Raw genomic sequence first — 288,358 nt, 5'->3', positions numbered from 1 at the left:
ATCTCTGCATTGAGTCTTGATGTGGGGAGGAATACCAGTGAGAGTAGCCGGGCATGTAGCTGTTGGCCGGCATGTTTACTCCTTTGGAAGTGGCCGAGACGTCCCAGATTGGAGGGATGCTCGGGGAGCGCGGGGAAAGGGACATGGAGCCCGGGATAGGTTCGCTCTCGTGCGGGTTACTGCCTTGCTTCAGCAGCTTCTTGAACTTTGACCTTTTATTCTGAAACCAAATTTTTACCTGCAGGAGAGGACAAGAGGGGCGGGCGCAGTTAGTAAAGGACATGTTGATAAAAGGCCCACATGGAGGTCAGTTTTATTAATGCAGCATTTCGTGTGTTAATGTAATAAAGAGATAAAATATATAAATATATAAACACGCAAGAAAATAGGAAATAATAATATAATGTTTATTAAAATTAACATACAGATATAGTCATTTTCTGGAGGCAATGTTAAAATGTAAAGCAGCACATATTTCTCCTCATACCTGTGTTTGTGTCAGTCCTAGTGAGGCAGCCAGCTCGGCGCGCTCCGGTAAAGCGAGGTACTGTGTTTGCTGGAAACGGTGGTTCAGTGCTTGAAGCTGCAAACTGGAATAAATTGTCCGAGGTTTGCGAATCTTCTTGCCTTTCCCATTAAAACGAATCTCCCCGTTTTCGATCACTGTCGTTTTCTGCTGCTCTGCAACAAAAACAAGCAAATGTTATTATTATTCAAACCCACAGCCGGGCTGCATGTGTTCATTTTGTGCAGGAAGACACCAAAGCGTCGGGCAAGCTGAAATATTTGTGAAGAGTAAATCGACCAGCGCCAAAATGTGAAAGCGTCTAAATATGAAAATTCTGGCTGATAAACGCCGACATCTTTCGTTGGCTTTAAGCATCGAGGCAGCCGCAATCCTCGTACGCTGTCATATTTAGGATATTGCTGGTAATGACATGTCAATTAAATGCTAATTACAACATTCAAGGCGTGCGGGCTTCCTAATTTCCACGAGTAGTTGGTGAGGATAGCACGGTCGAGATGATCACACTCCGGGCATTGAAGCAGGTTTTGTGGGAACTGAGGGGAGTGCTAAAAGGGACGGCGGAGGAAGCAAAGAAGGCTGGATCTTGAATTATCCGGTGCCATTTACGCACAATTTTCACGATCGCCCGCCTACGCTCGAAAGATAATTCCCGAATTTGGAGCGGCCATACGGTGATTTGGGCATGACACCACAACACTGGCATGGAGAAATGTTTGATCCCCACTGTGGGCCACCCGCACTAAAAGAAGGTATGCGCTAATGGCACTGTCGGGCGCCGGAGATGGACATGACGCCGTGCATTTTCCACTTGGCTGGCGAAAACGGGGTCTCTTACCTGCGCCGTCTAACCTTGTCTGTCCTCCCATGTTGTTGTGATAGGATGGCAGGTACGGGCTGTGGTGTGGATGGCTCACGTAAGGGTAAGGTAACGACCTGTTGTAGGTGTTGCTCCCGGGGTACGGGGTGTTGTCGTGCTGGTGGTGAGAGTGTGAGCCGGAGTGGAGACAGTGCAGCGGGTAGTGGCCGCTGCCCATCGATGGGGAGCTCTGCTGTGAGTGCGACTGCTGTCCAAACTCCATGAAAGCAGACTTGGACGAGTCCTGAGCCTCCAGACCGTCAGCCATCGTAGTCATGGTCATCATCGAATTTTCTGCCTTGAGAGCACTCACCCCCCTCTCTCTCAAGACCAAATCGTTTTTTTTTTCTCTCTCGCTGTGCTGTTGTCTCTCTCCCCTCTCCACCGCGAACAGATATTGTCCTATTAACACCCGATTTTTCCAGAGGCGTCTTTATTTCCCCCCCTTGTCCTGTGATATTCTCACTCAAAGTGGCGGAAGGTAGGCATAAGTTAAGGGAGAGATTTTAAGGTGGATTCTGTTAAAATTGAGCCCTTGCTTCCAGACTTGATGCAGACACTACAAGTAAAATGGTTTGTCTCCAAAGGGCAGCGCCTCCCGATTGGTCATCCAACCCAACGTCATCACTGCTCTGCGCTTCACGGAGACTTGAGCTGGAGTTAACCCACCTTACTAGCTCCCACCACAACTATGGGGGAAATAATATGTGGTGGGAAAGACGCCTAATTCCTACAGACAAGCCTCACACGTAAAACCCGCTCTTTTGGAACTGCCGAGTCGATTTTGTTTTTTACCCAAACTCCAAATTACGCGCGACGCGCAACATATAGTGTGCACTTTGATTTAGTCTGATGCGCTTGTAGTCTTTATGTTCCCCATTTCCATTTCTGGCTTTAGGTCTCCGTTTGCTGAGGAAGTAATTACATATAGGAAAGTATCACACAAACACATGTTCAAGTGTATTTGAATTGCTTTTAAACCAAAATTAAATTATTTTGTGCTACATTTCAAAACTATTAATCTTTCCAAGTCTATCAATCATTATTTTATTTGAAAACTGATTTTTCAATCAAATTTATAAATGAGTATAGAATAATCCCAGTTGTATTATATGGTTCTTTTAAGGTTTCCTACATTTTGTGACACCTTACATTATTAATACCAAGTGGGAGAGTGATATGTTTAATGGCAATTAAACTCGCGGAACAGGTGGAATAGATCTGGAAATGAGCGAAAGTTGGCCTTCGACTTCTTGACTTTTTATTCCTAATTTTTTAACTTTTGCATTTTAGTATTTTTTTTACAGACTATTTGATTTAAAAAACAAAAAAACAAAAAACATTTCTTTCTTTCTTTCTTTTTTCTTTTCTTTCTTTTTTTTTTTTTTTTTTGCAGTGTAGTTTTGCTTTGATGTTGTCTAATGAGCTGTCCCCTCTTCAACCCCCCCACTCCCCCCACCCCTCTACTCTGAACGTAACATATATTATAACTGTTCATTTTTTCCCGGGGCTACTGACCATATGATTAAGGATCCTCAGACAATTCAAAATACCGTACATGTGACACATCAAATAACAATATGCCTGAGGTACAATAGGTTATTTTGCAGATAGAAGGGTGGATACCCGGATAAACTGACAGTGTCTTTTATCCCTGTTGCAATATGAGGCCTGATAGGGTCCTCAATATATGTAAATTATACAGTTTGTCTCGAAGGGCTGCCATGTTCGAGTCGCAAATAAAAAATAAAATGCTATTTCCGCTTATAATAATCCAATAGGTATTCAAATCATGTTTTGCACCACTTTCAGCATTTTTCCCCGCAATGTGGCATTTAGCGATTTAACAAAAAAAAGGCGACGCAAAATAATTATGGTTGCAATCAAGTTACTACGAAAACCTATTTGATTAGCGGCCACACTTTACTCAAATTGCAGCTATAAAATTAAGAACAATTCGCCTGTAATGATTATGGACTGGATTTATTTTGGGAGGGTGGAATAAAAGTGGATATAGCATAAATTATCCCCTAATTATACGCCAGTGTGGCCTCAATTATCCTCTTATCAAAAATGGTTGTCTAAATGCAGCGTTTAGTTTCAATTTTCTCCTTTTCTGTAACAAGAACTTGGTACCTTGCTATTATCGTCAGCTACGGTTGTTATTTACTTTGTGGGATTTAAAAGTGCACAACCCAGCCGGAAAATCATTTTACAGCAGCGGACCAAGAGAGGAGCACAGAGGCAGGGATGTGTTGCAGCCGAAGGCATCCACATGGATTTGTTTTATTCTTGCTGAGTCCTTTAGATTAATCAGAGCCATTCTTTGCCGTCAGGAGGGCTGCAGGTAAGAGCTTCTTTTGAATGCTCTTTTGCTGACATTGACAAATGAATTTATTGCCTCTTGTAATTCACTATTTTAAGCAAAGAGTGGCCTTGCAGACCTGGAATGAGTCAGCCCACCTTGGTCACCCCTCAGTGATCTAACATAGTGGCCAATTCCCCTGCCCGTGTTCCACTTGGACACGCAGAGGAGAAACCAGATCCGATAGCTTTTCTAATCTCTCTTTGAGTGCTACTACAAACACGTACATGCTTTGCAGTGATGTTAGCTGCTTCCCTGCGGGTTTAAAACCCCAGGCTCGATTATATGAGACATCTTCATTCCCTGGGTTTTGCAGCATCACGCGCGCGCCACCGGCGGGATTATTAAGTTGCGGGATAACAGTGCGGGTAATGTCAAAGCCTTGATGTCCCGCAGGCGTGTTTCTGCGCACACTGAGATTAAGAGAAGTGGTGAAAGGACGGATTTGCTTGACTAGAGAGAACATGACATACTCGACCTTGCTGTTTTTGAAATGTTTAAGATCTAGGCTTTTTGAATGCGTGCTGACAACCGTGTCTGATTGCAAACAGCGACCCATACAAGATTTAATCAGTGGACTGATTTATTTATTTATGTTTTTACTTTAATTGTACTTTACTTAAAAAAAATACAGACGCAAAACAATTATCTTTTAAAAAAATATTAAAAATGACACCCTTGAGGCATGCTTCACCTGCTGTATCATACCTCCTGTTGTACTCTGCCCTATTAATCTTAGATTATACGAGTTCATAGCCTTATTCTGGAGAGAAATTATTTTATATTTCAGTTCGTCAAAATGTCAATCACAAAATGAGCAGCGTTCAGCTGCAAATCCAGAAATCACTTTGTCCCTAAGTAGATGATTGACCTTCAGCACAATCAATGGCCGTGCTGGTTTAACAGAAGTGGTCTTTATTTCCTGCTGTCTTATAAACGCTGATGAATGACTCTTTAAAATCACTCCAGTATCCAAACGCTTGGTCTGTATCAGGCCTGGGATTTCCCTCATATCCACTGTCTGTGACTGCAGTAAATGAAAGCTGAGAATATTTTACGCTTGCATTTACAGGTGTGACTTGAAGGTGTGTTGTGGTTAACACAGCCGATGGGATATGCTTCTTAACCTAAATTGCTAATATCAGTACACACTTGAATAAGGTGATCTGCACGCGCGTAAATGTGATATCTCCTCTTTCTGAATGCGTGTCACTGCCTGTTTTAGCACCTTTTTTTTTTTTTTTGGTCTATCTGGCCACATGTGTTAATCATATCTGAGCGTTAACACAGAGTTCCAGCAAGACATTGGTCATAATTGTAAATGAGAGGCTGGGTGTTTGCGGTCGGTCCCACTAACAGCTATTGACTGGCTCCCATGGAAAGCCACTTCTTTGGCTTCCCAGGGACCGGAGTGGCTGGGGACGCTGAGGCAAGTCACTGCAGAAAGACACCGGGAGGCACTTAAACAACATGTCTCCCTTCTCCAAAACGCAAAGCCACTGGCGCTTCACAGACAGCCAGGCGTCGACTGCTCTCCATCTCTGCCGTGCGAAGGGCGGGAAGTGGCAAAAGAGAAGCGCAGATGCACACCACACACAGCTGTCAGCATAACGTGGTTCATTGTAACTGGATTCACTGGAGCACCCCCCCCCCCCTAGCCATACACACACATCACCCCGAAACGATCACCGATCAGTAGGATTCATCCGTGTCCAAATGGCGGCGCGACGCTTTTACGCACATAAATTGCGCACAGCGCACTGATGCAAACTCACTTATGCCAAGCTTTGATGTGTTTTGTAAAAACGTGCAACTACAAGAAAAAAATTAGCGTGGTTTTGCCATAAAGAAAACCATGCTCTGCCAGACAAATGACTGTTTACCATACGTTTGGCATCATAAATTATGATTGCATTATCTCACGGTTAAAATAGCAAAATTGGCACATGCATGGATGGCCCCAGGTGCAGGCAACGGCCTTCAGATGGACCCAGTGTAGTAGAGCTAAATGACCACAAATAAGCACAGGCTTGCATCACTGAGTCTTCACAGCCTCTTGTAGACTAATGGATTTAATTTGGCACGGTTGAAGCTGCACTGGACCCACTTAGGGCCCATGTCCTAATTAAGACCGCTTGTTTCTTTTGTCGCCTTCCTATATTGGATGTTTAGGTCCACCTGAGTGATTGCATTGCTTAGTTTCCTGCATCAGTCATATGGTGTTTATATTTGGTCGTTTGCTTCTGAAATGGTGGCAAGATACGGAGGCCAGCGAGTTTAATGAAAACGGCCGCAATGCCATGGATCATGGATTTCTGGAGATAAGACAATGAAAGTAAAAAAAGAAAAAGAAAAAGGAAGAAGAAGGGTGCTTAGGACATTTGTTGTAGTAGATTAACAATAAAGCAATTTGTTTTATTTTGGGCTGTTATGCTATAACTCGGCGAGCACGCCTAACTCAATGTTCCTGTGCAGCAAGTAAATAACAAAAGGAGCTCCATACAAAAAGTTGATCTGAATTTAATGTTGGTGACAAATAAGACTAGTGACAGCCGGGGGTGCATGTAGTCCCCCTTTTTTCCTCTCTCGACTTAATACGAGACATTATTAGGTCTGACAGCACAGTGGTCGGTCTTGAAGGAGAGGATTTGGTCGGTAGATGACAGACAGGAAGGCCAGCAATCATGGGCTTTTTTTTTTATCAGAATGTACTGTTCGATGCCGTTTATCCCTGATGATAGAAAATTGCTCTGTTGCCAGGACGCTGCCGCCGAAATAGAGGGCAGGAGCAACATTTCCATTTTCCAGTTTGAAAGCCATTGAAATGAATTAGTAAAAATGAAAAAAAAAAAAAAAAAGGGGGGGGGGGGGGATGAGAAAGAATCCCCTGATAAACAAAGGGGAGCAAACAAAGATACCATTTTCTTTTGCCGAGAAGCCACCCTCCTCATTTTTCCTTTTTTTTCTGCAGCAGAGTGAAGGTTTTACTTCAACAGTTGCAAATCACATGCTTGGCTTCTAATGTAGTCCAAGGCCCGGGCCTACTTCAAAGACAATCATTTATTTCCCAACCTCCTGGAATAATCAGAGCGCCTTTTCATCTGTCGTGACAGAGGGGAGAGAAAAAAAGAAAAGAAATAAAGAAAGACAAAAATTAGTAAAGAATACTTGACAACGAGGAGCATTAAGCAAACTCCTGAAATGTTTAAGGTTTATTAGGGACAAATGAAGAGCAAACTTTACAAATGAGAAAAAAAAAAATGAAAGACGAAAACTGAAGGGCAAAATCTAATTTTCTGCACGTTTCTTAAATTGTAGTTATATATTTATATACAGCATGTACGGAAAATATATTCATTTTCTTATATTATCACTATTATTGACATTTATGCTGCTACTACTACCATTATCGTCATAGTCATCATCATCATAATTATTATCACATTAATCACATCTCCAGTTATAAAGTACAAACCTTGCTGTAGATATTATACTGCGCGTGAACTAAAATATATACATACATAATCTAAATCTAAATAATATAAATTATATGTTACATAAATCATATTAATTACTTCCAGGTCCTATCTTTTTCGTTGAGATGATAGAATTAAATGTGATTACGTATTATGTGTCAGTGTTTGAGAGGCCAGCAGTGCGGGGGGGTGGGTGGAGTGTCTGTGTCCGAAGAGGCAGGTGGTTTTACAACCTTCACAGACTTTGAGCGCGCCGCCGGTGCGCGCCATATGTGGCATGCCGTCTGATGGATGGAGAAATGTCACATGGATTGTGGTGAACCTTTAAGAAAGGATATAAATGGTTCAAGGACACTAAACGTCTCACCACAACTGTGTCCGTCTTTATAGGAACTTTGTAGTATATTTGTAGTAAAGGCCTTTACAGCTGCTAAAGTAGTATTATTGTTTGGGAAATAATCATTAAAATGACTGGATTCTCCAAAAAAAAAAAAAAAAAAGTGTGGCCACTTAAGCAACCTAATCTCATTTAGAGACGTGAGGGATGAAAAGGATGTTTTAGCTGCAGGACTGAGAAAGAAACTTAACTCAGTGTGTCTAAACTGTGGATCACAACACATATGTGTCCAATAATGCTCAAATTTAGAGCACAGACAGGCTAAATGAAGTCATGATTAAGCATTTAAAACCTCACAAAGATATAAGATTAAAGTTAGTCTTCATATGAAATGAGATGAATCTAACAAAAATACACATTTTAAATATCTATTCTGATATTTGAAATATGCACAAAGATTTAGTCTTTAAACTTTTTAAGAAATATGCAAATGAGCCCAATGAAAAATCCTGCTGTATTGCAGATAACATGTCTCCTAAGAAAACACCTACGCACACATCCCCCGATGCACATAGTGCAAACTAATAACCAAATAGTGGGCCCTGAAACAGGCAAGCCCTGGCTCACATATAGAAATTAATGCCCCCGCTGAAGGAAGTGCTGCACACAATAGCCGATACTGACTGCAAAATAAAAGAGCGTGAAATTTAAGAGCACACTGTGAATTGAAGTGGAAGGAAAGTGAGGAGAAAAAGAGTCACACCTGGTGAAATCTAGTGTGCTGGCAGAGCCTGTCTCATTCTTTGCTGCTTCTTGTGGTTGTAGGAGCCTGTCAGGTGATAGGTGGTACACCCTTGTTGCACCTTAGGACACTCCTACCTGAAACTGCTTCTCTCCCTGGGTTTTGTTTTGGTTTTTTCCTGGCAGAAAGTTTGTGAAGTTGAGTGAATTAAGTGTGTTTTTAATTTTTTTTTAATATCTAAATGCTGCTAGAAGAAACAGACAGGCTTCTTCAGACATGGTGAATGTCTGAAGTGCAAAAACTTGTTGCAGTGAAAAGTCACCTTTAAGGAAAAATCACCTCACAGTTTTTCTCATTTGCACAATTTAATCGTATCCTGAAAAACAGCGTTAAACCTTTATACAGCTTTAGCTTTTATTTACACAGAATATGGTTCATATATATTATATAAAATAATCAAATATCCCTATTCTCATCATCAGACCCTTTGTGCATATTTTGGCTCTGCTCAGGTTGTTATTATCACCAAACCCACCAATATAGCCATTGCATTAATCACATGTCTATTTTCTTTAAATTCCTCTGAAGTTAATCCTTAAAAAATAAATTCTATATATACAAAATAAATAAGAAAAACTATGCAATATTAGCAAAGATGTCAAATGGTTTAAAACATTGTTTAAAAATGCCAGAATGCATCTATCACTGAACAACAAAGAGACACACATTTAAAGCTTCTCAAATCATGCAGGCATATGGAAGCAAAGTCCAGCTTAACACCATCAGCTTTCTAACAACATTAGATAAACTGCTGTGAAAAACTAGCAAGCAGTGTCCAGTGTCCTCTAAGTTTAACAAACCACAGATCACAGATCAACTTAATGATTTGGCCAGGAGATCATGTCTATAGCCAGCTTCATAATATCACAGTTATTAATTCATTGGCTGGAAAACCCCTCAGAGGCTTTATTTTCATTTGCACTGAACTGTCAGATTTGAGTGGAGACATTTTTTAGGACTTTGTCCATTTTGGTGAAGTGAAGGTAGCCAATTATTGTCATCATTGCCCTTGAAAATGCATTACGCCTCACCTGAGGGCTCACTCAATCAAAGAGACTGAAGGGGCGATTAACAGATGACTTCTGACCTCAACCCATCGCAAAAAAAATCACCCAAAAAATGGTCAGACAGCAATCAGCATTTCTCATTCAGCTACGTGTTGCAAACTTTCTTATTGTTGACGTCTAACCTTGGGCATCAGGATGGCAGCTCTGGCTTTGGGACCTTGAACACTGACTTTTATCATCACTGCTTGAAAACAGATCTGACACTTCTATCCTAAATTTGTTCAACCTTGAGTATGTTTGGAGAGAAGTCAACAGAGCATATTCAATTTGCAAATGTCTTTGTAGATTTTTTTTTTTTTTTGTAAAAAATGTGTTAAATTTTATGATTTAATTGACGGCACTCAAGTTACCATATTAAGCACCGAATGGCAGTATGTCTATAAAAGACTAATGTAATTGTAAGTAGATATAAATACAATTTACTGTTACTAATGTACAATATTGCACATTTGTCACCAGCTACAATTTGATTAAACACAAGCCCAAACGAAGGGGGTTTTATATTATAGAAGGTTTATTAAATGCTCATGGTCCTTAAAATCATAAATAATAGTACATACTGTATGTATCAAAAGTAACAAATAATGAAGTGTTGTTGTTGTTGTTGTTGGGATAGTTCAGATGATTTTAATGTGTGCTTGATTCAAGAAAACTCATAAAAGGGGAAAAAAAGGTTCTTGTATGGTGAGTACTGAGAGTTTAAAATCAAACCTAAAACCATCCAATGTGCTGGAGTTTTAGTTCAATTTAAAATTGATAATTGTGCTTTCTGCTGAACCTTTTTATGGTCTCAATTAGTAATGTGACTGCAGCTTCTTCACCTGGAAGTTGAAAGATGAACATGGGTCAGACAGAATAATTAAAATGGGCATAAATATATGGTGTGGTGTTTTTCATTTCAACTATCAGCAAAAAAATGAGATTAATTTTTTTAAAGAGAAATGCCTGTGAATAACTTTGTCTCTCTTTGTTTCCCCATTTCCCCCCTCTCCATTGCCTCTCCCTGGCTTTTCCATCACGCCTACCTTCCTCTTATGTTCTCCCTCCACCTCACCCACCCCCCCATCCATGTCCAGCCACTGGTCTTCATCTCTCCTCCATCCCGTCCCCTTCTCTCCTCTCCATCTCCCTCTTCATACCCACTCTACCCCTCTCTCCCTTTCCCCTTCAACCTCACTCCCTCTCCCTCTCCCTCTCCCCAACCCCACACCTCTATCCCCCCCTTTTCCTTCACTCACCCCACCCCCACCCCCCACCCCATCCGATAGGTACGCCTCCATCCCCTCTTGGCAGCTCCATCTCCTCCTCGCCTCCCCCCTGTCTCTCCATCCTCTCCCTGGTTGGTTTCCACAGCTGTGGTGAGTGAGGGGCAGATGACCGGAGAATTGGCCCCTGGGAGAGCGCTGAGCCATCCTGGTGCTATTAGGCTCGTGGCTAATAATAGGTGTTTCAGACCGGGGGAAGATCAATCAGGGGGAATCATGGGGAATGTTCAGAGCAGCGCTTTTTACACATCGGCCCAGATGGATGAAATTACACTTGTCAGTTTTTAGTTGCATTACTCACAAATTGGTTGTCTACTCTTTTTTTTTTCTCCCTCCCTCTCTCCCTCCCTCGCTCCCTCTTCTCTCCTTTCTCTCTCTTTGCCCCCATTCATGTGTCAGTGGCCTGCTAAAAGGATTCAGTGGTGAAATCCCTGTCATTTTTGTCTTTTCCCTGTTTAGCCCCCAGCCAGCAACTCTTTTGCCTGCATGTATGCACTTAGGAGAAATCAGCGGAAGATCTCGCCTTATAGCTCGGCCACGTTCGGTGCTGAGGCGTGCACCTGAATTTCTGCATGTGTCCTGCATGTATAACAAAAAAACAAAAATGAAACATTTGACTGGAAATCAAATGACAGAAAGTGAATGATAATAAATTCACAGCTTTTCCTTTCCATTGGAGGATGCGCTGATTTTTATGTTTCACATCGTTGTAATATGAAAGTTGTTTTTTTAGTTTGCAAGTGTTAGTCCAAAAAAAGAAAAAAGAGACACTAACTGCTGTGATTTCAAAGATCAAAGAAGAATCTGTCCCATATTTTATAGTTCATAGTAAAACTGAGGTTTTGAATCATGCTTTACATATTTACATAAATTTTGTACCTCAACCAAATTGCTAAATGTGTGAAATTCAATAATTATATTGTTACTTCAGAATAATCCTGTATAATTGCAATGTAATTAAACCTGTCAAGTGCAAATGAAACATTCAGGCTGTATCTCACAGTTTGAAAGTGAATAAAATTCACCAGGCAATAGTCAGTTTCTCTGGTGTTTATTTTAAACATTCACTGACTTTTCCAGTTGCAGCCTATACACTAAATTTGCTGCAGAAAATCTAAAAGGACGCACACAAACAAAAAAAGCTTTTCAGCTGGAGTGAGACGGAATATTGGAAAAGAATTAAATAAGGTAGAAATCAAAGCTTTGGGCAGCACAATGCTTCTTGACTATTGTCACTCCTATTATTCTTTTGGTAACTGATTGATACAGACAGAATTTTTTTTTATTTTTGAAAATGTTTTATTTTTTTTTACCAGCAAAAGCAGCTGAGAATATGATTGCAGAGTCAGAGATGTGGTAATTGAATGACCTGAGCGTTTCTGTGCAATTGCAGCGAGAGAAGCAGCTCGGTTGAGGTGAAAGGGGGTTTATGCATGGCAGTGGATGCGAGCCAAAGAACACATCATCTAAAACTAAGCTCCTGATGTGTTAGCCTACACGATAACTAGCACAGTCGGAAAGGTGACCGTGGAGCCTGAGAGGGGTCGTTTTGAGGCAGCCACACAACAGCTATTTGTGTCAGTGATTTCCACTTCTGACTCGGCGTTGACAGACTGAAATGTTTAGTGTTTACAATGCTTTCCTTGCAACTTGTCCTCACATTAGCTTTCTTCCTCTTGATGTGGCTATGTCTTTGGCTCAGAAGGGGGGGTGGGTGGGTGGGTGTGGGGGGGCATAGCATTGATATATTAAAGTGCTTGGCTGTGTGAGACAAGCGGCTACTACACCCTGGTATCAAAACACTGGCAATGACAATCACAGCAAAAGACTGGCTGAAAGTAGCTGCTCTGAATAGCCCACTGGGGAGACATCAATACAGCCCCCCAGATGTTGGGGTCTCCCGGTCCAGCCCGATGGAGAGATGTTCCTCAGTCTGATTGCACAACTGGAGAGGGCTGGAAACAGAAAGGCTTCTTTGAAACAGAGAGGCTGAAAGCTCGGTGGCCATGGGGGGAGGGAAGCAGGCCCTCTGTGAGAGAGTTTCCTTAGCAACAGAAAGAATGACATCCTGACTTCCCAGCAAAACTCGTCTCAGGGCTTCTGCTGGATATTTCCATGTGGTGAGCATTAAAAAAAATGTTCAAAAGCTGATATAAAGACACACACTCCCTGCTTCTTCCATTTATATTGAAATGAGTTTTTCCCCCCTCTGCTCGGCTTGTGTGTAGTGAATACAGAGAGTCCTAATGTATGTATTTTGCTCATTTTACTGTGTCTGGCGTTTCCGCGCCTCTCCTCTGTGACTCTGTGTTTGCCTCCTGCTGTGGTAAACACAACATTGCTATGATAGCACATGCATTTCAGAAAGCTCAAAACACTGCCGAGGAGCCGAAACATTTTCTCTCTCTCTCTCTCTCTCTCAATTTCTTCTCCCTCTCCCTCTGCTTCTGTCAGTCCTCCCTCTCACTTCCAGCCAAGGTATTCAGCTCCCATGATTGCAAACACGCATAATGACAGCATCTCCCGGGGGCCAGCGGAGGTACCCCACTGATGCTGAGAGACTCTATCCTGTCGTCACATTGCAGGAAATTTCTCGGCAGTGTGCACTGGAACCTGGTGAGCTTTGGCAAGGCACCACCAGAAGCTGGGCTGGCTATGTTTTTTTTTTTTGTTAATAAAATGAAGTGCAAATTGTGGCAGGCTCGTATGCATTGGAACAGCTCACTGCTTCCTCCCATTACGAGGCCAGGGCGAGCGCCATGGAAGCATAAGCGTGAATACATTATAAAGTAATGAGGAAACATCCAGGAGAGGGTCACGGGGGGCGTCAAGCGGCTCCAGGGGCCTTACGAAGAGCTTTCAGTGTGCTCCGTGATGGATTAGTCATTCGTGTTTGAAGAGCGAGCGAGAGGTGGAGTTCAACAATGTTACACACAGCAACAGTTGCTAAGAGTTGCAGTGAGCGAGGTCTATTCAGTCTGTGAATATGTACAGTTGGTGCTGAACAGGAATATAGGTGAATAGAGATAGAGCTGTTTTGTGTATCAATGATGATGATTGTGACATTTCTAACAATGCAGCATAATATTCATGAACACCGAAACACAGCTAGGAATCATGGGTACTGGAGAGGATGATAATGTAAACCATTCATGCCGTAGCAGCATGAGAGTGGCTAAGACAAAATGTCACTGATATTTGGTATCTGAGGCAAATCTTTGTGGATGTAAAATGACATCCTAATCCCCGCCATGGCTGCAGCTGGAGCGCATCATTGTGAAGAATCAACCCCAAAGTGAAGCCCACAGGCTACAGCCTGGTAAGGTACTTAGGGATAAATCATACTCATCACCACTCACCAGCAAATGATTACACTGTAACAAATTTCTGTAAAAGTACAGGAGATTTAGTACAATAATGCAACCATTCTTAGTGACTACAGTTGAATCCTGTAAAGCCTACTGTACATTTTAACAGTATGATGCTGTATTTCTTCTTTAATAAGAACAAAGTCTCACGGGACTGTAAATGTTCAAGTTGAAATCATGAATTTAGAAGAATTTTGTGTTTAGACTGACTGTTGTTGATGTGTAATGTGGTATCCAGTGAATAAGAATAGTGATTTAGCTAGCAATGGGCAACTATAACCACGACCCAAGTAGCAGGTAAGCCAGGACCAGCAAGTGTTTGTTGAATTATATTTTACAGTAAACTCTTTGGTGAGATCACAGCTTGAAAATTAAAATAATAACAGTATAATGGCAACCAAACATCAGCCAGTAAAATACTAGAGCTTGACTGATATAGAATTTTCAAGACCGATAGTGATACCGACATTTGGTAATTTAAATAGTTGGCAGATTAAGTTGCTATTGCTTTCTTTCAGATGTATTAAACATAAACAGATTTCCCAAACATTTGTTATGTGCAGGTATTTATGAGATCTTACTAAGATAATATGACAACGGAGTTTAAAAATAATAAATTTTACTCTTCACAACAGGGAACTTGCAGAGTGCTCTCTGGTAGACAACTATGCAACATCAGCACTCACAATGGTGTTTATCCTGTTTTTCCTTTACTTTTTAAAATTTTAATTTATTGGCTGTTCTAAATGTCAATACCAAGATATTAGAAAATTGCTAATATCAGCTAATATATCAATCGTGCTGTATAAAATACTGTAAAGTTTATATTCTGTATGGTACAGTATAACATTATTATAGCTAACTAAAGTAAAAACTAAAGCTAGATGTTAAAAACTTTTAATTAAATGAAATAAAAATAAAAACTAAATGAATTTTGTGAACTTGGAAAACTAAGATAAAATTTAAATATAGAGGAAATATCCTTAGTTTTAGTATTTGTTAATTTCGCAGAATTTGTTATCTCAACTTGCGTTGATGAGGCTTTGATGATTATTAAGTTCTGTTTTTATTGTAAAACCTATACTGCTTTTCCTAAGTCTTATCTATGGCATATATCCTCCATGCAATAATACTTAATAAGACTAAAACCTTCATTAAAACTAATAAAAATTAAACTAAACATTGTCAAACAATAAAAACTAAGCTGAAATGAGCAAACCTCACTCTGGAAACTAAATGAAACTAAACTTAATTAAAAACATAAACAAAATAAAAACTAATTAGAAAATAAAACCTATAACAACTGTGGTACAGTAGCATTTTTTAAAGTTAAGAAACTTGCAGGTTACAGTAGGTGCACTGTAAAATAACAGTTTAATGCTGGCAAATCTAGCTGCCAGTAGTTTACTGTAATTTAACTATACTTTCTCACAGTGTATCAGGAATTATCAAGCCCTATTTTAAACCCGGCTCTCTGATATGTGTCAGAAAGTGTTGAACTGGCATACTTAACTGAGAAAGCCAGCAATGAGTGCCTTACTACAAACTGTCCCTGCCAATCATCTATCACACAAACAGGCCCTCATTCTATACATTCCTGTAGGGTGGGATGGGTGGGTGGGTGCAGACTGGTTTGAGCCCACTGCTTTGGAGCCACTTTCTCCGCAGCGCAAACGCCCTCCCTTTGGCATTCAGTCACTGATGAGTCTGTCGAGCCGCAATGGAGTCGCCTGATGGAACGCCATGGCAACGACCGACACCTGGCAAGAGTTCATCCCACCTCTTGTCTCTCTCTCTCTCTCTCTCTCTCTCTCTCTCTCTCTCTCTCTCTCTCTCTCATCCCTCTTTCCCTCCCACTCCTCCCCCCCTACTAGATGCTGGAACATATTTCCCTCAGACTGACTGAAAGCCCCTGTGAACAAATAATGGGTGCACGCCAGTCTAAATAAAGTGCGGTTTATGAGTTGTGGTCAGAAATGTCTCCCCACCACCACCACCACCACCACCCCCCTCTCTCTTGCTCTCTTTTTAATGCTCGGCACAAAAAACAGTTGCCAACATTTTTTTTTTTTTCAGGTCATATGGCTGGTTGGTGATTATACAAAGCCATTTTTTCCTTTCTCGCAGTGAGGCAAAAAGTCAAATAAAAGAGAGCGGCTCCATGCTAGTAGTCTGCAAACCCATTTTTGTAGAATGGAACAAGTCTCCCAAGCCAAAACAAACCAACATGTCCCTTTGCCATTTTTCAACTCCAGCTTTTCAATAATATGCTAGACCTTGGCGTTGAATAAATCTTCTGTAGCAAGCTTCAGCTGTAGGCTGTGTTATCAATTAATCAAATTAATCAAGACTGGAGGGAGTTATGCAAGATCCTTGCAACTGACTGAGAGGCTGCATAAATGTTTAAGTAAACCACTGTTTGATAGAAACCCCAGAAATATCAATCACAGACACTGAACTTAGTGATGATGGAGGATCCTGCAGTGTTGTTTCAGACTTATTTGCACTGAAATCAGGTTCAAGAGTTGAATTAATGTGTAATTAAATGAGTAATTCAACATTTGGGGAATCACCAAGAGGGACCTGAGTAGACTGATAAATTTCATGGCTTTTACAGACCTGAACTCATAACATACTCAATTGCTGTTAAGACTGGGATTCAAAGTGAAAAATAACCCTACTACAAGCTGACACTTGTACCAATTAGACTGCAAATAAAATTTAAGAAGAATGTAAGACAAATTATGGAGTTGAGGGAACTAGTGCATTGTATGTGCTAGCTAATTTAGGATGACTAACAAAAATAAGAAAAAAAAAAACTCGTGTCAGAGCTCGAAAGCATCTGAGAAGTATTGTGTGAATGTAGTTTAAATTTGACAGTGCACATGAAAACATTTGCAGATTATCATGTGGCTGTTTGCTGAATTTGTAGTATCATTAGCTTACCTAAGCTAGGCAGCTAAATCTCTCTCTCTCAGTAAATTAATGAGTTTGTTGCTATTTATATGATGGACGAAATGCTATCAATACGAACTCACCCTAAAGTACGGTAGGATACACACCGCCTGAAACATCGCATGCAAAGAATTTCCAGATGTTCATTTTTGGTAATAAAAGTACTCTAACAATGTACTTTTCTGTGGACATGACACTTTAACAGTTACTTTTTAGTGGCAGTAATCTTGTAATGGTAGCTTCAACCCATCCATTTCTCTCCACAGCCACTTCCTTCAGCTCTTCTGTGGAGCCAGCCAAGAGCTTGTCCTGAATCTGCCTGGGAGCTTCTTCCCAGCAGGACATACCCAAACTACCTCACCCAGGAGGCATCCTAGTCAGATGCCTGAAACACCTCAGTTGGCTCCTTTTGATGTGGAGGAGTCGTGGCTCTACTCCAAGTCCCTCCTACACGACCAAGTTCTTTACCCTGTCTGTAGGCAAGAACTCAGAAACCCCTCAGAGGACGCTTATTTCTGCCGCTTGTATCTATGATCTCAATCTTTTGGTTACTACCCACAGTTTGTGATTACAGGTAATGGTAGGAACATAGATTAACTGGTTAATCAACAGCTTCGCTGATCATGTAACAAGTTCCTTTTAAAAGTGATGGTAAGTTTAAAAGCAGTGTTCAAAAGTAAAACCAGTGTGGACACAATCATACACAAAGTATCACCAACAGCTAACAAGATAAATTCCCGTGTCAGATAATAAAAGCAGAAGCATTTTAAGTCGATGCTAACTGACTATTTTCACTTAGTCTCCTGGTGATTTTGCACATTCATAAATACACAAGCTATCAAGGCTTGGTTTAGCAGCCTGTGATTAGTGGCTTAGTCAGTGCCTTGGTTTGGTAAAGCCCTTAGTCTCTATTTCTTTGGGTCTGGCAGCATTTATTGTACCTCATTTTGTCCCCCTAAAACCAATCTGATGAGGCCGAGTTATGCCAGCAGAAAAATCAAGATGTCTGTTGCTGTAAAATAAAAGGAAAAACTTCGAGGTTTTAGCACAGAGAATAGCACAATGGATTGCATTTTCTACCAGAAATTATGTCTTCCATTTCAACAACTCCTTGTTAGATTAAGTTTCCAGCACACAGAGCTTTCCTCGCATCTTTCTAATGTTTCTGCAGTGAAGCATGTGGCCATCACAAAATTATTTATGCTAAATTGCCAAAACTATAGGAGGTATGGAGTAAAAGTGGAAAAGAGAAAACTGCAGCGAGACGCTGATGGTGGCTCATAAAACTGAGAGACGGAGTAATAATTTTAAGTAGTGTAATAGAGCTGTGTTTAATTCCAGTAGGTGATCACGCTGTTCTCACCATAGTCACATTTATGGATGCACGCAAGGTGGAAAATACCTATTTCTACGTCAATTACAATAGTACACGTACTTACAATCACTGCGTGAGCCATACAACCCTCAGCAGCTTAAAGGAAAACTTTGCAGAACAAATCATGCATTGCCACACTTTTTAAAAGGTGTGGTAAACTTTATTATAATGTCACAAAAAAAAAACACACACACACATAGGTGGCGTATAAGTGGTATTAGAAATAAGAGCGGCAGCATATAAATTCCGTGTTTATGGAGACTTGAAGTGCTCTGGATAATGTCTACATTTTGTTTTACTTTGAGGCACAAAAAGGCACTCAGGGGTGTGGGAGTGATGCAGACTCTTTGATTACAGATTCTACCAGAGGCATTGCACATTGGCCAGCACATTCAGTATATAAATCAAGGACTGAGAGGTGCTGCGTGTGTGTTAATGAGCATTAAAAAGCTCTTAAAGTGTAATCATCTTCATGGACCCTCCACATGGCCTCCTTTTTTTTTTGCACTATCACTCCTAACCGCAACCTCCTCCAGGCCAACAATCATGGAAGCAGAACTCTTGACTCACCCAGCTCACACTACAAAGTTATAGGAGCTTTCAGAGACAATGGAAGTGGGGGAAACAGAAGCAGTGATGATATCATTGCATTTAGTACAACAATCTCAACACAGACTACTGTCAGACACTGCAGAAGAATACCAGAGTTAGCTGTGCATGGATCTGCCTTTGTGGAACAATTAAGTCATGTGTCTATTGTGTAAATTGGACAACACATATTTGTTCATTCACTGGGAAAATTTGCGCTTTTCGCAGGAGAATATGACCCTCCCTTCACGCTCCTGAATGGACCGTCTGGGATAGATGAGAATGACAGGTGTGAAGTGGGCAAAATACTTCACACACAGCCTAAAACAATAGTCTTTGTGCTGATCGAGGAAGAAAAATGGGTGATAATGAGTTTGTGCAAGCAAGCTACTTAAATGTGACTTTGAAGGATTTGAAAAAAAAAAAAGTGACAGATGTTTGTTTTGACTACCTGAAATTCCACATAAGAAGTTTTTGTGTTTTATACCAAGCAAAGAGTTACTGAAGAGTGAGTAAAAAAAGAGGAACTTTGGTTCATTTTAATAGGAAATATTTAGCTCTGTGTTGTAGAGATTTCAAGCATTTTTATAAGTGTTAAGGGCAGGATTGTGGAGTCAGGATGACTCAAGCATTTCTGCTCAGTTACTGAAGGATTGCTGGCTTAAATCCCAGTATCTTAGCCAACAGAGAAAACCAACATTGCCATTAAGCAAAGAAACTATCCAGAAATACTTGAAGGATCTGTTCTGTATAAAGACCCTTCCATGAACTAAGGATTCGTGATAGGGTTAGGTTAGGTTAGGTGTAGCAGAGAGGACGTAGTTAGGGGTTACAGATAAGTAGCAATTCACAGTGGTAAGTAGAAATCTAATATTTAACTACTTAGCATGCAGCTTTTGTGCTGTACAGCTGGAGCATAGGTGGTTTTACCTGATGGCATATATACAGTCAGGTTCATAAGTAAGAAATTTACACGATTTTTTGTATTTTTTTCTTCTGTACATCACCACAGTGGATTTTAAATCAACCAACCAAAATGTGATTGAAGTGCAGACTTTCAGTTTTAATTCAGGGTTTAATGCAGGGAAGAGTATCGCATTGTTTATGAATTAAAGCTATTTTTATACATAGTCCTCCATTCTTAGAGGCTCAAAAGTGATTGGATAGTTGACTGGAGATCTGGAGTTAATTCCAAGTGCTAAAGTTGCATTTTGTAGCTGTGAGGGAGGCCATCATTAGGCTGAAAAAACAAAATAAACCTATCACAGAGACAGCAACAACTTTAGGAGGGGTAAAATCAACAATCTGTTTCATTCTTGAAAAGATGCACTGATCACTGAACAGCACCCAAAGGCCTGAAAGAAAGTACGTGGTGAAGGAATTATTTCCATGGTAAAGAAAAGCAACTTCACAACATATTGCCAAGTCAAGAACACTCTTAATGAGGTATGGTGCATCACTGTCAAAGTTTACAACAGATGCCTTCATTAAATACAGTTTACAACATGGCGCAAACCTGTTTATATTCAAGAACAGGAAGGTCAGGTTAGACTTTAAAAGAGACTGCACCGTTCTGGGGGGGGTATGAACTTATACCAGAATGATGAGAAAAGAAAAGTATGAAGGAGAGGAACTGCTTGTGATCTGAAGCATACCACATCATCTGTCAAACATGGTGGAGAAAATGTTGTGGCATGGACAAATATGGCTGCCAGTGGAACCAGGCCACCAGTGAAGGATAAATTGTGAAGTGTACAGGACTATGCTCTCTGCTCAGATTCACGAAATTCTGGAAAACTGATCTGACAGCACCTCACAATAGAAATGAATCATGACCCAAAGCGAACTGCGAAAGAAACCCAAGAGTTTCTCAAGGCAAAGAATTGGGGTATGCTTCAAATCAGTGACCTGATCTCAGTCCAACAGAGCAGCTTTTCAGTTACTGAACACAAAACTGAAAGCAGAGATCCAGTCAGTGTAAGTGTAAGTGGATGCATGTTGTAGCATGCTTGCTAGCACTGATTGATAACTTACCAATTCAGCCTCTCATGCAAATATAGTCATTGCTTGCCCAAGAAAAACCAACACGATAGACTACTATAGACATCAAAACATCAGCTTTTATTTCCAGTCTTGTTTCTGGATCATCTTGCCTGCAGAAAGTTAAGAGAGAGGGAATTCGCAGGGCTTTTTAGCTAGGTAGTGTCTGATACCTCAACATAGCTATATAGCACAGACATAGAGACACAACATAATAACAATTTGTTTTATGACAGGAGAGCGCAAATACCACATATTGTTCAGCTGAGCAGTACTTTTACTGGTTTACAGAAAGTATCTTTATTTCTAAATACCACAAACGTCCAAACGTACGGTGGCCCCCAATTTAGAAATTCTCTTCTATAGCGTAAACAGGTAATGTGACAGTGAATGTTTTTGAATGCAACCTTGATTATAAGCAGGAAACCTTTCCATACTGTGGCCAACCACACACTCTAACCCTTAGATGAAATAAATAAGTGTAGGGGAATATATAATTTCAGTGCAAGTTCAGCATACATGAGCACAAGTAACTGTAACACTAACTCATTCCAGCCCTGGGATGTATTAGCTTTCAGTGCAAAATGAATCAAATCTGCTTCAACATAACCACCTTAAAATGGCCGTCGTAAATTATCTCACATTAACAGTCGCTTCTGGTGTATAAAAATGTTGTACCTCAGTTATAAGAAGACTGGTGTAGAGCAAGAACGGGACAAACATCGCTCTGTGCACTTGATTACAACAAATAAATACTTCTGCAAGAGGGATACATCTTCCATGAGAGAGTACACTATATAGAGCAGAGCACCAGGATGTATTTATGAAGTGGAGCAAAGAAACCTGAAATGCCAATCTCTCCATGAACAGCGGGGAAGGGATGGTTGGTTACAGAACATTTTCTGACTCACTCATTCAAACTGTGTTTTACAGCGCCAACACGCACTCATGACATGTAGCTAAAATGCTGCCTAATAAATATCGCCTCCGTTTTTATGCCTGCTTTGAGGTAGCCCCAATTAACCAGGCACTACATGCACTCCCCAGTGACATATGTCCCAGCTGGAGCCAAAAATAACACTGCCGTGAGGGAGGATGGAGGATGAAGGAGGAGAAGGTGGGTACTTTGTTGTGTGTCTAAGTTGCATGATTAAGTATCAAAGCCTGTGCTTTTTTTTTTTTTTTTTTTGCGGGGGGGTGGGGTGGGGGGGTTCTAAGGTCTGCAGTGGCTCAGAAGTGTGGCTGCACATTTGCATTAAGAGTGTAGCTGGGTCTGTGGTGGAATCTCCCAGAGGAGTGCTTCAGAGGCCGAGGCCTGGGGCAATCAGAAGAGCCTGCTTCTATGTGAGTGAGGTCAGGGCAGAGCCACCTGCGAAGAGGTGGAGGATGATGCGGAGGATTGATCAGAGTCTAAAAACACATGTGGCTGTGCAGCAAAGTGAGAAAACAAACAATAAGATACAACACAGGCTTCTACAGGGTGGCGCCTGTTCATAAAGACAGATATGTGCGCCTGCACACCTGTAACAACCTGTCCCCTGAGTGGCTGTTTTCTCTGCATCTTCTATTCAACTATTCAACCTCCTCTCTGTATTTTCAGCTTTCCTGAACAATCTGACCAACCCATAAACCTGAAGCACTTTGACCTTACGCCTGTAGAGCAGAAAAATTAATGAAAATTTTACATTTGAACAGTCAATGAATTAATTAATATGCTTGTGGCACAGTGTTTTTAATATTCTATCAAGGCAATCAGTTACATTGCAGTATTCGACATGACAACTGGAAAAATTATTATATAACTTTAGGCCACTGAGAGTGTTAGCAGAACTTAAGTTATATCCAGTACTTAATCTCCTCTCTGCTCTGCTTTCAGTCTTGCTCGATGACTAAGAGAAGTATCTGGCTCTTTAGTGCTTTGCTACAAAAAATGAACAAAAGTATTGAGTCACACCACTTAATCTTTGAATTCAGGTGTTTTCAGTCTTATTGCCACAGGTGTATAAAATCAAGCACCTAGCCATGCAGTCTGGCTTTACAAACCTTTGTGAAAGAATGGGTTATTCTAAAGAGCTCAGTGAATTCAACGAGGTGCAGTAATATAATGCTACAATTGCAACAACTCAGTTCACGAAATTTCCTCGCCTTCTAGATATTTCATTATTATTATTATTATCATTATTATTGCAATATTGCAATGTGGAAACATTTAGGAACCACATCAACTCAGACACCCAGTGATAGACAAAGTTACAGAGCAGCATTGCTAACTTTTGAGGTACATAGTGTGTAAAAGTCACCAACTTTCTCCAACTGCAGCATTCTGAACCTCCACTGGCATTAACATCAGGGCAAAAACTGTGTACCAGGTGCTTCACGGCATGGGTTTCGTTTAGCTGGCACAGCACTTTTGTGCATTTTAGTCTATATAGTCTAACAGCTAGTCTTGATCTGTTTATAAACCTGAAAACAGTGAGATGTTCTGTAGCACTGAAGGTCTCTCACTATATATTACACAGCACTCTATTATGATTTGGCAAAAGTGGGTGGGTTGGGGCTTCATGTTCCTTCTCCTTTTTTGTCTTCTTTCAATTTTCTCAGGTGGTTTTGAGGGTGGAGTCGCTCAGTGTGGCTCAATCTGGAATCTACCGGTTTAAGAAGCTGCTTACTTGCAGTCTGGTGGAAACTCAAGCTGCTCCTCTCTACCTCCTCTCCACCACTTGGACCTCCGGACATCTGCAAACGACACCCAGCCAGCCTGCCCGCTCTCCACCTGCTCCCCGCAGATACCCACTAGGCTGTTCAGTACTCCTTCTGAGCTGAACCTCTTCATGTTCCCAAGTAAAACTCAATCTCATTCAGTTCATACACCAGCCGGCAGCGCTGCTGTGATCCCGTCCACTCTGAAGCAGTATTCCTTTCCCCATCACAGTCCCCTCACTGCTCACCTTCCTTAAAATAAAATTTTCTTAATTTAACACAACCACTTGTCGAGTCTGCTTAGTGGGTCCAGTCGGCCTCACATCATGACACTCATCAGCGTGAACAGTAGCTGTGTTAAGAACTGCTGCTGCTAACTTTCCTTGAGCTTTGTAAACTGTGATTACTTCTATGTAACTGCTGTTTGCAATAAATCTGGTGGCAGTGACATAAATCTTTACTGGTAAATGCTTGAATGTAGACTACAATAATTGAAATGTACCCACAACTCATTGTAACTATGATTAGTATGGTGCTGCACTACAGATTCCAAACCCACGAACCAAAGAGCCAAAAACCGAAGAGTTGATCCTTTTAATGCAATAGTTGTAATTTGTTTCTTGAATCTTGATAAAATTGTGGTTTTAAGAAAAAGCTGTTCCTTAGGCATTTCCAGCTGTGAAAAGTAAACCTTAGCACCTATGCATGCTGCTTAATTTTTTTTTGTTAAAGCCAAAACTTCAGATCCAAAACACAAGCTGCTTTTTTGAAGCCAGCAGCTAATTGATATTTTTCCGCAAACAGCATCTAGTAAAGTTCTCTAATGGCCTTAAATCTTAATCACAGCTCTCGACTAGACATGACATCATGGCAACAGGTAGCCCATTTTGTTCCACTGGTCTTTAATCATCAAGATTACCATCATAACGGGTGAGTGGACCACTGGTTCAAAAAAAGAAGGCTTCTCTGTGTGGAGAACTCAGATAAGGTATGTCTGTGCTGCAAATAGCCTGGAAACAGAAAGGAGAATGCTGTGTTCTTTTATTTTGATGATCTCAGATAAACTGCTTTTTGATTTATAAATGGAAGTTGCAATAACCATCAAAAATTTCATACAGAAGTGAAGATGCTTTCTAAATATGGTGCAAGAGAATAGACTGAACAACTACAGATGGCTTTCAGACTTTAGATTCCCCAGATAATCAACAGTTATAGATTCAAACCATCACCAATAAGCAGAACGCTGCCAAAACACAATCAGCTCCCTGTCAACACATTCACTGCACTCCTTCCTCTCTTCTCTTCTCCTTAGCCCTGCATGTTGGATGCCTCGGTGTCAGCCACACCAGTTATTCCCTTAATCCTAAACAGATTGGCTTCCGCCACAGAAGAAAACCCTCAGTCTGGCCGTCTCCTTGGCGCTTGCTCCGCAGAAACCCCATTAATCGGCAGCACATGGCGATAGGTTATGGAATGGATTATGGGCCCTGCAACGTATGTGGTCCATGGGCTGCTCTGATGGTTACATGGTGGCGTTCAGGGACACACTGCCTAACGAGGAGACAGAATTGATCGGCACTGTTCTCACTTTTACAGCCTTCCAGACCAAAGGGGGAGGGGGACAGTTGTCAGTCATTCCTAATAGTTGCTACCCTCAACAGCGGAGTCAATGGCTTTCTCCCTGATGTGAACAGTGCATAGAAACTCATGCGGCGTGCTGAACGTGTAATTATCAAACTTGGAGCTGCTTATTAAGATGAGAAAGAGGACAAGGCGATTGTGTTTCTTTTATTTTTTGTTTCTCGGCACAATGGAGTAAGTGGAGGTCTGTGAAACCATGGTGAGGAAGAAGGATCTGAGAGGAGGAGGACAAGAGAGGGAGAGGGAGGAGGCAGGGAGCGAGAGAGAGACATGGGGAGAAAGAGATAAAGGAGAAAGAGACAATCAAGCACACGCATACATGAACACTCACACACACAGAGTCAGAGAACATAATAGTGAGGTAACCACAGTATTCTTTTTTTTTTTTGCTGCTGTATCAGTAGGTGGTATGTGCGAACATGTGCGCGTGTGTGTCTATAGTGTGTACCTCTTAAGGGGTGGGTGAAGTGCCACAAACACAGCTACAAGGCCTGCTCTATCGTTTGCACTGCACTCATTGTCTTGCAAGAGTGAAAAGTGACCAAAATTATCCAAGCTTTCAGGGTGAGCAGTGTGTGTGTGTGTGTGTGTGTGTGTGCGCGCGTGCGCGCGCGCGCGTGCGTGTGCATGTGTGTGTAAGGTAGGGGATGTCCTGATTCAAGAGGAAAGGGTGAAAATTACACCTTTGTACACATTTCCTGAGACTGGATCATATACCGGGTAGGCGTGACCTACTCAGACCACTGAAAATGAAGAACAGGGTGTGAGTGTGGGTTATGCAGTGTAAGATATACATTTGGTTGGTTTGTCAACACAGTGTCTTGGACTCAGACTTAATATAAATAAGTGACACATGTAAACACCACCATAATCAGGCACTGACCATGAAAAGTGAAGCCACCGTAGGAGAGTTGAAAGGTGTAGTTCCTATAGTGGCCACTTGAGGCCGGCTCAAAAAACAAATCAGTCCCCACATTAAAATGCCAGACTTAAGAGATCAAACTAACCTGTTTACACCTTGGTACAAAAAGCAGTCTAGGCCTTGATAGCTACTGTTTCCCGTCATAACAACAGTATGGAGCGTGATTTTTCTTTTATAATACTTCTACGGCTTAAAGTTAGGAGCTAAACTGCTTTGACAGACGTGCTAACGCAAGTAGCTGATAGCTGTCTCCTATACCTCACCTCTGCTAAATACAGTCACTGCCATGCTTGTGGTATTGGTGGCTTTTGGAACATTTTAATTATCTGAAAAATGTTATGGCTTGCACTAACTGGTGATCTAGCTCATTGCCCAGCTTGGCATCCTTGGCACAAAGTCAAGCATGTTCTCAGTGATTATTGGACTCTGCCAGAGTTCTCCCTTGTCTCCAATCCTGTTTTTGATTTCCATGAGTAGAATCTGAAGGCATACATGGGGTGAGGAGGATGTCCGTCACTTCGGGAAGCTCAGAATAGCATCCCTGCTGTGTGCAGATGATGTGGTTTTGTTGGCTTCATCAGAGTGTGACCTTCAGCATGTACTGGAGTGGTTTGCAACTGAGTGTGCAAAGGCTGGGATGAGAGTCAGTACATCCAAGTTTGAGGCCACGGTTCTCTGCCAGAAAACAGTGGAATGTGTTTTCTCGGTTGGAGGAGAGAGGCTGTCTCAAACAAGGCAGTTTAAGTATCCTAGGATCTTACTCACGAGTGATAGAAAGGTGGAGCACAAGTTGGATTGGTGAGTTGGTGTGGCATCAGCAGTAATGTGGGCATTGTACCATAGTGTTGCGGTGAAGAGAGCTTTCAATTTACTAGTCCATCTATGTCCCAAGTCTCACCTAGGGTCATGAAATCTGGGTAATGGCCGAAAGAGTAATACAAGTGGCTAAAATGAGTTTCCTCCATAGGCTGGCTGGGCTCAGCATTAGCCGATAGAATGAGGAGCTTAGACATCCAGTGGGATCTCAGAGTAGAGGCACTGCTCTTGCATTTTGAAAGGAGACAGTTGAGGTGATTCAAGCATCTGGTTAGGTTGTCTGCTGGGTATCAGCCTTTGGAGGATTTCCATGTACACTCAATTGAGAGGAGACCCTGAGGTAGACTAGGAACCCACTGGAAAGATGATGTATTTCATGTGTGCCACAGTGACCCAACTTTGGATGGATGGATGGATGGATGGATGGATGGTCCAACAAAAGCCATCATACTCTATTATTGAAGCATCAAAATGCAGAGGCCAGAAAGCAGTGGGTGACATCACAGTGGGTGTGTCTATCGTTTATATTCAGCCTATGAGCTCCACACACTAGCAGTTTAATAAAAATACCATTCAAATTAAGGGGATAACTTGTAACCCTACTTCCTACAAAAAATGTCTGTATTGTATTAGGTGGTGGATAAAGTATCTTGTGTCTGCAACTTGAGGAGTTATTCCACTTGTAGCAGCAAAACCATAGTGTGGAAAATGTCTGATTCATTCATCACATACAAATAGGGAAGAAATATATCTCACTGACTGAGACTTGACAGTGTTTTCAGGCATCTCACTGTATGAGCAAGCACACGTGACTGGGCATTAGGTCTGACTGTGTGTGTGTGTGTGTGTGTGTGTAGGCCTGTGTCTGTGCATGTAAGGCTGTAAACAATGGGTTTGGTTCATAGACCCCACTAGAAGAAGCCCAAGGGCCAGAACGATGTCGGCCAAACAACAGCTCACACAGATGACTCCCTGGACTGATGCCCATTAGCTTCCTCCAGCCGGGCAGCTAGAGCTGCTCTATGTTCTCTGGCCTTTTATGAGAAGTAATAAACAGACTCACCAGCAAAACTTGAGGATGCCTAACAGGCCATTTTGAACATAATACAGTTTTGAAAGAACTGCCTACTCACCCAGTAAATAGTTAGAATTAGATATGTTTTCACACCATTTGGTAGCAACTGACAAACTACAATGTAAGTGAAAATGTATGATTTGATAGATGTAGATGATCTTGTCCTTGTCAGGCACATAAAAAAAAAAAGTCATTTCAAGTTTACAGAATAAAAGCTTAGTGACATCAACCACCTCCATGCCATTTAGTGTCAAGCAAATTAGACATAATTCAATTTCCTGCTATTTAACACTACTCCAAATCAGTTTGCTTTGATTTCATTGCTGCTAAAAGCTAACCTGAGTAACACTGTACACTGTACACAGCAGCAGCGTGCAGAGTTACTGCTGATATGGACAGGTATGTTTTTATATGCTTATTATTCTAGGCTGCGGATGCTCACATAATGGAAGAGAAGAGGTGTTTCACTGAACGGGTCAACTCAAAGTTACATCATTCTAAACTCTTTATCATCTCTTCACAGAGTAAAAAGCATTTAAAATGTGCACTTTAACTGCATGAGAGGATTTTGGGGGTGGGGGGTGGGGGTGGGGTAGTACTATAAAACACCTGCATGCACATGGTTGTGTTTGTTCGGTTTATGAATTGCTTTTATAGTTTTATAAAAGAAACTGTAATAATAAAATACCACTGAATTTCCTTTCACACACATGTGGATACATAGTATTTTTTTTCCTTAAAAAATGCAGAGAAAGTCACTGATGTCAAATGTTAAGTCGACATCTTCGCAAACAGCATCCTGATGTTGAATTAACTGATCAAAAGACGCAGGTGAGTGGGTCCCATCAGCATTCCTACTAATGAACTACAATCTTATGTTTTCAGAAAATCTCCTTCTCTTCTGCGGTGATGGTGCCCTGTGTTTCCCCTTTGCATGCGCCAAGATCTGAGAACACAATCCCAGACTGCCTTGCTTTTGATCAAAGGTGCCGTGTGTTTTTTCATAGGGCCGAAAGTATGATAAAGGGGCTGCTGTTACAATTAGTGGGAAGTTGTGCTTTTTTTCACTCCTGCACCCCCCCACCCCCGAGCCTTGTCTTGTAAGCATGTTGGTCAGACGACTGCGGACGTAAGCACTGGCTCTGACCTCTGCTCGACAGTAATGATCGCACCTTCACCCCAGGCTTTTTTTTTTCTTCAAGAGAGGATGACCCTGCATATATGCTCTTGAGACATGACTAAGTCAGATGCTTGGGTGAGGGTGATATGATATACAACACACCATTTGTGCTCTGCTAACATGCTGATTATAGTGCTAGATGAATGAGACATTTTCACCAACCCAAACATACGCTGTTCATATTTACTGTGTTTTCCTGTCTCAATGTTACCTCAGTGGGACTGCAGGACTGAATAGTTTGAAATGCTCATATCCCATATGCATGCATGGGAACGTGTCCTTTTTCACCCTGCAGTCACCCCACCCGCATATCCCCACATCCACTTCCTGCTATCTCCAGGGCCAATCTAAAGCTGCGCTATTACGAGTCCTGTACTCAGCGTGTTGGCGGCCGATTTAGAACATCAACACCATCAATCAACTCGCCGATGGGGCCAACCAGCTGGCTGAACCGTCCTGTCCCAATGTCGGACAATTTGTCATCTGACGAGGCCAACTTGCGTTCAAACTACATCCAAACCTTTCTCCACTCTGTCTCACTCCTTGCTATAAACCTCTTTTGATTACTTTTAGACTCGCCCTTTCAACTTCCTTGAAGTCTTGATGTCTCAACTCAGAACTGCCTCTTTACCAAAAGCTTTACAATTGTTTTCTTTCAGTCTCTCTGTATGAGGATAATTGAACTTATAGACTGGTTCTTCTTGATTGATGGTTTTGTTGCTTTTCACAAGGGTGCAGCAGCCTGTTTAATTCACTGTTTTGCTGGAAATGTGCATTGGCCATTATGAATGTTTCCCCTTGTGCTTTATGCAGCTCACTGAGGTGGGTCATTATAGCCAACAAATAAACAACTAAACATGCAGCGGAGAAAGCATGCGTCATAGTTCAATAAAAGACTGGATATAAACATATAAACTAAGCAAATATTTGTTTTTATGTATGTTTCCTGTATACTTGAGCGATAATGATTGAGGAGAGCAGACTTTATGTGTCCATAAAAGTCATAGACACGGTTGATAAAAACTTCCTCTAGTAATAAAACAGAGATGAGGTTTGTGTTCCCATTTATGCCATCTACTAATATGGCAAAGAAGGACACACTGCAGCTTTTTAAGATTTTAAGATACTGTTAAATTTTCTGGCATAATGGGAAATCAGATTTACTGCATCTAAACATGTGACAAATAGCTTTCATAAATCTCCTCTAACAATGATGTCATGGATTCCCCATCACCCCCCCCCCCCCCCCCCTACACACACACACACACACACACACGCATGCACACTTCCAGACACACACTCTATTAACTGCTCAGCCTTCACTGTCTTGCCTCATGTCTTCTTTGCTCTCTCTCTCTCCAAGCCAGCTGAGAGGCCCCTGGGGGCACGGAGGGGGCCTTAGAGTTGTCCAAACACCCCAAATGAAGGTCTGGGGAAGTTCCTTGCTCTTTTGTCTCTGCCCGTCTATGTCAGGGGAACAAGTGCAACACAGTGCGCAGACTTGGGACTGTGTCTACCGAGGTCATGATGTGGCTGTTTGGCGGTCGCTCACAGTCACGCTACCACATCTCCCCTTAGCGCCCCACTACCCTGGGCAGTCAGACACTCGTCCCCAGCTGCACAACTGGCTGCCCTTTACCAGTTCAATCAGCCAAGGTCACCAACAATCAACCAGTGATGATGCACATCTGTGTGTGTGGGCAGGAAGGTATGCAGCAAGGCTCCTCTGAATTCTCCCACCACCAAAACACAGTCACACACACTTTTGCACATGAATGAGAAATTCACACACCCAAGCATAAAAAAAATTAAAATAAAATAAAAATCCTGTTGTAGCCTGCTGAAAGCAAAAGCTCTATGAAATCTAGATGATTAACTTTCAAGCCTGTGCAAGGGATTAACAAGAGTCTGCAGCAAATCACAGTCGACACGTCCAAATTTTGCAGGAAAAATGATTTCTGCTAAACAGAACCATACACCAAAACTGGGCGGCTTTTTACATGATCGCACGCAACTTTATTTGCCTGTAAATAATTTTCCAACATCCCATTCAAGAATTGGAGCATTTGATTTTAGTTTTATGAGGGCATGTTTTACAAATGATACACAAGCCAAGAGAAACTGTACCTGGCAGTCACACTGAAAAAGGCTTTCCTCACCTTCACTCAGTATTAATGAGTCCAGAAACAGCTCAGATTCGAAGCCAAACTAGATTACGCTCAGTGTGAAGGAGCCGCCAAATATATAGCATGACAAACTGCTAAAAAGATGTATAGCTATAGTTCATCACGTTAAACTGGGCATAACAGTTACTGTTAAAAGTAGATGCTGTTACTTTGATTAATTAAAAATACAAGCAGAATAGTTTTTATGCAACATTATAAAAACATCTCTGCATTAAATCAAACACTTCCAGTTGCAACTTGTGTGGTGTTTTTTTGGATAACTGGAAGAAGAATGTGTTTTGGGGGCATGAGGGAGCGTTTGGGTGAAATTATAACAAGCATAAATTGGACCCTTGGCATTGGCCTTTCTTTGAAAAGTCTTAATGACAAATCACCACTTTCCCTTTCACCTCCTAGTGTTTCATCTGGGCTCTACCCAGGGTGCTCTGCTCCGATCCTGCAGCACCGAGCTGCTTAAGCCTCGCCCATGGCCATTTTCTCGAGAAAGCATTTTTGGTTTTACGCCTGCCTGGACTTAAGTGCTAAACTGACTTTTTGGTGTTACTGTTACTGCAATTTGAAAGGGCAGACTGGCAAACTGTGTGGGAACTTGCGGTGTTTTTGTATCATCGTGCTCAGGTTCTTTGGCATATATGACTAAGAATCAAACCAAAGAAAAAATACATGTGAAGTGTATTCTGCTTTCCTCTAAGTTTGTAGATGTTTTTCCCCTTTCTTCTCTGAAACCTGTGATAAAAAGACATGCTAGGAGTCTTGAAAAATTTATTGAAGAACAAATATGAAAGAATAAAAACTTCACCCGCAGGGGGTGGATGGGCTCTAATGGCTACTCTAGCATGCTTTCCCTTTTTTAAAAAAAAAAAACAGTAAAAATAATAATACCTTTACAGGTAATCTAAATCAATAGCAGTGGTGTAAAGGTAATGACAAATTTTAAAGATTAATGAAGTAATTGACTTAAAAAAAAAAACAAACTTGAATTTAAAGTCACTGATCAGTTGCAAGACTCCAGTTTAGCTCCACTTCGTTTCTACCCTGTGGATAATGTTGAGTTATTATAATGCAAATTAACAGGATATAGTGATAATAAAGAGGTCTGTTTAGGCTGAACAAACACACAACCCTTCACCTCAGTACAAAAGAGAGGCTTGTGCCCCATTCACAACATGAGACCTGACTGATAGTTGAGGGATCCCAAAGCTAAATCCAAGCCCAGGTGACCACCAGAAATCCCTGTCTGCAGCCCTCGTCTTGACGGTCTAACTACTTAATAAGTGGCTGTCCCGGGTTTCCTGGACATAGTCCAGACCCGCAGAGGCCCCGCTGGAATGGACGCCCAAAAGCATAAGAAGGGCTTCATTTATCAATCAGACCAATCACAGACTTTTCCGGGGCTATGGACGGACACATGTTGGGGATTAGTCTTGTGGAATTCAGTACAACTAAACTGTGGAGACTCAGTCAGTGAGAGATTATAGCAAATCAACAACAAAAAGAGTTAGATTAAACTTCAGCTGTAGCTGGATTGATGTGCCGTTGGTGTCACCTGTCAATGTAAATTCAACAAACTATGTAACTTAAAGCGCAGCTGCAAACAATAAATGCAAAACAGCTCAAGAAGATAAGAATTTTAATGCAGTGACAAAACCCCCGACCGCATTAAAATGAGCAACGCTGCATCTTACTGCTTACAAAGACAAATAAATGTGTTTTTGATTCTCTTAGGAGTTCCATACTTTTGCTTTAAGCATCCGAATCTTGTATAAATGTATCTGGCTCAAGCAATTCCATATCTGTTAGTTTAGGATTACCAAATACATGCAGACAGACACACATCTTACATGATCCCATGCCATGTCCGCAGCATTGTAACTGCAAGCCTAAGCGCTGTGACATCACTGCATTATAAATGAGGTTCTGAAAGCTTGGAGTAGATAATTATTGTTAGCCAGGCAGCACACGCTGCGAGCTGTGCAACTGATTTAGAAGCTGATGGAGAGAGGTGAGCCGTCACCGTCACCTCTGGCATGTTGTGTCATTCCTGCTCATTTCCATCTCTGCACACAGACGACAGACGAGGCTCTGACAGGTGTCAGAGAAGAGCAGAGCAGGTCTTGTCAGTCACTCACCGAACCCCCCCCCCTACTGTGTAGGACACGCACACTTAGACATAGCATGACTATAACTAGAGGGAGAGGGAGGTGTGTCTGTTTCTGTGTGTGATGGATAGAGAAATAGAAAATGACTGGGGAAAAGCAGAAAAGTGGGAAAAAGGAGAGGCATGAGTGATGATAGATATGGGTGCAACAAACAATATGTAATGATCCTCTTAAAATATCAGGCAGGCAAAAAAAAAAAAAGAATGCCTAGTGTATAAAGATAAGGGAAGATGTATTTGGTCGGCATATTGGCAGAGAACTAGATTTTTTTATTTTCTTTTTTTAAGCAAAGAGGTTAGAAATCCAGGTAGCCAGCATTTCTTCATGGACATGTGACGTGTCATCTCTCACAAAGCCCTTTTGTGATGCTGATCTTGGGACACGTCACAGCACAATAGATGCACTTCAGCCAAGGCTCAATAAGCATGACGGAGAGAGAGCATGTGTCATTTGACTTTCATGTCAAGCATGGCCCAAAATTAAAAGAACTGTGCTATTATTTATCTGCTAACAAAGCAGTTCATGAAAAATATATCAATATATTGTACGTGAATATTAATTATATATTCCTACTTCATTTATCTGTAATTAATTTGCAGCAATCAATGAAAAAGTCTTTCAGTCTTCCATGCACCAAAGCTAAAGAAATTAACTGATTTTACACAGAGGACAGCTTAAGCTAATGACTTAGTGTCAGCATGAGGATAGACTTTGCAGATAATGGGTACTTCCAATAAGAGTGCTTTTCACAGAGGGGGTTATCACCTATGGTAAGAGTGTCTGAGTGCTTTTCACATACAGTATAGGTCCATGGCGTTGGACCATGGACACAGAGGTAGTACACTATTAGCGCACATTACTGGAAATAAATTAGCATGTAATTTTATGATTTTATTAAATGATATTTTGGGGGTCCAAAAGTAAAGCTGCTGTAATTGAAAGTGTTTTGAGTGGTGGGATTATCATGCATTTATGCAAAAGAATTTAAAATCTAAAATGGTTTGCAAAAAAAGCCAGAGAGTGGACTTTGCACCACATCCATGTTATTAAAAAAAAAAAACAGAATATGACTATATCACAGCTCTGGGGCCATTGTTTTGATGCTGTTTAGTCCTATAGACAGTCCAGATTCACCTATAGAGGTGTCATTGTTCCTTAACTCTAGGGGCTCGGGCAAAATGGAGCTAGACCCCCCATATTTCATTTCTCCCTCGCTGATAGCATTTATCAGCAGTGTCCTGATAAAAACAAAATATGCAACTTAAGCCTGAGCAGGGCTTAGCCACCGAGGTGGACAGGATTACCTGGAGGCTAGCCGGGACAGGCATCAGATTGTACTGTCATAAAGGGCTATTAGCCTCTTGGCAAACTGTACCTCAAGCCCAAGATGACAGAGCTTTTCAAGACAGACAGGGGGGAAAATATGAAACTTAAATTCGTAATGACAGATGTCTCGGTGAATGAGACTGCCGGAAAATGGTTTTGTAAAACAAATCCAACATTAAAAAAAAAGGCCCTTTGTTTTTCCATTTTATCCACATTTGACACCTATGAGGGTTTAACTGGCTTTATTATCATGTTTATGCATCAAATAATGAATTTTCACTTCTCCCTACTTGATCTAAGTATTTATATGAAAAGAGAGATGGAGTTTCCACACAACACACAATGGAGTAGACTTACTGACTGGCTGGGATTAAATTTAATACAGGATCTTGACAGACATATCCTGCAAGCATTTTTTTTTTCTGTGGAGATTTCCTCACTGCAAAGCATACATGTTTTTTTCTTTCTATTTGCTTTTTTGGGGGTGGGGGAGGGTTTGCCTGATTAATTGGCCAGTTAAGTCTCCTTAATCCATGATGATCGGCTGCTTGCATGTCTTATGGCATTTCTTTAAGCTCATATTTGCACTAATGCTCCACATATCCAAAAAAAAAAAAAAAGTCACAATATGAAATATAATTGCAAGGAGGGGATGGTCTAGACAAAGTGTCCACAGGTAAAGCAAGTGCCCCCAGCTGGCTGTCACCGTAGCAGTCAGCCAGCTGTGGTCTTCTGTTCTGTCACTTTCTCTGACATGTTGGGAAAAAGGTCTCAAGTGTTATCTTCAAGAGGTGATCTGGATTATTTGGTAACCACACATATATCTCTCTTCTCTTGTAAATCCCCACCTATTTCCATCCAAACACCTTTTACTGTGCAGTGCCTAAAGGACATATCATAAGCCAAGCCTGTAATAAAGACTCAGGCAGCACTGGTGAAGGGAGGGAGCAGACTGTCAGACTAGAGGGGCAGGCTTCAGCTGGAGTCTTCCACTGTCTGCTCTGTCTCTTTCAGTGTACTTATAGCGGCCGCCGACCTGTCCTTTCCCAGAGGGCTTTGTGAAAAGGGAGAAATGTGATGCTGCTACTCAGACACAAGTCCTTGTTGATTCTGTATGTGGCAGCCATGCTGTATCGTCCGTCTATGACCCCTACACACTCCCACCTCCTCCCATTTTTCCTGAACACAGAGACTTCAGGCGCCAGGCTCGGTGTAACTGCAGTCTCAGGTATGCCGGGCGGACGTTGTGGCCACTTCCCAGGACTTCACCTGCACCTGAGATTGAGTGACACGGGAGCCAGAATCAGCTCCTCAGGGAGAGCAGCTCAGAGTGCTCCATAACTGAAATGTGAATGAACCTGTGTCTCCATTTGCCGAAGTAAATTTGATCTATCAATCTAGTCGTTAAAAATGGGCATAGGGACAAAAATCTATTCTACAAGTAGAAATATTACTCAGCTTCTACCACAGAACAGGTTCCTTGCAGCTATTTTCATAATTTATGAATTTATTATTTTAAAGCAAAAATGTCAAGTATGTGTTAGATGACAGTAATTTGGGCTTTAACTTCAGGAATTTGCAGCAGGTATATTTTTTTCCAGCATAGGTGAATAAGAACCAGTTTTAGCAACCGGGGATCAGTCTGCCAAGGCCTAAGACTTTGACCACTACTCAATCCATATTGTGTCAGACCCTTATTGGCCCTCCTCTGGGTGGTGGGTCCACAGGAGTGCTGGTCTGTGTGGGTCCTTTGGCCTGAGCATGACCCAATCCCGTGAGCTAAGGCCCGACCACCAGGCACACCCAGGCGTGGCTCCAGGGTAGAGCCCCAGTAACCCCAATCCGGGCGAGGTAACATGTTCCATAGATTTTTTTTTATCCAGGTCTTCTGAATTACATGCAGTCTGGCCCCTCACTCAGGACCAACTTACTTTAAGAGACCCTACTAGGGCCAAGTCACCCCTGATAATATAGCTCCTGGGCTCACTAGGGCACACGAAGCCCTCCAACACAACATGCTGGCAGTTCATAGATTTGGTTTTGAGCTCTGACTAGGATGTCTCCTGGATACCTCCTAGGTGAGGTGTTTTGAGCACGTCCAGCTGGAAAGAGGCCCTGGGGCATGGAGAGATTACATCTCTTTGTTGGCTTGGGAAAGTCTTGATGTCCCCTTGGAAGAGCTGGAGGATGTTGCTGGGAAGAGGGAGGTCTGGGGTGTCTCTGCTTAGACAGCTCCCCTCGTGATTATGGATGGATGAATGGATGGATGGATAGATATTTTTAACTATCACCACTTGACTTGTTGTGAAAATAACCAGATGTAGCCCTACAAGCATAAATAAGAAAGTCCTTCCATTCATTTTGAGTGAAATTAGTTATGGTCTTCATAAATGCTACTGAACTTGTTCTCCTTGTGCGTTCAGGCTTGATGTTTTCTTTTACAGACCTAAAACTTGATTTTTCATAAATGCATTTTTATGCCTAACTGGTAGGAGGCTATTTAAACAGCAGCATTAGCTGCTAATAAGACACTTCCCAGTGTCTTATTCCTCTTTCCTCTGAGTGTTGTGGCATTGTCATGTGTAAAGGCTTAGGATGATTACAAAATAATTTGAAAATAGAATAAGTGCGCAGAGCTTAAGTTGAGGTTTGCTCCATCTGTCAACATATGACAGCTGGAGAGCAATTTTCGTTGTGGTACAAGTGGTTTTGTGGTAAATGTGCGCTCTCATTTATCTAAAATACATCCTAAGCTGTGGCTGTTGCATCATTATTTTGAGCAGGCCGCATGGGTTACAATGCGCATTTGTTCCCAAATGAAAAATCTTTGACAAAATTTGAGTGACTTGAGTGCATATGTTTTGAGGAAAGAGGGCTTTTGTGGTGGTGTGGAAGCAAAATCTGTTTCTGGGAGAGAGAAGTATGCAGGGACAAATTCAGGAAGGCAAAGAGAAAAAAGGGTTTTCAAATATTTAATACTACATTTTTGGGACTGATGGCATCACTGATATTTAGGGAGAAAAATACATATAAAAAATGCTAAGAGTTATATTGAAAAGGAAAAAAATGCGGGGTAATTATTAGCCTTTGATGATGATGCTGCTCTGCTACATTGCTGCAGACGGTGCTGTTCAGAAATGCTCTGTTTGCCAAACTATGTGATGTCATTTCAAAGTTACTCATTCATTTTGCCTTCTGTATTATACTTACAAAAGAGTTTTTAATATATATTAAATGTGTAGGAATATATACAGTAATTTCAAAATGTAAAAAAAAAAAAAAAAAGAAGAAGCAACAGTCATAATAAAACACTAACCTTCAACAAACCAGGAGAATCCAGAAGTAACCTGAATCACTTTTAAAGTTCACATGAACTGAGACTTTTTTATGTTCCTCACATCTTTAAGTAAAATGTACACTCTCACACGTTTATGAAAAGTAACCAGGACAGCAGAAAAGGTAACTGGTTGCCCTCTGCCCACCCTGGTAGACATCGCTAACTCCCGCGGGCTTTGCCGAGCCAGGAAAATTTCCACAGACACCACTCACACTGGCCATGTACTGTTCAACCGTCTGCCATCAGGCCAACGGTTCAGGTCCCAGAAATGCAGAACCAACAGACTGAAAAACAGTTTTTATCCATGGGCTATCAGACTCCTAAACACATCACATTAACTCACCAGCTCCTTCATAAAACAATCACAGGGCAACAAAAACTGAACTGTACAAATGCCTTTACCCTCAGTAATTAGTGCAATATTCTCCTTCTGCAATACCTCAGACCCTTGTGCAATATAACCCATGTTCAATACAATTACATTATTTTTTAATAGATATTGATTTAACAGGTCCCCTCCCTGAGAATATGTAAATATGTATGTAAATATACTTGCTGCGTGAATGTTTTTCTATTGTATTTTTATTGCTTTTCTGTTCTATTTCTATCTATCTTGTTCTTACACACTGAATGTATGTATGTGTGTGTGTGTGTGTGTGTGTGTGTGTGTATATATATATATGCATATGTATATTACTGTTAATACTGTAACACTGACCAGCGGCAGCTGTCACAGTTTCGTCAAGCACTTGTGTTTGATGACAATAAAGGCTTTTGATTCTGATTCTGAAAAATAATAGGTCATTAATAATAATAATGATAATGGTAAAAATTAGGCTTTAGAGCTAATATACTAATATATGCATGTGAAATGTATTCAAAACGATCAGCATTATACTAATTGGTCATTCTAAATTGCCCATAGGTGTGAATGTGAATGTGAATGCTTGTCTGTCTCTCTGCCTTAGCCCTGCAACTGACTGCCGACCTGTCCCAGGTGTATCCTGCCTCTCACCATATGGAAGCTGTATTTATCTCAACCAGGTTGAACTTCTCTTATGTGCCTGTTTCTGTATCTCTCTGGTCTTTCCTGTCTATCTGAGGGCAGAGACTTGGTTCTTTCTTGCCTATGTGTGTGTGTGTGTGTATCTCAATGTAAAGCACATTTAGCAGCGAATGAGTACCCACGACTACTTCCTTACCTCGCTGTCCTGCACAGTCTGCGCAGCCGCAACCCGCTCGAACAACCTCAACTTCCCACAATTCCTGCGCGATGAGGCTTCATTAACAAACAGCAGCACACGGACGGAGCTAACATGTCAGACAAAAAACAGACCGTAGACCTTGGCTTGCTGGAGGAGGATGACGAGTTTGAAGAATTCCCAGCCGAGGGTGAGTATTTCACACATTATCTGAAGTGATGCAGTCCGTGTTTACCCGTTCATTATCCTTTGGAGTGTGTTATGGTTTTTCGGTGCTGTGTCCTTCTGCAGTGACTCAGCTAGCCTAGCCTAGCCCTATTAGCATTAGCTAGCGAACTTGCTGGAAAAACAACACGTTCCCAGTTACCCAAACGTCGCCGAGTTTTTTGTAGCTTAATTCATTAGTAAAAGTAATTACTTGTATGCCCTTAGTTGTTTTTATACGATGTAGACTTAAGCTAATTGGCGTACACCAGCCAGTCTAGCTGAACCAACAAGCTAAAGTGCTTATAGTCGCTCTTTTTTTGTTTTTAAACCGAGCTTTTGTCTGATAGTTTTATTGTGAGCTTATAGCTGTAATAATGTTCTGATGCTACGATTCCCAGACTGGACGGGGCTTGATGAAGACGAAGACGCTCACGTTTGGGAAGACAACTGGGACGATGACAACGTAGAGGATGATTTCTCAAATCAGCTGAGGTGATCTGATCATTCAGCAGAGTTCACTGAATAAAAGTACAGGCTTAAATACAGGCTGTCTGTGCAGCTAGAGCAGGTCAGCAACAAAACGAAATCTGTTTGCATTATCATACTTTATAGTTTTTCCACATTTCTTTGACTTAAATGGCATAGGGAAGTGGCAAAAAAAAAAAAATCAACATAATTAAAATCAAATAAAGCTTGCATTATCAGATAGTCCTAAAGGCAAAATGACACCAAGATTGTCAAAATTGGTTCAAAAATAATTGAGAAGGTTTGTCCCCTTTTCATTCTTTCCAATTATATCTGAATCCAGTACAGATAGAGCATGGAAAATTATACATTTTGATACCTAAACCACATCAATAGCCCCAAAAATAATGATATTACAGCCAATCTCTTGGCAGACAGGCAATGAAATCTGACAATGGAGCATTCTGGGTATTAATAAACTACTTTCTGAACAAGAAAATATAATGAGCCTAAGGCTGTTTATAAGTTGAAGCATAAAATTATGTGTCGATATACCTTAAATTGGTGTCCAAATGTGCGATCTGTGGCCAAGTGAGCTCAGACGACGTCGCTGGCTGAAGACGGGATTGTAACATTAAATGTGCCAGTTTATGAAGTTCTCCTTGCTGTGTACTAACTTTCTAGATTCTATGCCATACTATTCCTCCATCCACATTCATCTACTTATTCGGTCCACTTCAGGTTGTGGGGCTCCTGGAGCCTCTCCCAGCTTTTTCTCCTCTCACTCTTCCATTGCAGTGAAAGCAGGAGAACATTTTTGTGATTGTTCTTGTGGGGCATATAAATTGGTTTTTTTTGTGTGTGTTTCAAATGACTGAGTGAATTAAGAGCACACTGGGGGACACCTAGTTCATTTCAAACTGTCCCTGATATTTATCTGGCTTATTTCAGAACAGGAACAGCTGGCTGTTTACAAAGAACCAAGCAATGACCCAATCAAAAACAATATTTCCAGTGTTAATCCTGACTTCACTGTCTGCAAATGTTTCTCGAAACTATTTAAGAAAAATGTAGATTATTGAACCATTTCTGATGCATAAGCGGCACAGTATTTTGACCCAAATCCTCATCCAGTATCCCAGCATAGTATCATATATATATATATATATATATATATATATATATATATATATATATATATATATATATATATATATATATATAGTCAACATAGCTACGTGTATGACTGAGAAATAAAACATTAAATAGAAATATAGTGACTGCGAATCCTCAATATATGATACAGAAATACTCATCATCAACATCATTTAATGAGTAATGAACAGCCTGATGAACTATTCAGAGGCACTACTAAAAGTCCTATCAAACAAGTTTTATTTATAAACTGTCAGTAACATAAAAAAGCATGTAGAATTTTTTTCTCTCTAATATACAGCTTGAATTTTAGGACATTTTCTTTGCACACTACCAAAATGTCTTTTAGGAACCATACATGCAGTTTAATCTCTGATATAAATACAAAAACCAACACTGCACTTGCCTGTTGTTGTTGTTTTTTTTTGTTTTTTTTTAAACCAGTTTTTTAGCCCTTATACTTCTTATTTTAGCAATATAAATTACGTTTAACGACAGCAGGGCCCTATATATTTCACATGTATAGAGGACTCTGTAAACACCAAAATTTCCAATGTCTAAAAGTACCATAACTATGTTCAGTTTAGAAGAATTATAATGGTGTTGTGCAGTACAGAGTTGTAAAATCTATGAGCAATCAGTAACTGCTGATAGATAAATGACTGCTTTGTTTTTATTTGAGTACCCTTTAGACAGTAATATGCTATTGTTTTATTTAGGCCAATTACGATAGCCATACTATTAAGCTGTTTCTTAAAGATATCATTATTGTTAAAGGGCACAGCTGCTATATATCTATATATGTAATCATCAAATCCATAGCTGCATGCATTATGCAGTATTTATATATAATTTTTTTCATCTCATCTCCTAATGGTTCTTACAATCAATAGCAGAGGGTACTTATGCCTCAACCACCCACCTGTAATCATCTCTGCTGACTTGATCTTTCTATTTTTCTTTTCCTCCCTGCAGAGCGGAGCTTGAAAAACATGGTTACAAGATGGAGACATCATAGTGGCTGACAAGGCCTTTCAGTCTTTGGAGACATTGGATATGGACATTTATATTTGAAAATTACTGGCTGACCACACAGTGCGAGAAGAGCTCGGAAGATGTTAATTTGTTTTTGTTTTTTGTTTTATAATTGATGTTGATGGAAGTAAAGTGTTTGGAAGAAAAGCGTTCCTTTGAGTGTTTTTTAAACTTATACCACAAATGTTTAGGTGATAGCTAAATATAATAAATTTACTGTTATTTGTGCACTATTTGTGTTCATTTTACATCAGTGTGTCATCTGATCTACAGACTGGTCCTAGCTGCCTAGCCTGTAGAAATCGGTTGGCTTTCATTTTAAAATGTCGCTGAAACTGAATAGACTGTAATAACTGCACAGCCTTTAATCGAGGAAGAATAACCAGTGGCCAAAAACAATGCTTGAGCAAATATTTATCCCGTGTTCTCGGTTTCAACTTGTCCTTGGACTGCTCTTATTCTTTGGTACCTGTACTAAAATCCATTTTTCTAGTTAGTATGGAAGATGACTCAGGGTTTGGCTAAAATAACTACAAATTACAGTCTTTGTAAGAACTGTTGATCTCCTCAGAAGCACACCTGCCAAGTCAACACAATCTGCCTGTAATGGGCAGTTTGTTATTGCCCTCTGACACCTTGTGCATTTATTTTGGACTGCATCAATTTTGCATGATATTACTCAGGTTCAAGTACTCAATGGTTATTCGCGATCATTTTGCACCAACCGTACTTTTTTAAAATTTATTTATTTTTTTTATGAAAGGCTCTGTTTATTGAAACTGTCAAAGTGATGTCTGCATGATAGAGGAAGAGCGAAAAAAGTGGACACGAGAGAAAATGGAGATGTACATAAGCTGTGCACACTGGAAGTACACACCATGCAAACAAGTGTAAGTGTGCTTGTGGTGCATGCTACACACATACAGAGGCAGTTCCTTTGCACTGTGCTGTATAACAGCCCCCTTCCCTCTTAGCCCCACAGCGCTGGGCCGAGTCCCTGAAGGAGAGATTATCCACTGCCGTGTTTGTCAGAGACAGGGAGGGGGTCTCAGCATGGGGCCTCCCAGCTTGCCTTGCCTGGGCCTGCCCCTACTGCCAGCCAGGCCCTTCTCTTCCGCTTGGCACAGCGGGGACTCTTGTACTGAACCAGAGGCCAATTTATCCCCGCCACACTCCCCCGGCAAAATGATTTCTCTCAGTGTTTTGTCGACTCTCGGTCCCAGGGTCCTAATGAGGTGAAATGGATGCCAGTAAGACCAAGGCTGCAAGAGCCGCTTTCATCCTGAAAACAATATCCATCCTCCTCCTCCTCCACAAGTGGAAAGTAACTTGAAAACATTTACACAAGTACTGTAGTTATATACATTTTTCTGTACTGTGGTATATTTACATTTTGTGTAGCCTTATTCATTATTATATAATTTATAGTTACTGGATCAGTGTAGTGACTAGTTTTATTTTTGGGAGATTGTGGTTTAAAAAAAAATACACAAAACCTCAAAGAGTTAAGTGTTTTATAACAGGAGCTTCATCTAATGTTTATATATCGCAAAAATTCTTAATCTTGTGTAATCAAGTATATGTAAGTACAGTGAAAAGCTCATTAATTTTCAGTACACATTAAAAATATCTCTGAAATTGGATGAATGACAAAAACAGGACAAACCATCAGAAAAATATTTTTTACATCTGTGGAAAAAAAAAAGGTGCATCCCATGGAAATTGTTGGCTTTTTGAAGTAATTATTTCATGTGATTTGAATCAGTGCCTATTAGAAAAACATGATCAAACAAGTTAAATAAATGTCAAATGCAAAAAAAAAAAAAAGTGAACCACTTAATTTATCACACTTTCAGACTCATAAAACTAGAATTATGGTTTCCAGATTAGGACCTAAAGGTCACACTTCTCACGGCAGTTTTTTTGTTTTTTGTTTTTTTTTAAAAACCAGAGATATTTTCTTTACAATAGAAAATTTGTGGTGCCATCAGGCCAAGATCTGAAGGGCTTTCTGAGCCCTCCAGAAAGAAAAATATTTGAAAGAAATGATTCCAGTGTAAGTAAAATTATCCACAGGTGCTTTAACCACTACCACTTTATCCAGTACTGATCAGTCTTAGCAAATATGGCTTATTAAGGAGGAACTGTTGGATCAGAAACGACGTCTTCAAGAACCCCCAAAATCCATCACATGGTCTGCAGGTAATTCTTGCAAACATGGATTTTGGCCAAAGAATAAAGACAGCTTTTTTGGAGGGAAGAACCTCATAACAAAGCATGGCGGTAGAATATATTATGGTTAGGGGATTATTTGCTGCCTCAGGGACAGGGCAGTGAAGTCAATGATATATACATTATATATATTTTTTCACTGTGACTCTCAGTCATGGACTGGGGGACTGTCATGCAAAACACATACAAGAAACTCTCTGCTGATGCCAAAAGTGTACTTACTTTTTCACAGAAGAAAACTGCATCTATTATTCTTTGAATAAAAGACTAATTTTCCCTGTGGCGAAAACCCCAACCCCACCTTCCACCACCTTCAATAGGATATATACTTTAGTACCACTTGATTTGAAATGAGCTTATTACATTTTATGTCAAATACTTGGAGACTTTTAATATTAACACTGGAATAGTGCTGATTATTACACTGATCAATTCAACCATCACTAATAAACTCTTATAATTGATGTCTAATTATGTCATTAGGATATCTACTCTTAAAAAAAAAAAAAAACTAAATTATATACTGTGTCAGAAAAAAATCTGATAACATCGGCACATATAACTTTATACAATATTATAAATTTGCTAGTCATTTTCTTATCATATTGCCATTTTGTAGGGAAGGTTTCATTAATTCATTGATTCAATGAAAGGATTCATTATCATTCCTGGCACCATATACTGCTGTTTTAACAAAGCTCCTGGCATCTCAAAGATACACAAAGGTCTTCTTTATTTATCCCGATGCTGCCTCTTTATACACTCTTAGAAAGAAGTACTCTCTTACAAACATCAGTTAAATAGCCTTCCAGATATTGTTGATAGATCTGTTTACCAAATAACTGTAAGCCAGTCAGTAAACATGAGTAATTATTATTTAATTGTTTATTAACAGTGCAAGATTATTACTGATGGTTATTATGAACTATTATGAAAATTATTATTTTTCTGGCTCCCTCTGCAGGAACTAAACCAAGGCATCATGTTCCATAAGTGAACTCAGAGCTTGGACTCATACATGCAAGATGCCCCAATCTGTTTATGCCCATAAGGGCCCTGGGCCGGATGATTATTCTAAGGGGCTGGGAAGTCAGTGAAGTGAGAGAATCGGTAAGTGAGAGCAACAGAGGAGGACTTGTGACCATTTTGTTTGTGCTGAGAGCGTAAGATTGGTCCCTTGTGTTTGGCACTGTGAGAGGTCCTCCACAGGCCCCTCGATATTCAACCTCACACAGATCACCAAGCTTTTCGGTGTCTCTGTACTAGGTCTTCTTTGATCCTTTTTAATCATGACTTTAATTTGTGCATGCATTGTTTTGTTGTTGTTGTTGTTGTGTTTCCTTTGTGAATCACATGATTCACCTTGACACATATGGCTCACTGTGGCTGATATTGACTGATCTGGGGAGAAATGCAACAGCAATCTGCTGAGTGAACATTTCAACAGCTTTGAAAGAGTGCATTTTAAATCTTCTCAACTAGTAAAAGACCAGTTCGGCATTTATTTCTTCATATAGAAATCCTTCTAACAAAAACTCAAATACTGCAATACTTTAAAGAGATTCAAATAAACAACCGAGTGCAAGTAATTCTGCGAACAGAATTTTTTGTCTTTCTGAACGCCTAGATTCTTCATAAAGTAATTTTTTTTTTCTTATCTGCAAATTGTTTTCCCTCAGCCCACGCAGTTCTGAGACCACATGCAAGAGAGCAGCCAATGGAACTGTGGCGAGGACTATTTCATAACACTTCATGTTGGGAGATGGCAGATCCATTGTTCTCAAGGCCCACAAGCCTGTGGGCGAGAGTCCCTGCTGTGTCTACACTGAAGAAACACACCAGCCTCCCAGGATATATTTTCCTCGCTTTTCTGCAGAGACCGGAGGCTACTGTGACCATTCCAGCTCTCTCTCTCCCACTGCTACAGGCCCTGCACTTCTCTCTTCACTCCCTTCACTAACCAGCCAGGGTGAAGACGAAGCTGTCGCTGCACAGCTAGGAAGCATGCAGCTGCTACTATAATAGCCCTAATTGCATGTTTCTTTTGTTGGGCTGAAATTAGCAGTGGGGCTACAAAGCTACTACTAAAACCCCAAAAAACCTCCAAGTAAAGATGGCGGGGTGTGTGTTAAAAAAAAAAAAAAAAAAGACACTCAGGGGTGCGTTCACCACTGAGAATGCCAGCCCATTGCAGAATGGCCCACACCTGCACGCTCGCACCCCCGCTAAAGTAAACACAGATAATAAGGTATAATTACTTTAGAAAATAATAATGAGGAGCAACCCTCCAGACCCCCCTCCTCTCAGTGACAAAGGGCTGCCTGTTTTTTTTGTGGGGGGTGAAACAACCCCAAAGGCGCTGGCGAGTGCCCTATCAAAAGACCTGTGGACTCTACTGAGGGTCCCTTAAAGGACAGTCATCAGTGTCAAGGAGGACTTGGGCTTTAAAGCCTCTTCTACCCTAATTGCCTCAATTAAGCAGTGTGGATTGACCACGGGCTGCTTTTTCAGCACCATTCATCCTCATCAAAATGATCCCCAGTTGTCCTGAATGGTTTTACAACTTTCTATGAGACCTGAAGAAACTCAGAATATCTGTCTTGGATCACATCACTAGCACAGATAACTGGATAAGAAGAGGGCAGGAAAACAGTCACCCAGTCACCTCGACTTTTGCTTCTGTGCTCTCTTTACACCAAGGACCAAAATAAAAATGATTATTGTGTAAAAAGTTAAATATTTATGGAAATATGCTTATTTGCTTACTGGCAGAGAATTAGATTAGAATATTTATACAACTCTCATACCAAGCAAATACCAAGCAGCAGCCAGCAGACGGTTAGCTTATCTTGGTGCAAAAACATGGAAACAGCAGCAATAGATACAATGGTTTGATCACAAAATCCAGGCACCAACACCTGCAAAATGCGCTAATAAACACATTACATTTTAACAACTTGCATAAAAAAAAAAAAACACAGTGTAAAGCCAACAATTTGCTCTTTTAAGAGTGAAATGCGTCTTGGACTTTTTCTTGGCTCTGTGCAGTTGTCTGGCAACCAAAAGCCTTAAACTAAGAAACTAAAAAAAATGGCTGCTGGCTGTAGGTTTATATTTAATGGATACATATGAGAAATCTTCTCATTTAACTAGAAAACTTCCTTATTGCGGATGTGTGTCGCATAATGTCTTGTCTGCTCTGTCAGAGCAGGTTTCCTATATCTTAATCCAAACGCCAAAAGCCAAATTAATCAAAAAAATTAATCTCAGCTAACAGATCTCTGATAATTACAAAAATGAAGAGGCGTTTAACTTGTTAGTTTGACCCAAAATTTCATAATTTGGGTCAAACTGGCAAGTTAAACCCTAACATGGAAATATTTTCCTCCTAGCTACACATAGAAATACAAGACGTAGTATCTGGCTGCATTTCATGTTTTGCTTCGACCCCATGAATTTTTATGAGTACCATCACAGCTCAGCTCAAAATGTGCATAAACTCATCCGAGCATGAGAACATGACACTGGAGAGTTCAGACGGTGTGGGATCACGCTATGGCCTCACTGTCACTTAAATCCATCCAGATTTTAACCTGATCTGACATGTTGGCACACCAAAAGCAATAGATGGGTATGTTTCAGTTTAACATTATTCTTATGAAAACACCAGACTTTGGTCTGATGTCAGAACAGATTAGGAGTGTCCTGGGTCGGTCCTGCAATTCATGACATGATCCATCTCACAGGCCTTTGACACATGCATGGATAATTTTACAAAGGTGATAACAAAGGTGATAAACTGATATATAGCCTTCACTCCCCTTACAATCATAGTTTGACTAGTTGCACTGAAGTTTCTAAAGATTTTTTTCCTTAATGTTACCATTTTTTGAAATTTAATTTGTAAGTTGAATGGATCGGTTATGTGATAGGCATCTGTGGCAAAAACAGTACTTTATTTATTCATCCAACTCAGTTCAATAAATATATAGCCTCAAGCAGCGATGAAGGGGCCAAGGGTACAGTCGCTAAGGCAACTTGATCTGATTATGTAAAATGTAGCTGTAAGCAGGTACAGGAAAAATATGTATTTTCTGCTTTACGCATGTACAAATTACATTTTGTTGCCTTGAAAGGGTGGCTAAGCCCTCACACAGACTTTGATGTCAATCATATATTGCATGTAAACTTAACAGAGAATGTAAGAAAATTTGTGTTTGGTTGATTATTTCTTTGTTGTAACAATGCTTTTTGGCAATAAATCGTATACTGTTGAGAAGCCTGTTTATTTCCCCTTAAATGCTGCCACATTTGTAAGGGAAATGCATTTGTGGGTTGAGCAGCAAAGTTGAGTATGTTGCCCATGACAAACTTGCCAAATCTTCCCTGTCAGTGCCAAACAGCTTATTCTGCTGTTGACTCTTGTTTTGAGCTTCTGGTACCCCAGGTGCTGACAACCAGGCTCGTCATCATTGGCGGCAATCTCAATGCAGATCGATATCGAGATGAGATTCTGCAAACGGTGGCAATCCTGTATCTCCACAGTCTCGGACCAAAGTCTAGCCTCCAAAATTGGAGGCTACCTCCAGAATTGAGGAGTTTCTAAGGGTATATAAAAGAGGAACTCGGGGACTTCATGAAGTCCAGTTGTGAAGCCTCAAGTTGAGCACTGGGGCTGATGCCATCTTGGTTTTTTGAAACTGCAAAGGGTCGATCTGACCAAGAAACCAAGGCTGTGAACTCACACAGCAGCAACTTATCAACCATAAAGTAGGCCCACCCTGAAACACACCCTGCTTTACTCTTCTTTTTACTCTAATGGGGACCATAATTTATAATATGTGCCTAATATTGTATTAAATAAAATCTGAAACCAGCGATTAAGGAATAAGTGATTATTGAGATCATAGAGCAAAGAAACCAAGAGTCATTTCCCCATAGTTTTTCTATACGCCCAGACTTTTGTCAACCAGAGGAGTTGCCCGCTGTTGGCCTTTAGAAAGAATGCAGATTTTAGGCAATTCCACATTGACTTCATGGTTAAACCATGAAACTATAGGTCCACCTTCTATTTGTAGTCTAAAGTGTCAACTCAATCAAAACCTTTCGACAACATCGTATCAGTGGGGTTGACTTCCCACGGTATTAATAGGCAATAATAACTCATTTAAGGTGAACTCATCAGTAGTTATTAGGCAAAATGCATTTGTGCCTATTGCAGCAAAACCTAGTGGTAAAATATTACAAGATCTTTTAGACTTCTTCAAAATAGAGTATTAATAATAATAATAAATAAAACTGGTAAAGATTTGTGACAATCATATTTTTTAAATTATGTACAGAAAAACACCTTGAACTTTTATCACTTTTCACCTGGACTAGGGACTGCCTTGCAGAATGCAATGAGAGATGAGGAAAGATGTGGTTGCCTCGACAGCTTTGTAGCCTGGCCCTGAATAAGCCAGGCTGACAGTAGCCTGCAACCCTCCCACACCTGAAATAACACACATAACTCAACTAGTAACTCTCACTGAGTAAATGTTTCGCATCTTTGAACGCAAGTCTTGCGGTGTTCAGTACTTCTATCAACACAAAGGGGGGATAATAGCTGCTGTGATTAAGGGTCTAATGTAAAGTGAATCAGTGTTGCATGTGAGTCATCCCTATGCCATCATTAAACCATAATGTGCAACTGAGCTGAATTGCTCTGCGGATGGCAGCGTGTTTTTAACTGTGACGTCTGTGGCAACAACACCCCCTACTGAGTTTCCTTCCCGCATGCCCATGATACCTGGCAATTAGGGAGTTTGTTTTCTATTTTTACTCCCAGATTTTTGCTCTGTCCCCTCCCAAGCCTTCAATATTTGAACACACTGGCTCAGCCATCCACCTGTCCTGCTGCACTTAAAAGCACTGGACAGTGAAGGAAGAGGAAATTAACAGGGGGAACAATTTAGGCACCAGAGAGGCTTTTTCCACCAGAGCAATAAAGCACACTTGATGTTATAATCATCTGTGGTGAATTATCAGGCCTCTGATAATTGTAATTAATCAATCATCAGGCTCACTCATGCACTCCCATGAAACCCAGCATCACTGTAGATCAACCTGAGTAGTGTTGACCTATGAGAAATCAATGTGCAGCCATGATTCGCAGAGCTTCCTTGAGTTGGATCGAGTCATTAGAGCATGGTAAATTACATGTCACCGCATCTGCATTGTAACCACGCAAGAGTGGGAAACAATTGCAGGAAAAAGTCCATTAAAGACTCTTAACATTGCACAATCCAGATGACAGGAACATAAAAAGGTTGCAGGACAAATTCAAGCCTTCAAATCACATCAATCTTGTTCACCACATTCAACCAAAAACCTCACCACTTCACTGTGAGGCCGAGTCCAAAACAATAGCATATGTTTCAAAAGAGAGCGCAGTGACAGACAAACTCATAAAATAGGACATAACATTCTCTCTTGTTCTTTAGTGTCTTTGCATTTCGTCACCCTCTTTTCCCCTCTCTCTCTTTCTCACACACACACACACACACACACACACACACACACACACACACACACACACACACACACACACACACACACACACACACACACGTCTGGAAATACTGGGTGGGAGGCCTTGGAGCAGCCTCAGTCGACTGGTCCCAGTCCCAACAAGGAAACAATTAATCATGTGTGAGCGGTTGTCTGAGTGTCTGCTCTCTGGACAACAACAACACTCAGCCATTTATCTCCCCTCAAGGCAGGACAAGGCAGCCAGCACACCATGCAGGCATGCACGCTCTCATCCTCTCACTCACTCACAGATGTTAAAGAAGAACAAAGATGCACACTCAATTCTGCAGACACTCAAAATAATGTACACATGAAAAGTGAAACTCTACATGTGCAGAAATCACATTAATGCAAGTGCATGGACACTTTGGACTGCAGATGTGAATTACATTTGGCAGCGCATGAACACACGCAAGCACACACGTGAGCGCGCACACACACACACACACACACACACACACACAAAGAGGTGCTTAATGCTTTGTCATCCTAATCAGATAGATGTCAGCACTACCTAATGGTCATGATGACATATACAGGTGTTACATGCTCCTGGTTCACTACTTCGAGATCAAAGACAGACAACTCAACTTTCTTTCATAATTCATTTGAGAGGGATGACTTCTACCAAGGCTGCCTTTCATTTTTCAAAATCTATTCACTATGCAAAAACAGAATGGAAGTACTAGGTTATTTTTCTTTCACTCTTCTTAGATGAAGGGGCAAAGTTGACTTGACAGTCATTTCATTTCAGGAAATTTAGTCCCCTCTAATTTAACTCTTGGTCTTCCGACATGGCAAGGCAAGTTAGGAGTGAGCTAAAACAGGCAGGACTTAGTGAAATGAAATCGGAAATTCGTCGTTTATTCCTCACTGCTTCATCTATGGCAGACAGGGGGTGGTTTGTGAATGTAGGTGTGCGGACGTGTGGTGGAGTGTATACACTTGAGTGTGTATCCAAATATCTATGTAAAGTGTATGGCTGTGCTCGTGAACTGGTGTGAGACTGCGTGCATCTGCATATGTGTTAGTGCGCGTCCAACTTAGTGGAAAGTAAAGCGCCTAAACCTCAAGTGAAGCAAACAAAGAAGCCGGTGTATGTTTCAGGATGGGGCATCTGGATGGCATCAGGAGAGCCTGGCAGATTAGTTGTGACATAGGTTACTCCCGAGGTCCCTGGTGAGAGCCGCATCGCTGCAGTCTGCAGTGGAAAATAAGCTTTGAACTGCTACTGCATTAAAGAACATATCTGCAGTCCACTGTTTTCATGCAGTTGATTTTTTATTTTTTTTATTGCACCACCCACTCTGGTTGAGGTTAGGGTTGCACCATTGCAAGTTACTTGACAGATACAGTATGTGCACACAGATGCAATCACATTATTATTCCCTCACTGTTACAGTGTATTTGAGGGACTTATATTTTATGCATGATGCAGCGCTATTGTTGAAGCACGTGTGATATAAGTATCACCAGACAATAAGGATCTAACAATTCTCCAGAAACAGTGTTCAGGTTTCCTTATGAGAGGCTCAATAACAAAAACAAAAAACTGGATCATGACTGGATCATGAGCAAAAAGCCTCTTTCCATTATTCTGATCTAGCTATGTCCAGTTCACTCGTTACGTGAACAGTCTTTAAACAGTACAGGTTTCACCAAACTCCCATAATTTTACCAGACAATAACAGCTCCACATGGCTGTCACGGTATAGGATAATGGAACCATATTATAAAATGTGGCTATAGGTAGCATCCTTGTGCTAAACAATGTATTATTGTCACTTCTGTTGAGGTCTGCAGCTCCAGCTGCAACATAGGTTACAGCATAGGGCATAGGGCTACTGTAAATCAAGCATCAGCAGTGGAGGCTCCAAGATGTTCATACTAGTAGGCAAAATTTCTTACCTTTGCCCCTGTTTTCAATCTTTTTAGCTGCAGCTGCATTTTATAACACAGACATTAGAAGGGTATTGATCGAAAGCAAAAAAGCTATTACAAACAGCCCCTTTAAATGAAAACGAGACAGGTATTATTTTACAAATGGGAACCAACAGCTGAGCGAGAGTTTGGCATCTGCTGCTGAGATAAAAAAGCAAGCTCACAAATAAATAATTCAAAAACATTTAATCACACCATTCATGTTACATTCTGAAACTTCCTGCACCAACTTGAACTTCCATTAAGTCATTTAGACAAATGGCACCGTCATTCTTTCATTCCCTCCTCCTTCAGTCCAGGTGGCAGCTTGACAGGAAAAGGAACAGGAAAGGACTTAAAGATTTGCTGCTGCTCTCATTCTCCTTCAAAGACAAACGCCCCTCTGATAATTTCCCACAATGCTCCTCGCACGGAGGCCTCTGTGATCAGTAGTCATGAGAAAGTACAGGAATCTGACCGACAACTGCCTCAACTATGGGTAGAAGAGAAAAAAAAAGAAAAAAAAAACTGAGGAAGCCCCTCTCTTTTTCTATAACCCTCATTCCCGGGGCTTGGTCGCTCTGCTTTTGTGGGAAGCATCTGGGTTCATTTATCCCAGCCCAGGCATCCTTGAGGACCCCCGTGCCCTCTCAGGTTGCAGGGTCTGAGCATGCTCCAGAGCGGGCCCTTATTGTTGTTGTGAAAAAGAGGAGCTTAAGCCTGCTGACTAGCCTGTCTGGACCATCTCAAAGCACCCATCCACCCTATCCCCTGCTATACCAGGCCCTGGCCCAGCCCAGATGCCCTGAAGCATGGTTAGTGTAGCGCTTCATATGAACTGAAAGATACTAAACAGATTCATTCAGAAGCTACAGCAAAGACAGCCCACCCTGAGGTTCAGGGGAATTTCATGACAGATAGTACAGTGTGAAGCTTCAAATAAATGTATGCGAGTGTGCGTGGGTGTTAACGTCATGTGTCTCACATGCTTATGAAGTCAAGATTTGCCTAATGAGGCAAGCAGATGTACATTATAACTGAAATGCGTGCGCAAGGAGTACACTCCCGTTACTCAAGACTGCAGGTGAAATGATTGAGAAGTCCATTCAGCCCTACTGTTCGATATATAACCTTCCACAGTCCACTCCAAGCCAAACGTCAGTTCAGGTTAACAGCCTGCACAGCTGAATGGAAGCAGAGTGAGTCTGGCTGGTTACTTAAAGTCACTGAGAAGTTATTCAAACACCCAGTTATTATGGTGTAAACAAAGGCGGCTTGTCACACACTATTACAGATATGGTGTTTACAAGAACGCCACTTTAATGCAGCGCATGTTATGTATGATGATTAAGAATAGTGTTTGACAACCTGATTGGAGTAAAGTAAGTAGATTATAAGACAAACTGTTTTGTTGTTAGTCCAGCAGCACAGTATACAGAGAGAACTCTATTATTTTGCTAATAGGCTCTATATGATTGATAAACAAAGGACACATTTGTTGTTCTATGGATTAGCACTTTTTTATGTAGCTGACAGCGAAGACAAACCTAAGATGCACATTGTTTGTCTTGTATGTAAAACATATTAAACTAGGGCTGATTTAATAGGAATGGCCACTTTATTTCTTCCCTCCTCACTCTCTTGTCCTTTATGCAAAACACATTTGACTGAGTCATGCCACAGTCTGTGAGCGCAGTCTGCTCTGTGGCTTGTGAAAGCCATAAGTACAGAATTCCCAGTTTGCATTTTTACCACCACCAAGGAGGTTATGTTTTTGGTAGTGTTTGTGTGCGTGCGTGCGTGTCATTCTGTCCGTAAACACAATAGCTCAAAAAGTTTGGGATGAATTGTGATAAAACTTTGTAGGGGTGTAGAGTGGGGTCATGTTAATGACCCATTAAATTTTGGCTTGCATCCACTGAGGTCTTCAAGGTCAACCTAATGATTTATTGGTCAAAAACTGACAAACAGCCTTATATCTCAGAAACTACAATTCTTCATTGTAGTAAAGTAACTCATTAAAAACAAACAAACAAACAAAAGCATATTTCCTGTTTGCCTTTGAGACATCCTCCATCCAGGCTTTATATTAACAACCTTTACACTTTGCAGTATTACAGATTGGTTCTGACTTTTTACCAATATTTGACATTAGTACTCTTCTACTTTTCTGCCTTCTTCAGTTACTTTTTTAAATATTACTTTCAACAAATCATATGAAAATATAAAGAAATAACTGTGCATCTCTGGATATGTTCTGGATCTTCTCACACTGTGCAATGTTGTGACTTACTAATATGTTTTGAATTATTTTTTGGAGTACATCCACACCACACTTGACAGTAGAATAAGGTAATGGATAGTTTGAGTCTTTTTGTGGAAATTTCACAAAAAGGAAAATAAAGAAGTAAAATACCACCAATGTATCCTTTACTGTTGCAAATGACATTAACTAGCCCTAGTTTATTATAAAACCCTTTTTCTTTTCATATATTACTATTAAGAAAGAATTGCTTTAGATTTCACAACAGCAACCTGCAGTTAAACTCATTTAATTATACATACAGCGGACACTAACAAATTCCTCCAACATAACAGAAAATATTGTACAATGATATAATGTTCTTTGTTTAATAATGTGAATGTTGGTGCCTTTCAAGAAAAAATATTAACAGCGGGATCCTTTACAATCTTATGGTATAGTACAGTAAGCTCAAGGTCAATTAAGTCACGCTTGAGGCTCACTCTACCCATAAGTCATCTCATTTAGCACTTGCAATCACTCATCTGTTTGTTTTTCCAGGTGTTTGGCTGCTGGTCTGTTCTTCACATGCTGTCAAACTCAAAGCTGACGTCTCTTCTCTAGTCCAATCATCTTTCTGCCCGCCTTCTTCAAGCCAATCAGCTTCCACTCTGTGTACTTTAAAGCTCACCGCTTACCTGTCATTCTCCCTTGCAGACTCATTCTTGCAACCCACCCCCTCCCCATAACCACCTCACCCGCATCACTCAGTGCTCCATCCAAGCCTCCATCTTTATCTTCACCACCACCAGCGCCTACACCCCCGGAGGTCCTGCTCTAATTCCACTGGGATTTCGTTCTGCAGTGATAGGCCATCGGAGTCTAATTGCCAAATAGCTTAATTGAATTCTGTATATCAATAATTCATGCTCAATTCCTCCTAATGAGCTCTCCTTATTTAAATAAACTTTGCTTATTTATTTACTTACTTACGTCCTTACGAGTCATGAGAAGAGCTGATTTCCTGTCATAGTTCAAGAAAAACAAGAAACTGAATCTATCAAAAATGGGTGAGGACGTCCAGATTCAGACCCAGAATGAGATCAGCACAAGAAATGCTGTTTTTTATATATACAGAGCTACAGCATCCTGGTGCATTTCACAGTAAAGTAAATAAACTAATGAATTAAGAAATAAACTATAGTAGTAACACTATCTCCTAACAATATGATGGCAAGCAAAAAGCCAAAAATTTATATACCAGAATACTGTGACAGTTTTTTACATCAAGAAAATATTGTTATAGGTTGTAAAATATCTCTTTCACACTGGAAAATCTAGTTGCCAGTACTTTACTGTAATTTGACAGGAACATTTCTCACATTGTACTCATATATTTCCATTACTGATAAAAATCTATGAGTACAATGACAACAATTTTAAGCTAAATTTTCAGGATAGCATCTTGGAACAATAGATTATAACTTACCACTGACCCGTGCTCTACATCAACCCTAGAAAACCCAGTTATGACAACACATCAATACATTACTCATCTGTTTCCACTTTTAAACTATCTTCGGTTTTGTGTCTTCATCACATACATTTCAAAATGGCATTAGGAATAGTGAGAGTGACAGAAAAATTGTATTCTTTAGCTGTGGAAAACGGGACAAAGCCGCTGCCACAACCACACTTTTTTTTTTTTTTCTTTCAGGTAAAAATGTCTTACAAATTTGAATCTCATTACCATGTCATGAATACATCTTTGGGAATCCATTAAGCGTTTCCTTCCTAAAACTACAATAAGAATTCACATTCAGCCAAAAAAAGAAAAGAAAGAGTGGGGAAGGAGAATAAAGCCCCAGCAAGAACATTACTGTAAAGCTGTTTTAGCTCTTTCAGTCCACTTAAGAAGAGACAGAAAAAAAAAGATGTGAGTGACTGACAGATGATAGCAATAAAAAGTAAGAACAAACTGGCCATTTTACTGCGGTAGGGCCATTTGAGAAGGGATTATTAACTTGTCAGCATTTCAAACTGAGACAAAACTTTTTCTCCTCCAAAACACATCCCCATGTCTCTGTTACTTTTATTAGAAAGTCTTTAAACCTTTTGACCCCAAAGGGCCTCTGTTATTGGCTGTTAATAGGGACACATGGGTCAGTGGGGAGACCCTAAGTGCCCTATTAATCATTTGTTTAGAACTCAAGCCTGTTTTCTAAGCTTTCTGTTTAGTGTGGGTTAAAAATAGAAGGAGGCGGATTGAGACAGCCGTCTGCCACTCATCGCTCAAGCTGTCAGGACACGTGGGCCCTCGGGGACGCGGGCAGGAGACCCCTAAAGCCATGGAAGTTCAAAGGTTACGAGGTTTATTTTTACCCGCTTTCTTTTGGGTGGTTGGCACAATCATTGCTGGTTTCATTTCAAATAGAGACTTGACAAGCAAAATCATTTCACCCAACGTGATTTTTTTTTTTAAAGGTACTACCTTGTAAAAAGTCAAGAGTTTCATGTCTAAGCTTCTAAACACTGTAGTTTGCATGCCTCATACAAACTTTGCAGTTCATGAATAATACAAAAGAAACCGCTACTACATGCTTTCTTCACTAAATGCCACAAGTAAGTGAGTTGTTTGCAGCAGACTGACAGTGATGGGAAATAAGTCACTGGATCAAATCATTAATCTTGTCAAATATTGTCATATGACAGGAGAAAATACAGGTGTGGAGATTGCATCGGCTGATAAAACATTACTTACAGCCATTTTTCCAATAAGCGATGGGCCCGGTGCTGTCAATATTTGGAGGGGATGCAAGGTATGCCCTGGTGAAGGCCATTTTGCAAGGAGCAGAGAGCCTGCTGGGAAAAATACAGTGGTTCATGCTGGGTCTCCGGGAAGCTGAAAAGCCACCAGCAAAAAGCTATGAATTATTTTGAGCGCAAAATACATTTTCTTTGAAGACTGTCGGGCCATTAGAGCCCTTTTGCTCCCTTTTAAATTGTTTTTATGCTGTGAGTAATGTTAACCTTTGCTTTTGTAGTCATGAAATTCTCTCTGTACCTTTTCCCTCCTGGCACAAGACACAGATGGGCTGGAAAAGCTGGATATAAAGTATAGGAACCATTTTCTGCAAGGAAAGAAAAGGCCAGAGGAAGGAACTAAGGCTTTTACACTGATGTCTACAGATCTCTGCTCCTCAGTACAATAGGTAGTCAGTGCATGTAAGAATAAGCCTACACAAACATGTTTCTGATTAAAGCTCAGTGTGGATACTGTTAAAAAAAAGAAAAATCAGTGGTGGAAAAATAATTGAATCACAGTAGACATCACATTGTTACTAACAGTTTTGCAAGTTTTCCCATGTGTTTTATCATTTATCCCTAATTCTAATGTTCTGTTAGGGACTGAGTTTGTAACCAATAAATCAAATAAAATGGAGAAATGACAAGAAATCATCAAAATACACCTATGATGAAGGTCCTATTTCTCCAAGCAGAACTATAGAACTGTACATTAATTTAACAGTTCTAATGGTGAGCATACGCATGTTTGTATATGAGGGAAATGCAAAAATGAAATAAAGTTTTATTCTCCTTGGTGTCAGTTTTATTGGATTACGATTTTTAAGATGTGATTGATTATTTTGATTTGTAACTTTAAAATGAGCTTTGAGGGCCTGCGACACCTTAGTATGGATTTTTACCAGAATTTCTTTGCAATGAAATCAGAAATCAGAAATTTGATCAGATCAGTGGAGAAGACTGGCATAAAAAAACACTGGATATGATTTTCATGCTCCCCTTTCCCTAAAACATATGTATTGGGAAAGTTTAGAAGAGCCTTAAAAAATAATTGTGTAGTGAATGACTGCTTTGCAAAGTGGCAAAACAAATATTTAGACTCCTTAAGTATTCAAAGTAAGAGTACTCATTATACACAGGGGCTTGTGCCCCTCCATGCCTCACCTTGCATCTTGGGAGTGTGTGTTCCTGTGCCCAGCAGGCACCCTTTACAGGGGGGGGGGGATTAATATCTGACATACAAACAACACTGACCAAACGGCCTCTCACGACCCGCACGCTCGCACCACGTGCACAGCTGATCCTCTTTCGCTGCACCGGCGCGTGATCTCCATGGAAACGTCGTCACGCAGGAGGAAGTGAACGGGACTATCTGACAGGGACCTTGCTTTAGCATGGCAACAAAGGTAAGCGGCTGATGAGTTTTCACATATCATCACCCCCTACCACCTCATGTTTCTGGCAGGGGCTGTCGCCTTGTCGGTGATGTGCTCGGTGGGTAGAGTGTCCACCCCGGAGCTCTCCAGCCGGTCAGGAGGTCTGCCCAGAGGAGTCGCTACTGCCGGTTAGCCTGCTCAGAGGATGTGCTGGAGTTTAACACTGACCACACGGCAGTGACATTGAGGCTTTACCGAAACCGGTTAGCTAGTTATTGCATATTTGGCTAGCGGTTTCTTTCTTTGAAGACGAATTTAATGTTTTTTTTCCTCTGACCCCGCTACTTCCTCCACCCTTGTTTTGTTTTTGTTTTGTTTTTTTTCTTTTAATCCACCTTGTTCCTGTCAGGCCCCTTCTCCAGCATACTTATTAAAAAGCTGGCTGAAGTCACCGGTAACCTTGGTTAGCATCACGCTACATAATGTGGCATTTCTGGGATAAACTACTTGTCAGCGCAGAAGTTCTTGCAGAGCTGAGGGGACTTCTAACATGGCTACATTATATCCGATATAACACTAGGATGCTCAGAAAACAGTTTAATTTCCGTCCTAATACGTAATAGAAATGTTTGATTAGCCGCTTTTTGAATTATTTTAAAAGATCACATCATCATGCTCAGTTGTCCCAAATGCAGAAGCCTGTACTGACTGTCATCATGCTACCTGAAGACAACATATGATTAATTTCCCTAACAGATATTATCTAAAACTAGCTACTAAGCAAACCTTGAATGGAGAATATGTAATCACAGGTGTGATTAAAAGTATTCCAGCCTGAAAGAGGAGGCTGCAGACAGACAAAGCTTTGTTTACAAACCAGGAGCAAAAAAAAAAAAAAGAGATTGTTCTACAATGTGACTCACCAGGACCGGCTCAGATGATGATATAAGTTTGGTATGGATATTCACAAATCGTTCTCTCATCGTTTTGCAGGCAGTTCTGCCTAGGAGGGCCAACCCCACTGAGTTGAAAGCCATTTTTGAAAAGGTGGGATTTGACTTATATGTTTTGTTGTCTCTTTTGTGTTTGTCGTGGTTCAAAGAAGCTTTTCACCCATCTTTCGATTTAGGTTTGTTTCTTTTTTTAATGAATTTCTAAAGCTCAGCGTGTGTCTGTGTTTTTGTGTCTTTTTTTTCCCTCTCTCTTTACAGTATGCCAGCGTCAAGAAAAATGGGGAATACTTCATGTCACCACAGGACTTTGTGAGCCGTTTCCTCCATCCTCACACAGACATTTGGCTGTCAGATGAAGCCACAAAGCTGCTGGCTGGAGTTGTGGACCAGAAGAAAGATGGGTTGGTGTGACGTTTATCTTGTAGTCATCTAAAATTTCACATATGTAGGTGCACAGATTTTTTTTTAAGAGGGTTTTTTTTTTTATTAGACAACTCTTGGACCTTACTTTTATTGAAAGTCCAGTTATGTGTCATAGATGGCATGATAGATATCAGGGAAATGAAAATAGAAGTCCAGCAATCAAGTGTCTCATGAGGATCATCATCATGTGTTCAAAAATATTTCATAAATATGCATATTTTTTTATCTGGCCTGTAGGGCTCTAGACTATTTTGGTGTGAGCTGGCTAGTTTTGAGGATAGCAGCTATGGGAAATCTGTTTTCTCTTGAGTATAATAGAGCTAAATAGCACTTTCCTTGTGGTGCTCAAAGCATGTCAGAACTATTTTCTTTCTTCTTAACTACAACCTGTCATCCATATCACTCTGGAGAATAACAGTGGATTTATACTTGTGTTAAATCTATGCCGTAGGTACGTCATGACTGCAAACCCTTCTGAAACCCTTCCTTAGAAATGTAGCTACATGGCACACCAGTGCAGCGCACAACCACTCTAGTTGGCCTGTTCAGTATTGTTGATTCCGCCTGCGCTTTTCTACTTCTGCTGCAAATTTTTAAACTGACTGGGAGAGAATGGATCACCTCCACCGCCAACTAGTGTTTTGGTGTTGAAATTGGAGGCAACAGCGTCAGCAACTTGCATAGGCTGTGTTGTAGGCTCTCTGTAGATCTGGTGCAGATGTCTAAATCAGGCGTAACCTACTTGTAACGAGAGGCCTATGCCAGCCAGCCAGTGAGATACACTTATTATTATTTCTGAAAAGTGACATTAGTTCTATTTTTTTTAATTTATTTTCTTTTGCAAGTCCCATTTAGGCCCATTATATTTAGGAAAAGACAGACATCCCACACCCAAGCAGTCCAGATGAATGACTAGCCCTTCAGGCTGGAGGAAAATATGTGCATTTGAACTTTCTATTTAAACTACAAATGCATCCAGCCTCATTAATATTAAGCCACCTGCTAAGAAATAAGCTCATGATAGACTCTTATTAAAGCTATTAGTACATGGATCCCTTTGATCTTGCATGACCACCCTCCTAGTGTTACTTTGCATTTTATAAACAAACCTATGACTTAATAATTTGGCATAAAAATGCACAGGGCGATGTTCATACAGGAATTATATAGCAATGAGACATCAAACCACCGAGGCCCCTTTCAGGTGTTGGCTTTTTTGTCGATACACCCCTAATTTCGCACTTACCCCCCCCCCCCCCCCCCCCCCTCCATCCCCATCACCCCTGTTTTTTACATTAATATGTATGTATTTAATGATACATAATGACTGGTAATAAAATGTTAGGGTAAGTCAAAAAAGATAAAAAAAAAAAAGCCCCACATTGCCATGGTAACCACCTGGGCTTCTACAAAGAGCAAAGTGCACATGGCTGTGTAGTTTCATGTTATTACATCTGCTTTAAGGTGTGTGTGTGTGTGTGTGTGTGTGTGTGCGCGCGCTTTCATGCACAGAGGATGGTGAGATGTGAGTAGTGGGGGTTTTGGAATTGGAAAAAGAGAGAGCAATGCGCACGCTCAAACAAACACACACACACACACACACACACACACACACACACACACACACACACACACACACACACACACACACACACACACACACACACACACACAGAAAAAAACACACACATGCACTGTAATTGCCCATGCTATTCAGGAGCACTCAGTTGCATTGTGCAGCTTTGGAGCAGGATAAATGGTGGCCGTGGCATCAGGGTAAATCTATTAGGAACCCATGGCCCAGGCTTTGTATCTAAACCTCATTTTGGTTTTGTGGAGGAGAATGGAAATGATATGGGGGCAAAACAGGAAAAAGGAGTCTTTTTTTTATATCTTTTTTTTTCTTCTTCCAAATATTGTTTAGACTTAGTTTAGATACGATTCCCCTTTTTTTTTGTATAGTTGCTGTAAAGGCCTTATGATACTTATGCATTGTGATGTGTTATTTTCTTCCTGAACTTTAAGAGATAAATGGTTTGATGAGACAAAAGAGACCAGATGATTGTTCTGTAGACCTCTTCAAACACAGAAGAAATACAATAAGTAGAGGTGCGACGACGTCTGGGCCGTCGCCTGTAGCTGAAAACACAAGTGCGTTGTGTTTTTTTTTTTTGTTGTTTTTCTTTTTAAACGCTCAGCCGTGGAAACCTGAAAAGAACAAGGAGCAAGACAAAACAAACCACTTTAGTGGCTGGATTTTCATCCGGCTCGCCCGGTCTCATGCAAATGTGCCTGTGAACAATGCGTTTCGGTTGGTATATGAGGCGCAGTGTATTTGTAGCTAGTGCGCCTGCTGCTGTTTTTGCCAGGTAGGACTCCATTTCAGCAAGATGAGTGTGGGGATAATAGATTTAGCGGGGGGTCGGATGGGAGGCAGCATGCGCGCTTACTTTTGTGTTGCGCGAAAGAGATTTTACTTAGATGCCAACGTGTGTCTGAGTGTGTATCTGAGTAGCATAGTGTTTGTGCTGGGGGGGGGTGGGCAGCAATGTAAACAGTGAAAATACATTTGTCTGTCTCCCCCTCTGGGACTGTGTAAATCAGGGGATATAGTGACAGTCCTAACAATCTGTTATGTGGAAATCACTTTTCTCCCTCCTATTCTCGCCGTCCCAGTGAGACAGAGAGACAGATAGATAGATAGATCAAGAGAGAGTGAAAGAGAAACAGGGCTTTTGGAGGGTGGAGATGCCTCAATTTCCAGGGATCTGACACACAGGACTAGAAGATGGTTTAAAGATTTTCCTCTTTCAGTCAACTTATTTATGTCCTCTCTTTTCCTTGTTTGACTTTTCTCACATTCCCCTATCTGATCATCACTCTCTTTACGCTCACATACCACAATGCACTCCGAGCTCCCTCCATTTCACTCGCCTCTTTCCGACTCCCTACCTTTCTCTCCATTCCTTCTTCCCCCCTGATATTTTGATAGAAGCATCTGTTCAAGTGTGAAAAAAAACCCCACTCCCCCCCCCCATAGACACTTTGAGGTTTAAAAAAAAAAAAAAAAGAAAAAACTTTGTTAAGGGAGCGTGCTGGGAAAATAGCAGTCTGCCAGAGGCTGCAAGCATTCTGGACTCGGACTGGTGGGTGTCCACTCCTAGAAGCCGAACAGATACCGGCAGCTAGCGCTCACCTGGGTGTGTGTATGTGGGGTTTTTTTTGGGGTGTGTCTGTGTGTGCATGTCTGTGCGCAAGTATGCTCCAGGTGGGTGGAAGGCTGTCAGTAACAATGCCAAGATGCCAGGGACAGGGGATTATTGAAGCCCCTGTAGGCCCCTCTCCCCCACTACTATCAACGAAGCAGAGCTGTCTTTCTAACAGCCGGGCCACAGCAACACCATGCATTTATGTTACTTGTAAACAATATTTCCAAGCCTGTTTTTTTTTTTGTTTTGTTTTTTATGTGGTTCAGAGGAGTGCATTTAGATGCCTGCTGAGAGGAGACAGAGATAAAAGCTGGGTGATGAAGATGAGATGAAAACAAACAAAAATATATGGAATATAGTTTTAATATCAGACAGGCATATCAGAGACAGTTTAAATTGCATTGTATTGGCATCATAACAAAAGTGTCATTCAGCTGTCATCCACAGAAACACATGCAAGTCTTTGTCATGTAATACATCCCGTAAATATTGCAGTTTTAAAGGATTTAACAAGTCCTGTGGAGTATAGTAACTAAATGAGGAGTATCACATTAGCCTGTCTCCGCAGTTCATTCCAGTCTGCATACAAGGATGGGGCAGCCCTGGACACATGCCATAACAGTTGATGGTTGGTAGATGCTGTTGGTTGATTTGATTATTGAGTGTCTTGTTGGGGTTTTGCGTCTGAATTACAAAAACGATGCACGCCACCCCCCCTTTCCTCATGGTAATCATTTTGCAGCCGTCATGGCGCTTGCTAATCAACCATCATAAGCTTCATCCCTGGCCGCAGAGTTGTGTGTAAATGCTTATGAGTATGTGGAATGTTTTTAGTGTGTGTTACGTTGATGCCCCCTGGATCTTGTCTGGACTCCCCCACTCCCCCACCCCATACCACTACTCCACACACACACAAACACACACACACACACACACACACACACACAGCACGTGGTCCAATCCCTTCTTGATCAACAGCCCTCTCAGTTACACTAATATCCTGATTATCTATGTCTGGGAAAACACAGACAGGATGACCAGCATACATGTAAATTGATGCGTGTGAAAAAAACTCATAGCTGACAATTTCCCTTGGTTCCATCTCAAAACACCAGTTCTCTGTGAGTCTCTGCGCTGCAGGCTGCACTTGCTTAAACTCCCTTTATTAAACTGTGAGTATACCGTACAGGTATCACGCAGGAGCGGCGAGGTGCTGGAGAGTTTGAGAGTGTTCCAGCAGTGTGAGCGATGAGGGTATCAGCTTTGTTTTTAACAGTAGATCCACGGACTCTGCAGTGTGCTTTTGTGCCCCCTTCCACCTACTTGCCATCAGCGGGGCCCTGCTCTTAAGAACTACCTGCTTAGTTAATAAAACAATTAGCCTCGCCTTTGAAACAATGACAGCTGATTTCAGTTGCCACTGAGGAAAAACTGTATGCTCACTTTTATTCCCTCCCCACACTTCCCTTTGTTCTTGAGTAGCTCTCTTTCCAGTACACACACAATGCTTTCCTCGAAATGTATTGATTCTATCGTTTGAAATGTATTCCTGGGTTTTTATCGAAAGCAGGTATTAATCTGTGTCTTTTGTCGTTGCTGCTTTGCCTTCTCGGGTTTTTCGTGAATGTTAGAAGGGAGGAAAAGTAGTTTTGAAGAATGGATTCAAAAGACTTTAAAGCTTTTGTCTAAGCGCTGCTTTATGAAGGATCTCTGGGATTCATGCTCAAGGATGAGTTCCTAAAGCAGTACTTTTGTCAGTGCCTTCTCCTCCTCTCTTCTATATTGCATTTTTTTTTCTCTCTGGCTATAAACCCCAAACGTCCTGTATATAAATGCACCGAAGGATGCACATAAACCTGAAAAACTCTGAGGCCAAACAAACACCTCTAAATTTCATCAGTAACATAATTAATTACAACAACAAGGAAAATATCTTCACCCCCCCACCCCCCACCCCCCTCCTTGTCACACTCCCCCTCAGAAATTGAAATGGGTTTAATAGATGGATGCTCGGGGACTACTCATTAGCACTGACCCTTCCTGTAATTATCAGATCCATTTGTGAAATTCATAATGGACTTAGGGCAACTGTGAACCAGGGCCTAAATAAAGTCTAGACTGCGTGGTCCAGTTCTCCTCAGTGGGGTTTTCCTGTGGGGGCTCTCAGTGGGTTCATCCAGTGGCAGTGTTTATATTTTTCTCTTGCTGTTGATGCATGTGAACATTTGTGCTTCTACTGAGGCAAAGCACTGACAAAGAGATGAAGTGGCATGATGGGAGCACTAAACTTTCATCTTGTCTTTCAGTGTTGTGGCAAACAAAGTTCACCCTTCCATTTTTTTTCTTCATGCCTTTTCTTGACTTTCACATATTACCCTCGTCTTATATTACATTTATATTGAATTGGATTATATTTCCTTAACTGGCTTCCAGCTCCCTCCACACCTGTCTGCTTGTTTAAAATGGCACACTCTGCATGTGAAACTTCCTATTTTAAGCCTTTTTTTTTGTGTGTGGTGTAAAGTTGGCCCTCTCAATGTTAGCTGCCAGTGCAGACCGGGAACACACACTGAGCTTTTAAAAATGTTTTATTTTCTTGCTGTCACACTCGATGATTTTATGACATTACATATGGAATAACAGACTAAAGGATAAAAGGCTGCTTGAATTACGTGTTGCGCAGATTGATAGGTTGTCCAAGTGTGCTGGTTTGCCACTGTGTGGCAGTAATTATGACGGTGTCTACAGTTTAATGCTGTGTTAAAATAACTTGTTTTTTTGATTTAATATTTCATTTCATTAGTGTCATTTACACTTAAGTCTTTATTATGTATTACATGGCTAATTGAATATCAAAGACTCAATGATCACATGCGTTGCCGATGAAGTATTTATACAGGGAACCTGAAACACAACGTACCACAGTAATGAATCGGCTCAAATGACAGCATTTAACCGTCTGTTACAGTCCTACTTATCCTCTTTCCCTCTGTCCTTCTCTCTCCTAGCTTGATCTCCTTTCAGGAGTTTGTAGCATTTGAATCGGTGCTGTGTGCCCCAGACTCACTTTTCATGGTTGCCTTCCTGCTGTTTGATAAAACGGGCAATGGGATGACCACTTTTGGTAAGTAAGTCTGCCTCTGCTTTACAAATTAACAGTAAAACATAGTTAAGTTTGCACAGATGTATCTAGTATCAGTCTGGCTTGCATGCAGTAGATATTGATTCAGTTCAGAAAGTCATGATCACTTCTGATACAGAAACACATTTTTGGCTCATTTTAAAATGCTGTTCTTAAATAATATTGTTATGTTTCTTATGTATACTGCAGCCCTATTTCTTTGTCTTTATTTATCATTGTTTTAAATATGAGAAAAGCACAATTTAGCACTCTGCCTTTGTTGTAAATGAACTGATTACTCATTGGTTTGGTACATGTATTCTTACTCAATACAAAGCAAAGTCTGGAGGGGAAAAAAAAAAAAACACACCAGGAGAACCTTTCTGCTCTTTCTAATATTCAGTTTCCTCAGCTTGTGTGCTTGTATCATGTTTAGATGATACCAGCTCACAAAATAATCAGGATGCTGTCTTAATAAAAGCGACAGTTTGTTGATTTGTGACTCTAATGTTATTATGTAAAGTGAGACAAAGTTCAGGTGTGAACACTGCACCTCATTCTCTGACATTTACCAAAGCCTTATTCAGACAGAGAGCTCCTCTTAAATGTGCCCCCGAAGAAGTTTCCATGTGGTCCTCTTTTGTTTATGTGGGGCGTCTGACCTCAGCTCAGCTATCCTGTTAGAGTTGTATCCACAAACAAAAATACTGTACATTGTCTTGTATCTTATCTGTAGAGATGAGGTTAGGGTCGGAGTTGGAGAGGTTCGGCAGCAACTACGGGATGCAGATGAAGATGGAGGAGGGGGTGGGTGGCCGTGCGCGCGCACGTGCGTGTGTGTGTGTGTGCGCGCGTGCACACATGATTGGCACCATTGCTGTGATGCCTGGAAGCTTGGAGTTGAAAAGGGAAGACATTTGTACTCATTGCTCATTTCGCATTTGCCTAATTGATTTAAACAAGTCTAATGCCAGCCTTCTGTAGGTGTGCGAGGTGTTGGCACATTAGGCTTGATTTGATATGCAGTGCACACATCCCGCTCGCAAACAGGGGAAGAGTAAGTGAATTTCATTTTAATTGTTGCTGTCGACAGGGTGCAAGATCATTGCGGGTGATTATATATGCACATATGTAAATTTTCATATTTAAAAGGATCAATTAGAGTGACGTTGTCTTGGTGGCAATTAAAAGGTCTGCTGTTTTTCTGCGTCTCCCAAAGGTTAATGAATATCCCAAAGCTTGTGAGTTATGAGTCTTGCGTACGAGTGGAAAATTGTATGAAAAACATAACACACATCATGCAATGCATAAACACTGGCTGCAGTGTCTGCCACTTGCATCAGGCGACCGTTTTCACCAAAAAGCCAGTAACTGGTGGCTGAGATTATAGGCTTGTCAAAGTTGCTTTATTGTGACACATTGCAGATTTTTTATTTTTTTTTTTTTTTACTCCTGCTCTCTTTTTCACTATTCATGCCATTCATTTGATTAAACAGCCTCACCAAGGCAGGCACAGAAATAAGAACTCTTTTATTACCTATTAAAAACATTCATAGCTGCAGCTTATGTTGCATTAAAGCCTTGTTTGTTTTCCCATGTAATAAATGTCTGTACTCTGATTTCTCCTTTTCGTTTCATTTTTCTGTAAAGTCGTTTTTTTTTTTTTTAATTTGATAATAACTCGAGCAGTTTTGTGTCAAGTACAAGGGCGGCGCATTGCTCAGAAATTTTAGCACATAAAAAAAAATAAATGCATAATTTGCTGGAAAGTCGACTTCATAAAAACTGCAACATAACACGGCGTATGAAATGCAGTTGTAGCGCAGCCAGAAAGACAAAAAAAAAAAAGGGGGGGGGGGGACTTAAAGAGGTCTGAGTGTTGACAGGTCTATAAAAGCTGATAATATAAACGTCACACTCAGGAGCGGCCTGTCCTTTAAAGAATTAAAGGCTGTATATTTATTGCCTCATTAAAGTGTCGAAAACACACACATACACACACATGCTGTCTTCCTTCAGAAGGTAATGCTGGGCTGAAGTAAATATCACCTTTCTTTTCTCTCTCTCTCTTTCTCTCTCTTGCTCTCTCTATTTCCCTTCCTTTCTGTAAAAAAAAAAAAAAATTTAAAAAAAAAAGGAAAAAATAGTTTCTTTCCTCCATTTCCTTTCTCCACTCCTTCAGCACAGCCTGTTGGGTAATAAGAAACAGGTCGCTCTATTGGTTTGTTTTTGTTTCTTTAGTAAGGCTGTAATTTAGGACTCATGTTCAGTGTCTCTCCACTCCACTGGCTGCAGAGGCTTAGAGGGTTCAGGCAGAGGAACATAAGTGAGAAGAAAAGCCTTTCCTTCTCAATACAGAGCCTACACAGCTCAAACAAGTTCTGCCATGTGTCATTCACCACTGATTTAGGGGAACTTAAGTCTCAATCAGAGCAGAATTGTGTTCTGGAGATTGACGTTGACGTTTTGTCAGCAACAATTGCAGACTTTTTTTTCTTTATTTTTTGGGGGGTGGGGGGTTGGGGGAATCAAATAATTACTAATGTTAACCACAAGACAGGAAACACATGCTATTTGTTAAGGCTTGACTCACACGACTTTGTAGCAACAGATTTTAGGTCTTAATTAGAGCAAACTCAAAACTTGAACAGGAAGAAACCATGGATAGATTTTTAATGGAGGCCTCATACGATGTACGGCCATTAGCCTTAAAAGGGTGGTACAGTCTGTAATTGTTAAAGGTTTGAATAAAAGCTGCTTGGCTTTTGCTTTGCCTCGTTGCCTGCTGCAGTTTGTTTCAATAGTTTCTGTTTTACAGGAAATCAGTAGTGCAGCATAGCAAGGTTCACTTAAGTTTCTCTAAAAGTCAAAGGCACTTGTACTTTATTTAAGAACTTTCATGTTATCAAAGTTATTCTAGTAGCAAGTCTTACCATTTTAAAATTTGTATGGGCAGTTATTTTGCAGAATTATCTAAATTAACTTTAACGGTCAAATCTGAAAGACCAAAACTACTTAGAAAGTTTGCTAACTTTGCACAAAAATACACTTTTCCAAAAGCTTTTTACCCCCTGAAAGTTAAACGTCTACCACCATCTTTGCTGTTTGCAGAGGTCTCCCAAAGATCCAAATGCAGGATTCTTGGGGTGCTGTGTCTCTCTGCCTCAGATAGTCTGTTACACATCAGTGAGGAAACTTTGTATTTTTATTTTTACTCCTATATTTACATGATAGCTTTTGCAGCATTTAGGATTTCACTAACAAAATATGAGCTGGTCAGAAAATGACACATATTTGCAGATGAAACTAGGTACTATCAGCATCTCCCTTATTTCACAAGAGGTCGTCACAGCAGATGGATCCACATATTTATTTTGGCGCAGATGTTTTTATGCTGGCTGCCCTTCCTGATGCAACCCTCCTATTTTTCCAGGCTTCCGGGCACTAGAAATACACTAGCCTGAAGCTGGGTTTGTGCCTCGGCCTGGTCTTGAATGGGGGATCTTTTGCATGTGAAGTAAATTCGTTAACCACTACGCCGTGGAGTCACTGTGTTTTACAGATGAACCTCACCAACAGTGTATAGTTAGAAGTAACTTTGGCTTGAGCACGTGCAAAGGTATTGTAGCAGTATGTCAGTGTGCTGCAGTATTAAGTTATTGCATCTTGTTAATAGAGATAATAAGTAATAACACAGCTAATGGCTTATCTTCTTTATTGTCTTCTCTGTAGAGGATGTGAAGCAGGTCTTTGGCCAGACCACCATCCACCAGCACATCCCCTTCAACTGGGACTGTGAGTTTATACGGCTGCACTTTGGCACTGAGAGGAACAAGCAGCTCAGCTACGGAGAGTTCACCCAGTTTCTCCTGGTGGGTTTTATGTTGATCTCCTGCTCTCTTTGTCTCTCCTACTCGGCTGATACAAAATCACATTCTTTATATTGTGTTCCCCCTTTTCTAACTGTCTTATTATCATCATAGAGCAATAAATTGTAGGCAATAAATCTGTACCAACTGTTTTATGCACCTGTACACATTGTCTTACAGTCCAGTACACTCCTGTCACCATAAAACTGTATTTTTTTTCTGGTCTAAGCTGAGACACACTAATGCACACACAATCACACGTGTTTTTTGCTGTTCCTATCCCTCTCCAGCACAGTCCTCCACATTGTCCAGATTAGTCATTAATGAAACACTGAGGTTATGTATTTGGGACATTTTTCTGCATTTGTTTTCCATTAGCTGACGTGCATGCAGCATTACTCCATTCTGCCTATTCTGAAGCAGGTAGAGACCCATTTCTGCCTCCATAAATAGTGTAGTATAGTTGGAATATTCCTAGTGTATTTGTGGCGTGTGAGCCATTTTCCAATATGATGTCTAGACTTAAATCAGGCCTAAGCAGGGGAGAGCTGGTGGAGCTGGTGGGAGAGAGGGAGGGCTTGAGTTGTGCCAAGTTTGCATCCACACTCACCATGTATCTGAATGAGCTTTTTATATTACACTTAACTTGGACCAGATGGCTTAAACACAGCAGGCAACAGCAGATGGATATTGGGACATTGTTCTATGTGCGTAACAGTGTCTCTACATAACCGTGGTTCCGTGTATTGAATCTGCGCTTATCTCACATTGTCTCTACTGTACATGTAAGCAGTAGCCTGCAGGCCTTGTGTTTATTTCAGTGTTTGCGTATTTGCGTATGCTTGTTTTTGCCCGTGTGTGTGCAGGAGTGCAGCTGTGTGGCGTTGCGGCCAGTAGATGCTGTACTTTGCATTGACAGCATGCCCAGTTCTCTCCCAGTCACTCACTCAGTGGTTTCCAGCTCCTCACAGCAGCAGGCTCGCAGCCAGCCACACTCATTGCTCAACTATGAAATGCACATTTCCTGCTTATGCTGTCTGTGTTTGATCATTTTTCATAGCTTTTGATAAATGCCTTAATAAACGACAGAAGAAAGTGAATTTTGTGTTGCTGCTTTTCTGCTGGTCTGCTGATATTTGTAAAAAAATCCATGACGTATACTTGAACTTAAAGGTCCTGTTACCGCATTGTATCGGTTTTTAATCATGTTTTTCTTTTTATTATTACTGTGACTTGTAGTGTTAAGCCTCCAGCAATATTTGCTCACTCCATTACTGGTTTGTTGTCAGCTACAGTTATAAAAACAACATTCCTTAAACCAGATTTTAAACCTGTGCAATGACTTCACACGTTGGTTTGCCACTAAATTATGTTATAACACACTTATTAATAGGCAGACAGTTAAATTTAATCCCAAAGTACACTGCGCAACTATAAAAGTTCTCAGAGTTGTGAACACCAACCCGCACATCATATTGTGTATTTCTTTATTTCTCTAATTCCCCGACATCCAGTTTCCCCCTCCCAAAAAATATGTTCCTGTCCTTTATTCCCTCCACCTCTTCCTGCCATACATGCATGTGTTTATTGTGTTTTTCTGCCATTGTAACCACACCACTGCCAGATGCTCACAAGATGGGATTATCGGGGAAAACGTTTGCGCCGCATATTTCTCACAAGGGCTCTCTCTGGCCAATTACTGTCTTGATGGAAGCCAGAGATTCTCACCAATTACATGCATTTTTCCCGTCTCGCACATGGATGCTGGCCAAGGCTCGGCTCGCACTGTCAGCGTGCTGTTGTCCCTGGCAGTGGTATTGCCGATGTCCAGAGAAGTGGCACGTAGTGGCACATAGTAGCTCGTATTATAAATTCTGGCAAGTTAAGGGCTGGAATTACGTGAAGGGGACACCACATGTCCCACTTCTTTCCTAAGCACTCAAAAAGTGAATTGTTGGCATTGCTCAGATTTTTAAAAGCCCCAATTATATGTTTGACTCGACCAAGAATCAGTGGGCAGCCCTTAACATCACTGGCATACATTTAAATGGACCGTTGTGCTTCTTCCTCCGCTAACTTTGGTAACTTTTACTCACACTTTTGGTGCTGATTAGAGGCAGGCGTTTGGGAAAGAGAAGAACAATCTCGCGCTGCTCATTTCTATTGTTTAAGGTTTGAAAAAGAAAAAGAATCACAGCCATTGAAAACAAACAGAGGTGGGTTGTCATATGTTTTTATTCTCATCCAAGGGCAATTAAAGCGACTAGGAATGTCTTGAAAGTCTCTCCCTGGGTGTCTTAAGCCCCCAGCTTTATGTCTCCTGCCTCCCTCACTCCCCTCCCAAATAAAAACCACGTCTCAGAAACACTCATACAGTTGCAAGTTAAGGTTTTAGGAGGCTGAGACCATAAACTTCTCCGTTCCCTGCACCACAGTTGTTTTGTTGCTCTGTGTGGTTGCTGTGTGGCTTTTCTGACTCTGGACTGAGGAGAAATGGATCTATTTTTTTTTTCTTTTCATTTACAGATGGACACAAATGCACAGATTAATGTTTCCTTCTATGTTAAGTTACACACACGGTCACACATGCAAAATGCAACGCTTCCCCTTTTTTGTTTTGATTGTAGATATTCAGCTCCCCTCCCTCCCCCCCACTTTTTCTCTTCCCAGTTTATTTCTCGCCAAAGTGTTTTGACCTACTCACAACCGACCAGAGAAGTGAGTCACGACACTCAGGATGCTGACACTAAAATATCTTACCTTATTTACTTTGGAAGTGTTTACATGCGTCAATCTCTCTTCATTTCCTTGCTTTCCACTCACTTATGCACTCTCCAGAGCCCCTGCTGCGCTCATAGGTGATACTGACACATGCCTGCTACATTTGCTGTTTTTTTTTTTTTTTTTTCTTCTTTTTTTTTTTTTTTGCAAATGCAGCTCTTTTGTTGCAATGTCTATTCTTACTCCCCTCCGGTCTCCACTCAGCTTTGTGTAAATGTCACTCTTCCCCAGTCGTTTCTCTCGGGCGCCTCGATTTTAGAGTTCGATCGGTTATGCTGTCAGCGAAATATCACTCAAAAATTCAACACAACAATAAGTCATAGTCTCATAGGTTTTTGTGTTGTGGTTATACCTTTTTTTTTTTTTTTTTAAGAGTTCTCTTAACAACAATAACATCCGAATCAATCAACTGAATAACGTGCATATTTGAGATTTAATCGGCCCCCCATATGTTTTGTCTAATGTGATGTTTAAAAAAAACAAACTTGGAGAAATTGATTTATTGAAATCAGAATTATTTACTTTCTCACTATACAAAATTAGCTAGCTAGTGCTTATACTTTGAGAAATGTAATTTAAAAACAGCATCTTATTTTAAATTTTAGAATATTTACGTGTAAAGAAAATCCACTTTATTTTAATTTAATGGTTTCTTTGCACATAGGCAACTAACAAGTATTTTCATTATTAATTAATCTGCTCCCTTTCCTACTCAGTGCTTATTGTCAATCATCCAGAAATATACAGATTAATTTAATATGAACAAACCAAAGCAGCTCATCTTCTTGAAACAGTGAATGTAACTTTGGCTAAAGCAGCTTTATAGAAATTATTTTGGGGGAGATAAGACAGTAATTAATGCACAAACAGTAAAGCCAATGAGTCTATGTTAGGCTGTGTTATTTAACAGTAAATCCGATTTTTTTATATTATTTCTAACCATTTTATAAATAAAAATGCCTTTTATGTATGAGTAATTCAAATCCCAATTTAAAAAATTAACTAAAATAATAATTTTATTAAAATGCTGGTGATTTTCCATTGGCTTTGGCTGCAAACCTCTTTTGGAGCAACAACAACAAAAAAACTGCATTCATATGTACTTCATTTAAGCCTTGTAATGTGTCAGAAACCTCATGCATAAAAATACATCAGGCTCAGTGTCTTTTTTTTGGGGGTTTTTTGCCCTCATTTTTTTTTACCTGAAGGCCTTCATACACCACAGGTGAGTCAGATGCCTCAACAGCTAGCTTTATCTTGCTGTTTTTGTTTTTATTGTCCTAAAATCCCTGCCTTTTGCTGACAGATAGAGGAAGCATTGATGTCAGCGGTTTGTTTACGGCCTCTCTCTGTAGACTTGTGGTTGCAGGTACCGATAATGGCTGCTAATTTTCAAAGGCCTTGTGGGATCTGTCCCCACCACAGCCTGCTGTTGTCCCGCTGGAACTATTGTGCATTTGTGTGTGTGTGTGTGTGGAAGAAGAGAGACAAAGTGAGCAGTTCGGCGATTAGCTGTCTTGCCCCAGTGTGCGTGTGTGTGTGTGTGTGTCTGTGTGTTTGTATGTTTCTCCCTCAAGTGGGTTTAATGTGGATTTTGGGGAGGGTGTGAAAAGCCCAAGCGACGCCTCACAGTAGGCAAGCCACTGTGCTGGGGGAGAGGAGACGAGGCTAAAGCCTGGCTTAACACTGGCTCCCCCATAACTGGGGTGGGGGTGGGGGGGTGGGGAGATGGTATCGTGGGGGCCCATGAGAGCAAATGCTGTGTTTTTATGCAAAAGTGATTATGTGGATTTTTAATTCAAGAAGGCAACTCATGGAGGTGCCTGACCCACATATGCGTACAATAATATCAATTTACTGTATGCACTAACACCTTGCCTCCCCTCCTTTCTTCTCACCATTGCCCTCCACAGGAGATGCAACTGGAACATGCACGACAGGCTTTCATCCAGCGGGACCAAGCCCACAGCGGCTCCATCTCGGCGCTGGACTTCAGGGACATCATGGTTACCATTCGGCCGCACATGCTCACACCCTTTGTAGAGGAATGCCTCGTGGCGGTGGGTTTTTCTTTTTTGTTTCTTTTTTTTTTTTTTTTTTGGGCTCTGTGGTTTTCTCATCTATTTGTTTTACTGTTGTCCACAAGAGCCACAGAGTCAGGTTGGTTAAAAATAGTGAGCCTCTGTTGAAACTGTCCTTGGTCATGATATGTTAAAACAATAAAAAGTTGTCTGCATCAGGTGTTCCTTAGAAGCACCTAATGGATACATTTTTTTGTTTTTTTTTAACACAAATGATTCTTTTTTTTTTTTCATTCATAGATTATTCATGTATGCATATCTTTAAGTAAGTCATCATAAATTTCAAACATACAATGATGCGCATTTTGGAGTTTCACAAACATGCACAGTATTGCCAAATCATATGTACTATATGATGATTTGGTTGCTGAAGTCAGCAAGCAAGCCTTAGCAGCCTATCATTACTGTATTCTCCATAAAAGAGGGAAAGTCAAGATTCTTTTCTTCTATCTCGCCACTTATTTCTTGTCCTTTTTTCTTCCCTCTTTTTCTCACACTCCCACAAACCAAACACTGTGGCTTTCTCTTCTCCTCTGGCTGTCCATCTCTCATTCTTCTTCCCCTTTACCTTTTTTTTCCTGCTACCTCTCATCTGTCCTTGCTCTCTTTCTCTCTTCTTCCCTCCTTTCCTTTTTTCCCTTCCTCTCTCTCAACCCCCCCCTCATCGCTCTCTCTCTCCCAACATGTCATTAAGTCTAACCTCTCTGGCGGTGTCAAAGCCAAGCAGGAGAGCTGAATGGGGAAGATAGAGACAGAGATAGATGGAGACTAGAGCTTTACAGTCCATCATCTCTGCCTGTGTGTGTGTGTGTGTGTGTGTGTGTGTGTGTGCTCTCTATTTGTTTTGAACTCTGAGATGTTTGTCTTTTTTGCCTCTTGTTTTTTCTTTCTGTGTGTTAGTGTTTTTGTTGAGCGCGTGTGCATCTTGTGTCTGCGTCCATGTCTTGCCCCATTTCATAAACACCTTGTAGACTCTGTCATTTTCTCTGCTGTGTTTACCTCACCGGCCAGACATCTTGGTGTGCTGTTAGTAAACTCTCATGCACGCACGCTCCCACATGTACACATACACACACACACACACACACACACATACATATAAAAAAAAAAAAACCTCATAAACACTGCAGACACATTAAAGGCGGTATTATGGCAGAGCACAACCAGTGAGACGGCAACTCACCAAACATGGTAAATGATTAGTGCCACACTCTTTTTCACCAAAATGCTGTCCTCCTCTCTCCCATTTGAAACACTGTGGGAAGATCCATGTTTACACACTCACAGATAGGAACAGATACAAAAGTGTCTCCCTGTTAGAGCAGTTTCACCTAAGCCAGAGCTTCCCTCTCTTGTTGCAACCATGTTGAGCAGTAAGCAACTGCTCTGAATGTGTCTGTAAAGCAAACAGTGCCATCTAGTGAAAGGAAGCTCAACATTTTCTCCTTGCTTAACCCTTGAGGCCAGCACAACCGTAATGATCCTCTAACTCAACAGTACCCAACAGTAGTCATACTTGAACACATATTTTTTGTTTTTTAGACACAGCTTTTAGAGCTGCTCTTCTGAGCGTCTGAGAACCTTGTTTAATAAAGATGGGATCATGGGTCGCATAAAAGCATTTGTGGGCAGTCTGGAATGTCCTCTAGAACCCGGCATCTATTTTTAATCTGTTACCTTTTTTTTTTTTTTTTCTATTTTCTCTTCTTTTACCACTTCCTCCATCTCATAAAGAAAGTTAATTAAACTCCCCCGAGAGTACACATCATGTGATGGAAAAAGTAGCGGGTGAAACAAGTTTGCTTCTCCCTGCGGAGAAATGCTAGAGAGGAACGTCGCTAATTAGCCACCATGTTTTAGGCTGTTTTCGTGTGTATATTTACATAACAATAACATCCAGATGCACGACTGTGTTTAGGTTTATTTTTCTTATTCCAGTGCTTGTTAAATTGCCCCTTTTCTTCCTTGCCCAGGTTTCAGGGGGCAGCACATCTCATCAGGTCAGCTTCTCCTACTTCAATGGCTTCAACTCACTGCTCAACAATATGGAGCTGATTAGAAAGATCTACAGCACTCTGGCTGGCCACCGCCGAGATGTGGAAGTCACCAAAGGTACCCGGGGAGAGCCTCCCACCCCGCCCCCTCCTGCTCTCACACACACATAGCTCATAACTGTTACAACTGAGATGACAGAAAAGCAGATTCACTTTTATATAATGCAATAAACAAGGCAGCATGCAGAAAATACAGTCATAAAACAAATGAAAGTATGCACCGCATGTACTAATTTGCTTTCCAGATAGTTATGTCCATGTGCATTGAACAGGGGGTGGAGACTTGTTTTTGTTTGGGTTACTTTCTTCCCGGTGGCATTTAAATGGGCACGTTGGATCCAACCCAGTACACGTACTGCATGCCCACAGTCTCTGATGGTGCCTGTCTTGTCTATTACACATCCTGGCAGTGATCTGGCAGTGATCTTTTTTGGGGGGGTTTATAATGAGAAATAAGAGTTTTCATTCTTTGAAAAACAGACAAAAATGTCAAATTTGCTAAATTTTGCTTCTTGCTTTTGAGGCTGTGATGTGTGGTCTCACCCTGTAGCTCAAGTGCACTTTGTATGCTTAAAATTAACTACACAGTCTAAAGCTACTGTAAAGCAAAGATGCAAAACTAGGAGATAATGAAAGAAGGCATTTTTATTTATTGAACGAACAGACTGTGACTTTCTCTGAACTTATTTTACATGTATCTTTCTGTCTCCTATGGTTAGTTCCTTTAAATCTCTCTCTTGTTTGCCCCACTTGCTGTCTCTCATTCCTTTCTTCAATACTTGGCAGGGCGCCTAGATGGCTTTCAGTGTCTTTCTCCCTTCTGCCATCTCTTTCTTTTTGACTCCCTCTTGAGCTCTAGTTGTCTTTAAGAAACCACTCTGACCTCTCTCCACATGGCTCCCGGCCACTAACAGAGCCTTATGATGCTATCTGAAGCCTTATCAGGGGTGTGGACTGTACCCGACCCAGACCAAAAGTCCACACATTCTGCAGACTGTTCCCACCATGGGTACACGAAGGCCTGGGCTTGACTCGATCCCGTAGCCAGCCAGGCCTTCACGGCCACCGCCTATCTACTCTCCACTCCCGGGCTCATTAAGGCCTCCTGGGGGACTGCGAATGCATCAAGATTGTGTACATGTTGCAACACATGCTTCTCGTAGCATTTCTCGCATAACACTCAAGCATTAAAATGCATTAACACAGCCAAGCATGCACACATGTGTAATAATCCTGATTGATTCCTTATGCGCAACAAGGCCACTGTTTTGCAGAGACACCATTACGGCGCTTAACGCCTACACACAGCTGTATGTGTATATCTGGGTGTATGCGCACAGGAGATGCACTTTTTTGGGTTAGCGGTGTACTACTACATAACAAGTCATGTCTGGGTATCTTTAGGCCCTTTCCATTAATGTGACGCCATCTGATCGTGTTGGCTTCATGCAAACCTTAGACCCTTTTTTGCACGAAAGTCCAAACCTACAGTCCTGCTGTTCTGACCTGGTGACAGTTGCTTGTGGCTTTTAACATTACACAAGAACGAATGCATGCTTTCATATTAACAGTTAGGTACAGACAAGATTAAGACCGCTATCATGTCTCTTCTATTGTTTTATTGAATCCCCTATGCATTTATAACTCAAGGCAAAAAAGCTTTCTGAATTAGACACCCGCTTTTCGTCTGTCCCACGGTCTTATGCTACCCAAATTAATGTCATAGAGACCTCAAAGCCTTGGTGAAAATGACTGAACAGGTGTTTTCAGCACACAGGAGTCTGAGTTTTTCCCACTTTGCCCTACAGTGTATTTATTAAATACTGAAGTCTTTGATAAATACAACATTACGGTAAAATCTTTACCACTATAAAAGACAGTGTCTCAGACGGGTAAGATTAACAAGAATTTTTGTTAAAAAAAAGTTAGTTTGTAGTGGGTTTATTGCATCCATGTGGCATGAAACAGGAACATGATCCATTCATAAGCTATTCTTATGCCAGAGAGTTGCATTTAAACACGAGGCACAGCAGCAGTAACTTCATTAATTACTTATAATTAATTATACCTGACATGGAGACAGGATCAGTCAGGATCTAACAGCAAATGACTTTATGTACTTCACCTCATACAGATGAAGGATCACATAGAGTAACAGTTTATAAGCTAGGGTTTAATAATTGTCCCATCCGTTTACTAAAGTTTATTAAAGTCTGTTTGGATGATGCAACTTCTGTAATCATCAACTGTCAGAATATCGCTCAATCACCTATGTGTCATGTCAGATTTTACACATGATATTATGCAAGTACTTTGGCTTATTGTTATGGGAGCGTTTGAATGAAGCTGTCAGGGTGGTAGAAGTGAGCTATTTGTCTGAATGACAGAATACCATAAGTTTAACAGGCCAGTGAAGCCAGCAATGTTACGTGTCCCAAGCTGAGAAGAGATTTTTTGGCTCTTACCAACAACTGATCTAAAACGTGAATTGTTGTGATCAGACTTTTGACCTTTTTTGGTCTGCCACCAATGAGTCCAGACTTAGATGGCTCAAAAAATCTTTTCTTCAGACATCCCAGGTCCTCGTAGGATGAGACCTGTTTATCGGCATGTAATTTTGTAGAAACATTCATGGATCAGATGAAGATAATGACTTAGGTGTTCCCCTGACTTTTCCCCCCAGCACTATCATTGACATTTGAGTTTTTGACATTTTTGGTTTTGAGTTAAATTCATTGTGGATTGCTGTGAGTTTCAATGTAAACATTCATCCCTTTTAACTTTAACCGCTTTGGTGATTCCATGACTTTTTTTTCCTTGGTGGTAATTATCAGACCTGACCATGCTGACGTGATAAACTAAGATGGTGAGCATGACGAACTAGCCTGCTTTGTCATTTTGAAAATGTTAGCATGCTGACACTACCATCAGAAAGCAGTGCTGTGCCTATTTATAGCTTCTCAGATTGTCTTAGCAAAAGATGGTAGAAAGCACTTTTCTGTAAATAGCAAGCAGTAATATTTTGCTGATAAATGTTGATCTAGGAATTTTAATGATCTACCTCCCAACATTATTCTTTTTTCCACCTAAATTATTTATTCCTGTGTAAGTACGCTGCCTCACATGCTTGTTGGCATTACCTGCTTTTACTCATAGATGTGTGCATGTATGTGAGAGAGTGAGAGAGAGCAAAAGAGAGCATGCCTCAGGGGTAAGCTGAGCCTCTGTGGGGTGAATGGCTCCAGTGTAGGACGACTTTGTCACAACCCCAGCCTGCTGCTCTTTGAATAAAGCAGGTCAAACAATGGTGACTCCTCCACTGTAAGCCTGCCTACAGTCAACCTGTTCCTTTTTCATTTAACAATAGGCCAGGTCTTAAGTTACGACATGCTAAAGCTGCTTCAAAGAGGTCTTGAAGTCATAACTCTCCATGGCCGTATTTTTTTATTCTAATTTCTTGAGCGGGCGTTGACACGTTTTACTTAGAACTTACAACCAACTCGCAGAGGGAAGCTGCCGTGAGTGACAGAAGTTCAAGGAAAAATCCATCATAAAGAGCTGTAAAATTAATGTAGCCACTGACAATAACTCCTACTTGTCAGGGCCAGCTTTATTTGTGTAATTTACTCCTTAATGTATGTGTTCTGTGCTGTAGCAACAAGAGCAACAAAGACATAATGGACTACAACACTGCAACAAAGTTCAGTGTGCAACATCCAGCTGTGCATCCATTTCAGCCTTGGATTTAAGAGAAGCAGCTATCAAATTCTGCTGTGATGTCTGTGTTACCCTGAGTTGTCCTGTCCAGTCTGTCTCTGCACTCAGAATATCTTAAATGGATTTAGGATCCACCAAGGGTGTTCCTTGTCTTTTTGTGTTTATATTTTATTGAACACAATTGTAAGGCATGACCCAGGGTCAAGAATGTGGAATCTAGTTAATATCCTAGTTTTACTGCGGAAAAATACACAATTTACACCCATCATTTAAGGTCATTGTCAGGGGCTCCACAGTGTAGTGGTTAAAACGTTTGCCTAACTTATGAAAGATCCCTGGTCTGAGACTGGGAGGAGACACAAAGCCCTGGGAGGGTTGCGTCAGGAAGGGCATCCAGTGTAAAAATCTGCTGAATCAAATACGCAGGATTGTCCGCTGTGACAACCGCTTGTGAATAAAGAAGCAGCCAAAAGAAGTTTTCTGTCTCTAAGATATTTGCCAGCCAGAAAAAATTGCCTCCTCTGTGTTATGCCACATTCAGAGTACAAGCACTGTATGATTGCTTTGCCACATCACTGTCATGCTAACAAAAGTTGATCGTGAGTTTGTAGCTCCATATTGCCAGTTTCCACTGAAAATGACTAACAGCCAGTTGCTTCTTCAGCAGTGGTGTGAACACAGCATTAAGGCAGAGCTGTTACTGTATCTTAAGGGGTCGGTGGGTGAAGAATTTCCAAATTTGCTTACAAGGGAAGATATTTAGGAGCGAGTTGTGGACAGGCAGATTGGGGTGCTGTCTTCTGTGATGTGGATGTAATGTACTGAAGGTGAAAGTGAAACTGCGCCTCAAAGTGCCGCACTTTATTTACCTGTCAGTTCACATCCCAATACCGCTCTGTGGTTTTGAACTGGTATCTCAGGTATTTAGAAGCAGCTCAGAGTTGATTACTCTCATTGAAATGAGCCAGTTGAGGTGATTCGGGTTTGTGATCACTGTAGAGGCTGCCAGTGTGCATCTTGACTGTCGGGACACTTGCTTAGTTTATTTACATGTGACCTGGAAAAAGAGAGGCAGTGGCAAGCAGTGGTTATGTATCAGGTTTTAAATTGTTCCACATATGTTTTACCTGTGAAAATATAAAGAAAAATCTCTCTTTTCCTGCAGAGGAGTTCATCGTGGCAGCTCAGAGGTTTGGCCAGGTGACGCCCATGGAGGTCGACATCCTCTTTCAGCTGGCTGACCTGTCTGAGCCTCGTGGGTAAGAAGATCATAAAGACATGGACATACAACAACGCAAATTCTGGTGTACACACACATTCAGCTAAGTTATCCAAACAGTGGATAATGTAAGTTTTTATTAAATGCTTAAATTTTAGTGATGTGATTATGTTTTGGCTGTGGGTGTTAAAGTTTGCTGCTATTGTAGAACTAAAGCTAAGGTCTTGCCAGCTGCATTCAAACTAGAATATTTTAGAGAGACACTACCAACTTGCTTTCCTCTCGGCTTCATGTGTATTTCACAAAAAAGTGGAAACTATTTTGTGAATTGTAGCTGTGTTGCAGCAGTATAGAAGACGCAGTTGAATTAATGCTTTCACCAATTTGCCTCTCCTGAGTGAGTCAATTACTTGTGCAGTCTAAGACTATTCCAAACTTGCCACCCTAAAAGAAGGTTTTGCCCCGGGGTCCGTACCTCAGAGATATGAACGCTCTCTCAGACTTCTCTGCGGTGGATCAAAAGAGTCAGACATGTGTTCAGTGCCAGAGAATCTTCTTTCTGTCTGAACCTAAATCAAACTCCTGTTTATCCTACCAAAAAGAAAAAAAATAAAGGGAGCAATTCCAGTCCCTGCAATCCGTGGCACAAAACAACTATATATGTCTCACATTCCCCCACTTCCTTTCCATCTGCCTCGCGGCCCGACCAGTGCACTCATAATTTCTAACCCCGGCCTGAGAAACCGCCCGATTATTATTTCTGGGCAATGGGATACTTTAATAGCCCAGTAGCTCCACTCCCCTTGATTGGCGATGTGAGAGATAATAGTCCCAATATACAGTGGAGATGGGGACTGTGTTCCCAGTTCCCTGAGCCTGGGAATTCTGTGACTTTCAAAGAGATGCAATAGAGAGACACGAAAAGATTAAACATCTTTGTTATACTTGGATGAAGCGATAAAGGAGCATGAGTCATCACTTTCTATTGGTTATCTAACTCAGTCATGCCAAGCACAGGTCTGGATTTGTGAATGCCACAATATTTTCACCTGAAACGACGGTGTAGTGTCTTTAAACTTTGAGTAACTTCAGACTGACAGGTTGAGTTTGCTTGAGGTTGGTGATACATGGATGAATTGTTATAATCCTCTGAGAGTTACTTGAGCCTTCTCACTCTCTCCCGCCTCTCTCTCTCTCTCTCTTTCTCGCTCTACCAGACGTGTTGGTTTAGCAGACATTGAGAAGATTGCTCCGCTGGAGGAAGGCGCCCTGCCCTACAACTTGGCTGAAGTCCAGAGACAGGTAGAGAATATGAGGACTCGTTGATGTGTTTGGTTTCCTCTTCCACACTGGCAGCTCTTTTCCTTCTTGATGCATTCTCTTGGGCTAAATGTGACTGTGAAGATAAAGAGGATTTATAATTAAGGTTAACGATCGCTCCTGCATGTAATGAATCCCCCAAAACAAGCATCGGTATGATTTGAATGACAAATTGGCAAATCATTAGATTTTTAATCTACTCCCTCTCTCGCTCTCTCTTTCTCATACATGTTTGCCACTTCTCTCTCTTTATATTCTGTTAACTTGTTTCCTCTTTCTCCATTGAACATGTTGACAGTATTGCAACATTTAGGTTTAGAAATGCAGAGGAATCAAATATAGGAGTAACAGATCCAAATAAGTTTAGTCAGGTATAAAAATGGAAAGTTTGTTCCCAAAATGCCAGTTGGCCAGTACTCATCAGTCCTGTTCATTTTCAGACGTTCCCACTAAGTTTTAAGTAACTTCCCATCATCGACTTGAACCTAAAAAGAGTTTCTTCAGAGAAAACACCACTATACCTCTCCCTGGTGTGCGGTTGACATCTTGAAAAACAAACACACAAAACTCAGAAATCCATGGAAATAGGCAACCAGAGCCATCCTCAAGACCTAATGAACATCAGACATGCTTCAAGTTGAATATAATAACTGGCTAACAAGAGCAATTTGTAACAAAGGAAATCAAGAAGGACATACAGACAACCAGACAGATGAGCAGAAGACTGTTTGCTTTCTCCAGCTGTTTGGTCAGGGCTGTGTTGCCTGGTGGGTTCCAGCACTACAGTAAAGGCTTGGCCAGGCCATATTGGAGCAGGCTGGGGCCAAAGGGGAGAAAGCAAAGGGGCCCAGCACAGTACAGACGCCAGTCCAACCACAATGAGCCACTTTAGGCCCTTGTGGTTTGGACTCAGGGGCTGGCCCTCAGTTAACTGTGGAGCTCTCTCTCCTCATCTTTGCTACTTCTTTCCCTGTTTCTTTCTTTTTTTTATTCAACTCCCTCTCCCGCACGCTCTCTTTCTCATACATGTTTGCCACTTTTCTCTCTTTATATCCTGTTAACTTGTTTCCTCCTTCTCCTTCAAACATGCTGACAGTACTGCAACATTTAATCAATTCTCGCGAAGTAGAGGAGGAGGGTGCGGAGGGAGTGTGGGTACAGTTTGACAGGTGGACCTGTTCCAGAAACTTCCCCAACTCTTCCCCCTCACTCACACACACACACACACACACACACACACACACACACACACACACACACACACACACACACAAAAGCAGCACCCCACCCCCACCCCCCTACAGGTTCTAGTGACCAGAGCTCAGGAGACCAGACAAGGCAGCAGGTACCTCAGGTGAATGGAGGAGTGTGACACTTCTCTGTGCTTTGCATAGTAAAGTGATAATGATCAGAAATGTCTTTTCAGGTGACACTAAATACACTAATCTAAGTGAGCAATACACTCTTTTTATCAGATATGTTAACAGTTCAGCCTTTTTATGTATGCTGTTTATTGCTTCTTTTTAGTCCAGATGGGCTTTGGAAGGCATTTGGTTGGGATATATAATTTATACAGCACCGTGCAAAAGTCTTGAGCCACCCCTCATTTCTTTGTATTTTGTTAGGAAAATGGGAAATATGTGCAGTGATTTATTGAAACATCTGTATAAATGAAATAAATATAAATGAAACATGGTATAAAAAGCAGTTTGTCTGTGCTTAGAGGCCCAAGAACATATGATTTCATTTTCAAGGTCAAGGGTCAAGGTCATCAAAATTTTTCAATTGTTTAAAAAAAAACCCCTATCTCATCATTGGTGAAATTTTAAAATTCATATCTCAGTGAATTTTTCATCTATTGCCATGAAATTTGGTACTCAGTTATAAACAATTACTTGATAATTCACTGTATTTTTCTATTTGAAAATAAAATACAATAATGCAAAGTGAACTGCAAGCCCTACACAAAAATTACATACACACATACCATTCATAGCTCGGCAATCTGTCCAAACCTTTGGCTGGTACTGTATATGCTGTTATCTGTGCATGTGGATCTCATGTTTTAAATAAAAAACAGAAAATCATATTTTACAGTTTCTAAAACCCAATAAAATACATTTTTAGTGTTTGTGATCTAGTAATTTATGATGGAGTATGCCAACATTGGGTGGTGTCTATGCAGTGTAGTCTTCGCACCTAGAAAATTTGGGGTGAGGGAGGTATGCGCTCTACTGAGTGACCTTCTAGTTTCTTTACGTAGTCTTCAGGAATAGCTCTCCAGGGTTTATGAAGGATATTCAAGGCTCTTTGTTGGATGTTGGTTGCCTTTTTTGATCCCACACGGGGTCTGGGAGGCCAGTCCATGACTGATAGTGCTCCATTGTTGTTCCATTGTGTGTTTTTCTATCCATGCTTTTACTGCACTGGCAGTGTGTTTGGGATCATTGTCATGCTGACAAATGAAGCCATTGTCATTGTCATTGCTAATCAGATGCTTTTCAGATGGTATTGCATGGTGAATCAAAATCTGATGGTACTGTACTTTTCTGTGTTCATAATTCCATCAATTTTGACAAGATTCCCAACACCACTGAAATGCATCCTCAAACCATGACAGAGCCTCCACTGTGTTTTATAGACGGCTGCAGACACTCACTGTTGTACCTCTCTGTTGACCTCCTCTATACACACTGACAAAAATTTGAACCAAAGATTTCAAATTTGGCTTCATCACTCCATAGACCTGTTTCCACTGATTTTCAGTCCGGTTCTTGTGTAGTTTTGCATACCTCAGCCTTTTCTTCCTGTTTCCCTTTCTTAAAAATGGCTTCTTGACAGCCGCCCTTCCTCTGAGACCATTTCTGATGAAGCTTCAGTGAACAGTAGATGGATAAACTGAAGGGCCTCACGTCCTGTGTCAGGTCTTTGATGGATATTTTCCTGTTTCTTAATGAAATGACTTTGACACTGCCCATGTGTTGTAGATAATTTTTAGATCTGCCACTTCTTCTTTTGTCCTCCACTTGTCCAAATTCCTCAAATTCTTTAAGGGCACACTAAACAACATGTTTAAAAATGCAAAGTTTTCAGCTAATGGCTCTTTGGGAATCATCTTGTTGGTACAAAAATAATATTTCATGCCTGTCAAACTAAAGAAATGGGAACATATATGTTTTAGTGACAGGCTTCTAGTGACAAAGTGCCTAAAGATACAATTTAAAATTGGCTAAGTTGTCTGTTGCTGTATGTGTAGACACAACATTGGTTCATCCATTGAGTTAGGTGCCTTTTTTAATGCTTAAACCATTCATAGTTTGGTGTTAAGTGGCCTAACAAATAAAATAACATTCCTCTGAAAATGGTCAGGTACCATGATTTGACTGAATATGATGGAAAAAGCAGCCAATGTTCAAAGAAAAACTTTGAAAGGCCTTCAGAAAACCTGGAGAACTTGCTCAAGACCGCTTTAAAAAAAGACAAGGAAGTCTGGCTCCTTGGAAGTAAAACTGAAAGAAATGGGGGTGGCTTAATTTTGCACAATATTATGCATTAATGCAATTAATGATGGGAGTTTAACAAAAATCTACAACCTCATCTCTTTATGAAGTGCTGACATGACTGATCAGTTCAACAAATTATGATTGGCAAGTAATGAAGTGTTTTGATAATCAGGCATGTAATTTTATTTTTAAAGCTAACCATTCTCCAGTTACAGTTCAAAAGTACAAAGATTTCTTGATATATATTTTTTAAGGTAATAATAATAATTGCATTGTTTTCCCATTTTTCACCTTTATCATAATCTAAGCCATTAGACAGAAAACTATTGGAAACATTGTTAGGATGAAAATTATATTTTGACTCCATACTTTATAACTAATGACATTAGCAGACTCTTCTATTCATCCATTTCTGTTTCTTCTGAGCATAATTTTACCGTATACCAGTGTCAGTCACAGATCTATACTAGACTCTGTCAGACATAATTAATTCACTAGCCTGGGATTTTGGGTGGAATTAGATGTGTACCATGCAGGGATTTATAAGACTCCATTAAAGTGTGCTGTCATGTCAGGTTAGCGTCAGCTCTCATCTTCAGCTGCTCTGTCTGAATTTGTTCTCTGTCACTTCCTGACTAACATCTTAATTGTCTCTTCTTCTGTATGTGGGCAGCAGTTGGGCAGCGACGGCTCCCGCCCCATCCTTATCCAGGTGGCAGAGTCGATCTACAGATTCACTCTTGGCTCAGTAGCTGGGGGTGAGAGTCACGCCCCATTGGCTCACTGCATACCTTCACCCCACCATCCACCCATATATCAATCCATGCACCTACCTGCTTGCCTGCCTACCTGCCCCCCACCCCGTGCTGTCCTCATAAGAAAAGGGTGAGAGAGAGTGGACAATGGCCCCTCTATTGCCCTTTTCTTACAAGAGCAGCAGTCACTCCCCTGCTTAAAGAAAAGTGTTCCTTCTCTTTCTTGTTCTCGCTCAGTCTCTCTCTCTCTATCTCTCTCTCTTCCACTCACTCAGTCTCGCTCTGTCCTGTCTCATGCCTCTCTGCGTGCCATGGGAAAACCCTCCTGTGTGTTCTTTTGTACCTATATGAGTGATGAGTAGACAGACGTGACGGTGGGGGTGAAGGGTGGTGCCCAGGTCTTGTGTTTGGCTCCAGACACCCCACTGTTTTTCCTCCTCCCTTCCTTCATTCCTTCCTTCTCCTCCTCCTCCTTTCCCAAGGGAGACAACTTAATAAGGAGGTATGGGTCCATCATCCCTTCTTCTTCTTTCTCGGTCTCTCTCTAATTAAGCCTGTCGCCTTGGGTCGGTTCTTTTTGTTTGTGTCCGCGTGACAGACTGAAGACACTACAACTCAAAACACATCTTTATTAACATTATTCCCAAAGACTTCCCCTTCCTCCTCCTCCTCTTCTACTATTAAAGGGTCATTTCACACAAATTACCCAAACTTTTTTTTTTTCACCTTCCAATAGTGGTATCTGACAGTGCAAGTAGTTTTAGTTTTTTACCCCCCCAAACAGCAAAAATGAACAGACTTGGTACTGAAAAAACAGATTTTGTTGGCTTTAATAAATTGCTAAGTTAAATCTGATGAACGCCTCCAGTGTGTGTTTGTGAGATTTTGATTATTAGCATAAGCAGCAACTTCTTTGTAAGGTCACCTGTTCTACTCCTTTGTGCATAAGTTTCAGTTATGACATGACATTATTTAAACACTAACATTAAGATTAAAACATTATATTCGTTAGGTCAAGTAAGTCTTTAACACTCTGTCTTATAGCGAGTCTTTTAAGAATTCATTTATGAATTTCCTTCAGTCTTCCAAGCTCAAGCAAATTGATGACTGTGACAGTTTCTCTTAATCATTTTGTACATGCCACTTAATCATTGTGTATATGTGTACTGCATTGGGCCTCCTTTTGCCTTCAGAACTGCTTTTCTTCTTTGTGGCACAGATTCAACTAGGTGCTGGAAACGTTCCTCAGAGATTTTGGTCCATGTTGACATGACAGTATCACACAGTTGCTGTGCTGCAGATTTGTTGGCTACGCATCCATGATGTGAATCTCCCGTTCCACCGCATCCCAAAGGTGCTCTATTGGATTGAGATTTGGTGACTGTGGAGCCTGTTTAAGTACAGTGAACTCATTGTCATGTTCAAGAAACCAGTTCAAGATGATTTGAGATATGTGACATGGTGTGTTATCTGCCTCAAAGCAGCCACCAGAAGATGGGTACACTGTGGTCATAAAGGGATGGGCATGGTCAGCATCAATACTCAGGTAGGCTGTAGCATTTAAATCATACTCAATTGGTACTAAGGGTCCCAAAGTGTCCCAAGAGAATATCCCCCAAATTATTAAACCACCACGAGCTGTTGACACAAGGCAGGATAGAGCCATGCTTTCATGTCATTTTTAGCAAATTCTGACCCTACCATCTGAATGCTGCTGCAGAAATTGAGACATCGGACCAGGCAACGTTTTTCCAGTCTTCTATTGTCTGATTTTGGTGAGCCCATGTGAATTGTAGCCTCAGTTTCTTGTTCATAGCTGACAGGAGTTGCACCTGGTGTGGTCTTCTGCTGCTGTAGCCCATCTGCTTCAAGGTTGGACATGTGGTGCTTTCGGAGATGCTCTTCTGCATACCTTGGTTGTAACAGGTGGTTATTTGAGTTATTGTTGCCTTTTAGCATTCTTTGCCATTTTCCTCTGACATCAACAAGGCCTTTTCACTGAGAACTGTTGCTCAGTGGATATTTTCTCTTTTTCAGACCATTCTGTAAACCCCAGAGACTAGCCCTCATTAAATCACCTTTCATTTCCATTCATCTTGGCCATGTCTGCATGCCTAAATGGACTGAGTTTCCCTCATGTGATTGTCTGATTTGAACAGGTGTACCTAATGAAGTAGCTGTAAATGAGTGTAAATATATAATTCCTGATTGTCGTGGAATCCATTGAGTATAGCAGAATTACTGTGTCATGTAATCATAGGTATTGTGGGTAATATATTGTGATAGCATCATATTTAAGTCACTCTTTGTTTTACATTCCTAAAGGCATGGAGTCATAAAACCCAATTGAAATGCTGTATCAAAATGAACAACAACAAAATCCCCAACACATAATCTGCATCTAAATAAACTTGTCTTACACTCTGCAGCTGTGGGTGCTACAGCAGTGTACCCCATTGATCTGGTGAAGACACGCATGCAGAACCAGAGGAGCAGTGGCTCACTGGTGGGGGAGCTCATGTACAAGAACAGCCTCGACTGCTTCAAGAAGGTGGTGCGCTACGAGGGCTTCTTCGGCCTTTACCGAGGTCAGTGTGCATCTAGAGAACACTCAAATCTCCAGTGTTATTTATTCATAGTTTACATTCACATAATAGTGAAGCAACTACCGTGAGCAAGCCTATACTTAATAGAATGTGTGTTGTATATAAGTGATTCCCAAACAAGGAGTTCAAACACACCGGAGTGGTGAGATTAGGTCCACTATTAATATTATAAAGGTTAAAGAATTGAACACGCTTGAACAAGTCTGATGGTCAAAAAGTAAACATATTTTTGAAATTGCTTACCAAAAGCATGGTTATAACAGCTAATCGTATGGATGAGCAAAACTGTTTGGGAAACAATGCTTATTAAAATACAGTAGCTAGCTGCTCTAACTTTTATGAATAAAAGTTATACATTTAGATTAAGGGTATGCCCTGTACTTAAATTGTTAGCAAACAGTGTGGATTAACAGTTAAAATAGCAAGGTAAACATGCGGAAATTACACATAATTGATAAATGGGTGAAACTGGTTGCTTATAGAGAGGTCAAACAGTTAATTAACAAAAAAAAATGTGGAAATGGTAACCTGAGAGTAGTTCAGAAGCAGTTTAAAATGATTTTAGCTGAGCTTGTTTGAACATAAGTGTTGAGGAAGAAGGGGTTTCTGAAGCCTCAAAAATAGCATTTTGACTGCCTTTTTTCTTTTGGAGCCAGAGGTTAGCACATATGGATGAGAGGGTAGAATGCTAATTTGTTAAGTAACAACAAACATCCATAAACTGTACCGCAAGAGCAGACACAGATACCTGCTAAAAGTGCTCGGTAACAGACAAATAAAATACCAGAATTTCACAAAAACTGAAACATAAGCTTCTTGTGCTATTATTTGTCAGGCAATTCAATAAAATAAATTCTCCAGAAAGTATCAACATCACAAACATCACCCAGAAGTCCAGTTCAGTGACTCCAGTTAGTAGAAGAGAGGCCTAGCAGACAGATATTGTCTATAGGTGTCTGTATAGGCACATCTGGCCACACCCCTAATTTTACACCTTAGAAAAATCCAAATGGATATTTGGAGCTGTTCTGTTAGTTTTGAGTTAATGGTGAATGAGCTGGTACTTACCTTCCTACTCAAATTGAGCACTCAAAAGCACTCTCTACTACAAGTCTCATTCACCCAATCTCACACATATTCATAAGAGATTTTTTAAAATCTAACATTCGCACTCTGATGGATGCACTAGGGGCAACTTCAACATGCAGACTAGAGGAGCCAGGGATCGATCCAACAGCCTTCCAATTGGTAGATGACCCGCTCAACCACCTGAGCCACAGCCGCCCCAAAGTTTTATGAAAAGTATTCATAGACCCCAAATCTGTTTTTTTTATCTCACTGTAAACATGCTTTTTATTGCTGTTAAGAGCCAGCCCCAAGTGGCCACTACAGGAACTGCAGCTTTTGACTTCATTTTTCACCTCAGGAAGTTGCTGCTTAGTTGAGAACCCCTCATATACATTAACTAAATTGCATCACAGGCACCTTCCACATTTTATCAGTATGTTAAAAAACACTTTATGTAGGTTTAACAACCAGCTCTTTTCATTTAGTCAACACTGAAATAAATTGAATCCATCCCCAAAACTATAGGTTGTCAGGGAAAACAACTCACCGGCAGTCAAATCCACAAAACAGGTTTTTAAAATAAAGGAGGGGCTGAGATGAGAGAGTACAAAGAAGAATCGAGTTGTAGGAACAATAAAAGAGAAGGGAAGCGAGAGAAGATGAGAGAAGAAAAGTGTAGGGTGGACAGGAGGGCGGTGTGAGTTCACCTCTCTGTTGACCTGGCTTCTTTGAAGTGATTACCGGCTGGCTGGGGACTTTCAGAGCAGCACAATGAACGTCACACGCAAAGCCACATACCTTTAAGCCTGTTTCACGATGTAGTGATGTCTAGACCTACACACTGGTACAAACACATTACTGGCGCACAAGTATGTAGGCATGCAGCGGACTTCTTGGGCATGCAGGTACGTACATACCAGGGCACGACACCAGTAATGACTACCTGCCCTGCCTTCAGAAACTGCGGTTAGAGTGTCTGCATTGTTGGGGTCAGATTAAAGGAGGATTGAAAAGAGGTCTCCTGGAATGGTGGTGGGGCCTTTTAAAAAAAAAAAAAAATCCTATGATTTTGATTGACAGAAGTGGGCTCCCGAGAGGAAACTTGAATGCTTGAATTTCTGTGGGAAACACAAAGGCTATGAAGAGTGAAGTGACAGACACAGACAGGTCTGGCTCCAGATAGATGGCGAGACAGGTATCCTGGCACCGAAACTGTAGTTATGTAATGTAAGTTGAAAGGGCCTCCTCTGTTGAAACATTCTTCTGCAGGAAGAGAGGGGAATTAACGGCGTAAAATTGCTTTGTAGTGTGATGCTCGGACGGCGCAAGAAAGAAACACAATGGGGATAATTTTACCAAAATATATTCAGTGTACCTGTTGTGTGTATTCTGTATTCGTGAACACTTCTTATGAAGTCCAGGGTGGCCAAAACTTGCAACTTCCAAACTGGGTATATGATTTTGTGTGTGTGTGTATGTGTGTGTGGCCTCACTACATGCGAACTCCTAGACTCTGAAGTGTGTTTGTTACTTTGAACAAATGGTTGAGCATGTGCTTCTTGCCTTGGGACTGGGTAGGGGGCCAAGTTTCATTGTGCTCTGTTGTGATTATTTTGTTTATTTTTACCCGGCTCTCGGTTGTAATTGAGGTCTGCGTAAACTTTTGGTGGGTTTGTTTTATACTCTGCCCTTTTTTTTTCCTTTTCTGGAAGCAGTTTCGCTCACTTCATCCTCTCCTCACCCCATCTTTCTCTCTCTCTCTCTTGTTTCTACTCTGATGTCCCCACACTCCACATCAATAGATTTCATTAGTGTCTGGGGGATCTTGCACGATCAGACGCATGCAGCGGGAAGCCACACTTGATGTGGAACGTGGGGAAGTGGTATACGTATATATATGTATGCATGTGTGTGTGTGAGTAGGGGTACCACAGCAGTCTTTTTTTTCTAATCATCTTGTCGTTTCCTAATGATAGGTCTGGTACCACAGCTACTGGGTGTGGCGCCCGAGAAAGCCATAAAGCTCACAGTAAGTCACTGTGTTAGAAAGCGTGCAGACACATGCGCTCAGAATCATGAGGGTCATTTATCATTTTAATCTATTGTATGAATTTTAGATCACGTTATATAGCACACAAATACATACAGGCACATAGTTACTTTCTTAACCTTCCTCTATTTTCTGCATTGTAACATGTCAGTCATGGTGATGAAGAGCATTTATAGTGTGCAGTGTAACATTTGTGGTACAATAAATGTCATGCACCATCATTGCAGCATGTGTCAGTATACTTAGGTCCATAAGTATTTGGACAGTGACATAATTTTTGTAATTTTGCCTCTGTACACCCTCGCAGTCATTTTTAATGCACTGACCAGCTCAGCAACACCAAAAAGGCCCAAAAGACCACAGAAGACAACTACGGTGCATGACCACAGAATTATTTCCTTGGAATAGGAACACATTTCACAACTTCTAACCAAGTCAAAAGAAATCTTGAGTTGGTGAGCGTGTCATTGTCAAAGTCTGCAATCAAGAGACGCCTTTGTGAATGGAAATACAGAGGTGCAAACACTGGTTACACTCAGAAACAAGGCCAGATTAGACTGTGCCAGAAAACATTTAAAAAAGACTGCATAGTTCTAGAACAAAAGGAAAGAAATCTTGGGACAGATGAAACCAAGATGTACTTTTACCAGAATGATGGGAAGAGAAAAGTATGGAGAAGGAGAGAAACAGCTTGTGATCTGAAGCTTACCACATCATCAGTCAAACATGGGGGAGGAAATGTTGTGGCATAGCTGCCAGTGGAACCGGGCCACCAGTGTTTATTGATTATCTGAATGCTGATAGAAGCAGCAGGATGAATTGTGAAGTGTACAGGGCTATACCCTCTGCTCAGATTCAGAAAAATGCTGCAAAACTGATTGGACAGCGCTTCACGGTGCAAATGGATAATGAATGAAAGCATACTGCAAAAGCAACCCAAGAGTTTCTCAAGGTAAAGAAATGGGATATTCTTCAATAGCCAAGTCTGTTACCTGATCTCAACCCAACAGAGCATACTTTGTAGTTATTTAATACAAAACTGAATGAAAAGACCCACAAACAAGCAACCACTGAAGGTGGCAACGCCTAGCAGAACATCTCAAGGGAGGAAATGCAGCATTTGGTGATGCCCATGGGTTCTAGACTTCAGGCAGTCCTTGACTGCAAATGATTTTCATCCAAGTATTAAAAACAATCCTTATATTTAAAATTATGTTAATTTGTCCCCTTAATTTTGAGTCTCTGCAAATGGTAAGGTAGTGGTGGTCATGGTGAGGGAATTCCTAAACAGTTAATGCAAAAAGTTTTTGTTAAACCCCATGAATTAAAGCTGAAAGTTTGCACTTCGATCACACGTTAACGGTTTGATTTAAAATCCATTGTGGTGGTGTACGAAGGCAAAACGACAAAAAAAGTCATTGTCAAAAAAACTGCATCTGCTCATTATTGCTGAGTTCTAAGTTCTTAACTTCATTTGTGAACAAACAGAATGCTGTCAATATCAAATTGTGTGATTAAAATGAATTTTCTTGATTTTCTGCACATTCAGCTCTTTAATAGGTCTATATATTTATAATATTATCAGCTACAGCACCTTCTAAATTTGTGTTCTCAAAGTACAAATTTTGTGTCTCTAGGTGAACGATTTTGTGCGAGGGAAAACCAGACAGAAAGACGGTACAGTCCCGCTGGCTGCTGAGATCCTGGCTGGTGGATGTGTAAGTTTATAGATAGTTGTTACATTTGTTGTATTTCTACGTGAGAACGTCTCGGCTTGTTTGTAGGTTAGGTGAAGGTCAGGCACAACCACTTGAACAGGTTTTAGGTGTTCTATCAAGGAGCTGTTGGTGCCCTGGTAGCTCACCTGGTTATGTGCACACACATTGTTTTGCAGCTCAGTCCTGATCGCAGCCACCCTGTTCCTCTGCTGCTTCCAGCAGATCTTTTGAACATATGAAAAACTGTCAAATGCTCCCATCTGATGGCTCAGCTTGTACATTTCTACACATCCAATTAGTAATTTACGTATAGGCCATGATGTTTAAGTTGTTTTAATCTGCTTTCAGTTGCTTCAAGCTGCAAGTTTATTTGCAACCCACCTCCACCATAGTTCATCCTTTTATGCTCTGGGTTATATCTTCTGCCACTGATGCTCTGTTCTGTACGGGGTCTTTTTGCCTTGCTGTTGCAGAAAAAAAAACACTTCTTCTTAAAGGCAGATGCAGCACTGGGGTCATAAGGTAAATCGCTTTTGGGTATTTCACTGAAATCATAACTATTTCCTTTTAACCATTGTGCATTATCATGTTGTGATAAAGAATGTATATATATTATAGGTGTTTTGTTTCTACAGTGTATTGAGAGTAAAGAAATCTAATGAAGACAAAATACTAGACAGTGTCTGTTCCTAAATGTGATTCCTGATTGGTTAAAGTAGCGGTGTTTGATTATCATATCAACTGTAACAATCACTTGCCTGGAGTCACTTCAAAAACTTCTCAGAGTTCTCTTAAAGGGTGACAGGTCTCATAGCCAAATACAGTCAAAATACACATTTCAGTGTATGCACCCTCTGTCTCTTCAGAGTGCTCTGTGTTGGAGTGATGCTGCACAGTACTCAGGCGGTGTGTGTGTGTGCAATATTAAGGCAACACGCATGTCTTAACTAGGCTGACAGTTGAGCAGACAGACATGGACTTGTTTTGGAGTCCAGCAGTTGCTGTTTGTTGATGGAACCTGTACACATGAAAGAACAAACACACACGCTGTGCACAGAGGTGTGTGCATAAGGAGTATATGGGGGTGCGCGCGCGCACACACACAAAGATTGACAGCTGCTGATACCTGAGTCCCCCTTACTCAGTTTGTTACCTGCTCCCCCCTCCAATCATGGGTTTTGATCACTGACCTGCCAAAGTCTACCCCACCTCACCCCCAGTGCATGTACACACACACACACACACACACACACACACACACACACACACACACACACACACACACACACACTCTCTCTCTCTCTCTCTCTCTCAGTCCTACAAGGCTGGCAGCATTAGCCAGAGCAAATGAAAGAAGGTCTTTCACTGAACCCTCTTTTGATGTTGATCACTAAAGCAAAGTATTTCAGGATACACAAGTCATTATGGGTTTAGCTCCACTCAGGCACATTCAATTGACCTTATTAGTTCTGGGAATATATCTTAGAACTCTTATGGCACAGTACATTTGCTGTAACTTACATTTTGGATAGTGATTTTCTTTTGTGAAACTGTACAGGAAAGTAAATATACTTAAGAAATGTTCTGTGGTGTCCTGGGTGTGAAGAATAGCGGTTGGATTTTCTTTTTTTCTTTTATTTTTAAATAACTCATATGAATTTAAAAGCAGAACCATAAAAGGCGCAGAGAGAGGGGAGGAGGATAAATGTAGAGGAGAGGAGTGTGGATGGATGGATTTTTCCTCTTTTCCTCCGTGAGCTGTCGTGACAGCTCCTTTCATCCTGGCTGAGGCCCCGGTGTTAGTGCTGGCACTGCACTCTGCGTGCCACTTTATCTTACACACATACACACTCACAAACACACACACACACACATACACATGTATGGCTATCTTTATGAGGACATCATGCATTTGCTAGCCCCTTATGCTAACCTTAACAACTCAGTGGCTTACCCCGACCCTAACATAATGCTAAACCTAATCTGAACCCTAAAATCAAGTCTGAACCCTCAAACAGCTCTTTGAAGAGGGGTGAAAAAGTGTTCTCACTTTTCCATTTTGTACACACACACACGCACGCACGTACACAGACACACACACACACACACAGACGTCAAACCCTCCTGAACCCTGTTTTAGCGAGGCTCCAGCCACAGCACATGAAATCTGTTTATATCATTTGGTAGCTGTGAAAGTGTTGGTTTGGACCGCGGCGTTGGTCTCAGATTCACAGTCTGTAAAAAAGGAGACGAGAGAAAGAAAAATAGAAGATGTGTTTGATTTACATGAAGCAAACTTTTCATGTCTCAGTGTCTCTGTCTTTATGTCCTCTGTTGTTTTTTTTAGGCCCTTCTTGCCTTTTCTTGCTTTTCTCACCTCACTCCTCCTCCTCTCGCTCCCTCCTCTTTTCTTTCTTTAAACCTGCGGCTCAGCACCATTAAGCTCCGGTGAAGATTGCCAGTTTCTAATGATTATTTGGTAAGAATGGCATGCTCCGTTTACCGAGCTGGGTGGATGCTTATCTGGCAGTAACTGGCCTGCATTTCAGGACTTAAGTTACACAAAATACTTGCTGGGTCATTGCTGACAGGAGGAGTGGGGCTGTTTGTTCCGATTCATTGTAAATGTATTACGGTTTGCATTTGTGGTTTTTAATGAGTTTCTTATTCAGGCCTGACGTGAGTTATGAAAACATTATCAGTGAATCTAACATGCACACGCCCCAGCCACAAATGAAGCTGTGATTATCATTTAAGGATGGTGGTTAATTTTTTTTTTTTTTTTTTAAGCTGGTGCTAATCTCCTGTGTAAGTGCGTGGTTGGCATACGTGTGTTGTGTTGATGGTGGGTGGGTCCTCAGACTTTACTAAGCTCTTTTTCCAGCGCATACACACGGCCAGGAGCCGTGATCCGTGCATAAGGTGCTGACGTCCCAGGTTTCCGTGGATCACCTTGCCTTGTAATTACCTGGGAATCATCAGAGGACCGCCGACGCTGTCACTCCATAATCACAACCCTCAACCTCTCTGCCTCAGTCTCGACCTTCCTTCACTTGTCTTGTTTTGACTGCTCCTCTTCTCTCTCTCATTAGCTCCTTTTGTTTTTTCGTCTGATTCTCTATTTTCTGTACATTTCACTCTTCTTCAACAGCCCTGCCTGTTCTCCACAGTTATCTGGGAGAACCTGGGGGGGGGGGTTCGACAGCACCAAAAAAAAAGAAAGGAAAAAAAGAAAAATCCCGCCACTCCTTTTTATCTCATGTTGTCAGATCTAATTGTCAGCTCATGTCTCTGAACAGTGTTGTTGTTTACCCATCTCAAATAAACAACATCTCTATCTCCTCCATCTCCAGTCTCATTTGAATCCAATTGAAGCAGCCAGCACTACTAAAGGGCCGGGGCCGATGGCCTCTTAATGCTTGCGCTATTAGCCAGCATGTAATCAACTGGGTTATTTCCATAAAACAAGTCATAAAGAGTTAGCTGTGAGATGCAGCAGCACTCTTGCTATTCACAGCCTCTCTCTCTTGGTCTGGAAGGGAAGCTGTAGCCCATTATTCTTTGTGTTGTTTAAAAAAAGCAGCTGCACACACCTTCAATGAGACGATTATAATCTCTGTCTCTCTCTCTCTCTCTCTCTCCTCTTAAGCAGTACATGGTAAAGCTTAAAGCCGGGGGACTTATAGCAAAATGCTGCCCTCGTTGCAGATTGCAGCTTCCCGTAAGGCAAGAGGTGACAAGCACAATCCATCATTCATAACGATGCAAACGAAGGAGGGGGAGAAAGGGAGAGAAACAACAACAAACAGACCAGGCCTATTTAAGACAGAAATGGCGCCATGGCAACCGATTGCTATCTAATTGCGATGTGCCGCCCTTTTGCGTGTAGATACGGTAACCACTGGCAACTGTAGGCAGAGGCGGACGATATTGGACAAGATGAGAGAGATCATTTTGAGAGCAGGTCAAAGCAAGAAACAGGGAGAGAGTCAGAGAATCGGTGAAAAGGGGGAGGGGGGGAAAAAAGGAAAATACAAGTCAGGAAAAAGCCCAAATAAAAAATCTTCTCTCCATTTCTAAGTATCACAGAGCATCATGGAAATGCCGTCATGTTCCCGATCTGCACAGTTAACCATTTGTCTTGCCCCAACTCCTTCAGAGCAGCTACCTCTTATGTACTTAAAAGCACTGCTGACCAGAAAAAGACACAGAAACCAGCCTGAACTTGCTGCGGTGGTGCTACCCTCCCCACACAAGTACAGGTTTGGAGGCTGATGTGAAGCGAGAGGTTAGAGCGAAAAAGAGAAGTCAGAGTCCCCGCAGGGTCTGGGTGATGAAGACAAACAGCTGACAGACTCGCGTGCATCAGCTGGATTTTCCTGGTACTCGCCTCCTCTCCTTCATGTTTGTTTTGAAGCTGGTTGCTGAGGCTGCAACTTTGCTAAATTACATCATAAGCCAGATAATTGTAGCATTTCTTCTCATAATGATTTATTTCAGTGTGTTATGTTAAAATAAAAAGTGGATCTAGGGCAACACTTGAATTCTCACATTAAACACAGGCAAAGTTGTCATTGAAATTGGGTTTAATTGGCAGCAATTAACATGAGTGTTTCCCGCTTTCTGAAATTCATTTATTTCTGTTTTCTTTGTGTCCCCTCCCAGGCTGGTGGATCCCAAGTGATCTTCACAAATCCTCTGGAGATCGTAAAGATCCGTCTACAGGTGGCAGGAGAGATCACGACGGGGCCGAGGGTCAGCGCTCTGTCGGTCATCAGGGACCTGGGCTTTTTTGGGCTTTATAAGGTGGGAAACACTGCTGCATATGTGGATCATTACACATAAGACAAGTTCAGATCTGCACTACATTGTAATATGTACTCAGTAACACATGTTGCTGAGGACATATTTAAGATCACAGTGTAGTTTATTTGGACTGGAAACTAAGCTGCGTACAGCATGTATGTACAATCTTCTGGTAGCTTAGAGTCTGAAAGTCCCTGTTGATGAGAGCTGTGACAGCATCATATCGTCTTGGTTTTATGTCAGTCTGTCGCAGACAAACCTACTCTTTCTTTTGCTTCCACTTTTTAACTCGTTCTGTCTCGTCAGGTTTACTGACAGCTGAAGCCTGTGTGTAGACTGGAGAAATGACCTTTAAGTAGTTGAAAATTTGTTCATTGTAACACAAGATTACGAGATAATTTCCAAGACTTGGAAATAGGACCAAATGCAGCTTTTTTTTTTTAATTTAAAACTCTTGTCTTCAAATACAGTTGAAAGAAACATAAAATTCAGCCTACAGTGGGTTTTTTGTTCCTAGATTACTCTGCAAATAGCTGTATCCTTCCTCTTTCACTGACCTCACAACTTCACAACAATCCATTAAGGTCTTATCGCTGTTATGACTAAGTCATATGTGATTTTTCTATTAACTGTTGTTCAATTATACACATTACCTTACCCCACATTGGCTATCATTTAAATTGACAATTGATTGTGGTCTGTTTGAGAACCAGAAACAGCACAATTTATGCTAAAAGCTGTATTTAACCTTAATTGCCATAATTGGTATTTTTCAGTGGCTCAAGGCTAAAAATTATAGTGTACTATTTGAGCATATAACTTATTGCTAATTTAGCAATCTTTGTTGTATTACGAGTATGTCCTGTTTTATTAATTACCAATCTTGTAAATATTTAGACTTCTAACATGGGCTACTTGAAGTAGTGAGATGTTACCAGAAAGACCTGGAGGAACCAGCGAACAAGCTGTGGCTAATGCTAACATTAACAGCTTAACTGGCTTGACAAGGACATTAGTCCCGGGGGTGAAACAGAGCATGGCTAATTGAGTTACATAAATAAGTCCTAATGGAGCTTGGTGGGAGAGATTCTGCCTCAACTGTAAACGCAATCAACTGTGAAAATGCCAATCTAATACCTGTGGTTACATTAATTAGTCATGTTTTACTTCAGTAAGATGACAAATTCTTTTTTGTTTTGGTGTAGTAAACTATTTTTCAGATATAGCTTTAGGGCAGAACTGCTGATTATTTATTGCAGCGGAGTATTGCTTTTATATTTCTTTTATTTATTTAAATGAATCGTCCATGCCTCTGCTGCTGTGGCAACTTGCACATAAACCTTTGGGCTCTGTTAACAAGGCTGTAAAAGACCGTCTCGTCTCTGTCTACCTGTCGCTATGTTTGTGTGGTAATTTATGACCGTGCTGAGGTGTGCGTTCACATAGATTCTGTCTCCATTCACCTGTTTGTGAAAATGCCGCCAAATGCATGCATGTGTTCATGCTCGTGCACATACTTAATTGCATTCGTCTCCCGGTGCACAGAGAGGAGACAAAGTGCATTGAGAAAGCAGTAGCTGTGTTGGCGGCAATAGTGGTGGTGGTGGAGGAGAGGTGGGGAGGAGACGCGCTCCAGCCTGCAAGCCCCAGACGGGCTGGCTCCGGAGGGGCTGCACCCAGGCACAGAGCTGCCTTTGTCAGGGTAATTATCCTGATGCTCACCCTCAGCTGGTGGAGCTACTGGTTGGTATGGTTACTAACGCTCTAGCGCCACCATTCATCACTGGGGGAAGTTGTCACTGTAGGGACAGCAAACCAGGTGATGTTCCATGTATGTGAAGTCACTATATATCACATTACTTGCACATAACATCAGAGCTTTTAATTTTGTGCTAGGGCCTGGCCGATATAGGATTTTCAAGACCGATACTGATACCGATATTTGGTGAGTTTAAAATCTGATTTCTCTGGCATTTGTGATGTGTAGTTATTTATGAGTCTGTACTAAGATATTATGACAATTCAATTTAATTTATGGTTAGAACAAGTTGTGGATTTGTGTGGACATGTGTGTCGACAACAGGGAAGTGGCAGAGTGCCTTCTGGTGGAGAAACTATGCAATATCAACACTCATAACATAGTTGGTGGGTGTTTCTACCTCTTACATGCCGATACCAATATATCTGCCAATTGCTAATATCTGCTGATAATATTGGTCGACTGACATATCTGTCAGGCTCTATTTTGTGTGCTGCTTAATTAAATTTCATCTCAGCATAAAAGTACTGCTGTAAAAGAACTCATAATCTCTACTCTACCAGCGCATTACCCAACACCATAACCCTGATATTGAAGTATCTCATCCCAGTCCCTGTGACGCTGCTTGTCTGTCCTGCCTTGATAGAATCTACAGGCTTTCAGCAGCCACTCGGGCCCCAGCCAGGAGGGACAGGCAGACAAGCAGTGCCAGAGGAAAAAGAGGGAAAGAGATATCCCAGGTATCTGCCAGTCCTCTGTGTGTGTGTGTGTGTGTGTGTGTGTGTGTGTGTGTGTGTGTGTGTGTGTGTGTGTGTCAGGGAGTAACGAAAGGATTATCCCATGGGAGTTAAATGAAGCCTATCCAAAACAGGGAGACTCTGCCCAGGTCTTTAAACACCTTCTGTTGATTGTAGTTGCCGTGTCAAAAAGCTGGCAGTAGGCCAGCAGGTTTGAAATACAACAGGAAACTCTATAGGGTTGATGATATAGTGTTGTTTACAGTGGCAGACAAGGAGCCATCTTCGCCAGCCAGTCTGCCTTCCTCTGCTTTTGGAGCCGCCCCTTCACCTGCCGCTGAGGACACTGATCGTTTGCTTACGGAGAGACATGAATGTCTGTCATGTTGTGGTCCACATTTCACTCTGCCTCAGAAGTTCCAGGAGTCTTTTGGAAGTAGTTTTACTGGTGGTAATGTCAGTTGATGCTTGAATATCTGATTTGTGAACAGAGTGTTTAATTTTGTGGCTAGAAATGGCCATTTATTTTCAGAGACCTTGGCCAGAAATCAGTGTTTAAATCCCCAGAGCTTCATCACTCTTTCTTCGCTCCCCTTTGTGTTTATCCTTGTCTTTGTTTTCGCCTTCTGAACACTCAACTTTTAATCCAGTGTTTTGACTGAAAGTATCCCACTTACTGTCTTTTTAGGGTTCCAAGGCTTGTTTTCTGCGGGACATCCCCTTCTCAGCTATCTACTTCCCTTGCTACGCCCACATGAAGACTTACCTCACTGAGGAGGATGGAAGGATAGGCCCAGCTAGGATGCTGTTTGCTGGAGCTCTGGCAGGTAAAGTACTTCATCCCCTGAAGCCTTTATACTTCAGTATAAAAAAGAATAATAAACTAGTTTCAAGTGTAAAAAGGTAAAAAGTAGTTTGCAGATAACATTAAGAAACTAGAATCCTGAATTAAAATAGAAAGTATTGATTCTTTGTGCTCTTTGAACCTACTGTATATGTAGTTTAATCTATTTTAATCACTGTCAACAGAGCAAATGAGTTCTGAATATGCAGTTTGTGTCATTCGGTGCTACTGATTGTGAAAAAGTTGGTTAAGATTTGTTCTGTTTTTTTAAAGCAGGGTTTAACTAGTGCAAATGTGCTGCATTAAATATAAAATAAATAGATTTATATACTTCAGGTTTGGACACACATGTCCCTCTGATGACTTAACCCTGCATTAAGTGATATTTTTTTTGTGCAGTGTGTTAACCAGCCAGTGTCTGATGTCTAATGTTTGACTCTGAAGATGTAGTGTACAACTATATACATCTACATCTATACGTATATACTGTATAGTATGCACTTACTGGCCACTTTGTTAAGTACACCTTTTCAGTTGCTCATTAACACGAGTATCCAATCAACCAATCACATGCCAGCAGCTCACCTTTGAGATGTGATGGAACTATTTCCAGCACTTTGTTGACTCTATGCCAGAACTGAGGCAAAAAGGCAACCCAGTACTGGCTGCAGGTTGGGATGGATGTGGCTCAGGAGATAGAGCAAGCCGTCTAGTAACCATAAGGTCATTGGTTTGATCCCTGAGACCTCCAGGAGCTGGACATACACTCATGCAGATTTCTATGTGCATGTCAAGGTATCCTTGGGCAAGATGGTGACCATCAGAGCATCTTAGATGAAGTTGTGTATGAATGTGTGTGTGAGTACTCAGCTAGAGTAGAAAAGAGCTATGTAAGTGTACCTAATAAAGTAACTGGTGAGTGTATATATTAATATAGTATAACTATGTATTCTAGTTGCTTTAAAGTGGTAAAATAGAACTGTTGGATCACCCCTTGTTTGACCAACATTATAACCAGGTCTGTTGCAGTACAGCTTACATTTTATTACCTGCCATTACCCATTACTGTTTGGATCTCGAATAGTATGTTTTATGCAAGTTCTCTGCAGGTCATTTGTTTAGTCTACACAGTCCCATGTTGCATTTTAATAGCTTAGCCTTTTAGTGTTTGCCCCTGGCTTGAAATCCAGTGCTTTGGCTTGTAAAATAACTGACCATTCCAAGTGAGCCAGAAAGGCTAAAAGCTTCAGTCCCTGATGCAACGTGCAGAGCCCTGATGTTTATGAAATAAAATCTTTGGCCGTTTTGAACAAAATGTGAGAGCAGGTTTCACCCCGCTCTTGCCTGAGACGTCCGCAGGCCTGCAGTAACTGTAGCAGAGCTCGGAGCTTGGAAGCCAGGCTGCCTCTGACCACAGGCTCCATGGCGGTAGCTGCTAATTAGAGCTCAGTGATTGGGGACTGGGGTTTTTGGAGCTGTGCTGTAGGGAAGCGCCTCGGTTGCCAGCCAACCAGGCCGGCATGAAGGCTTTTCAATCTTCATATACTGTACACACACACGCGCACACACAAACACACGCACGCATGCACAAAAATCCTTGGGCATGCCATTCGGTTAGGAAGCAGGGTGAGCAGTCCTGCTCTGTCTGTAGGAGAACAGGAAGAGCAAAACAATCAGGGTTTAAATATTTAATTTACCCTTAATAATAGCCCTGCCAAGTTGAAAAGCTTTACAGTATTGGTATAAAAGGCTTAATATTTATTTTGAATCCTCAGAGATGTGTCAGCAGCACTCTTTTTGACGCAGACGAAAGACAACATGGAAAAATCATAAATCCTGCCTCCCTCCCGACTTTTACTTTCTCACCACAAGACTGGCAGCCACGGCTCACAGACCGAAACGAGCCTCATGACTTCTTTATTTTTTTCATTACTTTGACGCATTTATCATCCCTCTTTCACATATATTTATCAGCGGTTGCAGCATTCTGGCAATTAGTGTTTTATAGTCAGCACAGGAAATTGAATTACACGCTCAGTTTGTACAGCATTATTTTAGCTAGGCATTACTCTGCTCTGTGAAGAACATAGTGTGGGCCATCTCCAGCTCATATTAGCCCTTTATGGGATAAATATTGGAGGCAGGGGATCTTGGCCAAGCTGTGGGGTATAAGAAATGTCCATGTTGTTCAGTTATGGTACTTCTGGCTTTGTCACCGTGAAATATGGCAGGAATATTAATGGCTTCCAAGCAGAAATTTGTAATGTTTTAGTTGAACCTTTTTCCTTTTTTTGTTGACCAGGGCACTCTTTTGAATCATTTTTTTTTTCATATCAATTGACTGATTTTGATTTCAAGCTACTCTACCAAGTAGAGTAGCTCTACGAAGCAGAGTTGGTTATTGTAAAGAAGCAGGAAATGTGCCAACAACGGCAAAAATTAAGCTACACTCACACTATGGAAAACAGTGGTTGGCGACCCAAATAATTGCGACCATGTGCAGTGAACTTGTGATCTTGTTGCCTTTGACATGTTTGCTTCGAAGAGAGGGACCAGGTCTGCAAGCGACTTTGGTGCATCGAACCAGCGATAAAACATTGATAAGATGGAGTCAGTGTGCAATTGATTGGAGTCAAGTTGGCATGCAATTTCTTTGTGATAATATGGTAATTAACTGTGGCAAATTGCCAAAAATTGCAAATCTGTTGTCATCTGAATACACAGAAATTAAAGTAGTTATATTCCCTGAATATAACTACTTATATTCAGGGTCCAGCCAGAACCTCATAGACAAACAGCTGGCAACCAGTTGGGTTGAGTCCCCTACTGCCAAGAGAAGTGTGTAAAAGTATGATTGAAGCACAATATTCAACTGCAAGGTAATGGAGCTAACAACATGCAGTCTGGTTACAACTGTAAAAGTAAAGAACAGTGTCTCATGTATCCTTTGTTTTAGATTCAGCACTGCAGAGTGAAGGATTTAGTGAATGGTAAGCAATGGACCAAACCACTGTGAGCTTTATGAAGAGTCTTTTTTTTCAAAACTTGCATAGTTAAACTTTGCAAGGGGTTTCAGTGTACATGTTAATATTATTTAACATTATATGGTTAATTTCCAATGATTCACTGAGGTAGACACTTTTTTTTTCTTCTTTTCAGAAAAGGTGTCTTTATGGTCCCTCGACCACCCCTAGTGGCAGGTAATAAAATTTCAGGGAGGGCCGGGCCCCCTTTAGCTACACCCCTGCTGTTTGTGTGCATATATTATGTAGAGTTTTTTGCAAACAGAATGCTGTTAGTTAAGAAAGACTGAACATTATTGTAGGGTGTGTGTGTGTGTGTGTGTGTGTGTGTGTGTGTGTGTGTGTGTGTGTGTGTGTGTGTGTGTGTGGCAAAATCTGGACAAAACACTGAAAGACTGAGACACTGTGTTGGGGATTTGGTTTGCTTACATTTTGTAGAGATAAATTTTGGATAAAGTTCTGTACTCGAAGGTGATGTTTTTTCTTTACCTGAATCGAGGGTCTTCGTATAATAGGTGTTTATTTATATATATATATATATATATATATATATATATATATATATATATATATATATATATATATATATATATTCAGATGTCTCCTCTCCTCTCCTCTCCTCTCCTCTCCTCTCCTCTCCTCTCCTCTCCTCTCCTCTCCTCTCCTCAGTTCAGTGCAGGTGGTCAGTCTCCACTGGGTGCCAGTCGGCTACCTAATGCTGAGTTGATCAGGCTTGCTGAATAGCTCGTTTTCCCGTTACAAAAACCAAGAAGTCAGAGTAAATCGTCAAGAGGGCAGTTGATGGTAATGACCAAGCCATCAATGATTGGGCCCATTCATGAGTGAAGTGGCTGGAGTGGGGGCCTTGCAGTCACTCCCTTCAGTCAGCCAGTCACTTTGAGCGGCACACGGGGCACAGTGTGCATTGCTCTCATTACCGTCCATTGTCTGGCCCCTTTCAAACGGCTGTAGAAAAAGTGGGAGAGAGAGGAAAGGAAGAAAAAAGGTAGAGATTAAATAATGGCTTCGATTGGTTGATGATGAAGTGATAGGAGCTGGCCCCTACTTGTGTATGGTGTATGTATGCTGCAGACATACTGCAAGATGGTAAAGATCCAAGATGACGTGTTTTAGAAAGGGGAACAAAGACGGCTAAAACCACTCAATAAGATGCGTTTTCAAAGATATGCAAGATTTGCCTCAGTCACTGATGGCTGCTTTCTGCACATCATCTCATTTGTTTGGGCCTGATTTCAGATTTTGTGCACTCTGTTTAGACTCAAACACATTTGGCCCCTTTAGAAGAGGCATCGCACGGCTAAAAAAAAAAAAGCTCCCGCATTCTTTCTCCAGGCATGCCGGCGGCCTCTCTGGTGACCCCAGCAGACGTGATCAAGACCCGGTTACAGGTGGCGGCACGTGCAGGCCAGACCACCTACAGCGGCCTGATGGACTGCTTCTGGAAGATACTCAGAGAAGAGGGGCCCCGTGCTTTCTGGAAAGGAGCTGGAGGTACACTCATGGAGTCAAACATCATGTTTTTTTTATAAGGATGTGTTCTATTAAAAGCAAATCTGGTTACAGGTTTGTGTGAATTGTCTTTATGAATTTAAGTAACCAAATTTCAACCCCACAGCTCGAGTGTTTCGGTCCTCGCCTCAGTTTGGAGTGACCCTGGTGACCTATGAACTCCTGCAGCGCTGGTTTTATATCGACTTTGGAGGACAGTAAGTTCCTTCACATAAGCTCAGTGGTCTGTTTCAACTACACAAAAACTTCAAAATTCCACTAATCTGCCACTGAGACAATTTCTTCCTCCCTGAACCGCAGGCACACGGTAATGTCACTCAGACCTCTGGATGTGACAGTTTTCTCAAGTACACGAGTTTTTCCACACTGTGATCAGCACAGGCAGCACCCATTTGACCCCTGCATGTAGTTTCCCCACTTCTAGGACTGAAACAGGCTCATTTCCCTCCTCGCGTAGGCCACTGTCAGGAATAATTCACTCCTTCTCCAAAAGTGCTGTGGGGAATGGAGCTGGTCGCCTCCTTTAATGGACAGCAGACACTGTGCTGCACATGCATGTATCAGTTGGACGGCTTATTCGTTTTCCATGTAGCGCTCGCTCTCCCTGTTCGCACACAGTGACACAAAATCAGCTGCAGATTCCAGTGAATATTCGCTGCGGTTTGGACCCGAGCGGATCCTTTTGCTGTCTGTGTTGGCAGCGATTCACAGAGCGCGGCGTGAAATCTTTGAGGGAGTTGATTTAGTTCTGCTCTCAGGGAGAAGTGTTCAGCCATTCCACTTTTGATTTTTCTATTAAGATGTTTATTTCTGTGGGGAACAGCGTGTCGAATGATAACATTAATTTAAGATTTAATAATGATGATAATAAAACCCCTGTGTGTTAACAGTTTGCAGTGTTTATGTTGTTGAACAGCCCCTTACCTCCATTCTCCTCCATCTCTCCCTCTCTTTCTCTCTCTCTCCACACCACAGAAAGCCGGCTGGCTCCGAGCCCACCCCCAAGTCTCGGATCAGCCTGCCGGCGCCCAACCCCGACCACATCGGAGGCTTCAGGTTGGCCGTGGCCACATTTACTGGCATCGAGAGCAAGTTTGGACTCCATCTCCCACGCTACATGGTGGCGACGGCAGCGGCCCCTTCCAGCACGAGCTCCCCCTGAACCTCCACTGGTGTATGCATGTGTGTGTTTGGGGGTGGGGGAGCTGAACTGTTTTTCATACATAAAGCACCGAGACACCATGAAGTCCATTTAGTTTTCACAGTATTTTAAGTTATTTTGTCCTAATTTTTATATAATGGAGTCTCTATGTGAGCACATGGATTAGCAAGGTAATTCTTATAGGACTCATGCAGTGTTTAATTTACAGTCTTTATTATATTACGTTTTTCATACATTCCAACTGGTACATAATATGCACAAAGCAGCAGTAGAGCTTGCAGAAATACACTTAAACTTTTTCTTTAAATATCAATGGCTACTTCCTGTTGCAGCTTTTTCCAGTGTCTTCCTTTTGTTGCTTTATAACCAAAAGTACATTATTCACATGATCATATAGCAGGCTCCAAAAAAAAAAAAAGAGGCTCATACAGTAAATGTGGTACTTCTGTATATATAAGAAATCCAGAAACATATTTTCATATGTATGAGTTGCTCTTTCCACTGTGTGTTGATTTACGGTCAAATGTATCCAGAATATGACCAAAACATACTTGAATGTAAAGGCGCAGCGTAACGTTGTGACTGCACATAATGTTTACTGCTGTCAGATGTTTGAGTTCAGGTCTAAATGTACGCAGATGTGTAAATATCTGGAGTTCTGCGGTATGTCACGGCTCAGTATTTAAACTTGTACAGTGCAGAGAATGTAGGAGCTACATGTGGTGTGTAATAATTGTGCCTTACTGAACGTATGGCAGCAACATGTGTACTGAAAGTAAAGAGACACTTATATTAGTAAACCGATGTATGCCGGAGGTTTTATTCGCAGTACTGCTTCCTGGTCGGAGGGGAAATAAAAGCAACACAGTGACTCCTGGGCTATGCTTTAATAGTCAACATAGCAGGCTGAACAGCAATCACTCTGAATTACAGTATACCTCTTATTAATTGTCACAGTTCATTAAATGATATACAGTCGAAGCTCTCATTGAGTACAGAAGACCACACTTGACTCAGTTTCAGACACACTGACATAAAGCAGCTCCATGTGTGATAACCTGGCTCCACGTTAACCCCACATTTCTGCATCTGGAATATTTTAGGAATGTGTCGCATGCAGGCTTAATACAGACAAAAGAAGCACAACATAAATAGAACATGTAAACAAAACATGACTAGTCTATGAAACCTGCTTCATTTTTTTTTACAGTAGTGCAAAGCATTGTTACAGTACACACATCTCCATAAGGCTAACAGACTGCCACTCTTTATATACCGTAGGTTCACTAGTTGCAAGCGACACATCACCTGAAGTTGTTGGACAAATAAATAAGGGCAGACAAATTGGGATAAGTCAACATTTTGCTTTTAGAAATGCAAAAGTACAAAAATAAAATAAATAAACAGGAACATAAAAGTAGAGAAAACAAAACTGGAAGTGAGTGAGAAGCACATGCTACAGTGACACCAGTAAAAGCACACCAGGTCTCTGGATCCGCCCACTTTGGTTTTGGAGTCTCTTTTCTATGAAGCCAGCTCCATAGGCCCTTCTTCCTCACCGTCAGCACGGTTAGCACGAATCTCCATCAGGGTACGGGCAAAGCGTGCCCAGTCGTCCGTGTGGGCCACAGAAAGCTGGAAAAACAGAAGCGCACGGTGTTAAGAACACTGTGGACACACACATCAGTATGCAGGCAGCCGCACCTGGATGTTTTGCTTGGTAACAAACTCCCATCATTCATTTATCATGATTTAATAATGGGAGGAAATGAGAAATAAATCTCTGTCCAGGCTGACATTAGTGCTATGTGCGCCATGCTGGAAGAGCAGATGTGCCAACATAGAGGACTCCCACAAAGAATGCGTGATTCTCCAGGAAAAAGAGTGAAACCGTTCCAGATTCTTCCACAAGGAAATGTCATAGAAGCGCACAAATTCCTGGCAGATTACTTTTAACATGAACAAGCAACATGAGATAAAACAGTTGTCTCCATGATCATTTTCCAGAGTTTAACCACGTGTCCGTAAGTATGGTAAACAGATGTGCCAGTGAATCTGAGAACTTTTTATATTCTCTTCAGTCGTTTTAACACTCAGTGAATATTATTATGAATGCCCACTGACAGGACAGGCGACATTATTACAAGTGAAACTGTGATGATGGAGCCAGAGATGACCACAATTTAATAATCTGATTAACTGGGATAAACTGGCAAAAATTGCAAATCTGTTGCTGTCTACATACACAGAAATTCAAAATAACTAGTTGCTGCAGGGCCGTGATTTAACTGTAAAATGACACAGGAGCTCTGCAACCTTATTTTTACACAGGAATATAATCAGAATACAACCAGTTGGCAACCAGTTGAGTTGAGTCCCCTATTCCAAAGGGATGTCATAGATGAGTAGCACTCATCGGTGCAGGCTGACTCAGTTTGATCTCAGCATGCTGGCAATCTGTCTGTGTTTAGCAATTAGACAGCAATTCTTTTGCAAACCTTTTGCCAATCAGTCGGAGTGATTGCAATCAGTATAAGAGGAATTGCAATTGTTTGCAGACAGGTTGCATCCCTGTCCTGTGCAATCGCCTTGTCATGCAAAGTAGTTGCCCCGAGGTTCAGAGTGTTACACCTCCAATTTCTGGGGGACCATTTGATCAGTGCAACTACTTGCAATCAGTCACCAAAAGCAAAAAAAAAAAAAAAAACTGCAATCATCGGGCAGCCACCAGTTGTAAGGAAGTTGCTGTCCTGTTTGTACTCTAGTGTAAAGTCATCAATGAAATAACTAGGATTCCTCATCTGTTGTCATGAATGAGTTCCACGATTTCCTGACAGTTTATTTAACTGCTGCTGAGACATTTTAGTCTGCATCAGATTGATCAATCAAATACTGCCATCCCACTCACTGAAAACATGGCCTGTGATGCTCATTTCTAGTTCCCTGTTGTTATTCGTAGACACCACTAGAGCAGCTTTAAGTTATTCAGTTCAGATAATCCTTATCTATTTTAGACTGGGCCTTGTTGCAGCCTTAGTTCATCCTTTCTAAAACAAGTGGTTTAACCTCCTCTCCCTTTAAACATCTTTTTCTGATTGGCGGCCTCTGGTAAAGAGAAGGATTGAACAGGAAGTGGGTAAGGCTTCTGTACTGCAGCCAGAGCTGTGTGCCTGATATAACCACATCAGTGTCATAGCGATCAAATGATCAAAAAGTAAAAAAATAAATAGTAACTGTAATACCTATCTACATATATGTATGTATGTGTGTGTCAGAAAAGAACAAAAAGCATTATAGGTTCCCATTAATGTTTGATAAGAGAACATAAGGCTAATACAAGATGTCAAAGTGAATGTTATTCCTTGTAAAGTGTCTTGCTAGAGTTGTGCACAGCAGGAGTAAGAGTGAGTGGGACTGAAGTCGCCACCCAAGATGTCTGCAACCACGCTTTGCCTGGCCAGGCTGTAATTAATCAGGAACCAGGAAGAGGGAGGCAGCCATTTTGAACCCCCCCAAAGGGCTGGGCTGGCCACAGCAGGGGGCTCTGGCAGATCATCATCTATATAGTGCCTTGAGTGACTTCAGTATTAGCAGCAACAGCAATTACAAGAAGCACAAATGGCACAAAAACGTGGCTGGCTGTTGTCAGTGCCTTGATGTCCAGAAACAGATTTAGACCTGCTCTGGAAAAAAAGGACAATACCAGTAGGGTCCTAATAAAAACGACCCTAATCTCTGATGGCACTTTTTTTTTTCTAATTTTCACTCAGTGAAATAAAAGAGAAATAACAGTATTTGGTATTTTACTGTGCTGGAAAACTCTAAAGGGCTGCTCTAAGCTCCAGGACCACAGCTCTCTGGATGAAACTACTGGCATCTCTTTTTTTCACATGCTGTTCCTAGTTATAGCTATATGGGGGAGTTTGTAGTGACTTTAATACCCACAAGACACACACACACACACACACACTTGTTGGAGTCATAAAACCTTTCAGCCCCACTCTTTCTTATTGATGACTCTCATGGTTACCATGAACTCAGCATGGAGTCCACCAGCTCAGCTTCTCTCCAGTTCACTGCACAACAAAAAAAGATGCTAAATTTAGCTGAGCGGCTAGGCTAGGCTGCACTCACATGGGATCCTAACCAGAGTCCTCTAAACATGAGAGAACATACAGGCATGGGCTGGGTGGCTGGCCACATTGTGGTGACAGCGATGTCACGTGGAGGCCGTTTTACATAAAAGAGAAGGGGTACAAAAATATCAAACATTTCCACTGCAGAACTTTCAACCAGGGACCAGGAACCTTTGGAGAAGGTTTAACAACACAGGGAGCAAGATCTAAATAAACTTCTTATTTAGCTCCCTCGCCCAAGTAAGTCGCTGGTTCGGGGGGGGGGGGGGGGGGGGTCTTTAAGTTTGGGAACTCAGTAATTCAATTCCTAAAAACACACAGACACAATACAAGATGGGCGGAGCTACTATGACGCCAACTATTGGTAGCACCTTGTCGATCACAGTTAGTTAGCTGAAATGAGTGACTGACACCATAACACAACTCACCAGCAAAGTGTTCACTGAGTTAAAGCCTGAGTGATGTTTTCATCTATTTTAGGTCCATTATGTGACGTCATGCACACATTTCTCAAGAATTGTCTGCTATGTTGCATGTGACATAACCACCGGTTGCTAGGGAAAAATGTCTATTTCCCGACTTTGACTCCTGGAGGTTTCTGACTGTTGCTGGGTCAAATTGCTTGTGGTCGAAAGGTGCTGCACCAAAAACGTCCTATTGATTCCTTTGGTTGCTAGCAGTTGCCTGTAGTTTTTCATGTTTGTCTGCAAACACTTGCTAACTACTAGCTGAGTAGTAGAAAAACTTGAAGAAGTGTGACACTAATATGGAGGAGTTTCATCTTCAGAGATAAAGTTGTGCCTCAGTGCTGCAGCCAAGCTGTTTCAAAAGTTGCAACTTTTGCTTTGAAATAAGTAGCTGGCCAGTGTTTGTAGACAGTTCTGTCACTTCCGTTCAAACTGCGACTGCAGCAATTTTCTAGTGACCAAAGTAATCACAAAGAGGTTTCTGCCAGCTGGTTGGGGAATACACATTTTTCCCTTGTAATGGGTGGCTGGGAGGGGATTGCTGACCGGTCCATAAGCCTGTGTAACTGGGACTTTAGCAATCATTTGCCAGCAACTGTCATCAACCTCCAGGAATCACTCACAAACACTTGGGAAATACTCATTTTTCCCTCACAATCGGTGGTTGCCAGATGGACTGGTCTCTAGGCCGGTGTGACCACAGCCTTATTCATTTGATCCTACATTGTCGCACATGCCAAAATGGTGGACAAATTAATGTTGCATGGTTAGTGGTCACATGTCAGCAAAACCTTAATATGATCAGAGGTTTTTTTGTTTTTTTTGCAACCAGATGTATCTCCATTAAAAAAGAATGCAGGTTTAAGACGCAATGAGTCAACTTCATCTTTCAGACCCAAAGTTACACTATATTGCCAAAAGTATTTGCTTGTCTGCCTCCACGTGCATATGAACTTGAGTAATATCCCATTCTTAATCCATAGGGTTTAATATGATGTTGGCCCACCCTTTGCAACTATAACAGCTTCAAATCTTCTGGGAAAGCTTTCCACAAGGTTTAGAAGTGTGTTTATGGGAATTCTTCCAGAAGCGTATTTGTGAGGTCAGACACTGCTGTTGGATGAGAAGGCCTGGCTCACAGTCTCTGCTCTAATGAGATTGTCCAAAATGTCTTGATATGCTGAAGCATTAAGAGTTCCTTTCACTGGAACTAAGCCCAATTCCTGAAAAACAAACCCACACCATAATCCCCCCTCCACCAAACTTTACACTTGGTACAACGCTCTCCTGGCAACTGCCAAACCCAGACTTATCCATGGGATTGCCAGACGGAGAAGCATGATTCATCACTCCAGAGAACACGTCTCCACTGCTCTAGAGTCCAGTGATGGTGTGCTTCACACTACTACATCTGACACTTTGTATTACACTTGATGATGTAAGACTAGGTGCAGCTGCTTGGCCATGGAAACCCATCCCAGGAAGCTCTTAACGCACTGTTATTGAGCTAATCTGAAGGCCACGTGAAGTTCGGAGGTCTGTAGCAACTGACTCTGCAGAAAGTTGGAAATCTCTGTGCGCCTCAGCATCCGCTGACCCCGCTCTGTGATTTTACGTGGCCTACCACTTCATGGCTGAGTTGCTCTCATACCCAATTGCTTCCACTTTGTAATAATACACAAATAATTCACAAATGCTTGTAGTAGCAGTCTGCATGCCTAGGTGCTTGGTTTTATACACCTGTGGCCATGGAACTGATTGGAACGACTGAATTCAATGATTTGGATGGGTGAGTGAATACTTTTGGCAATATAGTGTACATCCACCTTTGTCAGTCTATGGCAAAACAGTAGCTCACAATAACCAGCAGCTCCACCTGAATCTCCTCAATCTACTGTTCTTGAAATGCTGCATGTTCCTCGCTTTTTATGGTCTTTGTCATTTCTCCATATTGTGTTCTACATTAAATGCTTTAAACACTTAATCATCTAACATTGCATTTTTTTTTTTTCTTTAGCTCCAAAACCAACTTTTCAGTTTGAAGGCAGAGGGGAAATCCTCGTTCCTCTGAGGAAAGACGGAGTTTGTAAGTCTGGATGCCGAGAGCAGGGTTTATGAACCGAGTGTGTGGATGTTTCTTTTTTTCACTCTGATGAACCTAGAGGGGGCTTTATACAGTGCCCACAGATGGATAAACAGAGGCAGAGGACAGGTGAGTTATTTTTCATGTGGAGGTTTTACTGAAAGAAATCACTTATTTCTACTGTTACACAATAATGTCAGCAGACCAAATACACACAAATCACAACAAAAGTCTACTGTTTGCCCTGAACACTCAGCTAAGTATATATTTGTAAAATGATGATTATGTTACAATAATCATTTTTGATTTTTCCACCATGAGTTTTTTTTTTGTTTTTTTTTTAGAATTAGAGAGAAAGGGAGGTGTTAGTGATGAGTTTTAACTGATTTTCCATTTAGAAAGATCAGTAAGTCAAATTTCAGGCACTAAAAATCTCTCCATTTGCCAATAAATTTTGGTCATTGTAGTTCGCTCAAGCTTTTGGCACCTAGGTGGTAATTAAATCTTGACTGTTTGAAAACTAAACCCACGAGAACTACTGGCTCCATGCATCACAGCACTCAAAGTGAATTAAAAAAAATGTACTCAGCAGACTTTTGTTTTAAACCCAGAGCAGGCTGCCAAAATATTAACATCATATGAGAAACACCCGAGTGTAACATTGTTGGAAATGCCACAATTATTATTCTGTAATCATTATTGTGCCCCTTTTTTTGGTTGAAACAAATATTCTATTAATATTCTGTTGCTGTTCTACAGTGACTGCGCTGTATGGGTGGCTGTAAGTACACATCAACTATACGGCTAATTTGAGTACCTCTCCCGTATCGTAGATCCAAACTCGGCCCTCTGAGTCGCCCACAGCCACCTCCTTCCCTCCCGATGACCAGCGGACTCTGTTGAGTGCTGAAGCGCCCTCGATGGTCACACTGGCAGTGGGTACCTTGTAGGTAAAACAGGCCAACAGTGTTAGACCGATCTCAAATAGATCACAGATAACTCAATGTAAAATGTGGTGCGTAAAATTTAACATTTTGTGACAAGGAAAAGTTGAAACCAATAGGAAATAAACAGCAACATGGAAATATGAGGGTGCTGAACAGAGCACTCAATAAACACCACAAGCTGTTTTTTTTTCTGTTGTTGTTTGTTTGGGAACTTTATTTATTTAAAAAAAAAATCAATGAGTGACTTTTAAAATTAGCTTTAAAGGCCTCTCATATTCCTTTCATTTTAAAGGAAATTACACTGAAGTAAACATTTACGCATAAAACATGCCTCTTGGTGCTCATTTTTATGACCATAATTGTTGTTTAAACTATTCCCTTTATAGTTTATTGGGAAATGGAAGCATTATGCCATTATAGTCTAATTTGGCAAATTTACTATTTATAAAGGGCAGTTTATCCAGCGAGAGGTTACAAAAACAAAGCTGTCAAATTACAACTTGTAGACACAACAGGATATTTACAGTGTAATAACTCACTTTGCTGTTGTGGGGTGAACAGCAGTGCTCGTGCTGCATCTTCAAAAACCCTAAAGCCATGTGCAGAACCTACATGAACTGTTCCTGACATGCGGCAGGCGAGTCTGACACATGTCATCAGTGGAGACAGAGGCCCTGGCATCACGTCGCCTCACACACCGAGCTTCTGCCTTTTAAAGCACCGCTAACCACAGCCTGACTGCCATTAGCCTGCTAGCTTCCACTGCGCCGCACGAGTGGAACCGAACTGAGCGCTCTAAATTGGTTGTATATGTCTGTGCGCATGTGTGTGCAGTGGAAATGAGAACCAGGCGCACCGCGCTAGCTCTGTTAATGTCGTTATGACTGTGTGTTTTTAATATGATGGTAACAATGGAAGCCTGTTGCTATTAGACTGTGTGCGGGTGAGTGTGTGCGCATGTGTTCGATACATCCGCTTGTGTGTGTCTGAGCAAATGTTTCTCATAAAGCACATTGTTAGCCGAGTCAGGCCGCCGATAATGAACTCTTCCTCTGTCTGTGAAAAGGCTGCTGTTGAGGGAACCCTGGGAAACTTGTCATCTGCTCTGCAGAGGGAGGACTCGATGCTACCGGTGGATTTGGCGACTGACAGTGACAGGCTTACAAGATGAAGCGCTGCAACATTAAATCCAATTTTATTTATGTACATAGACTGAAGAAAATGAGAAGCTGGGAGTGAAAGGACATTATGAGAGAGGATGGAGAGTATGTGCAGGTGTTGTCTCCATGGAAACCAAAAAAGAAGGAGAAAGGAGGATGCTTTTATCTCTACTTTTAGTGATCAAAGGTTTGGTGCTCACTCTGCTCCCAGAGTTGTAACAAAGTATCATTTTAAGAAACATGGCCAGAGCCATGGACAGTTTGATGTATCATCCTCATCTGTCTATTAAATATAAGGCTGCAGCCATGACAGCTTAGATTAAGATAAAAACTCAGAGCAGGGAAACAGCTCTCAACAATAGGCAAGAAGTAGGAATATACCAATATATTGGCCAACCATAAGCACTATAAACATCAGTAGCAGTATCAGCTCAGAATTTCACAATCACCGAATCCCTAACTTTTTGTACACAAATAATTTTGTGTAAAAAAAAAAAAAAGTAAAACAGGTTCTAGTTTTACAAGGGTTTTGTGAGAGGCTTTTTTCCACCAGCTACAGTGACTTCTGATTTTTACACTTGAGTTTTTGCATGAATTAAACAAATGATAATTTTTTTTTAATTGCAGGCTGTGTTCACAGCTGATTTTTACACAGAATCAGGTTACATAACTCCCTATTTCCAGTTTTTATAAGAGCATACGACCTTGGGAAAAAAGGTATATTTTTATTTTATTCAACACTTAACATTGTATGCAAACTCTATAATACTACAATCTGTCCTCCAATGACCTTAAATGCACCCATCTTAAAATAACTGCTTGCCCCACAGCCTTGCGAAACTCAACCCCTGGTCTGAAGTTTCCTTTTTTTTTATTATTATTATTTTCATGGAACTGTGGACTGAGGGCTGGGGCTCTCTGCTCGTGGTCTCCGGCACATCTGTGTTCTCCTTCGATGGGACACAGAGTGGGAGGATGATGGGACGGGGTTTGTGGGGTCCTGAGGTTCCCTGAACATTGGAGAGAGGTTGTAGAAATGTTAGTGGGATGGCTGGGTGGGAGCTGGAATAAGGAGATGTCACACAGTTTGATTTAAAGCAAGGTCTGTGGGAAACGCCCACGGGGGAATCTGGAATTGTGTGTGTGTGTGTGTGTGTGTGTGATGGGAGGGATGTGGTGGTGGTGGTAGTGGTGGTGGAGGAGGGGTTGATGGGAGGGAAAAGTCTTGGATGTTTGGTTGTGTGGTTCGGGCTGAGGCCCAGCAACAGGCCCTGAGGACACCAAACACACGCACATCGACACACAAAGAGATGACACACAAAGAGATGACACACAAACCCCGCCCATCACGACCTATATTAACTACACTCACACACATTCACAGTATACACACACCTCAGTGTCATTGTTGAGGTTCCACAGGTCCAGGCGGCCCATGCCATCCACGGCAGCAAACATGGCAGGATGCACAGGCGACCACATGACATCATACACATAGTCGGCGTTGTCTTCAAATGAGTACAGAGGCTTGTTGTGCTGAAAGAGAGAGAGAGAGAAAAAAAGAGGATATCTGTGCAAGTGTGTATGACTGACATGGTGCGAAAAAAAGCAGCGAAAACGGAGCGAGCGATGGATTACAGCAGATGACATACCAGAGATAGAAAGAAAAGAGAGACAGAGAGAGGGAAAAGCAATGGAGAGAGGGAGTGAGTGAGCTTCAGACAGAGTGGCGCTGCCTCAGCCTTGGGGCCTGTCTGGGTGTAGAGCCTAATTAAAAAGCCTAGCACATTCACACAGCGCCATAAAACCGCTGGGAGAGATGAAAGGGAAGGCCTCTCCACAAGGTGTACTGTAACCTCAACACAACAGCTGTGTGAGAGAAACTGAGAGACAGAAAAGAGAAGGAGAAGGAGGCATGGACAATGGACACGCAGGAAGGATGTGCATGTGTGTCCTTGTGTGCAAGAAGAGCTTGACTGATAGTGGATGTTTTAGGTTTAAACTGACTATTTCAGAGTGGAACTAAATCTGATATGGTGAGATCCATTTTCTGACGTTCATCTTTAACATAAGCAGCTGTTATTTATGTATTGAGCGGGATCATTTTACACTTCAAAAACAAAGCTGTCATTCCTTGTCTGGTGGACAAACTCATCCCATTATACTGACCTAAACAATTATGCTTTTGTGATGTTATGTCTGCATAAAGCCCTCATGACGAGGTCATAGGTCAGGCACAAAATGCCGCCATTAAAATTAGTACAGCTCTTGCACCGGCATCCTTCCTTACTGTGCATGTTTTGTTTTGCGGTGTATGCACTGCACTATGCAGAACAATGCAAAGCCGCCGAGACTGAGAGCTTATTGAACTTTGACCTTGAACGAGACTAACCTCTGGAAGCAAGGTTAACTGGTGAAGGCTACTGCTTGTGCTGCAATTATGGGTGTACTCACACTAGGGGCAGCTGTCTTGGACTGTGCCCGAGCACAAATGCCCCTCTCTCTCTCCACGTCCTTGCTCACCGTGCGCTTAAGTTCGTATCTTTCCCTTCCCGTATTTTACTCCGTCTTTCCTTCATGCTTAATGTAAAGAATCATCTCAACTCCTCCCTCTTTTGCCTGTTCATGCTCTTTTTCTCATGCACACACTTCATAATGACATGACTGTTTATGTTGAAGCAAAGCACTCTAACAGTGCACAGCAAAGTTCATGATTTTGTGTAGTTTGTGGCATAATTAGGGATGTTTTCTAAGGTAACTGACATAGAGGAAGAATTTTGAGTTCCATGCTTCGATGTGGTTAATGCCCAAGCCCACTTCTTCAAGTGGGCCAGGACATCATACACAGAGACCACACTAGCCACACAAACTGGACTTTTGGGGTCAAATGTACTTAGGCACAGAACAAATCACTTAGTGTGAGTACACTTTAAAGATAGATTCTGACGTTAATAATCAAGGCTTGGGAAGCTGTCTATGATATTTTAAAAAAAGGTCATAATCATATCAATGTTGCAGAAGATACCCTTAAAAACAGTCTGGTTTAGATACCAAACACAAACCCCATGTGGCCCACATAAGGTAAATATAGCTTAATGCACGTGTGTGTGTGTGTGTGTGTGTGTGTGTGTGTGTGTGTGTGTGTGTGTGTGTGTGTGTGTGTGTGTGTGTGTGTGTGTAAAACCCCTCTTCTCAAGCTGACTGTTAAGATTCAAGAGGCATACAAACTGCATTCCTTGCAGGTAGAGTGGGAGGAGTGGAAGAGAGGAGACAGGTTGGCTAGAACGGCAAATCAAAGAATGCAGTCTCTCTCCTTCTCTCTCCTTGCTCCTTTCTCTCCATCACCTTTACTCTCTCACTCCACGGTGGTTCTGAGAGCGCACGCTTACACACACTCACACACAAACACAAACAAACTGAGCCAAGCCAATTTCAAGGCTCGATTGAACCAGTTTTCCAGCCGGCAAGATGACAGCAGAGGTCATTTTTTTCCATCTCGCAGTTCCAGCATTTGATCGAAGTCATACCTGTTTATGTTCTCTCGCTGTCTCTCGTTTACTTGTTCCCATCTTTGGTGTTTTATGCCAGCTGGTTATACTGCAAATGTTACTGTATAAAGGTAATCGGGCTTGAAGCAAAATGCCTCTGTTTTCAATTCAAGATAATTTTCTGAAACTTGTCCTTCATGTCATTTGGCCATAACTCAGAGTGAAGAATAACCTGGAAGGCAAAATGAGATAAATAAAGCTGTCTTTGGTATTATACTAACTACTCAAAATGTAAACTACTATTTTGTCTATATCTACCAATTTTAAGGAAGGTAATTTAGGTAAATAAGTCTTTAAACTAATCTTTAAATGAAGCTTAATCCTTGTGGCGCCGCACATGAAGTAACTGGATGTCATTATCTTTCCTGTGCTGAAAAGCCGCAGAGCTTCAACAAGTCTTAAAACCAACACTGAAACACTGGGTACTGATATTTAACATTACAGTGATGCAATGACATTGGCATAAAGCAGCTAAAACTGGAGGGCGTAATCCAAGTTAAGCATTAAATGATTTGGATATTGTTGCTAAAAATGCAGTCACCACCTTGGCATTAATAATGAAATCCCAAATTGCATTCTCAAAATTCAAACTGTCAAGGAGGAAGCCGGCCTATAAGAAAACATCTCATCGCGCAGCCATCCATAGGGATCCAAAAACACTCATCTCAGCAGCAACCAGTCATATAATTTAACTGCTTCTATCCTTGCTGCATTTGCATCTCAAAAATCACACTACATTAGTTTGATAGTTTTAATAAATATGGCACACAGAGGGAACTGAGATACTGTCCTTAAATGAGAAATTCTTCCTTCATGTGCTATGCTAGAAGACCCCAACCAGAATGTTTTTTTTTCTCACCTTCTTTTCTGCTCACACACACTTGACCCTGACATGGTCAAAACAACCTGTTTAAGTTCAAACCGAGCATCAAAATGGGGAAGAAAGCGGATTTAATTGACTTTGAACGCGACATGGTTCTTGCTGCCAGACAGACTGGTCTGGAAGAGGAAATATCCAGTGAGAGTCAGTTCTCCGGGTGACCTCACCCTCCACACCTCCACAATCACCAGATATCAAATCAATAAAACACTTTTGGGATGTGATGAAACAGGAGATTCACATCATAGCAAATCTGACAAATCTGCAGCAACTGCATGACGCTATCATCTCAATGTGAACCAAAATCTCTGAGAAATGTTTCTAGCAATTTGTTGAATCTATGACATGAAAACTTAAGGCAGTCCTGAAGGCAAAAGGGGGTTTCAAACCTTGTGCTAACACAGTGTATCTAATGAAGTGGCCAGTGAGTGTACCTACAGAATGCTCATGTGAAATATTATGAACACTTGTTAACGATCACCTGGCCTGACAGAGATGCAGGTCATTGATTACCTTCTTTAGAACAACAATAGAATAATTGTGTTCCATCCAATCATTTCATAGATGCTGGTTTTGGGGTCAAGAGAGCAAGATGGTTCAAGTTATGCACAATCATAAACCCACTCCCCGCCGTCGCGACATCTTCACACTCTGGCCGACTCAAAATGGTTTTCACTAACCACAATATTTGCACTGCTGAGTGTAAAAACATAAGCAGACATCTGTAGGATGGCCTTTTTGAACTGTGAGGGCAAATGCATGTGAATGCAAAGAAAATTCGCTGCAAATGTGTGTGTGCGTGTGCGTATGTGTATGCATGTGTGTGTGTGTGTGTGTGTGTTCAAAACAGTTTGGGATGGTTATGATTGGAGGGCTGGAGGCAAACCTCAAGAGGATTTTAGGCAAGCAAAGTCAGCTTGCTTAAGGTGTACCATGAGGCATGTGTGGTGTGTCTGTATTTACACACACACGCACACACACGCTCAGGTATTCCTCCTGCCCACACACAAATATGGGTTATATGGGATAAGAGACAGACACACATTCCTGTGGTGACCCTCAAAGGAAAGGGAATTCCCAAATCCTGAAAAATAACACACTCTTCTGATGAAAATCCGCAGAAATGTTTTAATATGTGTCACGGGACTCACTGCAAGAGACTTATGGACTGGCTGAATGCTAACATGGGCTAAAACTCATCAGAGTGTTTTATTGGCTGTCACAGCCAAACATGAAAACTGTAACTGGATCCTGCATAAAGATGCAATATGCATTATGTATTTTCATTACACCAAGGAGTTATGTATTTGATTTAGGGGTGTATGTCACCCTGTTCATGATAACCTCTGTCATTCAACGTTAGCATCAGTGTTTATTATAAAACATTAATTGCTAGCTTTAAAAGCTTTATGACGCCTTTCCTCTTTCTGCTGATTCTTACAACCACTTTCCCACTTTAACCACTTTTCTTTCTTCTTTTATTCTTGTGTCAGTCTCACCTGTATACTGCACCTCTCCTGGCATTGTTGTGTTATCCTTATATCACGTTTTTCTTTTGTTGTTTCCACCTCAGTTTAATTCATATTCTTAATAACGCACCTCCTGTAATCTTAATCTCATGTACAAAACCTGCATCAACAATGCTCATGTTCAAATCTTTTCAGTTGAACTCATTTTAATCTTGACTACTCTCACCTTACCCCTTTTAGTGATTACATTCAGGTTGCCATTTATCAGCTAAGGCCTCAGTTTCACAGGCCTAGGATCCAGTCAACAATGTCCTGGCAACCTCAGGTCACTGGGGAATAATGTAAATTACCTGGCTGGTTGGTGAGTGGTTTCTGGAGGTTGCTGGGTGAAATTGATTGCAAAGAGAGTGCAGCACCAAAACTCTCCTTATGATTGCTTTGGTTGCCAAGTGTCTGCAGACAAGTCAGCATTATCCATGCAAACTACAGGCGACCATAGCAATTTGCTAACGACCAAAGCAATGACAAGGAGGTTTTTGGTGCAGCACCGTACACCTCTTTGTAACCAACATCACCTGGTGACCAGATGCCAACCAGTCAGGGAAGACACATTTTTACTCAGAGACTACTGGTTACTGGGGCCTAAGGCTACCCATTACCCATTATATCTAGCTGGTTTATTGATAGCTTCTGCTATTTATTCATACTTTTATCTAGTACTTTTTACTATTTATCCAATCAGCTAACAATTTCAACTACTATCCATACATTTAGATATCATCTTCCAACAGTTTATTTAATTTAAGTTAATTCTAACTAGCTTAAAGCTATTATTCATGATGTTTAAGGGTTTATTGTTAGTGGATGATGTCAAAATTCACCCATTAGTTCCAGTTCATTAATTTCACTACTAGCAATAATTTTAGCTATCTAATGTAATCTTATTTTCACTTTTGGACCATTATCAGTTTTAATCATTTATACACTCAAATTTATACATTGTGGCTGTGTATTTCTACAGCTTTATTCATAATGAAATTGTACTTAACATTTTTTATATTAGTTGAGCTAATCGTTCCTCTTACCCTATGGCTACTGCAAGAGTACCCCTGGTTGGGAATCACTCTATTCATTTCCTAAAACTTTCTGTGCAATATTTCATATGCACCTAAGCAAAACCTCTGTCTCACCACCACAAAAATGTCCTTTCACTGTATTAGCCAAGTGTTTTTTTTTATTCCCCAACCTCAGTCTGACAGAAACAGTGGCTATTTGCTTTTTTACTGCTACTGAAATGCTGCCAAATGGAATTCATAACACTGGTTTGAAAGGAGAACAACGGCACTGAGAGGATGAGGTCACTCAAAACCAGCGCGAGGAGGAGCGCCCACCTTTAGAGTGCGTCTGACTTGGGTTCACTAAGTGTGCCTGCAGACAGCAGCCAGCACTATCCCATCAGCACATTTGTGTTTTGCAGTGATAGTTGAGTGGGAGGGACACCCACACATACAAACAAGGGACTTTCACACATGCACACCTAGGACACACTAGAAATACACACACACACACACACACACACACACACACACACACACACACACACACACACACACACAGAGACACACATGCACACACTTGTCAGCAAAACATTTCTAAGCAAAACTTGAACAACAGCCGACATTCTCTTTGTAAGTGCAATTAATTGTACTTTAATTTTAATACAGAAAATTCTAAGAACAACTGTTTGCTTCACAGGCTGAAATCAGGGTTACTGGTTATTAACACAGACTGTATATAAAAGATGGATGCCAACACTGTGATGTCACCTACACTGTTTTTGGAGGGATTTTTGGACCACTCTTCTTTATAACATTACTTCAGTTCATTGAGGTTTGCAGGGATTCAACTGGGTTGAGGTCTGGACTTTGACTGGGCTATTGCCATTCTGTTGTAGATTTGCTGCTGTACTCAGGATCATTGTCCTGTTGCATGACCCACTTTTGCCTAGGCTTTAGCTGTTGGACAGATGACCTCACATTTGGTTCTAGAATACTACAGAGGAGTTCACAGTCGACTGAGTGGCTGCAGGGTGCCCAGGTCCTGTTGGTGAATTTCCTGAGATTTCAGGAAGATTGTGGCATTTTGCTAACACGCACCTTAATGCTCCGCAGGAGTAAACTGCTAAAACTCTGCTTTTATAGAGGTCCTCACACTTGTTGATCATCAGGAAGGACTGCATAGAGTCACACAACTCTATCAGCTAATCAGTGCTATGTAATGGGCTAATAAAAGAGTATAATTTTACTCACCAAAACTGATGCACAAATTTCTTGGATTTTCTATACCACATAACATCACTTAGATAATCCATTAAAAAATGCTCCAAAAGGTACCGACAGCATGCACACCTTTCAGTGAAGAGTTCCACTTCAATTAAAGCTATTAATTTGGGCATTTTAACATGGGAGTCGATGGGGACTGACTCTCTTTTAGAGCCAGCCTCAAGTGGCACCTAGAGGAAGTTTTGCCACTTCTGTGTTGGCTTCATTTTTCGCCTTGAGAGGGTGCCTTTTGGTTGAACATTATAGACTTCTGTTGGAGTTATGGTATAAATTCCATTCTGTTTATTATAAATTATCATATCTTCTGTTTGTATATTTTCTATAAGTTGTTTTATGTGCATATGATACTGTTGTTTTTATGTTTGAAATGGGAACACGTGGTGGTATTTCTTACAAAGGAAGTTGTAGTTACCTGCAGGCTGCTCTCAGCCTGCAGAGAACACATATAGGATACGTGTCTCGTATACGCCATGTTACATGTGCACATGTCACAGTATGCTTACGACCATATATGGTAAGGAAAAAGCCAAGAATGTTGTTTATTACATGCTGTAAACTGTGTTTGATGTAACCCACGTGATCTTATTGTGAAAATCCGAATAAAAGCGCTGCGCAGGAAGCAGTTCGCGGGGACAGATAACTTCCGCTCAGCCGCGAGCTGAGTTCAAGGAACGGATCTCTCCTCCTTGCGCAAGTTCAAAAGAGTTGTGTGTTTGTTCTCTGAGTTTTTAAAATGATCTGAACCTATCAACTTCTTTATAGAAAGAACTCGAAAAGCTGCTCCCTGCTGGTCATTAAAAAGACTGCAGGCTTAAGATAATTCTATAATAGCTTCACTTTTTAGACCTGGAGGTTTAAACCGTCTTTATATACGTGGTTACTAGTGAAAACTTATGCTACAAATTTACACACACAGAGTACCCATAGACACAATAACAGATTCTATCCAGCTTATTCATAAAACATATATGCACAGAGACACACAAGTTGTAAGAGGCGGATTGATATTCAAAAATCTGATCACCTTCTGTACTCAACTTTCCCTCCTCACCCGTTCACTCTCTTTCCCTCTCAGGATCTGCTCTACAACCTCTCGGAGGTCACAATCAACCCCCCGCACATTCTTTCTTTCTCCTCTTCTTCTTTCTCTCTCTCTCTCTCCCCCTCTCACGCAAACACACACCTCCCACACCGTACCTTGGTGCTCCAGAGTTTGACGGTCCAGTCGAAGGAGGATGTGATAAAGAGGTGGGAAAAGTCGACGGTGCCCACTGCGCCGTGACAGCTGATGCCTGTGACGGGCCCCTGGTGGCCCTCAAACATCTCACAGATACCCGCCTTACTGGAGAGGGAAAACACAGAAGGTAGCATCTTGAACTTTATGGCTACTTTTTTAGTTATTTAAATGCAATCTGATAAAAACAGGCTTAAATATAATCTAATTTAGGGACAATCTTCTTCTAAAAACTTCTCACACAATGAACAGGCGACACCACGATCAACAATTTTTTTTGTGAGCTTTCATGCGTGTTTGGGTTCGAGCATATATGTTTCATTTACCAACCTGCCATGTCTGGATGCAGTGTACACAGTGCCCTCCTCGCTCCCAACCACATAGTTGTTAACGTCTCCCGTGGGGAACGCCATGCACGTCACCGCTACAGGTCTGGATTTATTGTAAACCAGTTCCATGGTCTCCTAAACACACACACACACACACACACACACACACACACACACACACACACACACACACACACACACACGTTATTAGAGTGGATATAGCATGAAACTGCCTTTTAAAAAACTAGCATTAGTGAGTCATAAAAAATGTCTTCATTTTTTTTAAACTGCAGCTTGCAGGTTGTGTGGACTGTTTGACTGATGAGTGGTAAGAGATTTGTGTACCTGAGGCTGGGAGAGCATGTCCAGACTCCAGGAGCACATCCTGCCATCTGTGGATACAGTGATCAGGTTGTTGGCATTCTGGGTGCCGACCACATTCACGCAGTACACTGGGTGCTAGACAAACACACACACACGATCACACACAAACACACAAATGGATTAGATGGGTGAAGATATATCCTTGCACAATGCAAAACAAAAGGCAAAAAAAAAAATGTCTGAAGTATAATTAACTGAAGTATAATTGCAACAATATCCTTTAGGATAATACTTATTTTGCTGTAAATTGTGAACACATTATAATTCTTAATTATTACTCTCTTTGAATTGAAGCATAACAATTTCCTCTTGTACAATAAATAGCTGAATCATTCGTAATTGTAGCAGGCTGTCAGTAGCACCGGTATGTCATTAATTTTGATATTCTACTATTAATGAATAAACAATATGATGATCACATTTTTTCTTTTTCCTTAAACACATGATGTCATTAGATGCTTTTTGGGCCAAGAGATGCAGACAGCTCACATGCCAGTGTGCATCCGTCCTTTCAAATCACCCTACGTTTCAGACGTGTGCTGCTACTCAAATCCACAAGTGTGTGAAGCCATTATATCATTACTGGGCAGTAATTGATTTGTGCACTGGGCCACACAAAGAATCCATTCAGCAATCAGCACCATGCTAGCATGCTGTACTCACTATCGGGAGAATGGCGGCCTCATTATTAGAGTCCACAGCCCCTTTAACGCTACAGTATGGATGGCATGTAACAATGTCTGTGTCTACTGTAGCTGTGATTATAAACAAGCCGAGTTCTTAAGATATTGTTAGTTTATATTCAACAGTAATTTGCTGAAGGCCAGTGAGTTCACTGAAGCTGAACTGAGCTGCCCTTTCAGTTATGCCTCGAGTATGACTGCTTCTATCAAGTTTATGTCTACTGCGGAGAGGTCCTACAACACAGATTATCATATAAAAATCATTCAGTCTATTTGGTATCCTGAAAATCATTGCATCATATTTATCTGACTGAATTTTTGGATAAAAAATGTGTTTATCTGCTTTTTTTTTTTTTTCTTGTTGGTTAAAGCTTATTTCAGGTCTTTTAATCAAACTAACAATTTAGTGTTCAGTCATGTGACCCACACGGAGCTCTGAAGGACAAAACACTGTTCCAACTATACTCGACTGAACCGATTTTTCAGTCAAAGAATATTTAAATCACCTCTCCAAAGAAGAAAAACTGTCCACTTGTGATCCTTATAGAGGATCCACTGCAATATTTTAATTACTAGAAAACAATTATATCCCTGCCAGAGATCCACTTTAGCAATTTCTGGTTGCCAGTCCTCCTTCTTCCAGTGCAGCCAGGATGTACAAAAGCACACTTTTAAAAGACAGCATTATGTAATTTGGATCTTGGGTGAATATTTCTTTCATTTAGTAGGTGAAGAACAAGAAATTGATCATTTGCAAAGCAGCCTTCAACTTCTGGGCGATCACTTTCAATCGCGAGGTAATTGTACAGGTCAATTGGTGGAAGGCAACCTGTCTCCAAACAGTGAGCACAATTTGTTTTCAACACATCTCTTCATACAAGAGAATTCAGCTCAACTGGTAACGTGTCTGTTAGACACCATTCCTACAAGGCTGCTCAAAGAAGTCCTACCATTAATTAATGCTTCAATCTTGAATATGATCAATCGATCTTTATTAACTGGATATGTACCACAGCCCTTTAAGCTGGAAGTAGTTAAACCTTTACTTAAGAAGCCATCACTTGACCCAGCTGTCTCAGCTAATTACAGGCCAATCTCCAACTTTCCTTCTATCTCAACAATTCTTGAAAGAGTAGTTGTAAAACAGCAAACTGATCATCTGCAGAGGAACGATTTATTTGAAGAGTTTCAGTCAGGTTTCAGAATTCATCACAGTACACAGCACTGAAGGTTACAAATGATCTTCATGTGGCCTTAGACAGTGGACTCATATCTGTGCCTGTCCTGTTAGACCTCAGTACAGTGTTCAATACTGTTGAGCCAGATGACACACACCAATTAGTTAAACTGCAGGAATGTCTTAAAGACATGAAGGTTTGAATAACCTCTAATTTCCTGCTTCTAAATTCAGATAAAACTGAAGTTCTTGTACTCTGTCCCCACAAATCTTAGAAACATGATGTTTAACCAGATACTTACTCTGGATGGCATTACACTGACCCCCAGTAACACTGTGAGGAATCTTGGAGTCATTTTTGACCAGGATATGTCCTTCAATGCACATATTAAATATGTAGGACTGCTTTCTTGCATTTGCGCAATATTTCTAAAATTAAAAACATCCTTTCTCAGAGTGATGCTGAAAAGCCAAGTCATGCATTTATTACTTCTAGGCTGGACTATTGTAATTCATTACTATCAGGATATCCCAAAACCTCCCTGAAAAGCCTTCAGCTGATCCAAAATGCTGCAGCGAGAGAACTGACAGGGACTAGAAAGAGAGAGCATATTTCTTCCATATTGGCTTCTCTTCATTGGCTCAGTGTTAAATCCAGAAGTTCTAAATAAAAAGCAGAGATAAACCTTTACTTTGTTGCTTTATATATCATACTGATGTGAAAACCATCCTTACAGTGTGCGCAGCAGCAGACAGAGGGGTCCTCTGGACAGGGGTCCGGCGATGACTGCGATTGTCCCACAGGACTATCTGTCCTGAGTACGTGCCCCCTACCACCAGGTTGGGATGAAACCTGGCAAAACCCACAGACACCACCGGTGACTAAGGAGAGAAAAAGAGAGAGGAGAATTACTGCGGATTACTCTGGTGTGAGGTTATTTTATGGGAATGGTTGTAACAGACATTATCATGAACTGAATGCAGATGGTGAGAAAAGCCCAAAAGCAAATAAAGATGTGAACTGAAAATGGTTACGCTTGACCGGGTGCAAGGGAGAGCGAGCGATCAAGGCATCGTGATGGGTGGCGTACATGGGGACACAGACAGAGACGGAGATGACGAGTTTGGGCACTGTGAAGGTCTGCTGAGGAGACGAGAGAGGGGTGACACTGGGCTGCAGACCAGACAAAGAGGAGAATTGTAGTCCTCTTTCCTCCAGCCGTTTCACATTACAGCATCAAAACCCCAGCAGCCACTGGAGCGCTCACCGTAGCCTCCATCATGACAAGCGCACCCTTGAACTACCTCCCCCCCCCACCTCATCGCCGTGTTTATTGAGTTTTGGTTCCTCTTCAGTGCTCGTCCCATAAGGGCTTCTGCGTGCAACAGCTAGCTCCCCCTGACCCAGAGCCACTGAAGCATCTGTGCTTCTGAGCTATGAGAAAATTATTTCAGCATCCTGCAGCATAGCGCTACAGGAGGTTAAGTGGTGTTATGCATTGACAGATTCATCAGAACCAATGAAAAAGCATAGTCCTGTTGAGAGGAGAAATAAATTACAGGAATGACAGGGCCAACAGAGCAAAGCTCACAAACACAAATCACAACTGAAAACAGTAAAGTTAGAACAACATGGAGGGCGGGTTTCGCAAATGGATCGTTGCCTCATACAATCGTAGATTTGTAGGAAGGAGCATTGGTGACAGTTTTAGTGTTCTTGAAAACTGTATATCAGATGTTTTAGCTGTTGAAACAGCAGTTCATAGACTGCTTGGAGACAAAACTTTATCAGGATCCTCCAAAATTCATCACTGCATTAACAAGGTGACACCTAAGATATGTATCTTAGGTATCGCCTTGTTAATGCTGATGATACAACTACTTGTTAACAAGCGTCTTAATAAACACAAACTCCTATAAACGTGATTATAGGAAGTCTTATGAAGGCAATTACAAATTAAACTATGATTAATGATTATTATAATAAGAATGGCTACAAAAAAATAGAGAAATAAACCTCAAAGGAGCTAAAGTTTTAGACCAATGCTTTCCTGTGGAACAACAGAGATTGCGATAATGCTTTAAACAGGTGAACCTATGTTAAGTTCAGCTAAGCATCAGCCACTGTGGCTACAAATAGTAATTATGGGATAAAGGTAAATGCTAAACCACAGAAAGGACTCAGTAATGTCAGTTAGGCTGTGCTCAGGCTGCAGGAGTTTTGGGTCCATTTATGCCTGACTTGCACTGACTATCGTGAACATCTGGCAGGCTGTAGCAGCAAAAACATGGCTGTAAGTGTTCTGAAATAAGCACCAAGGTAAGCACACTGACTAATTGTTGCTAGATCTTTAAATCGCTGGCTAGAGTCTAGAGCAACATGAACCATGAAGGTTATACCTGGTTTAGTTTTGAATCCCATTAGGATTCTTTTTCAGCTCTACTGTGTTTGTTTTTTGTTTTTTTTCACAAATCTAAATTTCTTTTAATAGAAAATACTAATAGAGGCCTGGGATGTACTGCATATACCACAAAAAGTAAACATACAAATCAATTTGATGGGATCTCTGAACAGTGCAAAGGTAGTATCGCAACAACAAATGTGTTATACAATTTTGTTTATAGTCTAGAAAGATCCCACTACATCTGCAATAGTAAAATGTGCTTATTTTTCAGTTCTTTTTTATTTCTCTCTCTCTCTCTCTCTCTCTCTCTCTCTCTCTCGCCATCCCTTCCACCACACCATGTGCAAAGCAGCCAACTCCAAACCCCAGTTCATTTTGAAAGGAGACTGGAAAACAAACCAAAGGGAAAGAAAACACTTCACACTCTTTATTTCTCTTTTCTCTTACTTCTGAGGAGTCACGGCTTCCAGCAGCATGGCTTGGGAGTCACTTCAGATGTCTAGACTCCAAATAAACTAAAATTTGGTGGTTAAAAAAAAAAAAAAGGTGCTTGTCAGCTGGCAAAAAGACCCAATCTGAAAAGTTTATTTACACAGTCTGAGAAAAAAGGGATCAAGGTTAGAACCTTATTAGCATGAATTACTAAGCAAGACTCAATGGTTTGACCAGGAACATCTAAAGCTGTCTGATTAATGGAAATTCACTGACTGTTATTCAAATAAGGTGTACTATATAACATATTTTTATGGATTTAATGGATTATGTAAAGACACCAACCACTGGATTAAACAATATACAATCATGTGTTTTTGTGTTAACAAATCATAAAAAACAAAAATCTGGAATAATGTTTTGTGCTGAAAAAGCAGCTGTTCTCAAACATGTCGAAGATGTTTTCTTGGCTGTGATCACTCTAATGACCCAGAGTTCCTTGATGACCTTTACCCTCTGTGGTCGTCTCACAGGCTGCTGTTTGAGGTCTGTTCCTCCTCCATCAGACTCCATCAGTGGGCTAATAAACCATAGTCCTGCAGCCTTTGTCATCGCTACACACAAACCCACACACATCCGCTTAACATGCACATGGTTCCACCCCCACAACCATCTGTCTCAAAACTCTAAACAATCTAAGAACTCTTGGTTCTTATTTCTTCTTCTATGATGAAAGATTTGACTGTGTGAGCACAAGGAATGGGAACAGCTAACCTGGTCATGAATGTGTCATTCCTCATCTGAGGTTTCAGTATCTTCACCAGATTAGATTCAAATATAAACTTCTCATTAAATTCACATCTTTCTAGTTAAGACCAGAACTCCTTTTACTATTACCAACATCAAAAATTAAATAAAATTAACACGTAATTCCAAAAGAATATTCCGACACAAACATAAAACATCCATGCGCTCTGCTGTCTCCTGTTTCCTCCCCGAGTTACCACCCTAAATAAACATCTCTACCCCACATGAGTAATGACAAAGAGAAGCTAAATCAAATCAAGCAACTCCTCTATTTGCTCCATATGTTACTTTAAATCGTAAGCCCTATCAGTGTTCCCATCTTAAAAGGAAAATTCCCGTCTAAACTCTGAATCCCCTCTTTGAGAAACCACAGGTTATGCCATCATTCCCCTCATGTGCTGTCAGGCTTAGTGAAAGAGCTACTGAAAATTAGCCCCGCTTTGTCCCAATAATGCACTATGAGGCGCCTGCCAGCAGCAACTTGGGTTTAAGATTAAAGTCATTCTCCCTAAATTCTGCTAATCAAATGTCACATCAGCACATATGTTTTAAACTTGCACCCGTTTTAAATGTACTGTATGTAATTAGGCGCTGAAATAAGATCAATTTGCTGCGTGCTACAGTATAAGCAAGTTTATGATTTAAGCTAAATGTGAACTGGTTGAAGGAATCTCAATATCAAAGTCAGAGGAAATTAATGTCTGACTTTATAGTTGAATTATGGGAAGCATGGTTATGTTTTTGGCTGTATTTCTGTAATCTTTCTGTAATTCCGCCTACTTTTTATTTATTTTTGAGTTTTTGCCATCGAGACTCCAACACTGGGTTTGCATCTGTTAAAAGAAAATATTTCACAGTGTCTAAACATGACTGTATAAAATATCGCATGTATGAATCTAGTACTGCATTAAAGGTCTGAAATTTTGTGAAACTAGAGATCTTTCTAGGTGAGTGTAACTCATGTAACGCTTTGTAGCCATAATTTATAGATGTCACCTAAAGGCATCATATGCACACAGTCATAAAGTTATTGTTTACAAAATAGGACAACTATGAGGACACACTCACTGAATGTGTGCGTGTGATTGTGCCTGTTCACGGTGTGGCTGTGCAGAACAGGCGCGTTCTTGAGAACCAATCATCCAAACAATATGAGTGAGTGAAGGAAGTCATTTGTAACGGGAAACCAAAACCAAAAAACAAAGAAATAAAAAACAAAAAATGTGTGGCTAGCTATTTTTGTGAGAAGCAGTTTGAGTTTTAAACCATTAGAGTGATACGAATCACCGTTCCACTGCATCCCAAAGGTGCTCTATTGGATTGGGATCTGGTGACTGTGGAAGCCATTTGAATACAGTGAACTCACTGTCATATTTAAGAAACTAGTTTAAGATGATTTGAGCTTTGTGACATGGTGTGTTATCCTGCTCAGAAAGTGGGTACAGTGTGGTTATAAAGGGATGGACATGGTCAGCAACAATACTCAGGTAGGCTGTGTTGTTTAAATTATGCTCAGTTTGTACTAAAGGGCCAAAAGTGTGCCAAGAAAATATCCTCCACACCATGACACCACCAGCAGCACCCTGAAATGTTGATACAAGGCAGAATTGATCTGTATGAATTGTAGCCTCAGTTTCTCGTTCTTAGCAGGAGTGATACCCTGTGTGGTGTTCTGCTGCTGTAACCCATCTGATCCAAGGTTTGTCATGTTGTGCATTCAGAAATGCTCTTCTGCGTACCTTGATTGTAACAAGTGGTTATGTTGTCTTTCTATCATCTATCATCAATCCCAGTAGATAAGCAGTTTCTGAACTGGTCAGACCAGCCCATCTGACACCAACAAACACGTCCTGGTCAAAGTAACTTAAATCACCTTTCTTTCCTATTCTGATGCTTGGTTTACTTCAGCAGGTGGCCTTGACCATTTCTGCATGCCTAAATGCATTGAGCTGCTGGACCTGTTAATTTTTTCTAGCTAGCTAGCCATCCATATAGATGGATGGATGGATGGATGAACGGACAGATAGATTTCTTTGAATCAGACCTAATATAAATACAGTTAATCTCTTCCATGGTTTCTTATGTCTTATGCGTAACATCCAGTGAGACTGCATCGCCACAGCAGGGCTGTTGCTCATGTTCATATTCAGAGGTTGACGTTTCATTTCCAAATGCAGAGTGGCTCTGTGGACGGTTCTCATCTCACATGCAGCGCAGGTCAGACACCTTCTAAGTCATCTCCTGCCAGTCCAGATGGACAGGATTTAGGGAGTGACAACTCCAAGTATAAAAGCCGGCAACAAGAGTCACTTTGGTACAGTATATTATGCCTGAGATAAATTAGGGAAGTTTTACTGAGAGATACTCTGGCAGTCAGAACAGCAGGTTTCATTTCTTTCTTCAGGCAAGTTCTGCACACATGTATCATCTACCATATCACACACAGGCTCCCAAGGCTAAGTGTTTCTGGCAGCCTTTATTATATCAATAGGAAGTGTTCTGTGTAGGATAATACACACATGGTACAGCGTGATGAAAGATGGCACCCAGCAAGGGATTAGTGATGTTTAAAGGTATGACAGAAAGAGAAAGAAAGCTACAGAGGGGCAAACAGTCCTTCCTTTGTTACCTTGCCCTCTCTTTTGTTCTTTCCTCAGGCAACAAACTGTTGCTCAAGTCGACTTGGGAAGGCAGGAATGAAGTGAGAGCACTATGTTGAGGAGAAACGGGGAGGGGGCCTGATATGGCACGCTAGGCAGTATATTCTCCCAAGCAGATCCACTCCTCAGCCCCATCCCACCCCCCCAACCCCGCCATCTGCCTCACCGCACTCATCTGTTTTCCACTCTGCCTTATCAGGACCAGATGGATCCGACTGTCTTTGGTTGCATCCCGGCTTCGCAACCACCTTTCTCCTCCCTTTCTCCCCCTGGCTTCACTCGTTTATGACACCCCACAGATTTTGTCACTCTGTGGTTTCTGGCAAGGAGAGAGAAATACCAAGCCAGAGTCTCCATTTCATCAGGCAAAGAATTGAGCGAAAGCATGAGGAGGCGGCTCTGGGAACACAAACAGGCCTTTCTTTGCCTCCTAGAGCTGGTCTGCCTTTATTTTCCATAACTTGTTTGTTTGCTTGACTCATATTTTCACTTGGATTCATTTGGTTTAAATGTATTCAGCTCTGCTTGATATGTAGGGCCAATATTGGTATAATGTTTGTTGATACTAACACCTCAGTTATTGTACTTACCTGGGAAATGTTTTCAATGAAACAGTCCAGCAAATTTCATTTCATGTAACTGCTGAAAAGGATTAAGTCAAAGTGGTACAAGATAAACACATTTTCTATAAAATTCAACACACATTTTGTCAGGTGAGGCTCCATCTATTGACATGTAATGACAATCAGAATAACTTTAAAACTCTCCACAGGGAAACTGTTAGTCTGAGCATAGTGCAAGTTTGTTCACCAGTATAACTGCACATGGGTTCAAACTCACATAAAGACAATAAATAATCCTGTTGCAAATACTTCTCATCCTACTCCCTCCACCCTTGCCCTCTCTCCCACTCTCCTCTCTGCCTCCTCCACTTCTCTCATCCAACCTTTCTGGAAGTGCCAAAGACCCAAGAAGGGACGCTAGACAGCGAGATATTAATAAAAATATGACTGAGTCCAATGGGATATGACAGTAGCGGCGAGGGTTGTTACAGGGAGTCCTGTGGTTTGGGGGGTTCAGCAGAGGCTTCAAGTCAAATGGTCTGTTTAATGTGGTATGACTTTGCCCACTTGAGAGGCTGGTGTGAAGTTACAAGATTGGACCCAACTGGGAAGGGGTGATGATGGGTCCAACTGCTGGGACACACGTCGTGAGGGGAGAGCACACTGGTGCCAGAATCCACAGCAGTGACGGACCCTTTCCTAAAGACCAAGATAGATCAATGGCTCCAAAAGTGAGATCATGAAATTGCATTAACCAGTTTGTAAAGGGATCCCCTACTGTTTCATTTCAGGTACAGTTTATTCGCTTTCTTGACCCAAGCAGAGTTTGATAACAGTAAGAAATTGCATTTATATTGTACAGAAACCCCACTTCCAAAGATGCTGGGATGTTGTGTAAAATGCAGGATTTTATTTTTGATTCTGATACTTTTGACAATTATAAAAACAAGACAACTAAGTTAAAATGTTAATTTTATTTACACAATGATGCTCCTGTTTTGTCACGTGTGAACAGGCCTACAGACTTCTGCTTTTTGGACCTATCGCTGCCTGCATTCGCACCTGCCGGCAGTTCTCCATTACTTTGCTTTCCATTTGTTTGTTTTTTAGTTAAAATAAGTTCCAATAATTGCAAAACGTTTCTAAAATTAATGAGTAAATGCTTTAAATACTCATTAATATTGATGTGATTTCTTTGCAATAATTTAGCAGGAGAAACAGATAGCAAATCAAATCAAACTCTATTTGACTGAAATAGAAATACAACCTATCAAATGTGTTGCTGACATCAGATTTAGACTGAGCTTTTATTTTTTTTGAAAAACAAAAATTCTCAGTTTCCACAGTCTCTTTTTGTAAACAGGTTTTAAAGCATCAAAATATCAATTTAAAAAAAAAATTCATGACAAAACTGTGAAATTAGACTCATATATGTAAAACAGTTTTGACATGTTTTTAATACTACAGCTAATTCGTGCCATGTAAAAGAGCGCAGTTAAATAATTATAAATTGGAGAAAAAATATTTCGAAAAATATAAAAGCCAAAGAACAATAAGAGGTGCTGGCCAAGTACATTCAAACAGAAAAGATGTGTAGATGTTCAGAACTAAGGAAGCCATGAATGGCTGTGATTTAAAAGCTAAACAGAGAGGCCGTGCAACAGCAAAGTGGGAAGAAATGGAAAATGATTTAAAATCTTTGTCATTCCTGTGACATCTGTTTATTACACATGTGAAGAACATTTGTCTAAGTATTTCATTAGAATGCAATATTACAGCATTGCTGCACACTGCCAAAAATATCTGTGCATGGTTCCCTGAGTGCACTTGCCCAATGTGATACTAACACTCCTCCCAAAATCAAACTGGTATTTGTAAGTATCTTTCCACCACATCACCATGTCAAAAACATAGACCAGCAATGCGTCAGGAAAGATATCATATTATTGCAAATAAATTTGATCAACCTTATGTAACTCCATACAAGTTGCACACAACTTAAAGGAAACACCTGAACTTGCATGATTTGAAGCACATGCTATGCCCTTTACAGTCACCAGATTTCAAACCAACTGAACACCTATGGGAGCTTTTGGAGCGACATTTTTAACAATGCTCTCTACCACCTTCATTGGGTTGCTTGCTAGTGCTAACAGCTGCGCAAACCAGGTGAAATTCTCAGGGTGATCAACCCTTTAGGCTGGCTAGAACCCTGATTGCCACAAGTTCCACTTTTACAAAGCTTCACTTTTAGTTTTTGTTGAAAGAGATAATAGATGTTGAAAAGATAATATCTCAACTTTATATTTAGTTCATAGTGGGCTTTGGTGGTCCAGTAGATTCCACTACATTTAAAATATTTGCAGTTTGTAGTATTGTTTAATTTGACATACTGTACATGATCTATGGTGATTTCAAGAACAAAGATAAAGCTTGATATGACACCAAACAAAAAAAGGAAAACAGAGGCTTTGTATTAGATCACTTAAGGGCAGAGCTGCTGTACTTGAGCTAATTAAGACACCAGCAACCATTGTTGATTATCTTCCAGGGGTCAGAGCAGGCAACATAGAAGGAAATCTGAAACTGTGGCTAAGGATAAACATATTTGTAAAATAATAATCAATCTAGGCAGTAAGTGATGTAACCCAGTTACCTCAACTGGAGGTCACTAAAGTTAATATTGAACCGTGTGTAACTTTGGCAAATCAATCTCAGACTCTGCAGTTTTCTCTCATCACCTCCCCAATCAGACCAGGACCAAACAAATATGTAGGACTGCTTTCTCGCATTTGCACAATATTTCCAAAATTAGAAACATCCTGTCTCAGCATGAAGCTGAAAAGAGCATATTTCTCCCACATTGGCCTCTCTTCTCTTCATTTTCTTCATACACCACTCTGCATTTCAATATTAATCTCTGGCTCTCCACTGCATGTCTTTTGTCCTGTCTCCCTCCCCTTACCCCCAATCGGTTGTGGCAGATGGCTGCCCCTCCCTGAGCCTGGTTTTGCCAGAGCTTTCTTCCTGTTAAAAGAGAGTTTTTCCTTCTCACTGTTGCTTGCTCACAGGGGGTTGTCTGATTGTTGGAGTTTTCTCTTTATTATTGTAGGGTCTTTACTTTACAATATAAAGTGCCTTGAAACGACTGCTGTTCTGATTAGGCACTATATAGATAAATAAATAAAACTGGATGGAATAATTAGAGTTCATGTGTGCCTAATAAAGTGGCCAATGAGCCTGACCTCACTACAACCCCATCTGAAATATAAAGCCTCCTATAAGCCACTGCTTTTTACAACAAAGCCCATGCTGGATCCGACCTCAACCACAAACCCCAACATTCGAATACCAGCCTGTTCCGTCATTCTTTTGTATCCCACACACACACACACACACACACACACACACACACACACACACATAGCTGTTACACATGTGAGCAACAAACATACGAACACATGCATACACATATATAGTACACTATTCATCTACCTATCCATTCATCAAAAAAAAGCAGCTTCTGTGGGCAAGTCTGCAAAAACAAAAACAGGGCAAGTGTTGCTAAATATTGTCTGCCAAAAGCAGCAGTGTTTGCCAATCCAAAATTTACAGTATGTGTGCACTCCAAAAGTGTGTGTTACAGATTACAGATGCAGGGAGAAATCACGTGGCTGACCTCCTTATTACTCTAACTAAAGATGGAAGGTGAAAGGTGGACAGAAAAGGAGAAAGGGAAGAAAGAACGAGGAAGAGGCACCGGGCCCTGTGGTTTTGGTGGGTTAAATGGCAGAACGTGCTCACACATTAAAAGCCATTTGATACACAGCTAACTAGAGCTGCAACTCTGTTTGCAAAAGACACCACAAAGAGAAAGCTCGTGAGAAAAAAAAAATCAGTCCCCTGACTGTTCTTCTACTTTCTCATAACACCTCCTGAGTTTGTTTTATCCACATCCAACAGTGACACGAGGAGTAATGGCTGATATTAAATGGCTTCGTTCGATTTTATCTCCACTTAATCTGCCACTGTTCATCCTTGTCTTGCAAGACATGAGGTGTGGGGGACACTTTAATGTTTTTATTTGCTCTCAGTTCTTTTCTTTTCTCCATCAGCATCACTTTGTGTAATGCACAGCATTCCAGTAAACACTCACATAAAACAAATCTCTCCATGTGGACAAGTCAACACGGTTTGTCAAAGTGATTTGTCTGTGTTTGATGCAAGCTGAAATGTCCCACTATTTCAGTACAATTTAGTGTGTTCCTTTCGATGTACTTCACTTAACTTTTACAGTAGAATTGCTTCTTTTAATATACAGAACATTTTATTTGCTGCTTACACATCCTTGCTCCCAAGCATCTACTACTCAGTGCTGATAATTTGCAGATCAGCATGCTCAGAAACCGCACGCTGTTAAGTCAGAGAACGTCGGAGAACCACATGGAAAATCTACAGAATCGTACAGCTATGAAATGCATAGCTGCAATCTGTCCGTACAACCACATGAATTTGAGCAGCAGAATAAATTATGGTGCAGTAAAAGAATGGACTGCTTTAAAAATTCATTACAGAACTATACTTCATGTTGAAATATTTGGTACGCAGGAATATGTGGCTCTGTTTGATTTTTTTTGTTTGCTTGTTTTTAATTAACCTTGAATGTGGGAGTGTGTGTTCATTTATAACATGACTTTAAATAGAAAGGTGACTGCTTACGGTACTATTACAGATGTAAAGTACCAGTCAAAAGTTTGGACACACTCACTCCAAACTTTTGACTGGTACTCTGCTTTTACAGTAATGTACACAAAGGAGATTTCACCTCACAAGATTCCAAGTACAGCTTGGGTGGGCTAACACACTCTGTGCTGGATTAGGAAGTGGTAGGCCACATCGTTTTACTACTGAGACGTCTCTATATGGCCGTGTGGGAGCTGTGAAGGTCCCCAGAGTCAATCTTTCCACCGCGCCATCTCCATCTCCATCCCACCTCCCACTCCCCCTCCTAAATTTTTTGTTTTCATTTGCAATTAACATCACAACCGTAAATTGGTTTAGTTTCCACCAAAAATAGAACACAGGCTCAGTTCAGGCAAGCCACGAAGTCAAGCTCAGCTATAATGCCAGAAGATCAGCTGATGGCTCAACTGATACCCAAACAACTGGCAAATCTCACATAGATCCCACAGCTGCTGCTCATCTGCAAGCTACTTTGCAACCTACCTCCATCCCAACTCCTCCATTCATGCTTTGTCTGACACATGGCCAGAATATAAGCTGGACGGATCCAGTGTGATACCCTCCATTGGTTTGTTAAGTCCCATTTTGAAGCCTTGAAACAAGTGTTTTCACCATCACCATCTAAGTGTTTTGAAACCACATGTGACAAGCGAGGGGCAGATCAGCAGAAACCGCATGCCCCTTGGCTAATGATCTATCGATCACAAGTTGAATCCTAGAAAATCCTCCTTTCCAACACTCAGAATGACCAAAATTTATAAAATGGACTTTTCTCTTCTTCTTCTTCTTCTTCTTCTCTTCAGTATGACCCAAAACCAGTGATTAAGCCTATGAACTCATCCAAAAAGTGTTTACGGCTGAGGAACGTCTTCCCATAAATTTGTACTGGACCAGATGTCTTTTTGCACCCACAGGTATCATCCGCTGGTGGCCATTAAGAAGACGATTTAAGCCACTTTGTATTGGCTTCACTTTTTAGACCTGGACCATCTAATCAGTGTCATGTGATGCCTTGTGGTGGTCCCAAATGCCAAATATTTATTCCTGAAGATGGAAATAACAGGCTTCTTTTTGACTCTAATGGTCCTAACCGAACTTCACTTTCTACTTAAACCTGGACTCCACTGGCAGTGTGGCGTTATATTTCCTTTTGCTTCATTTCACAATAACCCTACCATTATTGCATGAAAATAAGAAAAAGTTTTAAATTACTGCATGGGCATGAAGTTGAATTTATAAATATGAAAAAATGAGAATATTTCTGCTTTTGAGTGTGAAATTCTTAGAGGAAAACAAGGAGATCAGAGGACCTCTTCTTTCTTTCTTTTTTTTTTTACCATTACAGTTCTGTTGTACAGTAGTCATACATACTTGCAAATAACCATTCAGAAATGTAAGACAGAAATGGCAAAACCTAACCTTCCTTGTGGAAGTCTGACATCAGAATTGGCATCACGGAGTTCTGGAAATAGATGTGGAGTTTGGTAAGTGTATGTTTGAAGTACCTGACAGTGAAAGATGTACTCTGGGGTAGCCTTCTTAAACTTGATGTTCCACACCAGGGCAACACCATCTGGTTCGTGGGGAGCATCTTCATTATTGTTATAGGAGGCAACCAGCAACTCAGGATACTGAGAGAGAAGGGAAAGGAGTACAAGAGGGAAACAAAAAAAAAACCAAACACAAAACAGAGACATGGTTAGTTTTTGGCAAATCATTTACAGTTTGAAAAAGTCTTACAGTTTAGGATTCAAAGTGGCACACAACACTTCAGGACTGACCTGAGGGGACCAGTCGAGACAGGTGATCACACGATGTTTCGACCAGTGCTCATCATAGAAGAGCCTACTGAAGGACAGACTGGAACCACTACCCAAGTCTCTGGAAGAAGACAGTGGAGAGAAAGGTCAAAGGTTACGTCAAGTGAGCTCAGTTCTAATAGCATAATACTCGCCAGAGTTAATAAGTACCTGCCAAGTAAAATACTGACTTCACTCTGCTGAGGTCATTTGTGATCACTGGCAAGGTAGCTCCTAGTCTGGGTTTTACCAAAACGTACACACGATAGTAACTATGGTGGAAGGGGAGGAACTTATTTTCTGCTTGCACAGCAACTAGGGTGTTTTAGAGCTGACACTATTAAGTGATTAAAAACTCTTTTAAACTGTACTGCACATTGCTGTTTTACTAAAACTGGAATTATGCATTAGAACCAAAGCAAACATTTTTAAAAATTTACTAAATTTTTAAAAGGAAAAAACCCATAAAGGAATATATAAGACTGTCTATGAGTGAGCCACTAATTTTAGCCACCAATACGCACGCTCTATGGGCTCAAACTACATATTGTTGTTTTACTATTTGGACAAAAGCACTGGGCCACCTACACATTACACCTACAGGGGCTGCTCAGCCATATAAACCCATGCCATGAAGCTCTTTTATGCTGATGTTAATGCCAGAGGAGGTTTGGAGCTCTGCAGTTATTAATTCTTTTATGCATTACACACCTCAGCACTCGCTGTAACTTTACATGGTCTGCCACTTTGTGGCTAGGTTGCTGTGGTTCCTAAATGCTTCTACTTCACTATAATACCTCTTATAGTTGATGGTGGAATATCTAGCAGGGAAGAAATTTCACAGACTGACTTACTGAAATGCTAGCATCCCATTATAGTACCACGCTTGAATTCAGTGAATGACCCAAAAACGGTTATAACGGCAGACTGCATGGCTACATGATTGATTTTATAGACCTGTGGCAATAAGACTAAAAACATCTGAATTTAAAGATTAAGAAGTGTGACCCAATACTTTTATCCATATAGTGTACCTCAATAGTTGTTTGTCTAAACAGTGAATATCAACTCTGAGCGGGCAGCTGTCCAGTTGTAAGTAGTCTCTTATGGGAGTTAAGGCTGCAAAATTATAACAAAAATCATAAGATTATCTTGGTCAGCATTGGAATCTCGATTAATTAACTCTATTATTCAATAACTTAAACATCATGCAGTTATAGAACGTAAAAACATGTATCTGTTTAAAGGGGATATGTTGGTCCTTGAATATAATTCAAATGAAAAACAAATAAATAGAAAAAGACATAAGGGTGGTGGGAGTCACAGGGTCGCCTGGTCTGGAGTTAGGAGCAAGTGATCTTGGCTCGAGATGCACTAAATAGCAAGTTTGAGATTTTAGCTTTTTACAGCATGTTGCTGTAAGGGAAAGGTGCAAGCTTGGTTTATGACACAAGAAAAAACAAGAGCTTCATAGTGAAAATGAACGCAAAAGAGGAATTTTTTATCCTAAAGTCACCCCGACATAATTGGAGCGTAAATTACCACGCAATATGTGACCAGCATGTGAATGATATCTGCACTGTCTGAAGTACTATGTGAGCCTATATGTAATGAAAAAGGTAGTGAAATGTAAGTTGTTACACTTTCAAAGCACGTCCTTGGGGGAAAAAAAAAGGAGGGCTGATGTTGAGCACCGAGCCACGGCCTGTTTTAGACTTAATCTCTATTTGACCACAGGCTTCAAGTTTCTCTGTGGCTGCAATGGTCAAAGTTGACGTGAGTCAGTAAAAGCAGCATTCTTCTATAATAGCAGAGCAGTATACTAAAACAGTTTTGCACTTATGACTTGTAAAACTTCAACCAACACCTCCATTTACAGACAACCCTTCGGATGGCAAGATGACTCTTTAGGCTGTGATTTTTTGTCAGTTATTGGGAGCTCCTTTCAACACTCTGAGAGTGTGACATAACAATGAAGACATGTATTTTGAAGAACAAAGGAGCTCCCACTGTGCAGTGACACGGTGCATCCTCAGTGGGCATGCATCAGCCTTAGCATATTTCTTATTAAAAGGCATGGACAGCCCCAAAAGCTGGGCTCTTTGTAAAATGAAAATAAAAACTGAATTGTAAATAAATGCTGATATAACACTCTCTCCAACCTCTTGCTTCCATTTGCCTTCTTCTTGCTCACCCCTCTTTGTCCTCAAGGTCTCGGCCACTGTAGTCAAAGAAGATGTCGCTTTCTTCAGCGAGTGCTCGCTCCATCACTCGGATGCTGCAGTCAAAGAAACTCTGAAACTCAGAGGAGTGCAGGATCTGTTGCCTCTCCTCCTCAGTCAGTTCCCGCAGCACTGGAAATGTGCCTGTTGGAAGAAATCTCAACATAAACATACACTGCTCAAAAAAATTAAATCAACACTTTGAAGACACATCAGATCTCAATGGGGAAAAAAAAAATCATGCTGGATATGAATACTGATATGGACAGGGTAGGAATGAAGGATGCCACATCGTTTGATTGAAATGAAAATGATAAACCTACAGAGGGTTTATTTCAAAGACACCCTGAAAATCAAAGTGGAAATCAAAATTTCATTGCAGTAACTCAAAATGGTGCTCAGTAATTTGTATGGCCCCCATGTGATTGTATGCATGCCTGACAATGTCGGGGCATGCTCCTAATTAGCCGATGGATGATGTCCTGGGGGATCTTCTCCCAGATGTGGACCAGGGTCTCACTGAGCTCCTGGACAGTCTGAGGTACAACCTGACAGCATCGGCTGGACCAAAACATAATGTCCCAGAGGTGTTCTATTGGATTTAGGTCATTCAAGTGTGAAGGACAGTCAATGGTATCAATTCCTTCACCCACAAGGAACTGCCTGCATCCTCTCGCTAAATGAGACCGGGCATTGTCGTTCATCAGGAGGATCCCGGGACCCACTGCCCCAGTGTAGGTGGCGCCTCCCCAGACCATCACTGATCTAAAACCAAATAGGTCATGCTGAACAGTCTAGACCCTTTCACGTCTGTCACATGTGCTCAGGGTGAACCTGCTCTCATCTGTGAAAAATACAGGGCACTTCTATTCTGTGGCAAATACCAATCATGCACCACGGTGCCAGGCAGTGAGCACAAGGCCCATCAGAGGACGTCAGGCCCTCAGGCCACCCTCATGAAGTCTGATTGTTTGGTCAGAGACATTCACTCCACTGGCCTGCTGGAGGTCAATCTGTAGGGCTCTGGCAGCGCTCATCCTGTTCCGCCTTGCACAAAGGTGCAGATACCGGTCCTGCTGATGGGTTAAGGATTTCTATGGCCCTGCCTCTCTCCTGGAACCTCTTTCATGCTCTTGAGATTGTGCAGGGAGACACAGCAAACCTTCTGGCAATGGCATGTACTGATGTGCCATCCTAGAAGAGTTGGACTACCTGTGCAACCTCTGTAGGGTCCAGGTATTGCCTCATGGTACCAGTAGTGACACTGACCCTAGCCAAATGCAAAACTAGTGAAACAAGACCCATCACTGATGAGGATATCCTCCTGCCATTGATGAAAATATTAAATAAATGTAGAAGTCTGGATAATATTACAGCCCCATTTCATAATAAAACTAAAATAATTATTTTGCCCTAAGCTTTTACCCAAATATTTTTAGGCATCCCTGTTACATATTCCAGCAAAAATATGTTTTGAATATTAACAATACTCATTAAATCAGGTGCCAGATTAGCTCACAATGTGAGCAGGCGACCTAACATTTCTACAAATACTTTTTTTGTAACCACATCCTAGAACCGACACAAAACATTTCCATGGTAAACAAATGCATACTGCATTCTTGTACAAGAGTGTATACTACATTTTTACATATTTCTATTTATATAACCTATAACAATAAGCCAGATATAATGCATACTTACAAGGTATTCACATTATATTTGTTTGTGAGGTTGTCTCAGTGTTGCCCCTTCAGTGCCCCTCTTAATTGACTTGATGGTACACTCTGATTAAAAAGTGTTCCTTTAATTTTCCTTGGGCAGTGTATAAACATAAAGACCCATGTGAGACTCAGTGGCCAAACTTCTCACACAATGTATGCACATTGTTGTCTACATATGTAACGAAATAGCAAATACAAGACTCAAAACACTTTCCTAAATCCAAAATTATGTTTTCTCAGAATTTCCCCTCACAGTCGAAGCTGATTAACTGATATATGTCTCTGTGACGATACAGTAGTTACATTCATATTTGGTGCTCTTTATAACTATTTCAAGGCAACCATTTAGACATAAAAAAAAAGCAGGTAAACACAGGTGTTGCTAATCATGTTAATTAAGGCTCTGCACTAGCACCTGAGTTTATCTGCTGTTTCATGTGAAAGCAGGTGCTGTTTAAAAAAAAAAAAAAAAGTCTGTGTCAAAGGAGAAACTGATCCTGGCTGTCAGTTAGTTGCAATGAAACTTTGAAGAAGAAGACATTTTTTAACCTAGCAACAATAAAACACTTGAAGGAAACGCTCTGAAAATAAGGTCATGAATGATTTCGGAGCAAAACAAAAACATTGCCTGTGGAGACAGACTGTTAACATGCTGTTTCTTAGGCAGATAGACAAAGATGTAGGAGAAACAGTCTCCAGTGAGTTAATGACTAAAGACAGTGAAAGGATAATGGTTAATGGATAATGGTTGTAACTAATCAGTATATGGTGTAGATCAAGACAGGGGTACAGGGCTCGACCTCTACAGAAAGGGGATCCAGTGGTTCTAGAAAGGGTTACTGCACATCAGTACAAAGTTGCTCTCTTTCAGGATGATCACACACTTTAATAGCACTCCTTGTTTGTTTTTCCTGTAATTGCCCCCCCCCCCCCCCCCCCCCCCCCACACACACACACACACACACTATACAAACCCCTCCTAATTAACAGACAGTATATCCTGCTGAAATTTACAAACACACAGACACTGCACTACTAACTAATCCTACTACTAGCAAAAAGCATCAGCATGTGCCTCTGACATCATATTAGCATTCTCTTCATCTCTATCAAAACCAGAATCACATCCAGGACATAATAAACTACAAACAGCTCCTAATGCATCATTTCTAGTAAAAAAAAAAACACCAAGAACTTCATAAACAAGAGAATAACAAAGCCCTCAGAGCGACACGCCTCCCTTTGAACGTAATGGCTGCACAGCACGGCGTCCAGTTTTTGAAGTCACTGTCCCCAAGCACACACGGGATTTTACACACACGGACACACAAATATCGACCTTTACCCTGCCTCTTGACTTTGATCCCACTCCATCTCTTTGTATTTCTTACGAGTTGTCAGAAAAGACCCAGTGAATTCAGTGGCAGAGATCAAAGGCCAGACCTTGTAATAGGCCAGGATGGAGAGGAGACGGATGACTGTGTGTTTACGAGTGCATGTGTACGTACATCTGTCTATCTGTGTGTGTGTTTGACTCACACTTGCTGCAGTCACGCATATTCAGAATATGAATATGTCCATCATGGCTTGTGTTTTAACCAGCTCGAGATGCCCTCTGTCTTTTTTCTGACTTAACACATGAACCCTTCACACGCACGCACTTCTCCATTCCTCTTCACTTTGAAACGGGGCTGCGGGGTCAAGTGACAGGTTTTTAATCAGTGCTGACCCCAAGATGCCATGGAGCTGATATCCTGAAACCCGCCTTAACCCCACTGTAACCCACCCCCACTCCCACCCTCCCATCTGATACATCCACCGACTGGAGTAGAGTGTCACACGCAAATGACAATCTAACCATCAACATGCGAGAATTAGAATGTACAAGAACAAGAATGGGAAGTTTTTTGGGGGTGTTATTTAATGCAGGGAAATGCATTAAATGAGTTCATGTATAATAGCTGTTCATTTTTGCTGCATTCTTTTTACCTTCTTTGGTTTCCCTGTTGTCGTCTTCATCTTGCTGCTCCGACTCTATGCCTGGCTTCGTTTCCATCGACTCTTCATCTTCTTCTTCCTCCTCTACTGAGTTAAAAAAAAAAACAAGGGAGAGAGCACTCATGTTAATCAACAGCTGTTCCAATTTTCCTCGACCTCCCGCTGCGTGCTGCCTCCCCCTCCTTCTTACCAAAATAATCATTCCCAGACATGTACCGGTACACCTGACTAACATTCAGACCAAATGGGGTTCACTTACAAACACACGCACTGTGACTTTTAGAATACACAAGAATTTCAAGCAGTAATGCTGAACAATTTCCCTTACAGTTGCTTATACGTAATAAGTAAAGGACACTGGCTAGTGCCCATTTCTACTGTCCTGCATGTACATCTGTGCAGGCAGCTTGGTCAATGTGCACCAAAATCACAAACATACACAGACTCAGCAGGAAATGTAAGAGTTGTGTGCGCTCTCCCCTCTTTCTCTCACCTTTGACTCCATGCAAAGAGATCCTGTGATGTATGTGTGTGTGTGTGTGTGTGTGTGTGTGTGTGTGTAAAAGGGGATTCCCTCTGCATTCCCTCCAATCAGTCTCTGCAATTACACTTGACTCTGTATGAGTGTGTGTGTGTGTGTGTGTGTGTGTGTGTGTGTGTGTGTGTGTGTGTGTGTGTGTGTGTGTGTGTGTGTGTGTGTGTGAGGTTCAAGTATGAAGGGTTACTGTCAACACAGGCACCTGCTTGTCAGCTACTGCCCCACCACCCCTCAGGGTATGTGTTGCTAACCCTCGCCAACCTCTCCTCCTCTTTTCTGCTGCTCCCTCCCTCTGAAACAGATGCTGAGAGTTGGGGGGCCTCTCTGAAGACCTCTTAACACCCTGACACGGCCACCAGACACCTGTGGTCTGCTAACACACACGCTACACACACATACAATCTGTCTTTCTCTCCCTCTCAAACACACATACACCCGGGCCCTCGCCCACAGTACCAGGGGTGGTGAGGGGTTAACTGGCAGGGTCAAACTGACAACAGTTGCTCAGTCCAGTGGGAGGAAGTGACTACATCACACCCTCAGACATGTCATCTCTCTCGCACACACACAGAAACACACATATGTCAGGGTGTGTTTAACTCAGCTAGAGTATGGCCTGGGGCACTGTTAAAACCACTTGCTCGAGGGCTGCTCTTGCACCAGATGAACTGTCCATTTATCACTTGGACTCGCCTAAGCTTTTGATGAACTCACTGCTACAAATACAACTGTAGTTGTTGGACCATTCCACTGATTATATTAATGCTATTACGATAATGTTCCGCCTTATTCTATTCACTATATTCTCAGAATATCCATCCTTACCAATCCTTGTGTTTTCTTTTCTTTTTACTTCCAAGTAAACGTTTTTGATATATGACTTTAATTTTCATACTATGTTTATATAATAAATGACTACGCTATATCAAATACATAGTGGTGAGGCGCCAGCCAAGTTAGTGGTTAACAGCCAGCTGTAGTGATCCAAACACCAGTGACCCACCAGTATGGAGGAGAGACCAGAGAGGACCAGACAGGCAGACTGCCAGACTAGCTCCATATCTGAGCTGCCAAAACAGACACGCTACAAACAGAAATGCAGAGGGATACCCTTTTTTCCAGTTCCTTTTGTCTCTCCCTCTATGACTCAGTTTGTGATTTCTCTCAAATGTTGTTTTTTTGGGCATACATCAGTCATTGTTCCCTCCATACTAAGGTCACTAATAAGCAAAGCTTAAAAAAAGATGTAAAAAAAGAAAACAGGAAGGTATATGACACACAACTTCTATCCTACTCTATTTTCTTGACCTTATGTGACCGGTCCGGTGGTTGGAATGTGTGGTGATGGGGATGGGAGGAGCGTGAGGAAAGCAGAAAGAAACCACATCGAGGAGCGGTCAAACTGTCAACCCCCGGGACCACAGGACTGTGGAGCAAGGCAGCATGATTCATGGCCTATGGGTTACCTCACTGAGGGGAGACGGTCCAATTCCCGTACGAAGATACTGCTGATGTCTCTGCCAATGGCCATGGCCATCAAGTTGTTCTGTAACAGTATGCACCAAAAATATCCCTACTATTCCCTTTAAATGGAAATTTTCAGAGACATGTTTCTGAGCGTGCTCAGACTAAAACAAAACCTATACAGCAGTAAATGGTAATATAAAACGTTATGTAAAATGTTCACACATACAAGCAGAGAGGCACTGCCTAGTTTCCTGCGGCATAGCAAAGTAAGCAGGGAAGGGAAATGAAAAGAGACAATCTTTCACAGTGTGAGTGTGTCTGCATGCTACCCTGCAAGTATCTGCACACTTTCTTGTTTCCACCTCATTCCAGTCACGGGATGCTTTCTCTTTCCACCTGCCGCTTAATACCTCTCCTCACTGCAGGATGACGGTTAACTGGTATCCTCCCCCTCACTGTAGACGGGGGTCCACCTTGATGAAACTCCGCTTGGGGGCTCCCGTTTTGGCCGGCTACACACCCAGGGTAATGATATCCTCTGTAGCCTGGGGCCTCCGCATCTGGCTGCCTCAATCTTCCACTGCCTGCTTTCTCATGCTGACCAGGCCCAGTCAATTCAGAGCAGCCCAGCAGGTATGCAGACTCTCAGATCCACAGTGTGGACATAGAAACAACGTACACACACGCACACAAATGTGTAAAAGTGTTTGTTAACACAGACACATATACTAGCAGAGGTATGCACTCTAACCACATTAGCAGATGTATAAAATGTTATTGTAGGAAACACAGAAATGTGCTTAAGCTTAGCAAGCTGGATAGATTAAGTGTCACCTATAAAATGTCAAAAAAAGCTAATATTAACCCTTCAAGCAGCTACTGCTGCAATTTTAAGAACAACAAGAAATCTGTGGCAATCTGTTACTGAATATAAAATATATTCCAGTAACTTATCTGAAGAAGTATCAGATTTTTTAAATTGAGGGGAAAAAGGAGTACTTGTGTCACTTTGATATTATTAACAGATACACTATCAGAATTATTATCAGGACAGAAAATATGTAAGCGGTATTCCTAGTGTATCTTATCAACATATGACGGACTTGTGTTGTGATAATCTGATTTGGGCTGCCTCGGTTATATTTTATTGGGCCACAGGAGTACTCAGCAACAAACAGTCAAAGCATGGGGACTAAACACGACTCAGGAAGAACTCATCCTTTTAGGATCCTGATTTCATAACCACAATGTCGAAGGACAAAAAAAAATCACTGTGATGTATTTCAGCTACTGTATATTTACTTTTAAAAGAACCACTCTGAAGAAAAAGTTAAGAGACAGAATATCTTTCTTATTTTTTTTTTCTCTCACAAAGTCAACAACCTCTGTCTACACAACAAACCGCAAAAGCGACACTGAGCATGTGCAAAGCGCTTGTTTAAAAGTGCTGCTACTCGCTATTCTCGACCGCTCAAAGAACAGAGCGGGCAGAGAGAAAGACCACATGCTTACAGGGCCATACACACAAGTGTTTAACTAAAATACTGCTAAATCTGTCCCTTTCATGAAAAGATGACTTTTATAAATTTCTGAAAAGTTGTTGAATTTCTAACTTTGATTCATTTGAAAAAGCCAGACCTGCATTTAGTGATGAGTTGAGCAAAATTCCCATCATGGATAGAAATGACTAAGTTACATGCAGGCGTTGAACGTTGACGAGTGAAACAAACGCAAACGGAAAACGTAACATTGCATTCACAGGGGTAGGATGAATATGAAAATCAAAAGAATTGGCAATTTATAATAAATGCTGTTTAGAGACATGTAGATGTTAATAATTGCTGTATGTGACGATGTTTGTGCAAAGCTGAGATTGACCCGCCCATTAAGGAGGAGACAGGGTATATACAGACATACAGTATATACATAAATATGCTAAGATCATTATAGTAAGAAGATAACTGATTAATATGATGGTGTCATAAACATTTAAAATCTCTATCATTTTGTCGCACAGTCAGTGATGAAACGTTTTGTCCAGCCAGCTCACTTTCACAGGTCGCTAAGAGAACCAGCAAATATTCACATTACAGATAACGTAACCAGTAACTGATGCTTTCATAGAGAAATTAATTGTTAAATTAAACATTAGCATTCATTAACAGTTTCACCTATTCAGTTTTGAACTATGTAATGCATTACAGTGGCACACTAAAGATGGATTTCTCTCTCATAGAATAAAATCCTTCTATACTAATCTCGTGCATCAATTACACAAAGGAAACCAAGGAAAATATCACATATAATAAAACACTCTTCCCTTTTGCTCATTTCACATTTTTCACAACCATATGCAAAATATCTGCAAGAAAACCTGCATGTTTATACCCTGACGTGATATGCTTGTTTTCACCTTTTCCTGCACATAGATGCACTTCAAAGAGGGAGCTAGCTACCAAATCTATTGTAACTAGCTACTGTACTGGGGGCTAATAAACACTTTATCATGTTTTCAGTGCATGAGGCTCTTGTTAGCCCAACACACGCATCATTATTGCTTTTATGGACTAGCAGACGAGTGAAATAGTTCAGGTGAGAGTAATGTGCTGATTTGTTTGTGGAATAAGGAAAACATAGTCTTAATGAAGGCTGAGGCACTGCTGAGAGTTTCATTAGCTTAACCATTGTGTATTATTTCACAGTAGGCAGCGACTATTGAGCATGTGGAGAGAAAGATACTGACAGCATATAAAACATGTACACCGTCTTCTGCTCCCCTTCAGCTGGTACATAAAACACAACGGTGTGGCGTCACAGCCGTAATGTGTAAGCATGTGCTCTTTGGTGAAGGATCAAAGTGTTAGCTAAACTTTTATTCTGAACCCAAACTTTTAAGTGCTAGTTTAGTGAAATGTGTTAGCACATGCTTGGAGTGATTGGCAGAGTTATCAAAGAGCTGTGACTAGACCCTAAGTTTGTCATCAGCTGCATTATTGGGGCAGAGCTGCAGACTTGTCATGTCAGTATGGAGGTGACTACTCAGCTGAGTCACACGCCATCAAAGTTGACAGAGCTCATAATTTTTAGAGTTCTCCATTGTATTAATCACAAAGAAAGAGAGATACTGATATGAGAGAGAAGAGGCGGCGGAAGCTGGGAGAAGGACACAAAAGACAAATGCAGCAAGATTTTTTTGGGGGGGGATCTCACACACTGGAAATAACCCTACAACATGACATACACATTCATATAGACACACACACACACACGCATATATAGAGAGTTCACAGAGGTTCTGGGGGGGGTTGGCTGTTGAGCAGACCACAACACAAGCACTATGCAGAGGAGTAGGAGGAGGTCAACAAGACTTAAAAGGCTCTTCTAATGTGGCCCTGGCACGACACACACACACACACACACACACACACACACACACACACACACACACACAGGCGCACACTCCTATGCACTAATTTCACTCAGAACAACTCAAACCCCAGCCATCTTATTGCCAGGCACACAACCACATCACCTCTACGTATGCTGACCTGAGGCATCGGGGGAATTCTTTAACTTTAATGCGTCCTGCCTCCAGTAATGCAATCCTTGATATTCAAGAACAACCCACGTCCATTAAAAAAAATATGATATAACCGCAGTGTTTTTTTACAAATCTGAAATAATGATACAGGTTTCAAATAATTAAAAGGCAAATATCCATTTAAAGGCTATTTCCTAAAAACATGCTCATGGTGCGTTTTTGTATTACACAGTGCTGTCCAAGAAATTATGACACACCAGTCTACAATACTTTTAATGTTTTTTTTGTTTTTTTTTACAGGTGGCCTTGTCATGCCAAGTGTCTCTGTAAACTGTCTGCACAACATAAATTAGATCACTAGGCTTGTTTTTGTTTTTTTGTTAATACTCAGTTGGACATAAAACTCTTTCTGAGCACAGAGAATCACTGCTAACATTTTAGGGACCTCTGTTAGTCAGGTTGGAAAGAAAATTGATGGTTTAGAGCCAGCCATGCAGTAAAGTCAAACAGATCTGTTTCTGAGAGGTGAGAGGGCAGCCCAACCTGCACAAAAATCTCACCGATCGGTAGTAAGTTGAGACAGACAGACATGACAGATCGTACAAAACGAAAAGGTATGGCATGAGCACAATCTCTGCAGTTACAACCAGGGGCAAATGTTGGGTAATCATGTGCAGAATACTTTTCCCTACAAAATGGATTTAAGTGAAAAAGTCTTATTAGTTTTTTTTTTGTTGTTTGTTTGTTTTAAATGGGGGGAGGGTGGGGGTAATTTATTTTAATATAAAGTAATGTTTAAAATTCATCATAGTTCATCAAGTCATGATTGGCACAGTAGGGGCAAGTAAGTAAATATTCCCCACATACCCACACATTAGCAGCAGGGCCTGATGTAAAACTGCTAAAGCTAAAACCCGCAGCATGATTTAGATTAATTCATCTCTTCACCACACTTCCCCACACTGATCAAACATTGTGTATATATGTGTGTGTGTGTGTGTGTGTGTCTAAGTCTGTGTACACCCAAGTCTACACCGTATGAACACATGCATGCCCACACATAATCCGCTTTCATTAATGCAGCCCATACAGGCCTTTTGGAGGTCTGTGGCTAACTTCACTGTGTGCTGTGGGCTGGTCGACTCTCCCTCCATCTCTTTCTTTCTCTCTCAGTCTCTCTCTCGCTTTCTGTCCCATGTACCCTCCCCCATTCTTTCTAGCAATGCCACCCAAGTCTGGCCGCGACCCAGACCCACATCTTTAAAATGAGCCATCATGCCACGCCATGCCATGCTCCCACCGCAAGGCTCTGATTAAAACCCATGACTTCAAACTTTCCAAACTGTCAAAAACCCAGTCAAGGAGAGCGAGACCAACAGAAAGAAAACGTCTTACATAAAATCACTGCTGTGGCATCAACTTGCTTTTCAGCGCGTCATCTGAACTGGTATTTGTGTCACTCAGAGAAAGTGCTGTCTGAATCTGTGAGTTTATGTGTGTGTGTGGGCTCAGATACCACACACACACACACTTAAAGTGCCGTTTGATTTGGTATAATGATGGCCAAACAAACACGGGATAACCATTTTCTTATTGGCTCACTAAAGGCTAAAAAGACAAAAGTTTTCACAACACCTCAGCAATGCTGTCACATAACTGATTTGCATCCTTAACACTGACGAAGCAACGACCTCAGTGCCACGCAGTCCAATCTGAAATGGTTCATTAATTTAGCAACACATATATGACACATTTGAGATTAATTGTTTATAATACCATTTTCCAATATCATTTGACACTCATTTAAAAAAAAAATAGAAGAAGAAGAAACCTGTCATTTTTGGTTGGGGAGACTGATGGAACAGAAGTCTATGTGCCAAGAGTGCTCCCTGCTGGAGGAATACAGAATTGCAGCACAAACTCCAGCCAAACAAAAGCAGCAGGGTTATGAATTTCACTTCTATCAGCTGTCAACATGTATGAGCTGAAAAATTAAAAGGGCTCAATCAGTTGCAACTGTAGCAGAATGGGATTTTATAGCTTGCTGTATATCAACCGCAATGGGTTGAAGAACAATTTTAAAGAGACTTAAAGGTTCTGCATTTTTTAAATGAAGAGTATAAAGCAGTCAAAAGGCTGAAATTTGTAATAGAAAGTGTTAACAAAAATACATTTGAAACAACTGATGAAAGCAGCTAGCTGCAGGATAGATGTGGCAGTGAACTGCTACTCCATCAAATGAAAACCCCCTGGGAAGTAAAGGATCTCGGAGTACAAGAGAGACCACCCAAGCAAATCTTAAAGACCCACTTTTGTTTTACACATGTATAAAAAAAAAAACTCAAGAAGGGGAGGGAGGATAGGGCTTGCATGTCAAAAAGTCATGTTTAACACCATGCAAATGAAAGCCAAAAAAAAAGTTGAAAAGAGAAAAAAGGGGAAACATGAAACTGCATTCCTACTCATCTCGAGTACTCATCAGATGGCAGATATTATTTTGGATGATGGCCATTTTACCTAAGAGAGGGAGAAAGCCAGAGGGAGGGAGATGAAGAAGGGGTTCATGTACCTTATTATACAGTGGTCATAGGGGAAAATTGCAATCATCTGTGACTCACTTGGAATACCTTACACACATCGAAAGACATTATTTTTCTCTAATATCAAGAGTTTTTCTCAGTTTTGACTGCCGCGATCATTTTAACAGAAACCGCCTGGGACCCCACATCAATTTTGCGAGTGAAACAGGAGTGAAGGCTGTGGCCTTTGGAGGGCGATGACGATGAAAGCCAAACTCAGAGTTGTTTTATAAAGACAGAAAGTGAGAAGTGTTGGACGATTAAGTGTGTCTGCAGGGAAAACACTGGGAGAGATCATAATAGCATAACCCCGATCTGATCTTCCGTGTGTGTGTGTGTGTGTGTGTGTGTGTGTGTGTGTGTGTGTGTGTGTGTGTGTGTGAAAATGCACAAACACACTTGGCTTAAATAGTATCACTAGAAACTGCTACCTGCAGGCAATCACTCTTTTCAAAGTCCAGAAGTCAACAAGCATAAAAAGGCACATCTTAGATGTACTTTGAGTAGAATAAATTCAAAGTACATTTTGTCCAGGGTCCTCCGGGCGCACTCACTGTGGTTATTCACTACACGAATTTCGCCTTTAGAAAACACACACACCCTGTGCTCTGCACAGCCTGTATGTAGCCGCCTGGCTGGAACAACAATGTATGAGACAAGCACTTCCATATGTGGCTCGGTACACACACATTCATATGCACATACATATAGACACATAAGGAAACACACGAGTGTCTAGCCGTGCAAAATATACACTCGTGCAACCAAATTCCTCTTTCCAGGACCTTGAAGGCTGCCCACAAACCCATCAGTCATGTCAGTTAGACCCTAAGACTGGGAGTGTGTTATAGTCACTGTTTTTATTCACATCGCTGGATTGCATGAAATCCTAATAAAGGACACAGGACAGACTGGCTGAGGGAACTTCAACTACATGAATCGTGAGTATTTGGTGTGAGCTTAATATAGCAATACTTCAAAATGTGCCAATAAGAAAGTAATGCTGTTGCTCTCATAACATAAAGCTACATTTTATAAGCAGTGATTGCACTGTTGATTTGAGCATTCCTGATAAAACCGCCATATTCTCAAAACTTCATCATACTTCATGTTCTCCAAGCTTGCATATGCTGTGATGAACCAAAGCATTAGATATCATCATAACGTGTCTGGCCCTACACGTATGTCCACACCACATATGCTGACCTGCTGAGGTTTATCTGGCAATAATATATAAGCAGCAGCTGATTTAGGTCTTTTAAGAATTATTAAGGGGGTACCTACAGCCATTCGTGGCTAAAGACAGACAAGAACATCAGGATTCTTCATGTGCATAAAATTTCACTATGACTGAGATTTATAAAAGAGGACTGCTCTGCTTTAAAAATCTACTAAAAAGAAGGCATATCCACATTCCTGCCTTTGTGTGGACACATAGTTTTAGGCATCTGGCTGCAATTTTCTGGTAATATTAACTTAGGTCTGTTTTAAAATAACTTGTGTCTTCACACCTGCTTGTTGTCCTTGCATCGAACATGCTGGCTATGACAAACAGCTAGTTTATCTCTACTATCAACATATATTCTCTGATCTGAGCATCATTTAACAGCTCCACACACAGCATGCGGTCAGGTATTCTACAATACCCTTTCTTTTTCTCAAATGTTTAGTATGGCTTTAATAAAAGAATCCGAAGCAAAAGAAAATATTTCATCAGTAAATATCCGATTAAAGAAAAATAAACATGACTAGAAAAGAAATCTCATCTTTCAGCATTTTTTTGATCCTTGTAGACCCATGTTTGGTAAAGAAGACAACATTAAAGCATTATTCTCAGTTCTACTATTACTATTATTTAAGTTACACATCAGCAGTAACACATACCGACTCTGGACCCACACTGAAAAAAACAAAACAAAACCAATCCCACACCAGTGTGCCTCTTTCATATGTGTAACGCAAGAACTTCAGTAGACTAGCGCTTTAACTTTTCAACTCGTACAGTAATGAGTGTCAGACATGGATTCCAGTAATTCGGCCAATTTAAAATCCAGTCAGATCGGATTAAATACCAAAAGACATCTGTTGTAAAACTGTTGATAAATATCTGAAGTTCAGGACCTGTTGAACCATATTTAATACATTTGTGGAAAAAAAAAAAAAAACACCAAAGTAAACACTCTAATTGGACCAGTGTGCTGCCAGTGGTCAGGATCATTTAATAAATTTGGAGTTTGGTTTCTTAACTGCTCTATTACGGGATTACATGGAGCTCATGTGACACGTGTGCTTTTGTGGCCGCTCTGTCAGCGTTCGTTTGTGTACAGTTTGTGGTTGTGTGTTTTTGTTTTGTTTATTCCTGTGCATGTTGCTGTACCCATATGTGTTTACATTTATGAATCTGAATGCTTGTGTGGAAAAAACAAAACAAAAACAAAAACACACTCAGTATTTTCAGATTACTGTCTGGACATGAGGTTTCTCTTGCAATTAAAAGCCATTACCAGCCCACCAAATGGACCTGAGGAGTGAATTTGTGACCAGTTATACACTCAAGCTGTACAGAGCCTGAGAACTAATGGGCCAGAAAATATTACAGAGGTGGGAGAGAAAGAGGGAGCGAGTTGTGTACTCACTTTTTTTTTTTTCCTCCATACGGGCATGTAAACATTAACATTATGTACACTCTTGACCCTGTGAACTTGTAACCCTGATAAGGGGGTTTCCCAAAGTTGCAATATCAAATTATACACAAATACACAAAGAGTTGTATTTCTGAGGGCCTGCTTCTGGTTCACTGCAAACAATTACCGCTTTAATGTCAGGACTGCTTCATCGTCCCTCGATGGCCCCTACCGATTCGCCTCCATTTCTGTCTCTCTTCCATTCCTGCTTATTTGCTAGTGCCCACAAATTTCTCTTCACCTTTTATACTCTCTCTCTCTACTTTCCACTGCGACCTATTATGGGTCTTTTAAGGCTCCACTGAGCAAAGCCAATTACTGCAAACTGGGTGTAAGGCTCACACTACTCCCATGCAAACCTGCACACTTGAATACGTGCACATGCACAAAATGCCTTCAGTCGTTCTGACCTTTCCTTATCTCGCCAAGATCTCGAGTAAGCACATACGCATAGTGATAGCTATCCTCAGATTGGGTTCAGCAGAGTTAAGTGTGGCTGTCAAAGTACTGGCATTTGCTTCGTTCATTACCAAGTGGTGTTAGCTGGTCCAGAGAAGGGATGAAGGGGAAAAGCAAAAAAAAGGGAGACAGAAAGGTTGTCCAAATTTTACTACAGCTATGTGAAATCTCACCTCTTTGTTTTTGTTAGACTTGAGCACCAAACAAAAACTCCTATTAAATACCAACATTTACTTATATTAGATTCTCCAGTCAAATCCAGTTAAAATCCACATCATATATTAACATAAGTCATTTACTTGAGCCCAACAAACACCCATTCAAATAATGATGACAAAGGGCTGTTCCAGACAGAGTATCATATCAGAACTGTATTATTTGTCAGATCCTGTTGAGCAGACAGTTTATGTTACAAGCTGTTTATTTGCCTGCAAACTCCTCCTAATACAATCAGGAGCTGAGCAACTAAACTTAGCACACAGGTGCATCTGAAGCTGCATCCACAACAGAAGCGACCTGGTGACTGGAGAAATGACAGAAAATGAATGACATCTGGCAACTTCAAGCGACATAACTGTGAGCCAAGTGGGCTTTTCTCACCTCCCAGGTGAGCGACTGAAGGGGCTACCAATGAGAATGCAGAATAACATGGACTGACATACAGTATGACCTGGCACAAATGACATTGTATTTTTGTCAGATGCATGCTATCAACATGTATAGGTAAACCACAATGCATGTAAACATGCATGTAAACAAACATGCTTGATGGAAGTTAAATGAGGAAATCCTCTTTTATGGATGTGTTTAACAAAATCCTGCATACATATTTTTCACTACATTTAATGGGGGTGGACAATGTCTGTCTGATGAGTGTAGTAGTGCACTTACAGCATGTTTTAGACAATGGATGGTTGACACGGTGCCTTAATCATACATTAAGGAAGCATTTTGCTGCACATAAACATATAATGACTGCCATATTTATCTATTCATTTCTATATAAACAGCATCGCTATTTTTCATTCACCTGATTTTTTTTTTTTTTTAACTTTTATTAATGTGATTAAATATATCAGTTTTCAGCACAAACAGAGCAAGCAATACTGCAGCATGGGCATGTATTAGTAATAAAAATATACAATCATTAACAAACCTCAGTTTGGGGGAAAAAACCTCATGGACCAAATACCAAATACCTCTGCATTTTCTTTTGGTTGATTTATTTGTTTGTTTTATAGTTAGTGTTAAAAAATATATATATTGGCTTTACAACACAGATACAACTGAGCCAAGTATTCATCATACTTAGTCTGACCTTAGTAAGTCAGTCTAGTATCACACACCACTGGAGACCTTGCTTTATTTCTCTGCTATGACCTTAAACAAAGCATCTATCCCTCACAACAAGCATGTCCATTCATACCCATTAGAAAAGCAGCAAATAGCTGGAGCCAACCGTGACTGGGGTTAATCCGATTGCCTGGCACAATGGGCACTCGGTACAGACCAGATCAGTGAGCAGCCAATGGGAAAATAACATACACAGGCACCAGCGCATCACAATTATATGGACGCAAATTGGTCTCGGAAATGAAAAGCCTTAAAATTAACTGGCTCAAATGAGAGTCACACACATAAACTTAATGCACACTTTGAAACAAACTCTTGTGTACAAGTTTCATGCAACGTCAGATCAAATCCAATTTCATGAAGCTGCATTCAGGCTTCAGCACACACTCACGTCACACTCACACAAACACATGCAGCCAGCCACTCTGGGCATAAGGGCAGACATGAGAACACAAGAGGTCAGAAGTTCGAGGAAAAGAAGCCATGAGAAACTTCCTGACTCATCTGTCAATTTTTTAAAGCAATTACAATAACACACACTCCTGCACAAAAAAAGAGTCAGTGTTACAGTTTTAATGTGAAACCTCCTCCTGCTTTTGTGGATCAACGAGCAAATTCAAGGCCGAGAAGAGAAAAGGACTTGTTAAATAAATAAGTGAAATACTAATCCTCTCCAGTCTAATCAGTTAGCCCTACTGTAACAACACATATTTTATTACTCATAAATCATTCAGAATTACTATTGAAATGGTCCTAGAAAACAAGTAAACTACATACTCAAGTGCACAAACAAATATGGAAATATGAACAAATCTCTAAGGAGGAACCTCCTTAGAGATTTGTTCATACACAGAAGAAAGACAGGAAACGATTTAATGACAGAAGAATTTTAAGGCTAAGAATGTAAGCAACAGAAAGACTCCTAAGGATATACAAATACAAACTAGCAGAAATTGATACTATTCTTGGTTCAGTGAGCAGCCAATAACCATACAAAGAACCTTGCAATATCAATCCTGATCCCGTCAATAGAAGAAAGCCTTTGGACAGTGGAAATTATGAATACTTGCTAGTGCAGTTGCATGAAAACACACCAGGCTACAAGCTGAGATCACTGTCTCTAATTGCTAGAAGCAGATTTAACACAAACACACATTTTCATGTACTGGACACACATCCCTCTTTGAGGCTCAAAGATGCCAGTTTTATATTTACTTCTTATAAAAATCCCCGAATGTCACATTGTTAGACTCAATAGCCTTTCATTAAAAAAATAAACCATATAACATTTTTATTAAAGTTTTAAGTCATAGCCTAACTATCCGTGGATGCAACATGGAAATGAAATGTATGTTGCAAGTTAGGTTCAGTAATCAACAGAAAGGAACAAGCCTGAATAAACACACAGGCAGAAACGCAGGCAGGTGTTACCATCTGCCCCCTTTCCCCCTTTCTTTAGACACACAAGCTTTGTGGCAGTCTGCAAAGGAAGGGTCTCCTGAGGCCAAGGTCAGCTCCCTGCAGACCAACACAGGTCTGCTCTGGTTCCCAGATGTTCTCTCTCATACACACACACACACACACACATACACACACACACACACACACAGAGCCCTCCTGAGCATGTTCTTGGAAGCTGAAAGCAAATAAACCTAAATGGCACTGCTGCAGGCAGTAACCAGTCACACTGTGAGTATTTGTTTATGTGTACACAGACTACTTGACCTGTATATGGTAACTGCTACATGTTTATTTGTTTGCCTGTTTAATTGTCGAGTCCTTATCTCTTTAACTACCATATCTGTCTTGTAAATTTTACAGGAGTTGTGTGTTTGTTTGTTGAGACCTTGTATGTGCGAGCAAACGTGACCGAGATCAACTCCATTAAGTATACGCATGTGTGGTGTGTATGTGTGTGTGTGCGTGCGTCACAGTAGATGTCTTCCAGCACACATATGTGAGTCAGTGTCTGTGCACTTGTTGAATAAATGATATATTCCTGGGTCTGTCAAGGAAATGTGTGTGTGTGTGTGTAGGTGTGGGGGGGCCTGAAGCAGGCCATTTGGATGCTGATCGGTACGGACGTGTGTATGTGCATGGTTGTTGCTGACGGAGGGTGGGGGCAGTGGAATCCACACCAGACCATCTATTATAATGACAGGAAGCAGGAAGTACAACCCCTTCACAGTCACATGGCTGCCAGCTGTCTTGGCAACAAGAAGAAGGAAGATAGAGAAGATGATAGGGATTGTGTGCATGTGTGCCAGTCTGCATGTGTATTGACCAGGTATTACTCACATTGTGAGGACTTAAATCTGTTTTCCTTATGGGGACAAAAGGCGTGTGCTCATATAAATCCCTATATTTTAAGGTGAAGACATGTAGTAGTTATGGTTAAACCTATGGTACATCTTCAGGAAATTAAAGTAAGACAACGTTATGAGTGTTTGTGTGTATTTGTATGTGCGTTCCAGCAGTCATGAAGAAATGCCCTAGTGGAAAATCTGAAAACTGAACTTAAATTGTGTAAAAACTCCAAGTGTCCTCCACCCTGATCTCAATTCAATTTGCCCTCCATTAGAAGAATACTCAAATCTATAAGCCGTACACTTGCAACCACCAGTGCTGCACAAACTCCAGTGCAAGAATAAAGCACAATTTTAACCACATGGATCTGTTTAGTAGCTGCAACTCAGCACACATGTCAGCTCCCACTTACATGTATACATTTTCACAGGTATGCACACATACCTTCACGTTCTTCATCTGTAGAGCTTCACACTCATTAAAACACAGATGCACAAAGACACATTTTTTCACCAGTTTCTTTCACGCTTAATCAAGCTGGACTTCCAGCTTTCATTTTCAGGAATATTAAACCTTAACTTTAATTAATATATGTAAAAGCAAAAATCTTTAAAGGGTATCATGTATGCACAGATATTCGTCTTTATCCTACACAACATACACACTGCAATCATCCCTAATATATCAAGTCTTGGGTGAACTCCATGTAAAACCAGAAGTCCAAAGCATGATATTCAGTGATTGAAGACACAATAACTGATGGTCACCTCTGTGTCAGCTTCATAGCAGAGCCCTGTTCACTCGCTCACCTCTCCCTGTGTAAGATTTTTAAAATCACTCCAAGGTTTGCAGGCTTAGACCTGGCTAACTAAATCAGTATCACATTCAAACACACAGAAACATACAGCAACAGCAATCACTGCATTTCCTCTTTAGTGCCCAAAAGGCCTAAAAAATACTCACTTGTGCACACACACATATTCAATATTCACCTTCAGACAGGGTGCTGACTGGTGTTTGAGTCTCCTTGCTGTAGGAGACGACCTCTTTGGGAAGGAAGTCTACTTGTGTGATCTTAGACGCCCCCAGTCTCTGCATCCTGCGCCTGGATGTAAGAGAAGACGTTCTCATTAGCTACTGTGAATAAATCCAAACTACAGGGCAACATATTTCATTTCAAATGTCAAAGTTTAAAATAATAAATGACATTAATCCTTTAAATGTGCTTTTTCCATGGAACATGCAGTTCCAAATAAGGTGTTTTGCAGGTGCTTTTTTTTTTTAAATAGTGAACAAGAGGAGAGGAGAAAGCTGTACCCGAGCTCAGAATCAGCCTGCAGCTGCAGCACAGAGGGGTCTGTGTCCCACTGCAGTGTCCTGATGTCACCAACAGAGGGAGGGGGAGGGCAAGAGAGGACATGCATGTTTACAAACACCTTATAACAAACACAAAAACACTGGCACATACAAACACATACAAACACATATTAGCACATGAATGTGCGCACAAACGTTTGCACACACACACACACCACTTATCTAACAGCCTAACAAAGGAAGTCCCACTGATTTTCATGCAAAAATGGCACTATTACTGGAAAAAAGTTAATCTAAACAGATAAAGGAGGTGAGGTGGATACATCCATCCATAAAATCACTGCCTATTGACCAATCAGCTCTCCAGAAAACGATGTCAGATTTCTGTGCACAGACAGCAGGAGGAGCTAAAGTTTTTTTAATAGCATCTAAAGTCTGTCTTTTTCTGATGAGCATCAGTAAATAATAGAGATTCTTATTCTTAGACACAATTTTATCCCTTGAGTTTTTTCTAAACAGTTACTACAAAAAAGTTTACAACAGCGTCACTGTTCTATAAGCATTATGAGCCTAAAACAAGGCACCTAATTTAACTGCTGAGCTATCAAATTTGTACGTAGACTTGGCCTCCGTTTGAATTCTTTTATTCTTTACTTGCTCTGACTGTTAAACACCACCGAGGCTGCAGATGAAAGAATAAAAACTAAAGTTTTTATTCTTTCATCTAAAAACTAAAGAATAAAAACTAAAGTTTTTATTCTTTCATTGGCATTTCAGCCAGCTTCCTTTGCAGGCTTCACATAACTTAGACTTTATTAATAAAGTACCTCTCCTCCCAACCCAGTATCACGGCAAAGCGTAGATAGAGCCGCCTATCCACGGCAGGTGTGGATGTCACCTTTTGCCTGTAGGTGTGAAGTTGCAGTAACTTGCACTACCACCAGGGAGTGATATTTTATTTTAAAGCCCTACCGTGCCATCTTTTGCTGTTGTTAAACAATATTCATAATGTAGTATTGTTTTAAAGGGCTGAAAATCAACAAAGGTGGTAGAAAGTTGTTCGCTGGAAATTAAATATCTCTCCCTGCTGGTACTACAAGTTACTGCAACTTCAGCATGCGGCTCTATTACACAGTTTGCTGTGATACTGGGTTGATCCTCCAGTCTTGGTGACCAATGTGAGAGTAAGTGAATGTAGATAACAGACAGACAGCCTGCATATGCTGAAGTCGCTTCAGGCCCAGGGAGTGCACAGGGTGTTTTTTTTTATGTATAACTAAAGGGCTGCTCACATGCTGTGAATACCTATGAATAATTAGTGATTCTAAATATATTCATGTAAAATTCAGTGTTTTATATTCAAATTAGTGCCAAATAATACATGGAAATCATGACTAGTGTTTCCAGTGACATGATTTATACGTTTTATCTACAGGTTAACACACACACACACAGAGTACAAAATTAAATGGAAAAAAGAAGCCCTATGCTTTACATACATGATGACATCTACTTTCCATACATCATCAATAAGTTTGACAAATCCCTGAGCTCAATGCTGAGTTTCATGTTAGGGATTTAAGAGTCAAAAAGTCGCTTCAGAAAGCTCAAGAGTTCTGTGGCAGGTTGGTTGAACTATAGCCGCTCTAAAAGGATAATGCTTCCAGCCTTCACTGCACTTCTTGATGATACCTTCAGGGACAGCGAGCACACCCGTTAACATTCAGTTTGCGCTACAAAGCGCCAGGTGAGAGTGGCAAGGCATTTCTTTAGCCTGACAGGCCGGCTGTTTTACAGTAACAGGGATGACACTTTAAGCAGCACTGGCGATTCTCTGAAGACTGAAATGACTTCTTTGGTTCAGCTCGCGAGAGCAGAAATCTTTCAACCTAGTATTAGGGGAGACAGGTAAGCTTCAGACACGAAAACACCAGAAAAGATGAACAGAGAAGAGGGGAAACTGCACTGTTTTGATCCTATAAATCATGTTGAGGACACACAGGTAAGACAACTAACAACGCTGTGGGTTTAATCTCCCTTTGGGGTAACCTCAGCTAAAGAAAGGTGAGGGGGTGGTGGGGTGTGGGTTCCTGTGTTTAACATGAAAATGCTTACCTTGAGTTCTGTGCTTGGGGCTTGTTTTTAGAGAAACCTGACCTAAGAAGGGACACACACACATACACAGCCACAAATGGAGAAGCTCAAAATGGCATGCCATCATCCAGGGTGGATTTGGGGGGTGGAGGAAAGACACCTTAATTCCAGGAATTAAAATTAACTCACCAATTTGTAAAATCCAATTGGTAAAAGCTAAAAAGAGATGAAAAATCCTACATAAGAGAATTTCTGTCTAATATGAACATTTGCATGTTCTGTAGCCCCAATTCCACCCCTGGCCATACCAGAACAACACATCACTAATGATCCCTGAAGGCATTACTCAAGACATCACCCTCACAGTCAGCTGCCATTAAAAAAGCAATGGAAAGCGCTTGATGACCACTCGTGTCTTAACAGCATTCACCAGAGCAGCCATGTGCAGAAGTGAAAGAGCTCCAGCACGGCTCCGGGTGAGTAATGAATGAATAAGCGTGTAAGTAAATCCTGCAGTAGCCTGAGCATGTATGACAAACGAGCACTGTGACTGCAGCTTACATCAGGGGACAAGCTCACATTTTGTCACTTGAGCTCAAATGAGCCACTTTACGACAAACATATGGTTCATGCCCATTGCTCCATTCTAGAGCACGTTTGATTAATTGGCTCACTGAGGCTGCTTTCTGAAAGTTTACCAGCATGGTTCTTACTCCAGCAGCTTATATCTGGATTTCTTCTGCAGGAAAGACTACATCTGAGACTTACCTCACAATCAAACTACATCTCTCAGGACTTGCTACGAGAAGCAAAAGCTGTACAGTGGTCATCAAAACGCTGGATGGCATGACAAATGACAGATACCACATTCAAAACCTAACAAGGCAACGTCACCGCTAGGAACATTCATCCTTACCTAAACCTGCTGTGCCATTCACAAGGAAAGAAAGAAAATATGTCATATGTACCGTAAACAGCCACTGCCAAAAGCCCCTTAAGATTATCATCCTTCAACTTAAGGCCAACATTCCTGCACAACTAGTAACCTCTCAAAGAAAATGCCTGCTCGTGAAGGATAGAAATTTCTATCACAGTTTTCAAGTGGCACATCTCTTCTATGTATTTAATTTTTTTTTTTTTATACATAAGAATGTGAGAAATGTTTGATAAATTTGTGCTCACCTTTAGAAATGTATTTTTTTTTCTCCTTTTTTTTTTAAACACTTTTTTCAGAGTTACCTAATAGATCTGAATAAATCTCATGGACTGAGGAACGGGTTCTGACACTAGCTTCGTATACAGCGCTTGATTTTAGCCCACCTGCCTGCTGCTCCCCCATCGGCCGAGTCCTGGCTCCCCGTCTCACTGGGCGTGCTTACTGACTTAGAGGGGGACACAGGGGTTGGGACTGAACAATAAAAACAAAACAACAACAGAAAAAAACAAACAAGTATCTTATATTAAAAGCTGCATATCATAGACAAAAAAAAATAATCTAAAACAATAAAGAGCATCAGTTTTGTACTTATTATCTAATTGTGCTCAACGGCTTTTGAAGACATATTATAAATAACCTAAGCTAATAATAAGCAATTGAAGTGACCCAGTTTTGAGGTGTCGGGGGTGTTATTACAATTTCAGACCACTAGAGAACAGTGATCTTCCAAAAAAGCTTGTTTCAAGTGACAGACACCCAGAGGACTTAACCTACTGTAATTTTTTAGGATTGATCATAAAATAAAGTAGTATTCTTTTCAAAACTCAAATGGGTCTATTAGAAATAATTATCACTTCTAATCAATTATTTCAACCTGAAGGCTGGTGTAGTTTTAGAAAAATAAATGTACCCTTTTATGTAGGTGTTTTTGTAAATTTGTTAGAGAAAAGAGTTAAATAACATTATAGTATTAATTTATGAAGCATATTGCGTACCTAGTGGAGGCTCCGGGGAAATTCCAATACTCTGCAGCAGGGCCTCAGTCTCCCTACGCTTGCGATCTAAATCAGTATCTTCTGGAGTCGCCTCTGTCTTCTGCTGGTTTTCCGTCTGCTCAGGATACAATAAAATTGTTTTTTAAAAACCACCAGCTTACCCATCGTGACTTAAAGAACAGCTCCACTGCTCAAACATCACAATTTAAACAACAGATAAAGACATGCACGTGCATGCACAATTTTGATCCAAAACTCAAACACCAACCTTGTGCACACACACAGATGCCGTTCATGTGTCACAGCCTGACAAAAATCAGTCAACCACACACAAAAGAAAGGAACACTAGAGTATGATACAAAATGAGTGACGGTAGTGTGAATTTACTCACTTTTTTCCTTACCTCTTTCTTCTTCCTCTCCTCCTCCTTTCGCTTCTTCTCCTCCCTGATCTGGGCAAGGCGCTGCTTCTTGCGCTCGAGCTCAGCTTTTAGGTCGCTTTTGTCTGACATGTTGTCCTATGGGGCTTAAAGTCAGAGGACCAAACAGGAATGAACTACATATGGTGGCGCCACAATATGCTTTGGTGTCATTACAGCATAACAAAGCATTGGTTTAGAAAATCTACTGTGTGTGGTAGTTGAAAAGCTGTGCGAGTCGATGACAAAAAAAAAAAAAGCTTCTAAAAATGTTTTTTTGTATGTATTTAATGAATATTTTTAAGTCCAAAACAATGTGTTTAAACAGGATTGATATATTAAAATATAATTCTTAGTGTTTTAGTGGGGGTTCTTTACTGCATTTTTAACTTTTCTGCCCAAATAATGTCAGTTGGCATAACCAAATTTCCATAAATATACACATATTTTCCTACCACATTACTAGTGGAAGAAGATGGTATACTGTCATGGCACGGCTGCCACCCTCACTAGACCAGGTGGGGCTTTTTAAAATACCCAACTTACAATAATATATTATCTACAGCCACCTGGGAAGTGGCCCAGTCTGAGCTTTAGAAGCTCCAAGTGTCTGAGAAAACTGGGTCAACACTGATCCTCAGAAGAGAGTTAACAATCTTTGCAGAGTAAAGTACAGAGAACACACACAGTGGTTCTCTGTTGCAAGGTTGACTTTTTTTTTCATTAACCTTCACCCAAACACAACTGGGTGAATGAAACAGACTAAGACACCCTAAATTCTTTTGCAGTAGTACATCACATTCATATTTCTCTTAGTGGTATATAAAGTATTATTACAGTTGTATAACCTTCTGAGAAAAGCTAGCTTTACTTTCCGTGAGTTTCCTCAGCCTATGCTCTTCACGGTCAGCTTCCTGTTTGATGCAGCTATGCCATGTCAAACCAAGGAAATCCAGGTTTGTGGTTCCAAAGCCAAGACTTAACAAAAATAGTTTTCTTAAAACCTCTGTATAGTCATTCTGTCCCATTGAAATTTTAATGCTTTCATTTAATTTAACCCATTCCTTACAGTTACACCACCTGACCTACTGGTTGAGCAACTTTGTAAATATTTTCCAGTTTACCAGGTTCCTACTTAGACGCCTATATTAGCGTTTCAACTGCTCCTTAACATAAATATCTAATCAGCCAATCATACAGCAGCAGTTCAGTGCATTTAGGCATGTAGACATGGTCAATATGACCTGCTAAAACTCAAACTGAGCATCAGAATGGGGAAGAAAGGTGATTTTAAATGACTTTGAACATGGCATGATTGTTGATGCCAAACGGGTTGTTCTGAGTATTTCAGAAACAGCTGATCTACTGGGATTTTCCCAAACAACCATCTCTAGGGTTTATAGAAAATGATTAGAAAAAGAGAAAATATCCAGTGAGTGGCAGTTCAATGGGTGAAAATGCCTTGTTGATGCCAGAGGTCAGAGGAGAATGAGCCAGACTTCTTTGTGCTAATAGGAAGGCATCAGTAACACAAAGAAACATTCATTACATGCAAAGTATGCAGAAGAGCATCACTGAATGCACATGTCGAACCTTGAAGCAGATGGGCAGAAGACCAGACTGGGTGTCACTCCTGTCAGCTAAGAACAGGAAACTGAGGCTACAATTCACACAGGCTCACCAAAACTGGAAAAGTCTAACTGTCTAACGAGTCTCGATTTCTGCCGCAACATTTAGATGGTAGGGCCAGAATTTGGAGTAAACAACATAAAAACAAAGATCCATCCTGCCATGTATCAACAGTTCAGGCTGGCAATGGTGGTGTAATAGTGTGGGAAACATTTTATGGCATACTTTGGCCCCTTAGTACCAGCTTACATTTATTGTTGTGTTGTATAGGTGCTGGCCCTGTCCATCATTTTATGGTGGGCATGGCCAGCTTTTTGATGGCTGCTTCCATCAGGCACAAACCTCAAATCATCTCACATCACCTCAAACTCTATTGAACGCGACAATGAGTTCACTGTACTCAAATGACCTGCACAGTCACCAGATCCAACAGAGCACCTTTGGGATGCGGTATAACAGGAGAGTCACATCATGGATGTGCAGCCGACAAATGCGCAGCAACTGTATGATGCTATCATGTAAATATGGACCAAAATCTGTGAAAAATGTTCCCAGGACTTTGTTCAATCTATGCCATGAAGAATTAAGTCAATTCTAAAGGCAAAATGTGGTCAAACCTGGTTCTATCACGGTGTACCTAATGAAGTGGCTGGTGAGTGCATAGGCAGATATTCAAAACTATCTCCAAACCTGAGTGTTACGCACATAATTAATTAAGCCTAGCTGTGTGTGTGTGTGGGTCACTCTAACACATAAACACAACAGTACTGACACATACAGAGTTATAACAGAAAAGACAAAATACGTAACTACAAATGCACACACGGGAAGAAAAGCAAAAACTACTTAGTCTATTAATGGCTATCGCTAGCCGGAAATTAAGGCATTCGCAGCTAGCTAATTGCAAATGTGCAGCATTAATACAAGCGTCAACGCCTTTAAGGCCTTGGCATCAATGTTACAAAGAAATTCACTGATACAAACGGGCCTAATTTACTGAAAACAACCGCACGGTGTAGTGTTAATCTTTCACTCGTACCTCCTTGTCCACTCGTTGTGATAATGATGTGTCACCGGCAAAGATGCTGTCTCACTGCTGCACCTCCTCTGGGGGAGAAAATCAACACATCCTCTAACGTTGGCACGAATGGCACCGTATCAAAACCGCTCTGGTTTAAGCCTTTTCGTGTAGTTAATGATAACAAGGGTCAAAGACGGTCATTTCAGCTGCCGAAGACCGCAAACAACAGATACTGTAAAACAGGTGCACCGCACGCCGATACATCCCTCGGAAGAGAGCGCAGGATGATGCTGAAGGAAAAGGGGGTGAAATCCCACCTTCTTTCACCACAACCGCCAACGCCGCCATCCCGTGGCCGAGATAGAGAAGTGTGTTTTAAACGGCCAAAACTAAATGGGATAAACAGGAATTATTGTACATTTCTAGGGCTTTAAACACGTTTAACAAGTAAAGAGGATATAATTTGCGGCTGAAAGTTTTGTGGCGTTTTGTTGCCGTTTTCACCCAAATATATGTATGTAATGACCGGATTTATTATGGTAAGCATCCAAAAGTTTGAATCAGAGAGGCAGCTCAGACATCTCATCGGTAGGGGATACACGTAGATCACGTTTGGCATTACTCGCTGTTGAAATGACTCCACCCAAAGTCAGGACAACACGGGCTCTGATTGGCTGTTCCGGATGTCACTCTCTGCCATCCCACCCCCACACCCGAGACAACAACACACTTCGCTGAGCATAGAAATTGAATTTGAGGGGCACAAAGCAGCCTTCAAAAATGCAAAGGCACTGCTAGAGAAACCCACAAACAGCTTCCTTGAAGCTAATACGAGGTATGACGCCGAGCTAGCTGAGACTGCGCTGAAGAAAGAAAGGGCTGTTTGTTTCTGATAGAGTTGGGGTCTCCAAAGGGGAGGAAAAATGAAGTTCGCCCAGTTTTTGCTGAAAAACAACTTTGTGGCTGGGATACCCAAACAAGTGGAGAGGTTTTCTAAGTTTTCGCCATCTCCCCTATCTATGAAGCAGTTCATCGACTTTGGTAGGTGTACTAGAGTAAATTGTCTTTTGTTATTTTCTTTGTGTGTGATGGTAGCTATTTTTTTTTTCATTTGTAAACTGTCAAAGTGCAGATGCTTCATTTGTTGGTTGTTAAAGTTCATTTCATGTTCTCAACAAACTCCCCTAAGGGAATATACGTCCACAAAGATGACACAGAGGTCATGTTTTTGCGCTTGCTCAGTGATGTTGTTTTTTTCCTGATGTTGTTCCTCATGTGACTGCAGGCTCGGCCAATGCATGTGAGAAGACTTCCTTTGTGTTCCTGCGACAGGAGCTTCCTGTTAGACTGGCTAACATCATGAAGGAAATTGATTTCCTCCCTGACAAACTCCTCGGCACTCCATCACTAAAGCTTCTCACCAGCTGGTAAGAAATTTAGATGGTAAAAAACATCCCTTTAGTAAAAATCATATGGATAATTGGATATTAATAGTGCATCAGGTGCATCTTCACATTTCTACCTTTAAGAAAATGGATGAGTTTGTATATATGGTGCCCTAAGTTAGTTCTTTATAGAAGTCCCAGACTTCTGTACTGGTCATGCAAGGACTGGTTCCTGTTTCAAAGCATGCAGGTCCATGCAGCGCATGAGTGGTGCCTGGGTCACTGAAGCCCTCTACTTATCATCACTCAAAGTATACTTCCCTCCCATTACACCATCTGGATATCTGACTTCAGATGTAAACCCCTCCTGTAGTTTTGTTGAACTGCACCTTATGTGTTCTGAAGTTGTGTGACTGTTGTTTAGCTGTGCACCAAATCCCTTCCTTCCTTGCCCAGCTGATTTTTGTGCCCGCACTGGCAACTGAGCTGGAAACATGTCTTTGTCTGGATTAGGTCAGGCTGATGTAACAGCCGGGCTCACAGTCCCCATTTCACATTGCTGTGTTGTCCTGATGGGGCTTTATGACTTAATTATTAACGCATTCACTTCAGTCTCACCTCAGTTGTGCACTGTGAAGATGTAGCACATGTTTTGACTATGGACGAATGCGTGCTACTTGGTGCGTGCAATCTGCACATCAGTGCTCCAGTATACCAGCATATTATATTATGTGAACCTGTGTGTACACTCCCATTTCAAGGTACACTGTCTGCACAATCCAAGCAGAGAAAGGTTGTAAACAAGTAGAGGTGTGTATATGTAGGAGAAATCACAGGCATGTTTTTTTTTTCTACCTTCTTAACTGTGAGAAGAGTAGCTGCAGTCATTTTTTGTTATGAAACAGCAGCTGCATTTCCAACCATAGCAGCAGAAACCTTTGATCCCAGGACCAAAACTTAAAGGTTATTTCAGACTGTTGGGTTGTCTGAATTTCCAGCACAGTCTAAAGAGCTTGGGCTGGGCTGAGGTTGCGTTCTTCTGTAACTGTGCTTTATACAAATAGAAAGCTCTGGTCCTTTTTTGGTGGGAATGCACGGAGCTTCTCCGCTGGTTCCTGGGGATTGTTCCTGTTGTGGAAAAACCCCCCATTTACTGGAGCTTTACTCTATGTGTTCTGCCTCTAGTTTTACTGTATGCATCACAAAGTACGTAAAGATGTTGGGCTAGTCAAAGGAGAGCTCAGCTTTGTTTGTTTGCATGACTGAAGTGCTCAGCAGCTTTACTCAAATTCTTAAAATAGCAGTTAGTTTTTCCACCAAAGCAGCTGCTTTCTTTGTAGCATTGCAGACTGAAAACGGTACCCTAGCAGGATACTGTACTAGTTACACAAGCACATGCCACAAAAAGGTCTTACCCCACCCCCACTCTTAAACAGAAGTCACATCAGCAACTATATTTGGCCATGTACCTTCTGTACCTCCTGTCTCTTTCCTATAGAGCCCTGAGCTTTGCCTGCAAAAAGTTTGATCTGTTATTTGTTGTTGTTGTTGACCAGGTTAAGACACTTTAGGCCTTGATATTTGTGGGCAAACTTGTGTAAAAAGTCTATCCAAGCATAAATATCTGTTTGCAGAGTGTGCCTTCATTAGAAATCAAGGGCCTGGAAGGTCAGTTGAGGGACACTGTGTTGATCTTGACGCTACACTGCTGTTTACCTTTCACCCAGTTTTTCTGTAGTGAGGCGGTGCAAGCGAGCATGACTCCACAAGCTCAGCACTTCCTCATTCACTGGTCTAGACTGGATACAATCAACTTTTATTTAAAAAGAGTACATTGTTGCATCAAATTATAACAAATAAAGCAGGATTCTTCTCAGTGTAGTTTCATTCACAGAGCTCTTTCTCATTATATTTTACTTTCTTGCCATTGAAGGATTATCTGTGCTTTGTGTCCATCAGGTATTCACAGAGTTTGTTGGAGCTTGTAGACTTTTTAGAACAAGATCCAGATGATAAGGATGTCCTGAAAAAGTAAGTCATATGGAGAAGTTTTCCAGTATATTTATACTGATTGTTAATAAATCTTGCTCCCAGAGTCTTTCTCCCAGTATGTGCTGCAATTCAAGTTATTTATAGCTGAGTGATGGCCAACGCTAATTCAGCAATTTATGTAATGACATTTACTGTTAGACTGCAAACTTGGGATCACTCCAAGATAAACTGATCAAGCATAACATTATGACCGCCTGCCTAATATTCTGTCGGTCCCCCTTTTGTTGCCAAAACAGCCCTGACCCATCATGGCATGGATTCCACTAGATCCCTGAAGGTGTGCTGTAGTATAAACTGCCAAGATGTTAACAACAGATCCTCTAAGTCCTGTAAGTCGCGAGGTGTGGTTCGGACTTGTTTGTCCAGCACATCCCACAGATGCTTGACCGGATTGAGATCTGGGGAATTTGGTTGCCAAATCAACACCTCGAATTTGTTGCTGCGGTCCTCAAACCATTCCTGAGCTATTTTTGCTTTGTGGCAGAGTGCATTATCCTGCTGAAAGAGGCCACAGCCATCAGGGAATACCATTTCCATGGTCTGCAACAATGCTTAGGTAGGTGGTCTTTGTCAAAGTAACATCCACATGGATGCCAGGACCCAAGGTTTCCCAGCAGAACATCTCCCAAAGCATCACACTGCCTCTGCCAACTTGCCTTTTTTCCCATCGTGCATCCTGGTGCACCCCAGGTAATCGATGCACCCGGTGTGATTCATCAGACCAGGCCACTTTGTTCCATTGCTCTGTGGTTCAGTTCGATGCTCACATGTCCATTGTTGGTGTTTTTGGCGGGTGACGGAGGTCAGCACGAGCACCCTGACTGGTCTGCGGCTATAGCGCCTCAAACATGATGCACTATGTATCCTGACGCCTCTCTGTCAGAATACATAGATGGCTCTTGTCAAAATTGCTCAAATCCTTATGCTTAAATCAACTTCAAGGGCAAAATGTTCACTCTCTCCCTAATATATCCCACCCACTAACAGGTACCATGATGAAGAGATAATCAGTGTTATTCAGTTCACCAGTCAGTGGTCATAAAGTTATGCTTGATCGGTGTATGATCAAAATCGGTAGGACAGTCATCTGAATCCCTGATATGGTTCCATCATTCATGCTCACATGTGGCGAATGAAATTACAAATACCCTGGATTTACTGAAGCCTTCTTTTGTCATCTCCGCTTGAGCTAAACTAAACATGCCCTAGCCTAGCAGGGAGTTAATTGGACTTTGGGCATCACTGTGAAACAGAAAGTGGAACAGTAGTTGTTTAACCTCAAGTAGTTTATTTCCTTTATTCAGTGTATATTTCACCATTTGATCTTTGGTTGCTTTGACTTTTTGTCAGGTTTCATCTGTTGTTTTACTCACTGCAATTTCTTTAACTTGCCAGATGTCTTTATAGCAGAGCACTTCTACAGCTGATTGTGATGTATTTTTCCCTAAATGGCCATGATGTGCTCTCTGTACCAAGGTGAACTTACTCTCAGAAGCATCATGTCCCTTCACATAATCATACATCTATCATGCTGTTGTCCCCAGCTTTACACAGACTCTAGTAAACATCAGGAACCGGCATAACAACGTGGTGCCCACCATGGCTCAGGGTGTGGTGGAGTACAAGGAGGCTTTCGGCGTGGACCCCGTCACCAACCAGAATGTTCAGTACTTCCTGGACCGCTTCTACATGAGCCGCATTTCCACACGCATGCTCATGAACCAGCACAGTCAGTATAGTATCCTGTGATTAACTGTGAGTTAATCAACATAGTTGTTAACACTCACAGCTCATGTTTTTAAGCTAACCCTCTGTAGTTTTCATGTAAATAGACAAAATGTTAAGTTCACAGAGATTTTTTTTGAATTATTGAACACATCATCTTCCTTCAAATCCTGTATTGTAGGTGGATGCATGAGGTAAACAAATCGAGGACTTCAATTTAAAGAGGCACCTTTCGAAGTTAAAGCAATGCAAAATTAAGATAAAAGGAACTAAAAATTTTAAAAGGAATAGTGGAAGTAAAACAAAAACATTGAAGCTGCACGTAATGTGCTGTTTCAGCACCAAGTTGTGCTCTCGTGCATTTTTAAGCGTTAAAACTGCAGGATGTGAAATGCTACTCTCCTAAATAGTGACCAGAGGAGGTGAAGATGAATTACAGTGTGCTGTGTTGTGGATTTCTTTTTTTACCATAGCGTTAACCAATGAATAACAGCATATAATCAAGACTGAACCTGATAACAATAGTTTTACAACAGTTTTGTTGTACTGACTGTTTAATATGTCTGGCTTGATTTTCAGCAGAACATATGTGTATGTATACGTTAACAAAAATAATAATCCTCACTGTAAGTAACTTACTTGCTTCATACATACCTTATGCAGTTCTGTGGTATTCACAGATGTGTAGCATTATGGTTGGTGAATTACACTGATAGATGAGTCCTTCATAGTGTTTTTTTTATTTTTTTTTTATGTGTGTACTGTAGCATTAATATTTGACGGCAGTGTAAATCCAGCCCATCCCAAACATATTGGCAGCATCGACCCCACCTGTGATGTTGTGGAAGTAATAAAAGGTAATGAATTATGTTTCTCTATGCACACACTCACACCCACACACACTGTGCTATCTGTTTTCCACTACTCATCTGTTTATACAGCTACATGACCTTTTGACCTTTTATTATCTGATGTTTTGAGTCAGTATACTTAGTATGGGGAACTGATGTGATCGCAGTGAGCCTGAGAACGAGGGCTTCCAGCCTTCTTGTTCTTTCACTTTGTATGTTTTTTTTTTTTGGGGTTACAGTTTGTGACACTGGAAACATCACGTTTTGCTTCACTTCTCAGATGCCTACGAGACCTCAAAGATGCTGTGTGAGCAGTATTACCTGACCTCTCCTGATATCGAGATCACAGAAGTCAATTGTAAGTGTTTAGAACTATCAAACATTACCTTTTTTCAGGATGCAGCGCTGCTTATATTTTCTGCTTGTTGACATCTGTGAGATAGCTTTGCCTGGCTTTCTGTTTGCTGGGTTTCCTGTTCTAGAAAGAACGAACAGAAAGTCTGAGTTAGTTTTCTTCATCTCTGACTCCTCCCCTCCTGCTGCAGCTGAAAAGGCCTGCTGACGCTCAGTTCCTCATTCTTTTAGTCAAATGTCATAACACCCATCAGAACACAATAATTTGCTGTTTACATCTTCAGAAAGCGAATCCCAGGTGGATATTTGTTCTTTACTCGTTATGTTCAACAGTTTTATAATCAAATTGTCATCAGTGTAGGGACAGAAGCATGGACCTCATGGATTTATTATCAGTTCATAATAAAATCTACAGGCTATATCAATATATCACTGTGATCGTATGAATAGTAAGGCACTGAAAACAATCTGTATCATGTGTTGTAATGGATCAATGGGTAATGGATCAAAATACCTGCTGTTATGTAACTATTTGAGTGAACAGTCACACTAGGATTATAGTGGACTATTGAATGCAGTCTGCAGGTAGTCTGAATGTGTTTTGACTGTATTTCATGTTGAAATACAGTGGTGTGCAAAAAAATTGAGCAATCACCCATTTTATATTTTGCTAGAAAATGCGAGAAAAGGTGCAGCAATTTATTGAAACATGTACAAATATACATGGGAATACAGCATATAAGTCAGTATTTGGTTTTTAACCACCACTGTTCTCTCTTAGGCAAGCTTCCTTGTAATTTCTTTAAGTATCCTCTATGAATAGTTCTCCCGGGTTCTTGAAAGACTTTCCAAACCCAAGTCCAAGTCCACACATCCAATTTTTGTGTAATTTAGCATACATAAAGTACCAGTCAAAAGTTTGGACACACTTACCCATTCATATGAATGTGTACTGTAAGCCTTTCCTTCCTGTTCCTCTTAAAAAATGGCTTCATGGGGCACCTGGGTGGCTTAGTGGTGAAGCCGGCAGCCACATACATATGCCGCGTTACGGTGCGGGCGGCGCGGGTTCAAGTCCTGGCCCGTTGCCAATTTTGACCGCGTATCTTTCCCCCATTTCCCATCTCTCTCCACTGCCCATAAAAGCCGCTGTGGCCAAAAATGCAAAAAAAAAAAAAAAAAAAAAAAATGGCTTCTTGACAGCCGCCCTTCCACTGACACCATTTCTGATGAGGCTTCAGTGAACAGTAGATGGATAAACTGAAGAGCCAGATGTATCTGTCAGTGCCTGTGTAATAGCTCTTTGAGAATCACCTTGTTGGTGCAAAAAAAAATATATATATTATTTCTCTCAGACTCTGTTATCTTTGCCATTTTTTGTAGATTCAGCTAAAGAAATGGGAACAAGTTATGTGTTTTTTTTTGCAGCAGGCTGCTAGTAACAAAGTGCTTAAAGGTACAATTTCAAATTGATTCTTTACTAAATTGTCTGTTATTTGAAGACACAACGCGGACTCATCTCTTGAGTTAGGTACCTTTTTTTAATGCTTGAATGATTCACAGGTAAGTGTTCAGTAGCTTAACAACAACAAAAAAAAACATTCCTGTGAAGATGGTCAGGTACAAGGACTGGACTGAAAATGAGTGAAAAAGCAGCCAGTGTCCAAAGAAAAACTTTGAAAGACCTTCAGAAATCCTGCAGAACTATTGCTCAAGACCACTTTAAAAAGTTATAGAAGAACAAGAACTTTTGTTGCTTGAAAGCAAAACAGGAAGAAATGATGGGTGCTCAAGACTTTTGCACAGTACTGTATGTTCCCACTTTGAAGTACTGGATACATTAAGTGCTGCTCGGCAACATTTTTAAATAGACGTCTAAAAAGCTTTAACCTTGACATCTTTCCACTGCATATCACCAAAATGAATATTACTAGGTCTGACTAATATCAGAGGTCCATAAATAAAGTGTCTTTATCACATTACATGTACATTATGTGTTTATTACATTATGTACATTAATCATGGCTTTCTTTTTCTACTTGTGCATGCACTTAACTCAGGGTGAACATATTCAAGAGTTGAGAGAATCGACTCTGATCAGCTTTTTCTGAAACAGGAAATTCAGAGTTTATGGACAGATTCTTTCTGGAACAGGGCCCTGATGTTCTCCTGAACCTAGTTTTATACTGAGGATGTCTGTTTCCTGTCTGCTGGCTCTGCCAAAAGCTCAACATTAGCTCACTGAAAGCAAACTAGAAAGAAATGAGGGGTGACTCAAGACTTTTGCACAGTATTGTACATTAACGTGGACATCAGTTCCTGCTACTGTACATCAGACAGAATGTGTACCAAGCTTTAAATGTATAGACAATATGACAGGTATGTAATAAAGAGTGAATCAAAATTAAACTTATAAATAATACTGTTATGCCTGCTCTTTTTGCATATGGTGAAAGTTGCTGAAATATGAATTTAATTCTAATTAAAGAGACTGTATCCACAGGTTGCAGCTGCACACTCATTGATTTTGATACAGTCAGCAATTCTGTTCTTTCAACAAGACTAATGGTTAAATATTTGTGGCAATTTTAAGGGATTAACATTTTTTTTCCTTGTGGTCAATGTCATGAAATGCTTCACAGCCAAAAACCCCGGCCAGCCCATCCACATCGTGTATGTGCCATCACATCTCTACCATATGCTCTTTGAGCTCTTCAAGGTACAGTATTAAACATGCTCTATTGAAAACAGGACATTTATTGCTGTTCTTCATGTGTCTCCTCACTTGTTTCTTTACTCCATGTTTTCTGCCAGAATGCCATGAGAGCTACAGTAGAGACGCATGAGACGAGCCCAGCGTTGCCCTTGATCAAAGTCCGCATTTCACTGGGCACCGAGGACCTCACTATCAAGGTGCATGAGGACAGAGAGTGACGATAGGCTGCAACCTTTGTACTCCAGGCAGCACTGTACACATTGTACTTTGTTCTAAGTCTGCTCTTACTTGGTATACATCATAAATACAACTACCTTGATCACTTGATACACAAAGGACCACGTTGTTTAGATTATGTTCAAGAGTTCATTGGCTTTGCTGACAAAACACTAAGAACTCTTTAAATATAAAATACTTCTGGATCATTTTCAGATGTCTGACAGAGGAGGCGGAGTCCCTCTAAGGAAGATTGAACGTCTCTTCAGCTACATGTACTCCACAGCTCCCAGTCCAGTCCATGTAGACAACTCTCGTAATGCACCTCTGGTGAGAGGAAAGCTGCAAGCTTGACATTTCATTTCGGCGCAGACCGTTCTCGTGAAGGTTTCCAATCAGTCACTTATAACAGCTGATAGAAATGAGTGTCCAGTTTTAGTGAGTTTATATTTGAGTGGTGCCTTTGATGCAGACCAAAAAAACCCCACAGGAGACAACTGAGTGGATGAGCACAGAATTACTTCCATGGTTAAGAAAAGCAAATTACAATATCTAAGAAAATCTGGAGTTGGTAGGCCTCTGAAAATGGCTCAAATGTAATAGGATATAATTAGGTGTATAAAAAAATGTCTAAACAGTTAATGCAAAGTTTTTGTTAACCCCCTTGAATTAAAGCTGAAAGTCTTACTTATATTTTAAACTCCAGAGTTCAGTAAAATCTTGTTGTATTTGAATCTGGGATTAAGATCAAAGCTGAATTCAGTTCAACCTTTACACAAGCAAACACGGTTGCAAATTAGCTTATTACACCGTGGAGTACAGTCAGCGGTGGTTACTTGGTTTAAACTGTAACCATGAGAGAAACTGAGGACTTCTACAACATCCAGTTAGTTTTTTTTTGATGTTACAGTATTTTTAGACTAATCTATAAAGACAATGTAATCTTGTTATGTTTTCTTTTTCCTCCTCCTTTATTCAGGCTGGTTTTGGCTATGGCCTGCCCATTTCCCGCCTGTATGCCAAGTATTTCCAGGGAGACCTGCAGCTCTACTCTATGGAGGGTTACGGGACATCAGCAGTCATATACCTGAAGGTGAGAACAGCTCCACTTTAACACACAATGTCAAAGGGAAAGTTGAAGGCCAAGTTGGTGCAAAATTCACAGACTAACGTACTGGATCGGCTGAGTGGAGGCAGACATAGAGTTTAACACAGACGTGTTGTAGGTTGTAATTCACAGAGGTGATTTTAAACAGGCTGCTGAGTTCTAATTAGACACACATGGACTCTGGTGGGAGAGCAGGGTGGGAGTGGGTGTGATAAGTCTTCAGAGTAATGAGTTCCCTTTCGTGCTGCATCACCAGGCCCTGTCTTCAGAGTCAGTGGAGAGACTTCCTGTTTTCAACAAGTCAGCCCTGCGGCATTACCAGTCCAGCACAGAGGCCGATGACTGGTGCATGCCCAGCAAGGATCCTAAGAACCTAGGCAGGTATGAGGGGAGTCAGTGATGGCAGACTAAAGGAGGAGATTGAGGAATATTAAGAAGAAGAGGAACCAAATGCTTTCGGCACGTTGCTGGACTGGGATTTTTGCTGTGGAATCTTCTCTCCCCGGCGAGGGGAACTAAGAAGGAAGAAAATGGTTATTGTTGGTATGAAGAAAGATAAATGCACAGCAGTAACTAACCTAAACTATGATCCAGCATCTGATTTTAGACCAGCCATCACCTAGAATAAGCTTGCAACACAAAATATGCTGCTAATGAAAATGGAACAATTAATAATTTCCTTTTACCTCAGTAATTACACTCGGAATAAAAACACGGTGTTTGTGTAACATTAGTATCCTTCACAATCTCAACATTGTATTCAGTTTATTAAATTCACAAGTGTTTTATGTTTGTTTTTGCATCAGGTTAAATTTGTATCAGTGCTCTTTACAGGCCAGCCGGAGCCGACTGAAGTGTTTGTGTCATTAAACAGAACGGGAGCGTGATCACTGACTGCCGCATAAACGCGAGGGGAGCAAAGTCTGTTAATTTGCAGCGCTGCTTCATTCACACAGCTTTCATTGTGAACAACAGCAACTGTGAAATTATATTTGCTGTGATGCCGTATATGGGTGTGTGTGTGTGTGTGTGTGTGTTTGCGGTTTTTTGTTAGAGGATTTTCAGTGTCACTAATTATCCGCCTTGTGTCATTATGTGAGCTGAAAGGGTTTTTAAGTCGTGTTTGTTTAGATGGGTTAAAAATTGTTGTAAATTTTACCTTCACAAACTTTTTAGCACATTAAAACATACAGTATGTGAGGTTCATTGAGAGGGTCCTTTCTGCAGGAAATTGTACTTTAGCTCCCTGGTGTATAACACACTGTAAGCCATCACCCTGTTATCTGGACCTGACAGGATATATTCAGGGTTGTAGGCACATCGGAGCAACACAAACACATTAGGGAATACTTTATGCAAGCTGTAAGCCATTACATATTTTTATATTCTGTCCTTTTAGTTTCAAGCCTGTAGAAATGTTTTGGAAACTTAATGTTGAGTGGTATGAAATGAAAATATTAAATTTTACATGTTGTTTTCCCTTGAGTTAATAAGCAGTTTTCACTTTTTACTCTATAGGCATTACTCACAGTACAAGTGTCCTTGTATTGAGTCTGTGGTTCACCACTAAAAGGACCAGTGAATGTAGAAATTAAAAAAATAAAAGAAAAACTCATGTCACCTCTCGGTGTATCATTTCTTCAGCTCATGCTTTTGCACTTTGCTGTTTGTTTGAGCAGTTGTTGAACAGAAATTGTTTGAACAGCTCCAATCCGTTCTCTCTCTCTCTCTCTCTTTTTTCACAGCTTGTTTTAGGAAACTTTGCTGTTTGTAAGCCACTATAATAGACACGGTCTGGTGGCTTTCCATGGCCGGCTTCCAGTAGAGGCCGAGAACAGGCTGTCTTGTTTTGCAGCTTCATCAGTGTGCACTCAAATGTGGCACTCTTTTCTAGTTAGGCTGCCTTTCTCTGTGTCCCTCGGTTCTCTTTTACAGTTTATTGGCATGGTTGTCGTACAAATACAGGCTTATGCAAGGTCATCCTCGGAGATAAGAGGATACAAAATATAAGATCACTGTAACAGCGAGTTTCAGTTAAATGTAAAAACCTTTTATTCTTGCCATTATTTTATTTTTTTTTTTTTACAATATAATCCTCACAGGTTTATTTTTAGAATTAGGGGACTCAGGTCATGATCCTTTAGTCATCCAAACAATGTTCTCTCTACAGCAAAGCAGAAGACTACATTAAAGACTTTATTTGGATCTCTACCGTGATCTTCACATTAAAAAAAAAAAGGGATAAAGTGCAAATGAATACAAATATTACAGCACAAACACTCAGTTTCTGTGTTCAGTTGTGCAACTTGTATTATTTGCATTCATTCCTGTACAAGTGTGCACATGCTGGGACATGAGTTCACCTCAATTTAACCTTTAGTGTTGACACTATGTTTATTTATAAGGTTGGCATAACTACTGAAAAGCTGCAGTAGACAAAGTGCAGTGCTTTCAGGTGTATTAAAGAGATAGACTGTCTTGTTTAATGTTGCGACTTCATAGATGGAGTCCGTGTTGTCCTATCCATGCTGCAGCCCAGTGTCAGCTGGAATAATCTCCAGGCCCCCTTCAGTCATGGATGGATGGATTTTAAGCTGCAAGTCTCAGTAATGCTGTATACTAATATTCTTGGCTTGTATAAAAAGTATAAAACAAGTCCAGCACAGACACACCTGCACGACCTATGAACTGCTGTAAGGTTCATAATGACTTTACCCGCCTCTCTGCATTACCAGTTATAAACAGCTGCTTCTATTTCATTCACATTCATTTTATTTGTAAATCAGTACTGAGTAAAAACTCTTAGGTAAGCTTTCTTGTGATTTCTTTAAGCAGCTGTGGCGACCCCTTGTGGACAAAGCTTTAGTCTTCAGGAATAGTTCTCCAGGGTTCTTGAAGGACATTTCAAAGCTCTTCTTTGGATGTAGGCTGCCTTTTATTTCGTTCTCTGTTAAGATGATCCCACACTGCTTCAGTAATGTTGAGGTCTGGGCTCTGGGGAGGCCAATCCATGACTGATAGTGTTCCACTGTGTGTTTTTCTACCCAGGTATGCTTTTACTGCATTAGCAGTGATCAGTGTCATGCTTAAAAAATGAAGCCGTTGCCAATCAGACACTTTCCAGATGGTGTTGCATGGGGATGCAATGTCTGATGAAGCTTCAGTGAACAGTAGATGGATCAACTGAAGGGCCAGATGCATCTCTCAGGTCCCGTGTCAGGTTTTTTTTTTTTTCCTATTTTGTGCCTGCCATTTCTACTTTTGTCCTTCCCGTGTCCAGTCCCCACTAACCTTTTAAGGAAACACTACACTCCATGCCAAGATGTGCCAGGTTTTCAGCTAATCTCTCTTTGTGAACCACCTTGTTCAGACTTTTGTACATTACTGTATACAGATTCTCATATACTGGAAGTGTGATAAATATTTTTTCTATTATTTTCTAAACATTTGAAATGCCTCCTTGAAGAGATCTGGGGTTTTTTGCTTGTTTTTTTTGCCTCAGATAGTCACGTTGTGCTAACACTTAGAAAATGTATTTTTCCATCTGTGTGTGTCTATAATTTATCATTAGAGATGACAAAGAATACCAAGTATGAAGCTTTAATCTTAATGTTTCATTAGGCTGGCAGTTCATTTATCTCCCCTAGCATCTCCTCCAGCCTGCCTCAATTTAATGAGTTCTTTTCTTTGTTGAACATTAGCTTTTTCTCCCTGTGACTCACCATCTGGATAAAATAGACATCATTACAGCGTGCTGTTGTGACTGGGATGAATGGACCAGGCCATGCTCTCTAAAGGATTAAAGGCAGACTTGAGACCATTCAGAACAGTAAGAGATGATTTACTGTGTCTATTCTGATCAAATCTGACAAGAATATCAAGCTGCCATCTCTCTTTTTACAAAGTTATCCCTGTTCTTGTGCTTTCTTGTGCTGTAGTCAGTGTTTTCAGTTTTGTGGCTACACACAGTCCAGTGGAAAAACAAGCACTTGTTCCAGAGTGCTTTGTCAAGTGTTTGTTCTGCAGAAAGTGGAACATGAGTTTGAGAGTGAGCATTAAGCCTGGTTGCCGGGTAGATTTGGAGCCTCCTTGGCATGTGCTGTCATAGACAGAGAAGCTGGTCGACATTGCACAGGTGGAAAGAAATGACAGCAAAGAGACTCATGCAAGACTCTTTAGATGCTTCTTTTTTGGAGGGCTAAAGGCCCTTCTGTCCCGTTAAAGACTAAAGTAAATGCAAGATGGTGATCAAAATGGTTCTTTTTTCAGTTTTATTATTTTCAGAGCCCTGGAATTGCATCACTGATCGATCATGCAACTGCCCATGTTTTTAGGTTGCTCTGAGTCAAGACGGGCATTATTCAAAGTTCTGTCCTCGAATTTGTTTTATCCACTATTTTAATAAACCGCTGCACTGGAATTGGAAATTTTCTCTTTATGGAGACAACAATGTACTTTGCTCCTGTGCAGATTCTAGTTATGCAGCCGCTCTACATCTACAGCGCTCATTTAACCTTCAAAAAAACCCACCCCCATAATTTGGTTGTTATCTGTGAAAAGGCCAAATGGTTGTTTTTGAGTGCAAGAAATTCTGAATATGGGAGTTTGTTCTTATAATAACAACCTACCAGACACATCATTTGGGTGGATGAAAAAGCTTACTTTAAAAGTTAATCTTGTTTTCCATTCTTTACAAGAAACAGAATTACTGTTATAAGTTATTTTTTGGGCAGGCCGCTAACTCCACTATCAAACCTTTAGATGAAGTATTTAAGCTCTCTATCAATGAGGAGGAATCAACATCTTTTTTTTTTTTTATTTTTAATTTTTAATTTTAAGCTATTTTTTAAAAAGCACCCCCCCCCCCCCCCCCCCCCCTTTTTCCTGTCAGTCCAGCTGTCCTGGAATGTTTGTAGCTAATAACTAAAGAAGACCTCTTTTTTGTTCTCTCTCTGTGAGCTTTCTGAATTTTCTAAATAAATAAAATGTTAATGATGATGATGTTTCATCTTGCTCTCGCATTTTTCATTTCCACGGTCAGCGGAGAGGCACTTAATAAATGTTTCTATTCAGCTCATTAGGCCACATTCTGCACATTAGACAGCCAAAGCATCTCCATCAGTACAGCATCCCCTCAGGTTCCAGTAATAAGTATTTCTTCATGGATAATGGCAGAGGCAGCTGTGGCACTCCTCTGTCACAGAGCCTGCCCAGGGCGGCTCTGATGGCACATCTGCTGAGGTGAAGCAGACTGCGAGGAGCGTTGATGCAAACGGCAAACATAGAGTCGTAGAAGTCTTTATGGCGCTGGGGAGACCAAAACAAAAACACAAAACACATGGTGCTGCATAACTTCAACTAGAGGACACAGTCAGCCATATTTAGCTAATGTAAGCATGCTGATCAATTTTAAAGGGCATTACATTAATTAATTAGCAGTAGCGACATCATATGGCTTTGACACCTGGTCAGTGAATTTGTTCATCCATATATATTTAATATTTTAACATTATGTTCTTAGACTCTGACAGAAGACAGTAGTCTTTACCCAGTCTAACGCTACCTTGTAGCAGTCATCAGGAATAGCAGCTCTCCACTTCCTTGTGGGCTTTATACTTTCATAAGAGTTAACCAAGATTTCTATTACTCGGGGGTAGTCATGACAGGACTGCAACACCTGTGCAAAATATCACACAATATATATATATATACTGATTGTCTGGTATTTAAAAAATGCAAACAGCAGCACAAATCCACATCATCATCATCATCATCTGTACCTTGTGGAACTGTGATGGGTAGATCCGTGCTGAATTGTAGTTGAGCAGCAGCTGAAAGCAGAGGTCCGGTATGGCCATGGGTCTGACTTCTGTCACCTTGATGAGATACTGAATGGGGGAACAGCCGTTGATGTCCATGGCTCGAGGATCTGCTCCAGCCTCCAGCAGCATCTTTATGAGGACGTGATCACAGTTCCAGGCTGCCTTGTGAAGAGCTGTTTTGTGGTCCTCCTCCTGAAGATTGGGATCTGTAACAGAAATCAAATCTCAAACAGTGCAGTGGCATTTTGGGGGGGTGAGGGTGTTAAAGTCAAAGTCAAGGAAACTTATCCAGACTTTCTGACCAGCTTGGTGGTCCAGCAGGAGGCGACAGACTAGATGGTGGTCTTGGCTATAGATTTGCTCTTTGGTGTCAAAAGCCCAGTAGGCTGCAGTCATCAGAGGAGTCTCCTGCATAGAGTTCATTGCATTCACAGATGCTCCATGAGCCAAAAAGAGAGCCACCAGCTCCGGGACACCAAATCTGGCTGCTGTGTGTAGAGGTGTGTCCGCTTCATTGTTGTGGCTCGCCTTGTTGACTTTCGCACCTCCATGAGGGGAAAAAAAAAAAATGTTTCAGCAGTTTCCAGCATGTGTATTTGTACTTTCATGCGCCCATGCATCCTCGCCTTCTCACCTTTGAGTATGAGCTGTTTGGCACAGCCTACAGACTCCTGGGTAATGCAGTAGTGCAGCGGTGTGTGTCCACTCAGTGACAGGCTGTTGACCTTTGCCCCATGATCCAAAAGCAAGGCCACACAGTCTTCATTGGAGACCTCGCAGGCCACATGCAGCGGAGTCTTCCCATTGGGCATCCGGTTCGCAGCTGCGCCTTTCTGAAGAAGTACCAGTGCTGTTTCCACAGCATTGTACATCACACATACATGGATCCCCATTGCCCAGGACTTCTCCAGTTTGTAGCCTGGTAGCCAGTATCCTAAAAGAGATCAGAAAATTAAGAAGTAATTCATAGCAACAGTAAAGGTGTTATACTTTTTTTCTGAAGCACAGCAGCTTCATTTAAGTGCTTTGTAACATATGAGTTACACACACAGAATCCAGGATACTGCATTAAAGTGTGTGTGTAATAGTCCCCCCTGTGTAGTACAGGTGCTGGTCATAAAATTAGAATATCATGAAAAAGTTGATTTATTTCAGTAATTCCAGAGTCTGGAGGAAGAGAGAAGAGGCACAGAATCCACGTTGCTTGAGGTCCAGTGTAAAGTTTCCACAGTCAGTGATAGTTTGGGGTGTCATGTCATCTACTGGTGTTGGTCCACTGTGTTTTCTGAGGTCCAAGGTCAACGCAGCAGTCTGCCAGGAAGTTTTAAAGCACTTCATGCTTCCTGCTGCTGACCAGCTTTATGGAGATGCAGATTTCTTTTTCCAACAGGACTTGGCACCTGCACACAGTGCCAAAGCTACCAGTACCTGCTTTAAGGACCATGGTATCCCTGTTCTTAATTGGCCAGCAAACTCGCCTGACCTTAACCCCATAGAAAATCTATAGGTTATTGTGAAGAGGAAGATGCAATATGCCAGACCCAACAATTCAGAAGAGCTGAAGGCCACTATCAGAGTAACCTGGGCTCTCATAACACCTGAGCAGAGCCACAGACTGATCGACTCCATGCCACGCCGCATTGCTGCAGAAATCCAGGCAAAAGGAGCCCCAACTAAGTATTGAGTGCTGTACATGCTCATACTTTCCAGTTGGCCAGCATTTCTAAAAATCCTTTTTTTCTATTGGTCTTAAGTAATATTCAAATTTTCTGAGATACTGAATTTGGGGTTTTCATTAGTTGTCTGTTATAATCATCAAAATGAAAAGAAACAAACATTTGAAATATATCAGTCTGTGTGTAATGAATGAATATAATATACAAGTTTCACTTTTTGAATGGAATTACTGAAATAAATCAACTTTTTCATGATATTCTAATTTTATGACCAGCAGCTGTAGATTGCTATAGTCAGATGTAGGCTCTATGGAAGTTTTGCACCGCCTAGTGGTTAATGGACTGATTACCAACTACAGAGGAGTGTATGAAATATTATGATTTGGATTTAGTACACACACACAAACAGTTTTCCCGCACCTTGTTTGTATGAGGCCAGGACCATGCTGGGATCATCCACCTCCAGCACGGTGTCAATATCTAGTGTGCTGGTATGTAAAATCTGCAGGACTTCCTGTGCATTGTTTGCCTGCAAGGCCTCCAGGAACCGTTCTTTCAGCTGCTTTTCAGCCAGTTTTCTGGGACTCAACTCCTCCATGAAATCTCTGAGAGAAGGCCCTTGGTTTGCCAAACCAGCTGGCTCAGAGTTTAATATTGTCCATAAAGCACGGAGTACGTTGGAAAAGAACGCACAAATGTTGACGATGAAGGATTCCAGCATACCAACCATTCCAACAACTCCATGAGTCCGATCACAGGAGTTGTGTGGAGAAGAAAGACAGAAATAAAGTAGAAGAAGGGCAACAAGTGACAGCAGTGCGTCATCAGAGGTAGAAAATAGTCCTGGAGAGAAATTAGGATGAATATAAATAGAAAGCAGAGAGGGTGGGACTGGAGAGCTAGAGCTGGCTGACTCTAGACCAGTTAGTGTGCTGAGAGATGTTGACTGATAGAAGGGCATCATGCCTTTCTGTCAGTGGGCATGGTAAAAATAATCAGCTTCGTGAACATGAGAGGAGCATGGGGAAAAGAGAAGAGAAAAAAACCCAATTATAATATTTCTCTGTGTGTTCGACTGCACAGGACACAGATTTAGTAAATATGAAAAGAAGAAATAAAAGCAAACTGTGGACAGTGGCTGCACATTTTATTCAGTGTGACAGGTAGCTGCCCTTTCAAAGTTTTCAGAATGCGAAAAAGACAGCAAAAAAAAAAGAAAAAAAAAAAGGAGGAGGAGAATAAGCACAGCTTTTTAAAGGTGAAAGCATGGCTAGCAGTTTGTGGCAATTATCTTTTGCTATCTCTACATACATGAAAGACAAAACCTTCCAGACATGACTCCCAACATTTGTGTTTTTGCCCACCAGGAGCACTAAGGTCTTATCTACAGTATACGATGGTTTCATCATGCCAGGCAAGCTCGGTCAAGCACATAGAAAAGATCTGGAATCACATTTTCAGCTCAGGTCTGACCTTTAAGCATCCTCAGCCCTCTGGCAAACTGAGCACGCACACTGACACAATATAAAACAAGGCTTCTTTAGGATTCTTACAGCATATTGCTCTGTGTTTTACTACACATACAAAAGAGTCTGCTGACCAACTTGTCAGGGTGTGTGTGTGTGTGTGTGTGTAGGGGGGGGGGGGGGGTATTAACAGAAGGATTCAAGTGTTACAAAATATTTCATAAGAATACATCATGAGCGGTTTATTGGAATAGCATGGGAGCAGCACTATGGTGGTGTTAGAGGAAAACCACAAGCACGATGGGACAATACTACTGACTTTTTATCTCTCCTTCCATTATAAACCGTTAAATCCTTCATTCGATAACAGCCATTTGAATTTCAATCACTTTCTAATCATGTTTTGGCAAAAGTAGGTAATCATACAATTCTGGATAAATAATTAAGTGTTAATAATCCTCTTACTTGTTATCATAAACAATAGTACATTGCTTCATTAAATACAAGAATAAATAAATAATAAAACGATCTACTGTCATTGATACCTGCATGGAAGTATGGGTAACCCCATCTATTCTTGTTCTCAACCTTTTAGCAGCACACCAGACAGGGTCCTTAAAACAAAGATATCATTACAGCTGCCTGTATAGCTCTCATGGTGGATCTAATTTGAATGTAAACCTATGGAATAAATCTTGGGAATGATAAAGAAGTAACACAGGTAAAATGTCTCTCAATGAGCTTCAAAAGCTTAAAACAAGAACTGAAATTATTCCAAAAAGTAAATAAAAATGCTTTGAGTCCTAAATGAACTAATTTCATAATAAAATCAAAAATATACTGCAGCTGTAAGGTACAATTTCCAGTGTAACATCAAAGTTTCAGGTGGAATCATCTTTAAGACAGCTTCTGCACTTTTGGTGTCTTTGATCACAGAAAGCATCTTTATGGCAGCATTACAAAATGTTACTTGAGGACATTCCAGAGAAATTTGCATGACAAACTTTGTCATGTGAGATAATAACATGACAGGATGGAGGACATAGTTTAGTCTATTGTATGTGTTCTGACACTCACACAGAAGCGGGCAGAGTTTGGAAAAATTCTACTAAGCTAGAATTTCTAAAGGCAGCGGCAGGTATTACTTTGTTACTGAGAGACTATAAAAAGAGGTCAAAAGCAGGTTACAAGCGGGAGTCAAAGCAACATTATGCATATAAGCAGGAAGTTTCATTTTTTTATCAGCTTTTCTGTTCTTGTGGTTCAGGTTAGGCAAGTTAAAAATTTAATAATTACACAGTACCTGAAATCTCTATTAGAACAAGCCCATTCAGTTCAGGATGTCTTTATCATTCATACTTTAAACAGCTTTAGTATGGTACATGTATATGGTAAGGGGCACTGTACGCCAGTACACAGGTCAAATTTACAGTGGTCGCACTTCCAGTGTTCTTGCAAGAAACTGGGGAGCTCATTTCTCCCAGAAAAGCTCTAATTTCCAGTTCAGCTCCTTTAGGATAGTTCCAGTGTTGCCTTCTTCAGTAGTAAAAGTAAGCACCATGGGGACACCCAGTGGTGGGAGATGAAGACTACCTCATATAATTCAACACAAAGACCTGAACTGTATGCGCTTCAACAAAGCCATAAAGAGATTCCATCGACTTCAACAGGATATACATAAGTCAGACATCCTTATTTAGCACTGTACACTGTCCTTATGTCTAGGTGCTGTAATGGGTAAGAGAAGTCTCTAGAGATGATGTGGCAGAAGGATGAGATGAACTTTTCACAGGTGTACTCTGGACATGAACAAATAAAACCAATTTACAGCTATAAACAGCAAAATAGAATCCATAAATTCTGGCAAAAAACACAGAATGGATGTAAAACGAGGCAAATGAAGGGCAGCATTCTGTTATCCAACTGCTCATTTTGGTTTCATTTGGTTGGTGAAAAGGTCACTCAACAACAACTGACAGCTGGGTGTGGAGCTCCACCTTTTAGAACTAGTAAGTAGGTGTCCCTCAGGGTTCATTTGTGGGGCCTCCTGACGTTCTGTTCCGCAAGGTGCTACTTGGTGTGGTGCTACAGTAAAACGGGAGGTAATCTGAGGGCTCGTTTCACTCTGCTGCGCTTTCTTTGCGTGCATCTTTCTGCTGCTGCTCCAGCTCTCTCTTCCGCAACTTCTCGCGCTGTTTTTCCATCTTTTCTTGGTTCCTCTTGGCCTTTTCCATCATAACTTTAAGGTCTTTGATCTTCTTCTTGATCAGCATTCGATCCTGGGAAGAAGTGACTCCGAGGGCCTGAAACAAATAAGCAAATTTATTTTTTACATTTCTCTCTATATATCATTATTTGCCTTTAAATTAAAATTCTTTACTTTTCTTTTGTCTGATTCTCACTGTTCTCAGAAAACTAAGAAAAACCAAGTACATTCAGTAGCCTGTAGAACCACCTTTAGCAACAATAACTTGAAGCCAAGGTTTTTCTGTATGACTTCATCAGTCTCCCACATCATTGTGGAAGATGTCTCATATGTCTCTCATATGAAGTCTCAATTCATTGAGATTTCATTTATGCACAGCTCTCTTAAGGTCCCACCACAGCATTTCAATCAGGCTGAAGTCTGGACCTTTACTGGGCCATCGCGACACTTTAATTATTTTCTTTTTCAGTCATTCTGTTGTAGATTTGCTGCTGTGCTTGGGATCATTGACCTGTTGCATGACCCAATTTCAGCCAAGCTTTAGCTGTTGGACAGATGGTCTCACATTTGACAATAGAATACTTTGGTTTACAGAGGAGTTTATAGTCAACTTAATGACTGCAAGGTGCCTGGGTCCTGTGACTGCAAAACTCACCCAAATCATCACCCCTCCACCACCGTGCTGACAGTGAGGTGTTTGTGCTAATATGCTGTGTTTGATTTCATCTAAACATGGCGCTAAGCTTGTAGAGTCTGAGATGTAGCTCTTAGGTTTTTTGCAGTTTTTCTGAGCATTGCACAATCTGACCTCGGAATGAATTTGCTGGGAAGTCCACTCCGGGGATGATTGTGTTAACACACTCCTGAATGCTCCAGACTAGCAAACTGCTAGTCAATGGCTCACCTCTATAATAATTCTCCTTTTATGGAGGTGGTCACACTTGTTGATGATCACTTTGTCAAGTGTGTTTGCTTAGCAGCACCTGACTGCTACTTATTTAATCTATATTACCAAAAGTATTCATTCACCCAGCCAAATCATTGAATTCAGGTGTTCCAATGACTTCCATGGCCACAGGTGTATAAAAGCAAGCACCTAGGCCTGCAGACTGTTTCAACAAGCATTTGTGAAAGGATAGGTCGCTCTCAGGAGCTCGGTGAATTCCAGCGTGGTACCGTGATTGGATACCACCTATGCAGCAAGTCCAGTCATGAAATTTCGTTGCTACTCAGTATTCCGAAGTGAACTGTTAGTGGTATTATAACAAAATGGAAGAGATTGGGAATGAGCAACTCAATCACAAAGTGGTAGGCCATGTAAAATCGCTACCAACCTCCAAACTTCATGTGGCCTTCAGATTAGCTCAAGAACAGCACACAAAAATATTCATGGAATGGGTTTCCATGGCCAAGCAGCTGCATCCAAGCCTTACATCACCAAGTGCAATGCAAAGCATCGGATGCAGTGGTGTGAAGCGCGCCACCACTGGACTCTAGAGCATATGTGTTCTCTGGAGAGACGAATCATGCTTCTCCATCTGGTAATCCCATGGATCAGTCTGGGTTTACTGGTTGCCATGAGAACGGTACTTGTCTGACTGCACTGCGCCAAGTGTAAAGTTTGGTGGAGGGGGGATTAAGGTGTGGGGTTGTTTTTCAGAAGTTGGGCTCTGCCCCTTAGTTCCGGTGATAGAACACCTTTGGGATGAATTAGAGTGGAGACTGTGAGCCAGGCCTTCACAATGTATTTATAGGCTTTCCAAAACCGAGCTACCAATTCTAATTTGTATGCATTGGAAATATAATTAAAATGTATTTAATAACAAAAAGATCTAGGTTACCTTGAGCTCAGTGCTATTCAGCTGTAGCAGTTGCGCTCCATCTACATTTTTGGCAGTGAATTCTGGGATATGGTGTTCTAAGTTGAGACCCATGAGCCAGCGGGCCACTTGCTGGGAAGTCCACTCTGTAATGCTGCGGTTCTGCCACTGGCACTGCTTTAAAAGCTGCCCCTCATCAAGGATCTGAACATATATGACAAAGAAAAGAAGTACATAAGATGCATAACCTATCAGCCCTACCATCAGTGTTTAATTTGGATGAATAATGAGCTCAAACCTAGTCAACAACATCAAAAAATCCACTGATGCCTACATTCAACATGTAGAAATGCTTAAATTCTGTGGGACATGAAGAGAAAAAAGATCCTTCCATACGAAAGATGAGTAGCAAGGAGACAGACAAATGGTTTATGCATAACTCAGCAGACACAGAGACACACATGCAGTAAAAGACAGCCTCAGTCTCACCTCATCATCTATCATATCCAGACTCTGAGTGTTGCAGCATAGAAAACAACAGAAAATGAGTGGGTAGTTAACAGAACAGAAATGAAAAGGCAGCCTGTAACCCCCCCCCCCCCCCCCCCCAAAAAAAAAATCTGCAATAAAAATAAGACAAGCGGTCATGCAATAAAAAAAAGAAAAACTTTCTGGATGTTTTCTATAACAGTACATGTATCATCTGGCAAACTGGCAAAGTATGAATTATTCAATTCATATGCTCGTATTCATGGTTCATTTTTGCATACATGCTAAATAGTGACCCATAAAAAAAGTTTCAGGAACATTTAGTACCTCATCTGAGGAGAGCACCAGAGTGTGTGAGTGTCCCGACATCTTGGCTTCACTGAGCAGACCGCTGATCTCCACTGAGCTGCTGCTGCTGGCACTCAGATCATCACACAAAGTGGGTGCCTAAGAAATCAACAACACGTTCGTAAGACTTGTGCTGAGAGCCAACTGGCTTTGCGGCTGAATTTAGCTGATTAGTTGGAGCGCTTCTCTCTTATCGATGTTTCTGTGCAGTGTTCTGTGAAGTGCAACATGATGTTGCATTAGTATGTAGATGTTACAAATTTAATCAAGAATGAATTCTTAAGCAGAGAGAGAGAGAGAGTGGATGAGGAGTAAATTAATCAAGAAAATGAAGGCTTTTCCTCTCAGAATGTAACTGATGTGCTTCATCGTGCTATTAAAAATGAAAGAAGACTAACATAGGCTCAAAGAAGAAATGTGTGTACATCTGTCATTTTATTAAGATGCTTGGATAAGGCACAAACTGTAAAATGAAGCTGGACGCTGTTCAAATCTGTTCGTATTGTGTGAGAGAGCGTGGACATCCAGGATATTTTAGCGTTACAATCCAATTCCTGCAGAGAAGTACAAACTAACAGGGTGAGAAAGGCGGGTACAACACTGCCCTGCAGGAAATACTGCTGAAAGTCATCATCAGTGACATTCTGAAAAGTTATTTTAACTATTAAATGTTCCTTTCTTTCTCTTGAAATACACAGATTTATAGTTTTAGTGATAAATGGCTGAAAGTGTAGAGCTTTGTCTTATACTCAATAACATACAGCAGCTTAAACCAGTTCTTTTAGTCTCAGTACCATTTGAGGTCAAAGTGAGACTAATCTCAGGCTTAGACTGTCAGCTTTCTCCAGCTCCACATAACTATAATTAAGCATAAATTCTGCACTGATTTATCTTCTCATATGCACTCTTCTTAAGCTGAGCGTGTCCTTAGAGTAAGAAAGGACTGAATTGGTGCAGGATCAAAAATAATCTCCTCTTTAATCCTATGGTAACCCCATCTGATATTACACAGGATTAGAAACAGTTTTCATGCAAGTGCCTACAAGTTTAATCTTATTGTATCAGAATGAGGTTTAACTGATTTTATACACATTAGAAATGCACTCATTTGCACAGTGATCAGATTTTTCTGCTAAATTTGAATTAACACCTAAAATAAGATCATATGATTGTTAAAATGGATATGTTTTTTGCAGTGTTGCTAAAATTATAAAACCCAATTAGGATTTGATCGACCTTCTCATTGATTTATCTGGCAATTAATAATGCAATTATAATGCAATTATGCATTTCGATGATTGTGGCAAGGTAATTTCCTTTTATCCAACCCCCCAATTACCTTGTAGGGTACTAAATTATTTTCTTTTCAATAGATTAAGTGTTATTACAAAACATAAAGGAATACAATACCACATAATATGAATAGGAGAAGAAGTGTGGCCATGTGAGTGAGGTCTGTTCAACAGAAACAACACAGTACATTAAAGCTGGAAAGCAAATAGACCAAACAGTAACCTGCAGAACTTACAGTGCGTGTTTTACTTTTATAAACAAATAAAATAATGGTTATAAAGCACTGTAAGTATGGTAAGAAGCCTCTTTTGATGACAAAGCAAACTGTCCTTCAGCATTCTCACAGCAGAAAGAATCAGTATTTGCCCAGCGTACCAGTGACCAAACCTCACACACCTTGGCCTTGAGTTTCTCTGGACTGTCCTCTGCTGACGGGTCTGTGGAGCTGAGAGAGAGAAAGAGGTGCAGGGAGGGAGAAATTACATGAAGGTCAGTGGTGAAGATTTTTGTAACACAACTCCATTAATAGTTCCTGAATCAGCAATTATTAAGTAGAAAGTAAAATCTAGTGTTTATCAGATGGCGGTAGACAAGGAAAAAAGAAACAGGAGTGTAACTTGTAATACCTGTTTCCAGGTGAGGCTCTGGGATCTTTGTCCTTCACTTTGGTTTTCCTGAGGGAGGACCTGAAAGAAAAGGAGAAAAGTGAGAAATGGAGTTAAATAACACATGTGATGCAGTTTTTTTGGTGTATGTGCTTTGTTAACTATGATCTTTTAGTAATTATTCAGACAAAATGCCTTACGATTATTAAAAATGTACACAATAAATGCTGTACATAAATATAGCACATTTTTCTTCAGTTTTATTTGCTCATGTGCGCTCATTGCTCAGTATATTTGTAAACCATGATATACGCTCACGGCCTCTGTTCGGTGCACATGTTCAGTATCTCGTTAAAGCAAACATATATTCATATATACTCAAATGGCCTCCACATTCACCAGACCTCAATCCAATAGAGCACCATTGGGATGTGGTGGAACAGAAGATTTTAGGACCTTACTGAATCTGTGCCATGAAGAATTAAGGCAGTAAGGGGTCGGTCCAACCCGGTACAAGCAAGGTGTACCTAATAAAATGTCCAATGAATCTACATGGCAGTGCTCTCTATGTGTGATTCTTGTGTCTGATCAAAATCTATCAACGATCAATACACAATCTACATCAATTCACTCAAAAAGTTACTGTCATTGCATTATTTACTATCTTACCCAGGGTCCAGAGCTTGTCTCTGCTCCTCCAAACTATAAGAAGGGCTCGGAGACTGAGAACCTGTGATCAAAAACATCCCACACTGACATTACTGTTACTTCAAATGATGAGCTTATACGGCAAAGAAGAATTAGTAAACACAGTTTTGCATCATGAGGGTGCAGGAGTGCTAACCGTGGAGTGTTTTTCTGGGGGAGCCCTCTGCACTGCCAGGGACCCTAAGTGCTGGCACTCCTCCATCACAAGAAGCCACACTACAAATTGAACCCGAGCGGCTGTGGGATGGACTCCCATGACCTTCAAAGATCTAATGGCAGACAGAGTAAGAGACATCAGGTTAATGGAAGAGGCAATGAAAACATGAAAAATGGTAGGAGAGGAAGTGATACGAGGCCAGAATACAGATAAAGTAACAAGAGCAAGAATTGTAACTGAGGAGAGAGCAAAAAGAGGGAGGCAAAACCTCCAACGTACTCCCATAGAACAGAGAGGGAATAAAGTGCAATCAAAGAATAACAGATCTGAGCAGCCAGAGCTACACACTAATCCGACAGAAGTCACTTGACATACTTTCACCATTTCTAATTCCTTGCCCCCTTTTCCCCAGGAAGCACCACAGTGACTTAGCTTCTGTGCTCCTGCCAATTCTGATCCAATTCTCGAGTTGTTTATCTAAACTGAACTCGCTCCTCCTCTAGCTGAGTTAAGTGACAGCATTAGTCAAACCCGAGCCTTTCATCCTGAAAAAAAAAAAAGACTGTGGCTGTTATTATCACACTGGGAGAGACAATAAGTTGTGACAGAACCACACACTTAATTAGAGTGGCAGAGCAACACGCGGCAATTAATCCATTAAAAAGAATAAAGTGGAATGGACAGGGGTTAAAGACACGCACAAACACACACATACCAAACACCCTGTGGTGAAATCTGAGACATATTAAATGTAAGAGCAGACTAATGAGAATAATGGAGCTCGTTTGATTAAAAGTCACATCTGTCTGCATCACGTCTGGTTGACATTTCAACAGATGTCGCTAAATAAGAAATCACATCATTGTGTTAAGGCTTCACTGAGTAAAAGAAAACTGTGTGGGTTATGTGTGTTAATACAAACCTCTCCTTCTGTGGAGCACATGCTGTCTCTGGGAACTCCTCCATAGCCCTTCATTTTGCTGGGTGAGTGGGGGGAGCCCTCCCTCAGGTCTAGAGTCACACCCATATGCAAAAAGAAAAGAGTGAGCAAAAGCAGCTTGTGGGATACATGTGCATCCCTTCATGATGACATCTATCCATCAGATACGTGTGTGTGGTTTTTTTTTTTTTAATTTTGCTTAAATTTTACTTATTTTGAACTTCCTACTTTTGCCCAGACCTTCTGCTGACGCCCACATTTAAATACATCTATTAAAAAACATCAACTCAGTTAAAATGTCCAAACTTCCCCCGTGTGTGACACTACTAATTAGGCAGACAATTATCATTTTTCTGCTCATTCCTTGAGTGCCCATGGAGATGCTGTCAGATGAAACAAAAACTGAATCACTTAAATTTCAGAAGATCCTGTCTTCTCCTCCCACATGTGCTCTCCCCTTTATGTCCTGTTCCAGCTGTAAATCTCAGCCCCCTCGTTTTAATACTGCATAATGGGGCTGCATCATTCCTCTCACTGCCATCCAACCACTCCGATATCCCGTCTGCACTGAACTGTATTAGATATGGCCCTTCTCTGTGCACACTCTGTTCTGTCTGATACAGCCACTGAAATAAAGCCAGCGGAGCTTAAAATGACTTGAGGAGAACAAAGCCAGACAGATGTGCCCAAAACAGATCACTTGCTTGTTTTTGTTTGAAGTGGTCCAAAGTGAAACCGGAGTCAGAGGTGCGAGCGTGTGCGAAGGTTAAGGGAGCGTGTGCGAACAGCAGCGGATTTGCAATGTGAAACAGAAATATCAGTATTGACTGCAGTGGATTTTGTGTATGCGTAGCCATTGAGTTTACAGTTAAGAAATAGTGCCATTTTATTTTAATGTACTTTACAAGACAAGAATAGTCAATAAACCTTAAGAAAAAGCTTGTGGTAGCATTGATGTGGTGCATTATGGGTCACTGCAAGGACAACAACCAGGAGCTGTCACTTTTTAAACTTATGTTTTCTTGCATAAAAAATAAGAATGGAAAAAGCTATGTTACTTTTACCCATATTAAACTCAAGCTAAGAGACTGCTTAGCTTATCATAAAAGCTGGTAACAGAGGGAAACAGCCAGAGCTGACCAAATCTGCCACCGCATTTCTAAAGCATCTAGTTTTTATATCAATTAAACCAAAAGTGTAAATAAAGAATGCACACGGCCACCTGTACAACCACAACTTCTTTTTATATTTCAGTTTTCCACTGGATCAAACAAAGCAAAACAAGATATGACATATTCATTAGTGGGCTTTAGAGATGCTGGTAGGCAGTTCTGGCTTTACTCTCAGAGCTGCTAAGCTAAGTTAGCAGGCTGCTGGGTTTACCTTCATATTCAGATCATATTCTGACAGATATGAATGATATCGAGCTTCTTGGTAAGAAAATGAACCAAGTGGTAGAATAACAACATAAAGAAATAGTCTAACAATTATTCCATCATGAGCAGTTCCCTCACAAACAGACCTCTGGCTTGTGTTGAAGCTCTGTTCGGGCTGCGCTGCTGAGCGCCGAGCCTCTCAGAACTATTGCTGTTGTTGTTGTTGACCTGGATACCGTTCTGCTTCATCAGCTGCATTAGCTCAGACTCTAATGTTGCAATCTGTAGGGAGAGGGAGCGATCAATGTTAATCATCTGTAGGCATTTACCTGTCCAAACAGCTGCTTCAAAGCATTGGAACAATTGGTGACATGAGGAGATGATCATAAATCACATTTATATTCATCTTGAGAATACTGAAAGTGGGCCTATTATGTATGAACACCACTGCAGCACATTCACAGATAGAGTCTTGTCAGTGCTTTTTGCATGGCTTATTTACCAAGTCACAAATATACAACAGTGGCACTACAGGTTTTACCAGTGTTTATTTGGACTGCCGCCATCTTCAATTGCATAGTCAAAGTTTCCTTGACTTTCTGAGTTGGAAATCCAACTTTAGGCCGCATTCCAGTTGAAAATTCCGACTCTGAAGTTGGGATTTCCGACTTTCAAAGGGAATGCAGTGACAGCTCTGGCTGTAAGAATGGAAGCGACACCCACCTGCTGTTCAAAGCTTTTGTTTACAAGAGACAACCAATGAGAAGAAAGCTCGCTTAAAGGTAGAGGAGCTGAAACAGCTTGTTTCAGATGATCAATGAACTGAGGGGCTGCACAAGGGTGTAAGGAATGGATGCCAATAGTGATCAAATGTATAGAGTAGAGGCTTTTCTGACAATTCAGCTGTGAAGAAGGGCCATAATTATAGTTGTGCCACTCTTCACTTTTATTGGACAGGATGAAAATGACAAACAAGGGACTGGAGAGGGGGTACGACATGTATAAAAGGTCATCCACTGTAATCAAAGCTTTAAAGTAACCAAAAAAAAGAAAAAAAAGTTTGACAACAGATGTGACCACTGGGCTTGTGCAGAGCACAAGAAAGACAAAGTGTCAGAAAAAGCACAGGGGGGTGCTACTAAAGATCTGTCTGTCCATGCTGATTATTGGCTTTGAATGTAATTTCACACACAGCCAGACTATATCACTCATTAGCATATTTTCAATTTTATTTAAGGCCAAAAAGCTTATTTTTTCAGCCACACTCTGAACAGCTACGAGGCAGGAAGGTATTCAGTTATGACAAAAATGAAAAGTGGACAGAAAAATTTAAAGAGATAGTTTACCCTGACTTGCAGTCCCTGGATCTCAGCCAGGTGAGCTTTCTCAGCCTCCTCCAGCCGCCTCCTCTCTGCATCCTCCTTCTGGATGAATTCCACCTCTCTGGAGGAACAGGAAGGAGGGGAGAGGAGTTGTGTGTTAACACAGGAAACAAGATACATCTACAATATGTGTATGTGCACATTTCATCATGTGTGACAGTGGCTGCCTCTCGCTGAGCTGTGGTAATAAGGGAGTTGAGGTTGTTTGAGGATGCCAGCATGACTCATTTTACCCTGATCCTCCTGTTCCTAGTTAACACACAAACGCACACACATTTTTTTTTAACCTCTGCTTTGCTCTTCTCTATTTGCTTCCCTTTCTCATGTCCAGATAGCATCTTAGCTCCTCTCACTGAGGATGTGAGGGAGAGACACAGGGAAGGATACACCTGTGTTTCTTCACTTTAAGCCCCTCCAGATGGCTGCTCTCTCCATAAAGGTGCATTTAAGGGATCTGAAGACCTCCACGATGGCAGATGGGAATGATTTCCAGGTCACAGGAGGAAAAAGCATGAGAGGAAATTTGCACAATGAAAGGCACCCAATCTCTGTCCTCTGGAGCCCAGGCTTAAGCTACAGATCAGCTTGGAGAGTTTGTTACATCACTTTGCTTCCTTTTGGCCTGCAGGGCATAGCCAATTATATGCAGTCAGACTGAAGCTGAGCAGGAGAGGTTTTGATGGGACTGACCAAAAGAATCAATGCACAGAAAAGGAGGGAGCACTGCACTGGATTAAAATGGAAACTCAGTTCTTACTGTTGAACGGGATAAAAGAAAAGAGAGTTGCTCCGGCTCACAGATGGAAATGAGATAGATATTATTAAAGTGAGGGTGGCTGTAAAAGAAAAAAATAAGGAATTCATCCAAGTTTTTTTTTTTAATTTAATTAAAACATGTTTGTAGGATTGAAGGCAAAGTACTAATTTGAAATAGTTTAAGTGTTATAATAATAAATGTGATATTTCCTTCCAAGCTGAAGAAATTATCACAGAAGGAAGCCAGAGTAGATTTAATGAATGAATCGAAGCAGAAGTTTCTGACTAAGTTATGCTTTTGTTAATTACAGAAATAGACTGGTGTATAGCTAACTGGACAAAATCTATCGAACTTCATTTTAATCTATTGATTTCTTAGATAATAGCCAACATGCATAGAATGTGAAACTCTGTTAGGACATTATTGTCTCCTTCCCATTTTTAATCACTTGGATGTTCAGTTTTCCTGAGCATTAGCTGCCATAAATCTTTTTTTTTTTAATCTGCTATCTCACATTAGAACACTAAAATGTAAAACTAAGTGAACATAGTAGACAAACCTCACATTTGTGACTGTAAATCATAATGATTTTTTTAATGATGCAGCACATGATGATTCAGCACTTCTGTAATCCAGTGGTGCTCAAAGTCTAATGCACAAATTACTGTAAGCCCAGATAAATTAGCTTAATTAGAGAGTGCGTGATTAGTTATTGTAATCTAAGTTGCTGAAAGCAGTTCTCTACATTAGACTTACATTTTCATGCTATTAGCAAATGGGCGTATGCAAATAGAAGCCAAAACATTATCAGTGCTCCAGAGCTCAATGTAACTGTGATTCCTTGACAGAAAAAACAGAAACAAAACAGTGAGAAGTCCAATGTGATCAGTTTAACCAAGACTCACTTCTGCTGGAAGTCTTTGATGAGCTTCTTGGCTTTGTTATACTTCTTCTCCAGAGCCTGGTACTGGGCCTGGGCCTCCTTCAGGTGTTCGTTGACGGTGTGGCAGAGGGTCTGTGCTTCAATCCAATAGCTCTCCAGCTTCAACATCCTTTCCTTGTTCTCCTCAATGCTGGCCTTCAGCTGGCTCTTCTCCTTCTCCCAGCGCTGCTTTTCTCGCTCCACTGACGCCAGCTACACGAGGACAAAATTAACATTATTTATAACACAGGCACTTTTTTAAAAATGTTTCTTTTTGCCATTATTATTATTAATGTTGAACAATACATATACAACACATTACAGATCTACACAAATCAAAGGAGATAAGGAAAAACAGCAACGTCTAAAAGGATATATAACCAATACTGAGTAAGAAGTCAAAGTGATTTTTAATTGTTCAAAAGGAGGACATTCTACATGTGTTTTGTGGACTTGGAGAAGGCATTCGAGCGCGTCCCTCAGGGTATCCTGGGGGGTGCTGCAAGAGTAAGGGGTGTCTGGCCCATTGTTACAGGTCCATTCAGTCCCTGTACAGAGCTTGGTCCGTATTGCCGGCAATAATTCAGACTCATTTCCTGTGGGTGCTGGACTTCATCAGGGCTGCCCTTTGTCACAGATTCTGTTCATAATTTTTATGGACAGAATTTCTAGGCATAGCCAAGTGGCAGAAGGCTTCTGCCTTGGTGGCCTCAGAATTTCATCTCTGCTTTTTGAGGGTTTGAGGGCACTGGAGCAGTTCACAGCCAAGTGTGAAATTGAAGGTATGAGAATTAGCACCTTTAAGTCTGAGGCCATGGTCCGGAAAAGCCGGAAAAGAGGTGGAGTGTCCACTCCGGGTCAGTGACGAGTTGCTGCCCCAAGTGGAGAAGTTTAAGTAGTTCAGGGAAGATGGGAGCAGGAGACTGGAGTCCCGGTCCGTTTTGGTAAAGAGGGAGCTGAGCGTGAAAGTTCTACGTACCTACCTTCACCTATGGTCACAAACTTTTGGGTAGTGGCTGGCCTCTTCCCTAGAAACAAGCTGAAGAGTGAAGTCATTTGGGAGGGGCTCAGAGTAGAGCTACTCCTCCACATCGAAAGGAGCCAAATGAGGTGGTTTGGGCATCTGACTAGGATGCCTCCCGGGCGCCTCCCAGAGGAGGTGTTCCGGACATGTCCTACCAGGAGGAGGCCCTGGGGCAGACACTGAACATGCTGGAGAGATTATATCTCGCCTCAGAGGAGCTGAAGGAGGTGGCTGGGGAGAGAGAGGTCTGGGTTTCTCTGCTGAGGCTGCTGCCCCCGCAACCCAGCCTGGATATGTGGAAGAAAATGGATGGATGCACATCTTACAAGTTTTGAAAACTTTCATATATTATCAGATAGCTTATCCCTCAAATCAAAGCATAAATAGATACATTTTCAGTAAGCAAAATTTAATCAAAAATAAGAGCTTCAGAAAAGATCTTTCTGGAGCAAAGTCTGCATCAGCAGCACAAACTGTAAAAAAAAAAAAAAGCTTTATAGGCACCACTTTGCTCATATTGATTTATAGCTCATTAGTTTAAGTATTGATCAAAAAAGCATCATTAAATTTTGACAGAGCATGTGAATAATAAACCATCATTTTATGTATGCAGGCGTAACTGCATTCACAGAGACCCTGGCAACACTGAGCACTAAAGAAGAACATTTTGGACATAAATAAATATATAAAAAGACAATACCACCAACAAGATTTGTGCAAACTGTATTTAAAGCATTTTAACTGTGCATTTTTTTTCTTTAAAACAATCTCTTGTTTTTAACTCCAGAGACTATTTCCCAAATTTTTCCAACCAAGCTTGAAGCACTGCTCCCTGGCTATCCTGACCCTAGTCCCACATTCATTTAAAAATCATGTGAACACTGACAAAATGCACCCACAGCCAGTCCCCTGACTGCCCGCTGACAGTTTTAATCTCTTACCTTGTTTTTTAGCTTCTGGATCTCGGCCTCGGTCACTGTGTGTTTGATTTGGAGCTGGTAGCAGAGGAGGAGAAAAAAGAAAAGAGGAGAGAAAAGAGAGGGCGGTCAATAATCAAATGGATGGCTGAGCAGGATCTCTCTGCTGTCGATACAGTGTGACGGACAGAGGCAGCCGACTCTGTCCTCCCCGTGACAGCGTCCCAGCTCCAGCACTGACATGCACTCTCAGAGGAGAAGCAAGGAAAGCTGAGGGATGCATGAATAGCTAAGCAGTTTAAAAAAGCAATAAAGGAAAAAAAAGATCGTACATTTTCTAATAGGAAATAAATATATGTATTTTCAGTGCAATGTAAAAACTGTTTAATATATAAACCAACTAGATAAAAAGAGAGTTAGAGGTACAAGTTGAAACGAGCAGTCATTAAGAGGGAGACAGGAAGTTAGATAATGATTGGACAGAAATAGGAGAAGAGGAGATGAAGAGAGAGAAGGATATGGAAGAAGAAATACTGAAATGGAAGCAAGTGAAAGCTCTAAGAGAAAAGCAAAGGCATGACACAAAGAGCTTTGGCGGAATATGAAACATTACAATACTAATACTGGCACTCATACTTTTTTTTCTAACTTGTCCTTTTCATCTGAAAGATTCTTACTTCATTATGTCTGAAAAAAACAAAACAAATGTCGGGTTCCCATATTGTATTTATATACCGAAAAAGGTTATCTTTGTTGTAATCATTCACTGTCTCTGGTAAGATACCCCTCCCTGATGTACCTCCAGTGACAGAAAATCAACAGTCAGAGTTCTGTTCAAAAATTCATTTTAAAGTTTGCCAAAAGTTACTGTGAGGTTTCACTAGTTTGAGTTAAGAAATTTTCACACATGAACTTCAAATAATTTTTGGGAGAATCGCATCAGGATATTTTTCACAGTTCTCTTTTCTCACATGCAGCACACAGCAGGAAGCAGTTCGTATTCTCACTGCTGGAAATACTCGCTGAGGTTGAGGGAGTTGCCTGGATAGGGCATGCAGGATGATGCGCACTCACTAGTAATGAATGCAGTGGGATATTAGCTGCTCTATTCACACATCAGTGCAATCCAACATCACACAGCCTGCGTGTTACAGAACTGGCAGGTTAAAAAGACCAGCTAATGTCCAAAAGACTGCATCGGACATGCACTTTAAATGCACCCCTACTGGGTAAGTCCTAGAAAAGTTTAGGGCTCCAGTGCATGTGTGAAAATAGTAAATAAAGACAAATGAGTTGGGTATCGTCCAAGTTGTCTGTGTAGATTCTCAGTTATCCAGGTCATAGTAGTCTCTGGAGCTTGAAAAAAGGCGACTGGACTTCTTTTTGTTTCTTGAAGACGTTTCACCTCTCATCCGAAAGGCTTCTTCAGTTCTCAACCAAATGGTGGAGAGACCCAGGTATTTAAACCCCTGTGGGCGTAGTCCCCTGGAGGTGGTTATGACCCTCTATTGATCATGTGCTTGAACACATGTGCCCCGGGGTGGGCACATGTGCCCACGCCCCCTTCACACCTGGGCACATGTGTTCAAGCACATGATCAATAGAGGGTCATAACCACCTCCAGGGGACTACGCCCACAGGGGTTTAAATACCTGGGTCTCTCCCCCATTTGGTTGAGAACTGAAGAAGCCTTTCGGATGAGAGGTGAAACGTCTTCAAGAAACAAAAAGAAGTCCAGTCGCCTTTTTTCAAGCTCCAGAGGTATCGTCCAAGGTTACAATCCTTTTGGTGCAAAATTTAATCTGCTTCTTCATACCATATAAAACTTTTAGGAATCCCAGGATCTTAAATAGTAAGTCTGAACAAAGCTCAGTGATGCAGCAAGTCTAAGTTGTCTTTGGCAAGAGCGAACAAAGGAAAAGAAATGACTGACTAAAGTGGGCACATCGAGATAATGACTGTGTTAGACTAAGCCCTGCAGACCGTTACATTTTTGCAGAGCATTCATTTTTTAATATAAATAGTGATGGCTTCTCCCCTCCTCTTAAAGAGGGATGGCTCAAACTGGGAGAGAACATTTGGCGATGTGTGTTCAAATCAGTCGATACCTGATATATAACTCACTTATAGCTCAGTCACAGCAGAGTAAATATGGGACAGCAACCTCCTTGAGACTAGAAAAAAAATTGATGGTTGCCTGGTGATGGTACTGAAATGTTTTTGCTTTCAGCAACTGACTGCAAATAGTTGCAGCGACCAACTGGTCACCCAGAGAGTGATAGTGCAACACCCTCAACCTCTGGATGACCACTTTTGATTGTAAGGTCATTGCACGGGTTGCCTGGTAGGAGGCAACCGGTCTCCAAACACTGACTGAGTGCAATCCCTCTCAGATAAGTGAGATTGGTGAAGGTTTGCAAATAACTGCCATCTAATTTATAAATGCAGATTGCCAATGTGTTGCAATTTAACTGAGTCTGTGCTGATGAGCGCAACCTACCTGCAACAGAGGACTTGACTTGACCACTTGGTAACGAGAGAACTGGTTGCTAGCTGGTTTGAAGCAACCTTTTTAAAGCAATGAGGCTGCAAGTTCATTGCACACGGTTGCAGTAATTTTGGTCATCGCACAGTCGCCAACCTCTGTTTTTCCCAGTGTGACTGGGATTTATTTCCATTTCAAACAACATTTTGTGTCATCACACTTTCTCTCTATCATTTAAAAAAGCCTGACTGCCCCGTCACCTGGTTTCTAAAAGACATCCAGAATGAGAGCCATTTAAGACTGAAAGGGAAAAGCTGGACTACGGGAGAGAGAAAAAAAATGACAAAATGGAGTAAATGTACACACCCTGAGCCCAGGGATTACATTATATTTTCACTCGATATCCACTGCAGTGCCTGCAGTGCAGCTGGAACCATTCGTTAAATGTGTCATACAGCAATTGTGGAAGGCCGGTGGTGCCATAGTGCTGACGGTAACGGTGTTGGAGTGCTGGATCAATATCACCAGCTTTTCAGCAGCATAAAAGCATAAATGAGCTAACTGTCAGTAAATCTTTGTTCCGTTTCATTGCTGTAATCTTTAAAGTAAGTTCATTGTTAACGATGGAACCAGAGGTTTAACAAAACGGGATCTATTCTGAGAAACCAAATGTGTGAAGAGTTGCCAAGATTGGAATTCAGACTGGTCCAAAAACAGCTTTATACTGTTCACTCTCATTCTTTTTCTGGGGGTTTCATCTAAAAACACGAGCAATTAGGTGTAATGAGGACTTACATCACTTTGTATTCACACCTCTAATCATTCAGATTAGCAATCAGGGAGGCTAAGGGGATTGTAGATCTTAACAAAAGCATAGTTTTGCTAAGTTAAGCAGAGCCTCCATGGTGTTGGTCTCTTGGTGTTAAATGTAATTACCTTTTTTCAGTAGCTAAGCAATTCTTGTGGGTTTGTGGGTATATTTGCAGTGTATGCTTCAAAGCACTGAGAGAGAAAAATGGTGTAGGCTTCTATCAGTTATGTAATCAAGACTGGGATATTCAGGAGTAGTGACTGAACTGGAGATGAAGCATTTCAGGTTACCTCTCTGAACTTCTGGTAGAGTTTAGTGGCGTCCAACTCTGACGGAGACAAGATATCCTCTGTCTCTGGTAAGTCAAATACTTCGATGCTCTTCTCCCCTTCTGTAGCTGTCGTTCCTGCCTCCTCTTCATCTGTGGCGTATTCTCCTGTCTGCTTTAGGGGGAAATGTGAAGTCAGTCATGGAGATAATTTTCTGCATGTAAATTTACAGCACAGTGTGCACACATGGCAAATATCACATCTGTGAAAAATAAATAGAAGCAAACAAGGTTGGTTTTTAGTCTGTCTGTTATTCATTTTTAAATGACAGAGGTTTCATATTAGTACAGTACAAGGTTCCCAGAGCCTTGTAAAAGTGAGACTTATTTGTATGCTGTCATCCCAAGTTTGTGGGCACAGCAGGAAAGTGCGAGCAGAGCCAGCAGCCAAAACACAAAACACAGAAGAAAACTTTCTTGGCTAATGGTGCAATCTTCGAATCCAGTAAAGTGTCTTCAACCAACCCAGGAAGCCAACTTTAGTCTATACAGATCTATAAGTAGCAACTTGGACGAAACTGATGAAACATGTGACGGATGTCGTTTGCAGCAAGCAAAATTTTAAGTACATCAGCAACACAGGAATGGCAACTGAGGTGAAATGACAAAACAGGCAATTAGCCACTCCTATACTGATATCAATACAGATATGAACATTCACCCTCCAGTGAGAAGTTAAGAGGCTGCAGAATAGCCCAAACAGACAAAACAGATAACCTGTCCTCCTCTGAGGTGTCCAACTGTGACATTTAATTATCCAAGGCTGTAATCATATTGGAAAACATGCATCCCCCTCCCCCTTGTATTCAACTATGATCAAACTGCCCCTGCCAGTAATTTCTGTAGACAGCAGTTGCTTTTATTTACTTTCCTTTTCATTACAGGGCAGAAGACCCATGACACCTATACCTAAATTTGCTCTTCCCAGTACTGCCTTTGTGGTTACAGCCTTGTATTTGTCACCTTTTACATTCTTTCCATCTTCTTTCATCTGACTACCAGACACTCTTAACCACTTTCCTGAAGCTATCCTCGCTTCACCTTCTGCTTTACATAAGTAATGCTATTTTAACGCTGCCAGTTGCATAAGATTTAGGTAACCCTCCCCATACATCATGTGAAATAAATCAGTTTGACAGCCTGGTGATCTGAAATGATAATTTCTATAAAAGTAAGCCATCAGATAAGTTATGCTGACAAACTCGGACTGTCACACAAAATAAAAAAACATTAGTCACCATCTTGCCTCAAGTGCAACGAGGTCACATGTCAAAACTAGTGAGGTGTGAGGCTCGAGCAGAGCTAATTCTACGACTGAGAGAGCTAGGATGTCTCAGAAATAAAGTGACTAATGACAGTCACCAGAAACAACTTCTTATTGCAGCTTTTAGCAGTACTTAAATGAAAAATATTTTGTGGTTTGACATTTATATAGGCCATTACACTGCATGTATTCAAGGCAGTTTTTCTTTTCTCTGACGCCCAAAACAGTGTATAATGAGTACTGGCAAAGACCACTAAGCACTGGACCTAAATGGATTTGTTGATTCAGTCTTTGGCTGATGACCAACTGACTCAAACATTTCCAATGAAGCTACTCTAAAACATCTGCAACTTACTTTTATTATCATAAAACTACCCCGTTTAAATTTGCTTTCTCATCAGTCCATCTCACACATACATTTTATAATCTCTATATAATTCATAAATAATACAGTGTATATATCTCTATAGTTACTTGTCTTTGCGTCTGGGCTCCACATGCACACGTACTCACTTCTGCGTCTCTGCTCTCATCTCTACTCTCATTATTGTGCCCTACATCCTCTCCTCATCTCTTTGCCTGCACCTCCCTCCATCTCCCAGATTACAGTACTCAGGCCTGATTCAGTCACATGTGTTGCAATCAAATGATCCTATTGTTGCCATGGTACCGTTTACATACATTAAGCTACTATTTACAGAAGGTAGAGTTGACCATTAAATACATACTGTAAGAGGACCATCATGATCAGTTTAAGTGTAACTTCCTCCTACTTTATGTATAAAGAAAGTCCTTTTAGAAGGTGATCTGAGTGCCAGAGGACGAGGCTGTGTCTGCACCTTTGACAGGAAGCAGAGTTCACAGGAGCAGTTTTGACAGATATCAACCTAGTTTGAGTATTTGTGTGTGGGCCTTAATCAGTTACTCAGTTAATGTATGTATTACAATCTTTTAACAGTACACTTTAATACATTTAATGCTAAACTGCCCTCTTGTAGCTCTTTTATTTTAATCTCTCACGTGACTTTATTGATATGGTGTTGTAAACATGGAAATCTTTCCCATCACTATTATCAATCTAATCACATAAACACAGGATTTATGTGTGTCAGTGTGCACGTTTCACTGTGTCAACACTGCCACAACAGAAAAGTAAGAAAATACAGTTACACACTTAAAAGTTGGCTGAATGCAAGAAATTATTGTTGACCTTGTGCCGCAACCGACGTGTTACTTTGCTGCCTTCGTTCTGATTTTCTGTTCTAAACAAAGAAGCAAAATTCTGCTGTAACCAATTTTAATCACCATTTCAATTAATTAACCACTCAAGATCTATTAGAAATAATCCCACACCACGATTTGTTTGGTGATGTCTTAACTGTGACCAATCTGAACCACTTATTGTTTGGACAATGAAGTCTTTTTTTTAATATCTGTTTCAGCTCCGCTGCTACAAGGACCGATACCTCGTACCACAACATCTGTATTTATTATTGTATTATATTTAGATTTTCTTTGGCCACTGAGCTCTTTTATTTTATTTTACTCTTTTCTATTATCTATTTATTGAGCTTCTTCTTTTGTGTAATCTATTAACTTATTATTATATTATTACTCCATGTTGTGTTATTTGATTGAGCTATTCTACTTTATAGGTGGCATTTAATGTCTTGTCTGGTGTAACAGTAATTTTCCAGCTTTTGGGGTGAATAATGTGTATCTTGAAGCTGCTAATTTTGAGAACGATTATTTTAATCATTATTATTATTATCATCATGTTGAATGTAACAAAGATTGCATGACATTATTTAGAGTGCTTAAATCACTAAGGCTGAATATAGGACTTAACTGTGTGTATGTGTTCCAGGTTTGCACGCTCCCATTTAACGACTAACAGATGGGCATGCATGTGTCTGTTGGATGCCTATTGTTAAATGATGGAGCACCCATCCTCTTGGGATCTGATTCTAAGCACCGGTAAAGAGCTGAAGATCTGTTGCAGCCCTCAGAATGACAAATAACTCCCACCCACCCAATGAAGACTCTTTCTAATATTTATAAAGATATTAATATTGATGATCTCTTTTTGCTGCTACACACATCTTTGTAATGCTTTTGTAGCCGTTTACCCTATCAACAGTTAATTTATGGATGCCTTAGCGCTCCACAGAGGCAGATTTCAAATGCGTTTTACAGCCGGCACTAATCTATGGCACTAATGTATGGATTAACAATTTTAATACAATCACCATTCTTATGTTTATATGTCCTTGTGGAGATCTGTTAGTAAGGATGTTAAGAAAAAAACATAAAAAATCTCAAAGTGCACCCATAAGTTTATTTTGATTTTCAATATTAAAATCTGAGTCTGCAAAGCTAACAGTTCCATTTGAGCCTTAACTCCCTTTAGGAGCTTAGGGAGTGCTGACATGTGGCATCAGCATTCAGAGTCTGGAAAAGAGTTTCTTAAGCATGAAGAGTACTCTCAATCCACTGTCTGCAGGGAAATGAAAAGCTTCAAAGAGCACTGATGAAAACAGTGAAAGATGTCTGGTAGTGTGTGTCTGCATGTAAATCTACGCATGAGTGCAGCTGTTCCTGTGTTTGTAAGTGAGGAAACACTTGGTATTGATTTATGTTACTATAGTGTGTTATGTGTTGTGTATACTCAGTGTGTGTTCACACACACACACACACACACACACACACACACACACACACACACACACACACACACACACACACACACACACACACACACACACACACACACACGAACAGACATGAAGGCCCCTGAGCTCAGTGTCTGGTGGATTAAACACGCAAGTAAGCAGCAGAATCAGAGAAAGAAATGCTGAGTGATGCTTTCGAGGACTGAATCTCTCATGGCATCCTCTTCGTATGTGTGGCTGTGAGAGAGGCTGTTTTGTGTGCCAGCATCAAAGCCTACTGTCACTCAGTTTTATGAAGCTAATAAGCTATAACTTCCAGCCCACTGGAAGGAGAAAGGAGCTTATTTGCATTAAGTGACAACCATAAGCCTCATTTTCTCACTGCAGTGTCATGTAGAGAAACGTGTTAGCAAATGAACTTCAGATACATACTCTCTATATATAATGAGATTTATTAAGATAATGTTCCTCATATTAAGAGGCTGGCATCTTACCCTAGCTGCACATTTTTAAATTCAGACCATCACTTACAAAGTCTCATATGCACTGTACAAGAAATCCAAACACCCAGAGCAGGGGCCAGGGTTGTGTATGGTCATTACCTCATCATCATCGGCGTCATAGTGGGCATACTGCTGCTCTAGTAGTTCTCTCTGTCTCCTTTCCTGCTCCAGGGTCTGCTGGATGAGCGTGGCCACCTCACTCTGCTGACCTGGACGCTCTCGGCCGATCACAAACCTGTGACAACAAGAGGCACTGTTGACCTACAGACGCGGACGAGGCCGGCATATGATTATAAAACATGACAGTAGAGCATGACAGATACAGGATTTTAAGACAGAGAGTGATACTGATATTTGGTGGTTTAAAAATGCAGATTTTTTTTTCCTCTTTCAGACACAGATTTCCCAAACATTTGTTATGTGTAGTTATTTATTGACTCTGCTCTGATCAAGCTGTTGTAGGTTGTTGTGTTTGTGGGGTTGCAAATGTGTGTTGCCAACAGGGAAGCTGCAGAGTGCTCGCTGTTGGACAAACTATCCGACGTCAAAAAACTCACAACACGGTTGACGGGTGTTTCTCCCATCTGTTCTTTTTAATTTTTGAATTTTCAATTCAACTCAATTTTATTCATATAGCACCAAATCACAACAACAGTTGCCTCAGGGCACTTTATATTGTAAAGTAAAAACCCTACAATAATAAAGAGAAAACCCCAACAATCAGACAACCCCCTATGAGCAAGAACTTGATGATAGTGGGAAGTAAAAACTCCCTTTTAACAGGAAGAAACCTCCGGCAGAACCGGGCTCAGGGAGGGGCAGTCATCTGAGAGGGTGTCTGTCACCTGAATCCAAACTGGGAGCTGGTTCCACAGAAGAGGGGCCTGAAAGCTGAAGGCTCTGCCTCCCATTCTACTCTTAAGTATCCTAGGAACCACAAGTAAGCCAGCAGTCTGAGAGCAAAGAGCTCTATTGGGGTGATATGGGACTATGAGGTCTTTAAGATAAGATGGGGCCTGATTATTCAAGACCTTGTATGTGAGAAAAAAGATTTTAAATTAAATTATTGGCCATTATGAACGCAGAAACAGACAGATTGCAAATAGCTAATATGGACTGATATTGGCCAGCTGATAAAACAGTCGAGATCGACATGATAGTTACAGCACACGAGTACCTGGATTTATTAAATAACTTATGTTATAACTACAGGTATTAAAATCATAATTACAAGCATCACACCCTTTCACACTATGAGTTATTGTTAATGTAACACCTGACAAATGTGAATATAAACTAAAATTTTAAAGGGTTTACCATTTGTTTAGGCCTTTGTTAATGGCCCTAATTAATTTTACAAAATCGCACAGAAGAGGAAAATGACTTTAAATGAATTCTTTTTTTTAAATCAACATAAATAAATGTAACTTTAATCTGGTTTTATTACAAACTTTCAACTGAGACATGTGGGTATATTGGATAATATTTGCTATGCATCATGAAGGTTACATTTTCAAGGATCCCACACAGATTTATGCACTAAATTTCTGTTGCTATTATTTGTGCATCTTTCTTGTGGTGATGTGTATTTATGCAAATAAATGACCAAAGCAGCAACAGAGAGAGAAAAACAGAAGCCCACAGCCACATAGCAATGGCAGTGATATTTGCTGACGCAGTGGGCAGGGCTGGGAGACAGGGCACGCATAATAATGTTAAAAGACTGTCAGCTCAGCCAGGCAGCCTGTTATTAGGCTGGCAGGAAACTAAACAGAGAAGACCAGTAGTTACGCATGGGAACGAACCACAGGAAATATCACATTTAAATACAGATAAAGATACAGATGATGACAAAGATCAAAAGATAAAGATTGCTTCTATAAATACTGGGATTGCCTAAGATATAACCTGCTACATCACAGGGACAGGGATTTGAGAGCACAGAGTTTATAAAATAGAGCTAAAAACGAGGGGAAAACAGGCCAGAAAGATGTGACTCTCTCCAAGCTCCTGCTGAAGACTTATCAAATTTAAAACACCATCACCAATTTATTGTCCCCGTTAACACCAATGTAACAGAGCAATCAAGTAAAGGAATTTTTGTGGCTTACCCAGCAGGGTCCCTGTAACTATGTGTATGTGTGTGCATGGTCCGATCTACTGTAAGTGTGTGCATGTGTGTGCGTGTAAAAGAAGAAAACAGATAAAGAGAGGGAGATCGGGCCCAATCAAGTGAATTCATTTCCTGAGAGCTCTTTCATACAGTATAGTTTGAAAGGGGATGTAGAGCAGGCCTTACGCTCCAGCAGAGAGGCGTATTTGATCTACATGTAAAGGAACAACTGAGGGGCAGGACACAGCATGTATAAAAAAGAAAGAAAGAGCAAGGGTGGGGGGGGGAAAGCTAAGTACTCTACTAGAGGAAGCCTTTGGACAGCAGGGAGGTCTGAAGAGTAGCTGACCTGAAAAGAGCCTTTCCCCTCACGCATGGGGAGCCTGTCGTAGTTTCCCCCTGACTCCAAAAGATCTGGGACTGCCACACAGGGGTACTGTGTCAGCTCGGCTGCAGACACCACTGATTTATCCCATTTATTCCAATTAATACAGACATGGCAAGGATACATAAAGTGATGCTCAGAGAAGCAATGCAGGACACGTGTCTTGCGCATTAGGCAGCACTGTGTTGACAGCCGTTTGAGGATGTCGGCACAGCTTCACATATAACAGACATGACTGGCCAGCCGTGGTGGAGGCATCTATTATATTTACTATAAGGTCGCGTGTAGATTTCTTCTTTCCATTAAACTCTCATCTGTAGGCTCTGTGTTTACTTCAGTTGATCTTTAAAAAAAAATATTTTTTTGCAGTTAGAGGGGTGGAGGGAACCTGAACCTGGTGTTGAAAGAGGTGGAGGTCAGAGATGACTTTTGCTAGATTACTATTAATCTGACAATGCCTAACACCATGCAGTCAGAGCATGATTAGGTCTACTAGTAGAATACAAAAAAGTATGCTTATTCAAGTACTTTACTTAAGTATAACTATGATGTACATTTACTTTTATTAAGAACTGAGGCGTCCTTCTACTTCTGCTCCACAGTTTGGGGGTAATTCTAGGGTCTTTACCCACAATACAAAGCGCCTTGAGGTGACTGTTTGTTGTGATTTGGCGCTATATAAATAAAATTGAATTGAATTGAATTAATTACTGTACTTTTAAAGCTTGAGTTACTCATTATTTTGCAGATTATTAAAATTAAATATAAAAGTACTCATACATTATGTTATATCATTACAGAATTAGCTACAAGTTAAAGTATAAAGCAACTGCATTAGCTCAAGATGCATTATTAAAATGATGTACTCTATATCAATAAATCAAATATGCTCCAGTAAGACAGGATAGTGTGATAATGTAATGGGAAACTCATAAAAGGAACCCTTACTGTAGGTAATTCAAGTGCAATAATTTTGTGTACAGGACTTTGTCTTGTAGAACATTGTAGAATATTGCTACTTTTACTCTAATCAAGTATTTAAATACTTCTTCCATAGATATTCAAAGCAGTTAATCAATACAAAATGATTTCCAGAGTCTGGTGTGAAACTACTTTTCATCTAATACCATCTGTGCCAAAGCCAGTTTCCAATGTTCCATTGATATTTGGTAGTTTTCAGATTTCCTATGTGCCCTCTTCTCTGATGGGATCTCAGCTTCCCCCAACCCAACCCACCCCACCCCCACCACCACCACCCTCCTTTGGCACACATTTTAAAGAATCCTGGAACTGCCCCTGAAACCTGGATGATTTGCTGCTGGAAGTCGGGGTTAAATATAGCAAAATGGCAAATCTAGGACAGTTGGCCATAAAACCTCTGGTGATCAGACAGAGTGAGGAAAGGATTTGCTGAGGAGGAGCGAGAGGAGGAGGGGGTGGAGTGAGTGAGACGTGATGGATGAAGACTTAGTGACAGTGAAGAGGGGGCAGGAGGAAGAAATAACAACTAGGGGTGAGATTTATCATTACATTTCCTGCAACACTAAGAGTGTAAATGTTCATATACTGGATTACAACATTTTTTATCTTTAAGTGTACTTTAGATTTTAAACTTCTCAGTGGAATTTATTTATACTCGTTAGGTAGACAGATGATTTATGGAGGTTTGTCAAGGCTGCAGCCACATCCTGGAAAACCTCTATTGTCAATATTAGTTCAGCAAACATCATCTATCCAACACTTCTGATATTGTTGGACATCTCTTTGTTCAGCCACCAGCCTTTCCTCAGGCACCGTACTTCCCACACAGCTATCTATCTTTCCACAGGTGAGTTCAAGCGAAACATGACTGAGTGTGAAAAACACAATTAGGCCTTTGGATTAATTAGAAGAAACCCAATGGATGTCTCACTATGTGTATGCAAGAGTTAAGACAAATAGATTCATGACAAAGAATGCAAGGCTCTACACCAGCAAGATCGAGATGTAAAAATAAATTGACGCGCTTCTCCCAAGATGATTGAAGACGACATGGTGATGAAGAGACAGAATAAAAAGAGGAGAGAAAATGCTCAATAACACACAATGGTGAAAATCCAGACACAGAAAAAAGAACACAAAAAAATATCAAGAAACAGGAAAGAGAAACCCAAGAATCAACTGAAAGCAGGCTTACGCAACTCTAGCTTTCAGATCTGTGTGTGTGTGTGTCAGTACATGTGTAACTACTATCCGCTTCCCAATGCTCTAAGCAGGCCCCTGTCAAAACGTGCTCCACTATCAAACACACAATGTTAAGGTATTTCTCACTAAGCAGGACTTTTGCACCATGATAGTGGTGCAAAAGTCTGCTTGTCAGACTATTGCTTAATTTATATTGTAGAGCATTTTTGGTAGCTGTATAATAACTGTAACTGTATAACAGTAGTCAGGGTTTTTGTAGCTGGCAGCTGATTACTGCTTAAGTCTTACTGCTGTCAACAGACTACCAGCCCATTTTCACAATTCAGCTCTCAAAATACTAAAGGAGTTATTTTGTAAAACTAAACTTCAGACCAATTTACAATAAAATACATATTTGTTTTTGGTTGCATGTGTGTATTACCGGACAACTCCAGATGTGTTCCTGAGGACTGAGGCAGCAAAGCTCTGGGTGACGCCCACCAGACTGGTCCCATCCACCTCCACAATCTGGTCATTCACCTTGATTCTGCCAAGGCAAGACAAGAAAAATCTTTACGCACTTGATAAGATAAGATATTCCTTTTTTTAAATTCCATTAATGGTAATAATAGTAATAAAAATAGAAATTAAAACTATGCAATAAATGAATACATTTCTACTGAGCTTTACTTTTTTTGTGCAGCCATGCAAACTGAAATCTGCACGCACATATGTCCTGAAAGTCATGATGGGTTTCTGCATTTGAAAAATGATCGTGGTCCTAAGGCTAAAAGATGCGCAAAGACACAAACACACTGGCATATCATTCATGTTCATATCATTCTCAGAATTACAACAGTGCAAAACTTTCTGGGGTCACAAATTTCCACTGCAGTAGCTCCAGACTACTGCGTAACAAGGAGACAGAGGAGATGAGACTCAAAACAAAACTATGAGGGCTAATGGGGACATGAACGCCAGCAAGCCTTTTGCCCTGGGCTACATTTATGCTCTGCTCTGGACATGATGGGAGGTTGCCCAAGTTTTTGACCTGAAATGAAACTCCTCATAACACTTCAGTATACAGCATTCAAGGGAATTATGAACAAATCGCATAAAAGAGAGAGCCTTGCTAAATGCATGATGCATGAAAATCTGCATTAAAAAAAAAAGCACTCAAGGGATTTTGAATCTGGATTTTGAATAACTGCTTCAACAGATGAATAAAACAAAAACTAGAACTCATTATTTTTCAACAAAACATCATATTATGCTAATAATTCACTGCTCGAAGGCACAACAGACACATCATTCTCTTCTTCAACAAAGCGTTTTGGTCTTTTCTTAGTCCAAAACTGCATGCGAGACCACCTATCTCCTCAATGAGCATATGCATGACACTTCAAGCTTGTACATTTCTCACATTTTTATCAAATAAAATGGGCTGATGAGATGAAGGCCTCTTAACTCAGTTTTTCTTGATTTGTATGACTGAACTACACCCACAGGTCCAATTTAAAATCAATAAAATTCAAAGTTAAAAGAGTACTTAAATGATCTACAATTACAGTTTTATAAACCTGAGGGAGACACGGTAGCTAAGACTATGTAACAATGATCAAAATCAGTGTAAGAGAGGCGGAAATATCATTTCAAAGCCATTCTCTACAAATTTAGACCTTTTGTTTTTAATTACTACAACAATAATATCAAAATGAAGAAATGTTTGATGGCTTCATATAAAACTGCAGCTCCTTCTCCCAGTCTGTTACAACATAACACCAGCTGCTGAGCAGGATTTAGTATGTCTGTGACAGCTGACGCATCAATCGGAGATGTCATAGGGATGTATAGAGATAGGCGTGCCTGACAAGTAGACAGACAGCAGGCTGGCTGTCTGTCAGCAGCCCAGATGCTTCTCTGACCTTCACAGTTTCTACCATCCAAATGTGGCTTCATGTGGTTGAGCCTAGTTGCTATACAACTTCCACACAAAGGCAGCAGGAAAGACAAAAAAACTGACAACAAAGGAACATGTCAGTTAATGTACATACACCAAAATACACACACACACACCAAAATACACATCCTATCACCCTCATCTCACCCCAGCACAGACACCGAGCCACAGCCAAGTCCATCTGTCTGCCTGTGACTGAATGTGCTCCTGCACATTAGACCATTAAGTCAGACTCAGCAAAGACAGAGCCCTACAGCAGGAAGGGTAATGACTCAAGGAAATCACATTCTGGATAGTGACTCCTCGCTTCCCCACCCCTGTGTGTGTGTGTGTGTGTGTGTGTGTGTGTGTGTTTGTGTGCACGCAAATGTCAGCGAGTAAGCAAAAATTACTTTTTGCCATGGTGATACTAACATCTCAAGTCTACAGTTTCCCTCTCTAATACTGTGATCAGAGTTTACTGTGAACTCCATCACGAGAGCACAGCCAAAACTGCAGATTCACAATAAAGAACAACTGTGTTTCCATATCTAATAAAGACACTAATGATGCAATAGAAAGTTGGACGCACTCATTCCCTTGAACTAAAATATAACAAAAACTTGTTACTTTGGCTTCCTACTACAGTCCAAAGACATGCATGTTAGGTTAATGGGTGATTCTGAATAGACCTTGGATGTGAGGAGGATAAAATGCTTGAAGTATATAGAATAAAGTGCTGCATGACTGTGTGGTTAACATGTGATTCTGAGTGGCCAGCAAGACTAGAAAAGCTTTAAATAAATGCAAATACATTACATAAATGTGCACAACACAACACTAGAATGCATTAAAAATAAACTTTTCTTTGGTCTTCATATTAAGTGCAGATGTGCATTTTAAATTGAAAATATACAGGCTTAAGGGGACCACTACAACCACCACTAAAATACCACTTACTTAATACAGTAATACAACAAACCACACAAACATTTTTGGCATGTAGTGTCTCATCACCAAGACTAAGTGCTAATAATATACATGAAATAGCAACGATGGTTGTACTCACAGTGTCATTGATAGACTTCTAATGTATAACGCTCACCAAATTAGCTTAATGTATACAGGGGTTAATGGTAATTGGCTCTAAACACAAAGCAGACTTCATTCTCTGGTGACCATGAATATTTTTGTCAGAATACAACATTTCATGGCAACTATTAGTGAGATGTTGGTTTTGTGGTCGCCATGCCTACAACAATGCTGCTAGCATCTCTAAAAATGTAAACACACAGAGGAACACAGCTCCAGGATTTTCAGCAGCACATTCATTAATTAGTAACACAACAGGTCCTACAGCAATGTCGCACAAATGAAATAAAAAAACAGAAATAAAAAAGAGAAACAGACTCAACTCACTACTCTCACAGTGAACTTGAACTTCATCACAATGTTCCTCTGATCTTTTCAACTTTTCTCACTTCTTCCATTCACCATGGGAAATTAGATTTTTTTTTGGAGTCAGTGAAACTGTCATCTTAAAACAGATCAACTCACTTTCAAAGAAGCTGCTTCCTTTCTGCCGCCGCTCTCCTCCGTCTCTCTGCTGGTTACATTTTAACTAATCTCACTGTCATGTTCCTCAAAATTTATGCTGTGGCTTCTACATGAAAAACGAAAGAATAAATCCCTAAAGGAAAGCACCTACTGCAAACAGCCCCAGTGCATTATGGTCCCCGATTATATAAAGACCCTCCTAGCTTCATACTGCATTGAGAAGAGCAGTTTTTAAATCGGTTTATGGGGAATTTGAACCACGTGAACAAACTAATAGGTGGAAGGTGGTAGTTTAGAAGCAGAAAACCACAGTCTGCCAGCTGAGAAGCTGTCATCGCTTCCATCCCTGACTGAGTGCTAACTCTGCACTGTTCACACTATATAATGCACAAAAACACAATACAATACTGTAAATTATCCAGGGACATAAAGTGAAATACACCAAGAATATAGAAATCAGCACTTTTCTACAGAGAAACTCTAGCAAACTGACACCGAAAAAAAGAAATATAATTTAATGTAATGTCTCAGTCACACCTACACAGGTACAGACCTGCGTACTGTAAGAGTGTGGCTCTCCCAGCAGATCTAATCTGAGCCCCTGCTGTTAAATCTGATAGGGATAGAGTGTGACTGCATATGTGAGACAGAGTGAGACAATATGGTGGAGTGGTGGTGGAAACAAAATAGTTCATTAACTCCTGTAGGATTTTATTTATTTAATTCTTTTTTACAATATGTGCACTCTTGATCCTGCATGCATTTTCATTTGCTGTCTCCAGACTGACTTTTGGGTTGAAAAAGTTGTGATATCCAGTAGGAAAGCAGCACTCACCTGCCATCTCTCTCAGCAGCTCCACCCTCAATGACAGTCTTCACAAAGATGCCCAGTTTCTCCAGGCCTGCGTCAGCACCAACACCCATCCCAATGATACTGATCCCCAGGCCGTCTTCATCTGGAAACACAAAAAACACCCACAAATTTTAAGTATTATTGTTTATATTTTTGCGTGTGTTTAAAGATCTGGTCAGTCAAACTGAAAATGGCCTTTGGTAACAGTGTCAACCACAGTGTGAAATACAATACAATATGGACAGGTGAATACATAATACAGAAACTCAGCTGATTTATTAACTGAAAGAATACAGAGACATCAACCTCCAAGACATGAAATGTTTTTTGCAAGAATGGGAAAAATGCTGGATGAGAAATGCCCTTCATTCATCCCTGTCCCGCATTAATAATTCAAATGCTGTTAGTGTTACATAACAGAAAGTGGATGGTGGTATCCTACAACCTAAAGTCAGTGTGTTTTAGTCTTTGGTGTAAATGAATTTCAGCACAGAACAAGACAAGTGGAAAACCTGCAGCATCACGTCCTTGTGCCTCATGCTGGGGAATTAGGATGAACTAAGCAATTCTTGTTTTTCAGTATGATCTACGTTAACTTTTGATTTGTAGTGAATTACTGCTTTGTGACATCTAATAATAATAATATTAATAATAATAATAATAAAAATATTGTTAATGGTCGAGGCAGAGATTCAAACTCATGATCTGGGGAAAAAGGGATGAAATAGTGAAGGAAAGATATGTAGAAAGTACAAAGAAGAAAAAAACAGTGACTTCCTGTGTGGGTGATTCTGTCTGTTGGGTATGATGAGCAACTGACAGGATCCCGTCTTCATTAAGATGTTCTTAGATTTTCTTTCCCACCTTTCTCTAGCTCCACAGGGAACAGCTCCAGTTTCTCCACCCTCTTCTCCAACTCATACTCGGCAGAGGAGGCCACAGGATCCACCTCCTCATTACGTCGGTCGTAGTCTTCATTGGAGTAGGTGTTAAACACCTGGAAAAAAAAAGAATAAAAAACCCCACAATTAATTACATAAGCCATTTACATTGTAGACATAGAGCAGAATTATAGATTGATTAAACATTTTTATTAAGGTTTTATAAAGGACACATCAAACTGTACTAATAGCCTTACACAGGAATGGGTTTTGCCTTTGCACACATGACACTACAGTAACAATGCTACACCTGTTAGTGTTACATCCATTTATACTACTCTTCTTGACAACAGTGGTTGCTCTGCAGGCAAGGGAGTAAATAACAGGGTTTGTGTTCCCAATTATTGGAAACACAGCAATACTTTTAGGCATGATCTACAAAGAAAAGGTAGCAACACTGGGGTAAACCAGGCCTTTATTAAAAAAAAAAAAGCAACAACTGCAACCACAAATAAACTGTAATGTAAGGAAACATAATTGCTTTGAGGACGGGGATGCCTCTCTCTTCCTCTGAGCTGTGTGGTCCTCAGAGGAACCTCTCCTCTCCCGCAACAGTCAGCTGTCACTTCACATCTCATCCCAACCAAGCGGCTCTCATGGCTCCCTGCACCGAGGAGGAAGGGAAGGAGAAGAGAGAGCTGTGCACAAGCTGACTCGAAAAGTGTGCGCTCTTGTCACGACTTTAGTGTGGCGTTCTGCAGAATGCTGTCTGAAAGACGTGTAAGAATATGCAAAGCGTTCAAGCACATAGATTAACATGGTTGCAAGTGCACCGGGAAGCTCGCATGAAGGCATAAGCTTCAACCCAGCATGTGTCCCTGTGAAACAGGTACCTGCAAACCCGCAATGACTGCAGGTGCTATTATTAGAAAAACTAGTGACATTTGCTACATGACATTGCAAGCAACAATTTCACAAAAAGTATCTCACATTTAGCTTAAAGCAGACCCTACGATTTCCCTGTTTTCTGTCACTCTTGCAATGGGGAATCTTCATATTAATCATGGCCAAAGTTTCAAATATTGAGGTCAGTTTATGTGCAACTAATGCAAATCAGACACTTTTTTCTATTCTGTGATCTGTTTGACATCAAGGAGAGTGGATATCGCTGACCACCAGCTATCAAAGATTCTGTTTGTGTGGTGCAGCCAAAGCTAGCTTAAAAAGAGAATAGCTTTGAAGAGAAGCTAAAATTGGTTGTTTTGCACAGAAGATGAACTCAAGGTCTCCACCAAGGCATAGTGCAAAACAAACTTTTATGAATTGTTTTTTTTTACAAAGCTATTTGAGTAGAGTCCAACAATAAAATGGAGTCAGAAATCAATGTAATGTCAATGTAATGATGTCAATCATTAGAGTTATTCACAAGGCTGCATCAATAAAGCATCATGACGCATCAAACATAGATGAAAGCCTAAATCCAGATACATGTATCTTTACCACATAATGCAACACTCTACAGTAAATATATAAAATGCACTCTATTAAAGAGACCGTGTGCTGTATGCACATACACACACTGGGCACACTGATATGGCATGATGCTGCCAGCATTGGTTTTATTGTTTCCTCTGCGTGATCTTGCATGAGATCTGCGTGACCTCCCTGTCATCAATCATTCAGTGTTAACAACAGCCCTGCATTATTAACACTTGCTTGCACACAGATGCACACGCACATGAGTACATAGACCCCTGTGCACAGAAATACAATATATCAAATCAGATGGACATACACACAAACAAACAGCAATTAGTAGGAGACGCCATCACAGTCACAGAACCATTAAACACACCCACGGATGCACACTGCTGACAAATGCTAACACCAGCACTTGCGCTGTCCTGGATGTCCTGAATGTGATGCTGCCATTGGCAGTCAGTACATTCTCTAATGGTCTCTCTCAGTCACTGCGTGCTATCTACAAACACATTAGCATGTGGCCAGTCACTTGAGAGAGAGAAAAGATGAGGTCATGAGGGATGATGAGGGTGGATCTGTGCGCAAAGGTAAGCATAGAAGAATGGGTGGAGGCTCAGTGATGGAGAAAGATAAGGGCAGGAGAGGGACTTCTACACATCAGGGAGGCAGATGAACTAAATAGGAAATGGATGGAATAGAGAATAATGGTGACTGAGGGAGTGAGTGATGAGATAAATGAAACAGCATGCACAGGGGAAATAAGAATAGGTAGGCAGGAAGAGAGTGAAAGAGAAACGGAGAGAAAGACTGCAACATTTAACAGAAAGCATTTACCCACAAAACAAAGACACCGGATGGTTATCTGACTCTAAACAGAAACACCGGTACACATCTCCATCCTGCCCAAATACCACCTGGTTTCCGGGCTCTGAAATTCTTTAAGGGATGAAAGAGGTAGAAGGGCTGTCTGAAATGTAAAGGTCAAGAAGTGCTGACTAATAGCTGATTCTACTGCTTTTTCCACTCACAGATACTTCTCTTCTCAGATAGGATGTATAATATCTTCTTGTTCTCTCACAATAATTGGATTTTGTTCTATGGAAAAAAAAAAAAAAGAGTTTTGGATCTGAAATACCAGAAGAGAGATAAGAAGGCCAAAGGCATGTCGTGTGAGAGTGTGTTTAACCTTGGCAATGTGGCAGATACTGCTGCCTGCTGCTTTTATTACTTTAGGGAGGTGTAAAATGGCAAGTGAGTAAGACCAGACATGCACCTGGCAACTACTAGCCTGACAGCTGTGGGACAAACTGTTAGGGCCACAGTTTGATGAATATCAATATATTCACCCATATTAATCATTTGGGGCGGCTGTGGATCAGGTGGTGATCAGAGGGTCGTCTACCGGTCGGAAGGTCAGTGGATCAATCCCCAGCTCCTCCTCTCCATGTGTCAAAGTATCCTTTAGCAAGGTACTGAACCTCGAATTGTTGTCCCCAGTGCATCCATCGAAGTGTGAGTGTGTGAATGTTAGACAGAAGTCCTTAAGTGTAGATAAAAGCACAGTATGAATGGGTATGTGATTGGGTGGATGAGACTTGCAGTACAAAGCGCATTGAGTGCTCAAAATTGAGTGGAAAGGCGGTACATAAGTACCTGTCCATTTACCCTTGATCCCACAAACTGATGGCAGGAAAAGCAGCCAAAGACAGAGCCTTTTGCTATTATTGGTTAATATCTGTGTGATATCTATGTCCTCATCACACCATACTGACAAACGCCAACATTTTCACTTCAAATAGTTGCTCAGCCAACATTATGTTTAACTGTAATTCCAGTTTTTCCTCAAGAGGCTTCACACAAGGACAGTCACTAAAAATGTAAGAAGACTGAAGCATAAGGGGCTGTTTCCCCATGTGGTCCTCCCTTGAAAATGGAGCAAGCTTTGAAGGATTTAACACAACACAGCCATTTACATGTAAATATATTCATCTATGCTGCCTGCACTTTCTGTCAAGCTTAACATATCGCTTGGGTCAGAAGTTTACATTTTAGGACTGCTATAAATCTGCTTGACTTCCATAAAGTATTTTCAAACAGCTTTATGGATTCAGTGTAAGGGTGTTTGCTGATGGTGATGTGAATGGCCTATATGGAGATAGTCCATCGAGCCAGAAAACATGCTCATCACCTTATACAATTCTTCCAGTGCCAGTCCTTATCCACCCACAAACCCATTCATCAACATAAAATACACAGACAGACACAATCCCTTCTCTAAGATCTGGAATACAAACTGCAAAGTACAATAATGACTGCCTCTCTCTTCTATCATTTGTCACTGTATTAAATGACATCTCATCATCCCTTTTCTTAGATTCATCCTTCATCTGCGCAACACACTGATCAACGCCCTGTGACATCAAACACACACGTGCATTTTTGTATTTTGTCGGTTAACAAACCTCCAACAATAGAACGACTGGCGGTTAAGGGCAGACTTTGCAGCGGTTCTGCTCGGGCAGGCAGTCTTTTTATCTTTTCTCTAGGACTCGCATCAGGATAAGGAAATTTACTTGAACTCTGAAATAAGTTTTACTGTCATCTGTGGATGCTGCTGCAGATGCCGTCACACTGCAGATAAAGCTGAGGCCGCTCACTTGGTAGAAGAGCCTTGTTCTGTCCTTGTATTTGACTGTGTATGCAGATAATTCACATGCAATTAGATAAATACACATTTTTAACAATAGGAATGTGTATTCATATAGGCTTTAGATCCATGTACTGCACAGATAGTTACAAGGCCACTGTAGACTTAGATCTGTAGAGGCAAGCATACGCACGTGTATGGGAGTCATCCACTAATGAAAAGGATGGCAGTTCATAAATGCTCAATCAATATCCAAGACACTGGTTTTGCCACAAAATGATATCAATCAGCCACTTCAGTCGGTCTGTATGGAAAGCTGTTGGGCTAACCCAATGGCTCCTCTTGATGATAGGAGATTAGCCAAGGGTTAATACTGAGATAGGAATCTTTAAGATACTGAGAAACTGCAGCCACAGTAAATAAAAAAGGAGGACTGAGAAAGAGAGAGAAACCGAATGACTCATATGATTCATGGTTTAGAGCAGGAGCAGACACTGAGGTTATTGAACAGTGAAACAGGCAATAACAGAGAAATAAAGAAAAGAAAATGGAAAAAAAAAAAAGCTGAGGAGTGGGTGATCCTAGGGGTAATTTGCTCCAGGGTTGTTTGAGTCCCTGCCTAAGATGGCACGGCATGGCGCCCAGTCACGGCAAAAAGCCTCTGATGGTATTAAACTGGGCCTTTGGTGAATTGGTGCCAATGCTGCCGCCCGCCCTGCGTCTTCCAGACAGTGGACGCTGCCCAGGGCAATAGGAGGCTGGTAAACCCAGGAGAAATGCTCCTACCGCTGTGGCATGAGCCCAGCAAACCCTGCAGCGGATTAACTACAGCCTGGCACTCTCTCTCTCTCTCTCTCACACACACACACACACACACACACACACACACACACACACACACACACACACACACACACACACACACACACACACACAAGTGTGTTTTGCTATCTTTGTGGGGAATTTCCATTGACTTCCATTCATTTCTACAGCCTAAACCTTCCCTTTACCCTTTTCCTAACCCTAACCATCACATACCTAACCCTAACCCTAACCTAAACTCAATTCATACCTTAGCCCTAACTCTGACCCCTGACCCAAAAACAGGGTTTCCTCTTGTGGGGACAAGGTTCCAGTCCCCACAAGGAGCAATTGGTCCCCACAACGTAGTATATGTCAGGAAAATTGTCCCCACAAGGTATTATAAACACACACACACACACACAGAAATACAAGGAAACTCATAGTCTCCCTTGCTGCAACACCTCAGCATATTTGCATTCCAATACTTCTACCTGTGGCCACCCACACAGACACATACGCACAACACCACACTAGAGAACTGACAGGTGCTAAAGAAAGTGTCTGGATACTGAGGGGACGAGACAGTCGCTGATGGTGGAAATAAATGAATGTCAGACTGAGATTGACAGCTATAAAGAGGTGGGGATGGGAGGAAGAAGGAGCGAGAAAAGAGAGGAAGAAACATAAACATTCAGTATACAACTCTAGATGAAGAGAGGTGAGAACATACAGGAATTTACAGTCAATTCAAGGCCAGCCTCTCTATCTTCTTGACATACATCATCTTTCATCTGGGGAAGTGACACTGACAGGGAATGCCACAACTGTATAAGTCAGCATTTCTTTTTTTAAATTCAGACACAGCTTCTGCATACAAAACAGACACACAGACTATTCATACAGGAGGACAAAATTTTAGGTTTGTGTTGTTGTTTAAACAGAGCTGATTTTTAATCTGCTGTATCTGCAGAAGGCTTGTTTTTTCTCTTCTCCTGGCTATGGGACAATACTACAGGGTGCCACTACTCCCACCAACACCAGAGTCAGTGGCCAACTACAGGAAGAGAGACACACATAAAGGGAAAAGAGAAGGAAGAACTTGCTTAGAACAAGAGAATATTATCATATACAACGAGTGGGAAGAGGAGATCAGAAGTAACACAACATGTTGCTTGTTACAGCACATGCCCACTTGCTATGCTATGTAATTCATTAGACTGTGATAATGACTAGGCAGAATGTGGGACTATATTTCTATGAATCATAATAATCAGTCTGTCTGATCTGGACTGCTGTGAATGAGGTACAGATCCCTAAAGTTAACTTAGAAAGGGCAAAAAATGGTTTATAGGGTGGATTTTTAATTCTGTTTTGCATCAGCAGACCTCCATCTTTTTTCTGACTCACTATAAACAAGCACATGGTGATGGTGCAGCAGTCTGAACCTTCCTAAGCGTGAGATTAGCAAACGCTGAGAACATTGTGTCACTGAGATGCCCTGCTCTGTGCAGTTTTTTTTTTTTTTTAGCAATAAAAACTGACAGTGCACTGGTAATATCATTAACACACGACCAGATTGGGTAGGTGGGGGTTGGTGGGCGGTTCATGACACAGTCTGCCGCGTGGCAATGACCAGCTTCAAAAACCGCAAGGCATGTCTCGCCTTTCCTGGATCATTAAAAATGCATCCCCAAGGGAGGATCGGGTGGCACCGAAACAAGCAAACAAAAACACAACTGCATTAATAATGGAGTGACTAAGCTACAGGCACGCACAAAATACACACGTACCCAACATCTGAGTCAAGAGTAGTTGTACCTGTCAGAGACAGAAGAGGAAGGAATTCATGATTGTTTTCCTATTGACATGACTACTACAGAAAAACATTACTTCATAGAACAGTTTGGGTTAGATAAAATATGTAAAAAACACTGCTTGATACATTTTTTTATACAAATTTAGATATTTTGTATCAAGTGGGGTCATTAGCAAAAACGTTTCTCAGTTGGCCTGAGTTCAGCTGCAGTGTTTGCCTGTCTAACCAAAATGTAAGCTGTTACACAACAACACTTTTATTGTGTAATGATGAAGCTGACAGCTAGCTTTACCCAGAGCAGAAATAAAACAGACTTCAGGGCTTTCTGAAGGTCTTTCAAAAGTTTTCTTTGGACATTGGTCACTTTTTCAATTATTTTCAGTGCAGTTCTTGTACCTGACCACTTTCAGAGGAATGCTTATTTTGTTTGTTAAGCCATTTAACACTGACCTATGAATCTTTCAAGCATAAAAATGGCATCTAACTCAAGGGATGAAACAGTGTTGTGTCTGCACATAACAGACAACTTTAGGCACTTTGTTACCAACAACCTGTCACAAAAAAAAATCATCATTTGTTCCTATTTCTTTAAATGAATCTATGAAAACTGCCAAAGATAACACAGTTTGAAAAGCATAAAACAGCATTTTTGCACCAACATGGTGCTTCACAAAGAGCTGTTAGATGAAAACTTAGCATATCTTGGCAAGGTGCACAGCGTGTCCTTTAAAAATTTGAAGATACTTGACATGTGGAGGACAAAGATGAAGCAGCAGACCAAAAAAAAAAAAAAAAACTATCTACAGCAGACCAACAGTCTCTGAAAGTCATGCCCTTAAGAAATAGGAAAAAAATCTGGCCAAGACCTGTCACACAAGACGTGAGAGTTCAGTTGATCCATCCACTGTCTACTGAGGCCTCATCGCAAATGGTCTGAGTGGAAGGGTGGCTGTCAAGAAACCAATCTTAATAAAGGGAAACATGGAGAAAAGGCTGAGGCATGCCAAATTTACACAAGAACTGGACTGAAAATCAGTGGCAACAGGTCTGATGGAGTGATGAATCCAAATTTGAAATCTCTGGTTCAAATCTTCATCAATAAGTATGCAGAAGCTCATGAGAGAGGTACAGGAGAGAGTGTCTACAGCCATCTGTAAAACACAGTGGAGGCCCTGTCATGGTTTGGGGCTGCATTTCAGCCTGTGCCGTTGGGGATCTTGTTAACACTAATGGAATTATGAATGCATAAAAGTACCAGAAGATTTTGATCAAGCATGCAATACCATCTGGAAAGTGTTAGAAAGTGTATTGAACAGCTTCATTTTTCAGCATGACAATGATCCCCAAACACACTGCCAATGCAGTAAAAGCATACCTGGATAGAAAAACACACAATAGAACACTATGAGGGATGGATTGGCCTCCCCAGAGCCCGGACCTCAACATTATTGAAGCAGTGTGATATCATCTTGACAGAGAACAGAACAAAAGGCAGCCAACATCCAAAGAAGAGCTCTGAATGTCCTTCAAGAACCCTGGAGAACTATTCCTGAAGACAACTTAAAGAAATTACAAGAAAGCTGCCTAAGAGAGTTGAGACTGTGATGAAGAACAAAGGTGGTCAAAAACCAAATATTGACTTTCATGTGTATTATACACCATATTTCCATGTATGTTTGCACATTTCAATAAGTTGCTGCACATATTTCCCATTTTCCTAGCAAAATATGAAGGAATGCGGAGCAGCTCAAGACTTGCATAGTACTTATATGTCCTCAAAATTGATTTCTGGTTAAAAAAAGACATCCACTAGAGCACAAGACTATACTGAGGAAGATTAAACTGTAGCAGGGCTGTTGCAGACTTAAATACTATTTACAAATGCCTAAATCCATGTCACTACTGGATCCAAAATTCAAGCAATGCTGTTACACATACAGTATATCATCACTCAGAAAGACAGATTGCACTAAAGTAGAGTAATCCTTTCTATCAGAAAACATGGTCAAAAAGCAAAGCTCCAGGCCATCTAATTTGAAACGGCCTTACAAGACTGTATTAGTTGATGCTCTAGATAAGGATGTTTTGGGGGTTATGGATGTTTCTGTTGATCTGTGTGCATAACAACATTGTTGGACAAACTGTCGAACACAGAAGGGAGGACAAGGACAGAAATTATATCCTGACAAAAAGCCTGGAGCCTCCACTGTCATGTACTGTATTACGGTATAAATGAGCTCCAGAATTCTCAAGAGAAATAACCCTCTCTTAATGCCTTGCATGCCTGACGAGTGGCACTGAGACAGTGTAAGTTGTGTATTTCCTCTGCTTTTCAGCATCAGCAACTTTGTCTTTATGTTCTTTCATGCTTCAATAAAGTATAAGATGAGTGTGTGAATTGGTTTTGCTTGCAAAACACGCATACGGCAATAGTACGCAGAGAAAATGTGTAGGTGGTTTTTGCAACCAAATGTTTGCAGAAGGAACTAATCTGCAAGTATGAACATTTCAGCTGGAGGTAAATGAGCCAGGGAGCACAAATTATTTCATGTATATATCTTATCCTTTTGAGAACAAGAACAAAATCTCCAAATTGATAGAACTCATCAAGAAACACGTAGATGTTTATACTGAACACAGCCATCCCTTATATGCTGCAGAATATACAGAATAACACGGTAAAAGGCATAAAGGAAAATGCAGCTACAAACCCTTTCGCAAGACATAAAAGGCGTGACACACATCTATCATAAAGATTAAAGCTCTGACTCAGATTCATGCTACTCATCGCTCAACTCAAGGTACAGCAGCAAAAACAAAATGCAGATCCAGTTACAGACAGCATGCAGAATGGAGAGGGTGATTACAGAGATGCTTCAGTGGCCATTTAAGCAGTACTCCACTCATCACATCTGCTTAATTCTATTAGGATATTGCAGTGTTGTGAGTGATGAAAATGCAGTTCCTCTACAGGCAGAAAAAGTGCCATTAAAAGGGGGCATAAACGGCCTTCATTCAGAGGAGTGAAAAACAAGAAGAAACCGAGAGAAGACATCACACAGAGGTAGAAGACTTCTGTCAAACTCCTGAGGTGCCGTTCAACAATGACAGAAAGAAAATAGAGTCCTTGGAAAGGAAAAAGCAACACGTAAGAGCTTTTGGGGTCTATGTGTACTGAAGGCTGAAACATTTCAAGCCTGAGAGAACTAAGCAGGTGAAGTGAACACTGGCTGAGATCACTGACCCTCTGGCAGTCATCAAAAATTCAAAGAACCTTAGTTACATTCCTATGTCTCCATTATATCCTCAACATGATACCAGCTGCACAGAACACACAGCGGTACATTCAACGTCCAATAGAAGACTGAATCTACTTTAACACAGAAGTCTGTCTGCTGACTGGACAACCAAACCAGAGGTTCTGATGTCAAGGATAAAACCGGCCATACTTGAATGAACATGAGACCTGATTTTCTTCTGTGGGTCATTGCATTCGCCTCTGATAGCTCAAAGCGGTCATTTCTCACTGGGTCAGTGAGGATGTTAGAGCAGGAGTTAGCAGCCATGGAGGCAGATCTGTGAGCCAGTATATACTGTGGACACAGCAAACGTTACCCTGATGTTTAGAAGGCCTGATGTTTGCCTTGTTGTACTGTTGTGGCATGCAACATTGTAACATGATACCAGTAGCTCATTATCAAAAACACAAAATAAATCTGAGGATGGATGCTATCGGTTAGAGAATACTTCTTAATATACCAATTGAACACATTTAGACTTTTTCAAGGGTATCACTAAAGTCATTATACTGAGCCAGACATGAGTATCTGCTGTAATTTTCATGGCAATTCATAAATCTTTTTTTTTTTTTTTTGTGGACTAAGCGGAACTGGAAAATAGACCCTGCTTCCCCGGCTTCACAGAGAGTGACACTGCATAAAGACTAAATCTCTGGAGCTGCTCTTAAAGAGAAATCACTGTGCATGTTTACAAAGACCAAAAAAAAATGGTTGTGTGTCATCTTTTCCCTGTAGCTACGATGACGAGTTCTAAATGAATTAAGATTTTAAAACAGGTCTGTAGAAATGACTTATCCACTTTGCTGGATGGGCAGGTCTAAGAAATATTACACAAAGAGGAGGGGACATTACATATTACATTATAACACAACTGTTTTTTTAAGACCCTATCCTCCCACAGGGGTCAAGCTGGACTCGTGCGGGGCTGGGGGCTGAGAAGATAGCTCTGTGTCTTTCAGTTTACAGAGAGGCAAACAAAAGACAGAAAGCTGTTTGTTCCTCATGTGCTGAGAGGAGGTGGGGCGTATGATGGAGAAGTGGGAGGGGCGCATGTCTAATTGTGCGTGTGCGTCTTTGTAGGGTCGGGGGCAGCTTCTCTCTTGAATATTCCATATGATGAATGAGCGTCAGTCCTTTTCATAGGAAACAGAAGGGTTGAAGCCACAGACAACAACAGTGTATAATCCACGCCTCTTCAACCTGAATGTGATGACAAGCTTTTTAGCGTATTTATTTACTGGTTAGTGAAACTGAGTTGAAAAAAGTAATACATAGATAATCATTTTTTTCTTCCTACATATTTTTAATTCATATATATTTCTTTGAAATATATAAAATAAATAAATTGTAAAATTTCACTTTAGTATTATGCTACAGCCTGATAATAAAACAATTAGAGATAAACCATGATCATATTATTTTAATTTGAATTAATTTCCCCTCGAGGAAATGTGTGTGTTTATGTGTTTTCATGCATGTGTGATGAAATCTAAGAGGGAAGGGAAGAGAAAAGAGCAAAAGGACCCATTTTTCAGAGACAGTACACAGTAATTAGTGAGCTAACTTCACATTTTCTCCACAGAATAACTGGGCTAATTGTTCTGCTTCATTTCAACATGGTAATAGGATTGATTCAAACCTGTGGAATTTTTGTATTAGCTTGAGTTAGATCTACATACATAAACTTTAATCTCTTAATCATGACTGTGAGCTTAAGAAAGCTGAAAATCTCTCTCTCTCTATGTATATATATATATATATCTATATGTATATTTTAATGAGAAATTGAATTTAAAAGAAAAACCTGGTAACAAAATGCATGTTGATAATTGATACTAAATACTTGAGGATAAAGACTGGGAAATATTTTCTATAATCATCCAAATCCATCTCCCCATTCCACAAACAACACTGGTTGCATTGTGCCCAACTCAGCAGTGAAAACAGCATCAAAATACTCCAAGGCAGATGCAACAAATGCCATAGTGAAGATAATTCTATTGACTGGAAAAGGAAATATGAATATGATTTTTGTAAGAGCTGGTTACCATTTACAGAAACAATGACCACTGTCCATGAGCAAAAATGAGCTTTTCTAAATCCAGTCACTGTGAAAACAGAGTGGGATCAATGGTAAAAATACATGCAATCTTTAGCTACGTCTAATGCAACCTTACATAACACACCAGGGTTAAGCAAAACCACACACACACACACACACACACACACACACACACACACACACACACACACACACACACACACACACACAGGTCCACTGTATGCTGAATATACAGTGCATTTCACAGATACACGAAGACTCCACAGTTTCACAAACAGCTCCCAGAGCAAAGAAGCTCCCTGAGAAAAAAAAAACAAAAAATAACCAAACACAATATCTTGTGTGAAAATTGTGTGGGTGCAGAACCAGCATGACTAACACATGCACAGATGTTCTGCTCATGAACATCAAATTCCCAAAGGGTGATGCGTTGACCCTCAGAATCAACCTTCAACATTAGAGAGGAACACTTATAGCATCTAATAATGTGATAATTTAACCTACCACATTATACATTAAAGGAAGAAAATGTCAAATGACACAGAGTCAAAGTTCTACAAGGTTAAAAATAACTGAGGTCACATAATTGTATCACATTTACATTGCCTCATGAACCTCATGTGTTCAAACACCAAAGCTAACCACAATGAGTAGTTCAGTGGTAACTATAAATACAAGCCCATAAAAAGAAAGCTCTGAATACAACATTAGCCCTCTGTTGTTTTAACCTACTTTTGATAAGCACTGCACAAAGGCTTTTATGTTGGATTGTGTTCAAATGTGTTTACACAATTTAGGCTTCCACAACACTTTTGTGCAGCAGCATTCAGCTTACTGTAATAGGAGCAGAGCTGAAGCGAATCTTCCTCTTCGGAGGGATGTCCTCTTTGTTTTCTTCCGGAAGACCAGGAATCTCTGTCAGATCAGAGCCCGGGTCATAGACAATGTCCTCCTCATCGTCACCGTAGAGGTCATCCTCGGGATCCGTGCAGCTTTCCCCCCAACCCTGGTAACAGGCGTCTCCATCTGCATTAAAAATCACACGCTCGTTCCCAGTGTATTCCTCATCAGGCTCTTCCATCTGGTCCTTGGAAGATTTTTCTTCCTTTGAAGAATCCCTGTTCTCTTGGCTTTCCTCGGTGGTCGGCAGCGGCTCATGAGTGGCATGCTCTAAAGCTTTGTTTGTAATTACAGCACCGTGTGTAGGTTTTGAGGATCTAGAGACTCCTAGATCCTCAATATGTTTTGTTGTGTCTGAAGGTTTCTCCTCTTCTTCACAAGAGCCATTAATCTGGTTTCCATTGGTGGAAGCACCCGACAATCCCTGTCCTTCTGCTGCTGTAGCCTCTCCAGCCTTGTCTTGGGTTTCTTCCTTTTGTGGAGCATCTTGTTTGCGTTCTGAAGTCTCCAATCCAGGACTGGGGCTCAGAAGGTCCTCAGAAGACGAGGATGTGGGTAACTTGCCCCCTATCCTGTTCCGGTAGGTTCCACGTACTGGGGACTGTCGAGAATCATCCTCACTGACATCCCCACCGTGGCGGTGGAATCCGTCGGGTGAGTAGAGGGCTCGTCTGCCGACTCCTCTGTATGAAACCCCCTGGTTCTGGTGGTCGGCATTTTCAAAAACAGCACTGAGTTGACTGACAGTTGGTGAGGATGCTTCTGTTCTGGAGCACAGAGAATCCAATGAGTCTGTACTGCCTCGGTTGGACCTTGCCCCTCGCCAGTCATCGAGGTGCTCATGGGAACCCCTTTTATCACGGCCGTAGGGAAACACTGGTGATTGGGACTGGTCACGTGACTGTTGTTCAAAAAGCTTCCTGGTTTCTGAGAACTTTGCCCCGGCACCTCCAATCCTTTCAGCTGATGAGGAATGCTGAAGTTTTATCACTGATCCATCAGACTTGTTGATGAAATTTGTGGGCTTCACCAGTTTTTGTGACGAGGATTCGTCACGACTCCTAGTCTTAGCTGCCGCATTCTCTGAACCCATCTGCATGAACATGTCCTTAATGCGACTGACGTGGCTGCCATATTGGCGCCCCCTCGGCTGTTTCACCCGCTCGAGATCTTTGGGCTTTGAGTCTCCATCGATCCGAGGCTGGTCGAAGGCCTTCTTGAGTGCCTGAAACTCAGCCCGGTAGGCATTACGGTGGGGGGAGGCACTTCGGAGGCTGGTCCTCTCCCCCGAGGCCTCCGTCTTCAGCATGATGATGCCTTTGGATTCAGAGGGGATGTCAGCATTGCCGTGGCCACATTAGAACGCCGAAGTGAGGTTTCTTGTTTGACCTACTGCAGTGTCACTCAGTCTGACCCAGCTGTTGTTATAGTTCTTTAGGCCCATTCATACCTGTAAAGATGAAAGCAGATGTTATAAAGATAGAAACATTTTTGTTAAGTTAAAAGCAATAACTGTTTAAAGAGACTCACAACATCACATGAAGTGAAAGTGGCCCTTTTTAAGTGGAACTTCATGATCGGAATGAGCACGAAAAAGTCCTTTTCACCACCAGTAACACTCTTCAGGCACATGAGGCCAAAATGAACTACAGATACTTATACATGCAATAAAAGCTCTTGGTACAAGAGAACTACTGTAGCATAAAAGCCCATCAGACTCTAAAGGACCTCTAAAGATGCTGTGCTTAGCATCATCGGAGTACTGTGCTACTAACCCTCTCAAAAAAATCCTTTGATTTGTACTCTTTTTTTTTTTTTTGGTTAAAATGGTGCTATGCCCTACATGGTTGCTCCCTTCTTCTTTTCTTGCTCTCATTTCACTCTCTCTCCCCCACCCTCTGCTTCCTATATGAAGCTGTGACCCTTGTACACTAAGACATCCTTTAACTCTCCAAACCATAACTGACATTATGGTTGTTCCTTCTAAATGTCAACTCCCAAGCTCAAAAAATGTTTCTGGACGCACTCGACCAAGTGTGTTGATACCATCCCACAGAAAGAAAAAGAGAAACACTTAATGAAAGGCCCACAACTGCAATAATACAGGGTTAGAGCAAGGTAGGCGGATAGTAGTAGTTAAATATATACCTACATCCCTTAATGTTTAATCCTTTTTGGAAAGGCATGCTACAAAGAGTGAAATGAAACATGATACAATAAAGCTGTGATAAAAATACATTATTAAATTAAAAAAAAAAAATAATAATGTCCATCTGGGACACGGAATCCATTAACCTAAGTTGTGCTGTAACCCGCAGCCTAGATGCTATAGATGCATCAGGAGCAGCAGCAGCGGTGCCTGAAAACTAAATGTCCTGGCTCAGTATTCATTATTCACCATGCTGGACTCTCGCTGCTCAATGTTAACACCTATGTGGAATGCTTGTGTTAAAAATATATATATATATAAATAATAATAATAATAATGATTAACGTCAACTTGGAGATCTTCCTGCGCTTTGCGCCCTTTGAAGATTTTATGCAGGAAGATAATGAGGAAAATAATGTTGAAGGTGAAAAGATAAAACTGAGGCTTTAACACTGGGATCGGTGTCAGTGGGATCAGACAAACAGGCGCACATCAGCCACACCGCACAGTACATGACAGCTCCGGTTCCCCCTCCTTCTGACACCGTTTCACGCTTATTTATTTACATTCTTCCAATGCAAATTTCCGCGAAAGGTATACCTGACCTTTATCAATGATAGCAAAAATAAATACAAGTTAACCACAAACCACGGCGACGTTGCTTCACTGTAACAAAAACAAAAGAGTCAGACTTACATTCATGGCTCCGGCTTCGCTGGACGCGCGGCACGCATAAACTGTAATCCAGAGGGGAAAGTTGCGGGAAATGCGGATGGTCTGGTTGCAAAACCTTTCGAAAATAACATTTCTATCCCACGCTCGGAAATAGCCGGCCCGTAACGGAATCGCCACTAGAAACGTTTGGACATAACTAGAGCCGCTACAACGCCATTGCAGGCAGTGGGTGATGCTGCCAGTCGCACAATGGGGGTGTCGGTGCAATTTGGGAAGCTTATCTCAGTGAGAGCTGCACTGTGGCAGCATTTGCAGGACGGCAGAGTCCGATATCCGTCTGCAGTGTAGTAAACTAAACTTACTTAGCTGCGGCGATAGCCGGTGATTTGCAAATGTAAAGCCTCATGTGACAGGTGTTAAAACCTGAACTGCAGCAATGGTTTGGTCCGATAATCTGCTGCGCGGAGGGGGTTTCAGCGAGCTGCAGTCTGGCATAAATACCAACACACAGCAACTGTAACTTCGCTGGCTGCTTATTGTTCATCAATGGGCTTTGGGTGGGGTAGAGAGGGTCAAGGACCACTCTGTCTGTGTGATGCGCGTTCAAATTAGGGTTTCCCAAAGTGTGGTTCGAGGGCCAGAAAGTCCCCTGGAGGAGTTTGCATGTGGGCTAGGTTTATGAAAAAAAGAAAACAGGTGAAGTTTGACTTCACTCAAAAGTCAGTTGGTGAGGTTCAGTCATGGCAGAGTATGGAGAAACCCTTACACTAATTTGTCCACCCCTTTTATTAAAATAATTATGTGCAGCCTTTAATTCAGTCTAATTGGAGAAATATTTAAGGGGGCAGTTTTATAAAACAGCTCCTGCATGCAAGTTGCACATCCACCACAAGTAACTACATTTAAAATGTAATGATCTATTTACTTAGTAATCACTTCCTCCAACTAATTCCTGAGCATTAATTTTTTAAGCCCCATTCAAGAAGATCAAAGTAATAAAAAAAAAAAAACTAGCTGGCTGAGTTGCATATGAGTCAACAGACCCCACCTAAAGCACAGGACTTAAATCATGTGATAAAGCACTAGAAAAAAGGAAGCTTTGTAAACATCCAAATGTGTGATTATTTTCATGAACAGTACTGAGTTATATAATTGCTCTGATGTGTTATAATAGATGGCATTGTTTCTTCAAACTTGTTCAAAGCACAACCTGTGTATGAACTTGGATGAGGCATTCTGAGGTAAAAACGTATACTAATTTATCGAATTTGAACCAAATCTTAATCATTAAAATAAATGTAAGTAGCAGCTTAGAGCATGAATTTGTCTTAGCTTATGTAAGCATAATCTTCCAAAATATGTCATTCCAGTCTATACTGATACTACACTATGCTTATATTTATTTTAAGGACATTCTTATCACCTTTCAGATTAATTTTCAGTATAAGAAAGCAGTAAAAAAATGAATTAAATAGACGTCTTTTGTTTCGGCATTACTACAAGACAGAGTTAAAGCTTGTGCAATGCATACATTTAGTAATACCCACCACTGCTGATAAGAGGGACCCCCCCCCCCCCCCCCCCCCCCCACACACACACACACACACACACACACTTCAAAACAAGCCAATTCAGGGCAATTACAGTTTAAACTGAAGTTTGCTGCTATGCCAAAAAAGCATTGGCTGAAAATCAGTCTAACTCAGTCTCAAATTAGACACACTGGGGCCTTAACTTCTCTCCAAGACACAAATGCTGCGCTTTCCTCCACTTCATTTCTATGCATCATCGTGCATGCACAGACCTATAGTGATTGTTGTGATACATTCATACCCAGTCCAAACACAGGCTATGAGAAGATGTTGCTAAGCAACCTAAAAATAATCTTAAGGGGATAAAAGGGGAGGGTGAAAGAAGAAAAACAGCCAGGCACTGCAGAACACAGAAGACGGATGGCATCGTGTTTATCGCCTCAGAGAAAGCCAAGAATCCAGTTTCAGATACATGTATGAATCCATCAAACAAGAAGGAGGCCATTGACCACTGCTGGTATTTTAGCCAGAATTAAGAGACTGTTCTGCAAAGTGCTTTCTCCGTGGGAGCTGACATCAAGGAGCATGGGGGGAGGTAGGGGGTGAATTAAGGCTCCTTTAGTAGATGTGACTGGGTGCCAAGGGGCCAAAACATGACCATCTGTCTGCTCGGACTGTCTCTACAGGGGGGGCTGGACAGATTGGAGATGGACTTTCCAAACATGCCTCTGCTGCTTACAGCTGTGCACAGGAGGTCAAGCCCTGGCGAGGTGACGTGCCTCTTTGGAAGAAGGTGTCTCTGTGTTTGCCAGTCCTGATCCAGGAATAATCAACCCGAAAACACACACACACACACACACACAAAAAAAGTGAAATTTGGGGGGGTTACTCTGAACACAAGAACCAGACACACACGCGCACACACAGAGAGACAGCCACTCATTGCAAGCAGCCAGATAAAATGTAACTGCTCCGACATCATCACACAGAAACATTTGGGAAAAAAAGGCGTGGCGGCTCCTATTTCTGATTCCCATCATGTTTTGCCCCGTTTTTACGAGACAACCATGTTTTTCCATCCAGATGTTCAGCCAATGAGAAGTCCTGCTGTTTCCAGCGCAGGCAGGAGGCGGAGGGAGGAATGCTGCAGGATGCTTATTATCATGGCTGTCAAACCCAGTGGCGATTAAGACAAAGACGTCCTCTTTAATGTAAAGATTTGCGGAGATGGTTTGCACCATGTCCGCCGCAGCTGTCGCGGTATGGCTTGGTACGGGTACGTATCAACTGAAGTCGGAAATATATCCCGACCTTTTAAAACGCGGTGTCGAGCTAGTTAGCTAGCTAGTTAGCTCTGCTCATTTTTTCCAAGAGGCTGAGGAGGAAATAGGAGACAGAAAGGAAAAATGGCTACCAGCTGACAGCTAGACTGCTACACGTTACGGATTTCCACAGCGCAGTTAGTTACACATTAAGTTCTGTACAGTACCTTACATTTCCAGATGTTAATAATAACGTTTGCCTTGCTAGTTGTTTCTTGTCGGTCTTACTTCAATCATTTTTATTTTCCTCTTGGCGCAGGCCTGGTTTGGTTTATGTAGACCAGGTGTGTTATGAATGCCTAATTACCTAACTCGTGTTAGTTTAGCAGCTCAGGTTATCCCCAACTGCATGTGGGGAATAGGTTAAATTATATCAATGCACTGCTTCATTGTACCAGTCTGCACACACACATAGCTGGCACTTTATGAGGTACACTTTGCAGCGACTCCTACCTACGTGAAAGATGCAAGGTTCAATCACTGTTCACCCTGAATTCCTGATTCCTAAGCCTGAAATATTAATGTAATTAGAGACTTAAAAGGCAATGCAAACAACATTAAGAAAACTAAAAATATATGCATCAGGTTTTCACATTAAATGCTGTTGAGAAGTGAAGTGACCTTCAGGCTCAGTTCACCGCTATAATGTTTTTAAAGGCTTTGATAAAAAGTCAGGTTGAAAGAGCTCATTCACAGCACTGTTATAGTCTTAACTTAAACCAAGAGAGGGGATACATTACTCCAGTCAGAATACATTATAACCATATACACATAGATCTCATGCTCATAAATAGGGAAGTAGTTTTCAGTTTGAAAGTGGAAGGGCACTCTGAGAGCTGATCCTCTGCCAAGGCCAATGTCCTATTCCACAATTTTCAAAATAGGAGGCAGCATCTGCACCAGAATCTAATGGCTTCTTCTTCTCTGACTGTGCTCCACCTCAAGCCGGATTAAATTCAGCTTGGTGACCCCGCTTGCAGGCAGACAGATAAAAGCAAACAAACTGGCAGAGGAGTAAGCTCTTAGAAATTCTTTAAATGCTTCTCAGTGTTATAAGGCTGTTTATTCATGTGTACTGCAGTGTTTGTTGTTTTGTACCTTGTCTAGATGTGTTTTCTACATTGAGAGGTGCTTCTAATATTTTTCCAGTCTTAATTTGCATCACTGAGGACAGGCAAAAAATTAGAAATGCCTCTCAGAACAGCTCACTGCAGCTTCCAAAAAAGTGAAATTAAAATTCCTCTAAAGCCATAATTACGACAAAAGGATTTAATGCAGGACTGGTGCAACAGACTGCACTAGATTTAGGTCAGTGTGCTTTAAAAACTGGCAACTGGGTGTTATTGCTTAAAATGCTGCTGAATGACACTTGTTCCATTCATGCCTTGTTTATCCATTGATCCAGTAGTTTGCACTGTGCATGCCTATGACACGAAACACAGCGTTTTACACGAGAGAAATGGCCATATGGAGCAAGCCATGGCCTTGAAGCAGAGAGCAGCCTTGTACAGAGATGGTGAGTGGGTGTGTGCAGTGGTGCACGTCATGTGTTGACCCGCTGTCCCCTCCCCACCGTCATAACACAGTGACACGCTCAGCTGGTTCCCCATTAATACTGGCATTATTGTTTTGAGTTGTCTGCTGTCCCCCAGACTTGGCCCACTTTCTTCTCCTGTAACGAATGTTGCCTAAACCTCGTCCTTACTAGAGGTAGAATTCATCCTAAATCATTAACTATTACAGAAAGCAATATTTATTCTGCCTAACGCAATTTTGGTACTTTGCAGCACTGTTTCAAAACTGATGATCATTGTAAACAAATCTGTCATTTACTTACATTTGTAGCACGCTCGAGGATGGAAACCGGCTGTTTCGCGCCTGCCCTTGTCCTTAACCGTCGCCTTCTGCTTGTTGTGACACCAGCGACTTTCACTTCCATGTCTGAGCATAGATCGAGGCTCAAACTCATCACAGGCAGAATACCAGGACAGTAGAAATCCTTGTTTTCTGTGTTTCCCCGCTAAACACCAAAGAAGCACATGCATTCCCCCTGACCCAGACTACATTTGCACATGAAGCTCTGACTCAACAGAACTAAAGGACACCCCTCTCTTGTGTGCTAGTTAGAGGCCTCAGTTAGCTGGAGCCATTAGAGGAAGGGAGGTCTATTTTTCTCCATGTTGCCAATGGCATTTTTAACTAATCCAATGTCAGTCCTGACATTTTTCAAGTCTAAGGTCAGCTCATAAACCATAAAATTGGTTAGCTATTTCCACAACCTGCAAGGCCTGTTAGTGCCTACTGTGGTATGATGGCATATGAGTTAATTTAAAAAGTAGTGATTGAATGATTTTCAGCAATTCATAGAAAATCTATAGACACTAGTGCAACACTCCTGTTGTTGGGAAAGTGCAGCTTCTTATACGTATTATCTTGCACATCTTGCCTTTCTACCTTTGACCTCCAACCAAAGCATTTAGGTTAGTTTGTAGTGGACAGTTTAGCATTAACCTTGAATTAGTGATGTATTGCAAGCACAGTGGAAGTGCTGCAGGCCATCAACTCGAGAAGGCCTGGCAGAAAGTCATCCTGGCGCAAATAAGCAGATCTGAAGCTATTAGCAGATCCTCAGTGTGGCTTAGTTAGTGATCTCTACTTACACTGGCTGCACCCTAAGTGGAAGCCACAGCAGTGAAAGGTGAGGGTGAAACACACTTCACGAGGAAGCTATAGGCTAAATAAAATTGTTTTTATACCTAAATCTTTGTTGTTGGATGAAAGATTTAATATTACTAGGTTAAAGCACACACCACATAGGGTTTTTCTTAAGGCTGTTAGGTGGCTGCTCAAACGTCCTGCTTGTCCCATCTCTGGATCTGTCACAAATGTTTACAGCACATCCAGTTTTGGTCTCTGAGTAAAGCGGCATAGCCAGGATTTGACCTTGACCGGCACAGTCTGAAAGTGGTCCTTTGTGTGGCGAACAATTAATGAGGCCCAATGGGTCACATAATAGAATCTGAGGGTGTGCATTCAGCTTTGTGGATCGACTGAAGTCATCACTGAGTGAGCGGTCTGCTGAGACTGAATGAGGTTTTATTTTTGGTCTCGGACTAACCTAGATCTTAATGTGATAGGTGCAGCGGTTGCGGTGAGAATAGCTATCACACGGATTAGTCATGCTCAGATGGTTTTCTTGAAAAGAGATGTGGTGGATACGACCTCAGGTTGTTCAACTACCACCACATTTAGCAGTTGCTAAATGCTATTGATTGTATCTAGCTGTGACGGAGCCCTTGGGGACTCTAGACATATGGCCAGTTCAGCATCTCTGTCGTTGGCCACAGCTGTAGCCTAGTTTAACATACATGTGGGGCTGTTTTATATCTTTACACTTGCAGTATCTCATTGGTGTACTTGTAGATGCTGAGTTTTTATTAATCTGCAGTCTACTATTTATAGATAGCAGCCAAACATCTTATACTGACTTCCTTTCTCGTGGACATGGATTAAAATGTAAATCTTGCTATTGCTCTCTTCAGTGGCCTCTCCTTGAAAATCAGCCTGTGTTCAGTGCAGAAGGAGAAGAGTACTTAAAATAATGATGCTAATGATAGCAATGTAGACTATGCTGGTTTGGTGCTAATTAGTAGATTAAAAAGGGTTACAAAAATTGGGAAAACCAGCAATAATTTTGCCAGAGGGAAGGCACATATGTACATTGAGAGCTTACCCAGGCCTTCACCTAGCTGCTTAATGCGTCTGGAGTTGTATGTCCGCAGGCGAGAACAGTTCAAACCCACTCTCTCTCCCTCTCCGGCACTTCACAGCACAGATCTCCAGTCCAGTTCCCCTCCTCCCTCAACCCCTCCTCTTCTTCTTCCTTGTACGCTCGGTCTCAGTCTCCCATGGTGATTAAAAATTGAGTTCCCACCCACTGTGGCACAGAGAAGGCAAAAAAATCAAGAACAGAAAGCAAAAATAAATAAATAAATTCTGCGCTAAAAAGACTGGGAGGTTAAAAGTACATGAGCAAAAGATGAAGCAAGAGAGGAGGAAGTAGTGAAAGCGAAAGACACAAAAGGAGGGAGAGAGATGGGTAAATCACCTCCGGTCTTACATTGTGTAAATTTTTGTTAAAGGGCTGCGAGTTCCCTAGCGATGCCCTTCACAAATAAAGACTAAATGTTTGTGTTTGAAATGTAGCAGGCCTAAAAAGACAGTATAATGGAGATAAAGTGGGGGAGGGCACCAAAAGGACTCAGTACAGTCTGAATGACTCTCATTACTGCAGCTTTCACTCACAGTACCTCAGACCCTTTCCCCTCCTTTAACTGGTTTTATTTAGCAGCCTCCTGTTTGCTGACCTGTAGTCTTCCTCAGCAGCTAATAATCTGAGTTTTTCTCTTCACTCTTGGCTGTTTCTATATTTCACCTTTGTGCGAAGGTAAGAATCCACAAGAATGCAGCAGCCAGGCAAAAAAAATGTGGACAAATAGATCACAACAAACACTACTGATTAAAATGGTTTTAACATTTTCTTTCCTTTTCCACTTAGCATTGCTGGCAGGATATTAAAGGGGACCTTTTGTGCTCATTTTCAGCTCCATATTTTATTCTTGGACTACTAGAGTAGCTTTGAATGATTCAAAGTAAGTCATATTCATATTATTCTGGGCCTCAGTGCAGCCTCCCCTCAGTTCATCCACTGATCTGTTTTAGCACCTATCTCTTCTTCTGATTGGCTGCCCAATCAGAAGGAAAAGCACAATAGGTCCACTTTATTGGTGAATAGTACACACAGATAATAGGAAATGCTCTGCTTTCAGGAACTTATTTCCATTGTCTTTAAAATTTGTGTTTCAGTGGTCACCATTTTGTCGAGGTCGCATGCAGACCGTAATGTCTACCCATCTGCAGGCGTGTTGTTCGTCCATGTTCTGGAGAGGGAGTATTTCAAAGGAGAGTTTCCTCCTTACCCCAAATCAGGTAGCAGTATCACATTCACATTGTAGTTATGATCAAAAATATGTTATTTCAATTTATTATAATGTATCATCAATATCTTTGTATATCTAAATACATCTGGAACATTTGTAGCGGTTTTGATTGTAGCCATCATTTTATAAATTGCATAGTACACTGCGTATTTATCATATTTCACTCCAAAGAGCTGGCAGCACATTCATAATGCAGCTAAATGGTCTAAACGTTATTGAACCACCCAACATTACGCTGCTCTGTCCGCAGGTGACGCCAGCAACGACCCGATCACTTTCAACACCAACCTGAAGGGCTACCCCGACAGGCCAGGCTGGCTGAGGTATATCCAGAGGACTCCACATAGTGACGGAGTCCTCTACGGTTCTCCCACTGCAGAGCACATTGGCAAGCCCACTGTCATAGAGGTGGGTGGTTGGACCGCTTTCAAAGTGAAGAGTGGAGATTAAGTAATTTGTGCTGCTGCTTATGTCAACTAAGGAAAGCGAGTGCTCTTTTTTGTGCCAAAAATGTTGAACAAATTTAAAACACTCAATAAAATCTGTCAAGTGGAAGTCCAAGTATCAGTTGGAATTGATTTTACTAAGCCCGGCTGATTTGTTTATGCATTTGGAAACAACATAGTACTATGCTACCCTTTAAGTCTTCACAATTAAATTCCTTTTTGCTTTTTATGCTTTCTTTGCCCCCCACACACCCCCCCCACACCCATAAGCTACTGTAGAAATTCTTTTCCCAAAAGGCTTAAAATTTTTAACGGAGCCTCAGCCGGGCAGAGCCGAGAACTCGAGTCGTGTATCTGGCCCAACCTTGTCCGGAGAGCTGCTGCCTTTTAAGCTGCACTGATCTGGGCTTAAACTTTCACCTCTGTGTCCTGCAGATTACTGCCTATAACAGGCGCACATTTGAGACGGCACGGCACAACTTGATCATAAACATCATGGCTACAGAAGGTAAGAGGCACCAGTACAAGAGCTTAGAGCAAATAGAGATCAGACTGCGCAGCTTCGCTGATTAAATCCTGAGGGCACACTCAGTACTTGGGCTGTGTAATGAGCTCCCCTCAAGAGAAAATGTTGCCTTTGATTACTTTTATCAAGCACAACCAAAAGTTCATTGTTGGCCTTTGAAGCAGCAGACAAAGTAATATCACCGCATTGAGTAGCTCTTCTGGAGCTTTTATAAAAAAAAAAAAAAAAAGTAAACGATGAAATCATGAATTTCATGACGTGTCAAAATCCATCTGCTGTAAAGGTTATGTGATACGATTATAAGCTCTTGAAAGGGTACTTGAAGGAACTTATGGTGCTAGTGAAAAAAACAAAAAACAAAACACAATCCTGCCTTGATTTGAGTTATGATTGTATTTCTGTGAAAAGCATCTCTACAGCTACACTTGTACCTGTATGTTTGCTTGCTGCCATGTTTACCACAGTACAGGCATTACAGTTTGAACTGAGTCAGGGGAACGCTCAGCAGCTGTTCAAACCGCTAATGTGACATCACTCTCTCAGTGCTGTGATGTCATCTGCCATCTGGCCCCAGAAAGAGGCTGAGTCATAACAAGGCAGTGCAGGCACAACAGTGTCCGGTGGACAGACTAGTAAAATCAGTGTCAGCTACAGTATGCACCACCTCATCCTGCTGATTTTAGCCTCTTTAAGTCTCTGTCTTTTTATCTGTGTGCAGAGTTCCCCCTACCTTACCAAGCAGAGTTCTACATCAAAAATATGAATGTGGAGGAGATGCTGGCCAGCGAGGTGTTGGGAGACTTCTTGGGAGCGGTGAAAAACGTTTGGCAGCCTGAGCGGCTTAACGCTATCAACATTACCTCGGCGCTGGACCGCGGTGGCCGGGTGCCGCTGCCTATTAACAACTTAAAGGAAGGGTGAGGATGTGGACCTGGATCTCATTTTGGCAGAAACAGGAAACATTTGTGAATAGTTTTGATTCACGGAGAAGTTTTAGGTCCACTTGGTTTAGCTCATCTGTGCTCAATCTCTCTATGAGCGACCCCTTCACCTCTCTAAATCAAGCAAATCAACAAATGTATTTTCAGCCCACTCACATTATGCTGACATTTTATTTAATTGGAGCTTTGGGGATCCTCAGTTTCCTGTAAATAAGATGAAAGCACGTGGCCGTCTGCACTGTTATGCTGTCAGCTCGTTCAGTTCAGAGGGGAATAGCCAACACGAGCTGCCATAAGTTGTGCATCAAAGATTTATGTTGGAAGATGAAAGCACCTAGGAGAACACTCAGTAGAAGACAACGCTTGAGTATTACAAGCCTCAGCATAAACCTATAAAATGAGGCCCCCTCTCCTCTCCTCTCCTCTCCTCTCCTCTCCTCTAGTGTCTATGTGATGGTTGGTGCTGATGTTCCTTTCTCGTCATGCCTACGGGAGGTAGAAAGCCCACATAACCAGCTGCGCTGCAGTCAGGAGATGGAGCCTGTCATCAGCTGTGACAAGAAGTTCCGAGCTCAGTTTCACATCGACTGGTGTAAGATTTCTCTGGTGAGGATGCGCTCGAACGCATTCAGCTGCACTAAAAGTATACGACTCAATACCGCTAATTAACTGCTTCTTCATTTTCTTTTTTTAAGGTTGACATCAACAAAGTAGTCCCAGTTTACATTACCCGCCCTGAACCAGGCACGGGGATCCTGCCTGAATTTGGGGAGTACAAACCCCCATCTGAGTCTCTGAAGAGCCGGGACTACTTTTCCGACTTCCTCATCACGCTGGCTGTTCCCTCTGCCGTGGCACTAGTTCTCTTCTTCATCCTCGGCTACGTTATGTGCTGCAGGCGGGAAGGGGTGTAAGTGTGCTCGGTCTTACATTTCTACGCAAATATTGCACCAAACACCCCAATAAGCATTTGAGGAAAGCAGCGAATGTGTATGAGAACCATATGAGAGCCAAAAATGACCGTGAAAAGCTTAGTTAGCAGTAGGATAACTGAATAAAAGTGGAAATCTGGACTTTAACTGCAGCTTGTCATTACCATGCAGTAGTTAAGTTCCTCATCAGTATCTGTCAGGTCTCTGTGACATGTGCATCTTGATGTTTCGAAGCACAGCCATAACATCAATGATCAATCATCCTCATTTACAGGCTGGGCGAGACGTGCCCCCCCCCCACCCCCTTTTTTTCCACTCAATGTTCCACATCATGTCCACCCTGTCTTTATCCAAAAATCCATTCACTTGTGTGTAGATGTTGCTTTAACTATTAATATTAGTATTTAATTCATCCATTTTGTTTTGTTTCTAGGGAAAAAAGAAACATGCAAACACCAGAGTAAGTGTTTTACCTCTCCTGTGTTCTTTTTTTTATTTCTGTTCCCTCCCCTCTCTTTGGTTTGCAGTTTTGGTCATTTTATGTTGTCATTGATGGCTGTTTCATATCCATTCATATGCTCATATGTGCGTTGGCATTGGCATCCATTCATTCACTGGGCTGCTGAAAAATGTAATGACCAGCTGTAGGATGAGCAGAAATAATAACTTATTGCAGCATTATGAATTCCTGAGCATATCCTACAAATCTAGAATATAAATGAAACAAATGGAAAAACAAAAAATAAAGCACAGCAATAGGTGAGGTTGGATGTTACAGTTCTGTTTGTGCATGCACAAACTGATGGCACATCAATTAAGCTTTGGTGAGACAACCCCGACTATGACACCAAAATGTGCTACAATACAAATTCACTGCTTCTCCCGTCCTCCAGCATCCAGCTGGTTCACCACAGCTCCATCCAGAAGTCCACCAAGGAGCTGAGGAACATGTCAAAGAACCGGGAGATCTCCTGGCCTCTCTCCACACTGCCTGTCTTCAACCCAGTCAGCGGCGAGGTGGTTCCACCTATCCACCCTGACAACTATGAGACCACCAGCATGCCTCTGATGCAGACACAGGCGTGAGTTCAGGGATTTGGTGGGAAGAACAAGAAGGCTGGATGAATAAGCAGTCATTCACACGCACACAGCCACACATACGCCCACGCTCATTCGCAGATACAGATGTGAGGCTTATAGGTGTTAAATGGAAAATGTAAGTTTTAACAATGCCATGTTGTTTCCAGCACTTTTTAACTATGCAGTGTTTACAGCTTAAGCTGCAGAAAGCAAGTCAGGCCTTTGGAAAATACATCTAGAGCTTAATAGTTTCAAGCTGTCCCATGATTTCTCCTAATGGGCTTGAAACTAAAAAAAAAAGAAAGAAAGAAAGAAAAATATATTTCTATAACATGCTTTAGTATAATATTGTTTATGATTTCAGGAATCTGCAAAACCAGATTACGATACCACAGCAGCGGCCATCAGGTGAGAATCTTTATATAGTTGTCTTGCAGTGTGATGCAGCTCAAGTTATACAAAAATATTTGTCAGAAGAATATTTCCAGGAATTCTTTGAAATGACAAAAAAAAAAACAAAAAACAGCAGCTCACAGCATAGAGTCAGCATATAGCTGCATGTCTGTTCTTTATGGTATTGGTAATACACTATTGCTTGCCTAATGTTCATCAGGACTTCTAGTCCTAGTGCAGTAAAACATGCCTCTGAAGGTTTAAGTACCTTCACAGTAAAAATGACTTACAATTCACTTGCCTTTATATTGCATCTCACTAAATTCAATTCTTGGACCATACTGGCATTAATAATATGAATCCATATAAACACATTTGGTTTCATAGTTGTGGGCGGCATGGTGGTTAGCACTGTTGCCTCACAGTAAAAATCCACCATCTGGCTGGGTGGAGTTTGCATGTTCTCTCCGAGTACTCCAGCTTCCTCCCATAGTCCAAAGACCTGTGGTTAGGCTAATTGGTGATTCTAATGGGATTCTTTGGTAGCTGGGATAGGCTCCAGCTACCCCCCCAACAATCCTGAATTGGATTAGTGGAAGAAAATAGATGGGTGGGCTTCATAGTCTCTTTGTTTTGTGACTTACAAACTCAGATGGTTTTTTCTGCATTACTGTACTGCTATCAACTGCTGCATGAGACAACTAATGCTGATGCTGGTGTGTGAGCGCCCTCCTGTGAGCATGGGTGTCAGCTGCACGATGCACTAACCAAATCCTCTCTCTGTTCACTGCTAACAAAGGAGATAACTATGTCATGTCAACATTTCGAAGGCTGGAGGTAGGTGCTGCTGGCTGTCCATGAGTTAAAGTGGAGATAATTAGGGCCCAAGCAAAGAAGCTGCAGGAATTACTGTAAATGTTCACATTTTTTTCATCTCCATATTTATTTTTCCCCATGCTGACCTAAAGACACTAAACATTATAACATGGTCCCAAATTGCTCTTGCTTCTCAAACTCATTGCATCCAAAAGTGGTGCTGTAGTAATAAGTTTACACTTTTTCAGTTATCCAGTAACACAGCTTGGTCTGGAGGATTTTTTCCATTTTAATTTCCAAATCTCTTCAGAAATTGCTGGACCAATTGTCCAAAAACTAAGTGAGCATCATCTCTGAACTTGCTCATCGCAAGTTGAGGTTATGTAATAAAGCTTGTTACAGTTTGTCTCTCATGGGTGCCACAGTTTGAAGTTTATACCTAAAAGTGTTAGGTTCTGTGATACACCCCCCCCGAATAATGAAAGTTCTTGCATCTGTAGTACTGCATTTCTGCAAGTCATTTTTCAGTTGTGAGGTCATTTCTGCACATAAATGTAACATCTTGGTGATTCAGCTGTTACTCTCACTGTGTTCCAGGTAAATGGTATTCCTGAGGAGAGAAAGGTGGCTGAAGCACTGAATTTATGACCAGAGGCACCAGTGTCAGAGCTTCCCCTCCTCCTTTGTTCTAACGTTTGTGCCAACCTGCAGTGATGTTTTACTGTCCACTTACGCACTTGCACTTGAATAGCGAGTGTGAAAAAGACCCGAAGAGCTTAAAAGATTATTAAAGATTCCTTAGAGTATTTTGGAATATCTGTGTAAATGTTTAAAGTGTGATTAATATGTTTGTATCTCAGACTGCTTTGCACAATGGACCTCTCGGGGTGTAAGGGGGTTTTACATTGAAATGCTTTCATTGTCATGTGTTATTACATTTGTTTAATGTGTCACATGATAATAAATTCTTTCAAAATAATATTTTATGTACTTTTGTCCCAATAATAAAAAAGAAGGAAAGGTTTTCTCCCCCCACTAAAAGAAGCCAAAACCGCACATTTTATGAAGGTATTCTTATCAATGTACAACAGAATAAAGGCATTTATAAATAATATGGATACATTTCACATTTTTTAAGACATCACAATTTTTTTTTCTTTTACATGTAATATATTTCAAAAGAGGCCCTACACGGGGTATAAATACTTGTTGCTTTTACACGACCAAAGAGATCAGTTAAGGCCCAACACATTAACTGAATTTACTGTATTGCTGTCGATCACTAATAGATGTAAAAACAAACAAACAAAAAAACATACAGATCAGTAAACTTTACATATCAAAGAGAACAGTAACATCTATATGCCATTCTCATCCGTACAAGAGGCGCTGAGCGGTATTAATTTAACATTTACTTGGCTCTCTTTAGTTTGAGAACAGCACCCAAACTACATTATCAGAAAAAGATTAAAGAGCGACACATGAAATTGTTCCACTGTGGAGAAAACAATGTGGGCCTACATACATGAATTGAGAACGAGTAATACCACAGCCTTTTACTACCCAGTGGTAGCGGAATTATTAAAAATTCATTTGCAATACATCTTACATTTTACATTATATTGTCTTAAATCTGCCAAATGACATGACTGAGCCAAATACAAATAAAAAAAAAAGTGCATTGCGCATGTGCACTGATACTGTGTTAAACACTGAATTACACCTCAACAAGGAAATGGAGGAAAAATGCAGGTGTTAAAATAAAAATCCTCTCCCTCCTAAATGTTTGTGAGGATAAAACCGCAAGAGAGAGAGACACACACCGCCTGACAAAATGTACAACATTTTCATTTAATTAACAGTTAACATGTCTTCTCAGCTCAATCAGTGCATTACCAAGTGGTTTTTAAACTGTGGCCCTCAAACAAAGTGCCTAAACATGGAAGTTTATGATTCCAGCTACATCACAGATGTGACTCCTGTCATCTGAGGATGTACTGTTGGTATAAGCCACTGAAAAAAAGGCCAAGAAATAAAACAAAAACCCACAGTATATTCAAAGGCATCACTAAGACATCACTTCCCTCACTCGCTCACTCACTGACCAGAAAGTTCACTGGCTGTGACAGCCGAGGATAAACAGATGGGTGACAATTTAATGGGAGAAAAAAAAAAAAAAAAAAGTTTTGGGCTCTCATATGCTGCCAGAAGAAGCCTGCCATTGATATACAAGTCTGCTGTACTGAAGGGAAAAACAGCATCATCATCTGGTGTTTTGATGATGGAGATGTGTGGAGCAATATCTAACTTGTCAGTCAAAAATTTCTTAGAATGTCAGGTTGAGATCAGGTGACTGTATAGGCCGTTCAGAGACCCGTCGAGCCCTTGAATGGGGGGGGGGGGGGGGACATTCTCATCATGAAAGAAACCACTCCCGACAGAAATGTCATAGGATAAGTGTTCGTTCAAAACTTTTGTGTTGATTTACAGCGCCCCCTGCAGCCTACCAGAGCCACCGCATCCCCTCTCTACAGAGGTCAAGAGTTAAGTTTTCCTTTAATTTGTCACCCAACTGTTTAGAATAGCATGTGCAACTTTGTACATTTTCCAATGGAACTATGAGACGTGTTTTAATGGACACAAAAAACAGTAATGGACTAAAATTACTGCTGAAGCAATGCTGTATAAAATAAATCTGTCACTACTGTACAAATATACACAGACTAGGAAGTAAGCTACTGATAGGACAAGACTGCTAAAAGGCTCAACCTCCCCATCAGGTAATCGTCTATGAGAGTCTGGGGTGGGTTCAAAATTGTCTATATAACACTTCCTTCACAAATAGCAGTTGTAGGCGCAAAGTACAAAACAAAACAAAGCGAGCCCCCCCCCCCCCCCCCCCCCCCCCAAACCCCTCAAAAAACAAACAAAAACTGTATAAAATATAAACTTAATTTAAAATAATTAAATACTGTACATGTCACATAGAATTTCATAGCTACAGCAGGTGACCACAGCCTTTCATTTCTAAAATTTACACAAAAAAACAAAACAAAACAAAACAAAAAAAACACGGTTGGAGGATATTCCAACATTTTAACCATTGCACTCCAAATTTTTACTCTCATCAGTTACTGATCATCCAAGCCAGTTGTTGGTCCCTATTTCTTATATTTAGATATCTGACACCATTTGAAGTCACCAGAAATCCTGTACAACGTGATGCCGATCAGAAAATGCAGCACAGTTTAACGCATTTATTGTAAAAGAGTAGGTATCTGAATATGCAAGTTACGGATCCACCTGAGTGAAACCCCCTTCAACTGGTACTGAAACACGGACGGAGTGGGTGTGCTGAGCGATCCCTCCCAAAGCGATTACAGAAAGTTCTGCATGCGACAAAATAAGCTCATCAGGGTTTGGCTAAATAGCAATGCTGCCAAGCAAAGCAAGCGTGACGTCTTAAAAGGAGGACGTCATGCTTTGTGTTGAGATTCTGCATTTCCAAATCCAGAAACCAGATACTGTAAACATTTCAGTGTGCCCCCACCCCCACAATTTGGACTTGCCCTGAAAGGACTGGCTCCTCTTCTTTTGGGCATTTTTCTTTTCTTCAGTGTGAGACTTTCACAGCAGTCAGAAAGTACAGACTGTGCTCAAATGTGGCCAGTAGACAGACACCGTTCTCCCGCAGGTCACTGCTGATGCTGCCTTATATCTCACCAGTAGCTAAAACACAGGGCTGGCTCCTGACTTCCATCTGTGCCCAACTTCAATCTCAGCAGGGGCTTAGTGGATCTCCTTCCCTGCCGGCTCCCCTCAGGAGGTGTCCATCAGACGCCAGGTGTGGGCTGGCTAACCCTGGACACCAGCAATACAATGAGACTGAGAATCCCCATGGCCCCCAGTCTCTTCAGCAGGGCCATGCTGTCTTTGGGGATGACCACCTGGGCCAGGTCATTGGTGATGAGGGAAATTTCATGAGCCACACAAACAAAGATGAAGGTGCTGACCATAATGTTGAGTGAGGGGTTTCCTGGGATCAGGACCAAAATCCCCTTGGTGTCTGCCGCAAGCCATATGTGATACTGGCAAATGAAAAGCTGTGGGTGGGACACAAAGGATATTCCCATTGCTTCAAACTCTAACATGGGTTAATATGATTATTCAGCAGAGTAACATATGAAGGAAAATCTATAAATATATGAAGGAAATTAAGGAACAGCAGTTTAAATTTTACAAACACTCTTTTCATAAGAGAGTCTTGTGTAATTGGAGACCCCCCCAGGGTTATTTTACTAAACTTTCAATTATATTACTGTGGTTCTAGAGCTAAGATAACCTTACCTCTAAGGAGATCTTTCCAAACCATGCAAAGAATGAACTATATATAGAGCGGGCGTAGCCAGGAATGTTCCTGATGAGAATGAAAGCCAAGATCTGCACACAGAGATCAGAGACATCTCTAAGAATCAAAGCTTGAAGTTACAACAGGCAAATTATCCATTATTACTGGATGTAGCGGTCTACAAGTTGAGCAAATGTAAATGCAAACAGAAGAATATGGTGTGGATTGGTTCTAGATAGTATCCTGAGCCATTAATAGATGCCATCTCTCTTGGTCTTAAACTCTGTCATATAATGTCTGTGTAGATTCTCAGTTATCCAGGTCATAGTTGTCTCTGGAGCTTGAAAAAGGCGACTGGACTTCTTTTTGTTTCTTGAAGACGTTTCACCTCTCATCCGAAAGGCTTCTTCAGTTCTCAACCAAATGGTGGAGAGACCCAGGTATTTAAACCCCTGTGGGCGTAGTCCCCTGGAGGTGGTCATGACCCTCTATTGATCATGTGCGTGAACACATGTGCCCAGGTGTGAAGGGGGCGTGGGTCATATTTAATCAGTGGTTTCAGTTGAAACCAATTTAGGACTCCGCTCCATTGTTTCCTGTGGCCTATTGAGGTCACTGGAACAAAGGTGTGAATGGGGGTTGAGACGTCTGGGAAGGGAGCTCAGGACAGCACTGTAAGCGGGGGAAAGTTGGTGACGTAATCCACCTCCTCTGTTCAATGATGGTTGTTCACAGTGGACATAGATGGCTTCTTTCACTCCTCTTTCAAACCATCTGTTTTCCCTGTCCAAAATGTGGACATTGGCATCCTCAAAAGAGTGCCCTTTTTCCTTCAGATGCAGATGTACTGCTGAATCTTGTCCTGTCGAGGTGGCTCTTCTATGTTGTGCCATTCGTTTGTGAAGAGGCTGTTTGGTTTCACCAATGTAGAGGTCCGAGCACTCTTCACTGCACTGAACAGCATACACTACATCGCTGATCTTGTGTTTGGCGGGTTTGTCCTTGGGATGAACCAGTTTTTGTCTTAGGGTGTGACTTGGTTTGAAGTATACCCCCTTCACACCTGGGCACATGTGTTCACGCACATGATCAATAGAGGGTCATGACCACCTCCAGGGGACTACGCCCACAGGGGTTTAAATACCTGGGTCTCTCCACCATTTGGTTGAGAACTGAAGAAGCCTTTCGGATGAGAGGTGAAACGTCTTCAAGAAACAAAAAGAAGTCCAGTCGCCTTTTTCAAGCTCCAGAGTCTGTCATATAATGTAATGGTTAAAGATATGTTAGGCAGAAACCAATGAAATTACATATTATTGATCATCTCACACTTTTTTCCCCTCAGATTAAGTGGTAAGATTAACTTCATGACTCCGGGAAGACATGGGCCCTGTACTATAAAGTGAGTTCAACATACCCAGGCTATCTTTCCGTTATCTGGACTCACTTACCCTAACACTGGCAGTCAGGATAAAAGGTCACATGAAGCTGGTTATTAACTCGATAAGTTAACCCAGGGTGTCCCGATCTAGGTACGAGTAAGTTCACATTAGGGCTGAAACAAGTAACTCAACAAAAATCTTTTTGCTTCGCTGCTTTGTTTAAACCACGACTCTGCAGCACTTAGGTGTGACCATGTAAGCACGAGCGTTTCACACACATTTGCGACTACAAAGAGACCTGCAGTACAAATGTATATAGGAGCATAAATAAAAAGTATTACAACATTAAATCCACGCAGGCCCCGGTTTTTTAACAAAAAGACCGATAACACAACAGCAGCAGTGACGACGATGCTGTCACAGTTTAATGTGGAGTCTGTCTACACACAAACGGCGAAACGCAAAGAAGCAGAGCCGTCACCGAGTTGATGAACTCAAGTGGAGTGAAAGAAACGTTTTTTTTCTAGAATCCATAACAGCACGAAAACTTAACTGGGCAAACAGCTGGCAGGAACCCTTCATCAAACCATCTGATCAACGAGCACCAAGTGAAGTAAAGTTCAAAACTCCAGTGTGAAGAAAAGTACACTTTGTAGCTGCTGCCATACACCGCCGATTGTTTTACACAGCAGCAATCTGCAGTAAAGCTACAGGAGTTAAAGTAACAAATGCAGATGAACTGTTAACTTAGTCTGACACAATGTTTAAATTAGGCAGCTTGCTGAAGGCCGTCCTGGTTTATGTGGCAGTGATACCTGCAGCAAGCAGTTTTGAAATTTTTAAGAGTTTAACTGCATACATCTGTCAAAAAATAACTAAAGCCAATCATTGTAATTACGTGCCATATTTAAAAAAAAATAAATAAAAAAATCAATGTCAAATAGAATGAGGTAAGCATGCAACCTAGACTAAGACATGAAGGCTTTCTTACATTAATAGGAAGCAAAAAAAGAATTCTGGTAATGTATCTCCTGGGTGAGGTAACTTCTGTATGTGTTCACATGTGTATGTGTTTTTGTGCGTGTGTGTGTTTAGGTGTGGTCGTAAATGAGCCATCAGGTGCGTCTATAAGCCTTTAAAGGAGCATGAAGAAAAGCACATCAACACTCTCAGAACTGATGTTTGTCCTGTGCTTTGATGCAACGTTTCCTGCTGCAGAAAATAGACGTTCTGATGGTGTACATGTTAATAATTAGTGTTAATAAATGAGGTTAATAATAATTTAAACATATCAGACTAAGTTAAGAGTTCAGCTGCATAGTTTAACTTCTGTAGTTTTACTGTAGATCTTTTGCTGTCTAAAACAAACTGCGGTGGATGGAAGCGGATAGAAAGTTTGCTTTTTTTCACATTGGCGCTTGTTGATCAGATGGTTGATGAAGGGCTCCTCCAGATGTTTCCCAGTAAAGGTTTTAATTGTGATTACAGGAACAAGCGCTGCTGTTTTGGATGTTTCCATTCACTCCACCTGAGTTCATCATCTTGGTAACAGCTCTGCCTCTCTGTGCTTTGCTGTGTGCGTTTAGAGAGACTATTTAGGGTTCGCCTGGGTGGCTTAGTGGTGAAGCAGGCGACCACATACATATGCCACGTTGCAGTGCGGGCAGCGCTGGGTTCGAGTCCCAGCCCGTCGCCAATTTGCCTGCGTGTCTTCCCCTGTATCTCTCCCCCATTTCCTGTCTCTCTCCACTGCCCATAAAAGCCGCTGTGGCCAAAAATTCAAAAAAAAAAAAAAAAAAAAGACTCATACTTTTTATTCATACGCCGCGCTCCTAAATACGTTTCTACTGCAGGTCTATTTTTAGTCACTAATGTACAACGGTCAACACTCACGCTTACATGGTGAGACCTGAGCGCTACAGTTGTGGATTAGACAAAGCATTGCAGCAAAAAAAAAAAAAAAAAGTTTTTTTTTTTTTTTTTTTAAATAATCAAGTTACTTGAAATTTTGTTTTTTAAATTAGTCTACATGCACAGGTGTTTTCACACCTGTTGATCTCTAATCTGGAACATAACCTGTGCAACATAAGTTACCAAGGTGACATATCCTGATAAGAAGTGAACCCTCTTTGTAGTACAGAAAACCCAGGGTCAACCCTGAAGTTACCTGGATAAAATGAAATCCTGCTTCATAATACAGGCCTCTGATGTCAGGGTAAAGTTGTTTTGAAACATACAAAGTAGCCCATCTAGACAGAATTGTATGTGAGAGCACAGATGTCCCAAAGAGTTTAGACATTAAATAGTCTAACCCTCTAGCACCAGTACCAAGTCTGTATATTGTCCGGTTGCGCTAACGTGAGAATCAAACAATTACATCCTGCCTGCTGCACACTGCATCCAGGTGCCACCACATCACCCAAAATAAAAAAGGAAGATTTCCAGCAGTAACAACTACTCTGACTCAAACATTCATACTTGATTGCACCAACACTTCATGGAATTCATGTGTCAAAATGAGTCAAAACAAAGAATTAAAAGCCAAAGAAAGAAAAATAAAAATTGTACCTGGACCACAGAGATATAGGGATGCATCTCGTTGCACTCTGTTTTGGTTTTGCAGCTGCTTGCCCATATTGAGTAAGTCTAGAATGATGTGGAGGAGGAGATGTTAAGGACCATGATTTACTTAACAGCGAGTAACTGACTTGAGTTTGATGACCCCTTACCAAGCAGATATTGTAATCTGCAGTTAATACAAGAGCTTGCCAGGGCTATCAAGTTTTTCACGTGTGTAAATCTTGCTCCTGTTTAAACATTCTCTTGTGCACTTTGTGTTTGTTACTTAAATGAAATATACAAAAAAGAACTTCAAATTAAAAAAAAAAAAAAAAGCAATCTAAATTAAAGTCTAAACCTCAGTACTTGTAAGACCAAAACATGTGACACACAAGGGTAAAGAGACTTACTATGAAGGAGACAACAGAGAGGAAAAGGAGCAGGTTGGAAATCTTGGCTGAGAAGAGACCATCTCCTTTTCCCTCCAACAGCACCTGACGCTTCTGCAGCACCAGATAGATGAAGGCAAATAACATGCCATGTATCACTGCCTGCAAAAAAAAGTGCCACAACATAAATACATTACAACAAAAAATTTGTCAACACTTGGGGGAAAAAAAGTGCTCTTGGTTGCATCTAGAGGAAACATCTGACTTACAAATCGGTCCAGCTTCCATCTGAACCACCATTCATGGATGCTTCCATTCAGCTCAAAGAGCTTAGAGATGGGCCAGACAGAGAAGACACGCTCAAAAACTCCCTGGAGTCAGAATGCAAAACGTGGACATTATATAAAGCAAGTAGAGTTTTACAAAAGTGGAACAAACATTTGATTTATTTAAAAAAAAAAAAAAAAAGGCATAGTTCAGTGGTCAATATGGTGCTGCATGAAGAACTAAGGATGTGATTAACTAAAGATATAATTAAATAAAAAGCAGGGTTACAATTGTAAGAATGTTTTCAGCTGACCCACCTGTGAAAAGGCAAAAAAGCAGATGAACATTAGGAGGCCCAGTAACTTTGCTAAGACCCCAAAATGCCACATGCTGCTACCTGTTCAGAAGAGAAGACACATGAAATGCAATCCTGCTGCTCACATTTATGACATGAATTAATCATCCGTGTTTATTCACACAGTGCAGGATACCACTGAGTGGAGCATATAAAGATCAGTTATTTGACACCTACTGTTAGCTGTCTTCTGAAGGATCTGAGGCCACATGGCCATCGTGGTGTAGATAACGACAAACCAGAAGGTGACCAAGGGAACAAAGTAATAGAACTGGTACGGTCTGTCCATTACCACACACAGCACCAACACCAGGAAGTTCAGACGGAAAAGCACCTGTGGATGAATATGACACAAAAAACCTATGAAGCTCACTCAAAAGACAAATATCTTACTGATACTAACACACACATCCAAAAATTACTCTATTTAGCTAAACTGCTTCCAGCACAGCTGCTATTTTTAGATCACTCGGTCAGTGTAAGTCTGGTTCTGACCACTTACAGATCTGCGATGTGCACTGTATCTTGTCCACTGAATCAAAACGCCAAACCTTCAACTTAAATTTCATTCTGGTGACGAGATCTAACGCGAGCCAATCTGGTGTGGAGGATAAGAGGTCAGGAAAGACTGTTTCTGTGTGGCTGAGTACTCAATGTGTTGTGTGCCAGGTCAGATTATGTGATGAATGTTTTCTTGTAGGACATCCCAAGTCTGAATCAAGAAGAAAATTTCATGGTGCACATCACTGTGAATGCCATCCATCCATACATCTTCTTTCACTTATCCTTTTCAAGGTTGGGGAGGGGGGCATCCTAGCTGTCATAGGTCACCAGCCTGGCGTAGGGCTAACACAGAGAGAATCACCAATTAACCTTAAAGTCCACTAAGTACATGTCTTTGGACTGTGGAAGGAAACCAGAGTACCTAGAGAAAACCCACAAACATGCAAACTCCACACAGAAAGGCCCCAGCCAAGGTGGATTCAAACCTAGGACATTCTTCCTGTGAGGCAACAGTGCTAACCACCATGCCACCTGCACCGTGCTCTGTGAATGGTGAAAGGAAAACCAAACCCAAAAAGTGGCACATGCTCCTTTGTCACAATCCAGGCCTGATGAGCTGCCCTTGGTCTTGGACACTGTGGGTTCTTTCACGGCTTCTGAGGTTTTTGGGTTATCATTTCCAAGAATGATCCTCTATTTGGAAGTTTGACAGCTGATGTACATCTGTGCAAGCCTGAAATCTGCTCAAGTCTGTGAAGTCACATGCATGTGATCAGTGTGGGACTTCCACAGAGTGATCCAAAAAAAATAGCAGCCACTGGAAGATCGTCCAAATCTAAATCTTTTTTTTTTTTCTCTTCTTCTTAAATGCACAGAACATTCTGATTACACCTCATACACAGGATGTTTACTATGACTCAGAATCAATTCTCAATGAAAATATAAAGTTAAAGTATAACTGACAGCACCGCTACCTGGCATACTCTGTAAAGTCCAAAGTCTCCTTTGAGCCAGAAAAAGGAAAAGTGTCCATAGCCAGTCTGAAACAGGTACGCTGCCACCAGCACCCGCACATGCATGTACACTGGGATGAACTGAAAGACAGAAAAACAATCATCAAGCTTTTCAGATATCATCATACAGCAGGAGACTCCCAAATGGATGTTTCGTAGAAATAATTGGGACTCACAGCACTTGCTCCAGATATATGATAGATGAGGATGACAAGCTGCATCCAGCCTTTCCACTCGTCTGTCTGTTCTCGGTTGAGTAATTTTGCCTGTGTGGAAGTGAAGTTAAAAAGAAAATGGAGTGAGATTGTATCGACACTGTTATATTGTGCTGCTTGAAGCAAAAACACACAATTTAAAAAAAAAAAAAAAAAAAAGTGTAGTAGCAGTGAGCTGCACCATCTCACCTCCTTGCTGTTCTCACTGTAGAACACTCCCAGTACAAATATGTAGATGAGCGGGATGAAGAATGTGGAATGTGTGTAAAACTTCTGCTCTTTCATGAACATATCTGCTCTGTCACAAAGGTAAAAATAGCCCATTATGATGCCCATCCTGCAGAGAGCCTGGAAAGGCGCCTTTGGACCAAGGGGAACAGCTGCAGTAGCTGGCTTCTTCTCCTCCAGGCTCTCCACATCAGGGGGCACATGTCGGCGGTGGCGACTGTTGCCAAGGAGGTGGAAGACCACAAAAACTACGGCCGAACCGAGGAAGAAGCAAGCTGACAGTTTCTGGAGCAAGTTAGGGGGTCGCAATGTCTGGCAGCAGGAACCATCAATGGGCCTCAGTATCTTGTTGCACACAGAGTTCATGAGGATCATGGCTCCCTGAGAAGACGGTTGAAAAAAGAAGGTGAAGAGGAAGTGAGTACCATTCAAGGATACTAATGAAAGAACCGTGCCAACACTGCACTCATTAATTCATTTACCACATTCCTGGTGCTCTCAGGCAGGTGCAAACCATCATCTGACTTGATGATAGTTTCCAGTGCAGCCTGACGGGAAGCGGCCATCAGCCTGACCCGAGATTTGCCATTACGCTTGCTGCTGTTGAGCACATCCACTGCTGCTTCATTGTATAGCTCCAGCTGCTGGTTGGTTATCATCTTTCTGTTCTCACTTAACACCTCCTCATTTACTGGATCTGCAAAAGAGGTTTAGATGAGAGGGTGCATGCATGAAAATTTGAAGTGGACAATCAATGGGCAATGCAGGAAATTACTTCAGTGTGAAATAAATATGCTAAAAGGACATTTCTTGCTGTTTTTATTTTGCCTGTTTTGTTTCTTTAAAAAAAAAAATGCAGTAAATTCTAGCAACCAAAAAGTGAAAAATTGGAAAATATGTTCTACCAAACGAAAGTGCTGCTATAAATTTATTTGGCATGTGTGCACTCTTTGGAGCCATCAAGTCTTCTTTATGTTAATACCAAATGACATTAATGCAGTCATGGCACAAGAAGTAAACTACTGCAGTGAAGACAACAGGCAGTATTATGAGACGTGCCAATTTAAACAGCGTGAGCTTTATCATTTTCCAGCCATGCCTCGTACTCTAGACGTCTGAGTGTGATCATAAAAAGCTCCTGTGTCGTGTGGTTTGGTGGAAGCTGAGCACACCTTGCAGCACCCAGTAGACCTCCCCATGCTCAGCTAGCTTCACCAGATGCCCCACAATTGCAGTCAAGTTGACTCTGTACTGCTGGAGGGCCTCGGCGCTGCCACCGTGCAACTTGATGGACCACTGTGTGAATGGGTAAACAGTCAGGATTGACATAACACAGCCACCGCCTTATGTTTGTCTCACGCAAAATACGCAGGCATTCACAGAGTTTACCGTGGCGGCTCCAAGGATGATAACGTCTGGCTTTGCTGAAGCTTCCTGCATAGCAAAAGAGACACTGTACTTAAATTTATGAACCTCATTTGATTAACGATTCATGACCTCTTAATGATAACATATACTCACATGTGTCCATGATATCAAGCGTTCCTTCATTGAATTATTTGCCTCTGGGTACCACAGAAAGTCCTAAACACAAAGATGAATTTAAAAAAAAAAGACACTCGTGTCACTTTTTTTTTTTTTAAACCAAGAACCTGTTAATAACAGGAAGTAAGCGAATAACTCACCACATTAATAGAGTAACTCTTGTCTTCAAAGGAAATGTCCTCATGCTTCAGATGTTATAATGTGGACAGACAGACAGGAAGTGTGTTAGACAGTCAGTGATACTTTTCACCAGCTTGAGATCAGACCTTATTACTGCTGCATAGCATTGCTTTGAGTTAAAACATATCTTTGTGCCTCATTTGCACATCATATCTGTAGATCTGTTTTGTGTGCACCATGACGTGACAGTTTTCTTAGAAAAACCCTGGGCTTGAACAGTGCTGTGTCTCATAATTACCTTGTTCCCCTCTTCTTTTCGCTCAGAGTCGATAATTTTGACGAAGGAGTAAAACAGCTGCCTGATTCGTGAATCGCCAACAAAGGCTACCCGCTTTTCAGCAAGGCAGGTTTTGGCTTCACTGTAAAACAAAAGGGTTGGTGAGAACCAAATGTAGATGAAAAACATTTATTTGTTGAGGTGGATGATGCCATTTTCCTTTATTTGTCCACAAGTGCCCTTTTCTCCTCAAGTCCTTGTTTGGAATTACCCATCCACCCTTAATGACTGAGACAAACCCACATCCATCACTTATACACAAGTCTTTGTACCGAACATACAGTATAATATCTTAGGAGTTAGTGTGACTCACATGCTTTTGTATTTGTGCATCATGCAGCCATAAGGCTGCCATACATCCTCCCCCAAGTAACGTCCTCTGGACAGCAGCCATTCACACGAGTCCCTGCCTGGAGGCAAGACACAGAGAACTTTCTGGTGAGTAACAAAAAAACCCTCTTATCTTGCATTCAATCATAGTTTCTCTCTGACTATGACAGAAACCTGCTGTCTGAATAGTACTCTGGCTTTTCATTCAATGCTGTCAAAAGGACTATACAATAGATGGCTCTGCCAGGGGCCATGGTGCAAAATGAAGCCATCAGCAATCTAGCTCAAGCATAAATCTCTCCAGCTATTCATTTGTTTGCAAAATGAATGGAGCCATCTGCAACTGAATCAATCCACAGAAACAAGCGAACATGAAAGGTGGGCAGACCAGCATGCAGCATCATTCCCAGCCAAAGCAGCTGCTCACAGTGTGCATACAGAGCTCTCTGGTCCGTAACCTTTTCATGGGTAAAGTCCACACCGAGCAACCTAGGAAGCAAATGTAAATATGCCCGTTTTATTTATTCATAACCCAACTCTTTGCTTTGTGGTCGTGTCACTGTTTGTCTATGAATATGAGGAAATAAAACTGTGAGCCAACCCTCGCGCATGGCTAACTCTATCCAATATAGTAATGCAAATTTGTTGCAGCCCTGAGACAATTTAAAAAAAAAAAAAAAAAAAAAAAAAAAAAAAGTGCTGCTATCACAAAGCAGCAAATCTAGAGTTTTTAAGTTGTGAATGGCACTACGGACAAATTTATGACCAGTTGTATGGACACCAAGCATAACAGGTTCTGCATGCTGGCATGCCAGTGGCCTCCTAATGCAAATGTTTCGTATCAAATATAATTCCATGAACCTTCCCGGGGCTTTTCCGGCAGCAATAAAGCATTTTTGGCATCAGCAGCTCCATGTAAACATAGCTACAGGCATGGCTAGCAGCTAGCCAGTCGGGCAAAGTCGGCTAACATTCACGCTGCTGTTGGAGATTTAGCGCATGAGACCATCTTTTTGCTTCACCTACCTTTTCAGGCGATGCGTTTAACATTTAAAAAGCAACCCACGATAATTAAGAACTAATTATCTAATTAAGAAGCAGAGAAGCTCTCGCATACACACGCAGATACCTAGCTACCAGTAGCAATGTCAAGTGTTTCCATCAACGTTAAGTTTAATAAATAAGAACAGCACCCACCTCCATAATACCGCGAAGTAATATGAAAAACGAGGAGTAAAAGGACAGCCGCCAGCGATATCAGTTTGGCATTTTTAATGGTGAAATGTTGATTTATTTCGCGTTTGCCCAGGCTATAGGCCAGGACCGCCATCTTTGCTCCTCCATGACAACAAGCAGCTGTGCAGTCTGGCGGCGGCGGCGGCGCTTCTCTCGCTGCGCGGACCGCCGGCTCCGCTCCCTGCGACACCGCCTCCTCCATCACTGCTGGTTAATAAAGCAGGTGCGGTTCAAAGACAACTTCCAGCGTCTAAATTTGTCAACCAAAATTATTATTATTATTATTATTATTATGGCGGGGAATCGTTTCGTCAGGATGTTTGCAAAAGAAAAAAACTTATATTCCGTAATTATCACAGTGGAAAACTAAACCTCAGTCCTAGAAAAGTATAGCTCTTAAAAAAGCACATGTGCACTGTCAGCAGGTGCAAAACAGTAGTTAATGTTTAAATTGTTCGAGGGTGGAGCGTGCATCCTACTACCAAGATGCTGTTAACCTGTTTTTCAGGTCCGGCTGGGGAGACTTGCACTACATGTGACTGAATGAGCTTAACTGCATTTTTCATCTACCGGTACTTTGCAGAGAGTTCACAACTACACACTTTCAACAGATACAAAATACCGTGTGGTGTTTAAATGAACCCTGCATGGCGGATTGCATGAGTAAAAGAAGGAGAAGAAATAAAACAAAAAGCATCAAGTGTAGAATCTTTTAAGAAAATTTGGGGAGTACCAAGAGGTGTCTGCCGTACAGCTGCATACTCCTAACTCTGATGACTTGAAGTTATAAAATCCAGGGTGTGAACACAGGTGCTGGACTGCACTGTCAGCAGAAACAACCTGGAATCCATCTGTCATTTATGATCGAGTTATATTTACCTATTCATGAAAGCAGGATTTTAATTGCAGCTGATAAAGATGAAACAAGTTTACTTCATACGTGCAGCTGTGGGCATTCTCAAACAGCTCATTTTTATTGAATGACTACATGGTGAAGGGAACTTTTGGGAGGATTTAGGCGTGTTCTGCTGTCACCATCAACTTGTCATCATCAAGTGTAAAATCCACTCTGACAGGGTGATAACTGGGTCCCTCTCCATCAGCTCAAACTCAGTAAAGGTTGGGTGACTCGTGACAGCGATTTTAAGAAGAGGTCTCATAGAATAAGGCCCAGGGCCTCTGGTCTGTAACATGAGTGGATTTTGCTGGTGGCCTTGTACTCTGACATCTTTCTGTTGTACGTTTACTTGAATCTGCAGAGGTGTGACTGTCACTCAAAGATCAGAATCACCTTATCTGGGTGAAAGGATAAAGATAGACTATGTGTCTGAGAACTGGGTTTATAACATCACCTGTAAAAACAGGCAGTTGCCCTGATTCACCTCGGTGCTGAGAACAATGTAAATATTTCTAAATCTTCTAAATCCAGTACTGAGGAAACATGAGCTCATCAAAATTTACATAACAACTCTGAAAACTTGTTCAGGCAGAAAACTAGGCTGTTTCAAGGGCTTGACATAATGGTTTAACACTGTAAGCACATATGAGTATTATTGAATTAACTTTACCTACTCATGAAAGCAGGATTTTGATTGTAATTGATAAAAATGAAATAGGTTTTTATACATGCAGCAGTTCACAGTGAATCTGAATTTCTTTCGCTGCACTTTTTTAAAAAAAATATCTCTGGATCTCATGCACAGAATGACAGAGGAGACAAAACTTCCCTAAAAACATATTTTATTTTATTTTCTCTTTTTTTGTGTGTGTCATCCATGTTTTCATAGGACTCTGTTATTTATTAGCTTGTTTTCTGTATGACTTTATCAGTCTCTCTCTCTTTAGTCTCGAGGAATTTTGGCCCACTCTACTATATAATATTGCTTCTGTTCAGATGGACTTTAACTGGGCCACTGCAACACCTATTTTTTTTTTTCCAACCATATTGTAAATTTGCTGCTCTGCTTGGGATTGTTCTCCAGTTGCATGCCCCACTTTTGGCCAAGCTTCAGCTTCGGACAGATAGCCTCTTCTATGACCCTAGCCCTTTCATGCATGGTGGTGACTACAGTTAGATTATATTGAGTGCTCCAGACCAGCAAACTACCAAAACTTGTGCATTTATAGAGGTGCTCACACTTGCTGATGATCGTGTAATCAAGCGCTTTTGACGGGCAGCACATGGCTGCTGCTTATCTTCTTAACCCCTGTGGAAGCAGTAAAGGTATTACTTAGTTTTATGTGAACACTTTCTTTTTCACATGACTGTAATTCCAGCCTGCTTTATATTATATTAACAAACATTACACTGGTTAGATTGTCACAGGTTGTAATTATCTATCTCTAATGTAATAACTGCTGAGTTAATTGGTATATAAATATAGTGGGAAAGTAAACAAAGTAGAAGAGACATTACAGCCTCCTGCATAGTTGTGAAGTAGAAGTATTAGGTACGTGAAGCAGGCCTAGTACTTAAGGACTATGCTTGAGCAAATGCACTTTCTTTTAACTCCAACTTAAAATATTTGCACAACATCAAGAGCAGCAAATTCCTTTTTAGACGCCAGAATTACAGTCTGTTTGTAGCCTGATTTCAGTGCTATACAGTCAGTTTTATGCATAAAAGATTGTATCGATGTATAAATCCTACTCCTAAATGGACATGAAGCAGAGATGCTAGTAAATACATGCCACACTGCCTTCTAGTGGTTGTAGAAGGTGCTGCAGCTGAATTCATACATCATCACCATAAACAGATCTGCTTCGGTATTTTTGGCACAGCAAAATAACTACCACCTGCAGCACTGCCATGTTCTTAAGTGAGACTGATTCATGACTATATGCATGACTGCAAGCCTTGATCCAAATCACAAAGATTTATTTGGATGCAAAAGCTGTATTATGCAAGAAAAAGCAACACGAGAGTATGCATATTTACAAGGAACAATGCACTTTAGTAATCACACATTGGCATGGACAGTGTAAACAGAAATTTGCTGTACATTAAAATTGAATGTACTGTTGGAAAGCAAGATAAAAGGGGGAAGGTAAATGAAGATATGGCTGTGCTTCCACAATAGGAAGATGTTTAAGTCAGTGATGACATGTAAATCATCAGCCAAACTAGAACCAAAGTACAGTGACACACCCTCAGTGGTGTCCTCAAAACATGAAAGCACTTAAGTCACTGCATAGTGTGTTTTGGAACATTGGACATGCTTTATTTCAGAACTTTTCACAATTTATTTAAACATCTCACATATACAAAATAGGTACAATAGACTTTTGTGGTGTCATTTTTTTGAGAGAGAGGCCGCCTAAAAAAACCATTCAGAACGGGATGAATTATGTGCTGTCAGAATGAACAGTGGGTGTGGGATTGGAAGAGTGAAAAAGCCTGAAGGAAAACAAAACAAAACAAAAACAAAAAAAAAAATAAATCTAGAAAATAAAAAAGAACAAAAACCAGACATCAGGTTTAGAATCATTCCACCTGCTTAGAATGGGGGAATATCAGGGGAAGAATGCAAGACTCCTCAAAGGTCAATACAAAATAATACAGTAAAAAAGTGGTTTTGCTCCACAGCTGCATATTAGCACCATAGATCTCTGCTTCAAGTAACTGAGCACCTTCGGATATGGGACAAAGCTTGAAGCATTAGAAGTCATAACATCTCGGTTGTGGACCCAGGTTTTTGTTATAGTATTTTCTTTAGGTACAGGCATGAGGTAGTTTAAACCTTTTTTTCATGGAAATTGTGGTTTTAAACCTCCTCTTTGGAAGATATACAAAGACCACAAAGTGATGCATACTTTCAGCGTTTTTATTACACTTCTTTTATTTTTTACAAAAGGATGACATGATGTCCCACAACAAGGTGTATTCCCGCGTCCCTTTGGGTTGCTGTATTAATTTGCATTGCACCAACGCTCCGATCAGTCTGTTCAGTCCTCTCCGATAGTTGCCCATCGTAAGCAAGTGGATGCGCAGAGAGAAATCAGCATTCAGTATAAAAAAACGAACACAGATAGAAGGGCAGAGATTTTGTTTTTTTTTTTCGTTCTTCCTCTCTTTTTCGGTGTTAATTTATCATGAGTCTATTTATTTGAAACAGACTGGGCCAATGTCCAAACCAAACTCCTGATCAGCTCCACCAATGTCCAAAGGTGCAATGTCGAGGATGGGGAGGCGAGATGGTTTATTTGTTCTGTACTCAATCACTGTCTTGCTCCACTCACCAGTGTGTGTCTGCAAGGGTAAAGGAAGAAAAGGAGAGGTTGAATATCAGAATAGTGCTGTGGGGCTTAACAACACAAATCACAAAGCTTGCAAAGCAGGTTGCACGCAAGAATGAAACATAACAGCAATGCTACTCACAGTGCAGCCGTCCTCTAGCACGGAGAAGGTGAAGCGGCTGTTGCCCTCAGCTCTCAGCTCCACATCGTTGGAGCCCTGGAGTACCACAGCCTTCTTCAGGCTGCCGCTCTCACCATCCATGTAGGCAACGCTGTTCTTGCAGTGGTAGGTGATGTTCTGGCTGGCCTGGTTGGACAGCAGGCGCATGAAGGCCAGCTGGGTGGCCATGCTCTGGGGGCTGAGGGTCTCATCGTTGTAGGTAAACTGCAAGAAGAAAAGATGCAGTCAGTTTTTTTTCTATAAAGAGATTCGTGGTGTCAACCTTGTTTTAATTTCACATGAAGTAAGTTGCCTCCTCGCTTACCTCAGTACCACCATTGATGGTCTCGCCGAACCAGACGTGCTTCTTGGCCTCGGTGCTTCTGTACCAGTTCTTGCGGGCAATGCTCTCAGGGTGGGCATAGATGCAGGTCTCACGGGTGGTGAAGTCGCAGAAGACCTTGATGGCATCGTTGGTGCAGCCCTGGTTGGGGTCAATCCAGTAGAATCCTTCAGGGCAGGAAAAGCAGAGAGTCAGATTAATGGGAGTAGATTATTTTTGTCTAAATCAGTTAAACACATGGCCTCTGAAAATGCATCTAAACCTGATATTTTAAGGAGCTGAAGTCGAGCTTACCGCTGCTCCAGTCAGGATGGCTGAGCCTGATGTCACGGCATGTGCGGGCAGGGTTCTTCCTGGATCCCTCGGGGGTGAGCAGGTTCTCAATCTGAGTGTTGAGAGACTTGATGGTGGCATCAACCTCGTAGTCCTTGGCTCTCAGAGCAGGCTGATCAGCTCTGTACTCATCATATCCGGAGACATCGTATCCACCACCAGCAGGGCCGGGAGGTCCGGGCAGACCGGGAGGTCCAGGAGGACCCTAACATGGTTAAGACAATATAGTGATGTGTGAATAACAGTTGATAAATAGCACTAAACTGTCCAGTCTACAAAATAACAATTGCAGTATTTACAAAGGCGACAAAGCTCTTGATGTAAAGTCAAGCTTACCACTGGTCCGGTGTATCCGTTGGGTCCACGAGGACCAGGAGCACCCATAGTACCATGAGCACCAGGTCTGCCATCCTTACCAGCGGGTCCATGGGGTCCAGCAGGTCCCTAAAGAAATCACATTACACAGTCAAAAATTTGTCCTTTTACAATAAATTCAGATTGTATACTGTTCTAAATTACAATGTGTCCTTTGTTTGGTGCTTCAGTGTTACAGGTGTTCTGTCAAATATAGTTGGGTTGTATGTGCCTGTGAACCTGATTCATCCTGTTACAGTGAAACATGCTTTCTTCTACCTGCTTATTTCTCACTAATGGTGAACACAGTTGAACTTCTATAGATACATGTAGAAAAGAAAACACTCCTATACTGTGTAAACTACTAAGATTCTACTCACTCTTGGTCCAGAAGGTCCGTTAGCTCCAGCAGCTCCAGTGTCACCGGAAGGTCCCTGTGGTAAGAGAAAACACATCAGTCAGTGACAGTTTGGTGACAGCAAGTCTTTCTCTCTGTGTTTACATCATTCTGCTCCTGTATCTGTGCGTGGTCTATCAGCATAATGTAGCTGTGTACTCATACAGCGCTTGTGTATCATGTTGATGTACAGGCACTCACAGAAGGTCCAGGCATTCCCTGGAGACCAGGATGTCCACGCAGACCCTTCATGCCTCTCTCTCCCTTGTCTCCAGCAACTCCCTTCTCACCACGAGGTCCAGCAGGTCCCTACATTAAACACAGACACACACATAGGCTATGTATCATACACAGTGGAAAGTTTATGTGGTGCATTGTTTGAGTCATTTCATTTACTTTACTAGTTTATTATACTTACAGGGGCACCTCTAGCTCCAGCGGGGCCAACAGCTCCAGCTGAACCCGATGGGCCCTAGGGACAAAACCCCCCCAGAAAAGAAAAAAAAGGAAAAAGAAAAAGAAAAACAAGAATGAAAGATTTGAGTGAAACAAGCAGATGATTGTAGATAAAAGCATCCTGCAAAATATGCTACTTATATTGGGAATATAACGATTTGAATATTTACAGCCTCTCCACGGTTTCCAGGTCTGCCAGCAGCTCCAGTGGGTCCAGCAGGTCCGGGAGCACCAGCAAGTCCCATGGCACCAGGGGATCCAGGCTCACCACGATCACCCTAAGCATGGTGAATCAGGGTGGAAGTAGGTCAAACCACAGTATACATGTGTATTCTGTACATGAAAATTGTTTAAGGTGTATGACAGGGCATTACCTTCAGGCCAGGAGCACCAGGACGACCAGGAGGTCCATCGTTACCAGGGCTGCCCTGTGGATGGTAAAGAATACAGAAGTTGACATGAAGATTCCTATTACAACCTTGTCAGGCGACCATCACACTAAACTATCACACAAAAGCATAGTAAAAACAAGTGCTATTGAATGAAGTCACAGATACTACTTGAGTGAACAGTATATTTTAGTCTCAAAACCATTCATAGGTCATTAGTAGGGGTCACAAGTCTTTACCTCACGTCCAGCCTCTCCCTGGGGTCCGGTCATACCAGGCAGGCCAATGTTGCCAGGGGGTCCACGGGCTCCAGCGGGACCAGGAGGTCCAGCTCTACCAGGCTCTCCCTGGGATATGATGCGGAGAAAATGAGTGGGTCAAATATAGTCAAAAGCTTCAGAGTATTGTGGACCAACTGAGTCAAATCCAAGTAATGTACCAACATGCATGCAGTGCATGTTTGGACTCACTGGGAGATTAGCAAAGGTGCATGTGGTCATTCTGAGAAGCCCACCAAATGGGCATTATGATAGCAATTTTAGGTTATAACTATCATCAGACTGGTGTGCAATCTGGACTAGCACTGTTTGAGCTGACCAATTGCCAACACAGCCTTAAGACAGTTTGGTCACACTGAAACAATAGATTTGAATGACAACACACTTTTAGTGGTTTTTCAAAAAGGTGGTTTTTTTTTTTTTTTTTTTGTGGTGCAATCAGAGCTAGTTTTTACTTACCACAGCACCAGCACCACCAGGTGTACCACGATCTCCTCTAGAACCAGGCAGACCAACGAAACCCTGAAGTCCAAGAGGACCAGAGGATCCAGGAGAACCAGCAGGACCCTAAAATACATCAACAGTCAGACATTAAAGCAGGGAGGATGGAGATCTAAAGGCCTACATGAGCTCATGAGAGGTATGAGGTTAATGAACTTTTTGTGGATACCACTGAAGTGTCCTCAAAATTTCAGTGACCATAATTTCCAGAGAGCTATGACTTACAGGGGGACCAGACTCTCCAGAGGGTCCTTTCTCTCCAGCAAGACCAGGTGGTCCAACCATTCCCTGCTCTCCAGAAGGACCAGCGGGACCAGGATCACCACGGAGACCACGAGGTCCATCCTTACCAGCGGGACCAGCGGGACCAGGGGGTCCAACAATACCCTGAGAGGGGAAGAGAATGAGAGAAGGGTCATGTCAGGTCAGTTTATGTGTCTATATGAGTTTATTAATAAATATTAGTTGATTAGTAAATATAAAATCAATACTCACAGAAGGACCAGCAGCACCAACTCTGCCGGCAGCACCAGGGAAACCAGTCAGACCCTGACCAGGAACACACACAGTGGTTAGACAGAGGTCGTCCATAATCTTTGGTGTGTGTGTGTGTGTGTGTGTGTTTGTGTGTGTGTGTGTGTGTGTGTGTGTGTGTGTGTGTGTGTGTGTGTGTGTGTGTGTGTGTGTGTGTGTGTGTGTGTGTTAAGATACAAAAACACATGATACACATGTTTCAATTAGTAGTTTTAGAGCCACACAAATAAAAATTAAATCAGGGGTTCCTCAAGGGTCAGTTCTTGGTCCATTACTCTTTAACTTAACATGCTCCCACTTGATATTATCACAAAGAATCAGGCTACCATTCTTATGCGGATGATGCATAGCTTCTTTTCCTCTGATGATCTAATCTCTGTTCACAAATTAATAAGCTGCACTAATGACATTAAATGCTGGATGTCTAATAATCCTTTAGATCTGACTTGTCTTTCAGACAAAGACAGAAATATTTGTTGTCAGTCCAAAAAGTCATTGGTAGAAGATTTGTTCATATTTATCATCCCTTTCTCTGAAATGCAGCGAGTAATTCAGGAACCTTGACTTTATTTTGAACAGTGATCTCAGTTTTAAATTGCTTTCTACCACTTAGAAAAATGTAGAAACTCTGAGAAACTGGTCTATGCATTCATATCAAGCAGTTTAGACGACATGAACACTCTGTTTGCAGGACTATCAAAATAATCAGTAAGATGCCTTCAACCCATTCAGAATGCAGCAGCCAGAGTACTTATACGTACGTGGAAATTTTAACATATTACTCTAGGACTGAAGTCACATCACTGGCTTCCAGTTTGTTACAAAATTTACTTTAATATCCTTCTATTAGTTGATAAAGCTCTGAGTGGTTTGGTCCCCTAGTACATCTCTGGCTTGCTCAGTGTCTACAACCCAGTCAGACCTCTGAGGTCATCAGGTGCAGATCTTTTTACTGTTCCCAGAATTATTAGATCTAAATGTTCTTAGAGTGCTTTCAGTTACTGTGGTCCTGTACTTTGGAACAAGTACCTGAGTTCAGTTAGAGTTGTGTTTGCATTCAAAAACAGACTCAAAACCTTTTTTATGCTCACAGACTTACACTTAATAACTGTGCTTGTGTTTGTGTGCATATACTAACTTGTATTTTATTTGGTTGTAAAGTTTGTTTTGTTGTTTTTATTGTCTTAAGGCATTGCAGACCTACATGGGTTTTTATCTTTTATGTTGAGCACATTGAGTTTATGTGTAGTAAAATGTGTTGTATAAATAAAACTGCTACAGCCAATAAGATACATTTGAGCCATTTAGAGGAAACACTGAGAAATGAATGGAACAAGAGCTTACATAGTTAAACTGTGATATTGTGCAGTTAAGTGCAGACATTTGCACAATGCCAAATCAGATCTGCATATTGCAATTGTCTTATTTGTGCTTATGTTAAAAAAAAAAAAAATACAGGCATTTAAAAAAAATGTAGCATAGCAAATGACCTAATAGTTCTAATCTCATATTTTTATCTGGTCTCTTATTGATGTTCCTAAGAGTTTTGATTGGAACTCCTGTTCACTACATGCCATGGTTGCTCTTAAGCCTGCATTTGTGAGAGAGTGTTTGTGTGTGTGGCAGGTAAAGGTGGTGCAATTGTGATTAAAGCTGTATATGTATATTTAAATACTCACAGCAGGTCCAGTGTCTCCACGAGCACCAGTAGGTCCAGCAGGGCCAGAAGGACCCTAGATACAGAAGAAGAAATCAAACTATTTCATATCTAGAACACTCACCTCTCATCAGTACATATAAGCAGTATTTTGTATAAATGCTAATGCAATGTTGATGACATTTGAAAAGCTTTTGATTTCATGCCAAAGTGAACGCTCTCACTGTACAGAGCCTGCTACCACTATATCATCATGTTAGACCTGTCTTGGTCTGATTAGCTTTGCTGGATGAGTGTGTGTGTGTGTGTCTTCATTGTTAATGGTACTAACAGCAGGTCCAGACTGTCCAGCGGGTCCAGCAGGTCCACCGGGGCCAACTTCTCCCTTTGCTCCTGAAGGTCCACGCTCTCCTCTTGCTCCAGCTTGACCGTCAGCACCCTGTAGCACGTGTGGTTGTGATATGTAAATACTTGCTCATCTTTATCTGTGTAACATGATGAAGGGAATGGGCTATTGAATTTTAAGCTGTGGGCTTACAGGGGGGCCAGCGAATCCAGGAGCTCCAGCAGGTCCAACCTCTCCACGCTCGCCCTGTGGACAACAGACAGTGGGTCAAAAAGACTGTTTATACTAAAAGATTGAAGCTTGCATTTTGCCAGGGTATTTATCAGATATTTAAAATAGAAATGTAACCTAATGGAACAATGAGTGATCAACAGCTACTTACAGAGGGTCCACGAGCTCCAGCTGGGCCACTAGGTCCGAAGGAACCAGCCTCACCCTGGAGGAGAGAATTGTTCCATGCATCCACTGATTAGTCACTCTCCATAATTTGAAAGCCAAGATAGCTCAATATGTAATAGTTTATATGAATGCTACAAATAGTGAGCATTTCTTTCCTAAAGAATTTTGTTATTGTATTTTATTGTCTGTTAACTGTATCATACACATACACTCAAGAAAAATGAAAAAACAACAACAACAAAAACCCCTTCCAAATTAGTATATTTTGAATTAATGAAATCTCAAAAATACTAATATTAAATATTAATACTTGTTTTCTATTTTTATTTTTAGGTTAACTACTGTCTTCTTACATTAAGCTGCAGGTAACTCATTGCTATTATTTTATATAATAGCCATTAGATGGCAGTGTTGAGGTTCTAGATTTAGATATGGCAGTGTTGGGGGTCATTTAATTTTTGTCTTAGAGAGGGGTGAGATGTCTCACATAAAATTACTCAGCAATAAAATTCTGACTGCTGTAAAAGTCTGCAAATGGCTTTCTGTTGTAGGTTACTGGTTCTGGAGTTGGTTCACTATCTTGAATAATTTTGGTGGCAGACATTTAGATCATATAAAAATATAAATAAATAACTAAAAACCATATTAGAGACCAAATCTAAAAACATCACATTTGGTGGTTTCTTTCAGTTATTTGTTTTATGGTAAACATTACATAAACTTACCTTATCACCATTGGCTCCAGTGGGTCCTGGAGGTCCAGCAGGTCCAGGCAGACCCTAGATTGAGAGAGAGAAGCGCACACTGAGATCAGGGCTATGACTGACATACTCAAACTAATGCAGTGGACGAGTTCAGTTTTTACACCAAATATATTAATAACAATAGGAAAGTTTAACGTACACGGGCACCATCTCTGCCAGGATTGCCATCAGGGCCTTTGTGTCCAGGCTCTCCCTGTAGGAGAGAGAGAAACAGGGTGTAAGACAAACAACAACAAAGATATAATACTTCCTCACTCACAAACACCCACTTTATTTGCTGGTGGTAGATTTCTGGAACTTACCTTTTCTCCCTTGGGTCCAGGACCACCAGCTGCTCCACGCTCTCCAGGCATTCCACCAGCTCCCTGATGTCCAGGACCACCAGCAGCTCCAGCAAGACCAGGCTCTCCCTGGAAACAAAGAGAACAAACTTGGGTTCACATTTGCACAAAACAAATATTCTTTTTTCCCCCAAACTATGTACAAATTTTATTACTTTCATAACCATTTTTTTTAAATAGTTTCTCAGAATCATCGCTCTGATTTTCATCGTTAAGCAGCGCTGTAAATTGCTGTGGAAGTACATGTTAAAGACTGTTCCCTGGCTTTTACATGCTGTGCATGAACTGTCAGGTTTTGACTAAATTCAAACTTTTAGGCCTGAAGGTTCACCCTCAGCCCCTAGATCTAGTGGAGGTTTTAACATGTAAATTGATAATGCTTTAAGTTGTACAAATGCAAATCATAATAGGGGTCCAACACTGGTCCAGAAGTTATATCTTTTCTCTAGGTTATAGAACTGTCTTACCTTGCCACCATCAGGTCCAGGGGCTCCAGCAGGTCCACGAACGCCAATTGGTCCCTGAGGTCCAGCAGCCCCAGCAACACCAGGGTTACCGCGCTCTCCCTGAAGGGACACACACACACACACATATATTATTATTATTTTTTTACGTGTATTTATTGTTCAGTGTATTTAAAAAAGAAAGAATTTTGTGTTTGACTCTAAGTGTGCTTTGTTAGTAACAGATGTAAAGGTGTGTATCTGACTAAAACTGAAAAGCCTACAACAAATGAAAGGGTCTTGGTTCATTTGGTGCACATAGACCTGGACATATATCCACTTTTGAAAGGCTCCAATACTGTGTAAAAAATCCTATATTTCATTCATTTAAGAAAACAATGTCATGGACAGGTAATCTCACCTTGCCACCAGCAGCTCCAGCAGGTCCTGGTTCTCCTGGGATACCCTACAGAAGCATGGTCATTTGGTTAGAGATGGACTTCATTTTAAATAAATGCTGCATTTATTATAGTTTGACAATTATCAAACTCAGTGTGTGTGTTTCTTTAATTACTTACTCTGTCTCCAGCCTTGCCAGGCTCTCCAGCGGGTCCAGCGGGTCCAGGCAGACCCTGAAAATATCAAGCCGCTACATCAACTTCAATTGCATCAACAGGAAGGCAGTGAAGAAGCTAATTCTATAGTGTTGAGGCTTTTTGGTTTTTTAGAAGTTTACTTTGTTACTTTTTGCAATAAGATTGGGGCATCACGTTATAGGTAGCAATATGACATCACAACAGCAGATAAAAAGAAGTGATGCCTTCTTTTTATCTATAGAGAAAATTATGGATCCAAACCTGGAAGCCAGCAGCACCAGCAGGTCCCTGCTCTCCCTTCTCACCAGGTCCGCCCTGTAATGAAGAAAGAGGGAAGCGTTATCAGTGTCAAAAATGATGCAGTGGCTGTTATTCTTCAAGATCTAGTTATGTGCTGCACAGAAGAACACTTACAGCAGGTCCAACAGCGCCAGTGGCTCCATTGTTACCATCAGGTCCAGGGGCTCCCTAGACACAAAGATAAGAGAGTGATGCCATTTAACAACTGAAGCCAATACCAAATAAATTCAGGTTTTATATATTATTATCTTTCTGACTTACTCTCAGTCCAGTGGGGCCAGTGGCTCCCCTCTCTCCAGGCTTGCCAGGCTCACCCTGAAATAAAAGACAGTTTCAGAACAGATTGTGATCAAGTTGAAAAAGAAAAAAGCATATAATTCTAAATGCTTGTTTTTTTTTTATGGCTTACAGAAGGTCCTTTGGGTCCAGGGAAACCAATGGTTCCAGGTGCACCTCTAGGTCCAGTTGGGCCGGGAGGTCCGGTGCGGCCATCTTGTCCAGCAGCACCCTGGAGCGAGGAACAAAGATTGCAGATTTGTTTGAGGAAAAGTGGTCATAAATATTACAGAATGGGAACAGGAGGAGATTACATGAAAAAAAAAAAATCAGTAAGAACAATAAAAATTCAGGTTTACTTACAGCAGGTCCTTCCTTTCCTGGGGGTCCAGAGCTTCCAGGGCTTCCTGGGAGACCCTGTGGAAAATAAACACTGTCATTAATTTTCCATTCAATGCAATTTTATGTATTTGGCAACAAAATTTATCTTAAGACAATTTGCAGTTAAGAATTTGTAGTATTATACAGATGAACTCAGCAATCCCCTATGAACTGAATTCCACATGGACACATTTGTGAGGAGGTGCAAAAATATGGAAAATATGGAACCATCAATATCCTCACATCAGCTATCCCTTAATCCAAATCATTATGTTGTTTCTTCTGAATAGACACAATTCACAGCAATGTCTCTGTATGTATCTGATGACGTGATTATTCTAAGCTAACCCACAACCTTGATTAGGTCATCCACTGCATGCAGGCATAATACAGTCACTGAGCCATTCTCTGTTTTTTTTCTATAAACAGTATCCCTTCCCCTCCTCCAGCACCATATTTTTAAACCGCAATTGTCTAATACGCCATTCTACTTTGAGGTGTCTCTGTAACTCATTAAAACTGTGAATTACAATCATTCAAAAACATGTCTTAGCAAAAGGCTCACCCTGAGACCAGCTGGGCCAGGCTCACCAGCACGGCCAGCATCTCCAGGGGGTCCACGAGGTCCACCAGCACCAGTAGCACCACGAGCACCAGGCATACCCTATGAAAATGGTAGAAGAGACAAATTATGAGAAGAAAATTTCGCTACATGACTAAATGTTGCCTGTATTTTAAGTAAGAGATTTGCTTATTGAATACTTACAATGGGGCCAGTTCTTCCCTCAGCACCAGGCATACCACGGCTGCCAGGAGCACCCTAAAGGAGACACACGGCCATTATTGGCTGATCCCAATAACATGTCTCTGGATGTAGAACATTTATGTGTGAAACATGGCCATTGTGAAACATGGCCATTGTGAAACATGGCCATGGTGTTCCTGCACTCACTCTGGCTCCACGGGCACCAGCAAGTCCAGTAGCACCGAGCTCACCAGTGGGTCCTCTCTTGCCCTCCTCACCTTGAGGTCCAGGGGGTCCCTGAGGTCCAGAGTTACCCTGAGGGAGGCAACAAAGGGAAACAGTTATCAAATGTGCATGCAGACTTTTTCAGATTTATTTTGGTGGAATTCTAAATAACAAACATGATAATGAAATAAACTTACAGGCTCGCCTTTGGGACCAGTATCTCCCTTAACACCCTGAACTCCAGGGTCTCCCTAAAATTGACACAGATAAGCAGATGCAATTAATTAAAAGGGCAATCATCTTGAATACAATTAATGTTACCGTATCAGAGTGTCTGTGCATGAATGCTTACAAATGGATATGTATGTTTTGAGGATATTTTCTTATTTCTTGTTTACTCACAGCAAGGCCTCTGGGTCCAGCAGCACCCTGAGGTCCCTGTGGTCCAGGTCCTCCTCTTGGTCCAGGGAAGCCAGGAGCTCCAGCGACACCAGGGGGGCCCTGAACAACAGGTACGGTCAACAGGTCAGCATAAAACCTTATTATAGCAAACAATGTTTAAGTCAAAATCAGAAACTGTGACTGAAAAACCCAACTTGGTACAACTCAAAGACTTACAGCAGCTCCCTTAGCTCCATTCAGGCCATTAGCACCAGGGTTACCCTGGAGAGAAAGTGCAGGGAAAAAAAGGGCTTTGTCATGAAGGTATAAAATATTAAGACTAAATTTGCATTGCAATGAAAAATACTGCATGTGACTTTTCAGACGATATGTAAGTGGGCAAAAGGAAATCTATGCTACAGTATGATAAGAAAAAGAACATTTTGAAGGTATACAAATCATTTGCACAACATCATTCATAACATTAGTTTTTAAAGGAAACTATTTTTAAACAATTATGTCTGCAACATGGCAACAATCTTCCCTAAAATCAAGAGTAAATACAGGACTCAAAGTCAGCCAAAGGACTAATAACAGTCCCCGGCTTGGTTACACGACAGGAAAGTCAGCTTGATGGAAACATCCTTTTATACTTACAGCGGGACCAACGGGGCCAACAGCACCATTGGGTCCGGGCTCTCCTCTACTTCCCTGTGGTCCAGATGGGCCAGTAGCTCCAGCAGGTCCGTTCTCTCCCTGTCAATACACCCACAATCAAACAATGTACCACTATTACCAAATGGTTGTTGGTATTATAGCGAGAGCAGCATTAGGAAATTAAATATTTGTTTTGGTTTCATCATTAAAAGTTAAAATGGGTGTTTAAATTAAAAACATCAAAAATTCAGAAGTCATTTTAGCTGTTGATTCCCTTGGGGATACTGTATAAGAGAATGTTGTTGGGTGGGAACTTGTACTGTAGACCAATGAAACCTAAACATGAGGTTTCATGCATGCCCTCTGAGAGGGCATGCAACAGGAAGTGACATCGCACTCACCTTGGGGCCGGGGCCACCGGGAAATCCTGGGGGACCAGCAGCACCAAGGGGTCCCTGAATAAAGGAAGAGCAAAAACACATCACAGTCAAAAGTCTGAAGTTTAACCATGACGTTTGTCTGATATAGGTGCTGGTATATTGCAATATAGACACAGGATGGCACAAAAACACTCTTCATTTATGTATTAAGATAACCTGAATTTAACACTGATAAACGGGTTTTACTCACAGCAGGGCCAGCAGGTCCAACATTGCCATCAGCACCACGAGCACCAGCAGGGCCAGCAGGGCCGGGACGGCCTCTCTCACCAGGCAGGCCACGAGCACCCTGAAGACAAGACAGTTACCTACAATTATCACCTGTACAGGTTTTTATAACGTAACAGCATTCCCATCATTTGACACTGGTCTAGCATCCTGCTGACTGATGCAAACAGTCACAGGAATCCAAGTCAAACGCCCTCACTAAGATTTTGTGCATGAAAGGTGAATCTTGAGTTTAAAAAAAAACAACAAAAAACAAAACCACAACAAAAAAAACTAACTTACAGCCAGTCCAGGGCTTCCAGCAGCTCCATGTGCACCAGGCTCACCCTATGGGAGAAGCAGGAAAAATGGTATTAACAGGGGAAAGAGAGAAACTTAAGTGAAACACACTAAATGCTTTTAGAAAATTTCCAATTGTATTCCTATTGAGAACAACTGTTTAACCTTTTTTTTTTTTAATTAATTAATTAATTAATTAAAAATAGACTGACACTAATGTGAATCAATGTGAATCAAAGTCTTCAGTGGAAAGCCAGGTGTTGCCTTACCTTAGGTCCAGCAGAACCAGGCTCTCCCTTGCGTCCATCCAGGCCAGTGTAACCCTGAAACACAGAAGCACTGTGATGAGGGCAGATGTCAATGAAGATACAACATTTAGGTCAACAGGTGCAAAAGAAAACAGATTAAAATTGTAGTTTACTGCTCCAGAGATACACATAACAAGGGCAGTAGACATTAAAAACCTCTTTAAAAAAGCTTTTATAAAATCAAAGGTGGGTTGTAGGAAGCTTTACATCTGTCTCCAGTCATCTTCAAGGGCTAAGAACTCCAATGGCAGCCATTAGGAATTCAGAAGGAGGTTAGGTCCATACTCACTCCCTGTGGGGCTAATTATGGAGCATGACGCTTTTAAAAAGTCCAATTTCTAAACAGCACAGGTGTGTCTCCTCCTCCACTGTGTTCTTTAGAGCTCTTTTTTTTTAAGTCAGCGGGTCTCAGGAGTGAGTAAAGTTGAAGCAGTGGGAAAAAAGTCACCACTCACTCTGTGTCCCTTCATTCCTGGAAGTCCAGGGGTTCCGGGGAATCCACGAGCACCCTGCAGATCAAACATAAAGAGCATATTAAATACTCGACATCTACAAATTCATCTCTTGCTAGTATCTGTTGAGCATCTGTTTGTTGTTCTCATTATCTTTGTGCAAATCTCTTACCTGAGGGCCAGGGACACCTCTGTCTCCGGGCTTGCCAGGTCTGCCATTGTTACCCTGTGAATCAACAAAATAGACTTTCAGCCACAAAAGACTCCAGCAGCAACTCAAAATATTTCCAAGAAAGTGATGACAAAAATGCTCAAACGAGTGAACAGAAGCAACCCTTGAAAATCTTGTAGTAACACTAATGTGTACGTACATCCTCTCCAGCTTTGCCAGGAGGTCCGGGAGGGCCACGGGGACCAACAGAGCCCTGGGAATGAAAACCAGAGCATTAATATCTCACAGATGAACCATGAAGTTGGCACTGGAAGAACTGTGAATGTTTAGGAGGATGATCTTACAGTCTGTCCAGGCTCGCCAGGCTCACCAGCGTGTCCTGTGTGTCCCTGAGGTCCCTATTGAATGAGAGGAAGCACAGCATTTAGTCATGAAGGTTTTAAAAGATGTTTATATAGGGTTCATTTTAGCACACGGTAATACTTACAGAGGGTCCAGGAGGTCCGGGAGGGCCTCTTGGTCCCATCAAACCCTGAAAAGATCATCAGCTTTGAGTTAGATTATCATTAAGATATTTTGTTGGGATTGAAATCAAAAAGTAAATGTGTGAAATAAAAGAAATTTTCCATGCACTACAGTTATCCAAATACAGGAAAGCATGCAAAAGCATGTGTAGACATATCTGTTTTTATGCACAGTGGTGCATGATTACTGGACCGTGTTGCTGTGTTGTGATAAAAAAGAGGGGCCCTCACAATGGGTCCAGGACCAGGATCAGGGGCTTTTACACCATCGTACTGAGCAGCAAAGTTCTGTTGAACAGAGGAAAACACAGTTTAATACCTAAGTGCATATAATAAAAGCCTCTCTTGTAATAGGGCATTGACCTGTGTCACATCAACAGCCATAAAAAAACAAAACACTGCTTAGAAAAAAATGAATATTGTAAATAATCAGATCAACCTGAAGAGATATTTAAAAACATGAAAGTGGAAACTAATGAGATTAAATATAGATAAAATGACCACACGAGTGGTAACCATGCATGTGGTATCTCTTTTTGAAAGGCTTTGAGGGAAAATGGGTAAAAGACAAAAGGTCAAAGGTTATAGGGTTAATTAATGAGACAGCGAGGTGACCAGAACACCAGATTTGATTCGTACAAACAGCTTGTCATTTTTCCACCAGAGTTACTTCATCAACATTTTTGGAGCACATTTGCAATAAACACGGCCACTGCAGGCTGTTTATTTCATAGGCATAAACAGTGCACTTACTCCTCCAAGTCCAGGGGGGCCAGGAGGGCCAGCGGGGCCAGGAAGTCCAGGTTTACCATCTTTTCCATCTGGGCCGGGAGGACCCTGTAAAACACAGATGACACGAGTGAGTAAACGTTGGTTATTATTAAAGCTGAGATTTAAGTACGCATCCTGTTCATTTCTGCAGGAAATGAAACTCTCATGTGTTTTTAACTCTTAAATTCTTACTTCAAAAAGAGAAAGATGCATTAAAATGTGAAAAGAAATCAAAAACTTTGCAATACTGCTTTAGCAAAGATATAATATATATTCAGTCTCAGCAACAGTATAAAATATTCAAATGGCAATAAAATAAACCAGATCAATATTGCAAATATCATATCACATATCTCATA

General features: G+C 41.1%; 10 protein-coding genes across 19 annotated transcripts in view; 4 read left to right on the top strand and 6 right to left on the bottom strand.

The window, feature by feature from the left end:
- Window positions 1–1,994, bottom strand: part of dlx6a (distal-less homeobox 6a) — a 2,511-nt gene extending 517 nt beyond the window's left edge. Inside the window, exons 1-3 of the mRNA XM_030741263.1 lie at window positions 1,365–1,994; window positions 488–681; window positions 1–238 (exon numbers count right to left, since the gene is read on the bottom strand). The exon at window positions 1–238 is cut by the window's left edge and continues 517 nt beyond it. Of these exons, the coding sequence (XP_030597123.1) occupies window positions 1–238; window positions 488–681; window positions 1,365–1,671 (739 nt within the window). The 5' untranslated portion in view covers window positions 1,672–1,994. The remainder of the gene's footprint in view (window positions 239–487; window positions 682–1,364) is intronic.
- A 37,605-nt stretch (window positions 1,995–39,599) lies between these two features.
- Window positions 39,600–42,576, top strand: sem1 (SEM1 26S proteasome subunit). The gene is made up of 3 exons (XM_030741454.1): window positions 39,600–39,757; window positions 40,173–40,266; window positions 42,370–42,576. Exons 1-3 carry the CDS (start codon window positions 39,682–39,684, stop codon window positions 42,410–42,412), a joined length of 213 nt encoding a protein of 70 aa, XP_030597314.1. The 5' UTR covers window positions 39,600–39,681; the 3' UTR covers window positions 42,413–42,576.
- Window positions 42,577–59,537: 16,961 nt separating this feature from the next.
- Window positions 59,538–110,685, top strand: slc25a13 (solute carrier family 25 member 13). 2 transcript variants are annotated; one of them, XM_030740682.1, is made up of 18 exons: window positions 59,538–59,607; window positions 60,571–60,624; window positions 60,789–60,931; window positions 67,171–67,286; window positions 71,016–71,155; window positions 75,847–75,993; window positions 77,988–78,126; window positions 82,951–83,044; window positions 84,222–84,306; window positions 88,501–88,585; window positions 91,012–91,170; window positions 94,233–94,285; window positions 95,944–96,024; window positions 100,690–100,830; window positions 104,015–104,153; window positions 108,547–108,705; window positions 108,830–108,920; window positions 109,699–110,685. In XM_030740682.1, the coding sequence occupies exons 1-18, from the start codon at window positions 59,596–59,598 to the stop codon at window positions 109,883–109,885; spliced, it is 2,025 nt and encodes a 674-aa protein (XP_030596542.1). In that variant the 5' UTR covers window positions 59,538–59,595; the 3' UTR covers window positions 109,886–110,685. The 2 variants fall into 2 exon arrangements, with proteins under 2 accessions (XP_030596542.1, XP_030596543.1); XM_030740683.1 differs by lacking the exons at window positions 88,501–88,585; window positions 91,012–91,170; window positions 94,233–94,285; window positions 95,944–96,024.
- Window positions 110,686–110,757: 72 nt separating this feature from the next.
- On the bottom strand, window positions 110,758–173,706 carry dync1i1a (dynein cytoplasmic 1 intermediate chain 1a). Of its 4 annotated transcripts, none has more exons than XM_030740687.1 (18): window positions 173,436–173,706; window positions 170,741–170,874; window positions 170,349–170,466; window positions 169,737–169,824; window positions 169,333–169,338; window positions 166,323–166,382; window positions 165,998–166,110; window positions 150,069–150,164; window positions 146,328–146,499; window positions 144,116–144,215; window positions 143,840–143,965; window positions 131,460–131,606; window positions 128,826–128,939; window positions 128,482–128,615; window positions 128,115–128,259; window positions 120,074–120,214; window positions 117,389–117,514; window positions 110,758–111,520 (listed from the first exon to the last, which is right to left on the bottom strand). In XM_030740687.1, exons 2-18 carry the CDS (start codon window positions 170,858–170,860, stop codon window positions 111,410–111,412), a joined length of 1,917 nt encoding a protein of 638 aa, XP_030596547.1. In that variant the 5' UTR covers window positions 170,861–170,874; window positions 173,436–173,706; the 3' UTR covers window positions 110,758–111,409. The 4 variants fall into 4 exon arrangements, with proteins under 4 accessions (XP_030596547.1, XP_030596545.1, XP_030596546.1 ...); XM_030740685.1 differs by lacking the exon at window positions 169,333–169,338 and adding an exon at window positions 168,438–168,479 and having other exon boundaries at window positions 170,349–170,463; XM_030740686.1 differs by lacking the exon at window positions 169,333–169,338 and adding an exon at window positions 168,438–168,479 and having other exon boundaries at window positions 170,349–170,463; window positions 170,753–170,874.
- Window positions 173,707–174,118: 412 nt separating this feature from the next.
- Window positions 174,119–185,444, top strand: pdk4 (pyruvate dehydrogenase kinase, isozyme 4). The gene is made up of 11 exons (XM_030740742.1): window positions 174,119–174,458; window positions 174,703–174,844; window positions 176,762–176,833; window positions 178,399–178,583; window positions 179,347–179,436; window positions 179,711–179,788; window positions 182,427–182,503; window positions 182,599–182,697; window positions 182,933–183,046; window positions 183,696–183,809; window positions 184,081–185,444. The coding sequence occupies exons 1-11, from the start codon at window positions 174,341–174,343 to the stop codon at window positions 184,222–184,224; spliced, it is 1,233 nt and encodes a 410-aa protein (XP_030596602.1). The 5' UTR covers window positions 174,119–174,340; the 3' UTR covers window positions 184,225–185,444.
- A 3,420-nt stretch (window positions 185,445–188,864) lies between these two features.
- On the bottom strand, window positions 188,865–192,283 carry asb4 (ankyrin repeat and SOCS box containing 4). Its single transcript, XM_030741847.1, has 6 exons — window positions 191,743–192,283; window positions 190,281–190,580; window positions 189,949–190,191; window positions 189,605–189,852; window positions 189,388–189,501; window positions 188,865–189,131 (listed from the first exon to the last, which is right to left on the bottom strand). The coding sequence occupies exons 1-6, from the start codon at window positions 192,281–192,283 to the stop codon at window positions 188,943–188,945; spliced, it is 1,635 nt and encodes a 544-aa protein (XP_030597707.1). The 3' UTR covers window positions 188,865–188,942.
- Window positions 192,284–193,004: 721 nt separating this feature from the next.
- ppp1r9a (protein phosphatase 1, regulatory subunit 9A) lies at window positions 193,005–246,582 on the bottom strand. 3 transcript variants are annotated; one of them, XM_030741541.1, is made up of 20 exons: window positions 246,212–246,582; window positions 238,632–240,146; window positions 225,670–225,802; window positions 224,788–224,908; window positions 220,899–221,003; window positions 215,895–216,030; window positions 211,319–211,471; window positions 207,757–207,810; window positions 205,775–206,004; window positions 204,077–204,173; window positions 202,877–203,012; window positions 201,337–201,425; window positions 200,394–200,526; window positions 200,219–200,279; window positions 199,571–199,630; window positions 199,341–199,389; window positions 197,631–197,750; window positions 197,304–197,327; window positions 196,836–197,018; window positions 193,005–195,091 (listed from the first exon to the last, which is right to left on the bottom strand). In XM_030741541.1, exons 2-20 carry the CDS (start codon window positions 240,003–240,005, stop codon window positions 194,909–194,911), a joined length of 3,441 nt encoding a protein of 1,146 aa, XP_030597401.1. In that variant the 5' UTR covers window positions 240,006–240,146; window positions 246,212–246,582; the 3' UTR covers window positions 193,005–194,908. The 3 variants fall into 3 exon arrangements, with proteins under 3 accessions (XP_030597401.1, XP_030597400.1, XP_030597402.1); XM_030741540.1 differs by lacking the exon at window positions 246,212–246,582 and adding an exon at window positions 241,542–241,753; XM_030741542.1 differs by lacking the exon at window positions 246,212–246,582 and adding an exon at window positions 241,542–241,753 and having other exon boundaries at window positions 211,319–211,468.
- Window positions 243,973–255,487, top strand: sgce (sarcoglycan, epsilon). 4 transcript variants are annotated; one of them, XM_030741548.1, is made up of 13 exons: window positions 243,973–244,328; window positions 245,783–245,890; window positions 249,241–249,363; window positions 249,625–249,782; window positions 250,256–250,328; window positions 251,065–251,263; window positions 251,731–251,893; window positions 251,983–252,197; window positions 252,653–252,679; window positions 253,113–253,301; window positions 253,664–253,707; window positions 254,492–254,529; window positions 255,106–255,487. In XM_030741548.1, exons 1-13 carry the CDS (start codon window positions 244,280–244,282, stop codon window positions 255,154–255,156), a joined length of 1,437 nt encoding a protein of 478 aa, XP_030597408.1. In that variant the 5' UTR covers window positions 243,973–244,279; the 3' UTR covers window positions 255,157–255,487. The 4 variants fall into 4 exon arrangements, with proteins under 4 accessions (XP_030597408.1, XP_030597405.1, XP_030597406.1 ...); XM_030741545.1 differs by lacking the exon at window positions 245,783–245,890 and having other exon boundaries at window positions 243,987–244,328; XM_030741546.1 differs by lacking the exons at window positions 245,783–245,890; window positions 252,653–252,679 and having other exon boundaries at window positions 243,997–244,328.
- A 1,939-nt stretch (window positions 255,488–257,426) lies between these two features.
- On the bottom strand, window positions 257,427–269,473 carry casd1 (CAS1 domain sialic acid O acetyltransferase 1). Its single transcript, XM_030741544.1, has 18 exons — window positions 269,295–269,473; window positions 268,081–268,177; window positions 267,729–267,849; window positions 267,451–267,495; window positions 267,287–267,349; window positions 267,155–267,199; window positions 266,938–267,061; window positions 266,248–266,462; window positions 265,727–266,146; window positions 265,499–265,588; window positions 265,284–265,403; window positions 263,983–264,139; window positions 263,768–263,847; window positions 263,453–263,554; window positions 263,205–263,345; window positions 262,804–262,881; window positions 258,856–258,948; window positions 257,427–258,611 (listed from the first exon to the last, which is right to left on the bottom strand). The coding sequence occupies exons 1-18, from the start codon at window positions 269,425–269,427 to the stop codon at window positions 258,342–258,344; spliced, it is 2,394 nt and encodes a 797-aa protein (XP_030597404.1). The 5' UTR covers window positions 269,428–269,473; the 3' UTR covers window positions 257,427–258,341.
- A 3,057-nt stretch (window positions 269,474–272,530) lies between these two features.
- The window catches only part of col1a2 (collagen, type I, alpha 2), a 19,218-nt gene continuing 3,390 nt past the window's right edge, over window positions 272,531–288,358 (bottom strand). The window contains exons 4-50 of the mRNA XM_030740558.1: window positions 287,982–288,065; window positions 287,460–287,516; window positions 287,192–287,236; window positions 287,049–287,102; window positions 286,904–286,957; window positions 286,705–286,758; window positions 286,536–286,589; window positions 286,042–286,095; window positions 285,776–285,820; window positions 285,456–285,554; window positions 285,227–285,280; window positions 284,826–284,924; window positions 284,406–284,450; window positions 284,190–284,288; window positions 283,985–284,038; window positions 283,770–283,877; window positions 283,584–283,637; window positions 283,383–283,481; window positions 282,800–282,853; window positions 282,570–282,668; window positions 282,422–282,475; window positions 282,275–282,328; window positions 282,122–282,175; window positions 281,843–281,896; window positions 281,686–281,730; window positions 281,289–281,387; window positions 280,783–280,890; window positions 280,620–280,673; window positions 280,442–280,495; window positions 279,700–279,753; window positions 279,510–279,563; window positions 279,303–279,410; window positions 278,994–279,047; window positions 277,276–277,329; window positions 277,006–277,167; window positions 276,739–276,846; window positions 276,241–276,348; window positions 275,987–276,040; window positions 275,783–275,890; window positions 275,575–275,628; window positions 275,358–275,465; window positions 275,140–275,193; window positions 274,742–274,849; window positions 274,367–274,610; window positions 274,055–274,239; window positions 273,712–273,954; window positions 272,531–273,582 (exon numbers count right to left, since the gene is read on the bottom strand). Coding sequence (XP_030596418.1) covers window positions 273,436–273,582; window positions 273,712–273,954; window positions 274,055–274,239; window positions 274,367–274,610; window positions 274,742–274,849; window positions 275,140–275,193; window positions 275,358–275,465; window positions 275,575–275,628; window positions 275,783–275,890; window positions 275,987–276,040; window positions 276,241–276,348; window positions 276,739–276,846; window positions 277,006–277,167; window positions 277,276–277,329; window positions 278,994–279,047; window positions 279,303–279,410; window positions 279,510–279,563; window positions 279,700–279,753; window positions 280,442–280,495; window positions 280,620–280,673; window positions 280,783–280,890; window positions 281,289–281,387; window positions 281,686–281,730; window positions 281,843–281,896; window positions 282,122–282,175; window positions 282,275–282,328; window positions 282,422–282,475; window positions 282,570–282,668; window positions 282,800–282,853; window positions 283,383–283,481; window positions 283,584–283,637; window positions 283,770–283,877; window positions 283,985–284,038; window positions 284,190–284,288; window positions 284,406–284,450; window positions 284,826–284,924; window positions 285,227–285,280; window positions 285,456–285,554; window positions 285,776–285,820; window positions 286,042–286,095; window positions 286,536–286,589; window positions 286,705–286,758; window positions 286,904–286,957; window positions 287,049–287,102; window positions 287,192–287,236; window positions 287,460–287,516; window positions 287,982–288,065 — 3,948 coding nt within the window. The 3' untranslated portion in view covers window positions 272,531–273,435. The remainder of the gene's footprint in view (window positions 273,583–273,711; window positions 273,955–274,054; window positions 274,240–274,366; window positions 274,611–274,741; window positions 274,850–275,139; window positions 275,194–275,357; window positions 275,466–275,574; window positions 275,629–275,782; window positions 275,891–275,986; window positions 276,041–276,240; window positions 276,349–276,738; window positions 276,847–277,005; window positions 277,168–277,275; window positions 277,330–278,993; window positions 279,048–279,302; window positions 279,411–279,509; window positions 279,564–279,699; window positions 279,754–280,441; window positions 280,496–280,619; window positions 280,674–280,782; window positions 280,891–281,288; window positions 281,388–281,685; window positions 281,731–281,842; window positions 281,897–282,121; window positions 282,176–282,274; window positions 282,329–282,421; window positions 282,476–282,569; window positions 282,669–282,799; window positions 282,854–283,382; window positions 283,482–283,583; window positions 283,638–283,769; window positions 283,878–283,984; window positions 284,039–284,189; window positions 284,289–284,405; window positions 284,451–284,825; window positions 284,925–285,226; window positions 285,281–285,455; window positions 285,555–285,775; window positions 285,821–286,041; window positions 286,096–286,535; window positions 286,590–286,704; window positions 286,759–286,903; window positions 286,958–287,048; window positions 287,103–287,191; window positions 287,237–287,459; window positions 287,517–287,981; window positions 288,066–288,358) is intronic.

The sequence above is a fragment of the Archocentrus centrarchus genome, chromosome 11 (genome assembly GCF_007364275.1).
Source record: "Archocentrus centrarchus isolate MPI-CPG fArcCen1 chromosome 11, fArcCen1, whole genome shotgun sequence".
Taxonomy (NCBI): domain Eukaryota; kingdom Metazoa; phylum Chordata; class Actinopteri; order Cichliformes; family Cichlidae; genus Archocentrus; species Archocentrus centrarchus.
Note: the sequence above shows the minus strand (reverse complement) of the source record. Positions and strands in the feature narration are given on the sequence as shown.

Coding starts and splice junctions, on each gene's coding strand:
- sem1 (XM_030741454.1), top strand. CDS start 39,682: ATGTCAGACAAAAAACAGACCGTAGACCTTGGCTTGCTGGAGGAGGAT. Junction 39,758..40,172: donor TGAAGAATTCCCAGCCGAGG/GTGAGTATTTCA, acceptor TACGATTCCCAG/ACTGGACGGGGCTTGATGAA. Junction 40,267..42,369: donor GATTTCTCAAATCAGCTGAG/GTGATCTGATCA, acceptor TCCTCCCTGCAG/AGCGGAGCTTGAAAAACATG.
- slc25a13 (XM_030740682.1), top strand. Junction 60,625..60,788: donor TGAAAGCCATTTTTGAAAAG/GTGGGATTTGAC, acceptor CTCTCTTTACAG/TATGCCAGCGTCAAGAAAAA. Junction 75,994..77,987: donor TAGAGGAATGCCTCGTGGCG/GTGGGTTTTTCT, acceptor TTCCTTGCCCAG/GTTTCAGGGGGCAGCACATC.
- dync1i1a (XM_030740685.1), bottom strand. CDS start 170,860: ATGTCAGACAAAAGCGACCTAAAAGCTGAGCTCGAGCGCAAGAAGCAG. Junction 131,607..143,839: donor AGTACATCTTTCACTGTCAG/GTACTTCAAACA, acceptor TTCTCTCCTTAG/TCACCGGTGGTGTCTGTGGG. Junction 128,616..128,825: donor ACATGCTCTCCCAGCCTCAG/GTACACAAATCT, acceptor GTGTGTGTTTAG/GAGACCATGGAACTGGTTTA.
- pdk4 (XM_030740742.1), top strand. CDS start 174,341: ATGAAGTTCGCCCAGTTTTTGCTGAAAAACAACTTTGTGGCTGGGATA. Junction 182,698..182,932: donor CCGAGGACCTCACTATCAAG/GTGCATGAGGAC, acceptor GATCATTTTCAG/ATGTCTGACAGAGGAGGCGG. Junction 183,810..184,080: donor CAGCAGTCATATACCTGAAG/GTGAGAACAGCT, acceptor CTGCATCACCAG/GCCCTGTCTTCAGAGTCAGT.
- asb4 (XM_030741847.1), bottom strand. CDS start 192,283: ATGCCCTTCTATCAGTCAACATCTCTCAGCACACTAACTGGTCTAGAG. Junction 190,192..190,280: donor CAAACAGCTCATACTCAAAG/GTGAGAAGGCGA, acceptor CCCCTCATGGAG/GTGCGAAAGTCAACAAGGCG. Junction 189,132..189,387: donor TTCCTGATGACTGCTACAAG/GTAGCGTTAGAC, acceptor TGGTCTCCCCAG/CGCCATAAAGACTTCTACGA.
- ppp1r9a (XM_030741541.1), bottom strand. CDS start 240,005: ATGCTGAAGACGGAGGCCTCGGGGGAGAGGACCAGCCTCCGAAGTGCC. Junction 224,909..225,669: donor CCCTGTGGAGCTAGAGAAAG/GTGGGAAAGAAA, acceptor TTGTGTTTCCAG/ATGAAGACGGCCTGGGGATC. Junction 197,751..199,340: donor CAGAGAAACTCAAGGCCAAG/GTGTGTGAGGTT, acceptor TTGATTTCTTAG/GCACCCACTTTGTGTGATGA.
- sgce (XM_030741548.1), top strand. CDS start 244,280: ATGGTTTGCACCATGTCCGCCGCAGCTGTCGCGGTATGGCTTGGTACG. Junction 245,891..249,240: donor AGCAGCCTTGTACAGAGATG/GTGAGTGGGTGT, acceptor TTTGTGTTTCAG/TGGTCACCATTTTGTCGAGG. Junction 253,302..253,663: donor CCTCTGATGCAGACACAGGC/GTGAGTTCAGGG, acceptor TTATGATTTCAG/GAATCTGCAAAACCAGATTA.
- casd1 (XM_030741544.1), bottom strand. CDS start 269,427: ATGGCGGTCCTGGCCTATAGCCTGGGCAAACGCGAAATAAATCAACAT. Junction 266,463..266,937: donor GGTCTACTGGGTGCTGCAAG/GTGTGCTCAGCT, acceptor CCTCTTTTGCAG/ATCCAGTAAATGAGGAGGTG. Junction 263,555..263,767: donor GCTTTTTTGCCTTTTCACAG/GTGGGTCAGCTG, acceptor TTCTGACTCCAG/GGAGTTTTTGAGCGTGTCTT.